Source organism: Emys orbicularis, chromosome 6 (genome assembly GCF_028017835.1).
Source record: "Emys orbicularis isolate rEmyOrb1 chromosome 6, rEmyOrb1.hap1, whole genome shotgun sequence".
Taxonomy (NCBI): domain Eukaryota; kingdom Metazoa; phylum Chordata; order Testudines; family Emydidae; genus Emys; species Emys orbicularis.
In genome coordinates this window covers 439764-711840 of record NC_088688.1, presented here as the reverse complement: position 1 = coordinate 711840, position 272077 = coordinate 439764, and the positions used below count along the sequence as shown (strand labels likewise).

The following is a 272077-nucleotide window of genomic DNA, read 5'->3' as shown; positions in this document are numbered from 1 at the left end:
CCTTCCTGGGACGCCCCTTGGCAGGTTCATCCCCCTGGCTCGCTCCTTTGCTCACTGCCCATTGCCTGGGGCACAGAGTGCAACAGCCGCTGTACAGCCCCGAGGAGACGCCCTTCCTGCTAAACGGTCCTTCGCTCACTCAGGAGGTTCCTGGCCAGCGCTCTCAGCCCGGGGGTTTGTTTCTCTCGGGCATCCGACGCCGCCCACCTTGAGTTCTAGGCACCAGGAGCCAAATAAACATTTTCCATCAGAAAAACAGGGCTCAGTCCTGTGTGGTTCTCCCTTGAACCCCGCCACGGGCGGCGTAACGCTCCGGAGGAACCCGGCACAGGGAGACTGTTTTGTGTAGGGTGTCCAATTCCGCCGGGGCAGGGGGCCAGAGATGCTCTTAGGGCAGTGCCTCAGCTTGGTACCAGGTGCTCCCCGGGGGCCCCGCTCTCGGTTGGTTCACAAAGCTCCAGGGGAGGATCTGGCCTTTATGTAGCACCTGAGGTCAGGTCTTCTCACGACACGTGGCACTGGCAGCTGCACCCATGTGGCTGCGCAGTTGTAGCGCGCTAGTGAAGACGCTCCTGCCCCGACGGGAGAAACTCCCGGCAGCGCAATGACCCCCCACCCGCTGGCTGAGCGCTGTCCCCACAGGCCAGGCTGGTGTGACCGGGTTGCTCGGGGGGGATTTCTCACGCCCCGGGGCGACACAGCTGTATGGATCTAGCACCGTCATGCAGCCCTGGCCTGCACCTTCTCCGATCACGCCTGTGGCCTAGCCTTTCATCGCTCCGGGCCGGCCATAGGGCCAGGCACTAGAGGCCTCACCAGTGGGACACCCGGGTGCAGAGCCAGGGCTCGGGCATCCCCGTGCTGCCTGCCCCACGTGGGGTCCGGCCCAGCCCGGCTCCTGCTCCCGCCTCTGCGAGCCGGCGGCCTGAACGAGAGTCATGCCGCCCAATGGACAGTGAGTGAGGCGTCTTGGCCAGCCAATGGGAGCTGGAAGTTGCCGGCCTCTTCCAGAACCAGGTGGGGTGGGGAGAGGAGGGGACTAAAACCGCAGGGCAAAGAAGAGACCAGGAAGTGTTAGGGTGACCTGACCCCATGCCCCAGCTCCCAGGGGACCTCTCCCTGTGCTCCCAGCTCCCATCTGGGCAGGGGGAGGGCTCAGGCATAGGTTAGGTTGGCTTCTATTTTGTCTGGGGAGAGGCCAGCAGGGCTTGAGCCAGCTCCGCACGGCGGGGTCCGGGCACCACCTCCACCCCCTGACTCACCTCAGCAGACTGCCCGCCAGTCTGGATTGTGGGGCCAGGGGGTGGGGGTGCAACCAAAAATTATAACTCAAAAGTGGGGCGGGCTCAGCTCAAAAAGTTTGAAAACAGCTCAGAGTGCAGGAAGGGGGGTAGCTAGGGGCTGTGTGCAGCAGGGGGGTAGTGCAGGGTGCAGGGAGAGGGTAGCTAGGGGCTGTGTGCAGCAGGGGGTAGCGCAGGGTGCAGGGAGAGGGTAGCTAGGGGCTGTGTGCAGCAGGGGGGTAGTGCAGGGTGCAGGGAGGGGGTTGCTAGGGGCTGTGTGCAGCAGGGGGGTAGTGCAGGATGCAGGAAGGGGGTAGCTAGGGGCTGTGTGCAGCAGGGGGTAGCGCAGGGTGCAGGGAGAGGGTAGCTAGGGGCTGTGTTCGGGCAGGGGGTAGTGCAGGGTGCAGGAAGGGGGTTGCTAGGGGCTGTGTGCAGCAGGGGGTAGTGCAGGATGCAGGGAGAGGGTAGCTAGGGGCTGTGTGAGGGTGGGGGTAGTGCAGGATGCAGGGAGGGGGTTGCTAGGGGCTGTGTGCAGCAGGGGGGTAGTGCAGGATGCAGGAAGGGGGTAGCTAGGGGCTGTGTGCAGCAGGGGGTAGCGCAGGGTGCAGGGAGAGGGTAGCTAGGGGCTGTGTTCGGGCAGGGGGTAGTGCAGGGTGCAGGAAGGGGTTGCTAGGGGCTGTGTGCAGCAGGGGGTAGTGCAGGATGCAGGAAGGGGGGTAGCTAGGGGCTGTGTGAGGGCAGGGGTAGCTCAGGATGCAGGAAGGGGGTTGCTAGGGGCTGTGTGCAGCAGGGGGGTAGTGCAGGATGCAGGAAGGGGGTTGCTAGGGGCTGTGTGCAGCAGGGGGTAGCTCAGGGTGCAGGGAGGGGGTTGCTAGGGGCTGTGTGCAGCAGGGGGTAGCTCAGGGTGCAGGGAGGGGGATGCTAGGGGCTGTGTGCAGCAGGGGGTAGTGCAGGGTGCAGGGAGGGGGTTGCTAGGGGCTGTGTGAGGGCAGGGGTAGTGCAGGATGAAGCGAGGGGGTAGCTCGGTGCAAGGTGGGGGGTAGCTCAGGGTGCAGGGAGCAACAGCAGGAGCAAAGGGACACCACGGCTGAGTGCCCCATGGCACCAGCGAGGGCAGCAGCTGCCCCGCACTGCCCGGCTCTGCCTTCCCGGCTCTGACCTGGCTGGGGGTGGGGAGAGGAGTTGGACGGGGCAGGGGGAGAGGTATGGAGCTTCCCTGGGACTGCCCTGCTCTTGCACTGTAGTTTCGGGGGGGGCAACACCCCCGTGTCCTCTCAGCCCTGCCTGTGGGCTCAGGGCTTCTGCCCCACAGGGGGCACCGGGGATCGGGGCTTCAACCCTGCAGCTCCTGGCTTCAGCCCCAGGGAGGTGCTGGGGCTCGGGCTCTGGGTTTTAGCTGTGGGGCCCCACAGCCCCACTGAAAGGATTCACGGACCCCTGTTGAGAACCGCTGCTACAGACCGTAGCCGGATGAGAGTCGGCAGCTGTGCTTTGCTCCCTGTCCAAGTCCCATGCACCCCGCCATGCTGGGGAGAGGCGTCAGCTGGGGGCAGCTACGCCGGCTTCACCCCAGGTGAGAACTGGGCAGAGCAACCCGAAAGGCTGCGATGATCAGCAGTGTCTCATGGCCACGGCCCGACTGATCCAAGAGGGGCAGCCATGGGGAGGCCGCAATGATTCAAATGGGGCTTTGCAGCCCCCTCCCCGGCAGGTTGTGAAATGTCACGTTCAGCCTCCTGCACGTTAGAACGTTTTAGCCAAAGCGTTTAGGCGAAAGACGAAGGCAAACTGCCATGAGGCCTGTGGGCTCCTTCCTGGGGGCCCCAGAAACACTCGCCAGGCCCAGACGCACGCCCGGGAGCCCCGCAGCAGCCCCCATCGCGCTCGTCCATCAGCGAGTCCCCGCTGGCAGAAGGGGAGGGTTTGTGCACATCCCGTCTGTCGCACCATTGGTGAGCATCCGGCCTAGCTCCTGTCAGCGTGAGCTGGAACCGGGGAGCGCTCGACCGGGCACAGCAGGTAAACCCCACGCTCAACAGGGAAAGCAGCGGTGCCTGTTGGCTTGCCAGGTCTGGGACAGCGAGCGGCACAGCCAGACCCTCAAAGCCTCAGCCGCAAATTGTATGAGCTCTGCTTGGCTGTCTGGGATTTGCTAGTTATCTGCCCGGATCGTTGCCTTGCCTGTCCCAGGCAGGGCCGGCTCCAGGCACCAGCACAGGAAGCAGGTGCTTGGGGAGGCCAATAGAAAGGGGCGGCAGGTCTGGGTCTTCGGCGGCAATTTGGTGGCAGGTCCATCAGTCCCTCTCGGAGCAAAGGACCTGCCGCCGAATTGCCGCCGAAGAATGAAGCGGAGTGGTTGAGCTGCTGCCAAAGTGCCGCCGATCGCGGCTTTATCTTTTTTTTTTTTTTTTTTTTTTCACTTCACCACTTGGGGCAGCAAAAAAGCTGGAGCCGGCCCTGCTCCCAGGTCAGTGACTGCTTGGAGCTTGACCAGTAATATTGCTGAGTGGCACTGGGAATCCCAGCAACCCGATGCTTCAGACAGAACCAAAAGTTACTGACTAACCAGCTGGCCCTGACCTGCTGTCATGCAAAGGAGGTGTGACGAAGTGGGGAGGTTTCTTGGTTTCCTTGTTTCCTATGGGGGTATGGTTTGCATGCAGAAGGGGTGGGACTCAGTTTCCCTAGGTGCTACGGGTTTAACGAGGTGAGGGGAGAGGGAGTTTGTTGTTACAGAGGACCGGAGAGGGAACTTGGGACCCCGACCACTGGCCTGGAGAATGGAGACCCCGGTGACTGGTGACCGGGTGACCCGGAGGCCCAGCTCAGGAGTTGCAGCCAGTTCTGGCCAGTGGGAGAACAATGGGCTGCAAAGAGAGGAGAGGAGGCCCAGGCGACCCTGTTTACAACCCTGTTTCCCTGGAGGGAAGACAATGGACAGAGGCGGGGCTTGGGGCCGGGGGTATCAGATGCCCAGCGGCGAGCAGGGGGGCTCTGGGCTGGAGAGGGGGAGCAGGCAGAGCCCACCTGGATGCAGAGAGACTGGGATGTGCTGGGCTGAGGGAGGCCAGGCCTGAGGCCGGAGAGTTTCCTGTGCTGTGTTCAACGCTCACTAAACCCTCCTGTTTTACACTGGCTGAGAGTCACTCCGGTCTAGAGAACAGGGCGGGGGGGGGCATCGTCCCCTTCGGGGGGTGGAGGCCCCGGGGGTCCAGAGCGAGGGGACTCCCTGAGGGGGCCCACGGCAAGAGAGAGATGTGCTAAGGCTCAGAGAGGTGCGGCTCCAGGAGGTGGTGGGGCCTGACCCTGAGAGAGAGTGGACCCCCGGGAAGAGCTGTCTCACTGAAAGGGGCACCCCCCGCCCAGACCGCACGGGGCCACGAGTGGGCACGAATCTCTGTGAGTCTGTGACAGGAGCCTTTAACCCTTCAACGTGATGCTAGACAGAAGGGTCAGCCTGCAGCATTTGCCAAGAGAGCAAAATGCTCTGCATGGCTAGAGACAGGGCCGGCTCCAGGCATCAGCTTGCCAAGCAGGTGCTTGGGGCGGCCACTCCAGAGAGGGGCAGCAGATCCAGCTATTCGGCGGCAATTCGGCGGATGGTCCCTCGCTCCCGCTCGGAGCGAAGGACCTCCCGCCGAATTGCCGCCGCAGATCGCAATCGCGACTCTTTTTTTTTTTTTTTTTTGCGCCACTTGGGGCGGCAAAAACCCTGGAGCCAGCCCTGGCTAGAGAAGGACTGTCCAGCCATTGTGTCTGAATGCTGCAAAGTCTGACCAGGCTCTCTTGGGACGTGATCGTCTGAGCATGTGGACACAGACCATGTTTTCAAGACGGGTGTTTGTCTACCAGATCTGCTCTAGTTCAAACAGGAATTGATTCAGGGCAGGTCTCTGGCCAGCGTAATGCCGGAGTGCAGACCAGGTGATCACAGAGATCCCTGCTAGCCTTGCAATCCATGACTGCAAACCTGTGAAATGAATCTTCAAAAAGCCATTGTTATCAGCTCCAGGACAGCGTCACACTCAGCACCAGGGCTGGGTGCACAGTGCCAGCGAGGGTCTCTGATGTTCATTGCAGACAGGCTGTCCAGAGCAGACAGGCTGCAAAACAGTGACAGCTGAGATGACGAAATCTTCGGCGCCTGCCAAGGACAGGAAGTTCATCAGTAACTTGAACACGTTAAGGAAGCAGAATTCCTGCATAAGCAGCTTCTGCAGCCACCAAGCCCTCCCCAAATAGCTGTTGCACGTCAGACACTCACAGCAGACAGCAGTGCCCAAAAAATGGTGCTGCTCCATATCTGTGAACATTGGACATACAGAGAAGAAGTGACAGCAAAATGGGTGTCATCTGTGAAGGAAGTGAGGTCACAGGCTCCAGAAACCTGAATCCTGCAGGGCTCACTTGTCAACCTTGAGCCATTGTGGGGCTGAAGCAAGTCTCTGCAGGTCCAAGATGTCCTATATTGGCCCAACACGAGCAAGGTCAAACATTTCATAAGCCAGTGCAGTATCTACAACGAATCCCTGAGCCCTGCTCCCTGCACAGCCTTTCAGCCATGATCTAGGAACATCTGCCCGTCTGCTGAGCCGGAGAAAGAGGCTGGACACAGCAGCAGGTGCTGGCGTCCCAAAGGAGCAGAGCTGGGTGGGGAGTTGTGACGGGGTTTGGTGCAATCCAGACAGTTGAAGAGTTGTCACTTCTTGCCCTGTGAGCCTCACAATGTTGTGCTGCTGTAGCTCCCAGCCTGGGACACTCACAATCAGCCTCCTCAGCATGCACATCACACCCTGAGTGTCTATGTCTTAGACAGCTCTGCTCCAGCAGTTCTGAGCCCAGCAACCTGGCTACAGCCCCACTGTCTCCCAACCAGCAAAGGGGCACCTGACACACTCCCGATCTTTCCCCACACGGTGTGCTCTGCAGTGTCCAGCCCTCGCTTGGACAGCTCAGAGACCATAAGGCTGGTTTGCCTAAGGATGCAAAAGCACAACACAGCTTAGTAATGTAACTGGGTAAATACACCCTGCCCTGCAAACACAGAGCTGAGCTGAATTAGAGTAAGAATAAATGTATGATCAATAGACATAAGTTAAGTGCTGCCAAGTGAAAGGAAGGAAGCAACAAAGGGTTACAAGAAATAACAGTGAAAACACGCAAATTTGCAAACTGGACACCATCAAATGAGGCCTGAATAAAGACTGGGAGTGGATGGGTCATTACAAAAACTAATTTCCCCTTACTAATTTCCCCCTACTGTTACTCACACCTTCTTGTCAACTGTTTGAAATGGGCTGTCGTCAGACGTCACCGGTGTAGTGCTCTGCTCTTTTCAATGATGATAACAGTCGGCTGCGTGCGTGTGTGTTCTCCCTGTGTGCTGTCCCAGCTCTGCGCAGATCGCTGGCACAGCAGATCTCGAGCGAACCGCCCAATGACCACAGACTCTGATAAGGTACGAAGACACCTGGCCAGGTTTATTGTCAAACGAAACACAGTCTCTAGCTCCCCAGATCAGATGTCTACAGTTCTGCTCGTACATATGTGCTCCCTGACAATGGACCGGCTCAGCCAGTGGCAGTGCCACTCCCCCCTAGGCCAGACAAAGACGTCCGCTCAGGGATGCATTCTTATACAGGTACAAACAGGTTATGCATCATTGAACGCACTGAGGTACAGCCCCTCTACACATTAGGGTGCTGCCTTTCTCCTGGTACAGGTTGGTTCGAACAAACAGGTCTAGCCATCATATTGTCCTTTTGACCCTGTCTTTAGGCTGGGTCTGCCTGTTCCTTGTTATCTCTGTGGGATGTGTTCGTACCAGGTTGTTCTGGTGCCGTCCTGGCACAGGTTCTTTTAGCAGCCTTCCTCTTGCCAACGTCTGTGAGCCGGGCCTGCCTCTAGCTCAGAGCCTAACTTTGCTTTATGTTAGCAACGTCTTGACCATAACTTCAGTTCAGGCCTCAGGCCTGTGCAGCTTCACAGATCCAGTATGTGTGCAGCTTCACAGATCCAGTATGTGTGCGGCTTCACAGATCCAGTATGTGTGCGGCTTCACAGATCCAGTATGTGTGCGGCTTCACAGATCCAGTATGTGTGCAGCTTCACAGATCCAGTATGTGTGCAGCTTCACAGATCCAGTATGTGTGCGGCTTCACAGATCCAGTATGTGTGCGGCTTCACAGATCCAGTATGTGTGCAGCTTCACAGACCCAGTATGTGTGCGGCTTCACACACATTGTCGTGGTCAAAGACCCCCACGCAGTCATTTTAGTTCAAAGACTCATAGCCTGAGGCCAGTTTATTGACATACAAACCAGTGCGCACTGGGGTGTGGTCCAGAGACCAACACACCCAGCGACAGCTTACAAGCTGTTTTTATTCCATTAAACCACAAGCAGGGTACAAACAATACGTCATGAGTTAAGAAATTGGGGACCAATTATAAGCTGGGCATGGGGTTCAGCACGAGCTCATCACGAGCTAAGGAGCAGGGGTTGGGGTCAGTCCTCTTACCCCCTCCTTACCCTCTGACCTAATTTCCGAGGAGTGGGTGTTTGTTTGGGTAGAAGGGCGCTTGGTGGTTTCCGCAGGGGTGGTACTTGGCCCCAGCTTGAGTACATTTCTCAAGACTCGGACTATGTCATTTTCCGGGGGATTTCAGCAAAGGCTTAAGGGGGGGGCTAGTTTGCAGATAGCTGGAATCACGGAATAGGTCATAGATCATGCAAAGGAGAAATTGCATGAGTCAGTTTGCATTTAGCTAAAGTTACCTATTGCTTCACACAAGCGGTTATTATATTTCATTAGCCATGAACATATTTCACCAGTACTGCTGGGGGGGGGGGGGGGATTTATTCTTTCATTCCCTCCTCTGTTGCTACTTTTGACTGGGCATAGCCTCACAAACTGATTTTTGGTTCAGGCTTTTAGGCCTACCCCATTACCCACGAAAGTCCTCAGTATGGCAGATTTCTAGGGGAGATGTTTCAGGGTCTTCAGGCCCAGGATCTTGGTTATCGGAAAGAAGGCCACCCTGCTCTATTTCCCCACAATCTCCCTCCTCTGATGCCATATAGGCATCACTATCCTTATTCAGAATGGAGGTCATTGGGCAATACTCAGACTCCGAGTTTATACTAAGGTGGTCAACAGTTGGGTCTGAAAGATTATTAACATCGGTGGAAAAGAACAGGGCCCTGAGGGGTGGTTGTGGCTGAGGCTGGGATATAGGACAAACTCTACATAAGCAGCACAAAAAGGCAATTAACAATCCACAACAAGCAGCTAAAATAATACCAAGCAAAATCTTTACAACTATAGAAGTGGAAAGGCTGGGTGCAAGCTGAGCCAATTCTTTAGAGACAAAACACGCAATATCATGAGAAGAACATAAGGCACCTAATCCATAAATGGCCTGAAAGGCTTTAACTGTTTTGTTATATTTTACTTCTATTACATGTATTTGGGCTTGAAAGCGAGATAGGTTGGAGAGGAGGTTAAATAGAGAGGTTAAATTTAAGAAACGGTTAGAGAGGAGAGGAGTCCAATTAAAAGTAAGAGGGATGGCTGGGTTGAGAGACACATAGATTTGGGGCATACCAGGCCAGGTACTAAAGCGGCTGCCTTGTGCAGTGGTTAAGTTAAGATTGTATGGAATGGGGATTTGGGGCTGAGATGGCAGGGCACACCCATCCTTTTTGCTAAACAATAATTTTCCCTCTGGGTCCTTTCCAATTGCTTCTTCTTCCCAACAGGCCATGTCCAATACATTGATTATTTCCCCAGGATGCAATTTGGGAGGCAAAATAGCTGTGGGGGTTCCAAGGGCCATAATGACCACAAGGTTCCGATACCCACCCAGATATGTTGAGCAGCGAAATCATAGGGAGTGGTGATGAAATGGCTAGGTTCATGGGGTGGTTTAACTTCCCATACCTGCCGGTGGATAACTCAGTCCCATAGACAATTCGCCCAGGGTTTTGGCACAAGTAAGTGCACTGGAGCCCAGATGCCATTTACCGGTTCCGAAGCTTGGAAGGTACATGCAACAGAGTCACAGCTTTATTTTGACAATGTTCATGTATTTCTCCACTTCCACAGCTTGGGTGGCACTTCCACAGTAGTGGTAGTGGTTTCAGGCCACCGCTGATTTAAAAGGGACCGTTAAAGAAATCCTGCATTTGACTACAAGCTGAATCCCAGACAGTGTCCTTTCCTGCTAAGGCAAGGGTGTTTATTAATTTTGCTTCAGTAAGGAGGCCTGATGCTTTTTCCAAATTTTCCAGGCGTTTTTTATGGTTTTGGGCTTTGTTTATTGTTCAAATAGCGGCTACTCTAGTTAGGCCATGCAAAGCTCCTTCCACCAAACCTCTCCTTCCTCGATAAAAACTTTCCCACTGCACAAGCTGGGCCAGTTGAATGGCCGCTCTCTGAAAACAATCAGGGTACTAGGTAGTTATTTGGAAAGCAGAGAGGGAAATGAGAAAGCGGTGGTTCTTATAGTAGCATTTAGCACAATTCACCACTGTAAACAACAATTTCATCGGTAGGATGTGCTATACCACATTCGTTGTTCCGAGACTTGAATTTTCCTGAGGCTATGGCCAGACAGATTTGTATGGGAATTGGAGAAGATACAAGGGGGAGTAGCTGGGGAGCAGGGACTACAACAATGGGCAACCATATAGAGCCGGAATACACTGCAATACGACACAGGCTAAACCGAAGGCTACTGATTGGCCAAGATTTAGAAAAACAAAAACAAAACAAAAAAATTACTTTTTCCCTCCCCACCCCAAGTTCGTTAAGGAGGAGAGGCTGAGAAATATTAAAAGTTTCATCTTCAGGTAGTTTTGGCTAGCTTCCGCAAGCTATTCTTCAAGATTTCGTAGTCTCAGTTCACTTAGCTGTTCGGCAATGAGGCTGCAAGGGAGGGGTTACCAGCACAATCACCTTGCTTGGTTGGAGGCTTTATTATGGCCTCAGGTGGAGAAGTTGTTTTCTTAGCAAGGTCCGAAGGCTTAATGGATTGGTCAGCGGACAAGAGTTCCTTAGCATGGGGCCAGGGCAGTTCTTTGCTGATGGACCCTTATGCAAACCCAGTCTCTGGTTTTAGCGAGTGGCAGGACTGCTGTATATAAAAAGACCTAACACATTTCGTTAGTGCCTGACTATTGTGTCATTTATTAAATGACTGTTTATTTAAGCTAGGCTAGCAGGGCACTGTTGGTAGTTGCATTGGGTGCCCTGGTAAAAATTTTATGAGGGCTGAATTTGGTCCTTTGATTGGGAGTGGCCTTTAAAGGGTATTTGGCCATACTGGATCTGTGAAGCCGCACACATACTGGGTCTGTGAAGCTGCACAGGCCTCATACCAGGCCTCTGATACCAAGGGTTTGTGTCTCAGGGCCTCCTCTTACTACATGGGCCACCCTCATTACCACTACAAAAGTGATTTTTCCTCCCTTGGTATTCTACTGTTGAGAATAGCCCACTTTAATTGAATTGTCTCGTTAGCACTGACCCCCACACACACTTGGTAAGGCAACTCCCATCTTCTCATGTACTGTGTACCTATACCTGCTACTGTATTTTCCACTCTATGCATCCGATGAAGTGGGCTGTAGCCCACGGAAGCTTATGCTCAAATAAATGTGTTAGTCTCTAAGGTATCTACAGATACAAGGACTCCTCATTGTTTTTGCTGATACAGACTAACGCGGCTACCACTCTTAAAAGAGGTTAAATGTAGTAACTGCAGCAGTAATCCCAGTCCAGCGTATAGAGGGTGTATTGCAGCAAGGCAAACTAAAAAGATACAAAAGACAAAACTTGTTAATAACATATGGTATGTGGAAGCTGTAAAGAGACTCTCAAAGTACCGGGGGAGAGGGAAGAGACAGCACAGGGAAAGGGGGACTGCATACACAGCCTCATTCTATAAAGAACATGATAAACTGTGGCAGGACTAGGCAGTGATATACTAGTAATGAAAAAAGAGAGCTTTATTGTGTTTGTGATAAATTGTATATCACAAACTGAGGAAAAATCAGAAAAAATGAAAATTACAGCTAAGGCAGTGGAAAAATCCTTGTATATTAGCCACTTGTCAATGCACCATCTCCATGCAATTTTGAATGAAGTTAATGGTGAAATGTGACCAGTATGAGGATCTGTCTTGTCTTTTGTGGGAATGATAGCACAGGCTGATAGCACACAGTCAAGAACTAAAAGAAAATATCCTGGAAATGAAGTCTAAACCAGATGTCATGTGTATCCAGGAAACAGGGCTGGTTGAAAAGTTTTCTTTTAAAATTCCAGGGTATACTGCCTGTAGGCAAGACTGAAAACTAGGAAGAGGAGGTGGCATTTGTACTTTCATAAGGGAAAGATTAAACTACATAGCAGTAGAGAATGAAGAATAAGCCTAGAATATAATGCTGTTGAGATGCCAATGCAGAAAAGTAATTTTTCTTTAAGGATTTATAGTAACTATAACCCATGTGGGAAATTAGAAAGTTTGGTGCAACAAGAAATAGGGAAGATGCTAAAAGACCAAATATTGTATGTGGGATCTAAATAGTCATAATAACTTGTGGGGAAGTAAGACAACTGATAAAATGGTACCAAGTATCAGAGGGGTAGCCGTGTTAGTCTGTATCCACAAAAACGAGGAGTCCGGTGGCACCTGAAAGACTAATCGATTTATTTGGGCATAAGCTTTCATGGGTAAAAAACCCCACTTCAGATGCATGGAGTGAAAATTACAGATACAGGCATCAATATATTGACACATGAAGAGAAGGGAGTTACCTTACAAGTGGAGAGCCAGTGTTGACAGGGCCAATTGGATCAGGGTGGATGTGGTCCACCCCCAATAATTGATGAGGAGGTGTCAATACCAAGAGAGGGAAAATTGCTATTGTAGTGAGCCAGCCACTCCCAGTCCCTATTCAAGTCCAAATTAATGGTGTTAAGTTTGCAAATGAATTGTAGCTCAGCAGTTTCTCTTTGAAGTCTGTTTTTGAAGTTTTTTTGTTGAAGAATGGCTACTTTTAAATCTGTTATTGAGTGTCCGGGGAGATTGAAGTGTTCTCCTACTGGCTTTTGTATGATACCGTTCATGATGTCTGATTTGTGTCCATTTATCCTTTTACGTAGAGACTGTCTGGTTTGGCCAATGTACTTGGCAGAGGAGCACTGCTGGCACATGATGGCATATATCACATTAGTAGATGTGCAAGTGAATGAGCCTCTGATGGTGTGGCTGGGTCCTATGATGGTGTTGCTAGAGTAGATATGGGGACAGAGAAGGCAACGGGGTTTGTTACAGGGATTGGTTCCTGTGTTAGTGTTTCTGTGGTGTGGTGTGTCGTTGCTGGTGAGTATTTGCTTCAGGTTGGGGGCTCTCTGTAAGCGAGGACTGGCCTGCCTCCCAAGGTCTGTGAGAGTGAGGGATCGTTTTCCAGGATAGGTTGTAGATCTTCGATTATATGCTGGAAAGGTTTTAGCTGCGGACTGTACGTGATGGCCAGTGGTGTTCTGTTATTTTCCTTGTTGGGCCTGTCCTGTAGTAGGTGACTGCTGGGTACCCGTCTCGCTCTGTCAATCTGTTTCCTCACTTCCCCAGGTAGGTACTGTAGTTTTAAGAATGCTTGATAGAGATCCTGTAGGTGTCTGTCCCTGTCTGAGGTATTGGAGCCAGGGCCGGCTCCAGGCACCAGGCACCCAAGCACATGCTTGGGGCGGCACCTGGTAAGGGGCGGCGGGGGGAGCGCGGTGCGGCCTTCTGCGAGGGCGCTCCGGCGGCGCGGCGCTCGGCGGGGGGGCGGCGCTCGGCGGGGGGTTCTGGTGGGAGGCGGGGGCTGGCTCCGGCGGCGCGGCACTCAGCGGGGGGGGGGGGCAGCGCGCGGCTCGGCGCTCGGGGGGGGGGGTTTCCGGCGGCGCTCGGCACGGGGGGGCGTGCTCCGGCGCGTGGCGCTCGGCAGGGGGGCGGCGCGGGCGCGGCGCTGGATGGGGGTTCCGGCGGCGCTCAGCAGGGGGCGGGCGGCGGCGGGCGGCGGGGGGGGGCGGCGCGGGGCTCGGCGCTCTTGGGGGGGGGGTTCCGGCGGCGCTCGGCGCGGGGGGGAGCCTCCGGCGCGCGGCGCTCGGCGCGGGGGGGAGCCTCCGGCGCGCGGCGGGGGGGCGGCGCTCGGCTGGGGGGGGGGCGGCGCGGCGCTCGGCGGGGGGGCTCGGGGGGCAGCGCTTTTTTTTGCTGCTTGGGGCAGCAAAAAAGCTAGAGCCGGCCCTGATTGGAGCAAATGCGGTTGTATCTTAGAACTTGGCTGTAGACAATGGATCGTGTGATGTGTCCTGGATGGAAGCTGGAGGCATGTAGGTAAGTGTAGCGGTCAGTAGGTTTCCGGTATAGGGTGGTGTTTATGTGACTATCGCTTATTAGCACAGTAGTGTCCAGGCAGGGGCGGCTCTAGGCACCAGCAAAGCAAGCACGTGCTTGGGGCAGCCCATTTGCAGGGGCGGCAGGGATCCAGCCTGGGATCTGAGAACCAACAGGGGGCCCTTGGAGCTGTAGTTCCTTGGTTAGCTCCCTGTCTATAGAGCCAGCCCTGGAGCAGGGAAAGAACTACATTTCCCAGCATTCCCTTGGCCACTACCAACAGGAAAGAGGGGGAGGGAGTGGGGAAGCTGAGACCTCATGCTGCAGTGAATGGAGAGCTGCACTGGGAAGGTAGGGATACCATATGTTAACATTCAAAAAACAGGACACTCCACAGGGAGGGAGGGTAGCCCCACCCTGCCCCCATCCACTCCCTCCGACTGCCCCCCACAGAAACCCCAACCCATCCAACCCCCCTGCTCCCTGTCCCCTGATCACCCCCTCCTGGGACCCCTGCCCCAACTGCCCCCCAGGACCCCACCCCCAATCTAAGCCCCACTGGTCCTTGTCTCCTGATTGCCCCCTCCTGGGACCCTACCCCCTATCTAAGCCTCCCTTCTCCTTGTCCCCAACTGCCCCCTCCTGAGACCCCCCCAACTTCCCCCCTAGAACCCCCCACCTGTCCCCTGACAAACCCCCGGGACTCTCATGCCTATCCAACCGCTGCCTGTCCCCTGACTGCCCCCCCAACCCCTGACCCATCTAACCCCCCCTTCTCCCTGCCCCTGACTGCCCCCCCCAAACCTCCACCCCATCCAACACCCCAGCCCCCTTACCGTGCCACTCAGACCAGCATGTCTGGCTCCGCGCAGCGCCAGACACACTGCTGCATACATGCTGCCGTGCTCCCCCGCAGAGCCAGAGCCCCCTTCCCGCCCCCCCACACCAGCACCTGCCTTCCAGATTTGAACACCTCAAAATTCAGGAGTGCTCAAGCTCAGTTTGGGCGGCTGTTACTTCATTTCTCCCAAATCAAATATACTGATCCACTGTAACTTGCTGTAGAAAAAGTAGGATAAAATTGAGCAAGAAATGCTTCCCAGTGGTTATTAGGACTGGAATTGCTATTTTCAACAGCCATTGCCTTTTTTGTTTGTTTGTTTGTTTGTTTGTTTGTTTGTTTGTTTGTTTGTTTAAAAGGAAGACAGTGATATTGCACTGGCAAATTCCCCATAGAAAGAAAGAGAGGAACAAAAGAATAATAAAGGCACCTCAACTTTTCTTCATTTATGTAGGACAGTCTTATAATATGCATCCAGATATCCTCCAATCACACAAGCTGAAAATTGTTCCACTTTACTGCAGTTCTGTAACCATATGGGAACCAATCCTGTCTGTGTTCTGTGCACATCTAAAATTCCTGCTGAATGACCTGCCATGGGAGCGAGTTACCAGTGACCCAGGGCTGCGGCGGAAGGAGGGTGCAGGTGGGGGGGGAGAGAGCCCAGGGCTGGGGCGGCAGGAGGTGTGTGTGGGGCAATGGTGGGGGGGAATGAGGGAGCCCAGAGCTGGGGCGGCAGGGGGTGTGGGTGGGGGGGAAGAGCCTAGGGCTGGGGCAGCAGGGGGGTCCGGCGAGGAGCCCAGGGCTGGGACGGGGGGCAGCCAAAATTTTTTTTGCTTGGGGCGGCAAAAAACCTAGAGCCGGCCCTGTGTCCAGGAAGTGGATCTCTTGTGTGGACTGGTCCAGGCTGAGGTTGATGGTGGGGTGGAAACTGTTGAAATCCTGGTGGAATTCCTCAAGGGCCTCCTTCCCATGAGTCCAGATGATGAAGATGTCATCAATGTAGCACAAGTAGAGTAGGGGCATAAGGGGACGAGAGCTGAGGAAGCGTTGTTCTAGGTCAGCCATAAAAATGTTGGCATACTGTGGGGCCATGCGGGTACCCATAGCAGTGCCACTGACTTCCAATCAGTGACGCTGATAAAATGCTGCATGCTTAGAAAAGTTGATTGATTAAAACAATCTAGTGGTTTTAAACCCCAGCTAGATTTAATGCAGCAGATAGTAGTTTTTCCTACTTAGCCCTGGGAATTATAACAGCAGATATTGCACATAAATGAAACTGGGAAAATATATAAGAAAGAAGAAATGGGGAGTGATTGTCTCCCTGTAATTATTGCTTTTCAAGGGCAAGGTAAGGATGAAGGTAATAGAAAATTACCCGCCTGGCATTTTAAAAAAGCTAACTGGTAGCTACTTAGAAGTAAATATATTACATTTGTGACTAATTATTGTGTGAGTGATGAGGCAGAGAATTTCAGTGATAATGTAACAAAGGGAGTAATAGCAGCAGCTACAGTAGCCATACCTAGGATATTGAAGTACCCCAAAACTAAAAACTCACTTCCCTGGTGGAATGAGGAATGCAAAATGACAGTAAAAGAAAGGAACAAAGCCTATACAAACGCAAAAATACAATATATAGTGAAGACCTAATGAAGTATAAAAGAAGTAAAGCAATAGCACAAAGAATTATAAAATAAATCAAAGAAAGAGAGTTGGAGGAAGTACTGTGGGTGGATAAACAAAGGTAACAAGACATCAGAACATACAGGCAAATTAGAAGAATGAATGGAATTCAGAGTGAGTAGCCACATCCCTGGTCTGATTGGGACTGAAAACATAGTTCGAAGGTCTGATCACGAGAGAGCAGAAAGACGTGTTAGCAGAAACTTCCCAAGGGGTGAGTAATGATGAAAACCAAAGTGAAGTTTTCCACCTGATTAAAAGACAATTCATCAAAGAGACTCATGATCTGTTATGTAGGTGGGGTAAACATGAAGATACTCTACTGAATTAATGGTTTTGTGTGCGAGAACTTGAGAAAGCTATTGATATCAGCAAGAATACATCGCCAGGGAAAGCTAACATATCTAACATGTTGTTTAAACATCTCTCTGCCAGCAGTGTGAGGGTTCTCTGGGAATTATTTAACACCATATGGGAAAAGGAGTGACACTGGTAGGTGGAAACATGAGGTAGGTAGTAAATCCAATACGAAAACCAGGCAAACTTTTAGACCAAGAGCCCTTGCGCCCTGTCTGGGTGACAGGCTGGAGAGAACAGTGAGTGTCTGGAAAACCATAGTGGTATGGACAAGGTGCAAAGTGGTTTTAGGAGAAGCAGCTGCACCACTGATCACAGTGTTAAATTAGAAACTGAAATATGAAAAAGTCTGAGGCATGAGGGTTTCATGAGAGCTGTTATTCTAGCTGTTGAAAAGGCGTACGATACGCTATGGAGGGAAGGCTTATTGGACAAAGTGGGTGCACTAGGGAGAGAGGGAAGAATGTCTGAGTGGATAAGAGAATTTCTGAGTAGAAGGCCCTGCTTTGAGCAGGGGGTGGGACTACATGACCTCCTGAGGCCCCTTCCAACCCTGATCTTCTATGATTCTATGAAGGACAGAGTTGGGAAAATTACCTCAAATACGCGTACTATTAAACATGCTCCAGCACAGGGAAGTGTTCAGTCCAACCTTACTTGATACCCTGATGAATGATTTCCCAAAACAAGTGAGTGCTGGGGCAGGTGTCGCTCTGTTCACAGGTGACTGGGCTCTGTGGGTTCAGAGCGGGAATACTGAGGTGGCAGAAAAGAGAATCAGCAAAGCTCTACTAGAGACCTACGGCTGGGGCTTGAAGTTCTCTGTTGCTAAAACCAAGGGACTTATCTGTACAAAAAGGAAAGTTACAAAGGAATGTAAACGGTACCTGGACAGAGAACAAACAGACACAAGGTTCAAATTCTTAGGTGTCATATTTGATCCTAAATTACTTTGCAAAGATCCCATGTGAAACATAAATGTACAGGAAGGATTAACCCGCTTAAAATTCTTGCTGGATCTAACAGAAGGGTGGATTAGCAAACCCTGCTGACGCTATGCAGAGCCTTAATCAGACCAGTTACTGACTCTGCCTGCCAAATCTTTTAGGTCAGGATCAAAATCAGAACTTGAAACAATACATTTAACACAAGCCCAGGCACTACGAATTGCGTGCGGTGCATTTATTACAACACCCACATGCACACTACAGCGAGCTTCTAGTGAAATGCTAGTTACACTACGAATGAAACTACTGGATTTAACTTTCTGGGGCAAAGTTAATGGGAACTGCAGTGAGAAAGTGCCACACTAATTTATGAGGCTTGTTGAGAATTCAGTAGGTGAACTATAGCACACGATGTTCGACCTCCACGTGCTATTCGCGTGAAAGTGTGGATGCAGGAAAGACAAGGAAAGACTGAATGAAGTCAAAACTTTGAGCCGGGGAAAATTAGTTATGGATGGAAACCCTCATGTCCAAACGTGAATTTAGAGTTATTGTATAAACGTAGGGGTAAAAAAAGAGACAGCAGGTATTAAAAATAAAGAGTACCAAATACTGATGAAAAGTGGAGTTGGTTTTGTCTCATGTATACAGATGGACCCATGTATACAGATGGGTCCAAAAAAGAACGAACAGGAAGAGTGGGGATGGCACATTGTGTAGCACAACTGGGAATTAGGGCAGCTACAAGAATATCTGACTATGGAGCTGTTGTGACAGCTAACTAGTAGCACTTATGGTGGCATGAAATTGGATCTGGGATGTGCACCCAGCAGCAGCTGAGGTCATTTTTTCAGATTCAATCTCAGGTGTGACAGACCCAGACCGGTTGGGTGCAGGGGTCTGGTCGAAGGAAAACACACTGGACGCTGGATGAATAGTGTTCTGTTTCCTGAGTGACCAGGGCAGGGGCTGCCCCAGAGCAGTCACGAAGGTGCTAGAAGCAGTTAAGTCAGGCAGACTCCCTAAGACACCTAGAACCAATTAAGAACTGATTAGAAGCACTAAAGGAAACAGGCTAATCAGATCCCCCGAAGCCCATTTAGAACCTGCTGGGATTAGTCAAGGCCGGCTGGTAGGAGCTGGGCGTAAGAAGGTGTGTTGTGGGAAGACTGGGAGAAAGACGGTGCACAGTAAAAGACCTGGGAGAACAAGTGTGGTCAGGTACCTAGGGCTGCCCCACTCCAGGAGAGCAGGGTTAAAAGCAGCCCTTGGAGATGGCTGTGGCTGGGACCCAATGAGAAAAGGGAGGCTGGCTGGGTACCTGGCCCCAGGTGTGGCTAGCACCTGGCCCCAGGTGTGGCTAGCTCAATCAGGGCACAGCTGGCCCTGATAAAAGGGCTGTGAGCCAGGCGACCAGGAGGCTCACTCCAGCCTTGGAGTGGGAAGGGCCTGGCTGCCTGGGAGCACAGGGCACCTGAAGCAGGGCTGGGGAAGGGCAAGAGGAGCTGGGGAGCTCCAGCCTGGCAACTCCCCAGGCTGAGGCCTTGGTACAGGCCTAAGGAGGTACTGGGGCTGGGAGGTGCAGCCCGCGGATAGGCAGAGGCAGCAGGTCCGACCCCCTTGCCAGTGATGAGTGGCCGTGACAGACTGTGCCCGCCCCAGAGAACGGGAGCGAGATGACGACTGGCAGTAGCCCCTGAGGCAAGGTGGGCATAGGGGGAGGGGGTTCTGCTGGGAAGGGAGACCCAGAGTGTGGGCAGCACCCCAAGGAAAGGGGCACCGGGTCTGGGAAGGACATGGGGCCTGAGGCAGGAGAGACACCGGCCAGCAGGACCTCATGTGATGTACCCTGGTTCAGGGCCTGTTGGAAGCTGCAACCTTCTAATTTCTTATTGGACATTTGTCAAAGGGGTGCTCAGATTTCTGGTCTTAGTTTCTCTGCTACATCTGTTGGTAGCCAGTAGGTGCTGCTGGTGTATAACACATTCCTTTTACTGGAGATTTTTATGTTTGATTCATTTCAAGGGTTGTGTTTCTCTGTTAACCCTTACTGCTAATTGGAATTCCTCCCTCTTAACACAACCTGTTTCATATTGCGGAGTCCTACTGTGTTAAGTGCTTGTAGCTTTCAATATAGGTGTCCATAGTCTGTACATGCTGTGACCACATCTAACACCTTTCATCAGTGGTGAGCTGGAGCTGGTTCGCAGGAACCAGTTGTTAAGTTTAGAAGCCCTTTTAGAACCGGTTGCTCCCCCGGCCCCAGCTCACCTCTGCTTCCTCGGCTCCTCCCCGAACGCTCTGACCCCCTTCCCCTCCCCTGCTTCCCGTGAATCAGATGTTCGCCCGGGAAGCCTGGGAGGATTCAGAAACAAGCGCAAGGTAAGCTGGGGCGGGGGGGAGGCGTGAGGAGGGCTCCAGGGAGGCGCAGCCCAGCCCAGAGACTTCGGCCCAGCCCTGGCCCTGGCCGAGCGGCCCCGGCCCGGCCTCCAGCGTGGTAAGGGGGCAGGGAGCTGGTGTTGGAAGAGGGCAGGGGAGTTCGGGGGTGGGAGGGTGGATAGGGGTCGGGGCGGTCAGAGGGCAGGGAACAGGGGGATTGAATGGGGGCAGGGGTCCCGGGGGGGCAGTCAGGAAGGAGCAGGGGTTGGATGGGGCGGCGGGGGCAGTCAGGGGACAGGGAAGGGGCCGTGGGGGAGCATCAAGGAACGTGGGGGGTTGGATGGGGCAGGAGTCCTAGGGGGCGGGGGGGGCCACGACCCCCTCGTGGGGTGAGGAGGAGGGAACCGGTTGTTAATTTTTTGGCAGCTCATCACTGCCTTTCATCTCACAGCTTTTAGGGCTGTGAACAGGACCAGAACAGGCAGTGGTGCAAGTAGAAATCATTTCTTGCCGGTACTGCACTCATGGGAGGGACATAAGGGGGCACCTGATCTCCCCATGTGACTCTTCATGTGACTCCTCCCTGCCCGGGGCCCCCACGCTCTCCCCCAACACCCCCCTTTGTATATACAAACATCATCGTGTTTAACTGCTCACTTCCCCCCTCATATGTAGTATTCAGTCTGTTTATGTGGAATATGGGAGTTGGGTGAGGAGCCATTTCAGCATATGTATGACTTATTAAAAGACAAATTTTAAGTAGAACTGTATCCTTAACTAACTATTGTACCTACCATTGTATTTCAATGGGGGATTCAACTTCCTTTACAGGAACAGACTCCTGAAACTCTTACCAGCCCACAAAGGTGGTCCATAGTCATGCAAATAGTCTCATTGTCTTCAATGGGATTGATCAAATGATTAAGGGTTTACAGGATTAGGTTCCAAGTTTGTAAATTGTTCTGGACAACACTGATGCCTGAGCTGTCAGATCAGAAGGAGCTTCATTCGAATAAAGGTGGGCAGACGTGTGATAACTCTTAGCGCCGTTGCTAAGATGAGGAACATATTGTCAGCAAAGTTCTTGGCAGATTCCTGAGGCAGCTGGTTTAAGGCCGTCAGTGTCCGGCATTATAATCTTCACTTCTAGTTCTCTCACCCACAAAGCTGGAAAATGAAGCATTTGTTTTCTTTGTTTTGCTGCTCCAGTTCCAGTTAACAAAATGCATGTTAGACTAGTTTGTCTGCAAAGAAGAATTCTTTGTACGCTGGGGCCAACACCTGATTCCCGTCAGGCTGCAGAACTGGGCTGACATCAGAATCCAAACATCCTCTGGTCAGTGCAAGCAGAGGCATTCCTCTAATGATCTGGACTTGATGTGATGCAGTATGGACGTCATGGATAATTCAGACCAATGGGGAGAAACAGAATCAAAAACACTGTTTAAACACCTTCCATCCCCCCACTCTCCCCTCTTGAGGACTCCTGACCAAAGGTAACAGCACAATTCAGATGCTAACAGCCTTTGTTTAAGGTTGTTAGCATATGTATTGTTGTACCGTTAAACCCAGTTAAAGAACGAAGGCCCTCCCTAACAGCGTTCTGCTAAATCTCTCTTGCCAGTACTGCATACTGGAGGGTCCCGCCCTACTTGCGCTCCTGAGAACAGGAGAGATTAGCCTGCAGGAATAAGATCGGGTATCCTGACATACATACAGCCGAGTCCTCAGGCAGACAAACGCACAGATTCTACTTTGGGATCAAAGTTCTGTTGGACTTCTGAGGGATCTGGAGTTTGACCTTTAGACCCTTCACTTTTCTGGGTCTCTGAACGAGGGATTCCTAGACAGCTTCTTTAAACATTCAGCCCTTCCTCCTCTCTGGCACTTAGTTCCCTGCAGGATGCAGGCAATAGGCTAGTGGTCCACTCTAGTGCGTTACTCTTTGTCTGTCAGCCCTTGGGGGCTCCCTGGAGCAGACAGAGCCGGAAGCTCTAGCCACCTGCAAATCATGGGAGGGTCCTGCCTATGGGAGTAGCAGTAGCTAAAAGAATGTTTTAAAAACCTTCTATTTCCTGTTCTGGGGGGAGGAGGGAAGGGAGGATAGAGGTTCCTTAGACAATGTGTGTCACATATTTAAGGTGTGGACTGTTTGTCTTCCATTCTGAGCAGGCAGAGGTGTGGTGAAGATGGGTGTACTTGTTAGTGGAGTAGAGGGTGGAAGGGCCAGGCGGAGCTAACGGGTGTTATGCTGGGGTTGGGTGATACCTCACTGAAGCTGAGCGTGTGACAGTGCCTTTCATGCAGGACCAGAAGCAGTCAAGCTCCTGCTGGAGTGAGATTAGCACCCCACCACAACTCAAAACACAGGCCACCTGCAAAGCCAACCTGGAGCCAGCTGTGTAGGGGGCGGGTTTCCCTGGGGGCCGAATGCAAACACGGAAGGCTGGGTATTGTTTTGGTGGAGCTGTGTGTATTTGTGTGGGTGCCAGCCAGTTGTCCCCCCCCCCCCCAAAAGACCCACTGCTCCCCACTCCCATGGCCAGGATTGTCTGACTGGCTGGATGACCCCATGGGGTAGGAGGGGGTTCTGGCTGCTGTGGCATAAGCAGGCTGAGCCCCCCCCCCCCCCCCATTACTGCATCAGTGTTGAAGTAGCTGAGTCTGCCACTGGCGAGGCAGGTCCTTGAGGGGCCCTCCTGCCCCCTCTGGGCGCCCTGGGCCGAGCCAGGCCTGCTGGGTGTGAGTGGCAGGAGCAGCAGTAAGCTGGCTGCTCTCCTGGCCCAAGCATGGGTCACCATGGCGGGAGCAGGTAGGACCCCCTAGCCAAGGCTCAGCCAGGGGCTGCTTGGGAAGGGCCTGACCAGAGATGAGCAGCTCAGAGGCCATGCGACAGCTTAAGGCCACTGGCTGCCCCTGACCCTGGGGCCCCCGGTTGGTGTTGGCAGGGCCGGGCCCCAGGCAGGTAATGCAGAACCCCCACCGCGGGCAGGAGGCACTAGCCCTGGAGAGACAAGTCTGGGCTAGACGATGTGTGCGGTTAGGGAAGGCAGGACCTGAGCCCAGTGGGCTGGAGTGGACCCACCCCACCAGAAGGAAGCAAGACAGCGGGGAGGGAAGCCAGGGACTCCAGTGGTACGGAGCCTTTCCCAACCCTCACCCCAGGGACAAAGCTAGGGCATGCCGGGCTACTCCCTGCTGCAGCGATGCCTTATGGGAACGTGCCAGGCAGCGAGAAAATTGCTGGCAAAAAGCCGGGGAAAGAGCCCTACAGCCGCTGGAGCACGGGCAGCTCCCCAGAGCGGGGCTCCCTGCTGGCCAAAAACTGACCAAGCCCCTACCCAGCAGTTTGGAAAAGTCCTGGGGAAAGAAGCCGAAGAGGGGAAAGGTGGCACCCCTCTGCCAGGGCATCTGTTGGGCAGGGAGAGGCCAGGGAAGTGGTGTGGTGCATTTGGGAGGTTTATCTAGGTGATGCGCATTGGGTGGAGAGTTCTCCTAAAAGGGACCCCACAGTGTGTATAGGAAGGAAATCCGCCCCCTCAGGGTCCCCTTCTGCCATCCCCTGACCAGACTCCCCAGGGCAGAGCCAGTTTGGGGACAAGCATTCATGGGGTACCTGCAGCTGAGCAGGGGGCTAGCTGAGCCCTGCCAGCAGTGGAGAGGTCAGTTCCTGGGGCACTAACCCAGAGGGGGAGGAGGAGCAGCTGCCATCCCCCCAGGGGCACACCCAGGGGCAAAGGGGGCACGGCCGGTGCCTCAGGCCGCTGCAGCATTGCTCTGACCACAGGACTGCCCCGAATCAATCCCGCTTTGAACAAAACCTTTAGAAAAACATCCCCTTGGTGGCTGAAGAACTTCCAGCGATGGAGAATCCACCACCACCACCCGGTATGAAATTGCTGCAGTGGTTCCTCGCTCTGTCACCATTTACACCTTCGGTCTAGTGTGAATGGTCCCGCTGCAGTGCTGGCTGGAGTGAAGGGCCCTGACTTATCATGTTCCTCTTCCCCCACTGATACCACCCGTGTGATCACCACCCCTGAGCCTTCTGTTGGATAAACTCCTTGAGGCTGGCGCTATAGGGCAGCCCCACTTCCCCCCCTGCCAGGCCCCTCTCTCCAGCCAGGCTGCACCAGGCTCAGGCTCTGCCTGGCTTCCTGGGACTGTGCAGACAGCGAGGTTCCAAACGCACGGGGGGAAGCAGGTTCCCCTGGGAAGAGCAAAGGCTGCCTGCAGGAGACTGGTTTGGGTGACACGTGCAGCACCCCCCTGCCCTGGAGAGGGAGCAGGACAGGAACAGGCCCCAGGTCGATAGGGGTCAAGTCTCGGCCTGGGAGCATCGTGACACGCCCCCCTTGCATGGCTGGGAGGCAGCTGTGGGGCTAGACGGACACCTGCACACAGGGGACAGCCCAGCAGAGGATCCATTTTATTTACACTTGATTATAATAGAGCCATTACTGGAGCAGTTAGGGGCCGGGTGGGAGGGAGACCCTGGCTGTTGCTGGCTCAGCCGCGTTACACCAGCCCCTGCCCAGGACTGCAGGCCAGAGGTCAACTTACAGAGGAGGCCCAGCTGACCTGGCCCTCCCCATTGCCATGGGCCCCAAGCCCCACCAGCCCTGTTACAGAGGCTACCCCGCAGGGGGCTCTGCACTTCCACCTCTACAGCAGTGCAGCACCCTCCCCTCCGGGGGATCATGATCAGCAGCCCCTTGGCCAGCAGGAAGGCAGCAGATAGCACTGGGCAGGGACCCTCAGCCTGCAGCTGCCCCCAGCCTCGCCAAGAGCAGCAGCTGGGGCTCTGCAGCAGGGAAGTCGATGAGAGAAGTTTAGAGCTGTCCCTTGGCAGAACCACATCCAGCCGGCAGCCCGGGGCATAGGGGCTTGGCGTGCCCCGCTGAGGGATGGGGAATCATTGTGTTGCTGGAAGGGACAGGTCGCTTGGAGCTGCGGGACTTGCTAAGGGCACCCGGACCCAGGGGCCCAGCCCAATCAAAGTGTTTTCCCACTCAGTCCAGCTGCAGGGAACTAAATAACGCAGGCGCTTGAGCTGGAGAGGGAAGGGATTGCATGGCACCAACTCTCCATGCTGTGCCCACCTCCACGCTGCAGCTACCCCTGAGCCCAGCTGACCCCCAGTTCAGGTGTGGTGGGTGGGGAGACAGAACCTGCTCAGGGGCGTTTAGAAGCATTTGTGTCGATAAGGATCAGTCAGAGCTGTCCTGGCTGTTCCTGTGGGCAGAGCCCCAGATCCCAGCACGTTCCCAGCCAGGCAGCGCGAGGCGCCCGGCGCTCACATCTCATCTGCACGGTGCTGCTGGATCACGACGCTGGTGGTGCGCTCCACCCACTCCTGCTTCTTAGTCCCCCAGGCTGCCGGCTCCGCAGAGTGCAGGGGGCCCTTCCCGGGAAGCTGCTCCGGCTGCTGCTGGGGGGGACCCAGCTCAGAGCTGGCTCCTGGCGGAGGGTCGGAGGAGGAGTTGCTGTTGATGGCAGAGCCATGCTCCGCTTTGGGTGGGCTCTGTCCCCCGTCCCGGGAGTGATTGAGGCTGCCCGGCAGCAGGGCCGTCTCAGATTCCAGAGCCAGTCCCTCCATTGTGCGCTCCCTCTGTGTTTCAGGCCCCTCCGCCTGCTGGGCAGCTGCTGCCTGAAACTGGGCCGCATCACTCGGGTACTCACGGATCTGCCGAGACAGCACTGCAAGAGAGAGGAGAGTCAGCCTGGCGTCGCCAAGAGCGTCATGTGCCAGGGCAGGGGCTGGCCCCAGGCTCTCCTGGCCTTAGTCTGCACGGGGCAGCGGAGAGCATCTTTGGCAGCAGCTTGCAATGGGACAGGACAGCCGAGCAACCCACAAACAGGCCCTGCGCACACGAGGCGTGAGCCCATGTCTGGGAAACCACATCTCTGCTGGGGCCGCATCACCTGGAACGTTCACCCCAGAAGAGTTCACTGTCGGGCACAATCCTGCCCCTCCTGCTCACCCCCGTGCAGCCGGTCGGTCACTCACCTCCTCGGAACCCCTCCTGCTGCACTCTGGCTCCCAGCGGGTAGAGACTTGGCGAGAGAATGAGGCAGAAGGACAGGAGCAGGACCTGGAGAGAGACAACCGAGCCATCAGCACCGGCGCGTGACTCCGGCCCCGCCAGCCAAGGAGGCTCCTCAGCACCACCTGCGTGGCCAGCACAGAACTTGGGGCCAATGCCCGGCTACGGGGCCACTCACCATGACGCAGGTGCTGGCGGTGGTAGTTTTGGTCGAGGACTGTCTCACCAGGGCCTGGAGCCTCCGTAGCTGCTCGAGCAATGACCTAGGGCAAAGTGTGAAACGCAGGTGAGTGCAGCCCCTGATCCCAGGCTGCCCATCCCGCCACCGAGCCCCGCACAGACCCCCGCATCCCTCCAGCCTGGGATCAGGATCCTGGGGAACAGGCTTCGCTCCCCTGGCATGTCAGTGCTGACTGGAGGGGCACAGGGAGACAGTGCCCCCTTCCTACCCTCTTGCCCCCAGGTTTCCATGTCTGGAGTGTCAGGAACTCACATGTTCTCCTTCTGCAGCAGCTGCACCTTCTTCTGCAGCTCGTGGTTCTGCGCCGTGCAGGTGACGACCCTTCCCAAGCAGCGATGGGGAGAGAGGAAAGAGTCAGACTGACCCTCATGGGAAACCGCGCTGCTGGCTCAGGGTCCCTAGACCCTGCCCAGTGCCAGGTGCAGAATGTCCTGAGGGTGGGGGGCAGGTGTGACCTCATCTGTCCCTAGCACAGCCACAAGCTGGGGGCACGGACAGCCAAACTGCTCTGACACAGCTAGGAGGCAGGGCCATGGGCTGCCACCGATTTGCGGTACAGTCGCAGGGCAAGCAGACGGGGTCGCTGGGGTTACCCTGGGACAGACCTCTCAGTGGTAAAAATCAGGTCCCACTCCTCCGCACGCTCACACCAGTGCTTGGAGCCCCCGAGCCGGGGTTGCTGGGGTCTCTCGCGGCAGGAGCCGCTCGGCAGGAGTGTCTGGCAGAATGCGGCTCCCATGGGAGGGGGAAGGGCTCATTCACTGGCGGATCTCAGACCTTGATTAGAGCTTTGCAGCTCCGCCAGAGCGTGGTACAAACAGGCCCTGCCTATCGGCTTCTGCTCCTCTGGGCCCAAGGGGCTGGCAGCTGCCTCCTGCGCTTGGCGTTCTGCCCTTCTCCTTGTGCCAGAGGGTTCACTACCCCAGCGCTCTGGCAGGGGGCGCTCCCCAGACCCACGGGAGGAGCGACGCCCTCTGCGGGGCCTATCACTCCCTGACATCCTGGGAAGATGCGAAACCCACTGCTGTGCCCATGGTACCTGCTCTCCAAGCCATCCACATAGACCTTCTTCCTGCGCCGACTGTCCAGGGCCGACTGCTTGTTCCGGATCTTGCGACGGATTCTCTTCAGGAGCCGCTCCTCAGCCTGAAACAGCCAGCTCGGGTTACAGGCCATGCCTGGGCCTCCACACTCTGGGGCGAGAGCCCCCCTTACGCTCATAGCGACGCCCCTGCCCGGAACCCAGCCCTGACCCCGCCCAGGGAGCAGCAGCTGGCGGGTACCTGCCATCGGGCCTGGGGCAGGAAGGGCCTGGGGAGGGCAGAGGTTACTCCAGGTATTTCTCACATGCTTTGCCTGTGATGTCACTAGGAACCCAGCTGCAGGCCCTGGCCCAGAAGGCAAGGTGACCTATGGCCTGTCCACGAGACCTGCTGCCTTCTAGTGCATCAGGAAATCAAGGGGCACTATCAGCACAGCTGGGAGACAAAAGGCAGAGGAGCCCCAGCTCTGACAGCACCTTCTGCAGTTCCAGTCTCTACATGTGCACCCACACCTGCTTCCACCCCCATCAGCCCACAGCGGGCACACACGCCTGGGCCTGGCTTCCAGCTCACACCAGGCGGGCTGACCAGAACCCAGCCCAGCCAGAGGGCTTGAAAACAGGGCCTGAAAGAGCCACTGGCCCTAGGAGACCAGGCCAAACCCTTGGCAGGAGGAGAGGGCCTGAGCCAGCATCCCTGCAGAACACAGCCCCATACAGCACAGCCATCCGGAGGGTGCAGACAGGCACAGCAAACTAACAAGACTGGCCAGTTTCATGGCTGCTCTTCAGGCCCCCGTGGGCAGCTGAGGACTGTCAAGACTCACTTCACTCGTCTTCCTGCTCCTGGGGAACTCTCCGCAGCAGCACAGAACCCCCATCCCTCCACAGCAGCCAACATGCGAGGGGAGGGGCAACGGCTGGCCACACCTTCTTCCTTCTAGCAGATAGAGGGGCAGTGGCTGCAGATCACCTAGCTGGGGTCTGGCCAGTGGCCACTATGAAAGATGGAGCCCTGCAAGCAGGGTCCAGGGCAGGAATCCAGCACCATCCCCATTCGCGGAGCTGGGGGCTGAGCCTCTGAGCAAGACACCAGCCCTGGACCGTGGTAATGGGGCCCCCCTCTTCATCACTTCTATCAGTCTCTGGCCTGGGAATGAGTGAGGGGAGGGGCCATGCACTAGAGCGGGGGGGTGGGGGTGAACTCACCTTGGTCAGGGGCAGGTGGGATGGCAAGGAGACACCCTCTCTTTCCAGAAGCTGTTTCTCCTCTTCTGTCAGGATCAGTTCCGGGAAATCGAACTACAACACAAACCAACCTGCTGCTGAGCCTGGAGAACCCCTCCCCTGGACTCGCGAGGGAGGCCCCCGGGGCAGGATGGGAGTCAGCACCTGAGCAGGGAGCGGAGGTGCAAGTGAGGAGGGAAGGCAGGGGCCCGCCAGCATTAGCAGTGGGGCCTGTCCCTGGGGCACGGGCCTCAGTACCTGTATGGGGGTCCCAGGCATGAAGTCATCCATGGGCACAGCAACCGGGAAGCTGGAACTCTGCTCGTCGATCAGCGTCTCCTCTGCACTTCCCGAGTCCCCCCACATATCTGGGAGAGGAGCGAGAGTCAGGCACCGCCCACTGTACAGCCCCTGCCAGCCGGCCCCAGCAGGCCAGCCAGACCCCTCTTCCCCACCCCCGGCCTTCTTCCTCCACCCGATAGACAGCTGAGCTGCTTCCCTTCCATGGGCTCAAGCTGCGGAAGAGGGATTCCCCAGGCCTACCCCTTACCCAGGTCAATGGAGATGTCTCCTTCTGCGGTCTCAGCTCTCACGCTCTCCAGCGCTGCCCTGTCCTGATGGAGGGAGTAGCTGTGTTCCACCTGCACGATGTCAGAGCTCAAAGGGCTGGAGGCGAGGTCCCTGGCCGGAGACGCATCCCAGCTGCTGGGGCTGGGGAAGGGATTCTGGTCCTCGGAGATGCCGCTATCGCTGTCGAGAGGCGAGTGACCCTGCAAGGCACTCGGCCCCTCTACAAAGGGGCTCAGCAGGGCGCTGAGAAAGTCCTCCACCTCCTTGTCATTCAGGAGCTGCAGAGAAGAGTTGCTGCTAAGCAGAGGATGGAGGCCTGAAAGCCCCCTCCCACGGCCCAGCCCAGCTCACTTCTCTGTGCTCTGCACCGGACAGCAGTCTCACCTCGGGCTCCAGCAGACCCCAGTCTCCCAGCAGGTTGGCTTTGTCCCCCGAGAACTCTGCACAGGGAGCATCATCTGCCAGGAGGAAGCTGAGCAGCTCCTCGTCTGCCAAGGCAACCACCTCTTCTGGGCACGACATCTGAGTAAGACAGACAGAGCCATCCAGGGGCTGTGGGAGAGACCCACCCTTGCATCCTCCCTCCTGCCCCTCCGCCTGGGCACTCACATCACTACGGGGGTAACTGCCAGGAGCTCCACAGGGACGGGTACAACCCATACAAAGCCAGGCCCCAGAGACTCCTGCAGCAAGGCTCCCGGCGCACCTCTGCCTGGCCAGGCACCGTCTGGGCCCAGCAGCCCACAAGCAGGGCAACGAAAGCAGGCGATGCGGCCAAGGCACCTCACAGTGTGAGAGCGCTGCAACAAGGCGCAGCTGGCTGGCTGGGCCCAGGGGAGTCGCCTCACCCAGCCCCGATACGAGACTGGCTCCTGCAGGTTTCCCTAGAGCCAGAAGAGTCTCTGTACCCTGGCCTGACGCCAGCTAGGCCGGCACTCCTTGGAGGCCTCAGATCAGGTGCACCAGCTTGTGACCAAGCTGGAGGGCAGATCCCAGGAGCCCGAGTCTCAGCACCGCAGCAGCTGCTCGGAAACAGGAAGTTGGTCCATGGGGCAACCCTGGTGGATCACTCCGTCCGCTCCCTCAAAGGAGCAGGAAGCAAGGTAGTGAGAGGAAGGGGGATGCAGGGGCCCCATTGTTCCAGCGAGCACAGGGAACATCTGGCTGGGAATCACGCACTGAACAGGTCCCCAGGTGGGGAGGAGCTAGGCCACTGTGGGCGATTCGGAAGGAAGGGTCATAAAAGCTGCTCTGCACACAGAGCAACACCTCCCCCAACACACGTGTGTACACACACACACAGACACGTGCACAAACCCAGCAGCCAAGACATCAGCTACTGGGCACGTCAGACAACGCTGAATGTGGTGACGCGGCTGCCACTCTCTGCCCCTGCAAGTCTGACTGAGGAACAGTGAGGCTGGGAGCCAGCTCTGCCCGGCTGAGTCAGAAGGCACAGCTACAGAAGCGTGCCTAGAGGCAGAACCTGAGGCAGGGCTAGGCCCCCCCATCGCCTTACTGCAGGGGTCCCGAGGTTATTACATGGGGGGTCGCGAGCTGTCGGTCTCCACCCCAAACCCCGCTTTGCCTCCAGCCTTTATAATGGTGTTAAATTAAAAACATTTTTTACTGTATTTATAACGGGGGTCACACTCAGAGGCTTCCTATGTGAAAGGGGTCGCCAGTACAAAAGTTTGAGAACTACTGCCTTACTGCCTTGGGTCCCTATGTCTGGGCCCTCAAGGGGCCAATCATGCAGCCCCAAGACACACCCCTCTCCTGGCCAGTTCTGAGCTCTGGGGAGCTGCGGACAGGCAGCCCGTGTGCAGGGATGGCGAATCGGACTAGTTCTCTGTGGGCATCCAGTGACCAATTCCATGGCAACGACCCACTGCCCCAGTGATCACCCCCGGCCATGGAATGGGCTACACAGATCCTTGGTTACCATGTGTGCTTTCTGCAGCCACCCTGCGCTGCTTCCCTCTGCAATTCTGAGCCCTAAACAGAGCTACCCTGCACTGCACAGAGTGATCCCACCCCTCTACGGCTGCAATATACGCAGGCCCCAGGGACCATCAGGCTCTGGGGGACAGAAACAGATTCAGCCTAACTCTGGTTTAAGTTTCTTTGCCTCGCCATGCCATGCCACCTTGCAATGACAGCTCAGGAACATGCCAAAATCCTGTAACATAAGCGGCTTTAGAGCAGGAGAAGGGAGGGGTCTGGGAGACAGGACTTCTGGGTTCTTTCCCCAGCTCTGGGTGGGGAGTGACATCGAGTGGTTAGAGCCACAGGAGTTCGGAGCCGGGAGCCAGGACTCCTGGGTTCTCGACCCAGCCCAGGGGCTAGTGGTTAGAGCAGGGGGGGCTGGGAGCCAGGACTCCTGGGTTCTCTCCCCAGCCCAGGGGCTAGTGGTTAGAGCAGGGTGGGTGGGAGCCAGGACTCCTGGCTTCTCTCCCTGGCCCAGGGGCTAGTGGTTAGAGCAGTGGGTGGGAACCAGGACTCCTGGGTTCTCTCCCGACTCCGGGTAGAGTCCCCTGGTTAGAGCAGGGGGGGCTGGGAGCCAGGACTCCTGGATTCTGTCCCCGGCTCTGGGAGGGGAGTAGGGGCTGGGGGGTTAGAGCGGGGGGGGGGGGGGGATGGGACAGGACTCCTGGGTTCTCTCCCGGCTCTGGGAGGGGGGGCTAGTGGGTTAGAGCAGGGGGGGCTGGGAGCCCGGACTCCTGGGTTCTCTCCCGGGCTCTGGGAGGGGAGTAGGGGCTGGGGGGTTAGAGCAGGGGGGGGCTGGGAGCCAGGACTCCTGGGTTCTCTCCTGGCTCTGGGAGGGGAGTAGGGGCTGGGGGGGTTAGAGCGGGGGGGGGGAGCCAGGACTCCTGGGTTCTCTCCCGGCGGGGCGGGCTGCAGTCGCACCCCAGCCCTGGCGCCGCCGACCCCCCGCCCGCACGGGACCCCCGTACCTCACTCGAAACCTTCCGCTCAGCGCAGCCCCTTCCAACACATCAAGAATGACGTCACCGAGCCCACAACTCCCAGCGGCCCCTGCGCCGCAAGCCCGCTCATTGGTGCGCTTGGCGCTGACTCGGGCCCCCATTGGCCGGAAATAATGTCACCCAGACAGCACTGAAGAGCCCGCCCTCAGCCCGCGCGTGAGTGACAGGGCCGCTGGAGGGGGCGGGGCCGAGGGGTGTGAGTGATGGGTGCAGTGGTGGGGGCGGGGCCGAGGGGTGTGAGTGACAGAGGTGCAGGAGGGGGCGGGGCCGAGGGGTGTGAGTGACAGAGGTGCCATGTGGGGGCGGGGCCGAGGAGTGTGAGTGACAGAGGTTCAGGGGGGAGGGGTCGAGGGGTGTGAGTGACAGAGGTGCAGGAGGGGGCAGGGCGAGGGGTATGAGTGACAGAGGTGCAGGAGGGGGCAGGGCCGAGGGGTGTGAGTGACAGAGGTGCAGGAGAGGGCGTGGCCAAGTGGTGTGAGTGACAGAGGTGCAGGAGGGGGCAGGGCCAATGGGTGTGAGTGATGGGTGCAGTGGTGGGGGAGGGGCCGAGGGGTGTGAGTGACAGAGGTGCAGGAGGGGGCGGGGACGAGGGGTGTGAGTGATGGGTGCAGTGGTGGGGGAGGGGCCAAGGGGAGTGAGTGACAGAGATTCAGGAGGGGGCAGGGCTGAGGGGTGTGAGTGATGGGTGCAGGAGGGGGCAGGGCCGAGGGGTGTGAGTGACAGAGGTTCAGGGGGGAGGGGTCGAGGGGTGTGAGTGACAGAGGTGCAGGAGGGGGCAGGGCGAGGGGTATGAGTGACAGAGGTGCAGGAGGGGGCGGGGCGAGGGGTGTGAGTGACAGAGGTGCAGGAGGGGGCAGGGCCGAGGGGTGTGAGTGACAGAGGTGCAGGAGAGGGCGTGGCCAAGTGGTGTGAGTGACAGAGGTGCAGGAGGGGGCAGGGCCAATGGGTGTGAGTGATGGGTGCAGTGGTGGGGGAGGGGCCGAGGGGTGTGAGTGACAGAGGTGCAGGAGGGGGCGGGGACGAGGGGTGTGAGTGATGGGTGCAGTGGTGGGGGAGGGAGTGAGGGGTGTGAGTGACAGAGGTGCAGGAGGGGGCGGGGACAAGGGGCGTGAGTGATGGGTGCAAGAGGGGGAGGGGCCGAGGGGTGTGAGTGACAGAGGTGCAGGATGGGGCGGGACTGAGGGGTGTGAGTAATGGGTGCAGTGGTGGGGGAGGGGCTGAGGAGTGTGAGTGACAGAGGTGCAGGAGGGGGAGGGGCTGAGGGGTGTGAGTGACAGAGGTGCAGGAGGGGGCAGGGCCGAGGGGTGTGAGTGACAGAGGTGCAGGAGGGGGAGGGGCCGACGAGTGTGAGGGACAGAGGTGCAGGAGGGGCCAGGGCCGAGGAGTGTGAGTGACAGAGGTGCAGGAGGGGGCAGGGCCGAGGGGTGTGAGTGATGGGTGCAGTGGTGGGGGAGGGGCCAAGGGGTGTGAGTGACAGAGGTGCAGGAGGGGCCAGGGCCGAGGGGTGTGAGTGATGGGTGCAGTGGTGGGGGAGGGGCCAAGGGGTGTGAGTGACAGAGGTTCAGGAGGGGGCAGGGCCGAGGGGTGTGAGTGATGGGTGCAGTGGTGGGGGAGGGGTTGAGGGGTGTGAGTGACAGAGGTGCAGGAGGGGGCGGGGCCGAGGGGTGTGAGTGATGGGTGCAGGAGGGGGAGGGGTTGAGGGCTGGGAGTGACAGAGGTGCAGGAGGGGGCAGGGCTGAGGGGTGTGAGTGACAGAGGTTCAGAAGGGGGCAGGGCCGAGGGGTGTGAGTGACAGGTTCAGAAGGGGCCAGGGCCGAGGGGTGTGAGTGATGGGTGCAGTGGTGGGGGAGGGGCCAAGGGGAGTGAGTGACAGAGGTTCAGGAGGGGGCAGGGCGAGGGGTATGAGTGACAGAGGTGCAGGAGGGGGCGGGGCGAGGGGTGTGAGTGACAGAGGTGCAGGAGGGGGCAGGGCCGAGGGGTGTGAGTGATGGGTGCAGGAGGGGGAGGGGTTGAGGGGTGGGAGTGACAGAGGTGCAGGAGGGGGCAGGGCCGAGGGGTGTGAGTGATGGGTGCAGTGCTGGGGGAGGGGCTGAGGGGTGTGAGTTACGAGAGGTGCAGGAGGGGCCAGGGCCGAGGAGTGTAAGTGACAGAGGTGCAGGAGGGGGCGGGGCCGAGGGGTGTGAGTGATGGGTGCAGGAGGGGGAGGGGTTGAGGGGTGGGAGTGACAGAGGTGCAGGAGGGGGCAGGGCCGAGGGGTGTGAGTGATGGGTGCAGTGGTGGGGGAGGGGCTGAGGGGTGTGAGTAACGAGAGGTGCAGGAGGGGCCAGGGCCGAGGAGTGTGAGTGACAGAGGTGCAGGAGGGGGCGGGGCCGAGGAGTGTGAGTGACAGAGGTGCAGGAGGGGGAGGGGCCGAGGGGTGTGAGTGATGGGTGCAGTGGTGGGGGAGGGGCCAAGGGGTGTGAGTGACAGAGGTGCAGGAGGAGGCAGGGCCGAGGGGTGTGAGTGATGGGTGCAGGAGCGGGAGGGGTTGAGGGGTGGGAGTGACAGAGGTGCAGGAGGGGGCAGGGCCGAGGGGTGTGAGTGATGGGTGCAGTGGTGGGGGAGGGGCTGAGGGGTGTGAGTTACGAGAGGTGCAGGAGGGGGCAGGGCCGAGGGGTTTGAGTGATGGGGGTGGTAGAGGGGCTTGGCCCATCACTCTGTGCTGGTTAGGCCTCAACTGGAGTATTGTGTCCAGTTCTGGGCACCGCATTTCAAGAAAGATGTGGAGAAATTGGAGTGGGTCCAGAGAAGAGCAACAAGAATGATTAAAGGTCTTGAGAACGTGACCTATGAAGGAAGGCTGAAAGAATTGGGTTTGTTTAGTTTGGAAAAGTGAAGACTGAGACGGGACATGATAGCAGTTTTCAGGTATCTAAAAGGGTGTCATAAGGAGGAGGGAGAAAACTTGTTCACCTTAGTCTCTAAGGATAGAACAAGAAGCAATGGGCTTAAACTGCAGCAAGGGAGGTCTAGGTTGGACATTAGGAAAAAGTTCCTAACTGTCAGGGTGGTTAAAGACTGGAATAAATTGCCTAGGGAGGTTGTGGAATCTCCATCTCTGGAGATATTTAAGAGTAGGTTAGATAAATGTCTATCAGGGATAGTCTAGACAGTATTTGGTCCTGCCATGCGGGCAGGGGACTGGACTCGATGACCTCTCGAGGTCCCTTCCAGTCCTAGAATCTATGAATCTATGAATCGGTCAGGGGCGCAACCCAGGCTGTGATGCTTGAGCAGAGGTCTCAGTCCCCACCCCAGTCTCCCCAGCAGGGCCAGAGGTGCCGATGGTGGAGGGGGCTCAAGGACACCCCCATGCGGGGCAGAGGGAGCAGGGGAATCCATGTTGTCACAGACGTCCCCCCGCGCTGCGGAGCCGCCAGCCCCTCTGGACCGGGCAGTGGTGACAGACGGACCCAGGGCCCATGAAGTATCATCGAACGGCATTGTTACCCATGGAGAGGAAGGAAGGTGTAAATGCTTGACAGTGAGGGGAATTAACTGTTTGACAATTTACCAAGGGCCGTGGGGGATTCTCCATCACAGACAGCTTCAAATCAAGTTGGGATCTGCTCCAGGAATTACTTTGGGGCAGTTCCCAGGCCTGTGCTATACAGGGGGTCAGACTAGTCCTAGGTCCTGTCCTGTACAGGGGTCAGACTAGAGGATCACAATGGTCCTTCTGGACTTGCGGTCTGTGAATCTCTGACATGACGAAGGGACACAATGGAGAGATGCAGAGCAATGAAGGAAAGAGGAGGGAGATTGGGCACTATCATACACCTAGCTCATAGCACGGGGACAAGGGCGATCGGGCACTGCCGTGCACCCTGCTGGTCTCATGGGGACAAGGGTGATCGTGCACTGCCATTCACCCTGCTGGTCTCATGGGGACAAGGGGGATCCGGAACTGCCGTTCACTCTGCTCGTATCAGAAGGACAAGGGGGATCAGGCACTGCCGTTCACTCTGCTGGTCTCATGGGGACAAGGGGGATCTGGCACTGCTGTTCACATTGATCGTTTGATGGGGAGAAGGGGACTTCCCAAGGAACTGAAAAGCTGCACACATGAAGCTGATAGGAGGAAACACTTTTTCCTGTGGAACTCTGCTAGACAGCGTCACCAAGGCCAAGAGCTTAGCAGCATTCAGTGAAGATATTTATATGGATAGCAAACAATATTCAGCATTGATCTTAATCAGGTAAACACAATAAAAGCTAATAACCCTTGCTTCAGAGTGGAGTCACCTAAGTGATGAGTGAGGAGAAAACTTCCTCTGTGGGTGAGTTAGTCCGGTGCTGTAGGGTTCTTACTCCTTGCCTAGGACTGGCCACTGTCGGAGATCAGACACTGGGCTATATGGCCCCCTGGTCTGGTGCAGAAGGCAATTCCTACCTCCCTGGAAAGGGGAGGAGCCGACAAAGGAGGGAGTTTGAGGAGGCCAGGCCTGAGAGGGAGCAGGTTGCAGGCCCACTAGTGAAGCTCCATGGGCAGCTGCACTGTGCCGTGTTGACTGCTCAGACGGGAGACAGGGTGATGAGAAGCCGGCCCAGGCAGGGTGGAGATAGGGCCTGGGGCTGAGCCCAGCAAATGTGGGACGGCTGGGAACTCTTGGGCTGGGGCTGGGACATTGTGGGGCAGCCCATGGGGAGTGATGGGAGCTGGCTGGGCAGGCTGGCACAGTGATAGTGTGGTGACCCGGCGAGGCTCGGCTAGCTGTGAGCAGAGGCAGAGGGTAACCAAGACAAAAGGGGTCATTTTAAATGTTTAGATCTTTATAAGGGCGAACCCCAGGAGCATAAATAATACAGAACATTACCAAAGACTCACAACTGATACTAATAAACTAGAGGTTACCAACTCACTAAGCTTTGGGAGCGTGCAGTTAGCACCAAATGCGTTGTTATTAACAAGAACAAAAGATTAATCTGCAATATACTAGATCACTTCAGAGAAGAATCAGCTTGTCTTCTCCTTGTCAGTAAGTCCAGCTCCACTCTTGTCCTGTTCTTTGCTTCTCTCCTGCTGGAAGTGATCCTTTGATTTGCTGTTCCTGGGCTGTACCTAGTGTATCAGCATTGGAAGGGACCTCAGGAGGTATCTAGTCCAACCTCCTGCTCAGGGCAGGACCAATCCCCAGACAGATTTTTGCCCCAGATCCCTAAATAGCCCCCTCAAGGATTAAACTCACAATCCTGGGTTTAGCAGGCCAATGCTCAAACCACTGAGCTATCCTTTCCCCACAGTGGGGTTTGTCCATTAGTCACCTTGGAACTGTGTTCCGTCAATAGACGTTCAAACAGTCGTTCTCTCCCTTCATGTACTTGGGTGGGCTTCTCGCTTACTATTCTCAGGATCTGCTTTCCTCTAACACAGCTTTTTGATCACTTCCCTTTTTCGCCAATCATATTTCCTTTCCGTTTTTTCCCTTGATACTCGCTCTCCGGTACAGCTGTAGATCTTATTTTCCTGTACTTCCCTTCTCTAATAGCCACTGCTATACGTATATAGTGTATTTTTTTCTGCTTCTCCTACCAGAAATCAGGGGCTGGCCTTACTGGGCAGAGCAGGACAAGGCGGGGCAGGGGCTGGCTATGCTGTGTGGGGCAGGGTAGAGGCTGCCTCGGACGGGCAGGATGAAGCGTGGCAGGGGCTGGCTGGGTGGGGGCTAGGCAAGGCAGGACAGGGGCTGGCTGTGCTGGGTGGGATGGGACAGGACAAGGCACTAGATAGGGAGGGCTCTCAGTTACTACAGAGAATTCTTTCCCATGTACCTTCTGGTGGGTCTTGCCCATAGGCTCAGGATCTAACTGATCATCATATTTGTGGTCAGAAAGGAATTTTCTCCCAGGTCAGATTGGTAGAGACCCTGGGGATTTTTCACCTTCCTCTGCAGTCTGGGGCACGGGTCACTTGCTGGTTTGAACCAGAGTAAATGGTGAATTCTCAGTAACTTCAAGTCTTTAAACCATGATTTGAAGACTTCAGTAACTCAGCCAGAGCTTAGGGGTCTATTTCAGCAGTGGGTGGGTGAGGTTCTGTGGCATCCGACGTGCAGAAGGTCAGACTAGATGATCATGATGGTCCCTTCTGACCTTAAAGTCTATGAGTCTAAAGCAGGGCAGGGGCTGGCCGTGCTGAGAGGGGGGGCAGGACGAAGTGGGCCAGGAGCTGGTCATGCTGGGCAGGACGAGGTGGGAGTAGCCATGCTGGGTGGTGCAGGGCAGGACGCATTGGGGCGGGACTGGCTGTGCTGGCAGGATGAGGTGCGGCGGTGGCTGGCCGTGCTGGGAGGGGAGGGCAGGATGGGTCAGGGGTGGCTGTACTGGGTGGGGCAGGGCAGGATGTGCTTGGTGGGAAGGGTAGGCCTGGGTGGGGCGAGGCAGAACAGGGGCAGGCTGTGCAGGGTGGGGTGGGTGGGGCAGGATGAGCTGGGTGGGGCGAGAAGGGGTGGGTGGGGTAGGATGAGCTGGGTGGGGCGAGAAGGGGTGGGTGGGGCAGGGTAGGATGAGCTGGGTGTGGCGGGGGCAGGACGGGGCAGGATGAGCTGGGTGGGGCGAGAAGGAGTGGGTGGGGCAGGATGAGCTGGGTGGGGCAGGGTAGGATGAGCTGGGTGGGGCGGGGGCAGGACGGGGCAGGATGAGCTGGGTGGGGCGAGAAGGGGTGGGTGGGGCAGGGTAGGATGAGCTGGGTGGGGCGGGGGCAGGACGGGGCAGGATGAGCTGGGTGGGGCGAGAAGGGGTGGGTGGGGCAGAATGAGCTGGGTGGGGCAGGGCGGGGACAGGCTGTGCGAGGTGGGGCAGGATGGTGTGGGGCAGGGCGGGGTGGGGTGAGCTGGGTGGGGCAGGGCGGGGACAGGCTGTGCGAGGTGGGGCAGGATGGGGTGGGGCAGGGTGGGGTGAGCTGGGTGGGGCTGGGCGGGGACAGGCTGTGCGAGGTGGGGCAGGATGGTGTGGGGCAGGGCGGGGTGGGGTGAGCTGGGTGGGGCAGGGCGGGGACAGGCTGTGCGAGGTGGGGCAGGGTGGGGTGGGGTGGGGTGAGCTAGGTGGGGCTGGGCCGGGCGGGGTCTCTTGGGGGTCATTGGGACAAAACCAATGGGGGCGCAGCGGCTCCTCCCTGCAGGGCCCTGCCCATCCCCAGCGCAGGCCCGGCGCTAGGACCCCGTCGCCTCCCGGAGGGCGGGTCTGTGGCGCCGCCTGGCCCCATTCCCGCGGGGCGGGCCCTTGCCCACAACCAAGATGGCGCCGGGCTGGCTACACTCTGGGGTGGGACGTGGCGGTGCGAGTGCGCAGGCGCGGCGCTACCACAGAGCGTCAGCACAGAGCGTCTCCCTAAGGGCGGGGGGCGTCGCTCCGTCTTTCCCTCCCCGCGAGTCGCGTCCGGAGCAGCGCCGCAGCGGGACCCGGCTGCGCCCCAGGTAGGCCCGGCGGGGTCACGGCGCGGGGCTCGGAGGGGAGGGGAGGCCAGGCATGGGTGGGTGGATGGATGGGAGGCCAGGCATGGTGGGGTGGGGAGGGGAGGCCAGGCCAGGCCAGGCATGGGTGGGTGGGGAGGGGAGGCCAGGCTCGGGTGGGTGGGTGGGAGGGGAGGCCGGGCTCGGAGGGGAGGGGAGGCCAGGCCAGGCATGGGTGGGTGGGAGAGGAGGGAGGCCGGGCTCGGAGGGGAGGGGAGGGAGGCCGGGCTCGGAGGGGAGGCATGGGTGGGTGGGGTGGGGAGGGGAGGCCAGGCTCGGGTGGGCAGGGGGAGGCCAGGCATGGGTGGGTGGGTGGGTGGGGAGGGGAGGCCAGGCTCGGGTGGTGTGTGTGTCTGACGTGAGGTTTGCAGAGCGCAGGAGACGCACGTTGCAGGGTGATGATAAATCAGTGGCTGTGCAAGCCCTGAGCTTGGCAGGCAGCTGAGACAGACCAACGGACTCCGTGACTTGCAGGCTGAGGGGATGGGAGCTGGTGTGGGAGAAGGCAAAGTACCCCGCATCTGACCCCCAAGCTGCTTTTCCCTGCTGTTGCAGCTCCTAGACTACCTGTCTGCCAGGCTGTGTCACTAACGAATTTAACAGCCTGGCGGCTGGGATTGGCTCATTTTACTGACACAGCACAGCGGGACAAATGCCTTCAGCAGATACCATCCTCCCTGCCTGTCACTTCTGCTTCCGGACCGCCCCAGAAATTCTCTGACAGTTGTATGGACACTGAGCAAAGGGGCCTCTGGCCCCAGTGTGGGGCTGGCCTCCTATACCGCCTCCTCCCCAGCACTCTGCCGCCTGGTGTACGCACTGTTGCTTCCTGTTTTAGCTTCTCAACCATAGTTTGCTTCTTTCTCCCTGTGGGATGAGCAGGCAGCAGCATGGGGGTGGCAGTCAGCTGCACGTTGGCTGTAGAGTGAAGTTTCTCTGCTTTCCAACCCAGCCCTTACTCAGTGATGGCTCTGTCTGGCTCTGCTCAGTTGCTCAGACTGAGTCCAGTTCTCTTGCCATCTGTTAATTACAGTAACATTTGCATTAACAGGCCTTGCTGCAGGATGTAGTGGTTAGTAGGAAACTTGCGAAGGTCGAGGTCTCAAGCCTCTTCAGTTTCTGCAGAATCTGAGCTTTCATTTGCACCCCCGCCCCCCCCCCCCTCAGATTCTAGCCCTTCTCCGAATGCACTTGGGTGCCTGAGACTGCAGACAGGCAGCTCTTGGGCCTCCATGGCCTTGGCTACACTGGCGCTGTACAGCGCTGCAACTTGCTGCACTCAGGGGTGTGAAAATGCCCCCCCCCCGAGCGCAGCCAGTGCAGCGCTGTAAAGCGCCAGTGTAATCAGAGCCTGCAGCGCTGCAAGCTACTCCCCTCGGAGAGGTGGAGTACATACAGTGCTGCGAGAGCAGCGCTCTGAATTCCCGAGTGTAGCCAAGGCCTGGTAGTTCCCCAAGCAACCTCAGAGTGAGATTAACAAAGCCCAGGGCAGTTTCAGGGCTGCTCTTTGGGTTCCCATGGACGGGGGTCAGCTGGGGGGTAAGACTGATAGCTCTGGCTGTGCCACTCAAGCTTCCCCGACCAGTGGTATCTGCAGTGAGGGGGAACCCAGAAAAGGAGGCTGGGGGAGTAGTGGGGATGTCCCCTTGGAGCAGCCAGTTGGCCGGGGTGGTGGTGGTACAGCTCCTTTCTGCCAGGAGCTGGTGGTGAGGAGGAGGGGAGCTTTGAGTTGATCAGTCCCCTTCTAGCCAGAGATGAATCTGAAAGATGCTTCCAGTTAGAGTCCAGCTGTAACATGTGCTAGGACTAGCTGCACCTGGGGCAAGGGGTTGTGCTCCTACACCGCTCCTTATCCGTCTCTCCATGGATCTGTTAACCCTCTGCACTGGCTTTGTTGCTGGCTTCCCTTAGTTGTGCAGCCTGTCCCTGTCCCCCTCTCTCTGGCTGCAGTAGTGGCAGTGTTGGGTATGTCGTGCTAGGGCTTTGGCGTGGAGCTGAAGCGCGGAGCAGTGGAGCTGCAGCTGGAGCGGAGCCGGAGCACAGCTCCAAAGCCCTGTCAGACAGCGTCCCTTCTGTGTCAGGTTCTCGCAGGGGCCATGCTCCTGGGGGGCCCACCAGACTGCTGAATCTGCTGTCCAGGGAAAGGCCAAGGCTTCCCCTGGGCTGTAGGAGGCGGATTGGGGTTTATTCCCCCTCCCTGTCTGCTTCCTGCTCCGCTGGGCTGAGTCAGGCTCTGCTCACTGTTACTCAGTCTGGAGGAGATGGGGCTATGAGGAGCTGGACTCTGGCTGTGTGTGCTGGGTGGGGTGGGGCTTGCTGCCTCCTGCCAGGAAATGCAACACAGAGGCTGCCTCATTCATCTGTCTGCAGCTCGGGCTAAAGCTCAGTGACATCCCGCTCCCCAACCCCCCCCCCATCCCTCTTCTGGGAGCACAGTCCAGGGGGCAGCAGAAGTTACCCTCTCCTCCCTGTACTGGCTTGTGAAGGCAGCTCCACTGGAAGTGTCGCCTGGAGCTTCTGTCTCCCTCATGCTGCTGATTCCATGCCTGTAGGGCAGGGTTTTGTGGAACAGGTTTGTCTGCTGCAGAGTGCCAGAAGGGGAGGGGATAGGGCAGCTGAAATGGCCTGGGAGGTGATAGCTGTCCTCAGAGGGAGTCCTGCAGCTTGCGTTGGCATGCACAGTGTGGATGCTTATGGGAGGCTCCTTTGGGGGGGGGGGGTGGGGAATGGAAGCGGAGTTCTGGGGAAACTTGTACTAACTTTGGCATGCAAAGTGCAGAACCCTTCCCAGAGCTGCAGGCAGTAGGAAAGTGTGTGGGCAGGTTGTGGCGGGGCACTGTGCCTCAAGGAATGTCTGTTAACATTAATGCCCATTGCACGTGGGTGAGATGACTCTGTCCCCTGTTTCTCTGTGGCGTTCAGCTGAGAACTGGTTACTGGATGCCGTGTGTGTATCTGCGTCCTGACCCAGCTTTAATCCGTTGGATGGAAACATTGGGTTGCCCTTCTGTCTTGGTTCCCCTGCTGGCTGAATTGAAGCTGCTGCAGCTCTCTGGGGTGAGGCCTGGGTGTGTGGTACTTCAGGTCCGTTCTAATGGTGTGTGTATGTGGGTAGCTGATGGTCTCCAGCATGTGTGGGTGGGGGGTGTATGCATGCTGTGGGGAGGGGCATTGCCCGGTTCAGCTGGGCCAATCTCAGAAACAGTGCCTGGGTCGCTTTGCCCTCTGACTCTGCACCTTCTCTTGTGAGGGGGCGTCATTTCTGAATGACCCTTGAGTACTCAGGGAGGGAGCAGTGGTTTTTTTCCTGGGAGGGGGTGTAGAGTAGGGAGAAGTGGTGTGGGAACATGGTTCCGAAGGTGGTAGTGGGCTCTGCCTCTCCATCCCTGGACTCAGCCCCAGCTGGTCGTTGTTCTGAGCACTTGAGCGATGTAACTGTTTCTGGCTAAAGATGTGATTAATGGATGTGCACGAATGATCTAATTGGGCAGCAGGGCCAGGCAGCCGTGGTGAGCTAGGCACTTTCCATCTTTAGTAATTCTCGCGCCCTGTGACTCTTCCTCCAGGTTCCTCGCTCCCTCCTCCTGAGTTCACAGCTCTGCACTGGATAAGGCTTCCTGGGCACATTCCAGATGCTGAGCTGTAAAACCAGTGGGGTTTACTCCACACCTCCCAGGAAATCTCTCGCCTGCACGAATATCCTGGTGACCGGCTGGATGGCCTGTCATGTTTCACCCCGCCTGTGGCATGCCTGACCTGCTGCTGGCATGGCTAAATTGGGTCACTGAGCTAACGAACCTGTATCTTTGTGAGCACTGTCATCACTTCCTGCCAGGGATTGCAGGGTGGGAGCTTCAATGGGGCACCCACTTCCAACGGGGCTTTAGTGCTGGAGTGAGTTTGTCCTGAATCCATCCCTGCTGGCAAGTGTCTCCTCTCGGGCACCGATTTCTCCCGCCATGGGGACTCCACACCCTCTCTTGGCAGCAGTACGCTTCTGAGAGATACAGAGTTTCTTTGCTGAAGGCAGCTTGCTTGGCTGCATCAGCTGGTGACTACCTGGGGATGTCCCCGGCCCCTGGAGCTGCTTTCTCAGTGGTGAGGTAGGGAAACTTATCTCTGCAGAAAGAGCAGCAGGGAGGGACCCAGACTGCCCTGGAGAGACTGCGGGGTCCCTGTTGTACAGAGCCCCTGAGGGACAGCATCACCTCTACACGCTGCTGTTTCGATGGAGGTGGGTGGGGTGAGAGGGTTTGGTGATGAATTGAGACATTAAAACTTAACCGTGGGAGTCTCCCTGAAAGGAAGGTGGTGGATGCCCCAAGCTGAGGAGCCAATTACGCCTCCCAAATGTGCCCTTATAGCCTTGATTTGCTGCACAGGATTTGACAGGGTCTCTAGCTTGTTACAGTTACTCTGAATGACAGACTCCGGGCCCTGGGGCTGGGTGACGTGCATCTCAAAGGAAGGGCCTGAGGTTGCCAGAGTGGTGGATGTTATTTCCACATGGGAGGGCCAGGGCAGACATGTCAATCTGTCACTAACCGGCTCCTACCCAGGAAGATGCTGGCTGGAATAGCAGAGGCAAACTTGCAAACATTTGCTCTTCTTTGTTGTACACGGATGTGGTCAGTTCAGCCAGCTGCTGCTATCACCCTGCTCAAAGTCTCCAGAGCTGCACTTTCCTTAGGAGCAGAACTGCTGTCACACGTAGGCACAATCTGCCCCCCCAGCTCCCTCAGGGCACTCTATAAGGCTGGTCCTGCAGGGGCCCACTGTGCTATTTCAGGCATCCTTAGCCGTTGTCTGCACTGGCAGTTATGGGGAAGCTAGCAGGGTTACAGTGCCACTGGTGGGAGTGCAAGTGCTAATGGGAACAACAGGCGTTTTTACCAATCCAAGTAGCATCAGGCAGTGTGGTGATAAACACTGGTGGCTGGTGTACGCGGGCATGCCCACTATTCCTAGCACCAGGGCTAGTGCAGAAGTGGGAGAGGGGCTCTCTGCATCACAGCATACCTGTGAAATCGAGTGAGCTGACTGCTATCCAGGGCAAGACATGTTCAGCGTTGTCACTTCGGAAATGCCTACACTGCACATGTAGGCATACCTGAGCTAGCTGTGATCAAGGTATCACAAGTACCAATACCAGCAAAACTGGCAGCATGGACTTCGGGGTGGGCTAGCCACTGGAGTAAATACCCAGGGTCACGGGCGGACTTGCGCAGCCTGCGCTGAACTTCACTGCTGTTAGTATTCAGGGTAGCTAGCTTCAAGCCAGTTTGGGTGTGTCTACACATGCTGCGGTCACACCTCCCATCGCAGTGTAGGCAATCCATAGTTCAGGACTTCATCGTGACTATGCTGACTGGTTAGTCGTGGTCAGCATCATGAGAGTTTGTGATGGAGCATGCCACACCAGAGTGTACACTATTTGAATTGAATTTAGTGATCACGTGTTCAGAGAGGATGCATGCAATTAGTTTAATTTCCAGCTGATGAGATTTGGTGCATCACTATTTGCATCTTCCAGGCAGGCTCTGTGTTCAGCTGGTTTGCAGAGTGATCCTGGATGTGATGGAGATGAGGGAAGGATGAGCTTCCAACACTGCCCATCGCTATAGCTTGTCACGGCACCAAGCACCTCTAGAGCTTCCTAGCCCCAGCAGGAGAAGCACCTTTGGCCCTTGTGCCAGGACTCCAGGATGCCTGCTCCTCCTGGTGCGTTTTCCAAATAGCCACTCAGCCCCTTGGACAAATATCCAGATATTCAGGTGGAAACTGGGTTCCACGTGCACTTTGAAAATTGCACTTTGGGGATGGAGATCCTAGTTTTGGAGGGGGTTCAGCCTAACAGATGAGCTGCCAAAACAGGGGCTGGGAATGAAGGGACTCCCATCCCTGTTAACCTCAGTGTCCCCTCCAAGGGACTCTCTGAAGTTCACATCTACCCTGCTGTGGGATCAAAACAAAGGCCCTGCTCGCTCCTGTGAGACTGAGGGCTGCACTGAGCATGTTCGACAGCTGCTTCCCCTCCTGTAAAGTCTTGGGGGAAGCTATTATCCTTCCTCTGCAGGACAGTCCAGGAGAGCAGCCTGCCCCTGCTTCTGGCATGCTGGGGGTCCAGAGCTCTCTAGATAGTCCCATCTTGGCTACACATTGACACACAAGCCCATACAGTCAGCACCTGTGGGCCCATGAGAGATCCCATGTTAGTGCTGGTGCCCATTCCCTCCTGGAAACGCAGCAGGAACCAGAAGAGTGGGGAGGAGGGAGGCTGATGGCTCAAACCTGAAGAAATTCCCACTGTTACTGGGGAAGCCTTAGCGGCTGCTAGAGAAGAGGAGAGGGCCCATCGTTGGGCTAAGGGCCTTCCCAGGGTGGTCAGGTATCTTGCTGGTGCCATGAGTTCAGAGTCACAAGTGTGAAATCCAGGGATGGCAGTGGCAGCAGGTCTGTCTGGGATAGGAAGGGTTAATTTCCATAAAGAACAATAGCCGCATCTGTGTGGGCACTCAGCAGGATACAGCGTGAGAGCAGCTCTGACTTCCATCCGGCTTGGGTGCGCAGGCTGGCTTAACCCAGGGTCAGGAGGAAGTAGCATCCCTCTTTGGTAGCACACAGCTGCATGTCGGAAGCCCCCCACCCCTCTTGGTGCTAGGCTGGCCATAGGTCTAAACCTGCGTGGCAGGTCCCGTCGCGTGGATGGATGCAGCCTCAGGTGGTGGTGGGAAGCGAAGAGTCTCACCCTGGGGTTGGAGACCACCTAGGTGCTCTGATCCTGGCGAGGCTGGGGTCTCACACATGGGCCGCAGGCAGGGAGAGCCTGGACTCCCACCTCTGGCTCAGAAATGCCATCTTGGGGAAGCAGGATGCAGAAAGGTCTATGTTGTGCTTGGTCCCAGATGGGGATGGCAGCTGTTATAAATACCCAGCCAGTTGTCTGGTGTGGCTTTGATCCCCCATTCCCCAATAAGGGGAGCTGTCCTGATGAAAAGAGCAAGGAGAAGCTGGGAGGTGGGGCTCCGGTGGGCAGGGTCTTGTCTTGCCTGTAGGGCTGCTCTAATGGGACATCCCTTCGGGGCTCAGGCTGCTCTTGGTGTTTGCTTTTCTTGGGGTCTGACACACACTGCTGTTTGGAGCCAATTCATAGAAGATTAGGGGTGGAAGACGCCTCAGGAGGTCATCTCGTCCAACCCCCTGCTCAAAGCAGGACCAATCCCCAACTAAATTAGAGCTGCCCAGCTCCGCAGGAGGCGCGGCTCCTGTCCTGTGCATGGTGCACTGGCGCCTCGGGGGTTATTTATAGCTAGCACTGTCAGTGCCCCCTTCCCAGCCTGGCAGCGTTTCCGTTTGGGCCTTTGGAGGGCTGGGGGCCTGAGGGAAGGTGGCTGCGGGGGGGGAGGGTGCCAGAAGCAGGTCATTTTGGAATATGATCTAAGCGCTGTAAATGATCTGGGTACTCTGCAGTCCCCTCGCCGTTGTTTGTGGGTATCTCGCTAGCACCAACAGAGTTGTCTTCTCCTGTGTGTGAGGTACTAGCCCCGTGGCTGGCTTATGTGACTGGCCCAAGGTCACACCGGGAGTCCGTAGCAGAGGCCGGAGTAGGACCCCAATTTCTGGGCTCTCCTCCAGTGTCCTGGCTCTGCTGCCTGAGTGCCAGTCTTCTCCCCCCCACCCCTCTGCTTTGGAGCTGGCACCAGGGAGCTGGGGGGAGGAGGGGACATTAGAACTTCCCTCCCCTTTCCCTAGCCACGGGACAGGATTGCTGGCTGTGAAGATCCAAACTTGCTGGATTCCTGCCCTTCTGAGCCCAGGAGGCAGAGTCTGGCTCTCAGTGCTGGTGTTAGCGCTTACCCTGCAGAGTGAGGGGCTGGGATTCACTTCCACAGCGGGAGCCATGCTGGCCTTCCCTGGTCTCGGCGTGCAAGGGGGGATCACCGCAGGACTCTGCCTGGCAGTGGGGCTGGCTGGAGCTCTGACAGCCCAGGACAAAAGGCTGACTGTGCCCAGAGGAGAGGGTACATAACTCCAGTTCTCCCCCATCAGCTGGGGTGTGTCTGTCACGCTTGTGGTCTGAAGTGGGAGCTCTGGCCAGAGCTGGTGTCACCCCGGACAGAATACAGCTGTAACCCAGAAAAGGGGAAATGCAGGGCTGGTTCCTGGGCTGCAGTCGCAAGGAGAAAAGGCTGTGAGCTGTCCTGCACCCACAGCGTGTGACTGTGCTGGCTGCTCCCATGGGCCTTTTTCAACGACTTATGGACAGTTGGGGGGGGCATCATTCTAAAGAACAAGCTGTCACTGCCTGGGTGTGGGGAGCAGAGTGCCCCATGGAGAGCCCAGGAACCCCCCCGCCATGGGATGTCTGGGGGGGGGGGCACTTAGTGAGAGGAAATTTTTGACTCTGTTCCTTCTGTAATTCATCTCATGACTTTCCAGTTCCGCTCTGCAGTCTCCTCTGTCCCCTGCCATGGCGCCTCGCTCAGCTGCTCAATGAGCTCCCTGGGGCCTGGCTCCCTATCCCGTAGGCTGTTTCCTTGGCCCTTTAAATCTGCCCAGCAGGATGTTTAAATGCTTGGACTGTGGCTTCATCCCTGCCTGTTAATTCCATATTTGGTAGCAGTCATTGTTTACTCCTTGTCTCCTCTCCCCCTTTCTTGTCCTTGCTGGGGAAGGGAGTAGGGGGAGGGGACATTTTTTCAGTCATTAATGTTGGTGAGTCGGCTGGTTTCCTGATAAAAGGGGCTGGAGGAACCTGGAAGGGTGAGAGAGGAAACAGAAAGGATTTCAATAGCAGAGGGAAAACAGATTGCTCTAGAGCAGGGGTCGGCAACCTTTCAGAAGGGGTGTGCCGAGTCTTCATTTATTCACTCTAATTTAAGGTTTTGCGTGCCACTAATAAATTTTAATGTTTTTAGAAGGTGTCTTTCTATGTCTATAATATATAACTAAACTGTTGTATGTAAAGTAAATAAGGTTTTTAAAATGTTTAAGAAGCTTCGTTTAAAATTAAAATAAAATGCAGAGCCCCCCAGACCAGTGGCCAGGACCCAGGCAGTGTGAGTGCCACTGAAAATCAGCTCGCACGCGTGCCATAGGTTGCCTATCCCTGCTCTAGAGTAACAGCACTGAACTGGCTGCTGCTCCCAGCAAGAGTCTTGTCAAAGATAGAGCCAGGCGGCGCTGTGGCTTGTAGAATGTGTCTTGGGCTGAGGACTGGGGGGAGTTGGGGGGGAGTGGGTCCTTTGCCCCTGTTCCCAGTGCCATTAAGGATATACTTTCATTTTTTGGTGGGGGGAGCAGGGAAGACTCCAACTCCTGGGGAACTCCATCTTCCCCTTTCAGGTGCCACTCACTGGGCTTCATTCCTGCTTTGCCATGCATCTGCATGGGCCTTGTAAGGCCATTGCCTCTGGGCAGCATCTGCTCGGAGCCAAAGGCACCCCTTCGCAGCAGGCCACCTCTCCAGCTGCCCCAGTGGCTGAGTGGGGTCCTGGGTGGGAGGTCCCCTTCAGCAGGATGCACCCCTTGCCACCTGAAGCTAAGGAGGAGGTGTGCTTTGAAACACTCTGTTGGGCCCAGCTGGCCAAGTGCTGAGTGAGGGTGGAGCTTGGAGAGAGGCAGGTAGGTAGCCAAGCCTGTCAGTGGGAGGGACTCGTCTAGGGATCCCTAGCATGCTGAGTGTCTAATACCTGTGCCCCATTAGCCCCGGGAGTGTTAACAGTGACACCTGCTGCTGCTAATAGCTTCATTGTGATGGCCTGTAGGGGAAATGCCCGCTCACTTCTTCCCTGGCCGGCCTGACTCCTGGCCCAGTGTGTGCGCAGGGCTCTGTCTCCCACAGCCCGCTGCCAGGCTTGCAGAGCAGATTCTGAGGGTATGTCTATACTACCGGCCGGATCGAGGGGCAGCGATCAATCCAGCGGGGGTCGATTTATCGTGTCTAGTCTAGGCGTGATCAATCAACCCCCGAGCGCTCTCCCGTCAACTCCTGTACTCCGCCGCCGCAAGAGGCACAGGCGGAGTCGACGGGGGAGCGGCAGCAGTCGATTCACCGTAGTGAAGACACCGCGGTGAGTAGATCTAAGATACGTGAATAACATAGCTGAAGTCGATGTATCTTAGATCGATTTCCTCCCCCCCCCCCCCCCCCCAGTGTAGACCAGGCCTGAGAGTGAAGCAATGGCTAAGGGGGCAAAGAGTGGCATGGCTAAGTGATAAAAATGCCTAAGCCAGGCCTGTGGGATTCAGTCTGGCTGTGGTGAGGCGAGGCGCAGACCCCTCTGCTTGTTTGCAACTCGCCCTGACTGCTGCTTTGTGCGTGCCTTGTTAGTGTTTTGGCTTTAAAAAAAAAAAAAAAAAGATAGGGGGGAGGGATAGAGAATAAGATGGAGAATATCTTATTGTCCTTCTATAAATCCATGGTACGCCCATTCTTGAATACTGTGTACAGATGTGGTGGTCTCATCTCAAAAAAGATAAACTGGCATTAGAAAAGGTTCAGAGAAGGGCAACTAAAATGATTAGGGGTTTGGAACAGGTCCCATATGAGGAGAGATTAAAGAGGCTAGGTCTTTTCAGCTTGGAAAAGAGGAGACTAAGGGGGGATATGATAGAGGTTTATCAAATCATGAGTGGTGTGGAGAAAGTGAATAAGGAAAAGTCATTTACTTGTTCCCATAATATAAGAACTGGGGCCACCAAATGAAATTAATGGGCAGCAGGTTTAAAACAAATGGAAGTTCTTCTTCACACAGCGCACAGTCAACCTGTGGAACTCCTTGCCTGAGGAGGTTGTGAAGACTAGGACTATAACAGCATTTAAAAGAGAACTAAGCCACTCATGGACTTAACCTCCATGAATTTATCATTAGCCAGGATGGGTAAGGAATGGTGTCCCTAGCCTCTGTTTGTCAGAAGGTGGAGATGGATGGCAGGAGAGATCACTTGATCATTACCTGTTAGGTTCACTCCCTCTGCGGCACCTGACATTGGCCACTGTCGGAAGACAGGATACTGGGCTGGATGGGTCTTTGGTCTGACCCAATATGGCCCTTCTTATGTTCTTTAGTTCGCTGGACAGCATGAGCCTAGTGCAGCTCCTAGGTGCCCTGGTGTTGGAAGGGAGTGGGGATCCCCATTTGTCATGTGCTTCCTGAGCTCCCCCATGCTGTTCTGAGTGGGGGGCTCTAGTACACCCCAGTCCTGGTCTGCCCCTCTTGTGACTGTGTGCTAGCTAGTTCCTGCCAGCGCTGGGCAGCAGATGCTGCTTCAGCCGCATGCACATGTGCTCTCAGGCCCCGTGAACCCCACTCCCCTATGCCTTGCTGTGTCCTGGGTTTCCTGCGCTTTCCCTAGCCAGGGCAGGGCGCTGACAGACAGCTGACAGACACGGGACTGCTCAGCAGTTTCACCTGTCCAATTATACGTTTCTCTTCAGCAGAATGCTTTAGCCCTTTCAAGCCACTATCAAGGACTCCTGTGCTCTGCTCTCCCTCCCCCCCCCCATTTGCATAGGGATCCTTGGGATGCTCATCTCTCCCCAGCTGCATGCTGACCCATGGCTGTGTGTACAGCCCGTTGGGAGGAAGCATGGGGCACAGCTGCTGGGGGCTCTGCACCCTAGGAGCTGGTTGGGAAGCTGCATCTGTAGAGAACCCCTATGATTATCCATCTCCCTGACGTCTCTGGCTCCAACCACAAATACGGTTGGAGCTGCCACTGGAATGTGAGCCTGTCAGCAAAGCGCAGGCTCCCTGCATGTCTCCTCAAGTGAGGCCCAAAGCCGCTCTACGCGGGGGAGCTGGGGGAGGGGTCTGGTATGTGGAGAAGCGGTTCTGAGCTGTCACTTGTGCTGCTCAGAAATAGCCAGGCACCTAAATGAAGGGGAGCTGGGAGTGTGGCATGAATGTACTTGGGCTGTTTGTACTGTGGGGCACTAAGACACCCCAGTTGGGAGTGGGGCCGAGGTGCTGAACACCGTACAAAGATAGTCTGTGGCCTGGAACGTGTACTCGGAAGAGGGGCAGTGGGGGAGACAGCTGAGGGTGGCAACAGGCACAGGGCTTGATAGTCCTTTTTCTAACGCGTGTGTGTGTATACACCCTCACACAGGCACTTCTGCTTTTAGGGTTAGTCGTGGTGGACTAGCACCCACAGCTGTGATCAGGGATCCATTGGGCTGGCCGCTGCACAGACAGTGAGACTGTCCCTGCTTCAAAGAGCTCAGTTTAAGTCAAGACGAGTGTAACAGCCAAAAGAGGTCAGAGTGGAGTAGCAGCCATTGGAACAGGTCCTTGCACCGACTAGCCAGGGACCTGCTCTCTGCCATTTTCGTTTGTCTTTTGAATGAGATATAAGTAAATGAAGTAGCTATTGACCTTCCCTCTGGCCATCTTGCTTGCCATAAACCCCTTTAAGGGCTGCCCAAGCGGTGGGGCGGCTGGCCTCAGGGTGCTGGGGCAGGGCCAGGACACAGGCTGTCGGGACTTCTTCACTGATAATGACACCAGAAGTGACACTGGGTATCTGAGTGTCCGTGGAAGAGCCCAAACAGGATATGACCCCCAGGGCTGAGCACTGTCCCACAGGGAGGAGAGGGTGGTACTAACCTGGAAGAGTCCCTTGCAAGACCCCTTTGGGGATGCCTGGTGCACGGCTGAGCCCTGTCCCATGGATGAGTCCATGTTTGCACACATCAGTTTTGGATGTAGGTGTCAAATGCACAAAATAGATGCAATGTCCGCTCCATGCAGAGGGTAAGTCCTGTTCTCTCCATCTCCTTGTTATATTGTCGCCTTCCCCCATGCCACCTCACCTCATCTCTGGGGCAGGTGGGGTGTGTTTATGGGGTAATCACTTTCAGACACAAGATTTAGAGAAATAGCTTTTCACTCTTTGAGAAAGTGACTGATATCTTTGTCCCTGTTAACTCAAAGCCAGCGTCTGACACACACACACACACACACACACACACACACACACACACACACAATAAGTCAGTCTGCAGTGAGAGCTGGTGCATAGCACTGCCTTTGCTAATAAAGCAGAGAAGACAATCTAGAAATGTTTTGAGGTCATGCTCAATAGTGCGTGTCCACATTGTTATAACTTCTGCAAGTCCTGGCATAGGAATAGGGTGACCAGATGTCCTGATTTTATAGGGACAGTCCTGATATTTGGGGTTTTTTCTTATATAGGCTCCTATTACCCCCCACCCCCATCCCGATTTTTCACATTTGCTGTCTGGTCATCTTACATGGGAAGAGAATGCAACAGAACTAAGGTACAGTATTTTCACAGTGAGACTAACCATTGGAACCAACTACTACTCCTGGGGGCATTCTGCACCAAAAAACTAAAAATTCTGTGCACAATATTTTAAAATTCTGCATATTTTATTTGTCAAAATAACACTATATAATCATGCCAATTTCAATTATTTTGGTAATTTATTTCAAAATACCTGTCACCAAGTATGTTTGTAACAATATATATAGAGAGAGACACAATTCCCCCATGATTAGGGCCCTACCAAATTCACGGTCCGTTTTGATCAATTTCACGGTCATAGTATTTAAAAAATAATAAATTTCATGATTTCAGCTATTTAAAGCTGAAATGTCATGGTGTAATTATAGGAGTCCTCACCCAAAAAGGAGCTGTGGGGGAGGGGTTGCAAGATTATTGTCGGGCGGGTTGTGATATTGCCACTGCTGGCAATTCTGTGCTGCTGCCTCTAGAGCTGGGCCCCAGTCAGCAGCTGCCGCTCTCCGGCCGCCCAGCTCTGAAGGCAGCAGTGCAGAAGTAAGGCAGGGTATGGGATTGCCACCCTTACTGCTGTGCTGCTGCTGGCGGGACAGCCAACAGCCACGGCTCTCCGGCCACCCAGCTCTGAAGGCAGCACAGAAGTAAGGGTGGCAATACCTTGAACCTCCCCCCCCCCCAAAAATAACCTTGTGACCCCCCCCCACAACTATCTTTTGGGTCAGGACCCCCAATTTGAGAAACACTGGTCTCCCCTGTGAAATCTGCGTAGTATAGGGTAAAGGCACAGAAAACACCAGATTTCTTGGGGGGAGACCAGATTTCACAGTCCATGACACATTTTTCATGGCGGCGAATTTGGTAGAGCCCTACCCATGAATAGAAAGTTCAAGAAACCCCTATGACAACCCAGTTCCTGTTTCCCTGTCCTCTTCTCTCCTCCTACCCCCCCCCCCGAGCCCAGCCAAGGGGCCAGACACCCACAACCCTTCCGAGAGCCCAGCCATGGTGCCCCCCCCAGCCAATACACCCAAACCCTTCCCCCCCAGAGTCCAGCCGTGGTCCCCTCCACTCCAGACACTCGCACCCCTGACTTCTCGGAGGCCAGCTACAGGGATCCCCCAGCCCAGACACTCTCACCCTCTACCCTCCCAGAGCCCAGGGATCCAGAGGGAGAAACAACCTGATGCTGGGTCCCAGGCTTGCACGGTGTTTCCTGCGCGCTGCCTCCTTCCTTCAGGGCATGCTGGGAACTGCAGCTGGTGGGAACCTTCCAGTTCCCTCCCCCTGCCAATCGCCGCCCTTGTCTTCTGTTTGCGAGCTGGGCTCTGCTGGGTTCAGCAGCCCCTAGTGGCAGCCAACATCTCTGCAGCCGCTTTCAGCGGGGCGGAAAGGAAATTCTGCACGCACATTAATTTCTGCAAAATTTTGCATTGTGCAGTGGCGCAGAATTCCCCCAGGAGTAAACTACCCTCGTAAGTGGATTCTCCATCTCTTAGGCCTGGTCTACACTAACCCCCAAATTCGAACTAAGGTATGCAACTTCAGCTACGTGAATAACGTAGCTGAAGTCGACATACCTTAGTTCGAACTTACCGCGGTTCAGACGCGGTCCACACGCGGCAGGCAGGCTCCCCGTCGACTCCGCGGTACTCCTCTCGCCGAGCTGGAGTACCGCAGTCGACGGCGAGCACTTCTGGGATCGATTTATCGCATCCAGACCAGACGTGATAAATCGAACCCGGAAGTTTGATTGCCAGCCGTCGAACTACCGCGGTAGTGTAGACCTGGCCTTAGTGTCTTCACATCCAGATGGGATGCCTTTCTGGAAGAGCTGCTTTAGTCAAACATGAGTTATTGGGTTTAATAGAGCGGTAGCTAGGTAAAATTCTCTGGCCTGTGATGTGCGGGGAGCCAAACTAGGCCACAGAAAGAGCCTGGAGAGATTGATGAGGCAAATGGCTGCAGTTCAGGGAAATTCCAGTTCTGCTGCCTCAGCTTTACAATTCTGAGCTGCAAGTAGTAAGTTCCTTGAATCTGCACAGAGCTTCTAGATGCTGCAACGGTGAAAGCTCTTGCACTTCGACAGTTACAAACTCTGCTAAATTGATGCAGGGTTTCTGTAAGAACATCAGAACGGCCAGACTGGTCCAGACCAAGGGTTCACCTAGCCAGGATCCTGTCTGCTGCCAGTGGCCAGTGCCAGGTGTCCCAGGGGGAATGAACAGAACAGGCAATCATCGAATGATCCATTCCCTGTCAGCCACTCCCAGCTTCTGGCAATCAGAGGCTAGGGTCACCCAGAGCACGGGATTGCATCCCTGACCATCTTGGCTAATAGCCATTGATGGACCTGTCCTCCATGAACTTCTTTTCTTTGAACCCAGTTATAGTTTTGGCCTCCACAACATCCCCTGGTAACAAGTTCCACAGGGTGACTGGGCATTGTGTGAAATATTTCCTTGTTTGTTTTCAACCTGCTGCCTGTTAATTTCATTGCGTGACCCCAGGTTCTTGTGTTATGTGAAGGAGTAAATAACACTTCACGTATAGATTAAGTGATAGCAAACAGATCAAAGCAGATTGCCTAGTAAATAAACAAATCCGCAAACTGAGCTTAACATACTGGATAGGTAGGATGTGAATTAGCAAATTCTCACCCTGAACGATAAACAGGCTGGCAGATTCTTAAGGCACACGCTGCCTTTGCTTTGCAGCTTGGGTTTCCCAGGATTTTATACAGGATGGAAATCATTTTAGCCTGGACCATCAGTTCTCCCAGTTCAGACTTTGTTCCTCAGGTGTTTCCAGGTGTGGTGTTGTAGAGAGAGTGAGGCCCCATCATGATGCCATTTCCCCCTTTTATATCATCTTCCCCTTGCTGGAAAGCTCTTTTGCTGTGACCTGGGTCAAAGGGTTCTCAATGTGTAGTGCTATCTCTGAGAGGTTTCTATTGTATGCAGTTCGTGGGGTGATCCTTCTGCTTGTGTGCATTTCCTCCATGAGCCATTAACATTGTTTGGCCTTTTTACTGATGTACCTGAAAGACCTGGATTAATAATAATATCTCGTAATGTCTAGTAAATCAGACTTTTAGAGTACCACCTCACAAGGAATACCTTGTGCAAAACATATCCTAATTATATGACAGTGGTGAATAAGGGTGTGCCAGGATGTCACACTTATTACTGTTTAATTTATCAATTTGTTCCCAAACATTCTCTGGCAACTCAGTCTGGGACAGTGCCTCAGATTTGTTACCTAAAGAATGGTTCAGGTGTGGGATTCTCCCTCACATGCTCTGCAGTGGAGACTGATGCAAAGAATTCATTCAGCTTCTCCGCAATGGCCTTGTCTTCCTTGAGTGCTCTTTGGACACCTCGCTGTCCAGTGGCCCCACTAGTTTTGTCACGCTTCCTGCTTCTGATGTACATACAATTTTTTTTGCTATTCGTTTCTGAGTCTTTTTGCTTGTGGTGTACCATGCACATAAAATGGAGGTGTTTATTGTATTTTTACCTTCTACCGCTCTGTCTACGGAGGCTATGAACATTGTGGCTCTACTGACGAGTGTGTAGTTCTTGGCAGTTACAAGCCATGTCTATGTTCGCTGAGTATGTGTCTGCCGTGCTTATAAAAAGCTCTGGTTGGACAAGGGAGCCAAGCTATTCAGTCTGTAAATGTGCAGTCTGTCAGATAACTTCCTGTAAAGAGAGTTCTAGCCATTTGTTCTCTTTTTTCACCCATCCAAACAAGAGTTGGGAAAGAACGTTCCAGAGCTGTGTCTTTTCCAAGTAATTCAGGGTTTTCATAAGATAATCTGGTATTTTGCCTTCCATGGGAGTTATTAATACACTAAAATAGTGAAATAAATGACTTGATGGTTTGTATTCATTTATTGTGCAATGGAGCTGGGTGTGCCTAAAGACAAACAATCCAACTACAATGTTAGTTTATTTTTTTCATCCAAACCCTACCCCAGTGTCCTTGTCTCCTAAAGCAGATGACTAAAAATATATCCACCACATTAAGATTTTGTTCCCAGAAGCCCTGAAATGTTCTAGGTGCTTTCCAAATTGAAAAGACTCTACCTAAGAACAGTAGACTGAACAGCAGTAGAACATCCTATCAGTCAGTTCGGGAAGGTGGAAGTGGCAATGCCCAAAGTAGCCAGCAGTTCGTTAACACTGCTTTTTTCCCTTTACTGAGATACGTAGACTATACCCAGTCATTCATTGGCCTTGCTCGTATCATACACTTCAGGGTTCTAAAGTCTTCATATTCACGGTGTGACTAGCCATCTGGCAAAACGTCAAGTTTCATTGCAAAAACAAAATTAAGGAAATTCCAGAACCAAAGATTTTAAAGAAGTTTAAATAAGAAATTCACTAAATGTTTTATTGCACCCAAGTGTCTGACAATGAGAAAGTTGTAGTTAGTGCTCCTCAAACAACCTTAACTCTGCTGCTGTGTCCCAGCCCAGTCGCGGCCTGTGAGCCAGCAACATCGCTCTGGCCCCCAGCCACTTTACCCTTGATGCAGTTGCAATATAGGCTTCAGACCCTCAAAAACGCAGGTTTGATGCAAGGAAACAAGCCCCATGATTTGTGACTCGCTTCAGAAGCATTGTTACTTCTCAAACATGAAATAGTTGCAAACATTGTCCCCAATGAAAAGCTTGCAGTTTTGTCAGTAAAACACAAACAGCCTGCTAACTAGCTAGGCCTCTTATGCTTTTATCTGCCCTTTTACCAGGTTTTTTCTTTCAGCACCTAGCCCAGTACAAACTTTTGTCCAAACACATCAGGACTTTTAAAAATTGACAAAATTCAAAGTTCAACTGTCCTCTTTTCTTTTACTTCTACAGTTTCCCACGATTTTGATGCTATGAACTGTGACGCCAGTTGCTTCATAAAGATAGGCTGGATGTGATGGGATCCCCAGGGTACAACCTGGGACTGTGGGAACGCTGTGCCCCCTTAACACTCCAGCCTGGGCTGTCTCTCTCAATGCAATGACAAGCAGCATGTGGAGACCCACACCCAGCTAAGTTGCCTCAGTGCTCTCTAAGCCAGTCATAAATTATACAGAGAGAGGCACCAGCAACTCATCGCAGAAATATACCATCTTACACTGCTCAAGACTCCCTTAGACAGTGCAAGCTCGTTAATTAGTTAACCAGTCCAACAAAAGGTAGGGAAGTGCAACCGCTCTTGTTAACCTGAGCTGAGATTCTCTAAGCACGTCAACCAAAAACCACACTGTTTTAGGGACAGTAACTCCTCACTTAAAGTTGTCCCAGTTAAAGTTGTTTTGTTGTTACGTTGCTGATCAATTAGAGGACGTGCTCGTTTAAAGTTGCGCAATGCTCCCTTATAACGTTGTTTGGCAGCTGCCTGCTTTGTCCACTGCTTGCAGGAAGAGCAGCCCGTTGCAGCTAGCTGGTGGGGGCTTGGAACCAGGGTGAGCCGGCAGCTCCCCTAAGTTAGGGTTACCATATTTAAAAAATAAAAAAAGAGGACACTCCACGGGGCCCTGACCCCGACCCTTTCCCACCCGCCCTCGCCCCAACTCCGCCCCTTCCCCAAAGTCCCCACCCTAACTCCGCCCCCTCCCCTGAGCACCCCGCATTCCCCCTCCTCCCTCCCAGCCACGTGAAAAGGGTTGCCTCAGCGCTACCGGCTTCACGGTTTGCCGGCCAGCCCCCAGACCCTGCGCCCCCGGCCGGCGCTTCCCCAGCGCAGCGGAGCCCGGGAGGGGAAGCGCCCAGCCGGGGGTGCAGGGTCTGGAGGCTGCCCGGCAAACCGTGAAGCCGGTAGCGCTCGGGATTCGGGTAGCCCCCATGCTGCCGGACCCTGAGCCCCCGGCCGGGCGCTTCCCCTTCCGGGCTCCGGCGGCTGTGTGCTCCCTGAACTCCTGGGCTCTGTAAGCGCCGAGCTGCCCGAGCGCTACCGGCTTCGGGCAGCCCCCATGCCTCTGGACCCTGCACCCCCGGAGCCCGGGAGGGGAAGTGCCCGGCCGGGGGCGCAGGGTCCAGAGGCATGGGGGCTGCCCGAAGCCGGTAGCGCTCGGCTCTTACAGAGCCCAGGAGTCAGGGAGCACAGCAGCCCCCGGCGCCCGCTCTAAGGTAAGCCAGGGAGTATTTTTCCCGGACATGTTCGGCTTTTTGGAAATTCCCCCCGGACGGGGGTTTGATTACCAAAAAGCCGGACATGTCTGGGAAAAACCGGATGTATGGTAACCCTACCCTAAGTTCCCTGTGCGGCAGCCACCCAGCAGGCTATCAATTGCCAGGCAGTTCAGATATCCCTCCCCTCGCTGCTGTGTGCTGCTCCCAGGAGCCTCCTGCTTGCTGTGCAGGGGGTTGGGAAGAGAGGTGCTAATGTCAGGGTGCCCACTCCCCCCCCTCCTGCCCCTCTGCTCCTGTACCCCATCTCCACAGAGATGGCTCAGGATGAAGGGAGCTTGCTGGCAGCAGCTGCTCTCTCAACTTGCTGATCTACTTAAAAAGGCAATGTACTTAGAGTGGGGTCAGCGTACTCAAAGGGGCAATGCGCATCCATCTCTCTCTCTCTCTCTCCCTCCCACACACAGGGTGTGTGTCTCTGTCTGCCATTCTGTCTCCCCTCCCTCCATTCCTGCTGCCTTGTAGAGTATGAGGCTACATTAACAACAACGTGTTAACCCTTGAGGGCTCAGCCAAGTGCTAGTTCATCATTTAGCAGTAAGGCATTCCCTGGGAAATATCCCACCCTCTGACTCCACCACCTCAACCAAGCTTCACAATCATCATTGCTGTGTACAGTATTAAATTGTTTGTTTAAAACTTATACTGTATATATATGTGTATATATAGTCTGGTGAAGAAAATTTCCCTGGAACTTAATCCCCCCTATTTACATTAATTCTTATGGGGAAATTGGATTCGCTTAACATGGTTTCGCTTAAAGTTGCATTTTTCTGGAACATAACTACAATGTTAAGCGAGGAGTTACTGTAAAATATAAAACCGATTAACTACAGAAAGATTGTGATTATAAGTATAGACAGATCAAAATTGGTTACATAAATAAAATCGCAGTCTAAATTCTACAGACTAAGCAAGATTTGAATCAAGCAATTTCTCACCCCACTGGATGTTCCAGGCAGTTGACAGTTCTTATTACACAGGCAAAATTTCCTTCTCAGCCTGGTACCAATCTCCCCAGTTCAGTCTTTGTCTTCCAAATCATCTTCCAGGTGTTGAGATGGGGGAGGAGAGAGGCCCTGTCGTGATACCATCGACCCTCATTTATACTTTCTCTCCAGGTGCTAGAAAGACCCTTGCTGTGACATGCAGGTTAGGTAGCCCCCATTCATAGAATCATAGAAGATTTGGGTTGGAAGAGACCTCAGGAGGTCATCTAGTCCAACCCCCTGCTCAAAGCAGGACCTACCCCAACTAAATCATCCCACTGAGGAGTCTCTGGGAGAGTGGATTCTTCTTGATGGGCCATCAATGCCTGTTGGGCTGGTGCTGATGTAAATCTGCCTTGTCAGTTGCTCCTTTGTTGCCACTGAAAGGCTAGCTGTGGGCACTTCTCACTTATTACATACTTCAGTATCAAACCTATAGCAATACTTCATAACTTCAGATAGAATGGTAGCACACACAATTCAACAGGATAGTAATGCTCAACAGATCATGACTTCTCAAATGATACCTCACAAGGCATACTTTGTACCGAACATATCAATCCTATCACAGTGGTGAATATGGGGGTTCCAGGGTGCTATTTTGAGGTACAGTGTCACATTGGGGTTCTAATTTCTAGAACTTCAATTTTAGTAAGTGCTAGGAGAGAAGAAAGGAGCTCAGGATTATGTTCCCTCCACCAGGTTTTAGTCTTTCCTCCCTCTTCAGGGCTCAGCACATGTCCATTTATCCTGGGATGGTTCCAGTTTTGTTAGCTAGAGCAAGCCTGATTTCCGTGGCAAATTGTAGTGGTACGTCATCCGCCTACAATCGATCAAGTCTCGGTGAAACCTCCTTCGGTTGCTTTTGTAGCTGTAGAGCCTCTCTGTAGAGTCCCTGGGTGTGTAAAACTCAGGCTGTGTTTTGATCAAAGTCATTCCTTCTCTGGGTGCATCATTGTATCATGTCTCACATTCAGTCATCCATCTTGGGCCAAAGCTACAAGTTAATGCTTTAAATTTTTAAATCTTTCCTCACTTGCAGGAAGTAGTAGAGAGCCTGCTGGCTTAGGTCTGTCTGGAGAGAGAGATCCCAGGTGTGGTGGTTCTGTCATGTTTTAACTGCTTGTTTGGTGCTGTGCTGAAGGTGATGCTCTTAGCATAAAAGCATATGCGTATCTGATCCAGCTCAAGTCTTACATGTTAGTGACACTCTGTACCTCAGGGGAACACCCAGCACCCCCATGTTCATCCTTGTAAAATGATTGTGTGGTATCCAATGCAAAATTTCTCAAGTCGGGTGTCTTCGGAAGGCTCATGATGTACTGAGCATTGTTGTTAACAGTGATGTTATGGGTTATAATTTCATGTATGTAGTTATGAGGCTGAAAATGTATCCTCATGGCTTAAAGCAAGCCCAGACAAAAACTCTCCAGGAGCAGAGGGGCAGTTCACACCTCATCAGGGCAGGTATGGGACAAATCCAACCCAGCCTCATAGGAACAAAGGACGCTGGCCTAGGAAGCAACAAAAGAATCTGTTAGACTCTCCAGGGAGTCACCCCCCCTTCCTTTGGTCAGTTTGGGACTGCGATGAGGTAATGCTCACGTGACTCTGAGGGGGGTGGGGGGCAAAGCCAAGAGGGAAGAAAGGACATGATAAAAGGGAGACATTTGCTATGCTCTGTCTCTTCCACCTCCATCTACAGACATCACCACCAAGCAACTGAAGCGCTGATCAAAGGGGAGAGCCCGGCTGAAGGGCAACCAGCCAGCCTGTGGTGAGAAGCATCTAAATTTGTAAGGGCTCTGAAAGTGTTAAGATCAGCTTAGAATGCGTTTTGATTTTATTTCATTTGACCAAATCTGACTTGTGCTTTACTTATAATCACTTAAAATCTGTCTTTATACTTAATAAATGTGTGTGTTTGTTCTACCTGAAGCAGGGCATTTGGTATGAAGTGTGTCAGAGGCTCCCCTTGGGATAACAAGCCTGGTACATATCAATTTCTTTGTTAAATTGATGAACTCATATAAGCTTCAGCGCCCACCGCACACTGCGTTGTGTCTGGGACTGGAGACATTGGCTAGTGTCATTCGCTTACAAGTAGCTGGGAGCAGCTTACACGCCAGAGGTTGTGCGTGACCAGCCCAGGAGTGGGGGGTTCTCACAGCAGAGCAGGGCCAGGCTGGCTCCCAGAGTCAAGGATTGGAGTGGCCTAGCAGATCACCGGTCCGGATAACACCAGAGGGGAACGTCACAGTTAGATGATTTTTATGGCATGACCACGTGCAGAGCTTGTCGGTTCTGGGCAGTCCGAGAGCAATAGAGATGGCTCCTGAACGGAGTGGATGTTGAAGAGCTCCAGGAAGGCCTGGAGTAGGGGCTTAAATCACCTGTTAGCAATTTTTATTGGTCGTGGTGAAATGGAATGTCTCCCTGTCTTGATTATCACTTCAAAAGTTTTTTTTTGTCTTAATTGGCCTCTCAGAGTTGGTAAGACAACTCCCACCTTTTCATGCTCTATGTGTGTATATGTGTGTATATGTGTGTATATGTGTGTATATGTGTGTATATATATGTGTATATGTGTGTATGTATATGTGTATATGTGTGTGTGTATATAATGTTCCATTCTATGCATCCGAAGAAGTGGGCTGTAGCCCACGAAAGCTTATGCTCAAATACATTTGTTAGTCTCTAAGGTGCCACAAGTACTCCTGTTCTTTTTGTCTCCCTGAAGGAATCCTCTGCCTTCACCGATGCTTTGCTCTCCCAGTTCTCTGCTCTCTGGCCCCGGAGCTGTTGGGCCTGTTTGCCTGGGAGCAGAAACATTATATTGCTCCTTCTCCTCCCCCAGAGCTCTTGGGGATAGCCACTCCTCCTTTTCCTGGGAGTCTGTTCCCTGCTGGCAGCGCACGCTCTTCTGCACTTGCTTGGTTCTTTGGCTCTGTGCATCAGTCCCTCACACTCCAGGTGCCTAGACATTGACAGCATACTCAGTGCTGAGATACGAGAGCCTTAGGCACCCCCAGCTACAGGCAGGTATTGTCTTTTCTGCCTCTGGCAATGGTGCAGTGCAACCTGTAGTGGGTTAGCAGTGGGTCCTCCCTCTCTGTCTCAGTGGGAGGCTACTCATAGATTCATAGACTTTAAGGTCAGAAGGCACCATTATGATCATCTAGTCTGATCTCCTGCACAACGCAGGCCACAGAATCTCACCCACCCACTCCTGTAACAAACCCCTAACCTATGTCTGAGTTATTGAAATCCTCAAATTGTGGTTTAAAGACCTCAAGGTGCAGAGAATCCTCCAGCAAGTGACCCGTGCCCCACGCTGCAGAGGAAGGCGAAAAACCTCCAGGGCCTCTGCCAATCTGCCCTGGGGGAAAATTCCTTCCCGGCCCCAAATATGGCGATCAGTTAAACCCTGAGCATGTGAGCAAGACTCACCAGCCAGCACCCAGGAAAGAATTCTCTGTAGTAACTCAGATCCCACCCCATCGAACATCCCATCACAGACCATTGGGCATATTTACCTGGTAATAATCAAAGATCAATTAATTGCCAAAATTAGGCTATCCCATCATACCATCCCCTCCATAAACTTATCAAGCTTAGTCTTGAAGCCAGATATGTCTTTTGCCCCCACTGCTCCCCTTGGAAGGCTGTTCCAGAACTTCACTCGTCTGATGTCTAATTTCAAGTCTAAACTTCCTAATGTCCAGTTTATATCCATTTGTTCTTGTGTCCACATTGGTACTCCACCTCACTACATCAGCGAGCGTCGCCCACGGTCAGGGAATTAGCAGAGACATAAATAGTTTAAGGCTCTGGCCCTTATGCATGGCAGAGCTGCCAAAGCGTATGGCTCAGGCCATTGGCAGGGCACAGCACCAAACAGTCTAAAAGCTTCTGGTCCTCAGGCAGGGGCAGAGTCACAGTTAGTCCCGGGCTCCAGCAGGGCAGGGCACCAAACAGTCTATGGGCTCAGGAGGGGATTTCTCTGACTTCTGAGGCAGGGCAGAGCAGTAAGCAGTCTATTGCCTGATGTCTTGGCTCATGTAGACGGTAGACAAATGCAGGCCTTGTGGCCTAAGGTGGGGAGGCTTCCACCCCAGGGGTGGGGTGGCAGTGGGTAGGGGGATCTGGACCTACCCAACTCCACTGGGTCCCAGCCCAGGGCCCTGATAGTGGCAGACTGTTTCGCTACTGGGTCAGCAGGGAATCCAGCCGCAACATGATGACTGGGTTTCTGGCAGCAACACAGCTAGATGGGGGTCGGCTGTCCCTGGGCTACTTCCTCCCCTCCCCTCCCCTTGGGGTGTACCTGGATCCATGGGGGTCCTCTGTTTCTTCGGGGTAGGTAGCCAGTGACCGTCCCAGTGACTCCTCAGTGCCTCGGTTGGCTGGCGGCTCTAAGAGCTCTGGCCAGTCCTCAGATGGATGGTGCTCCTCTCTGGTCTCCCAGCTCGGGAGCAGGCAGAAGGCATCTGTCTCCTTGGCTGCAGCCCAACTGAGCTCCAGGTCCCGCCCTTTATACTTCCTGCCCTGCCCCCTGACTTCCGGGGAGGGGCGGGCACTGCCTGGCTCCACCCACATGTGCTCAGAGAGTGGTCCCTCCCCCTCTGGCTCAATGGGAGGCCACTCCACCTCACTAAAAACCCCAGGAACATGATGGGCCTCCTGGGGGTCCATACATTATCTGCGCTCCTCAGCTGTTAGTGAGCTTGTATTGTTGAAGTCACATGCAGCAGAAGTGGTATGGGTGTCTGTGCGAGGTGTCTTTACCATTGCAGTTATGGGAATTATTGCTCTGAGGCATTTAGGCTGGCAGAGTCGAGAGAGGAATGGCTGGGTTCTGGACATCATTGGTGCCGCTGTAATGCCACTGTCCCTGCACAGCAAATCGGGATTTGTTTCTGTTGGTCTTCCTGTTGTCCTCCGGGTTTTTAGTACTCCTAGAATTATAGAAATGTAGGGCTGGAAGGGACCTCGAGAGGTCCAGCCCCCTTGCACTGAGGCAAGCCCACGTAAACCTAGACCAAAGCTGATGTTTGTCCGACCTGCTCTTTAAAACCTCCAGTGATGGGGATTCCACAACTTCCCTTGCAAGCCTATTTTAGAGCTTCACTACCCTTAGAGTTAGGTTAGATATTGAGGAAAATCTTTCTAAGGCTATGTCTACACTACCGCCTATGTTGGCAAAACTTGTCACTCTGGGGTGTGAATATTCCACCCCCTGAGCGACATAAGTTACACCGACATAAAAACATAAGAATGGCCATACTGGGTCAGACCAAAGATCCATCCAGCCCAGTATCCTGTCTACCGACAGTGGCCAATGCCCGGTGCCCCAGAGGGAGTGAACCTAACAAGTGATCTCTCTCCTGCCATCCATCTCCACCCTCTGACAAACAGAGGCTAGGGACACCATTCCTTACCCATCCTGGCTAATAGCCATTAATGGACTTAACCATCATGAATTTATCCAGTTCTCTTTCAAACCCTGTTATAGTCCTAGCCTTCACAACCTCCTCAGGCAAGGAGTTCCACAGGTTGACTGTGCGCTGTGTGAAGAAGAACTTCCTTTTATTTGTTTTAAACCTGCTGCCCATTAATTTCATTTGGCGGCCCCATGTTCTTATATTATGGGAACAAGTAAATAACTTTTCCTTATTTACTTTCTCCACACCACTCATGATTTTTATATACCTCTGTCATATCCCCCCCTTAGTCTCCACTTTTCCAAGCTGAAAAGTCCTAGTCTCTTTAATCTCTCCTCATATGGGACCCGTTCCAAACCCCTCCTCATTTTAGTTGCCCTTCTCTGAACCTTTTCTAGTGCCTGTATATCTTTTTTGAGATGAGACCACATCTGTACGCAGTATTCAAGATGTGGGCGTACCATGGATTTATATAAGGGCAATAAGCTATTCTCCGTCTTATTCTCTATCCCTTTTTGAATGATTCCTAACATCCTGTTTGCTTTTTAGACTGCCACTGCACACTGCGTGGACGTCTTCAGAGAACTATCCACGATGACACCAAGATCTCTTTCCTGATTAGTTGTAGCTAAATTAGCCCCCATCATATTGTATGTGTAGTTGGGGTTATTTTTTCCAATGTGAATTACTTTACATTTATCCACATTAAATTTCATTTGCCATTTTGTTGCCCAATCACTTAGTTTTGTGAGATTTTTGAAGTTCTTCAGTCTGCTTTGGTCTTAACTATCTTGAGCAGTTTAGTATCATCTGCAAACTTTGCCACCTCACTGTTTACCCCTTTCTCCAGATCATTTATGAATAAGTTGAATAGGATCGGTCCTAGGACTGACCCTTGGGGAACACCACCAGTTACCCCTCTCCATTCTGAAAGTTTACCATTTATTCCTACCCTTTGTTCCCTGTCTTTTAACCAGTTCTCAGTCCATGAAAGGATCTTCCCTCTTATCCCATGACAACTTAATTTACATAAGCACTAGTGTGCACAGCTCTCCAACCGAAGCTCTCATGCCAACATAGCTTATGCTGCTTGCAGGGGTGGGTTTTTTTTTTTAATGCTGACTGGAGAGCTCTCTCCTGTCGGCATAGAGCGTCTTCACCACATGTGCTGCAGTGGCACAGATGTAAAGTTACTTTCCTCATAAATCAGGTTTTCTAAACCTTTTATAATTTTTCTTGCTCTCCTGGATTTTTGCCAGCTTGTCCCCGCCTTTCCTAAAGTGTGGTGCCCAAAGCTGGACACAGCTCTCCAGCTGAGGCCTTACCAGTGCCAAGGAGAGCAGGACAATTACCTCCCGTGTCTGTCTTACAACGCTCCTGTTAACACACCCCAGAATATTGGCCTTTTTCACAACTGTATCATATTGACGGATATTGTCACATGCCTGGGACATGGGCTGTCAGGCCTACTGGTTGGCGCAGGGGTCGATAACCAGGAATCTGAGTCGGGCCAGAGCCAAGGGTCACAGCCGGAGCCAGGAGTCAGAGCCTAGGGTCAGAACCAGGTTACCTGGTGTGAGGCAATGCAGAGGCAAGGCTGGGTTCAAGGCAGCAGCAGGGCTGGAACAAGGCTGGGAAGAAGCAGGAGCTATCAGAGCTGTAGGCAAAAATGCTTTGAAGAGCTGCTAAGTTGCTGCTGCTTGGTTTAAGAGCCGGTCTGCTGACACTTCCATCCAATCTGGGGGTGTAGCCAATCAGGCAGTCTATTGCAGGCCACCTGGGCTCATTAGGTTGCCGGGAGACTGGTTTTGCGGTAGGCTCTGATTCTTGACACACATTCAAATTTTGATTTTGCCCCAGATCCCTAAGTGGCCCCCTCAAGGATTGAACTCACAACCCTGGGTTTAGCAGGCCAATGCTCAAACCACTGAGCTATCCCTCCCCCCAATGAGCTACTCTAGCCCCTGGGTCCTTTTAGCAGTACTACCACCGAGCTAGTTCTTTTCCAATTTGTAGTTGTGCATTTGATTTTTTTTTCTTTCCTAAAAGTGAAGTGCTTTGCACTTGTCTTTATTGAATTTCATCTTGTTGAATTCAGACCAATTCTCCAATTTGTCAAGGTCATTTTGAATTCTAATCCTGTCATCCAAAGTGCTTCCAACTCTCCCAACTTGGTGTCATCTGTGTATTTTATAAATAGATCCCCTACTACATTATCAAGTCATTAATAAAAACATTGAGTAGTGTGGGACCCCACTAGACACGCCCTTTGAGTTTGGCTACTCTTTTCAAATAGGTCTTTCAGCCTGTTGTGCACCCACCTTATAGTAATTTCATCTAGACCATATTTCCCTTATGAGAATGTCACATGGGATGGTGCCAAAAGCCTTACTGAAATCAAGATAGATCATGTTTAGTGCTTCCTCCCATCCACTGGGCTAAGAACTGTCACAGAAAGAAATTAGGTTGGTCTGGCATGATTTGTTCTTGACATATCAATGCTGGCTGTTCCTTATAATTGTTATTTTCTAGTATCTTTCCAGGTGTCAAATTTAGGGTAATTGGTCTATAATTCGCCTGGTCCTATATGTTCCCCTTTTTAAAGATAGAATTACTCTTTGCTCTTCTCCAGTCCTCTGGGTTCTCACCCATCCTTCATGAGTTCTTGAAGATAATTGCTAAAGTTTCCGAGACTGCCTCAGCTAGTTCTTTAAGTACCCTAGGATGAATATCATCAGGTCCTGCCAACTTGAATACGTCTAACTTATCTAAATATTCTTTAACCTGTTCTTTCCCTATTTTGGCTTGCATTTCTTCCCTCTTGTTAATATGAATTGTGCTGAGTAGCCTTTTTAATGAAGACTGAAGAGGAATGGGCGTTAAACACCATGGCCTTCTCTGACCTCAACTTGGACGTGACTGTGTTCTCATGTGGCTGCTCAGCCTGGCTTCAGGAAGCGGGCTGGAAGGAGCTTTATGGCCAGCTCTGAAATTAGACTTGGGTGTGTAGGCTCTGTGTGATTCATACGTTCCTAGGCCAAAAGAGACCATTGTGATGATCTAGTCTGACCTCATGCATAACATAGGCCAGAGAACTCCCCCAAAATACTTCCTAGAGCACATTTTTTAGAAAAGCCATCCAATCTTGAGTACTCCAATCTAACTTGTCACCTGGGTGAGCTTGCTTTTGTGACAGACGGTTCCTTACACCAAAAATCACAATCTTCAGGTTACTCCTAGTCCTAAAGCATCAGTCACATATCCCAGGTCAATTGCACCAAAGACCACACTTGTAGCCAATCCTATATTAAACTATCTCAAGCTTTGTTAACTAGGAAAAGGAAACAACCTTGTAAATAACTCTTAACGCAGGTAAATATAGATGCGCACAAATGAGTTTCAATCTTAAGTTTCAAAAAGTCATAGAAACTTCTGTGATAAGTTAGCTCTGTATGTCCTGTAGGGCTGATTCAGACCAAGCACTGGGGATCTTTTGCTTATGTTTAGTAATCCTGGCCCCTCAGGATCCAAGCAGCATAAAAGATACAGTTCCTTCTTGTTGGAGCTTTTTTCCCCCTTTCTGCTTCCAGTTGCAAACTCAGCTGTTGGAAGGAATTCAATTACTTGTCTCCCCTTCCTGGGTTGGGGGTGGAGGAGGAGCAGCAGTCAACAAAGGATTTTGTCCTCTAATGTTCTACAATGGTTCCTATAGTGTTTATGGACCTTTTGTTGGGCAGGAGACAACACCTTGTGTTGGAAACGAATATTTCACACTTGTTAATGCATTTCTCCTCTTTCATGACTTCCAGTAACAGAACAACTATTTCACGTTTGGGGACAATGTATACCTTCAAGTCAGTGGCACTGCTATGGGTACCCGCATGGCCCCACAGTATGCCAACATTTTTATGGCTGACTTAGAACAACGCTTCCTCAGCTCTTGTCCCCTAACGCCCCTACTCTACTCGCGCTACATTGATGACATCTTCATCATCTAGACCCATGGAAAAGAAGCCCTTGAGGAATTCCACCATGACTTCAACAATTTCCATCCCATCATCAACCTCAGCCTGGACCAGTCCACACAAGCGGTCCACTTCCTGGACACTACAGTGCTAATAAGCGATGGTTACATAAACACCACCCTATACCGGAAACCTACTGACCACTATACTTACCTGCATGCCTCCAGCTTTCATCCAGACCACATCACACGATCCATTGTCTTCAGCCAAGCTCTAAGATACAACTGCATTTGCTCCAATCCCTCAGACAGAGACAAACACTTACAAGATCTCTATCAAGTGTTCTTAAAACTACAATATCCACCTGCTGAAGTGAAGAAACAGATTGACAGAGCCAGAAGAATACCCAGAAGTCACCTACTCTAGGACAGGCCCAACAAAGAAAATAACAGAATGCCACTAGCCGTCACCTTCAGCCCCCAACTAAAACTTCTCCTGCGCATCATCAAGGATCTACAACCTATCCTGAAGGACGATCCCTCACTCTCTCAGATCTTGGGAGACAGGCCAGTCCTCGCTTACAGACAGCCCCCCAACCTGAGGCAAAAACTCACCAGCAATCACACAACAAAAACACCAATCCAGGAACCTATCCTTGCAACAAAGCCCGTTGCCAACCCTGTCCACATATCTATTCAAGGGACACCATCGTAGGACCTAATCACATCAGCCACACCATCAGAGGCTCGTTCACCTGCACATCTACCAATGTGATCTATGCCATCATGTGCCAGAAATGCCCCTCTGCCATGTACATTGGCCAAACCGGACAGTCTCTACGCAAAAGAATAAATGGACACAAATCAGACGTCAAGAATTATAACATTCAAAAACCAGTCGGAGAACACTTCAACCTCCCTGGTCACTCAATTACAGACCTAAAAATCGCAATTCTCTAACAAAAAAACTTCATAAACAGACTCCAGTGAGAAATTGCAGAACTGGAATTAATTTGCAAACTGGACACAATTAAATTAGGCTTGAATAAAGACGGGGAGTGGATGGGTCATTACACAAAGTAAAAACTATTTCCCCATGCTAATTTTCCCCCTACTGTTACTCACACCTTATTGTCAACTGTTTGAAATGGGCCATCCTAATTATCACTACAAAAGTTTTTTTTTCTCCTGCTGATAAGTCCACCTTAACTGATTAGTCTCCTTAGAGTTGGTATGGCAACACCCATTTTTTCATGTTCCCTGTGTATGTATATCTTCCTACTGTATTTCCACTGCATGCATCCGATGAAGTGGGTTTTAGCCCATGAAAGTTTATGCCTAAATATCTTTTTTTAGTCTCTAAGGTGCCACAAGTACTCCTCTCCTTTTTTTTTTTTTTTTTTTTTTTTTTTTTTTAAGTAACAGAGCAAACACATACATATTACCTGATAACTTATACCAGGGATCAGCAACCTTTGGCACACGACCTCTCAGGGAAAGCCCCTGGCGGGCCGGGCCGGTTTGTTTACCTGCCGCGTCCGCAGGTTTGGCCGATCACAGCTCCCACTGGCCGTGGTTCACCGTCCCAGGCCAATGGGGGCTGCAGGAAGGGCGGTCAGCACATCCCTCGGCCCGCGCCGCTTCCCGCAGCTCCCACTGGCTTGGAGCAGCGAACTGCGGCCAGTGGGAGCAGCGATCAGCAGAACCTGTGGACGCAGCAGGTAAACAAACCGGCCCGGCCTGCCAGGGGCTTTCCCTGATGGGCCGCTTGCCAAAGTTGCCGATCCCTGACTTATACAGATAGTATAAGTGAGATTAATGAAGGTAGCAATTTACAAGCATTGCATAAAGTCTAAACACCTTATAATTTTAACACCTGTTTTAATGATACTAACACACAGGTGAGCCAGACAGGTTCCAGCTATGGGTTGATCAGTGCTCAGTTGAGACCTAGGGGCCTTGGAATGAGCAGTCTCCTGGTTTGCCAGCATCACAGTTGGCTGCAACATTTCCTGAGTTAGGGGATTGTCATCTATAATGTTGGGAAATTCCAAGGGCGTTTTATACTGGCAGTTTCAGACCTCCAGCATATGTCACTCAGGTTGAAGTCACCCATGGTCACACAGTTCCTAACCCCCCACATTATAAATAGGTGCATAAGGAGACGGTTGTCCTGTTCCCTAGTGTGATTTGGTGATCTGTAGCAGAAACCAGCTAGTAGCCAGTCTTGTGCTTCATCTGTTAGGACATTGATCCATAAGCATTCAAGATCATTTTCTTGACTTGGAAACAGGTAATGCCGTTTTTGATGTAGAGTGTCACTTCTCCCATTTTGCCCACTCAATACAAGCACGACTACGCCACTGTGACAAGGGTCCTAGTGGGGCGCCAACTATGGTCACTCAATTAGGGTGAACTGCAAAGAATGGGGCAGACAATCCCCATAAAGCTGGTGGATATTCCAATACTTAGATTCACCAACCAGCACAAAACAGCTTCTTTATTACCTTACTGGTTACTCAGAAGTCCAAACACAGTTCCCTTAAAGTGATCCAGCCTCAGGCCCCCATCCAGGTACCCACATTGAATATGATGAAAAAAAAATTTCTTGACCGTAAGGTCTTCCTTAGCATAGGTTTTTAATTTAACCACTTCCTTGGTGTTTTGGTATTTTAGGGTTAACCCGTGGCTTTTATTTTCAAGGTTTAATCCTTCCCTTCGTCCCTGTCCAGTAGGGTCAAAATCTGAACTCTTTTGTGTAACAGAATCCATTGGCTGTCTGGGTGCATCCTCTTTTGCTAATGGCTATGGGCAAGTCTTTCTTCCCCCAGTCAGTCAGGTAATTTGCATCAACACAGACACCAGCTTGTTTACTAGTTTTCAAATTCTCAAGCTTTACCAATTCCAAGGCTGGACTCTGTCTTAAAGAGAGATCCATTTTCACTAGCATGTTAGACTCAAGGTTCTGTTGTCCTTCCATTACCAACCTCTGCTTCCACGTGGAATCAGATGTCAAGTCCACTAAGAGACCACAAGTCGTATCCAAAATATCTAGAGATGAGTCACAGACTGCTTACTTAAAGAATCAACATGGAGATATTCATGTTCCAACAACATTGTCTCCCCAACAAGCTGGTTAAGCTTATAGGGCTGTTAAAAATTGTTAAGGAGTTTAATTTCCTCTGAAATCTTTTCAAAGTTATCCACACTGGGTCTTTCTGAAGCAAGGTGCAAGTGCTGGAGGAACCAACTAGGGGCAGAGCTTTTCTTGACCTGCTGCTCACAAACAGGGAAGAATTAGTAGGGGAAGCAAAAGTGGATGGGAACCTGGGAGGCAGTGACCATGAGATGGTAGAGTTCAGGATCCTGACACAAGGAAGAAAGGAGAGCAGCAGAATACGGACCCTGGACTTCAGAAAAGCAGACTTTGACTCCCTCAGGGAACAGATGGGCAGGATCCCCTGGGAGAATAACATGAAGGGCAAAGGGGTCCAGGAGAACTGGCTGTATTTTAAAGAATCCTTATTGCGGTTGCAGGAACAAACCATCCCGATGTGTAGAAAGAATAGTAAATATGGCAGGCGACCAGCTTGGCTAAACAGTGAAATCCTTGCTGATCTTAAACGCAAAAAAGAAGCTTACAAGAAGTGGAAGATTGGACAAATGACCAGGGAGGAGTATAAAACTATTGCTCAGGCATGCAGGAGTAAAATCAGGAAAGCCAAATCACACTTGGGAGTTGCAGCTAGCAAGAGATGTTAAGAGTAACAAGAAGGGTTTCTTCAGGTATGTTAGCAACAGGAAGAAAGTCAAGGAAAGTGTGGGACCCTTACTGAATGAGGAAGGCAACCTAGTGACTGAGGATGTGGAAAAAGCTAATGTACTCAATGATTTTTTTGCCTCGGTCTTCACAAACAAGGTCAGCTCCCAGACTGCTGCACTGGGCAGCACAATATGGGGAGAAGGTGACCAGCCCTCTGTGGAGAAAGAAGTGGTTCGGGACTATTTAGAAAAACTGGACGTGCACAAGTCCATGGGGCCGGATGCGCTGCATCCGAGGGTGCTAAAGGAGTTGGCAGATGAGATTGCAGAGCCATTAGCCATTATTTTTGAAAACTCATGGCGATCGGGGGAGGTCCCGGATGACTGGAAAAAGGCTAATGTAGTGCCCATCTTTAAAAAAGGGAAGGAGGAGGATCCAGGGAACTACAGGCCAGTCAGCCTCACCTCAGTCCCTGGAAAAATCATGGAGCAGGTCCTCAAGGAATCAATTATGAAACACTTAGAGGAGAGGAAAGTGATCAGGAACAGTCAGCATGGATTCACCAAGGGGAAGTCGTGCCTGACTAACCTAATTGCCTTCTATGATGAGATAACTGGCTCTGTGGATGAGGGGAAAGCAGTGGATGTGTTATTCCTTGACTTTAGCAAAGCTTTTGATACGGTCTCCCACAGTATTCTTGCTGCCAAGTTAAAGAAGTATGGGCTGGATGAATGGACTGTAAGGTGGATAGAAAGCTGGCTAGATCGTCGGGCTCAACGGGTAGTGATCAATGGCTCCATGTCTAGTTGGCAGCCAGTTTCAAGCGGAGTGCCCCAAGGGTCGGTCCTGGGGCCGGTTTTGTTTAGTATCTTTATTAATGATCTGGAGGATGGAGTGGACTGCACTCTCAGCAAGTTTGCTGATGACACTAAACTAGGAGGCGTGGTAGATACACTAGAGGGTAGGGATCGGATACAGAGGGACCTAGACAAATTAGAGGATTGGGCCAAAAGAAACCTGATGAGGTTCAACAAGGACAAGTGCGGAGTCCTGCACTTAGGACGGAAGAATCCCATGCACTGCTACAGACTAGGGACCGAATGGCTAGGTAGCAGTTCTGCAGAAAAGGACCTAGGGGTCACAGTGGACGAGAAGCTGGACATGAGTCAACAGTGTGCTCTTGTTGCCAAGAAGGCTAACGGCATTTTGGGCTGTATAAGTAGGGGCATTGCCAGCAGATTGAGGGACGTGATCGTTCCCCTTTATTCGACATTGGTGAGGCCTCATCTGGAGTACTGTGTCCAGTTTTGGGCCCCACACTACAAGAAGGATGTGGAAAAATTGGAAAGAGTCCAGCGGAGGGCAACAAAAATGATTAGGGGGCTGGAGCACATGACTTATGAGGAGAGGCTGAGGGAACTGGGATTGTTTAGTCTCCAGAAGAGAAGAATGAGGGGGGATTTGATAGCAGCCTACAACTACCTGAAGGGGGGTTCCAAAGAGGATGGAACTTGGCTGTTCTCAATGGTGGCAGATGACAGAACAAGGAGCAATGGTCTCAAGTTGCAGTGGGGGAGGTCTAGGTTGGATATTAGGAAACACTATTTCACTAGGAGGGTGGTGAAGCACTGGAATGCGTTACCTAGGGAGGTGGTGGAGTCTCCTTCCTTGGAGGTTTTTAAGGCCCGGCTTGACAAAGCCCTGGCTGGGATGATTTAGTTGGGAATTGGTCCTGCTTTGAGCAGGGGGTTGGACTAGATGACCTCCTGAGGTCCCTTCCAACCCTGATATTCTATGATTCTATGATTCAAGGCCAGTGGATTCATACGCATTTGAAAGACTTTGGCCATTAGGCACCAACATGCTTTCCTCAGAAGAGAGAGACTGTCTACTATCCACAATGGCCCATTAAGAGTCTATGGAAACAATTCCTTTTCACAGACTTCAAAGTCTTCACCAAGAAATTCATTTCCTTCTGCAATATCATGCACTGCAACAGATTCTTTCTGAGCTTTATTTATGTCCAGAACCAACTTTGGCACAACAAAGGAGTTTGGTGATTTGTCTGAGTTTCACTTACATCCAGAATCACCTCTGGCCCATCAGGAGGATTTTCACACAACCCCCTTTCAGGTAAACTGCTAGACTTCATAGTCACAAGATTAGAAACGTTCTCTTCCTTGTTACAAGTTTCCACACTGTCAGTGGGTAACATAGATAAATCACCTTCGTGCTTTCCTTGTGCCCTGGCTATATCATCACCCTAATCAGTCACGGTTGTCATATATTCCCCAGCAACACACTAGCAAAATAGAAGCACCAGAATCGCTTGGTCTCTGGGGGCTATTTATGACATTAACTGGATGCAACCTAGTTACAATGTCATCATCCCTAGCGGACACAAATTTAGGACCACTTCCTTCCTGGGCTTTAGTTGTATCCAGAATCAACTCTGGTTCAACTGATAAATTTTCAACCATCATAGGCTGACAGGCTTCTTCTATCTGCTCTACAAACAGAAAAGAGCTGGAGAAACATTTCCCTTTAACAGACAAACAGCTGTTTCTTACAGATAGTCTCATTACACTGAGCTGCTTTAAAGAAATCTTTTCTACCTTTTTCAGGCTTATTTTCACAAACTTTACTTGCCAACAATGTATCACTCACCAAGACTGTATCCCTTCCTTCTTCAGTTAGGGCTTTAACCTGATCACCAACTTTAATTTGCTCTAGAGAAACATTTCCCTGAGCCCTATCTAATGCCAGATTCACTTCTGAGATCCCAGACAGACACTCGGAAATTTATTCCACATATGCACTGCTTCTTTGCACACATAAACAGCCATCTTCTTCATACAAACATTTGGAGAAACCTTCCATAGGCAAATCCTCACCCCTAGTAGACACAGGTTCAGGATTATTTCTTTCCTGTGACTGACTTATGTCAACCTGACTGAACAAAGCTTTAATATCCTCCCCAATCAAAAGATTCTTAGGCAAGAACTTCCTTACACCAGCTATGTCTGGCTCTCATCAATCTGCTGCTGATGGATTTCCATTCAATTCCATTCAGACTGAAAGGGAAACATAATATCACCCTGATTTAGTGCTATGCTCCGACAAATGACAGTGATGAAGTAAAGGACAAATTCTACCTTACACTACAGGTGGAGTTAGAGTACCACGCCACGACCTAGCTATCATCATGGGAGACATGAATGCCAAGGTCGGTAAGGACAACACAAACGACAGAGCAATGGGAAGACATGGGTGTGGCGCTATGAATGAAAACGGAGAAAGGCTTGTTGATTTCTGTAATATGAATGACCTAGTCATCAGCGGAACCCTATTTCAACACTGTGAAATTCACAAGCTGACATGGCATTCTCCAAGTGGCAGAGATGAGAACCAGATTGACCATATCATGATCAATGGCAAATGGTGACACTCACTGACAGATGTGAAAGTGAGAAGGGGAGCAGATGTTGGCAGCGACCACCACCTTGTGATAGTCTCCATCAAGCTAAAACTGAGAAGTGTGGGTCCACCAAACAAGGGACATAGACGTTACGATATTGACAAGCTAAGTCCCCTGAAATACAGAAGCCTTCATTCTGCAGTTAAAGAACAGGTTTCAAGCACTTGCAGACCTTCATGAAGAGGGGAATGCAGATGAGATCAACAAGAAGTGGGACAAAGTAACAGCAATTTATAAACAGAGCAGTAATGCCTGTCTAGGCTACGGGCAGAAGAGAAGGAAGGAGTGGATTACACCCAGCACATGGAACGCCACAGAAACCAGACGATCCCTGAAGAAAAAAGTTTGAGACAATCCCAGAAGCTAAAGGACAGATACCACGAGCAGTATAGCCAGGCATACTGGGTCAAACGCCTTGAGAGCGGACAAACGGCATTATATTGATGATCTGGCAACACAAGTAGAGGATGCAGCGCTCGTGGTGAACAAGGGACAGTCTACAAAATGACGTGGCTTACCAGTGGTAAACGGCAGACACCAACAAACTCTCATCGGGAACAAACAAGGACACCTAACAACTGAAAAAGAACAAGAAATGCGCTGGACAGATCATTTCAAAGAATTGCTGAACAGGGAGCCATCTAAAGAGGAAGCAAACATCCGGGAGGCAGTAGAAGATCTTGATATCAACACAGATACCCCAACTAAGGAAGAGATCATTCAAGCCGTCAACTCCTTCAAAAATGGTAAAGCTCCTGGCACGGATAACTTGAATGCAGAATTGTTCAAGCAGCTGCTAAATTAGTAGCATCTATCCTGGCCTCTCTATTTACATCAGTCTGGGAAAGGGAAAAAGTGCCAGATGAGTGGACCAATGGGGTTATAGTGAAAATACCAAAGGAAGGAACTCTAGTGATTGGAATAACTGGCGTGGTATCACACTTTTTTATCCGTGCCAAGCAAAGTATTGTGTAAGATCATAGTCCAGCGTATATCAGAGGCAGTTGATAGCGTTCTCAGAAAAGAACAAGCCGGTTTTCGGAAAGGGGTGGGTGCACAGACCAGATCTTTGCTCTATGAAACATAATAGAACAGTGCTTAGAATGGCAATGGCAACTCTACATAAATTTCATAGACTTTGAGAAGGCTTTTGATAGCATTCACAGGACCAGCCTATGGCACATTCTGTGGGCATATGGAATTCCTTTCCGAATAATCAACGTCATCAAAAGCTTCTATTTCAACTTTACATGCAGTGTTGATCACAGTGAGCTCAGTTTTGAAGTCAGAACAGGAGTACGTCGGGGTGTGTCATGTCTGCAATCCTCTTTAACATTGCCATCGACTGGGTAATGTGGCGTACAACAGAAGACATGCCAAGAGGCATTAAATGGACACTCTTCTCATCCCTTGAAGACCTGGACTTAGCAGATGATGTTGCTCTCCTATCACATACCCAACACTATATACAAGGAAAAACAACTCGACTCAATGCATTCAGCCAGCAAATTGGACTGAAAATCAACTGCAATAAGATAGATATGACCATTAATATTGCCTCACCATCACTAATACGGATAGAGGATTATGTTCTCACCAATGTAGAAACATTGACATACTTGGGGAGCACCATCAGCCAGGATGGTGGAACAAGCCAGGACATCTGGAACAGAATCAATAAAGCCAGGAATACCTTCAGGAGTTAAATACAGTCTGGAAATCCTCAAAATACATTGAAAGACTTGCCAGAAACGGACAGGAGTGGAGGAGCTTCGTCGCTGCTCTAAACGCCAGAGGCGTAATAGGAACATGATGATGACCAGCTATAACTTCATGTTTAACACCATTCCATTCAAAATGGATTCTGGCTAAAGGCACATGTTCAGTAAACTCAGAGGATTACAATATTCACACTCTGATTTGGTAAATAATCTTCCTCTTTGACAAGATCTGCTTTAACAAGAGTGATGTTAGAAGCTGTAATTTGCCCTAAACAGCTTTTGCCATTGACTTTTACATTCTCTGCACAAGTTATGGGGTTATCTTCACCCGAGCTCACAGTAGAAGCATTTACATAAAAGGTGGCAGTGTTGGAGTAAACTTGGTTACACACAGACAACTGCTTAGAGTCAAACACCAACATTGTTACAAACTGGATAGATTCTATACAGTTCCTGTTGTTCCTTTATTCTCTTGAGTTGGAGCTTAAGTCTGTCCGCTTTTGCCTTAGCTTCTAGTTTCTGCAGTCGAATATATGCCATTTGTTCATGTTCAAAACACAGGCATGCTCTCTCAGCAGCTTCTCCTTCCAGATCAGCTATTTTTTGCTTATGTTCAAGTTCTAGCTGCTGGTTTCTCACTGCAAGCATTTTCGCTGGGTCTGCTTCCTTATCACTGTCTATTAATATTTTTCAGTTCCTGCTCTGGAGTCTTTTGCTTAAAAGACAACCCTCTCTGTGAGCACAATTCTTCTAGGCTTTTTCTGTCAGGATCTTGATCATGGGTCACTCACAGTAACTGATTTTTAACCCTTAAACTCTCCAATATCAAAATTAAATTTTGACAAGCGTGCGGTTCTGATCCCAAAACCCAATTAACCTGTGATAATGTGCATCCAAGCACGACTGTGCCACTGTGACAAGGGTCCTAGTGGGGAGCCAGCTGTGGTCACTCAAGGTGAACTGCAAAGAATGGGGCAGACAGTCCCCAAAAAGCTGGTGGATATTCCAATACTTAGATTCACCAAACCAGCACAAAACAGCTTCTTTATTATCTTACTGGTTACTCAGAACTCCAAACAACACAGTTCCCTTAAAGTGATCCACCCTCAGGCCCCCATCCAGGTACCCACGTCAAATATGATTAAAATTTCTGTAAATCTTATATCATATAAAAGAACAGGTTCTACCAATCCCAAAGGATCGGACACATCACCTCCCAGGTTAATGAATGTTTCAGATTTTGCCCAAATACATGCTACAGGCAATTCTTATTAACTAAACTAAAATGTATTAAAAAAACAAAAGAGGAGAGTATGGTTAAAAGATGTATACACATTGTGACAAAGTTCCTCCCCATCTTGGTGGGTCCTGCGCTTATTGGCGGATTTTCTTGCCTCAGAGATTCACCATGTGGGTTGGGGAACAGCCCAGAGACCTTCCCCTCTGGAAGAACCCACAGTCCAGGTCAATTGGGAGGTTTGGGGGGAACCCGGGCCCGCCCTCTACTCCGTGTTCCAGCCCAGGGCCCTGTGGACTGCAGCTGTCTATAGTGCCTCCTGTAACAGCTGCATGACAGCTACAACTCCCTGGGCTACTTCCCCATGGCCTCCTCCAAACACCTTCCTTATTGTCACCACAGGACCTTCCTCCTGGTGTCTGATAACGCTTGTGCTCCTCAGTCCTCCAGCAGCACACCCTCTCACTCTCAGCTCCTTGCACCTCTTGCTCCCAGCTCCTTACACTCACACCACAAACTGAAGTGAGCTCCTTTTAAAACCCAGGTGCCCTGATTAGCCTGCCTTAATTGATTCTAGCAGCTTCTTCTTAATTGGCTCCAGGTGTCCTAATTAGCCTGCCTGCCTTAACTGGTTCTAGCAGGTTCCTGATTACTCTAGTGCAGCCCCTGCTCTGGTCACTCAGGGAACAGAAAACTACTCATCCAGTGACCAGTATATTTGCCCTCTAACAGAGTCCTGTACCCCACTGGTCTGGGTCTGTCACAACATACAGACGTGAGTTCAATCCATTGAGGTTCAGATTCACAGCAGAGATGGGGAGCTGTGTAGTTGCAAAGAGTTCCTTCAGAATTCAGTTCATAGGTCATAGTCCAATGTCCGAATCTCATATTCAGGGCGGACCAGCATAACTGGGACCTCAGTCTTGCGACTCAAACTTCCCCTGATGAAGCCTAAGCAGATATGAGATGACAGAATCAGGACCAAGGATCTTTTATACAATGTCATGTCCTCTTTGACACGTTGGGATTTCCTTGGGGAGCAAAAGGTGATTAGGATGACTTTGAAGGAGGTCCATTACCGGTACTTAGCTATACGAATTAAAATACGGCCATTTGCTTTTTCCTCCACCAGTCACAGGACATTTCAAAGAGAGATGAATACTGAGATATCCCGTGTTTACAATTCATTTAAATGATATCAGAATACAGCACAGACAGGGACTGTTGATTACAATTCAGTCCTACTCATATATGTAAATACACAAAAACACAAACATTACCTTCCCACATGTCTTCTGTGGGTTATTTATTTTGCAGGATGTTTAACCCTTTCTAGCCATGTGTCAGTTATGTTTTCCAGTGTGCATTACTGTGCCCATGCTTCAGAGGATACATGTGTGTGGCAGGAGTGAGATGGAAGGGTGGGCGGGGGGGAGGTTGCATGGGGTTGCCACAATACAGACTTCTTAGTTGAAGCCAAGCAGGAACTACTAAGATGTCTGTACAGTGTAAGGAACCTGGGTATCAAAATGGAGGAACTACTGGTGCAGGAAGTGAAACCAGGTATTATAGTGATAATGAAAACATGGTGGAATAGTAGTCGTGACTGGAATACAGGCATTGAAGAGTATGTGCTGTTCAGAAGTGGAGTAGTATTGTATATTAATGATTAAGTAGACTGTAAAGAAATTAGAAGTGCTGGAATGGATAAAACAGAATCTGTTTGGTCAAATTCGCTTTGGGGAAGAAAGGTAACACATGCTCCACTGGGATAGTGCTTGGAGACTGCTACAGATCAGTGTTCCCTCTAATTTTTTACATCCATGTGTGGAATGAATTTTGTTATCACCTCCATATTGGTGCACATAACAAAGTTCATGTGATGGTGGTGGGGCTGAGGGGTTCAGAGTGGGGTGGGGGGGCCTCAGGGTTAGGGCAGAGTGGGGGTTGGGTTGTGGGGGGATGAGGGCTCTGGCTGTGGTTGCAGGCTCTAGGGTGAGGCTGGGAATGAGGGGTTTGAGGTGCAGGCCGCCTTTGGGTGGCGGTGGGGGGAGAGGACTCCCCCCATCCTCTCTCGCCGCAGCAGCTCGGGGCCAGGGGAGAGGAGCCTCTCCTTGGCCATGGCAGCTCCGGCAGGGCCGGGCTGAGGGAGGGTCTCCTCTCCCCCAGCCGGGGCGGGTCTGCGCTGGGGCTGGCGGGGAGGGGCGTGTCTCCCCGCCGGGACGGGCAGGAAGGGGCAGGACTTAATAGGCAGCTGCGTGACCACACAGCTTAGAGGGAACTTAGCTACAGACGCCTGGGATCCGATATGGATTGATTTTAAAAAATTTTTTTAATGAAATAAATACTACTGGGAATTGTGTGATTATACGGGACTCTAATTCCCCACATATAGATTGGAGGACAAGAATGGTAAGGCCCAGTTATTCCTGGATGTGAGAGCAGACAGATTTCTTCACCAGATAGTCACCAAACTAACGAGGTGAAGCTATTTTAGATTCAGTATTGGTAAGTAGCGAGGACATCATAGAAGAATTGGTTGTAGAGGACAGCCTTGGGTTGAGAGATCATGAGTCAGTTCACTTTAAACTAAACAAAAGGGTAAACAGGTCTGCAACTAGGGTCCTTAGTTCCAAAAGGGCAAACTTTAAAAAATTAAGGGAGTTAGGGAAGTGGACTGGACTGAAGAACTCAAGGATCTGAATGTGTAGGAGGCTTGGAATTACTTTAAGTCAAAGTTGCAGAAGCTGCACTCTGAGCAAGGGGGAAAAATTTGTAGGGGAAGGTTGCAGACCAAACTAGATGAACAAGCATCTCCAATAGGTTATTTGGAGCGAGCCTACAAGGAATGAAAGAAGGAATAGATCATCAAGGAAAGCTACGTCTCGGAGGTCAGAAACAGTGAGAACTGCCACAAGCCAAGCGGAGATGGACCTTTGAAAGGAAATTAAAACCCATAGTAAATAAATAAAGAGGAGATATCTGAGTGATTTATCTTAGAAAACTCATGGAAAATGGGAGAGATTCCAGTGGATTGGTACTATATTTGTCCTTTTCCAATCTATAAAAAGGATAATAAGGACAACCTGGGGAATTACAGACCAGGCAGCTTAATTTGAGTACTCAGATAATGGAGCAAATAATCAAGCAATCAGTTTGCAAACACCTAGAAGATAATAAGGTGATAAGTAACAATCGGCATGGATTTGTCAAGAACAACAAATCATGTCATACCAACCTAATAACTTTTTTGTACAGGACAAGAAGCCTTGTGGATAGGGGGGAGGCAGTAGACGTATATCTTGACTTTAGTAAGGCTTTTATTACTGTCTCGCATGATCGTCTCATAAACTAGAGAAATATAGTTTAGATGGAGTTACTATAAGGTGGGTGCATAACTGGTTGGAAAACCATTCCCAGAGAGTAGTCGTCAGTGGTCCACAGTCAAGCTGGAAGGGCACATTGAGTGGGGTCCCGCATGGATCAATTCTGCGTCCAGTCCTGTTCAATATCTTCATCAATGATTTAGATAATGGCATATCGAGTACACTTATAAAATTTGTGGACGATGCCAAGCTTGGAGGGGTTGCAAGTGTTTTGGAGGATAGGATGAAAATTCAAAATGATCTGGACAAACTGGAATGGTCTGAAATAAATAGGATGAAATTCAATAAGGACAAATGCAAAGTACTCCACTCTAGGAAGGAACAATCAGTTGCACACGTACAAAATGGGAAATGACTGCCTAAGAAGGAATCCTGCAGAAAGGAATCTGGGGGTCATAGTGGATCACAAGCCAAATATGAGTCAACAGTGTAACGCTGTTGCAAAAAACACCATTCTGGGATGCTGTAACGATGCTGCCTTTGGTGGGAAACTTCTGAGAGTATCAATTCATCCAAACTGTCAGTAGGTAACACAATCAGATCACCTTTATGCTTTCCTTGTGCCCTGGTTAGAGTATCACCCTGACCAGAGTTGCTATACCCTTTTCCAGCCACACATTAGCAACAGGCAAAATACAAGCACCAGAATTGTCTGGTCTCTGGGATTTTGCTAAGACACTAACTGGATGCAATCTAGTTACAATGCCATTCTCCCCAGCAGACACAAACTTAGGACCATTCCCTTCCTGGGCTTTAGTTGAATCCAGAACCAACTCTGAGACAACTGCACTACCCTCAACTGTCACAGGCTGAAAGGCACCTTCTGTCTGCTTCAGAGACCTTCCCCTTTACCAGACACACAGCTCGGGATCTCATTTCCCTTGTCCCAGCACACAGGGCTGTTCACAGACAACTGCTTGGAGACTGGGGTAGCTCCCCCAAGGGCCAAGTCAATACCCCTGACAGACACAGGCACATTCCCTTCACTGTCACAATTCTCCACACAGGTAAGGGATAGGGACACTCATCTTCCACTATCCTTGCCTTCCCAAGCTGCTGACTAGATAAAGCCATCAGCTCACAAGGCTGCCTAGGCTCATCTAAGCTTTCTTTGTCCTCCTCTCCCTTGTCCCAGCACAAAGGGCAGGTTACGGACAAATACCAGGAGAGTGGGGCAGCTTCCTTACGAGGCACATTGCCACTTCCAACAGATAAACTGCTGCTCTTCTCACTACACTGAGCTACTTCCAGCAAATCATAGTTACCCTTTTCAGGTTCAATTTTACAAGCTGTACTTGCCAATAATCACTGCTCTACAGCCAAAATGCTTCTGAAATAACTGTAGTCAAACTTTACTAATTCTGGGTCACTGAGAACAAAAATGATGCTTAAAATTGTTGATTGGCTCTAGTTTTCAAGATATGCTATTGGGTCAGTATATACGACCCTTGACTTGGGAATGGCGGAGGATAAGTGAGTTATAAAGGGAAGGGATCTCAATTTAAACCAGAAATGACTAAAATACATCTTTGACTGGATCTATGAATAAATATATGACTGGGTTTGGACAGTACTTGCTTTTTAGGCAAAACAATGAATGATGCAATCTGAAGCTGGTATTGTGTCATACATGATATGAATTGCATCATGTTATTCCTAGAAGTCATGGATGATGCAATCATAACGAAGCTTACATCACTCTGCTGAACAAATTGCCCTATATCAGCTCTAGAAATCATACAGTGTCGTGCTCTCTTATTTGTCAGTGTTTGATTTTGCAAAGGGACACATTTCTGTTTAGCCAAAGTGAGCAGAGATGCCTCGTACTTGTGTGAACAATGCAGATAACTTCTGCTATGTTTGTGGTGAAGTGACTTTTGCATCACAAAAGCGCAGTATAACCACTATGGTTAAGAAAGCCTATCACCTTTATTTTGGCTGCAAAATTGGAGATCAGGACAAGAGGTGGGCCCCACACATATGCTGCAACACTTGTGCAACAAATCTTCGCCAGTGGTTGAACAGGAAAAGGAAATCTATGCCTTTTGCAGTGCCAATGATTTGGAGAGAGCCAACAGATCATACCAGCAATTGTTACTTCTGCATGGTGCCTCCAGTTGGGAAAGGTGTGTCAAAGAAGAAAAAGTGGACTGTGCATTATCCAAACATTCCATCAGCTATACGCCCAGTACCCCACGGAGAAGGACTGCCGGTTCCTGATGCACCAGAATCATTCTCACTTGAGTCAGACGAGGAAGAGGAAGAGGATGAAACTTCTGGTCCTGAACCATCAATGTCACAGGATCCACATTTTCTCCCATCCTCCTCCTCTGAACCGCACCTCATAACACAAGGTGAACTGAATGACCTTGTCAGGGATTTGGAACTACCCAAGAGTAAGGCAGAGCTGTTGGGCTCCAGACTACAGCAGTGGAATCTCCTGGCAGGTGATGTTAGGGTTTCCCTGTTCCGTGACCGTCAAAAGGATCTTGTCCCATTCTTCTTCATGGAAGGTAATCTTGTAGCCTGCAACAACATCGATGGTGTGATGGCAGCCCTCAACATCGTTCACGAGCCAGATGAGTGGAGACTGTTCATTGATTCATCGAAGACGAGTCTTAAAGCTGTTTTACTGCATAATGGCAATGTTTTGCCATCAATTCCAGTTGGTCATGCAGTCCATATGAAGGAAACCTATGACAACATGAAACAACTTTTGAGGTGCATAAACTATGACCAACATCAGTGGCAGCTTTGTGGCGATTTGAAGGTTGTTGCTCTCTTGCTTGGTCTGCAGACTGGATCCACAAAGTACTGCTGTTTTCTCTGCGAATGGGATAGTCGTGCAAGAGATTCCCACTACATCAAGAAAGATTGGCCACTCCGACAGTCATTGGAGCCTGGGAGGAAAAGTGTTCAGCATCCACCACTTGTTGAATCAAGGAAGATTTTGTTACCACCCTTACACATCAAGCTGGGTCTGATGAAGAACTTTGTCAAGGCCATTGACAAAACACAAGCAGCTTTCAAGTACCTCCGTGGAAAATTTCCAATGTTAAGTGAAGCTAAGATAAAGGAAGTTGTCTTTGTTGGTCCTCGGATTCGTGAACTTCTTCGTAGATGATGCATTTGACCATGCACTGTGTGGCAAGGAAAAGACGGCATGGAAAGCCTTCCAGTTAGTGGCAATAAATTTTCTCGGAAACAACAAGGCAGACAACTACAGGTTGTTGGTGGAAAACCTCCTCAAGGCATACAAAAGCCTTGGTTGCAACATGTCACTAAAGATACATTTTTTGCACTCTCATCTAGATTTTTTTCCACCGAACTGCGGAGCAGTGAGCGACGAGCACGGCGAGCGATTTCACCAGGACATTGCAACAATGGAGAAACGCTATCAGGGCAAATGGAGCCCATCAATGCTTGCAGACTATTGCTGGACAGTGACAAGAGATGCTCCATTTAATGAATACAAGAGACAAGCCAAGAAGCGCCGAGTAGACACTGAATAGGACTAAACTATGTACATAATAGTTTTTGCCTTTTGTTTCATAATAAATTTTATTTATATAACCCTTTTGCTGATTTTTAAAGTGTTACATAAACAGGGCAGGTGAAATATTATCATGTAAAGCAACCATAAACACATGAAAAGAGCTAGGTTTACAATTTATGATTAAAACTCTACTATCTACACAATATACATAGACATAAAATGTAAAAACTTAAATATCTTAGAAACAGTAGCCAATCAGTTGTTTTAATTGTCATATTTGAATTCAGCACATCAAAATACATAATAAATAGCACATTTTATCTCTGAAGCAGACGACGTCTCAAAAATTGTAGACCAGTGATCCATCACCCATTAAAAATCTACCCTTTTCTTCCTCAGTTAGGGCTTTAACTTGATCCTCCACTTTAATCTGCTCCTGAGAAACATTTTCCTGACCAATGAGATCTTTCTGCTCTTTATCTAATTCCAGATTCACTTCTGAGACATTAGACAGACATTCAGAAACTTCATTCACAGATAAACTGCTTTTTTGCACAGACAAACATTTGGAGCAACTCTCCCCAGGCAAATCATTGCCCACAATAGACACAGGTTTAAGCTCATTCCTTTCCTGTGACTGGCTACCTGGACTGAACAAAGCTTTAATATCTTTCCCAATCAAAAGATCCTTAGGCAATAACTTCCTTACCCCAGCTATAACTTCATGCTGAGCACCATTCCATTCCAACTGTCACATGAAACTGCAAGCCCAAGAGCAAGGATTTTTTGAGTCCGTAAACTTGGGGCTCATACCTTATGCCTGGAGAATTGTAAATGTAGTACTTGTATTTAAGAAAGGAGGGGGAAAGTGATCTAGAAAAGTACAGGCCTGTTAGTTTGACCTCAGTTGTATCCAATGTGACAAAGTTCCTTCTCTATCTTGGTGGGTCCTGCGCTTATTGGTGGATTTTCTTGCCTCAGATTCACCATGTGGCTTGGGGAACAGCCCAGAGACCTTCCCCTCTGGAAGAACCCACAGTCCAGGTCAATTGGGAGGTTTGGGGGGAACCCGGGCCCACCCTCTACTTCGGGTTCCAGCCCAGGGCCCTGTAGACTGCAGCTGTCTTTAGTGCCTCCTGTAACAGCTGCATGACAGCTACAACTCCCTGGGCTACTTCCCCATGGCCTCCTCCAAACTCCTTCCTTATTCTCACCACAGGACCTTCCTCCTGGTGTCTGATAACGCTTGTGTTCCTCAGTCCTCCAGCAGCACAGCCTCTCACTCTCAGCTCCTTGCACCTCTTGCTCCCAGCTCCTCACACTCACACCACAAACTGAAGTGAGCTCCTTTTAAAACCCAGGTGCCCTGATTAGCCTGCCTTAATTGATTCTAGCAGCTTCTTCTTAATTGGCTCCAGGTGTCCTAATTAGCCTGCCTGCCTTAACTGGTTCTAGCAGGTTCCTGATTACTCTAGTGCAGCCCCTTCTCTGGTCACTCAGGGAACAGAAAACTACTCATCCAGTGACCAGTATATTTGCCCTCTACCAGACTCCTGTACCCCACTGGTCTGGGTCTGTCACATATTCCTCCGTCCTGCTCAACGCCAAGGGGTTGGGCAGCTTGGGACGCCAGACAGTGCACACGTGACAAGCCATCGGCGTTGCCATGACGGCTCCCTGCTCTGTGTTGCACACGGAACCGGAAAGGTTGGAGGGATAAGAACCATCTGGTCACCCTTGTGGTGTTTTCCTTGTTCCGCTGCATCCATTGAAGAGGGGCATGATCGGTCACGAGGACAAATCTGCGCCCGAGCAGGTAGTAGCGCAATGTTTCCATGGCCCATTTTACAGCAAGGCATTCTCTCTCCACCACTGCATATTTTTGTTCCCTTGGAAGGAGTTTCCAACTGAGGTATAGAATTGGGTGTTCCTCCTCCCCGACCATCTGTGATAGAACGGCCCCCAACCCTACTTCCGATGCATCCGTCTGCAGGATAAACTCCTTGGTGAAATCAGGGGCTATCATTACAGGGTTACTGCAGAGGGCAGTCTGTAGGTCTGTGAATGCTGCTTCTGCTGCATCAGACCATCTCACCAGATCAGGTCCACGGGCTTTCACTAGGTCTGTCAGGGGGCTTGCCCTTGTGGCAAAGTGGGGGATAAATCGTCGGTAATACCCCACCACACCTAGGAACGCCCGGACTTGTTTCTTGCGACTTGGTCGGGACCAATTTTGCATGGCCTCTAACTTGTTGACTTGGGGTTTTACCAGACCTTTTCCCACAATGTAGCCAAGATATTTGGCCTCCGTAAACCCTACAGCGCACTTGGCAGGGTTTGCTGTAAGGCCAGCTTGCCTGAAGGAATCGAGGACTGCCTCCACCTTCTCCAGGTGGGTTTCCCAGTTTGGGGTATGAATGACCACATCATCCAAGTAGGAAGCAGCATAACTGTTATGCGGGCGTAATAGCTTGTCCATGAGGCGCTGGAAGGTAGCTGGGGCCCCATGTAGTCCAAAAGGGAGGACAGTATATTGAAAAAGACCCTCTGGTGTAGAGAACGCAGTCTTTTCCTTTGCGTCTTCTGCAAGGGGAATCTGCCAGTACCCCTTTGTCAAGTCTAGGGTAGTCAAGTACTAGCTCATCAATGCGAGGTATGGAGTACGCGTCGAACTGGGATACTTTGTTTAGTTGCCGGAAGTCGTTGCAAAATCTTGTGGTGCCATCAGGTTTGGGCACCAGCACGACTGGGCTGGACCACTGACTGTGGGATTCTTCGATGATCCCCAACTCCAGCATTTTTTTTACTTCTGCTTTTATTTCCTCCCTTTTTGCCGCTGGCACCCGATAGGGCCTCATTGTTATTCTGGCCCCAGGGTTCGTGACGATGTGGTGATATGTCTCGGTTGTTCGTCCCGGGTTTGTTGAGAACACATCTTGGTTCCGGAAGATCATCTCAGACACCTCATTCTTCTGGTCTGGTGTTAAATCGGGAGACACTCTCACCTGTTTGGAAGGCTTGTTTTCCTGGGTTAGGTCTTTTTGGACCGTTGTGCATGTCTCTTGTGCATGCCAGGGTTTCAGAAGGTTAACGTGATAAATCTGTTCTTGTTTTCTGCGTCCTGGCTGCCGCACCTTGTAGGTTACTTCCCCCACGGGTTCAACTACTTCATAGGGCCCCTGCCATTGGGCCAGAAGCTTGCTTTCTGCCGTGGGTACCAACACCATAACCCGATCCCCTGGCTGGAACTGTCACACTTTTGCCTGGCGATTGTAATGGGTTCGCTGGGCCTCCTGTGCCTTCTCCAAATGTTCCCGTACAATAGGGGTAACCCGGGCTATCCGGTCTCGCATCTGCATTACATGCTCTATTATATTTCTCCCCTCATTGGATTCCTCTTCCCAGATCTCTTTAGCGATATATAGTATGCCGCGGGGGTGACGCCGGTATAATAACTCGAAGGGGGAAAACCCAGTTGAGGCCTGAGGTACCTCCTGGATAGCGAACATAAGGTAGGGCAGTAGGGTGTCCCAATCCTTTCTGTCCCGACTTACCACCTTCCTTATCATAGCCTTGAGGGTTCGGTTAAACCTTTCTACCAACCCATCAGTCTTCGGAGGGTAGACCGAAGTTCTCAGGATATGTATATTATGGAGCAGCGTACAGAGGTCCTTCATTAGCTTCGACATAAATGGGGTTCCTTGGTCGGTTAATATCTCCTTCGGTAGCCCCATTCGGGCAAAGATCCCCACCAGCTCTTTGGCTATAGTTTTAGAGGCCGTGTTCCGCAGGGGGACGGCTTCTGGGTAGCGAGTAGCATAGTCCAAAACAAGTATATATTGGTGGCCCCGAGCCGTCTTCTCCAGGGGTCCCACTAGGTCCATGGCTATTCGCTCGAAGGGGACCTCTATGATGGGAAGGGGTACTAAAGGTGCCCTCAAGTGGGGACGGGGACTGTGCAGCTGACACTCCGGGCAGGAGGCACAGTACCTCCGCACTTCTTCATGTACTCTGGCCCAGAAGAACCGTCGTAGGGCTCGTGCCAGGGTCTTCTCTACCCCCAAATGCCCCCCAAAAAGATGACTATGAGCAAGACTTAATACAGCATTCTGGTGTTTTTGAGGTACTAGGATCTGCTGTACCTTCTGCCCCTGTACTGGTGCAACCCGGTATAAGAGATCCTTCTTCATTATGAAGTAGGGTCCTGGTTCCTGGGTTTTCCCTTCTACGGGGACCCCATCTATTTCATAGATTCATAGATTCTAGGACTGGAAGGGACCTCGAGAGGTCATCGAGTCCAGTCCCCTGCCCGCATGGCAGGACCAAATACTGTCTAGACCATCCCTGATAGACATTTATCTAACCTACTCTTAAATATCTCCAGAGATGGAGATTCCACAACCTCCCTAGGCAATCTATTCCAGTGTTTAACCACCCTGACAGTTAGGAACTTTTTTCTAATGTCCAACCTAGACCTCCCTTGCTGCAGTTTAAACCCATTGCTTCTTGTTCTATCCTTAGAGGCTAAGGTGAACAAGTTTTCTCCCTCCTCCTTATGACACCTTTTTAAATACCTGAAAACTGCTATCATGTCCCCTCTCAGTCTTCTCTTTTCCAAACTAAACAAACCCAATTCTTTCAGTCTTCCTTCATAGGTCATGTTCTCAAGACCTTTAATCATTCTTGTTGCTCTTCTCTGGACCCTTTCCAATTTCTCCACATCTTTTTTGAAATGCAGTGCCCAGAACTGGACACAATACTCCAGCTGAGGCCTAACCAGAGCAGAGTAGAGCGGAAGAATGACTTCTCGTGTCTTGCTCACAACACACCTGTTAATACATCCCAGAATCATGTTTGCTTTTTTTGCAACAGCATCACACTGTTGACTCATATTTAGCTTGTGGTCCACTATAACCCCTAGATCCCTTTCTGCCGTACTCCTTCCTAGACAGTCTCTTCCCATTCTGTATGTGTGAAACTGATTTTTTCTTCCTAAGTGGAGCACTTTGCATTTGTCTTTGTTAAACTTCATCCTGTTTAACTCAGACCATTTCTCCAATTTGTCCAGATCATTTTGAATTATGACCCTGTCCTCCAAAGCAGTTGCAATCCCTCCCAGTTTGGTATCATCCGCAAACTTAATAAGCGTACTTTCTATGCCAATATCTAAGTCGTTAATGAAGATATTGAACAGAGCCGGTCCCAAAACACCCCTGCGGTACCCCACTCGTTATGCCTTTCCAGCAGGATTGGGAACCATTAATAACAACTCTCTGAGTACGGTTATCCAGCCAGTTATGCACCCACCTTATAGTAGCCCCATCTAAATTGTATTTGCCTAGTTTATCGATAAGAATATCATGCGAGACCGTATCAAATGCCTTACTAAAGTCCAGGTATACCACATCCACAGCTTCAACCTTATCCACAAGGCTCGTTATCCTATCAAAGAAAGCTATCAGATTGGTTTGACATGATTTGTTCTTTACAAATCCATGCTGGCTGTTCCCTATCACCTTACCACCTTCCAAGTGTTTGCAGATGATTTCCTTAATTACTTGCTCCATTATCTTCCCTGGCACAGAAGTTAAACTAACTGGTCTGTAGTTTCCTGGGTTGTTTTTATTTCCCTTTTTATAGATGGGCACTATATTTGCCCTTTTCCAGTCTTCTGGAATCTCTCCCGTCTCCCATGATTTTCCAAAGATAATAGCTAGAGGCTCAGATACCTCCTCTATTAGCTCCTTGAGTATTCTAGGATGCATTTCATCAGGCCCTGGTGACTTGCAGGCATCTAACTTTTCTAAGTGATTTTTAACTTGTTCTTTTTTTATTTTATCTGCTAAACCTACCCCCTTCCCATTAGCATTCACTATGTTAGGCATTCCTTCAGACTTCTCGGTGAAGACCGAAACAAAGAAGTCATTAAGCATCTCTGCCATTTCCAAGTTTCCTGTTACTGTTTCTCCCTCTTCACTAAGCAGTGGGCCTACCCTGTCTTTGGTCTTATAGACTCATAGACTTTAAGGTCAGAAGGGACCATTATGATCATCTAGTCTGACCTCCCGCATGATGCAGGCCACAAAAGCTGACCCACCCACTCCTGGAATAATTCTCTCCCTTGACTCAGCTGTTGAAGTCCCCAAATCATGATTTAAAGACTTCAAGTCGCAGAGAATCCTCCAGCAAGCGACCCCTGCCCCATGCTGCGGAGGAAGGCGAAAAACCTCCAGGGCCTCTGCCAATCTACCCTGGAGGAAAATTCCTTCCTGACCCCAAATATGGCGATCAGCAGAACCCCGAGCATGCGGGCAAGATTCTCCAGCCAGACCCACATTGACCATTGATACCAATTACCAGCGATGGCACGTTATTGACCTATTGACTAAAATCACGTTATCCCATCAAACCATCCCCTCCATAAACTTATCAAGCTTAATCTTAAAGCCAGAGAGGTCTTTCGCCCCCACCGTTTCCCTCAGAAGGCTATTCCAGAACTTCACCCCTCTGACGGTTAGAAACTGTCGTCTAATTTCAAGCCTAAACTTCCCGACGGCCAGTTTATATCCATTTGTTCTCGTCTTCCTCTTGCTTCTAATGTATTGATAAAAAGTTTTCTTGTTTCCCTTTATTCCTGTAGCTAGTTTGAGCTCATTTTGTGCCTTTGCCTTTCTAATCTTGCCCCTGCATTCCTGTGTTGTTTGCCTATATTCATCCTTTGTAATGTGTCCTAGTTTCCATTTTTATATGACTCCTTTTTATTTTTTAGATCATGCAAGATCTCGTGGTTAAGCCAAGGTGGTCTTTTGCCACATTTTCTATCTTTCCTAACCAGCGGAATAGCTTGCTTTTGGGCCCTTAATAGTGTCCCTTTGAAAAACTGCCAACTCTCCTCAGTTGTTTTTCCCCTCAGTCTTGATTCCCATGGGACCTTACCTATCAGCTCTCTGAGCTTACCAAAATCTGCCTTCCTGAAATCCATTGTCTCTATTTTGCTGTTCTCCCTTCTACCCTTCCTTAGAATTGCAAACTCTATGATTTCATGATCACTTTCACCCAGGCTGCCTTCTACTTTCATATTCTCAACGAGTTCCTCCCTATTTGTTAAAATCAAGTCTAGAACAGCTTCCCCTCTAGTAGCTTTTTCAACCTTCTGAAATAAAAAGTTGTCTGCAATGCAGTCCAAGAATTTGTTGGATAGTCTGTGCCCCGCTGTGTTATTTTCCCAACATATATCCGGATAGTTGAAGTCCCCCTTCACCACCAAATCTTGGACTTTGGATGATTTTGTTAGTTGCTTAAAAAAAAGCCTCATCCACCTCTTCCACCTGGTTAGGTGGCCTGTAGTAGACTCCTAGCATGACATCTCCTTTGTTTTTTACCCCTTTTAGCCTAACCCAGAGACTCTCAACACTTCCATCTCCTAAGTCCATCTCTACCTCAGTCCAAGTGTGTACATTTTTAATATATAAGGCAACACTTCCTCCCTTTTTCCCCTGTCTATCCTTCCTGAGCAAGCTGTACCCATCCACACCAACATTCCAATCGTGTATTATCCCACCAAGTTTCAGTGATGCCAACAATGTCATAGTTGTATTTATTTATTAGCACTTCCAGTTCTTCCTGCTTATTACCCATACTTCTCGCATTTGTATATAGGCATCTAAGATACTGGTTTGATCTTTCCTCCCAGTTTTGTCCTGACCCTCCTTTCTCTCTGCCAATATAGCCCACACTCCCTCTCGTTTCCGACCCATCTCCCAGGTCTCCATGTTCCCCACTTACCTGTGGGCTTTGCTCACCTGTCCCCGTCGAACCTAGTTTAAAGCCCTCCTCACTAGGTTAGCCAGTCTGTGTCCAAATAGGGTCTTTCCCCTCCTCGAAAGGTGAATGCCATCTCTGCCTAGCAGTCCTTTCAGTCACCTCCTGTTGTCATACCTTGGGTCTTCTGCCTGGTCCCGTCCAAAATTTCCTCTCCCGGGGCTAATCTGCCCAAGATCTAGGGGCCCAGTCTCTGTTGCCTCTACTGGTTCAGAAGCATTAGGGAGGGGGTCAGACTCAGGTGCTTCTCCCTCCTGCGTTGCCTCCTTTTCAGCTGCGCGGGTCCGCCTACCTACAAGAGCGACCCTCTGGCTTTGGGTCAGTATTCGGGTTCCCAAGGCCTTAGCTGCCCTTCTTTCCCTTTTTGTCTTTCTACCCTGTCTGGGAGTGGAGAACAAATCTGCGGGTATTTCAGAGAAGAGTGGGGGTTGACAGTCTTTCTCCAATCCCCCTACTGGGAGTAAGTTTCCAAACCCTGGGAAGTCCCTCCCTATGAGCACCGGGTATGGGAGTTTAGGGACTACACCTGCTGCTACCTCAGTAGTGTTCCCTTGGATTTTGATTTTTACTGGGATGGTGGGGTGGTAACTAACTGTCCTATGGACACATGTTATCCCCGTACGTTTAGCCTGTAGCAGCTGACTACGCTTCACGAGCTTCCCTGATATAAGCGTGATAGCACTCCCTGAATCAACCAGTGCCGTGGTCCCTACCCCATTTAGTTTCACTGGTCTGGTATACATATGTGGGGTTAGTGAGACCCCCACAAGGTGGATTAGGAAGCATGGATCTGCCTAGTTCCCCAGGTTACACTGCATAGGCTTCTCAGCATTGGGACACTGTGCAGCTATGTGTCCCCACTCCCCGCAGGCATAACATCTGTATGGAGCCCTAGGCGTTCCCCGGTCTCTTGGTTTGGGCAGTCTAACATCACAATCCTCTTCTCCCTCAGTGCTCCGACTCTTTGTGGCCTCTGATGGGCCTTCAGCCTCTCTCTTTTTCCACCTGGGCCCTCCTGGTGGCCCAGTCACCCGAACTTTAGGGCTTGGTGCTGCTAGTTTAACACGGGGTGCCTCTTCCTTAACTGGTCGGGTCAGCTCCCTCGCTGTCCTTCGCCAACTGTAAGAGACCAATCAATTGAGATGAGCTATCCTCAGCAGGAGGGGGAAAAAAACGTGATTATCACTTCAAAAGTTTTTTTTCCTCCTGCTGAGGATAGCTCATCTCAGTTGATTGGTCTCTTACAGTTGGTATGGCTACTTCCACCTTTTCATGTTCTCTGTATGTATAAATATCTTCTTTCTGTGTGTTCCATTCTATGCATCCGATGAAGTGGGCTGTAGCCCACGAAAGCTTATGCTCAAATAAATTTGTTAGTCTCTAAGGTGCCACAAGTACTCCTGTTCTTTTTACCTTACGAATCGAGACTTAGGGTTGTTGGCTTGATTAGCCTAACCAAACGAAGGCTGAGGGGAGATAGGATTGCTCTCTATAAATACATCGGCAAGGTAAACATGGGGGGAGACAGGAGTTATTGAAGTGCCAGTGTTGACACAAGAACAAATTGGTATAAACTGGCCATCAATAAGTTTAGGCATGAAATTTTTCTAACCCTCATGGGAGTGCAGTTCTGGGACAGCCTCCCAAGGCAAGTAGTGGGGGCAAAAGACCTAACTTATTTTAAGACTTCAAGCTATGTTTATGGAGGGAACGGTATGATGAGCGCCTATATGGCATATGGCCTAGCTGCGAATGCTGTTAGCATCCCATCTCTGGCCGTTGGAGATATTTGCTAAGTGGGGAGGGCTCTGAGTTACTACAGAGAATTCTTCCCCAGGTATCTGCCTGGTGGTGCTCAGAGTCTAACATCTCCATATTTGGTGTCAGGAAAGAATTTACCCCCAGATCAGATTGTCAGAATCCCGGGGGGGGGGGGGGGGGGTTCGCCTTCCTCTGCAGCATAGGGCGCAGAGACTTGCTGGATTGCACTACAGTAAATGCTGGACTCTCCCTAACTTGAAGCCTTTAAATCAAATTTTGAGGTCTTCAGTAACTGAACCAGAGGTTCTGGGCCTATGCAGGAGTTGGGTGGGTGAGTTTCTGTGGCCTGTGATGTGCAAGAGGTCAAATTACATGATCATGATGATCCCTTCTGGCCTTGGGGCAGGGTTGTGTGATTTGGGAGGGGGTGTCGGTGGGTACTGTGGGGTGTGTGGAGGGTGGGGGAGTGATTTGGGGAGGGGAGGTTATGGGGGTGCCGTGGGGTGTGTGGAGGGGTTTGAGGGGAGTGCTGTGGTGGGGGAGGTGCTGCAGGGGTTGTGGGGGTGCCGTGGGGAGGGGTTTGGGAGGAGCGCTGTGATGGGGGGAGGTGCTGCATGGTGTGTGTGGTTATGGGGGTGCCGTGGGGTGTGTGGAGGGGTTTGAGGGGAGTCCTGTGGTGGGGGAGGTGCTGCAGGGGTTGTGGGGGTGCTGTGGAGTTTGGGAGGAGCGCTGTGGTGGGAGGAGGTGCTGCATGGTGTGTGTGGTTATGGGGGTGCCGTGGGGTGTGTGGAGGGGTTTGAGGGGAGTGCTGTGGTGGGGGAGGTGCTGCAGGGTGTGTGGAGGGCTGGCGGAGTTTGTGATTTGGGAAGGGATGTGCGCGCACACTCCCGCTGACATTCCTCTCCCCCTCCCCGCTGACATTCCTCTCCCCCTCCCCGCTGACATTCCTCTGAACTTGGGTTCCTGCCTCATCAGACCTGCGGCGAGCCAATGGGGAGCCCTGGGCCGCCAAGCAAGGCTCTCCCAGAAACATTGCAGCAGTGTTCAGGAATGCAGCGCTGGAATGTCTCCATGTGGGAGGGCAGGAGAGGGGGGAGCTGCTCAGAACCCCACCCCGGGTCTCTCAGCCCTGGGGGTCCCTGGGAAACCAAAGCAGAAGGGAATTCCCTGACCATGATCATACCGGGGGAGTGTGATTTGCTGCTCCTGGAGCTGCTCCAGACCCTGCCCTCCTTCACCCCTCCTCAGCCTCCGCCTGGCCCCCTCGCCTTCCTCCTCCCTGCTCGGTCCGGTTCCTCACTTTACTGCCCAGTCAGTGCCAGCTGCTGTTACACCCAGATTCTACCCCGCCCCTCTAAAAGTCAGGGTGGGACTCTGGGCAGGGGAGTTTCTTTGCTGTTGCTCTAGGAGCTTGCAGGCCTTGGTCCTGGCCGAGAGTTCAGCCGCCTGGCCAGGATTCTGCTCCCAGGAGCGAAATAAACATTTGGGAGTTCGAGTGCCTGGCCTGGGGCAGTGACTGGGCCTGGAAGCACTCAGCCCATCCCCCGTGGCACAGAGGGTAAGCCAGGCTGTCCTCCGCCCCATGTATTGTAGCGTGGGTTTCTGATGGGGCTTCTTGCTGTGTGGCTGGGTGTTGCTGTGACAAGCTGGGGGCTGGGTTGCCTGTGATGGGTTTTTAGTCTCCTCCATGGCCCGGTTAGGAGAGGAGGGACCTTTGTGGGGGGCTGGGGTTAGATCAAATGCCTCTGCTTGGGTTAGCCTGTCCAGGCTCCCAACTCCAGACAGACTGGTGTAACATCTCCCAGCACGCTTCTGACCAGGGATGTCAAAAGCTGCATGCCCGGCGCTTGGGAGCTGGTCATTGCTGTGGCAACCGCCGTTTTTGCCATTCCCAGCTTCACTGTTAGGCGGCATTTTGCATTTAGCTTCATTGCTTTTAGGCAAGACGGGGTGGGATAGAGGGAGAGGCACCTTGCTGCAGCCCTCCAGCCCTTGGGTCCTGGGCAGCACTTCTTCAATAGAGGCCATACCTGGCCTGCTGGATTGGGGTGCAAGAGCATCTGACACTGAAACACCAGCTGAGGGTTCACACGTGGCAGGCAGGGAGGATCAGGAAGACAGAGGGTCATGTCTCCAAGGCCTGCAGGCCATTGGACTCACTCCTGTTCTCTTTGGCTTTCTGGGGGATGTGAGCGAGGGCTCCGGAGAGGATGCTGCAGCTCTGCTCCCTGGCAGTGCAGTGTTTGTATCTAGCAGCAGCCAGAGGCCTGGATCAGGTGCGGTGCATCCAGGGAGCTCAGTCTAAATGGAAAGCCAATACAAATGGGCAAGGATGCGAGTAAAGGGGGTGGGTCCTACACGTGCCTGGTGAGCACTGGGGACGGTGATGGTTCCAGATCACGTAAAAGGCAGCATGGTCCAGGGGGCAGGCAGGGCACTGGCCTGGGACTCGGGAGACTTGGGCTCTTTCCAGCTTTCCTACTGTGGGACCTGGGGCGGAGACCAGCCCCTGGCTGTGCCGGTTTCCTCTGTCTGGTCTCTGTGGGGGCAGGGACAGTCTCTTACTGTCAGCCTGTGCAGCGCCCAGCACCATGGGCGCATCTGGATGCGTTCCTAGCACACACAATACATAGCACGGTGGTTAAACTGATGTGTTTTTAATGGGGCGTTGGCTGGCTGGTTTCTTGTGGAGGTCACAGCAGTGAATCGTGTGGGTGCCTCTGTGGAAGAAAGCAGGGTCAAGGCTTACTCCTAGTAACTAACTGGGGAGGGAGGAAAGAGGGGCCCCGTGTCCCATCTGGTTCCAGCAGAGGCGTTGGGCACTGGCTGTTGTGCTGGTTTTGCAGGATTCAGGCGCACTGCAGCATGTTGGACATGGTATCAATTGGAAGTGACGTTGCTCTTTTTATTTTTTCTTTCAAGCTCTGAGACTCCTGCCACTCCCAACTGGGGCAGGTTCTGACTCTGGCTGCTCCTTGCCAGTCGGCAAATGGTGCTCGGCAACTGGCTTTGTGCTTGTTTCTCAGAGGCAGCCTGTCAAATGACTGGAAGAAGCGCCAGTGCTCCATGGACACAGTGGGGTCCCTTACAAGTCTGAGATTGAGACTGGGAGGAGACCTGGTTCTCCAGAGGGTAGGGCTCACTGGCCAAATGTAGAGCATTCAGCTCAGAGACTCACGGACTGGGCAGCGTTACCAACGCTCACCCATGGACCCTCCGGTGTCTGTTGGGGGATGGGGGGAGGTCTGACCTGTGGAGATGGGGCTATACTGTGTTTGGGGTTTGATCCCCTGGCTGCGTTTGTCAGCAGTGCCCATCCCTGACCATAGTGTAGGGCTGTCCTCCTTCCCCAGGGTCAGGCACGACTTTTCCTCATCGCTCTTTGAGACATGGCTTACGATGGTTTGAGCTGATCTTTGACTGTAGGTGTGAGCAGTAACACGGCATGTTCCTGGGTCTGCACAAAGGATAGTGCATCACGGCCCAAAAGGCTCTGGCTGCTCTCCTGGGAACTGGATTAGCTAGGGACCCCTGTGTGGGGAGTGGGAGGAGGCCGCTGCTCTCTGCGGGGGTGTCAGAGCGTCACTAGGGTTTGTGCCCTGCCATTTAAGCTAAGCAGGTGAGCGCATGCCAGTATCTAGATGGGAGACCAGCAGCACGGATCGGGTGTTGCAAGGAGTGGTGTGGCTATAGGCTTCTGCTGGAGGTGCTGTCTGAAGTCCCGGTCCAGATCTCGTGGTATTGCCCTGGGAATGGGAATAGGAATCACTCCCCCGAATGTCCTGGCCTGATCCCAGCTGCTGAGATTCGATTTTTGTCTCCCCAAATCCCCATGGAAGTGTGATTTGGATACAGGATTCTCCTTTACTTCCTGTCCTGTGTCACTTTGCTGTGTGGTTTTTCTGTGCCCCACCCAGTTGTACTCCAGCAGGTGGGATGAGAGGCAGCAGTATCCATTACTCCCATGTGCACAGAGTTCCACTGTTCTCTGGGCCGTGCCCACCTTGCTGCTGCCACACGGGCTTGGGTGCGGGCTACACAAGGCCACCCAGGGCTCTGGGTACGAACTTGGGCGGCTAGCCCACAGTGAACCTGTGCTGCTACGGCTTTACTGCTTTAGCTCAGGTCTGTCTGCGTGTGGTGCAGTCACATCTCCCACTGCAGTGTAAACACGTCCGGAGTCTGCTCCGCTCAGCATGCATGCACAGCAGACAACTCCCCTGAGCAATGTTCCGCTTGAGAAAGGGATTTGCAAATAAATAACCCAAACCTGCCTGGGACTGACAGCATTTCTGTCTGGGGGCCAGAGCAGGGTCTGCACCAACGGGCCTGTACTGCGCTTTGGAGTGTGGCTAAAAAGGCGCTCTCCTTCTGCTGAGGAATAGAGAGTTCTGGTTACAGGGGGCTGTGCAGCTCGGGGCAGAGGGAGGGAAGGCTGGGGGTTGGGGTTTACAGGGGGCTGTGGGATTACAGGGGGCTGTGTAGCTCAGGGTGGAGGGAGGGAAGGCTGGGGGTGAGGGGTTTACAGCAGGGCAGTGGGATTACAGGGGGCTGTGCAGCTGGGGTCAGAGGGAGGGAAGGCTGGGGATGAGGGGTTGCAGAGGGAGGGAAGGCTGGGGGTTAGGGGTTTACAGCAGGGCTGTGGGATTACAGGGGGCTGTGTAATTCAGTGGGCGGCAGGGCAGACTGTCTGGGAGTTGCAATAGGGCTGTGGCTGGGTGGCTCTCCAAGGGAGCAGTGGATGACGTGGTTTAAAAAAAAAAAAAAAAAAAAAAAAGGGGGTGGGTGTGGGTGGGTGTATATATACACGCCTATCTCATAGAACTGGAAGGGACCCCGAAAGGTCATTGAGTCCAGTCCCCTGCCTTCACTAGCAGGACCGTCCAAGTCCGCCTCTGGCTGGCTGGGGCCTGAAGCATTTAACGCTACCTTGTCATACTCTTGCTGCAGGGAGAAGAAGGATTCTCCCCGTCTGCCTCCTGATGGCAGCTCTGCTCCTCAGCTCCGCCGCCAGCCACCTCTCTGCTCCCAGCCTCCGTTTGGCTGGGTTTTCCCCTCTGAATAACTCCAGCACTGCTGAGAGCTCCCTGGTATCCCTGGAACTTGGGGTGCCAGTGTCCCTGCCACCACAGTAGCTGAGAAACCAAACTCTCTTGTTCATTTTCCTCTCAGCTGCTCCGGAAGCTCTGATATGCAGAGAAGGTGGAGCTGCCTGCCTGCGGCCTCACAGCCCTGACCCGTAGCAAAGTCACACTGGAAGGCTAGAAACAAACTTTCATGAAAGCTTAAACTCTGCAGACTTGGTTTATCCACCCCCATTTCTCCGATGAGAGCGGTTTTCTGGCTGCGTCTGTTGCGTCCCCACCACAGGTGGGGAGAGTGAACTCAGCAGATGGCGAAGTGCCCCTTGGGGCAAGAGGGGGTGCTGCCGAGCTGTTGTGAAATCGAGGTGCTGTCTGTGTCGCAGAGATCCATTCTCACTCTTGTTCACTACAGTGCCCAGTGTCCCATTGTGCTAGAGGCCGCACGTACACGCGGACACAGTCCCTGCCCTCAGACTTCCCCCGCGCTGCCTGAAACGGGCGCCGTGTGGGGTTTGGTTCTGATGCTGCCCGCGCTGCCTTGGGGACTGAGTGCCCCTTGGTGTGGAGATTGGCTCAGGCTGGAATGGGTGCAGCACGCACAGTGATCATACTGGGGTGTCTGAGTCTGGTGGATTTCCATGCGTCCCCCCATCCCTCCACTCACCCCTTTGGTGAAGGAAGCTGAGAGCCAAGCCGGGCAGAAGTCAGGAAATTCCGCTGTTAAGGTTCCCATATGGCCCTGGCTCTGCCGTGATGCACCTTTGACACCTGCAGTGTAGCAGCACAGGTGACTGCTCGTGTCCTCGGCTGGGCAGTGGGGCTGGGGCAGTTCCTGCGCAAAGCCTTTGCAGAGCCGTCGATCTGCCAGGCCCAGGCCGTCACTATGCTCTGCCCCATCCCCTCCTTTGTGCCGTGAGCTTTTTCGGGCAGGGATCGTGGCTGTGTCCTCAGTGGCCAGCGCTTAGGTACTATGGTGATGGGCAGTCATTTAAAACTCTATAATACCTTTCACTTTTGTGTGTGAAACCATCAGCCTTCAGGCAGAACCAAGTGTTCATGTCTGCATGAGGGAGACCCGCTTCCCTGTGAGCAAGTGTGTCCTGTCTGCCCTGGGTGGCTGCAGGGTGCCGTTTGTGGGCAGGGTACCATGTTTCACCCCATCCCCAGTCTGGCCCCCAATACCCCCCCAGGGTTGTGGGAGGTTTGAGCCGCAGCTCCTCTCACCTGCTAATGCAGATGATTGCTTGCAGGCAGCATGTTGCGCTCAGAAGAGCTGGAACTTACCCAGAATTCAACATCTGCTTGTGGCAGGAAATCGGCAGCTGCATATCAGAGTGGAGGGGGGTAGGGTTTGTTTGCAGGCTGTTGTCACTGCTCAGCGCCTGTGCTGGGAAACCACGGGGGCCTGCAGCTTCCTCCACACTGATTCAGCGAGCTCCTTGCAGCTAGGGCGGGCGAGCCTGACTGTGGCCAAGGAGAGGTGAGCAGGGTGGGACGCTGACTCGTGGGTCTGCGGGTTACTGAGGGCGGAAGGTACACAGGTGTGTCGTGGGAGTGGTGTCAGCATGTCGTACTATCACCAGCTGCACGCCTTGAAAACCCTCCCTGACACCCGCCCTCCAGAGGTGAGGGGTGCTGCTGAGGCCTGGGGGCTCTTCCCTCCTGCTTTCTGGCTGGTTGGGGCCTGGTGAACTTGACACGCTCTGTGGCGGCCGGGAGGGAAAGCGGCTTCCAGCCTCCAGCTGGGCAGGGGGTCTCTGGGGCTGAGCTCACAATGTGCTCAAACTCCCCACTAAGGAAGTGGGGGTGAAGCAGCCCTGGCAGGATCTGGAGCCTCCAGTCTGGGACAGAGCCTGGCTCAGTGGCACTGGCTGACGCCTGCTTCCCATGATGGGTAGAGGCTTGGCACCCAGTGTTGCATCTCCCAGCAGCCTCTAGTGATGGTCACCCTGGCGGGGTCTCTGGCAGGAGAGGACAGTTTAGCCCCCAGGGCTTGCACCACCCGCGGGGGAGACTCTAGGGTAGGTTACTTTTCTGCCTTGATGGCCCCTGCAGGTTGAGTACCCTCTGTATGGCCCTGTAGCTTCTGGGACAGCCTGTAGGATCCCCAGAGTGCTTCATTCCCGTCTCGTCTGCCCCCCGTGCGCGATGAAATCACTGGGTCCCCATCTGCTGGAGATGGGGCCTTGCTGGGCTGCCCTTCCTGCCCCAAGCCAGACCCAGATCGCCCTCCCCTCAGCCCCTCACACAAGCTCTCTGACCTGCCTGCTCCCTTGCTGGCTCCTGCAGTCACCGACAGCAGGATCTAGCTCCTAGCTCTTCCTGCCCTCACCGCTCCCCCCTCTCTCTCTCACAGCCCCGTCACTGCCCATCATGCCGCTGTCCTGGCTGCCTGCTTCCCCCTCCTCCCCCTTCCCCCCCTGGTAGGGAGAAACACAGACCCTGCTAATGGAGCAAGCCCCGTGGCCTGGGCTGGGCCCCAGGAGGGAGTCTGGCTCCAGGCAGCTGCTGCCTCTGGGGAAGTGCCTGGCCTGGGGGGAAGTTAACACGGTCAAGATGGGCAGGGAGGAGGCAGCGTCGGTGTCGACATACAGACTATAGCTGAGCCCTGTGTGGTGTCCTGTGGCGGAGGCAGGAGCAATGGGTGTCTCCCCAGGGTTTCTGTGTGTAGATTTGGGGGTAGCTCCCAGGATCTGGATGTGTGTGGGGGGGTGTTCTCTGGGGGAGGGGCCGTGAGGAATCATAGAATCATAGAATCATAGAATATCAGGGTTGGAAGGGACCTCAAGAGGTCATCTAGTCCAACCCCCTGCTTAAAGCAGGACCAATTCCCAACTAAATCATCCCAGCCAGGGCTTTGTCAAGCCGGGCCTTAAAAACCTCCAAGGAAGGAGACTCCACCACCTCCCTAGGTAACGCATTCCAGTGCTTCACCACCCTCCTAGTGAAATAGTGTTTCCTAATATCCAACCTGGACCTCCCCCACTGCAACTTGAGACCATTGCTCCTTGTTCTGTCATCTGCCACCACTGAGAACAGCCGAGCTCCATCCTCTTTGGAACCTCCCTTCAGGTAGTTGAAGGCTGCTATCAAATCCCCCCTCATTCTTCTCTTCTGGAGACTAAACAATCCCAGTTCCCTCAGCCTCTCCTCATAAGTCATGTGCTCCAGACCCCTAATCATTTTTGTTGCCCTCCGCTGGACTCTTTCCAATTTTTCCACATCCTTCTTGTAGTGTGGGGCCCAAAATTGGACACAGTATTCCAGATGAGGCCTCACCAATGTCGAATAAAGGGGAACGATCACGTTCCTCGATCTGCTGGCAATGCCCCTACTTATACAGCCCAAAATGCCGTTAGCCTTCTTGGCAACAAGAGCACACTGTTGACTCATATCCAGCTTCTCGTCCACTGTGACCCCTAGGTCCTTTTCTGCAGAACTGCTACCTAGCCATTCGGTCCCTAGTCTGTAGCAGTGCATGGGATTCTTCCGTCCTAAGTGCAGGACTCTGCACTTATCCTTGTTGAACCTCATCAGGTTTTTTTTGGCCCAATCCTCTAATTTGTCTAGGTCCCTCTGTATCCGATCCCTACCCTCTAGTGTATCTACCACGCCTCAGGAGATCTGAGGGGTCTGCACTTCCTTTTCACACCCAAGATGTTTCCCCTTTTCTAACTCTCCATGTTGCCATTAGCAGCTCTCCTCTGGCTCTGAGACTCTGACTGTGAATTCCTCAACTCCTTGGCTTTCCCCACTGCTGGGTGCTGCCCCTAGCCCCCCCGCCAAGCTGCTGGCTGCCCTGAGAGGGGTCAGACCAGTGCCTTAGAGGGGCAGGTCCCATCCCATCCCCCCAGCCTAGGGCTGGCTTGGACCAACAGTGGAATAACGCAGCCTGTGGGGAAGTGTCCCTCTAGCCCGGCCGTTAGGGCGCCTCATGCCTTGAGTCGGGGGGGGGGGTTACAGCTCGTTATTTTGATCCTGTCGAATGTAACTGGCTGTTCTTGTTCTCTTCGCTCAATGAGCTCTTGTGGCAGAGAGTTCCACAGGTAAACTGTGCAGTGTATAAAAATCATTTTCCTTGCTCCGTTTTAAATTCATCTCCGTTTAGTTTTGGTGACTGACCCCTTGTTCCCATGTTAGCAGAGAGGGTAGGTGGGGCGCCAGGTTCACCAGCTCTCTCTTATCACTCCCTCCCATCCCATCTCTGAGCAGACAGGCTTGTCTCTCTCTCTGGGCCCTTCCTTTCTGGGAGATGTGGCTGCATGTTGCACGTGCTCCAGGGAATGGGTGTGAGGCCACAACTCCTCTTGTTTGTGACTCCTTAGCACAGGTGGATGTCATGGGGAGACCTTTGAGAAACCCCTGAGAAGGAAGACAGGGCAGCACAGGCAGGGCCCTGCTGGCGCGTGGTTTGAGCTTGGTTTTCCTCTTGTGGCTTCTGTGTCATGGCAGCTTTTATTTATAATTTGTTCCCTCTCACCCTCCCCATCTTATCGGCCTGTGCTCCCTGTGCAATCGCTTCCTCCAGGATGACAGCGTCACTACCAAGTAACCGCTATAGTCATTCTCCTTCCCCGCACAGACGTGACAGTCACTGTCCATGGCTCACTTGGTGACCTTGGAGGCAAGTTCCTTCCCCTTCCTTGGACTCTGTGCGTCCATCTGTATGGTGGAGGGGATGATCCTGACCGGGGCAGGTGGCCCCCAGCAGCTCTCTGGCAAAGCTGCCCCGTGGTACTGCTGCAGATTTGGGGCTTCTGCTAAAACCATGCAGTCCTTATGGTTGTGAAGGACCTTCCGAGCATGCTGCCCTCACCCCGCCAAGGCGTACAGGGCTCTCTGGGCCCTGGCATGAATTGGAGAAGGGCTGGATCCCTTACCCAGGCTGCCAGCTGTGTCCTAGAGAGAGTCTCTTGGGGTGTGAGCAGCTCACAGGACCCTCTGCCCCTGGAGGGAAAAGCAACCCCTTTCCACGGGCCCTTAAATGAAGGGCACAACCATTGCCTGTAGTTAGGGAGCCATTCCCCAGAGGACAGGAAGCAAAAGGTCACCCCAGGAGGGGGAAGGGAAAAGTAGGAGGTGATCCTTTGTTTACTGCACCCTGGTGCTGCAGGGGTCTGTGCAGTGAGACAGAGCTCTTCTCCATGAGCCTGTGGGATTATAGCATCCTGTACCTGGCTTTCTGGGGGGACGGGGCAGTGCTGGGAGGCAGGGGGGCGGTCCCCAGAACCGTTGTGAGGGTTGGAATTGGTCTGGGTAGCAGTAATGGGGACTGATCGGCTGTGACTTTTCTTTGGCAGGTGAAGCAGGAGCGGGGACCGTCCAGCTGCCACCATGGTTGCCCTATCGCTGAAGATCAGCATTGGCAATGTGGTGAAGACCATGCAGTTTGAGCCCTCCACCATGGTGTACGACGCCTGTCGGATCATCCGGGAGCGCGTGCCTGAGGCACAGATGGGGCAGCGTAAGTGACAGGACCCCCAGAGGCGCAGGGGGTAGAGATGGAAAAGTCCCATCAGGTCCCTGTCCCCAGCCAGAACCATCACTTTGCCAGGGGTACTTATCCCCAGCAGCGGGGCTCCCTTCCCAGCTGGGAGACCAATCCTCAGCCTGACGCATCTTGCTGCTGCTCCACCCGAATTTCCCCTTAACTCCACCCGTTCCTCGTTATGCCCCCAGATACCACCCCAAATAATGCAAAGTCTTTCTGGGGCTTGACGCCCTTCAGATTCCTGTCAATGCTGTGCCCTGTATCCTGAGGTTTCGCGTTTGCAACCCCTGAGGTCTAGTCCTGGCTCCGCAGCTTTGGGCAGGTTCGTTCCCCTTTCTGCACGTATCCCACGTGGCATGAGTGAGAACGTTACTGGATTTTTATGGCCAAAAGCAATGGTGAAGCCCAGGGGCTTACCCCAGCAAGAGAGTGGGACCCTCAGGCGGTTCACACTCTAAAGGGGTGCTCTCTGGGACAATTACAGGACCTCAGAGAGAGCACTGGACCTGTGACTCCATGACAGAGGGTATCCAAATAATTCCCATTGGCCACCGCCAGCACCAAGGGGACAGAGGGGGAAGTGGCACAGGAAACCTTCCCCTGCCCCCACATTTCGTCCCTTAATAGTGCTCAAGGGAATCCTGTGGCTGAGAATGAATGGGCTGTAAAAGGAGGTGAAGAGCTTGTACATTTCAGCAGCCATGGGGGTATTAGTCAATGGGGCGTACTGTGGCACTGCTGCCTGGGCAAACTGCATTTCCTGGTTTTCAGAGGGTCTGAGGTAGCTCAGCTCAGTATTCTGCAGGGGATGACACACCACCAAGCAACCGTCATTCTGCGTTAACAGAGCTTTTTGCCATTGAATTTTTAACAGGAAAAGATATGTTGTTATTAGCCGCTAATAGTCCTGTTTAGACAGTTGTACATATCATGTCCTGCAATTAGCATGCTGAGACAGCTGCTGCTCCCCTCACAAATACATACATCAGCTGGGCCCCACCAGCCTTGTTTCAGCCCCCCCTTCAGCCATTCCTCTGACCCATTCAGTGTTCCCCGCTCCCACCTGGCCCCTTCCCCACTTCTATACCCAGGCCTCCCAGCTGTAAGCAGGGAAAGCATCTCCCTGAGGTCTTCACTCCCTCATATTCAAATGTTTCTATTACTGTTACTCCCCCCGCACCCGTCCTATAACCCAACTCACACCAGTGTCTAGAGTGAATGGCAACTATGTAAAAGCAGAATTATGTTGAAGTGCAGGAAGGCTGGGTATGGGAGGACTGGGATCCACTGGCAGAGCTGTTGAGCGCATGGGCGTTGGGGTGCTCTGGCGGAGCTAGGGTCGCAGGGGTTGGGGTGTGTCACAGATTGGTGCTAGAGCCCGTCAGTGGGCCTGACCCCGTAGGGGTCTCACTCTTCCTCCAGGGTAAGCCACACAGCTTCACCGCCTCGTGCATTCTCAACGCGTGGATGAGACGATGGTGTAGGGAGGAGGGATTTAGGCTTATTAGGAACTGGGGAAACTTTTGGGAAAGGGGGAGCCTATACAGGAAGGATGGTCTCCTCCTAAACCAAAATGGAACCAGATTGCTGGCACTTAAAATTAAAAAGGTCGTTGAGCAGTTTTTAAACTAAGGGCTGGGGGAAAGCCGACAGGTGCAGAGGAGCACGTGGTTTGGACAGAGGCATCCCTTAGAGGAGGATCTATTAATGGAGATTCTCTATGTCCTAGTAAGGAAGAGAGGATGGAAGATGATAAAATACAGGTAGGATCTGATGAGAAACAGTCAAATGAAAAAAGCCCCATTCAATTACATCATGTAATGGCAGACAGCTCAAAAGTGACAAGTTTTTAAAGTGCTTTTTTACAAAGGCTAGAAGTCTAAATAAGATGGGTGAACTAGAGTGCCTTGTATTAAATGAGGATATTGATATAACAGGCATCAGAGAAACGTGTTGGAATGAGGATAATCAGTGGGATACAGTAATACCAGGGTACAAAATATATCGTAAGGACAGAACAGGTCGTGCTGGGGGGGAGTGGCACTAGATGTGAAAGAAAGCGTAGAATCAAACAAAGTAAAAATCTTAAATGAACCAAACTGTACCACAGAATATCCATGGATAGTAATTCCACGCTCGAATAATAAGAATATAGTAGTAGGGATATATTCTCGACCACCTCACCAGGATTGTGATAATGACTGTGAAATGCTCAGGGAGATTAGAAAGGCTATAAAAATATAAAACTCAATAAAATTGGGGGTTTCAGATATCCCCATATTGACTGGGTACATGTCACCTCAGAACGGGAGGCAGAGATAAAGTTTCTTGACACCTTAAATGACTGCTTCTTGGAGCAGCTAGTCCTGGAACCTACAAGAGGAGAGGCAATTCTTAGTCCTAAGTGGAGCACAAGATCTGGTCCAAGAGGTGAATATAGCTGGACCGGTTGGTAATAATGACCATAATGTAATTCATTTTAACATCCCTGTGGCGAAAAAACACCCCAGCAGCCCAACACTGTAGCATTCCCTTTTAGAAAGGGGAACTACACAAAAATGAGAGAGTTAGTTAAACAGAAATTCAAAGGTACAGCACCAAAAGTGAAATCCCTGCAAGCTGCATGGAAACTTTTAAAAGACTCCATAATAGAGGCTCAATTTAAATGTGTACCCCAAATTAAAGAACACAGTAAGAGAACCAGAATGATTTAGTTGGGGTTGGTCCTGCTTTGAGCAGGGGGTTGGACTAGATGACCCCCTGAGGTCCTTTCAACCCTGATATTCTATGAACCAAAAAAGTGCCACCATGGCTAAACAACAAAGTAAAAGAAGCAGTGGGAGACTAAAAAGTAGAAGTTAAATCATATTGTGGAAAACAGAAAGGAGCATAAACTCTGGCAAATGAAGTATAAAAATATAATGAGGAAGGCCAAAAAAAGAATTTGAAGAACAGATAACCAAAGGCTAAAAAAGACTAGCAAAATATAAATAAAAATTAAGTACATCAGAAGCAGGAAGCCTGCTAAACAACCAGTGAGGCCACTGGACGATTGGGATGCTAAAGGAGCACTCAAGGACGATAAGGCTATTGCAGAGAAACTAAATTAATTCTTTGCATCGGTCTTCACGGCTGAGGACGTGAGGGAGATTCCCAAACCTGAGCCATTCTTTTTAGGTGACAAATCTGAGGAACTGCCCCTGATTGAGGTGTCATTAGAGGCGGTTTTGGAACAAATTAATGAACTAAACAGGAATAAGTCACCAGGACCAGATGGTATTCACCCAAGAGTTCTGAAGGAACTCAAATGTGAAATTGCAGAACTGTGACGGGTTTGGTGACAGAGACCCCCTTGGGACTGTCACCTGATGTGCTGAGACTACCTCTGAGCCCGTTTTCTCTGCCAGTTTGGTCTTCCAGAACCCTGCCTTGTTGAGCCAGACACGCAAGCCTGCTGCAACACAGACCCAGGATCTGAACCATGCCTCCAAAGCTGCAGACTTAACTGAAAACAGCTTTAAGAAGTGCTCTTGTCTCCAGCTCCCAATGGAATCCAAACCCCAAATAAATCTGTTTTACTCTGTATAAAGCTTATACAGGATAAACTCATAAAGTGTCCGCCCTCTATAACACTGATAGAGAGATATAGAATATCAGGGTTGGAAGGGACCTCAGGAGGTATCTAGTCCAACCCCCTGCTCAAAGCAGGACCAATCCCCAGACAGATTTTTGCCCCAGATCCCTAAATGGCCCCCTCAAGGATTGAACTCACAACCCTGGGTTTAGCAGGCCAATGCTCAAACCACTGAGCTATCCCTCCCCAGCTGTTTGCTCCCCCAGGTATTAATCACTTACTCTGGGTTTAATAATACACAAAAGTGATTTTATTAAGTATAAAAAGTAGGATTTAAGTGATTTCAAGTAATAACAGACAGAACAAAGTAAGTTACCAAGCAAAATAAAACAAAACAGGCAAGTCTAAGCCTAATACATTTAAGAAACTGAATACAGGTAAATCTCACCCTCAGAGATGTTCACAGACTAGACTCCTTCTTAGTCTGGGCGCAATCCTTTCCCCAGTACAATTCTGGTTAGTTCCAGCTCAGGTGGTGATAAAGGGGATTTCTCATGACTGGCCGCCTTTGTTCTGTTCCACCCCCTTTTATAGCTTTGGCACAAGGCGGGAATCCTTTGTCTCTCTCTGGGTTCCCACCCCTCCTTCTAAATGGAAAAACACCAGGTTTAAGATGGATTCCAGTATCATGTGACATGTTCACATGTCCTGTGAGACTTCATTACTCACTGGCTGGCACCCAAGTATACAGGAAGGCTTACAAATAAACAGAGCCATTTACAACCAATTGTCCTAGTTGATGGGAGCCATCACGATTCTAAGCCACCATTAATGGCCCACACTTTGCATAATTACAATAAGACCTCAGAGTTATATTTCATATTCCTAGGTTCAGATACAAGAATGATACATTCATACAAATAGGATGACCATACTCAGTAGATTATAAGCTTTGTAATGATACCTTACAAGAGACCCTTTGCATAAAGCATATTCCAGTTACATCATATCCACACTTACAAACATACTTTTATAAAAATATGGAGTGCAGCGTCACAAGAACTACTAACTGTGGTTTGTAGCCTATCATTTAAGTCCGCTTCTGTACCAGATGACGGGAGGTTAGCTACTGTGATGCCAATTTTTAAAAAGGGCTCTGGAGGGGATCCCGGCAATTACAGGCCGGTAAGTCTGACTTCAGAACCGGGGAAATTGGTTGAAACTATAGTAAAGAACAGAATTGTCAGACACATAGATGAACATAATTTGTTGGGGAAGAGTCAACATGGTTTTTGTAAAGGGAAATCATGCCTCACCAATCTGCTAGAATTCTTTGGGGGGGTCAACAAGCATGTGGACCAAGGGGATCCAGTGGATATAGTGTACTTAGATTTTCAGAAAGCCTTTGACAAAGTCCCTCACCAAAGGCTCTTAAGCAAAGTAAGCTGCCGCGGGATAAGAGGGGCGGTCCTTTCAGGAATCAGTAACTGGTTAAAAGATGGGAAACAAAGGGTAGGAATAAATGGTCAGTTTTTAGACTGGAGAGAGGTAAATGGTGGTGTCCCCCAGGGGTCTGTACTGGAACCAGTCCTATTCAACATATTCATAAATGACCTGGAAAAAGTAGTTAACAGTGAGGTGGCAAAATTTGCAGATGATACAAAACTACTCAAGATAGTTAAGTGCAAAGCAGACTGCGAAGAGCTACAAAAGGATCTCTCAAAACTGGGTGACTAGACAACAAAATGGCAGATTAAATTCAGTGTTGTTAAATGCAAAGTAATGCACATTGGAAAACATAATCCCAACTATTCATATAGACTCATAGACTCATAGACTTTAAGGTCAGAAGGGACCAATATGGTCATCTAGTCTGACCTCCCGCATGATGCAGGCCACAAAAGCTGACCCACCCACAACAGAATCTTCCAGCCTGCGACCCCTGCCCTATGCTGCGGAGGAAGGCGAAAAACCTCCAGGGCCTCTGCCAATCTACCCTGGAGGAAAATTCCTTCCCGACCCCAAATATGGCGATCAGCAGAACCCCGAGCATACAGGCAAGATTCTACAGCCGGACCCTCATTCTACCCGCGATGGCACGTTAATGCCTAATTGACTAAAATCACGTTATCCCATCAAACCATTCCCTCCATAAACTTATCAAGCCTAATCTTGAAGCCAGAGAGGTCCTTCGCCCCCACTGTTTCCCTCGGAAGGCTGTTCCAAAATTTCACCCCTCTGACGGTCAGAAACCTTCGTCTAATTTCAAGCCTAAACTTCCCCACGGCCAGTTTATATCCATTCGTTCTCGTGTCCACATTACTACTAAGCTGAAATAATTCCTCTCCCTCCTTTGTATTAATCCCTTTGATATATTTAAAGAGAGCAATCATATCCCCCCTCAGCCTTCTTTTGGTTAGGCTAAACAAACCGAGCTCCTCGAATCTCCTTTCATAGGAAAGGTTTTCCATTCCTCGGATCATCCTAGTAGCCCTTCTCTGTACCCGTTCCAGTTTGAGTTCATCCTTTTTAAACATAGGAGACCAGAACTGCACACAGTACTCCAAATGAGGTCTCACCAGCGCCTTGTATAACGGAAGCAGCACCTCCCTGTCCCTACTAGAAATACCTCGCCTAACGCATCCCAAGATCGAATTAGCTTTTTTCACAGCCACGTCACATTGCCGACTCATAGTCATCCTGCGATCAACCAGGACTCCGAGGTCCTTCTCCTCCTCCGTCACTTCCAACCTATGCGTCCCTAACTTATAACTAAAATTCTTGTTAGTCATCCCTAAATGCATCACCTTACACTTCTCACTATTAAATCTCATCCTGTTATTGTTACTCCAATTTACAAGGTCATCCAAGTCTCCCTGCAGAATATCCCGATCCTTCTCCGAATTGGCAATACCTCCCAACTTTGTGTCATCCGCAAACTTTATCAGCCCACTCCTGCATTCGGTTCCGAGGTCAGTAACGAATAGATTAAATAAAATCGGACCCAAAACCGAACCTTGAGGAACCCCACTGGTGACCTCCCTCCAACCCGACAGTTCACCTTTCAGTACTATATAAAATGATTGGGTCTAAATTAGCTGTTACCACTCAAGAACGATCTTGGAGTCATTGTGGATAGTTCTCTGAAAACATCCACTCAATGTGCAGCGGCAGTCAAAAAAGCTAACAGAATGTTAGGAGCCATTAAGAAAGGGATAGATAATAAGACAGAAAATATCATATTGCCTCTATATAAATCCATGATACGCCCATACCTTGAATACTGCATGAAGATGTAGTTGCCCCATCTCAAAAAAGATATATTGGAATTGGCAAAGGTTCAGAAAAGGGCAACAAAAATGATTAGGCGTATGGAGCGGCTGGCATATGGGAAGAAATTAATAAGATTGGGACTTTTCAGCTTGGAAAAGATGACTAAGGGGGGGATATGATAGAGGTCTATAAAATCATGACTGGTGTGGAGAAATTAAATAAGGAAGTGTTATTTACTCATAACACAAGAACTAGGGGTCACCAAATGAAATGAACAGGCAGCGGGTTTAAAACAAACATAAAGAAGTATTTTTTCACTCAATGCTCAGTCAAGCTGTGGAATTCCTTGCCAAAAGATGTTGTGAAGGCCAAAACTATAACAGGGTTTAAAAAAAAACTAGATACGTTCATGGAGGATAGGTCCATCAATGGCTATTAGCCAGGATGGGCAGGGATGGTGTCCCTACCTCTGTTTGCCAGAAGCTGGGAATGGGCGACGGGATGGATCACTTGATGATTCCCTGTTCTGTTCATTCCCTCTGAGGCACCTGGCATTGGCCACTGTCAGCAGACAGGACACTGGGCTAAATGGGCCTTTGGTCTGACCCAGTCTGGCCATTCTTCAGTTCTTAGACTGGACCTTTGGGCTTGCAGCACTCCTGTTCATCATAGAACCATAAGATTAGAAGGGACTGCACGGGTCATCTGGTCTAACCCCCTGCCAAGATGCAGGATTTGTTGTCTTCACCCCGTGAGATCCAGTCAGCAAGTCCAACTGAGAGAGTCCCTGATTGAGACTTGTCCACTCCTCAGGGATTAATGTACCTCGCCCAGCATCTGCAATGATACTCACACAGCACTGCCAGAACAGTTGGGTTTATCTGTCACCTGGACAAAGCACAGGGAGCCCTTAGCTTAGCCCAGAGAATTGACGCTTAGAGCATCATCCAGTCTGGCCAGCCCAGAGCCCAGGCACGCTGTAGTGACCCCCTTGGTTCAAGCCCTGTCTGTCTCTGTCTGACCACCTTGGTCAGACTCCTGGTGAGAGCCCAACTCCTCCCAACTGCCAGCTCTGATCCCCCACCTCATTCCTCTCCAGTCCTTTGATTGTTGTTCAGCTTGGGGAAGGGTGTGGAAATCTTCCTCCCTCTGGCTTGTTGGTTGCTAGGTGCCAATATCTCGATGATTAGATTTGTTTTTGTCTTCTCCGATGCTCTACTGATGTGGGGATTAAGGCCCAGACAGCTACTCCCACACCTATGTCTGTTCACCTGCCCTGAGAGCAAACAGCCCTTTTTCACCCCATTAGGTAACAATGCAGCATATACGGGAAACTGAGGCACACACAGGTTTCATAAAAATATTACAAAAAATTCCCAATTTGTCAGTGTGCAATTGCAAATCTGGGAGGTGCCATGCCTCCCTCACCAGAGCCTTCAACCTTTCTTCCCTCCCTTACCATCCATCCCCCTTCCTGCCCCTCCCCTCAACCATCCTTCCTGCAGCCCCAACCCCTCTCCCCCATTCCACCATTTTTCTGCTCCAAAATACCCTTCCCTTCCCAGGAACATTCACATGTCTAATCTTTTCCCAAAAAGACTTTGTTTACATTCTCTCTCTCTCTCTCTCTCTCTCTCCCCCCCCCCCCCCAAATAAAGTTGCCACCCATAACTTGCAAATTGTAGCAATCTCCAGCTAAGTCGTACCAGACATGGACAATGCTCCACAAATCTAGGACTTTCAGTGTTTAAACTGGACAAATGGCCTCCCTACCTTTGAGTGAAATGATCCCAGATTTGGATCACTAACATTCCCCTGCATTCCCCTGAGGTACACCACATTTCAAAGCAATCAGAGGAACTGTTTGGATTTTAGAGCATGTGCAAGTCTCTAGCTTTTGAAGCATATAAAATGGTAGGAATGGAAACCCTTTAGTCGTTTTTCTGAATTGGCACATATGTTGTGTAAAAATTAGGGCTGTCAAGCTATTAAAAAAATTAATTGTGTGATTAAACAACAATGGAATACCATTTAATTTAAATATTTTTGGATGTTTACTACATTTTCAAATATATTAATTTCAGTTGCAACACAGAATACAAAGTGTACAGTGCTCACTTTATATTTATTTTTATTACAAATATTTGCATTGTAAAAAAAACGTATTTTTCAATTCACCTCATACAAGTATTGTAGTGCAATCTCTTTATCATGAAAGTTGAACTTAAAAATGTAGAATTATGTAAAAAAAACAAAAACTGCATTCAAAAATAAAACAATGTAAAACTTTAGAGCCTGCAAGTCCACTTAGTCCTACTTCTTGGTCAGCCAGTTGCTAAGACAAACAAGGTTGGTTACAATTTGCAGGAGATAATGCTGCCCGCTTCTTGTTTACAATGTCACCTGAAAGTGAGAACAGGCGTTCGCATGGCACTGTTATAGCTGGCGTTGCAAGATATTTACGTGCCAGATGCGCTAAAGATTCATATGTCCCTTCATGCTTCAACCACCATTCCAGAGGACATGCATCCATGCTGATGACGGGTTCTGCTTGATAACGACCCAAAGCAGTGCAGACCGATGAATGTTCATTTTCATCATCTGAGTCAGATGCCACCAGCAGAAAGTTGATTTTCTTTTTTGGTGGTGGTGGTTCGGGTTCTGTAGTTTCCACATCAGAGTGTTGCTCTTTTAAGACTTCTAAAAGCATGCTCCACACCTCGTCCCTCTCAGATTTTGGATGACATTTCAGATTCTTGAACCTTGGGTCGAGGGCTGTAGCTATCTTTAGAAATCTCACATTGGTACCTTCTTTGCGTTTTGTCAAATCTGCTGTGAAAGTGTTCTTAAAAATGAACATGTTCTGGGTCATCATCCGAGACTGCTATAACATGAAATATATGCAGAATGAGGGTATAAAACAGAGCAGGAGACATACAATTCTTCCCCCAAGGAGTACAGTCACAAATTTAATTGACACATTATTTTTTTAACGAGCATCATCAGCATGGAAGCATGTCCTCTGGAATGGTGGCCGAAGCATAAAGGGGCATACAAATGTTTAGCAGATCTGGCACGTAAATACCTTGCAACACCAGCTACAAAAGTGCCAGGCAGATGCCTGTTCTCACTTTCAAGTGACATTGTAAATAAGAAACAGGCAGCAGAATCTCCCGTCAATGTAACCAAACTTGTTTGTCTGAGCGATTGGCAGAATAAGAAGTAGGACTGGGTGGACTTGTAGGCTCTAAAGTTTTACACGGTTTTGTTTTTGGGTGCAGTTATATAACCAAAAAAACCCCTGCATTTGTAAATTGCACTTTCATGATAAAAAGATTGCACTACAGTACCTGTATGAGGTGAATTGAAAAATACTGTTTCTTTTGTTTATAATTTTTACAGTGTATATATTTGTAATAAAAATAATAAAGTGAGCACTATGCACTTTGTATTCTGTTGTAATTGAAGTCAATATTAAAAATATAGAAAGACATAGACTACCAATTGAAATTTATTCAATTTTTTTTGTTATAAGTGCGATTAATCACGATTAATTTTTTTGAGTTAATTGCTTGAGTTTACTGCGATTAATGACAGCCCTAGTAAAAATGTACATTTTCTTATATACTTTTCCCAATTGGAGTCCCCCAAAGATGCAGAGAGTGCTAAGTACTACCTTGGGTAAGGCTCAACAGACTGAGGCCATTTTGACCTACAGCCCATCAATAGTTGATCTAATGGGGGGGGGGTTAAAATGGCTTTTTGGGGGGGCTTATATATCCAGAACACCTGGTTCAAATGTCTCCACCTGTGGGTCACTAACCCTACCCTGTAGCCTTGTGAGGCACACTGAATTTCAGAGAAATCTGACTAAGCATGTTGACTTTAGAGGACTTAGAACAGTTGACCTTTAAACAGATGTCATGATGCAACTGCAACTACAGTGGTGCTCCCATGTCCCTATAATACTGTGTCCAGTTCTCGTTTCCACACTTTTAAAAGAATGTTGACAAATTGGAAACTGTTCAGAAAAGAGCTTCAAGCATGATTGGAGGTCTGGAAAACCCTCCTCGCAGCAGGAGATTGAAGCTCAAATATTTATTTTAACAAAGAGAAGGTTAAGAAGTGGTTTGATCACAGTCTACAAGTATGTGCACGGGGAGAAGCCCTGACAGAGGGCTCTTTGATCTAGCAGACAAAAGCATAATGAGACCCAATGGCTGGAAGCTGAAACTAGATAAATTCAGACTAGAAATAAGGTACAAAATTTGAACAATGAGGATAATTAACCATTGACACGACTTACCAAGGAATGTGGTAGATTCTCTGTCACTTAGTCTTTAAATTAAGATTGGGCATATCTTTCCTAAAGATCCGCCCGAGCTCGACCGCAAGCTGTTGGCTAGATGCATGAAGGGGAGGTGATCTGGCCTGGATTCTGCAGGAACTCAGATGGGATGGCCTTAATGGTCCCTTCTAGCTTTACAGTCTACAAATCTGTGAAAATGCTTCAAAGACTAAATGTTCTCCAAGGTCTAAGATGTTGTGACCTATGGTGCCTGGGGCAGCCCTCACTGAAAATGCCAAGGTCAGGGCAGGCTGCAAAAGGGAGAGTAGATTCTCCCAAAGACTGGTGGGTAACACTGAAGTAAACTCGCCAACCAGTCACAGACAGTGCTTCTGATCCCCCTTTTCCCCCCTCCATGGGTTATCAAAAAGCCCAAAAAAAAAAAAAATCACCCAGCCCCTTTTATTGCATTCCAGTTCTCTGGCTCCCAATCAGCACCTAGGTCCAGTACAGTGAGAAGTTATTTAACACTCTTCTCACTATACAAAATTTTCTTCTGATTCCCAAATGGCCAGCCACATTCCCAGGCCAGTATTAGGTTGGATCTTACCCAAAATACCATGCTGCTGGTGATCTTTTCTTTGAGAAGATAACCAATGTTTTCAACAAAGGAAATGCAGTAGGTCTAATCTACCTGGATTTCAGTAAGGCATTTGATACAGTTCCACATGGGAAATTATTAATTAAATTGGAGAAGATGGAGATTAATATGAGAATTGAAAGGTGGATAAGGAACTGGTTAAAAGGGAGACTACAACAGGTCCTACTGAAAGTTGAACTGTCAGGCTGAAGAGAGATTACTAGTGGAGTTCCTCAGGGATCAGTCTGGGGATAAATCTTATCCAACGTTTTTATTAATGACCTTGTCACACTAATTGGGAATGTGCTACTAGAATTTGCAGATGAAACAAAATTGGGAGGGATTGCCAATATGGAGAAGGGCCAAAATATCATACAAGAAGATCTAGATAACCTTGAAAACTTTGAAAATGTAAGTAATAGAAATGGGGTGAAATTTAATAGTGCAAAGTGCAAGGTCATGCTGCTGGGGAGATGAAGAGAAAGACCTGGGTGTATTGGCCCATCATAGGATGACCATGAGCTGCCAGTGTGATGTTGCCTTGAAAATGGTGAATACAGTCCTAGGAGGTATGAGGCGAGGTATTTCCAGTAGTGATAGGGAAGTGTTACTTCCATTATACAAGGCACGGGTGAGACCTCATGTGGAATAGTGTGTGCAATACTGGTCTCCCAGTTTGAATTAATCTCTCTAAAGCATGGAACAGGTGCAGAGAAGGGCTACTAGGATGATCTGAGAAAAGGAAAACCTACCTTATGAGAGGAGACTCAAGGAGCTTGGCTTGTTTAGCCTAATCAAACGAAGGCTGAGGGGAGATATGATTATTGTCTATAAATACCTCAGGGGGATAAACACCAAGGAGGGAGAGGAGTTATTTAAGTTAAGTGCCAATGTGGACACAAGAACAAATGGCTATAAACTGGCCATCAACAAGTTCAGGCTTGAAATTAGACAAATTTAGGACGGAAGAATGCACTTAGGACGGAAGGATCCCATTCACTGTTACAGACTAGGGACCGAATGGCTAGGAAGCAGTTCTGCAGAAAAGGACCTAGGGGTTACAGTGGACGAGAAGCTGGATATGAACCAACAGTGTGCCCTTGTTGCCAAGAAGGCTAACGGCATTTTGGGCTGTATAAGTAGGGGCATTGCCAGCAAATCGAGGGACGTGATCATTCCCCTCTATTCGACATTGGTGAGGCCTCATCTGGAGTACTGTGTCCAGTTTTGGGCCCCACACTACAAGAAGGATGTGGAAAAATTGGAAAGAGTCCAGCGGAGGGCAACAAAAATGATTAGGGGTCTGGAGCACATGACTTATGAGGAGAGGCTGAGGGAACTGGGATTGTTTAGTCTGCAGAAGAGAAGAATGAGGGGGGATTTGATAGCTGCTTTCAACTACCTGAAAGGGGGTTCCAAAGAGGATGGAGCTCGGCTGGTCTCAGTGGTACCTGATGACAGAACAAGGAGCAATGGTCTCAAGTTGCAGTGGGGGAGGTCTAGGTTGGATATTAGGAAAAACTTTTTCACTAGGAGGGTGGTGAAGCACTGGAATGGGTTACCTAGGGAGGTGGTGGAATCTCCTTCCTTAGAGGTTTTTAAGGCCCGGCTTGACAAAGCCCTGGCTGGGATGATTTAGTTGGGAATTGGTCCTGCTTTGAGCAGGGGGTTGGACTAGATACCTCCTGAGGTCCCTTCCAACCCTGATATTCTATGATTCTATAAAGGTTTCTAACCATCAGGGGAGTGCACTTCTGGAACTGCTCCCCTGGGAAGGGTGTAGGGGCAGAAAACCGAACTGCCACGACTGAGTTTGATAAGTTTATGGACTGCATGGGATTATGAGATGTGGCCCATCGGTGACTGCTGTTGGCAGATATCTCCAACAGCTAGAGATCGGATTCTAGATGGGTAGGGCCCTGAATTAATACAGAGAATTTTTTTCCTGGTGTCTGACTGGTGGGTCTTGCCCATATGCTCAGAATCTAATTGCCATATTTGGGCTCAGTAAGGAATTTTCCCCCAGGTCAGATTGGCAGAGACGCTGGGCCTTTTTCGCTTTCCTTTTCAGCATGGGGCACAGGTCACTTGATGGTTTAAACTAGAGTAAATGATGGATTCTCTGAAACTTGAAGTCTTTAAATCAAGTTTTGAGGACGTTAGTGACTCAGCCAGAGGTGAGGGGTCTATTACAGGAGTGGGTGAATGAGGTTCTGTGGCCTGCAATGTGCAGGAGGTCAGACTAGATGATCATGATGGTCCCTTCTGGCCTTAAAATCTGAGTCTAACTTCCCGCCACTGGATCATGTTTCTCTGCTAGACTGAAGAGCCCGTTATTAAACATGAGTTCTGCGTGTAGATACTTACAGACTGATCACGTCACCCCGTAACCTTCTCTTCGTTAAGCTAAGCGGATTGTGCTCCTTGTGTCTATCACTACAAGGCAGGTTTTCTAATCCTTAAATCATTTTTGTGGCTCTTCTCTGAACCCTCTCAAATTTTTCAACATGCTTCTTGAATGGTGGACACCAGAACTGGACACAGGATTCCAGCAGTGGTTGCGCCAGAGCTAAATACAGAGGTAAAATAACCTCCCTGCCCCTACTTGAGATTCCCCCGTTTGTGCATCCAAGGATTGCATTAGGCCCTTTTGGCCACAGTGTCGTATCCACCACAACCCCAAAATCTTTTTTTGAGTCACCGCTTCCCAGGGTAGAGGGCCCCATCCTGTAAGCATGGCCTGCATGCTTTGTTTCTAGATGTATACATTTAGCCATATTAAGACGCATACTGTTTGCCTGTGCCCATCTTACCAAGTGATCCAGATTGCTTTGTGTTAGTGACCTGTCCTCTTCATTATTTACCACTCCCCCAATTTTTGTGATGTCATCTGCAATGTTTATCAGTTAGGATTTTGTTTTCTTCCAGGTCATTCATAAAAATATTCAATACTATAAGGCTAAGAACTGATCCATGTGGGACCCCATTAGATTCACACCCATTTGATGATGATTCCATGTTTACAATTGCATTTTGAGACCTACCAATTAGCCAGCTTTAAATCCATTTAATGTGTGCCATGCTAATTTTATATTCTAGTATTTTAATCAAAATGTTGTAGTACCAACTCAAATGCCTTCCAGAAATCTATTACATCAGCACTATTACCTTTTATCAACCAAAATTGTAATTTCATAAAAAAGATCATTACTTTGGCAAGATCTATTTTCTATAAACCCATGTTGATTGGCATTAATTGTTATATTTCCTTTAATTTTTTATTAACAAGTCCCATATCAGCCACTTCATTATCTTGCCTGAGATTGATGTCAGACTAACAGCCCTATAATTACCCATGTCATCCCATTTACCCTTTTAAAATATTGACACAACATTAGCTTTCTTTGAGACTTCTTGAACTTCCCGTGTTCCAAGACTTATTGAAAAATCAACATTAATGGTCCAGTGAGTTCCTCAGCCAGCTCTTTTTAAAACTCTTGATGCAAGTTCTTCAGACCTGCTGATTTAAAGAAGTCGTCTAACTTTAGCAGGTGCTGTTTAATGTCCTCCTGAGATACTAGTGCAATGGAAAGAGTGTTATTATATGACGATATCGTTTTTTACCAAATATAAACAGAAATATTTATTGAATACTTCTGCCTTTTCTGCATTCTGCATTGCTAGTATTGATAATTCTACCATTTCCATCTAGTAATGGACCAATACCACTGTTAGGGTTTTTTTTGTTCTGAATATACTTTTTAAAAATACTTCTTACTGTTCTTAACTCTGCCAGCCATAGATTTCTCCTCATGTCCCTTTGCTTCCCTTACCAATGTTCTTATCACTTACATTTCCTGGGAACCCTGGGACCATGAGTTTCCTCAATCCAGGGACCCTGCTTTCTTTCCCCTCCAGTAACAGGCCCCTCTTCTAATGTAAGTGTTTTCGACTCTGTGTTAACCCCGTCGGCCTTTCCAAGCCTCATGCCCTGAGGCTGAAGGAGACATCACCATACCCTGATAAATGGGGAAAGGGGTAAACCCCTTAGCGAAGCTGCTGCCTTGACCAGTATACTGCAGGATGCCCAGTCACCCCCCTAGTGATGCGCCATCTGTCTGGGGCTCCCATGAGTCTCTTGACGTGCCCCAGCTCGTCACGCTTGCAGCACGTTACCCCTGGGACTTCACGCTTCTCGGCCCCAAACTGTTTCTCCTCAGTCCTTGGTTCGGCTTTATCAGCCATTGTGGTCTCTGGTATCTGAGACCCAGTGTCCTTCGTAACCCAGCCCTCCCAGGTGCCTAGTGCTCTGTGCCAGCTAGTAATCCCCATTGTCTCTGACACCCACGGGCAGACCTGCCCACAGTACCCGCCCCCAGTTGGCGGGACCATCTGACACCTGTTCCTTTTCTGTGTGCAATGGCTGAGCCTGTCTGGTTGCTGTCATGGCGGCCGGGCTTTCCGCCCAGCCAGAGTTGTCGTTGCTCCATGTGCCGATGAGGGATATCTGCCATCTCGCGCTTCAGACAGTTGTAAGCATCGCTCTGCATCGTCATCGGCCTCGCTGGGAGTGGGTCTTGGGTCCCACTCCTAGAACATGTTGTAACGGTGAACACTCCCTGCTGGAGGGCTCCCTGGCATCCAGTGTGGAACCAGAGTTACATCTCTGCCTCAGTTTCCCCTAGTGAACTTTTAGTAAGCTCAGTGAGGCTTGTACACAGTGAACAATATATACAAGGGCTCTAGTTTATTGTATTAACTGCCAGACGTGGTAGGGAAACGCCTTCTCTTTCTGCTGTCAGTCCCTAGGCTTCTCCGCTCCCTGGGCTCTGCAGACCCTCCCCTGTGGCCTCAGGTGAGCCTGGAGAGCTCTGTCGTGCTGTCCTCTGAAGCATCCCATCTGTGTCCTGGGGCTGTTCCTTTCCCCGGGAGCCCCTGGGAGTAGCTGCTTACCTAGCTCCTCGTAGTTTCCTTTCTCTGTTCTAGGCTCCGGCCTGAACCATCCTAACTCTTTGAGGCCCAGGTGTTCCTGAGCTGGCTGCCAGCTACTTATCCCATCAGCCATCCACAGGTGGGTCTGGCTTGGCTTGGCCTCCTTAGCAGAACCTGACACAGGTGCCTGTCCCTTCAGAGGGCCACCCCAGGACAGGGCTTCACTCCTGCTGCAGCTGATAATTTGACCTGGCCCTAACCCTGCAGTACCTCGAGGTGCCTCTGCCCAGGTCCTGGGTTAGGAGGGGCCGCCAGGGTCATCTCATCCAACACCCGGGCAAGGTACAGGATTTGTTGTATCTAAACCACCCCAGACAGATGGCTCCAGCCTCCTTTTGAAAACTTCCAGCAAAGGAGCTTCCACAACCTCTGTTGGCGTCTGTTCCATTGTCCTCCTGTTCTGACAGGTAGGAGGTGTATCCTGAGATTTAATCTAAATCTGCTCTGCTGTAGTTTTGAACCCATGGTGTCTTGTCCTGTCCCCTTTTCTCTATCTTTCTTATGGCAGCCTTTTAACTATCTGAAGACCACTGTCATGTCCTCCTTAATCTCCTCTTATCCAGACTAAACATACCCAGTTCCTTCAGCCTTTGCTCATATAGCTGCATTCCATCCTTTGATCATCTTTGTCGCTTGCCTCTGGATCCTTTCCAGTTTCTCTCCATCCTTTCTATACAGTGATGACCAAAACTGGACACAGTACTCCAGCCTAGCAGCGCTGAATAGAGCGATACTATCACTTCCTGTGACTTGCATGCTATGCCTGTTAATCCAACTGAAAATTGCATTTGCTTTTTTTTTTGCAACAGCATTGCATTGCTGACTCATGTGGAGGTTATTTACCAATTACCCTGTCCAAGAAAGAAATCCAGCTGCTTTGGCATGATGTGTTCTAGGTAAATCCATGCTGGCTGCTAGTGATCACCCTCCATCCTCCCGATATTTGCAAATTGAATGTTCTGTGCATGGCTCTAGTAGCTTCTCAGGTATCGATGTCAGGCTGACTGGTCGATTTGTTCCCGGCTCCTCCTGTTCCCCTTCTTTTAAAGATGGGCCCTACGTTAGCCTTCTCCAGGCTTCCGGGACCTCTCCTGTCAGCCATGAGCTTGTAAATATCGTTGCCAGTGGCTCTGAGAGTTCTTCAGCTAATTCGTTCAGTACCTGGAGGTGAATAGCATCTGGCCCCGCTGATTTGAATTCATTCAGATTGGTCAGAAGATCTGACGTGTTCTTTACTTGTCCTGATCTGCCTCCTTTCCCCTTGATTGTCTGTGATAACTTTGCTGGTCGTCTGGTCACCTGTTATTTTTTGTGAGAAGACTGAAGCAAAGTAGGCATTGAGCAACTCTGCCTTCCTCTCATCTACCGTTACCAGCTCACCTTCTCCACTGAGCAGCACACCATGCCATCCTTGATTGTTCTTTTTTGTCTGACAGATTTGAAGAGCCCTCTCTCCCCCCCTCCCATCCCGTTGCCTCTAACATTCCTTGCTTTGTAAAGGAATGTTACATTCCTTGCTTTGTAAAGGAATGTTACATTCACTTGCATCTGAAGAAGTGAGGTTCTTACCCACGAAAGCTTATGCTCCCAATACTTCTGTTAGTCTTAAAGGTGCCACAGGACCCTCTGTTGCTTTTTACAGATTCAGACTAACACGGCTACCCCTCTGATACTTGCTTTGTAACTCATTCAATTGCTCACCCTTTGTCATTTCCCTTTAGCTGGTGCACAGGGCACATGATTCCTGTCCAGTTAATTTTGAGAATAAGCTTTTGCCACAATCTGGATTTGTTACCGCTTTCCTGATGCCATCTCTTTCCTGGCCAGTCTTTCCTGGCTGTGTATTCCTAGGTAGTTCCTGTTTCTGGTACGGGAAGAGAAATCACAGGCTATTGTGCCTTAATTATGCTGTCATTTTGGGTTCCCCGCCACCTTCCCCGCTGGTGGGTTTTATTACTGCCTCCCAGTGCAGGGTACTCACTAGATTTCTGAACTTCCCGGCATTTGTTCCCCTGCAATCTGAGCTCTTTGTGCAGCGGTGTTCTGAGATGGTCTGTTCCTCGCTGTGTTTAATTCAGTCAGCTTGGGGTCAAAGTGCCCAGCTTCCCTCTCGCTGTCTTGCTCTCAGGCAGCTCCTCGCTACCCATAGGCAGGGCTTTTCCTGGTGCTGTGCAGTGCTACGCTTTCTTCGGTGGAGTTTTCTTTGAGAAAATAGATGAAGACAAGACAGATCCTGGTGACTTTCATGCCATTTGGGATCCTGTCAGAGGAACGATGCAACAGCCACTAGACTAGATGAGCAAAATGCTGATGCCTCAGGAACTCCTGATACTGTTGGAGAGCAATTGAGGAGATGACTCTGTATAATCAGCTACCAGCAGCCAACGCTAGAGTGGGGAAGCCGGGCAATTCGCTAATGCAGAGTCCATCCGTCCTTGACACAGAACTCGGCGAGAGGGAGATGCCGTGTGTGGGACTTGCGTGCTAGTCGGAGGGTGGTCCTGCTCTCTCTCCCCCAACGGGCCGTGCAGTGGAGGGAGTTCTCTCCATGTCTGCGCACCTTCAAAATTCAGTGCAAGTTTTTACCTCTGTTCGTAATGGTTGTGGGTCTGGCTGCCTTCCCTCCTCCCTCCATGGCCTGGACACCTCAGCACGCACCTTATTCTCCATCTCTCTGAGCCGTGTAGCTGCATGTTAGACATTCAGGTGGGAGGCTCCAAAGCTCTACACAACTCCACCCTCCTGCGTCTCCTCACCCTGTCCCCCTCAGCCTCCCCATTCTGCCAAAAGCTCCTTCACCTCCCCCGGTCTCTCCTCTGCCCCCCAGAACAGCCTCTCCATCCATCCCTGCACCTCTGTAATGTTAGGAGAGATGTGCATGGGGGAAACTCTGCTCTTGGGGCCAGGGGCCTGGGCTGGCTGGGCCAGGGAGCTGAGGGGCCCATGCTGGGAGAATGGGGACCCAGGATCATGGGCCTGTGCTGGGAGAGTCTGCTCTGTTTTTCAGCCAGTGATTTTGGGCTGTTCCTTTCGGATGAGGACCCGAAGAAGGGGATTTGGCTGGAAGCTGGGAAGGCTCTGGACTACTACATGCTCCGCACTGGGGTAAGTGCCCAGTCCCCGCCCCGAGTCCCCATGCGTCCCTCCCCAAGCTCTGCACTATGACGTGCCCTGCAGTGCAGTACGTGCCTCTACTGCCCCCACCCCAGGGCAGGGTTACTCGTGCTTCCTTAGAGGTTTTTAAGGCCCGGCTTGACAGAGCCCTGGCTGGGATGATTTAGTTGGGAATTGGTCCTGCTTTGAGCAGGGGGTTGGACTAGATGACCTCCTGAGGTCCCTTCCAACCCTGATCGTCTATGATTCTATGCTCTGCAGTGCCTGGTGCAGCCTGCTCCATAGCCCTGGGTACTCCCTCCCGTCTCCCTGGCATAGCTGTTCCTCAGGGGTGGGCGGGGTTCCCTGGTACAGAGGGGAGGGTGTGGTGACCACATGCCCCTGCGGGCGTGCCCGGACGCTGGCGCTAACACCGAGCACCTGTGCTGCAGGACACCATGGAGTACAAGAAGAAGCAACGGCCGCTCAAGATTCGCATGCTGGATGGGACGGTTAAAACAGTCATGGTGGACGACTCCAAAACGGTCACGGACATACTCATGACAATCTGTGCCCGGATTGGTAAGGGACGGAGCACTGCCCAGGCCAGAGCTGGGGGCAGGATGGGAGGGGGCGATGTCTGGCTTGGGGAGGTGGGGGGGAATGAGGGGATGTTGCCTAGCTGTGGGGGGGCGAGAGGATGGGGAGGGGGCATTGCCTGGCATGGGGTGAGGGTGGAGAAGGGGCGTTGCCCGGCCTGGGGGGGTGCGGGGGCAAGAGGATGGGGAGGGGGCATTGCCTGGCTGTGGGGGGTCGGGGAGAGTGGGGGGCAGTGCCTGCATGCAGGTAGGGGGTGCTGTCATTCAGGGGCACTGCCCCGGCAGGCGGTGTCTGTGCCCCATAGGGCATATTGCAGGGATGCTGAGCTGGGCAGGGGGAGCTCCGTGTTCTCGGGGGGGCTCCCCAGCCTGTGGCTGCCAGGCAGGCTGTGACGGGCACTGCGCTGTCTGCCCCTGCAGGCATCACCAATCACGACGAGTACTCGCTGGTGCGGGAGATGATGGAGGAGAAGAAGGAGGAGATCACCGGCACTCTCAAGAAGGACAAGACCTTGCTGCGGGATGAGAAGAAGATGGAGAAACTCAAGCAGAAGTTGCACACGGACGATGAGTGTACGGACCTGCCCTGTGCTGGGGGCAGGAGGGGTGGGGCCAGCCCGCACGGCAGGCAGTGAGTGGGCAAGCGGGCGCCGTGGGGGGAGGTCAGTCCTGGGGGTGGCCGGTGCTGTGGATGGAGAGAGGTTGCGGTGGGAGTGGGGGGGGTCGCCCCTGCATAGTGTCTCTCAGTGCCCTGGGTCAGTCAGTCTGTCCCTCCCAGCCCCGTGCCCTGGGCTGGGACTAGCTGTTGGGCCGGCGTTCGGCCCTGCTCACATTCTGTGCTCTCGGCAGTGAACTGGCTGGATCACGGACGAACGCTGCGCGAGCAAGGTATCGATGACAGCGAGACGCTGCTGCTGCGACGCAAGTTCTTCTACTCCGACCACAACGTGGACTCCAGGGACCCTGTGCAGCTCAACCTGCTCTACGTGCAGGTACCCGTCCCCCAGCCTGCTCCCTGCCACCACAGCGTAGCTCCTGACCCTTTCCCCGCTCCCCAGGCCATGCCAGTTCTCTCCAGCCTCAGCCCCGTGCTGCTCAGGGCTGGTGTCCTGGCCACAATGCTCTGGGGCATTGCAGTGTGGATTGCGCGCTGTTACCTGGTGCAGGGCAGCTCTCCATGGCTGGGAGCCGGCGCTCTGCTGGCCGATTGCTCTCCATGGCCGCTGACAGGAGACTAAGAAGGACTTGGCTTAGTTTGGAGCAGGAGAGATTTAGGCCCTGTCTACACTAGCACTTATGTCAGCAAAAGTCATGTCACTCAGCCTGTGACAAACACCCCCTCGTGTGCCCAGCGCTCGGTCGGCGAGAGACGCTCTCCCCCGACACAGCGACCACCGCTCGGTGGGGGGGTTATGATGTCGCCGGGAGAGCAGCTACACAAGTGATCTGACAGCGGCCAGTGTAGACGTGGCCTGAGTCTGGACGTTAGGCCCCCCAGCTCTCTCCCCACAGGGTGGTTCAGCAGGTGACCTGAGGAGGCCGTGGGGTCCCCGTCACTGCAGGGTTTGGGGAGCGGACAGGACAAACCCCGTCAGGGATGGTTTGGGATCCGTTAATCCTGCCACAGCACAGCGGGCTGGACTGGCTGAGCGCTCGGGGTCCCGCCCTGCTGGGCTCCAGGGGCCCCAGCGCAGCTTCCTGCTCCCTTCTAACCCTTTCCCTGGGGAAGTAGCAGTGTCGGCTTTGGGGGGTGCGGATGGGAGATGGGCTGCCCTGGTCTGGCACCTCCTGTCCCTCAGGGGCTGCCGCCACTTAGCCCCAAGGAGAAGTGTTTGAGCAGCTAGCAGTGCGTCTCGCCCCTCCCCCCATACACTCTGTGTAAGGCCAGGCCCCAGCCAGCTCCTGGGCCTGATGTGCCCCCGTCCCCTGGCAAAACCGCAAAGCAGCTTAGCCCCAAGGCAGCAAATGGTCATCTTCAGAGCGCGCCGGGCAGGAACAGGCTCCATAACGGTCTCAGCACGTGGTCACGTTAAGCCAGAGGGCAGGAACTCTCCCCACAGCCAGCGTGCGACCCCCATCCCCTCTCCTTCCTCCCCACCCCCCTGCCAGTGTGGCTCCCCTCCCTCCCCCCACAGCCAGTGTGCGACCCCCATCCCCTCTCCTTCCTCCCCACCCCCTGCCAGTGTGCAACCCCCATCCCCTCTCCTTCCTCCCCACCCCCTGCCAGTGTGCGACCCCCATCCCCTCTCCTTCCTCCCCACCCCCCTGCCAGCGTGGCTCCCCTCCCTCCCCCCACAGCCAGCATGCGACCCCCATCCCCTCTCCTTCCTCCCCACCCCACAGCCAGCGTGCGACCCCCATCCCCTCTCCTTCCTCCCCACCCCCCTGCCAGCGTGGCTCCCCTCCCTCCCCCCACAGCCAGCATGCGACCCCCATCCCTTCTCCTTCCTCCCCACCCCCTGCCAGTGTGCGACCCCCATCCCCTCTCCTTCCTCCCCACCCCCCTGCCAGCGTGGCTCCCCTCCCTCCCCCCACAGCCAGCATGCGACCCCCATCCCTTCTCCTTCCTCCCCACCCCCTGCCAGTGTGCGACCCCCATCCCCTCTCCTGCCTCCCCACCCCCCTGCCAGCGTGGCTCCCCTCCCTCCCCCCACAGCCAGCATGCGACCCCCATCCCTTCTCCTTCCTCCACCCCCCAGCCAGCGTGTGACCCCCATCCCTTCTCCTTCCTCCCCACCCCCTGCCAGTGTGCGACCCCCATCCCCTCTCCTTCCTCCCCACCCCCCTGCCAGCGTGGCTCCCCTCCCTCCCCCCACAGCCAGCATGCGACCCCCATCCCTTCTCCTTCCTCCCCACCCCCTGCCAGTGTGCAACCCCCATCCCCTCTCCTTCCTCCCCACCCCCCTGCCAGTGTGGCTCCCCTCCCTCCCCCCACAGCCAGCGTGCGACCCCCATCCCTTCTCCTTCCTCCCCACCCCACAGCCAGCGTGCGACCCCCATCCCCTCTCCTTCCTCCCCAGCCAGCCTGTGACCCCCATCCCTTCTCCTTCCTCCCCACCCCCCAGCCAGCATGTGGCTCCCCCTCCCCCGGCCCAGTGCCCCAGACTCACCCTTCTCTCCCGCAGGCTCGTGATGACATCCTGAATGGCTCCCACCCTGTCTCCTTCGACAAGGCCTGCGAGTTTGCTGGGTTCCAATGTCAGATCCAGTTTGGACCCCACAATGAGCAGAAGCACAAGCCGGGCTTTCTGGAGTGAGTGTCCCAAGGAGCCCTACAGAGGCACCGCCCCCGTCCCCCAATGCGGCACTCGGCTCAGCGCTACTGTGAGGGCGGAGCCCCCGGCCTGCTCCCTGCCACACCCCGTTCCAGGGAGCCCTCTCTCGGGTACTGGGGCTGCAGCCGTTCGGGCTCTGGGTACCTTTGCAGTGTGGAGGGGTCTGCTTCGGGGGTGAGGGTCCTGACGGAGCCCTGAGCTGCAGGACCCCGGTTCCTCTCTCCAGCCTCTCCCATGTCCGCCATGCCCCAAGGACTCACTCCCTGCTTATGCCCTGCCTGGGACTCCTGCGGGGGCTGATCTCAGGACTTGGCACTGGGGCTTGTCCCAGGCCCGTGCTGGGGTCGGCGGGCCTGCGCCAGGCTCTGCCGGTAACCGCTGGTTCTGCTCTCCCTGCAGCCTGAAAGACTTCCTGCCCAAGGAGTACATCAAGCAGAAAGGCGAGCGCAAGATCTTCATGGTGAGTGTGCAGGGCTGGGGTAGAGCTGGGGCAGGCCACTGCCTGGGCCTGGCCTGGGATCTGTTCACCTGGCCTGTGCACAGCCAGGCCCTCGCCACTCCCAAGGCTGCAGGGCCCAGGCCCAGGAGAGGAGCCAGCAGCCTGGGGCGGCCACTCAGATGGGGCATGTGGAGCTTCGGTCATGTGGTGTGCGGCTGTGGCTGGGATGAAGGCCTGGTAGTTCCTGGGAGAGCCCGTAACGGGGGGAGGGGCGGGGGTACGCCCGCCGGGAGGGGCCCGTATCGGGGGGAGGGGCGGGGGTACGCCCGCCAGGAGGGGCGGGGGATACACCGCAGGAGAGGCTGGCTAGTGGTTCAGGCTGGCGGGCACAGCTGCTGTCGGGAGGTTCATGGAGGGCTGGCGGAAGGCAGGGTTGGAGAGAGCAGGACGAGGGTGGTGTTTGGCAGGGCCGGATGGGGCCCCGGTTGCTGGGAGGGCCGTGAGGGGGTGGCCCGGAGTGGGGGGAGGAGAGGGGACGACAGGCAGGGGGGCATCCTGGAAGGAGCCATGGCGTTGGGGTAATGGGCTCTGCTCTCTCAGGCTCACAAGAACTGCGGCAACATGAGCGAGATTGAGGCCAAAGTTCGCTACGTGAAACTCGCCCGCTCCCTGAAAACCTACGGAGTCTCCTTCTTCCTGGTCAAGGTGAGCCAGCGGCTCCCCACGCGCCCCGGCCTCCTGTCCCTGCCACCCCTCCAGCTATCGGTGTCTGGGCGACCCCCCCCCATTACCCCTCCCCTCTGCTCACATGTTCTCTCCTTTCCTTCATCACTGGGGCATCATCCAGCGGGGTGGGGCCCATGGGGCTATCCCCTCGCTGATGGGACATTGCCCTGCCGGTGGAGCTGGGCCCTGGAGGTGGCTTGGCTTTGGGGCAGCTGTAACCCTTCCCTGTCCTGGTGCTAGGAGAAGATGAAGGGAAAGAACAAGCTGGTGCCGCGGCTGCTGGGGATCACCAAAGAGTGTGTGATGCGTGTGGACGAGAAAACCAAGGAGGTGATTCAGGAGTGGAACCTCACCAACATCAAACGCTGGGCTGCCTCGCCCAAGAGCTTCACCCTGGTAAGGGCCTGCCCCCCAGCACCCTCCAGCCTGCCCCCTCTCCCCCCCACTGCCTCCAGCCTGCCCCTTCCAGACCACACCAGCCTCTGGGGCTGGGCTGCCTTGCCCAAGAGCTTCACCCTGCTAAGGGCCTGCCCCCCAGTACCCTTCCCCACTGACTCTCCTGTTCCACCACTGCCTCCAACCTGCCCCTCCCTGACCACACCAGCCTCCTGTGCTGGGGAACGTCTGCCAAGAGCTTCCCCTGGGGAAGACCTGGACTTTTGCCCCTCCCCAACACCTCTGGCCAAGCCATGCCTCCCACACCTCTCCTTGCCTTCTGGGTCCCCTCCCCCCCAGGCACATGCATTCCCTGGGGGCAGAGCAGTACCTTTGGCATGGAGCTAAGGTGCAAGCTGGGCAGGGCAGCAGGTGCCAGTTCCGGTGCTGCCCAGTGTCCTGTCGCTGTAGGATTTCGGGGATTACCAGGACGGGTACTACTCAGTGCAGACGACGGAGGGGGAGCAGATCGCCCAGCTTATCGCTGGCTACATTGACATCATCCTGAAAAAGGTGAGGCTGTGCGGGAGGGGTCGCAGGGGGTGGGGCTGTGCAGGGGAGGGGTCACGTGGGGGGTGAGGCTGTGCGGGAGAGGGGTGCACAGGGCAGAGCGTGGCCAGCAGGGGGCAGTGCTGCCATGGGGGGGCAGCTATACAGGCTGTGCTGAACGACCAGGGAATGGCTCCCGTTCTGCTGCGCTTCTGCCAATGGGCTGGAAGGCGTCCCATTGCTGCAGGGAGCAAAGAGGGCAGGTGGGTGGGGGCTGAGGCCGGCCCAGCCTGGGGGTAGCATGGGGGTGCCCGTTTTAGAGCTCAGGAGTCAGGAATAGCAGAGCTGTGGCTGCCCTCCCCCCCCCCCCCCCCGGGCGCCTGCTGCATGGGATCAAGCAGGGAGGGCAGCAGCTTCCCCTGCACCTATCCCCCCCCCTGCAGTCACAGGGGTGATCCCAGTATCTTCCTGGCCCCTCCTCAACCAGCCCCCGGCAGGGCTCCGCTCCTGGAGTAGCCCTGGGGGCACAGGAAGCCATGCTGGGCCTGTCCCAAGGCCGTGTCTCCGTACCCTCCTCTGGGGGACTCCCTTGGGGTTGATGCTGACTAATGGTCTCTCTCTCTCTCTCTCTCTCTCTCTTTCTCTCTCTCTCTCTCGGTGTCCCACAGAAAAAGAGCAAAGACCACTTTGGGCTGGAGGGGGATGAAGAGTCCACCATGCTGGAAGACTCTGTGTCCCCAAAGAAGTATGGCTCTGGGCAACCGGCGGGGAGGGTTCCAGGGAAGGAGAGCTCAGTCCCTCGGTGGGCTGGGGGTTAGAGCACTAAACCGACAGATGTGTCGGCTGTTCGACAGTGAGTGTGAGCGGGGGACTGCATGTGAGGGCTGCCAGCTTCTTGAGCCGTGGGGAGGGGGACAGGAGAACGCCCCCCCCATCCCCCCCCCGCAGAGCTGCGATTACCAGCCCGTGGGCCTGACATCGAACCTGGGCAAGGTAATGGAGTGGCTGGTACAGGACTCGAGTACTAAAGAGTTAAAGGAGGGTCATAGCTCCTGTCTGACTAACTCGACATCTTGTTTCGATGAGATTACAAGCCTGCGTGGCAAAGGTGACCGTGTCGATGAGATGTCCTTAGACTCCCCTAGGGCATTTGTCTTGGTGCTGCAACACATTTTGATTTTAAAAAAACAAGAGCAATACAAAGTTAACACGGCTAACGTTCAATGGACGAAAAACTGGCTGGTAGATCTCAAAATACAGAATCTTCATTGAGCAGGTGTGTTTCTAGTGGGTCTCACAGGGACCAGGGCTTTGCCCTATGCTAGTTCACATTTTTACCAATGACCTGCAACAAAACATAAAATCATCCCTGATAAAGTTTGCAGATGTCACAAAATGGGAGGAGCAGTAAATAACCTAGAGGAGAGGTCACTCATACGGAGCGATCCAGATCACTTGGTAACTGGGCACAAGCAAACAGCATGGGTTTTAATACAGCTAACTATACATGTGTACTGTCATGGACCCACAGGGTCGGTGCTACGGCCCCGGCTTTGGAACAGTCTCTAGGAGGAACCCGTCAACGGGCCAGACCCCCGAGGGTCTCACTCTTCCTCCAGGGTCAGCCATGCGGTTTCACCACCTCCTTAGGCTGGATCTTTGGGCCTGCAGCCCCCCGCTCCACCCCGTGAGCTCTGGTTAGCGAGTCCCACTGAGATAAACCCTGATGGAGACTTGTCCACTCCTCAGGGATTAATGCACCTCGCCCAGCATCTGCAGTGACCCTCACCCAGCGCTGCCAGAACAGTTGGGTCTGTCAGTCACCTGGACACAGCACAGGGAGCCCTTAGCTTAGCCCAGAGAACTGACGGTTGGAGCATCCTCCAGTCTGGCCAGCCCAGCGCCCAGCTGCGCTGTAGGGAACCCATTTCTTTTGATCTCCTTTGTCAGACTCCAGGTGAGAGTCCCGGCTCCTCCCAGCTGCCAGCTCTGATCCCCACCTCATTCCTCCCCAGTCCCTTGTTCTCCAGCTGGGGAATGGTGCTCAGCCTCCCTGCTGAGAGGTGAGAAATCCGGATCGCTGGGGGGCATTGGGTGCTCGGTGTCAATGTCTGAGCGATTGGATTTGCCATTGTCTTCTCAGATGCTGCATTGATATGGGGACTGGGCCCAGACAGCTTGGCAACAACCACACGTGTCCTCAGCCTGTTCTGAGAGCAAACAGCCCTTTTCCTCCCGCGGAGGAACAATGCAGCACACGGGAAGCTGAGGCACAAACAGGATTCATAAAAATGTTACAGAATATTCCCACTTTGTCATATCTACATCTAGGAACAAAGACTGTAGGTCACACTCCTAAGATAGGGGACTGTGTCCTGGGAAGCAGGGACTCGGGGATCTTGGTGGATAATTAGGTGAACAGGATCTTCCAGTGTGACACTGGGGCCAAAAGAGCTAATGCAACCCTGGGCTGCATAGCCAGGGAAATCTCCCCTAGGAGCAGCGAGGTTATTTTACCTCGGTATTTGGCACGAGCGCGACTGTGCGGGAATGCTGTGTTCAGTGCTGGTGTCCACAATCCAAGGAAGATGTTGATAACCTGGAGAGTGTTTACAGAAGAGCCACAGAAATGATTTAAGGATTAGAAAACCTGCCCTATAGCGATAGACTCAGAGCTCAGTATGCTTAGCTTAAAGAGAAGGTTAAGGGGTGACTTGATCCCAGGCTGTAAGGACCTGTGTGGGGAACAAACATTCTTGGAGTGCCTGCTCATGTCGATTGCATTCTGGGTGCGCGCCCACGTGCAGTGTTGTCGGAGATTTTTGCCTTAATGGTATCCGTCGGATCAGCTGTGGCACCCCCTTGAGTGCCGCGCTCATTCGCTGGTATATCAGGCACTGCAGGCCCTCCGCCCTCTCAGTTCCTTCTTACCCATGGTTGGTTGTTAACGGCTCTTTACAACCCATTGTCTATCTTCTTTGTGTATGGTTTGTAGGTATTTAGTTAGCCATTAAGTTAAGTGCTAGGTTAGTTTGGTAGTTAGTCTTGGCTGGAACTTTGCACTGGAGTGGGGCATCCGCCGCCTCTTGCCCCCGCTTCGAAGCATGCTTCTCATGCAGTAGGCCGATGCCGATCAGTGACCTCCACAACAGCTGTTTGGGGGCGTCCCATAGAGAGGACAAGTGCAGGATTTGTAAGAACGTTCATCCTAGAACTCAGAAGGGGCGGGATATCCACTTGAGGGCCCTCCTCGTGGAGGCTGTGCTTCGTCCTGCATCGGAGCCCTCCCGCTCAGACTCCACTCCTACCTTTGGCATCGGTGTGGAGCGCTCCGCCCGGCACTGTTCCCTCTCGCCCGTGCCTAAGAAGCAGCAAAAGAAGAAGAGCTCCCCAGCACCAGAGGGGAAGGGGGCTTCAGGCAAAGGGCCGATGTCAGGCCACGTGCCCGCCCTTGAGCTTCACGGGGGTACAGCTGCTGTCCGACCCCCGAGCCCAGCCAGGGATCCGCCTCTGACTCCCGGGAGTGGCAGGGGACCCCGGCGTCTCTTAGGGCCTTCGCTGCCCGAAGTGCCCATGGGCTAAAGAAGAAGCAGACGGGCCGGCACCGCAGATGTCGCACCAGGCGCCGGACTCGGCTAAGACCCCAACATCCAAGGACAAGCCAGTCCTGGGACTACCCTATAGGGCAGTGGAGTATTCTCAGTCCCCGGACTGCAGGTGTAGATCCCCATCGCCCCACCTAGGGCCCCGGCACCGTGACCTCGGTCTCCAGTCATAAGACCCAGGTCCCTGACGCCATACTCTCCCCCTACGAGGCTTGGGACATCGGCGTCGAGGCACTGGTCCCTATACCCTCGGTAACGGCAAGCTTCCTGCCAGAGATCGCCATGGCACAGATCAACATCACCTAGACGGTCTCCCAGCCGTCGGTCCCCACCGGGGCAGGATCGCTCCAGTTCATGGCACCGGTCTCTGCCTCCCCGGTACCGCTTGTCGAGCAGGCACAGATCCTCGCCCTCTTCTCACCGGTCACCGACGAGGATCAGTCGGCAGACTCAGGCCTCCACGGTTCTGCCCTGGGCACCGGAGGGGCAGTGGTCTGCGTCGGAGCAGGAGTTCAGTCCCTTGCTGAGGAAGGGTGAATCAGCGCCGACCCGCGAGACTGGCACAGCATCCGTGGCGGCGGCGTGGCAGCAGGGGCAGTGGCCCGCTCAGTGGCTGTACTGGAATCTGTGGGGCGTTCTCCCACCATTCCTCCCTGGCCACCTCGGACAAACCACCACAGCCCCAAAGTTGGAGCGTGGTGCCGAATCCGACGCGGGGGGCAGCACAGCAGGTTCCAACACCTAAGGAGCCGTCCCCGGAGAGGGAAGGGTAACCCGCCCCTCCCCCTGCGGTGCAGTCGTTGTCGTCGTCTCTGGACAAAGCAGTGTGACGGGCCCCTCCCAAACGGGCAGCCACCCCAACGAGTTCCAGGAGCACCAGGCCCTCCTTAAAAGGGTGGCTACCAATCTGAACCTGGAAATTGAGGAGCTAGTGGAGGAGTTGGACAGCCTCTTTTAATGTTATACCCTCCACCAACCTGGCCTGGGTCATGCTGCCCGTCCACCTGGGGTCCTTAAGATTGTGAAGTCGCTGTGGCTGACCCCCTCTTCCATTCTACGTACTACGCCCCTGCAAAGGGATTTGAATATCTCTCCACGCCTCCTCCAGCAGGGTCATTGGTTGTGTCCGCTGTCAATGAGAGGGACAGGCAGGGCCAGGTGAGTGGCACACCGAAAAACAAAGACTCCAAGAGACTGGACTTGTTTGGCAGGAAAATTTATTCAATGGCCAGCCTCCAATTTTGGGTGTCTAACTCCCGGCCCTGTTAGGCAGGTACAATTTTAATCTGTGGGACTCCATCAGCAAGTTCAAGGAGGCCTCCCACAGGACCGAGCCCAGGAGTTTGCCGCCTTGGTGGACGAGGGCAAAACTGTAGCGAGAGGTGCCCTCCAGATGGCCTGGGACGCGACAGACTCGGTGGCCAGGGTTGGCACTTCTGCGGTGGTGATGAGGCGCGGCTCCAGGTTACAGTCCTCCGGGTTATCCCGGGAGATGCAGGTCACCATTCAGGACCTCCCATTTGAGGGGGCTGGGCTCTTCTTCGAGCTCATGGACACACGGCTCCATGGCCTTAAAGACTCCTGGGCCACCCTCTGCTCCTTGGGCCTGCACAGGCCAGGAAGCCGTTCTGTCCTCTGCCTCCTCCACTCCTGCAGTCTAGGTCCTGGGGGACTCCGTGGCTGAGCACCTACAGGAGAAAGGCCAGAGACAAGGGGTCTAAGCGGCGACACCGGTCATCTTCTCGTTCATCTGCCCAGCCTGGCCCTTCCAGAGGCCTAGGGAGCCAGGAACAGGCATTTTGAGGGTGCGCTCGAGGACAGCGCCCCAGTCACATCCCAGGAGCCACCACCCTCCCACTCTTTCCTCAACTGTCTGCGCCCCTTCTGGGCAGCCTGGTTGCGACTGTTGGGTACTCGACATAATATCGTCAGGTTACACCCTGCAGTGCATTGATGAAAGCTCGTCCAGTGTCTGCTCAAAGAATTTTTTCTTGGATTACTGCTTGAATTTGCTGCTGCTACGATCAGGAGAAGGTACCCCGTCTAGCGATTGTAACCACCCATTTAACCACGGAACAGGCCTCGTGGGCAGCTTTCCTAGCCCAAGTGCCGATCCAGGACATCTGTAGGGTGGCCACCTGGTCGTCCATCCACACGTTCACGTCCCATTGCGCACTTACCCAGCAGGCCCGGGACGATGCTGGCTTCAGTAGAGCAGTGTGGCAAGCCGCTAGCTGTGAGCTCCAAGCCCACCTCCGAGGATACTTCTTGAGAGTCACCTAGAATGGAATCGACATGAGCACGCACTCGAAGAAGGAAAAACGGTTACCGACCTTTCGTAACTGTTGTTCTCCGAGATGTGTTGCTCACGTCCATTCCATGACCCGCCCTCCTGCCCCTCTGACGGAGTCGCCGGTAAGAAGGAACTGAGAGGGCACAGAGCCGGCGGCGCCTGACATACCAACGCATGAGCACGGCACTCCGGTGGGCACCTCAGCCGGCCCTGCAGATACCGCTAAGGTAGAAATCTCCGACGGCCGCGCACACCTAGAATGCAATGGGCATGAGCAACACATCTCAAAGAACACCAGTTACTGAAAGGTAGGTAACCGCTTTTGTAATCGTGGCTCTTCGGTCGAGCAGAGGAAGGTGTAACTCAATCCCGTGGCTGGGAGTTGAAGCCAGACGCAGTCAGAGTAAAACGAAGGTGTAAAGTTTGATGGAAGGTCATTAGCTATTGGAGCCATCTACAAAGGGTCGCGCTGGGCTCTCCATCCCTGACCGTACTGAAAGCGATCGGATGCTTTTCTGAAAGACCTGCTCTAGCTCAGGCTTGGTCTCTGGCCTGTGCTGTGCCGAGGGTGAGACCTGCTGAGTGCCAGGGTCCTTTTGGGCCTTGGAATCCTTGAACCCCTGAGAGCTGAGCTGTAGCTGGTGGTGCTGATTCTCTTGCAGGTCGACTGTTCTGCAGCAGCAGTTTAACCGCGTGGGCAAGGTGGAGCACGGCTCAGTAGCCCTGCCAGCCATCATGCGCTCAGGGGCCGGCGGGCCAGAGAACTTCCAGGTTGGCACAATGCCACAGGCGCAGCAGCAGATCACCAGTGGCCAGATGCACCGAGGGCACATGCCCCCCCTGGTAAGAGCTGCTTCTGCTGCAGACAGCTGGCTCTGCCCGCCTTGGGCTTAGTCGTGGGGAACGTGTGGGGATGGGCCATTCTCCCCTGGGCTGGGTGTCCGTCACACCGAGTTAATTGGCATGCTGCCCTTGTGCGTTCTCGCAGACCTCCCCAGTGCAGACCCCTTTCCCATCTCTCTCTGCGCTGCCCCATTCCCTCCGAGCCACTCTTGGATCCCCCGTCCATGGTGACTTGGGTCCTCCTTTCAGCCTGAGCTCCCGGCAGCTGTGCACCACTTCCAGCTCAGCGTTGCCAGCCGCTTGTCGGCACCTGTGGCGTCTGGCCCTGCCCAGGCTGGCGGCCCCTGCAGCGGTATGTGCGGCAAGGGGCTTTTCCAGCCTCACCCCACTTGTGCTCCGGGTGGGGCAGCATTCCCCCCCCCCCCCAACCCCAGCCGGGGCCTTGCTCAGCTGGTGCTGTGTTCATGGAGGGCGAGGTGGGCGAGGCAGGACACAGACTTGCCGACACCGGCCTCGTGCATCTCCTTTGGCCCAAGATGTGGCTTGCCCTGAGCTGCCTGTGGTCCCATACGTCGCCCTCCGGGCAGGTGTCAAACACAGCTCCCGATCTTTCCTTGTTAGGTCTGTCCAGTTAGGGGCCCTGGCTCTGGGCTTTGCCCAGGGCTTGGCGAGAGGTGCTGGCCTTGTCTGGGAAGGCCTCACTGGGCTCCCAGCTGGACCCCAGAGCAACCAGTAGGCACCTTGCACTGGTCAGCTCAGCTGGGGGGCTCTGGGCAGGCCGTGTTCCCTCCCCATCGCTGTGGAGTGGCTGTCATGCCGTGCATTGGATGCAGTTCTGGCTGTGTCCTCTCTGCAGAAACACCTGCCCAAAGCCTCAGCATCGGCAACCGCTTTCCTGCCCCTCTGCATGGGTCAGCATAGCCCCCACCTAGTGCTGGGCGGGGCAGGGACCAGAGTGGGCGCTCAGCCCCTGCAGGGCCCTTAGCCCAGTTCCCCCTCGTGTGTTGCAGACCTCGGCCCAGCAGGCCCTGACTGGCACCATCAATTCCAGCATGCAGGCCGTGCACGCGGCGCAGGCCACCCTGGACGACTTTGAGACGCTGCCGCCCCTTGGGCAGGACGCCGTGAGTGTTCGAATGCCCCCCTCCCTTCCCCAGCCTGGGGGGAGGGTATGGAGTTGTTGGGGAGGACCTTGTTCTGGAAGGTTGTCTGTCCCCCAGGGATGAGGGGGCCAGGTCTCTGGGAGTGACTCCCGCCCTGAGGAGTTCTGTCCCATGAGGGGCAGGTCTAGGGGCCCCAGACCCCAAACATCAGAACGGCCAGACTGGGTCAGACCAATGGTCCATCCAGCCCAGGATCCTGTCTGCCGACAGTGGCCAGTGCCAGGTGCCCCAAAGGGAATGAACAGAACAGGAAATCATCCAGTGATCCATCCCCTGTCGCCCATTCCCAGCTTCTGGAAACAGGCTAGGGACACCCTCCCTGCCCATCCTGGCTAATAGCCATTGATGGACCAATCCTGCATGAACTGGGCTGGTTCTCTTTTGAGCTCAGGGAGGGGCTGAGGAGGCACCAGCCGCCCCGGGGGCGGGTCCCACCCCTGCTCACAGCTGCCCCCTCCTTCCCCCCCCCCCCCCGCTCACAGATGGGGCTGAGGGGTCCCTGGGCTGACTCTGCTCTCGCTCTTTCAGGCTTCCAAAGCCTGGCGCAAGAACAAGATGGACGAGTCGAAGCACGAGATCCATTCGCAGGTGGACGCCATCACTGCCGGCACTGCCTCCGTTGTGAACCTGACTGCAGGTGTGTCCTGGGGCTGGGCTGCAGGGGCACCCTGCCCCTGCCTAGTGCTGGGACCTCTGCGACTGGTGTGACCCAAGATTGGACCCTGGGGTAGAGACTGTTGCCCCTTCCCCCAGCAAGGCCCAGTGCTGGCTGGACCCCGGACACTGCCCCCCGCAGCAGAAATCCTAGCCCCCTGCCCTGCCGCCAGTGCTCTCTGCCCTGTGCCCCTCTTGGGTCCCGAGGAGCTGGGCTCCCCCTGCCTCGCCCCCCACTCTGCGTTGCTGCTCTCCCTCTGAATGTGAGTGTATCACACAGTTCCCACCGTGGCACCGGCCTCCCAGCCCAGCGCACCCCCAGGCCTGGGCTGTGCCCCCCGGGCTCCAGGACGGGCAGGGGAGTCGGGCCAGGCAGTCACTGAGCTGGGGCAGGCTTGGTGCTTCCGTCTCCTTGGGCTGTGGGGGCTACTTGCTGCCCTTGCTGCTCCCACTACTCCTGCCTCCTCCCTGCACAGGGGACCCGGCCGACACTGATTACACGGCCGTGGGCTGCGCCGTCACCACCATCTCCTCCAACCTGACTGAGATGTCCAAGGGCGTGAAGCTGCTGGCCGCGCTCATGGAGGATGAAGGGGGGAATGGGCGACAGCTCCTGCAGGCTGCCAAGAACCTGGCGAGCGCTGTCTCAGACCTGCTGAAAACGGCACAGCCAGCCAGTGCCGAGGTGAGTGTGGGGCAGGGAAAGAAAGAGGGACAGAGGGGGTGACGGGCTAGGGGAGCAGCGGGGTGGGGCTCCGAGGCCTGATCATGTGTTTGCCCTGGTTCCCTGCAGCCGCGACAGAACCTGCTGCAGGCGGCCGGCTCCGTGGGCCAGACAAGCGGGGAGCTGCTGCAGCAGATTGGAGAGAGCGACACGGATCCTCGGTTCCAGGTGAGCGCAGCCCTGGCCAGGGGAGGGACGGGCTGGATGGACGCTAATGGGAGCGGGTCCTTTTCCCAGGATTGTCCTGCGGGTCCCTTCTCCCAGCATGGAGGCTGGGGCAGGCGGTGTGGGCTGCCCCAGCCCGGGCCCTGTGGACGACTGCTGTGCCAGACACGGGGGGCAGGGCCGCTCCTGCCCCCAGCCAGAGCCTCCACAGAGTAACGCTTCTTCTCTTGTGGATTCCCGTGCAGATCCCAGAGAGCCGCCGCGCTCGGACCCTGCCCACCTCAGAGCCAAAGACGGTAAAGAGGGGGGAGTCCAGGGGCTCCCAGCCCTCCTCTCGGGAACACAATCAGCTGGGTTCTTTGGGAAGGGAACTTGTCAAAATCTGCTTTTCCTGTACCTGAATCTCGGAAGTTCATGCACTCAGGTCACTCTGCTCCAGTGACCACTCACAGCTCTGCCCTGCGCCCCCAAATCCCTATCACTGTTCCCCCACAGTCCCCTCTGCTCCAGTGGCCACTCACAGCTCTGCCCTGCGCCCCCAAATCCCTATCACTGTTCCCCCACAGTCCCCTCTGCTCCAGTGGCCACTCACAGCTCTGCCCTGCGCCCCCAAATCCCTATCACTGTTCCCCCACAGTCCCCTCTGCTCCAGTGGCCACTCACAGCTCTGCCCTGCGCCCCCAAATCCCTATCACTGTTCCCCCACAGTCCCCTCTGCTCCAGTGGCCACTCACAGCTCTGCCCTGCGCCCCCAAATCCCTATCACTGTTCCCCCACAGTCCCCTCTGCTCCAGTGACCACTCACAGCTCTGCCCTGCGCCCCCAAATCCCTATCACTGTTCCCCCACAGTCCCCTCTGCTCCAGTGGCCACTCACAGCTCTGCCCTGCGCCCCCAAATCCCTATCACTGTTCCCCCACAGTCCCCTCTGCTCCAGTGACCACTCACAGCTCTGCCCTGCGCCCCCAAATCCCTATCACTGTTCCCCCACAGTCCCCTCTGCTCCAGTGACCACTCACAGCTCTGCCCTGCGCCCCCAAATCCCTATCACTGTTCCCCCACAGTCCCCTCTGCTCCAGTGGCCACTCACAGCTCTGCCCTGCGCCCCCAAATCCCTATCACTGTTCCCCCACAGTCCCCTCTGCTCCAGTGGCCACTCACAGCTCTGCCCTGCGCCCCCAAATCTCTATCACTGTTCCCCCACAGTCCCCTCTGCTCCAGTGGCCACTCACAGCTCTGCCCTGCGCCCCCAAATCTCTATCACTGTTCCCCCACAGTCCCCTCTGCTCCAGTGGACCCACCCCTTCCCCCAGTACTGGCTGTGCCTGAGCCAGCAGAGCCCTCCTGCCTGGGCTCAAGCTGGCATGGGGGCCGCACAGATGCGTCGTGCTCTTGGGGGCACCTGGCCAGTGGGACTGGCGCAGAGCAGAGGGGAGATGGAGCTGAGGCAAGGGGAGGAGCTGAGAGGAAGGAGAGGGCTGCAGGAGTCCATGAAGGGAAGCGCTAGAGAGAGGCAGCCAGTAGGGAGTAAGGGGCTGAGAGTGATGGGACCGGCCTGTCTGAGCCGCTCTCAGGACTTCCCGTTCTAGGCCCTGAGGCTCTCGTCTGTGCTGCAGGCCGAGGGGTTGGGTCAGGCGCAGTGACTGGCATGTAGCTGTTCAGACAGACACCAAGGGGAGCAGAGTCCCAGCCCCAGCCTGACCTCCAGAGGCCTCTCAGCAGCCAGACCCGAGTGTATCCACTTCCTGCCTCCCGCACTCTTCTGTCGGTCGCTGCTGCTGCAGACCGTTAATCCGGGTGTGATTGGGACTGGGAACTAATGAGCTTGGTGCATGTCTTCTCCTGGCTTGTGATTGTGGCTGGAACTGGTGATGGGTCGGGGGAAAGCGGCCTCTGATTGCAGCAGATTGAGGAGCAAGGGAGGTAAGGCCTGCCGGGGCCGGAGCATCTGTAGCAGGGGCTCTGGGTGAGGGAGCTGGACTGCCAGGGCAGTGTGCGGTGTGGTAGGGCTGGCCATGTGTGCAAGGACAGGGCCTCGTGGCCCGTGCCTGCCGGCTGCCATGTGCCGCATGCGGAGCGCTCTGGGGGGATGTGGATTGTCGATTGCAGCGTGTTGTGTCGGTGGTTGTCTGTTGTGTGCTGTCAGAGCCGTGGTTCTGCTGAGGAGCAGGCGGCTGCCTGCAGTGTGGCTGGTGGTGCCCGTCGTGTGGCGACACTTGCTCGGAGCCTGCGGCGTGTGCGGTCTCAGTACTGGCTGTGGCCCGCAGCGGGCAGTGCCCGTTGTGGCCCGCAGGCGTTGCTGGCTCTGAGCCCTCCCCGGGGCTGGTTACATGAGACGGTCCTACGAGCTCCTGTTTCCCTGTTGAATATTTCACGAGGTTCTGGGTGGGCCTGCCAGCTGGCCTGCAGCTCCGTGCGCCAGGGCCTACACTGACCCTCTGCCTCCCCCCAGGACATGCTCATGCAGCTGGCTAAGGCCGTGGCCAGCGCAGCCGCTGCGCTGGTCCTGAAAGCCAAGAATGTGGCCCAGAAGACAGAGGACTCGGCGCTGCAAACCCAGGTGATCGCGGCTGCCACGCAGTGCGCCCTCTCCACCTCCCAGCTGGTGGCCTGCACCAAGGTAAGAGCCGGCTCAGTAGCCAGGTGACTTAACCCTCCCCTGCCCGCACACCTGCCCTGCTCTGCGCCCAGCACCCTCCGTTCAGCGCTGCAGAGCCGGCACAGGGCGAAAGGCGACAGCTCCATGCTCTGCAGGGCTGCTCAGAAAGCCCAGCTGGGGCAGCCCAGGGGAGCTGCTCCCAGGGCCAGTTCCCGGTGTCTGCCAGCTGCTCGCTCTAACTGGGCTGGGCCCTGGGTACCTCCAGCCCCTCCTGCTGCCCCGCTTTCATGGGAGGGAGGGGGACCTGGGGCTGATGCACTGAGCTCCTGCTCTGTCTGCTGGCCCTGGGTTTGCAGGGCTGGCAGAGCTCCTTGCCCCGTGGCCCCAAGCCCTTACTGAATGAACCCCCTTGGGGCCAGGGGCATTAACCCTCTCTGCGCTGCAGTGCTGGACCCAGGGGGGCAGTTTAACCCTGTGTGTGCTGCAGTGCTGGCGGACGTGGGGTCGGGGTCAGTAACGGCGCTGGTGGTCTCCCCCTTCTCCTGCAGGTGGTGGCTCCCACGATCAGCTCCCCTGTGTGCCAGGAGCAGCTGATTGAGGCTGGCAAGCTGGTGGCGAAGTCAGCGGAAGGCTGCGTGGAGGCCTCCCAGGCAGCCACCAACGACGACCAGCTGCTGAAGCAGGTGGGGGTGGCAGCCACAGCAGTGACGCAGGCCCTGAACGACCTGCTGCAGCACATCAAGCAGCACGCCACCGGCGGGCAGCCCATCGGGCGCTACGACCAGGCCACTGACACCATCCTCAACGTCACCGAGAATATCTTCAGCTCCATGGGCGACGCGGGTGAGGGGCGGGGGCCTGGAGAACCACAGGGCAGGGGGGTGTGGGGCTGGGGAGGGGCCGGAGAGGCCATCACAGGGTAACAGCATCTTCTAGGGTGGTGGCCCGCTGTGGCTGTGCCTGCTCCATGCTGTGATCTCACAAGGTGAAGGGTCCGTCTCTGCCAGGCCTGCACTGACCTTGCCATGGCCTAGGAGTGGGGTGCAGGCCGGCGCCAGCAGGGACATGAAGAGCTCCCAGTGAGGGTGCAGGTGGGGGGTGCCAGCTGGCCCTGCTGCGAGGGGTGCAGGGGGCGGCGCCGACTGATCCTGCCACGGTCCCAGGGGATGCGGGTGGGGGGTGCCAGCTGGCCCTGCTACGAGGGGTGCAGGGGGCAGCACCGACTGACCCTGCCACAGTCCCAGGACGAGGTGGAGGGCGCCGGCTGACCCCTCTGCAGTCCCATGTGGTGTGCAGGTGGGCGATGTCCAGGGCTCGCTGACAGGCAGCTCTTCCTTTGGTCCCCAGGGGAAATGGTGCGCCAGGCTCGTATTCTGGCTCAGGCAACCTCTGACCTCGTAAATGCCATCAAAGCTGACGCCGAGGGGGAGACGGACCTGGAGAACTCGCGCAAGCTGCTAAGTGCTGCCAAGATGCTGGCCGACGCCACAGCCAAGATGGTGGAGGCAGCGAAGGTCTGCAGCACTCCGGGCGGGGGGTGGAGGGGCAGGATTCGAGCTTCCTTTGGAAATCCAGTGTGGCTCCTGGTCTGTGCAGGGCAGGCAGCCCCGACCTGGTGCCAGGAGTAGCAGAGAGCAGAGCTGCGGCTCTCGGGCTGAGGGCAGGCATGGCGTGGCCTGGGGAGGGCAGGGCAGGCCCTGTCAGGCATTCAGCATATAGGGCAGAGGGGCGAGTACACCAGGACCTTAGTGAAGAGGGAGAAACAGTAACAGGAAACTTGGAAATGGCAGAGATGCTTAATGACTTCTTTGTTTCGGTCTTCACCGAGAAGTCTGAAGGAATGCCTAACATAGTGAATGCTAATGGGAAGGGGGTAGGTTTAGCAGATAAAATAAAAAAAGAAGTTAAAAATCACTTAGAAAAGTTAGATGCCTGCAAGTCACCAGGGCCTGATGAAATGCATCCTAGAATACTCAAGGAGCTACTAGAGGAGGTATCTGAGCCTCTAGCTAGTCTCTTTGGAAAATCATGGGAGACGGGAGAGATTCCAGAAGACTGGAAAAGGGCAAATATAGTTCCCATCTATAAAAAGGGAAATAAAAACAACCCAGGAAACTACAGACCAGTTAGTTTAACTTCTGTGCCAGGGAAGATAATGGAGCAAGTAATTAAGGAAATCATCTGCAAACACTTGGAAAGTGGTAAGGTGATAGGGAATAGCCAGCATGAATTTGTAAAGAACAAATCGTGTCAAACCAATCTGATAGCTTTCTTTGATAGGATAACGAGTCTTGTGGATAAGGGAGAAGCTGTGGATGTGGTATACGTAGACTTTAGTAAGGCATTTGATACGGTCTCGCATGATATTCTTATCGATAAACTAGGCAAATACAATTTAGATGGGGCTACTATAAGGTGGGTGCATAACTGGCTGGATAACCGTACTCAGAGAGTTGTTATTAATGGTTCCCAATCCTGCTGAAAAGGCATAACAAGTGGGGTTCCGCAGGGGTCTGTTTTGGGACCGGCTCTGTTCAATATCTTCATTAACGACTTAGATATTGGCATAAAAAGTAAGCTTATTAAGTTTGCAGATGATACCAAACTGGGAGGGATTGCAACTGCTTTGGAGGACAGGGTCATAATTCAAAATGATCTGGACAAATTGGAGAAATGGTCTGAGTTAAACAGGATGAAGTTTAACAAAGACAAATGCAAAGTGCTCCACTTAGGAAGAAAAAATCAGTTTCACACATACAGAATGGGAAGAGACTGTCTAGGAAGGAGTACGGCAGAAAGGGATCTAGGGGTTATAGTGGACCACAAGCTAAATATGAGTCAACAGTGTGATGCTGTTGCAAAAAAAGCAAACATGATTCTGGGATGTATTAACAGGTGTGTTGTGAGCAAGACACGAGAAGTCATTCTTCCGCTCTACTCTGCTCTGGTTAGGCCTCAGCTGGAGTATTGTGTCCAGTTCTGGGCACCGCATTTCAAAAAAGATGTGGTGAAATTGGAAAGGGTCCAGAGAAGAGCAACAAGAATGATTAAAGGTCTTGAGAACATGACCTATGAAGGAAGGCTGAAAGAATTGGGTTTGTTTAGTTTGGAAAAGAGAAGACTGAGAGGGACATGATAGCAGTTTTCAGGTATCTAAAAGGGTGTCATAAGGAGGTGGGAGAAAACTTGTTCACCTTAGCCTCTGAGGATAGAACAAGAAGCAATGGGCTTAAACTGCAGCAAGGGAGGTCTAGGTTGGACATTAGGAAAAAGTTCCTAACTGTCAGGGTGGTTAAACACTGGAATAAATTGCCTAGGGAGGTTGTGGAATCTCCATCTCTGGAGATATTTAAGAGTAGGTTAGATAAATGTCTGTCAGGGATGGTCTAGACAGTATTTGGTCCTGCCATGCAGGCAGGGGACTGGATTCGATGACCTCTCGAGGTCCCTTCCAGTCCTAGAATCTATGAATCTATGAATGTTTCAAGGTTTGAGCTACAGACATTTGGGGGGCGGCTGTGAGAGACAGCGAGTGATAAAGTTAAAAGCTGTTTTCTGTTAAGTAGGTAGGTAAGCAGGCAGGCCTCACGGTATAACCTTGTACTCACATTTTAGCCCCTAAATGAGGAGAATGGGTAGAATTTTTTTAACATTGCTTTAATGGCAGATGGATGTGCCTAATCTAAAATTAGCATATAATTAATTATAACTTCCTTTAATTAATTACCATTAAATTTACTTTTTACTATATTTGTTTTTGCTAATATAATTACATTGTTTACCTTTTATTGCCTATTTAACATTAAGCATTATTTTAATTAATATTTGCATAAATACCATATTAATAACTATTAATATACAGAGGGTCCTGTGGCACCTTTAAGACTAACAGAAGTATTTGGAGCATAAACATCTGAAGAAGTGAGGTTCTTGCATCTGAAGAAGTGAGGTTCTTACCCACGAAAGCTTATGCTCCCAATACTTCGGTTAGTCTTAAAGGTGCCACAGGACCCTCTGTTGCTTTTTACAGATTCAGACTAACACGGCTACCCCTTGATATTAATAGACAGAGCATTTTTTTAAACTTTAAAACCCTTGTAAAGACCAGTTCGAACCGAAACATGTTTGAACTTATTCTTAACTTGCACTTCACTTTACTTCTGTTGTATTAGACCTCACTTGACAAGGGTATTTTTAAGAAATAGATTTGTGGGCGTACTCACATGTCAGTATTTCTATGAACACCTACAGGTGTATTCCCTTTGTAGGCTGTACCACGGCGGGATCCCAAGGCTGTAAACCTGCAGCCCCCCATTACCCTTAGGCAGGAGCTCATTCCTGTTTCTCAGTCCATGAGGTTCTCTGTGCCGGGCTCGGAGCACTGGTTCCATGCATCTCAATAGGCCTGTTGACTCTGAAACCTAATAATGGCATTTGAATAGCAGTGCCGTTACTTCTTTCACTACTGACCTCTTTAGGAGAAGCATCGTGCTCCTCTGGGGCTCGGATTGCAGACCCCTGCTCTTGTGCTGTAGTGAACTGAGCGGGGGGACTCTGGTGCTAAGGGTGACATACAGCAGCTGCTGTCAGGGTAGGGGAGATTGCTGGGTGCAGTCTGGGAGGCATCTGACTTGAAAGGTTTTCCTGCTCTGCCCAGGGGGCTGCAGCCCACCCAGACAGCGAGGAGCAGCAGCAGCGGCTCCGGGAAGCGGCTGAGGGGCTCCGCATAGCGACCAATGCCGCAGCTCAGAATGCCATCAAGAAAAAGCTTGTGCACAAGTTGGAGGTGAGCTGCCTGGGGCGCTGCCAGGGACGGGGAGGGGAGGGGGCTGTGGCAGAAGGGTCAGGTGATGAGCGAGCCTGTGGGGGGGAAGGGGGTTCTGTGTGGAAGGATCAGGAGGTCGAGGGGTTGCCAAAGGAGCAGGGGCAGGGACTTCTGGCGTCCGGGAGCCCCCAGCTTTCTGGAGCACAGAGTCACCTTCTCTCGCACACCCCACAGAGAAACCCCTCCTGCCCCACCCCACACTGGGATGGGTTCTCGGCTCCCTGCCCAGAGGGCCTGGGGTGGCTCTGTGAATGGGCTGCTCTGCTAGTGCCTGCGTCTCACCCACAGCTGGCTGGGATGTGGTGTCCCCAGAGTGCAGGGTCTGTGCTGGCCAGGCCCCCAGAGCAGCACAGTGCGGTTCCTGCTCCCCAGTGTCAGGCGAGAGCCCCGGGGCAGAGGGCCAGCTGCAGGAGGGAGCCCTGGGCTGGGGTTGCTGGGTGGGCTGCCCCCTTCCCTGTGCCCTGCAGCCTGGGCATCAGGCAGCTCTGACGGACCTGCTGCTTCCTCCCTGCCAGCACACAGCCAAGCAGGCTGCAGCCTCGGCCACGCAGACCATCGCCGCCGCGCAGCACGCCGCCGCCTCCAACAAGAACCCAGCTGCGCAGCAGCAGCTGGTACAGAGCTGCAAGGTAAGGAGCAGGGTGTTCCCGATCCCCCCGGGCCGCCCGTCCCAGCCGTCGCAGGGCAGGGTCACCCCACCCAGCCCTTCCCCGGCCCGCTGCTCTGCCCCCGCCAGACATGGGCACACACTGAGCCCGTGCTCCCCCTGGCGTCAGAGCTGGGCATGGGAGAAGCCCCGGGGGGATGGGGAGCTGCAGTGCCCCATGGAAAGCATTTCACTGCCGACTGTGGGAGGTAGCATGCAGTGCAAGGATCTTAGTCCTGCAGCCCAGGCCTGGGGGCTGCTTAGGGGTCCCAGAGTGGCTTCTCCCACGTGGGGGTGGGTGGGAGTGACCTCTCCCAATGTGGGCAGGGATCCCTACTCTGAGTGACCTTTCCCAGGTTGGCAGGGGGATGGAAGCTGCCTCTCCCAGTTTGGAGGGATTGGGGGGGTACCTGCTCTTGGCATGCCCCCCTCTCAGGGTGGGAGGAACTTCTCCAGGGTTGTAGGGGGTATCCCTGCTCTCAGAATGGCTTCTCCCAGGTTGGCAGGGACGGGGAAGGACCCTGCTCTCAGAGCACCCTCTTGCTGGTTGGCTGGGGGGCATTATTAGATAACCAAAAAGCCACAATTCCGTGAACATGAAATAAGACAGCTTGGGTTAAAAGGCTGTCCTGGTTAAGGGGGCAAGTGAAGGCAGCAACTAGAAATAATATGTATATATTAACAACTGGAAGAAAAGAGAAGTAGATAGCAATCAGTATAAATAGGAAGTTGTAAAGTGCACAACATTGATAAGGGAAGCTAAAGAAAGGGAGAAATCCATGGGTGGCAGGGCTGACAGTAAGAAAGATTTTTCATGTATCGGAAGCAAAATAAAGCCTAGCAGTGGCATAGTCCCATTAGTAAATGGAGATGGTGAAACAGTGAATGATGCAGAAGAGGGAGACGTTCTGTATCTGGTAAGAAGAAGGCCAATGCACTTGTATCACACGAGGATGAGGAAGTACTTTCCAATCCTTTAATAACTAAGGAGGATGTTCGACGACATCCACTAGGGACGAACCTGTTGAAATCCGCAGGCTCAGATAACGTGCACCCAAGCGTCCTAGAAGGAGATCTCTGACCTTGCTGATTTGATTTGTAATAAACCTTGGAATACTGGGGAAATTTCAGAGCTCTAGTCAAGTGGGATGACCCGGGTAGCTATTAGCTGGTTAGTCTGACCTGAATCCTGGGCAAAATGGTGGAAAAGTGATAAGGGAGTCAACTGATAAAGAATTGAATGGCAGGAACATAATTAACGTCAGCTAGCTTGGGTTTGTGGAGAACAGGTCTTGTCAAACAAACCTGATTTCATTGTTTGTTGGGATTACAAGTGTGATTGAGAGAGGTAACTGTGTAGATGTAATATACTTAGACTTCTGTAAGGGTCTGACTTTGTACCACATGACATTCTGATTAAAAATTAGCCCTGTTGTATCAGTAAAGTACATGTTAAATGGACTAAGGTCTGGCTAACGGGTGGATTTCAAGGAGTAGTTGTCAATGGTGAACGCTCATGGAATGGGGGAGTTTCTGGTGGGGTTCTGTGGGGATCAGTTCTAGGCCCAACACATTTTTATTAATGATCTGTCAGTAAATATAAAATCTGCAGATGACGCAGGTTGACGGAGCGGTAAATAATGAGGAGGACGGGGCAGCCACACAGAGTGATCTGGGTCACTTCATAAGCTGGGCCCATTCAAACAAAATGTGTTTTAATGCAGTCAAATGCCAAGTTCTCCATCCAGGAGCAAGGAGTGCAGCCGTGCCTCCGAGAGCTGGGGGCTGTACCCTGGAAACCAGTGGCTCTGCGAAGGATTTTGGTGTCCCAGTGGACAATTGCCCATGAGCTCCCTGTGCCATGCTGTGGCACAAAGGGCTAATGTGATCCTGGGATGTATAAACAGGGGAGCAGGGAGGTGAATTTATCTCTGTGTGTGGCGCTGGTGAGACTAACTCTGGAGCCTGGGACCAGTTAGAGACTCAAAGAGCTCAATCTGCTGAAAGGTCACGGGGTGACTTGCTTGCAGTGTGTAACTACCTTCCCCGGGGAGAAAAGGCTCCTAGTGGAGACAGGCAGAACACGAGCCACTGGCTGGCAGCTGAAGCCAGACACATTCAGATTAGAAATAAGGCCCAAATATTTAACAGCGAGGGTGACTGACCCTGGGAGAAACTCCCACAGTGGGCAGTGCTGGATTCTCCATCTCTTGATCCAGCCTGGCTGCCTTTCCCGGAAGCTGTTTCAGCCACACACAAGTTCTGGGGCTCCGGGCGGGGGGCCAGGGTGGCATTCAAGGGCCTGTGCCACGCAGCAGGTCAGACTAGGGGATCTGCTGGTCCCTTCCTGGCCTTCAGCTCTGAGTCCCTGCTCTCGGAGTGGCCTCTCCTGGCTGGGGAAGGGAATGGGAGTCCGACTCAGTTCACCCTTCTGTATGGCCTGTCCTGAGCAGGAGCTCAGGGAGCCCAGCTTTGCCCCCCAGGCCTGTCGTAGGGCCCACTCCCTGACCGTGCGGTGCGTTTCACTCACGCCCCCCTCTCTCCTTGCCCCGCTGCCCACTCTGGGCTCCCCACTGACTCACTCTCCTGTCTGGTTGCAGGTGGTGGCGGATCAGATCCCAATGCTGGTACAGGGCGTGCGAGGAAGCCAGTCCCAGCCAGATAGCCCCAGCGCTCAGCTCGCGCTCATCGCGGCCAGCCAGAACTTCCTGCAGGTACCAGCCGGGCTCCTCCCTGCAGCTGGCATGGGGACCTGCGCCCTGGCACTCCCCTCACCTCGTCTCTGGTGCAGGCTGGCCTCACCCTCTGCTGGTGGCAAGCTGAGTGGTTTTGTCTGCTTAGGACATGTGGATTCCGTCCCCTGGGTTTGGGATCTCCCTGCCTGCCCCTCCAGAGTGCAGGGGCTCTGCTGGGCATGGGATGGGAGTGCTGCCTCCTGTCCTGTTCTCATGGCTTATCCTTTCCACCCCACAGCCTGGTGGGAAGATGGTTGCGGCAGCCAAAGCCACTGTCCCCACCATCACGGACCAGGCCTCTGCCATGCAGCTCAGCCAGTGTGCCAAGAATCTGGCCGCAGCCCTCGCCGAGCTCCGGACAGCTGCCCAGAAGGTAAGCGGCGCCGCCCTGGCCTGCCCCTGAGGGCACTAGCCGAGAAAGGAGAGTAGAGCTGCCAGGAGCGGGGTTTGCTGCCCATGTGGCTCAGTTCCTTTCTCCTGCTGCAGGCTCAGGAGACCTGTGGGCCCCTGGAGATAGACTCGGCGCTAAGCATGGTGCAGAGCTTGGAACGAGACCTGCAGGAAGCCAAGGCTGCTGCCAGAGACGGAAAGCTCAAGCCCCTGCCGGGGGAGACGGTAAGGGCCCCGGGAGGTAGATGGGTGTGTGGGTGGCCAGGCAGGAGGAGGGACAGCAGGTGGGCTGTGAGATGGTGGTGGGATTGATGGGCAGTTGGGGTGAGGAGGGGGGTAGGAGGGTGGGTGCGTGGGAGTGGGGGTAAGGGGCTGGGGTGAGCAGTAAGAGGGGGTGACCTGTGGGGTGATGGGTGAACCCTCTCTGGTTGCCCCCAGATGGAGAAGTGCGCCCAGGACCTGGGGAACAGCACGAAGGCCGTCAGCTCCGCCATCGCCCAGCTGCTGGGGGAGGTGGCCCAGGGCAACGAGAACTATACAGGTACCAGGGCAGAGCCCTCCAAGCCTGGGGGCAGGGGAGCAGGCCCAGGCCTTCCTTGTGTTCGTGGCCCTGTACAGCCCTGCCCCGGTGATGGGTGCTGTGCACATGTGCCCTCGATGGCTCACGTTGGGGTGACAGCCTGTCATGGCAGTGGAGGGTGACAGCAGGAAGGTAAATGTGACGGCTGTGACCAGTGCTCGTGGGTAGGAATACTGTACCATCCAGCCCCCGGATGGGGGAGGCAGGGGAAAGGGGCCGGGCCTGTGGGCCCGGATGGAAGAAATGGAGGGAGGGAGGGAGGGCCGGCCCCGTGGCCCGGAAATGGGAAGGCTTGTCCGGCTCTGGGCCGCCTAGGGCAGGGGCCGATCCTTGCCTGCACAAGGGATGTCTGAGCAGGGGAGGGGTCCCCTGGTGGCTGTGGGTCAGGGAGGCTCTCTGCACGCTGGGTCAATGCCTCGCGTCTCTCCCAGGGATTGCTGCCCGGGATGTGGCCCAGGCCCTGCGCTCGCTCAGCCAGGCTGCCCGCGGTGTTGCAGCCAACACGTCCGACCCCCAAGTGCAGAGTGCCATGCTGGAGTGCGCTGGCGACGTCATGGATAAAGCCGGAAACCTCATCGAGGAGGCGCGCAAGGGCGTGGGCAAGCCGGGCGACCCCGAGAGCCAGCAGCGCCTGGCCCAGGTGAGTGCGGGGCCCCAGCGGCCCCCAGCCCGCCCACCCCGAGAGCCAGCAGCGCCTGGCCCAGGTGAGTGCAGGGACCCCAGCCCGCCCACCCCGAGAGCCAGCAGCGCCTGGCCCAGGGGAGTGCAGGGCCCCCAGCAGACCCCAGCCCGGCCCCCAGCATCCCCCCAAGCTGGGCGACCCCGAGAGCCAGCAGCGCCTGGCCCAGGTGCGTGCGGGGCCCCCAGCCCGCCCACCCCGAGAGCCAGCAGCGCCTGGCCCAGGTGAGTGCAGGGCCCCCAGCAGTCCCCAGCCCGGCCACCCTGAGAGCCAGCAGCCCCCTCCAGCCCCAATCCCCAGGCACTGGTGGGCTTGAGGGTTTCCCTGGCCCCAGCAGTGGGGCTGAGGGAAGGTGCCCACCACTCACCCTCGAGGGACAGGTCTGTGGAGAAGGGGGTACCAGGGAGGAGCAGGCAAGTGCATGTGCGATTGACTGTCCCTGTCTCCTGGCAGGTGGCCAAGGCCGTGTCTCAGGCCCTGAACCGCTGCGTGAACTGCCTCCCGGGGCAGCGGGACGTGGACGCCGCCATTCGCACCGTGAGCGAGGCCAGCAAGAAGCTGCTGGCCGAGTCGGTGAGTGCAGCCAGATGAGCTGGAGATGCTCCTTGCATCCCTCCTGCCATGGGGCTGGGCGAGATCCTTCCCTGCAGGCCAGTCCAGGAGCGGCCCCCGCCCCACGGGGGGAGCTGGCTGCTCGCTCTGACACGCGTTTCCGGAGGTTCAGCCCCACTTCCCCTCCACAGCAACACGTTCACAGCACCAAGAAGCTTGCGGTCTGAAGTGCCCAGCCCAGGTCCTGCGGGGTGGGGCCCCTCGCACCAGCCAACGCCGCCCTGGGCCACGTTTCAGGGGATGTTTTCAGTGGGAAGCTCCCTGAACTAGGAGCAACGTGCCCTGCTGAGCCCCCCCGGCCAGGCACTGCTCAGTTGTCTGAGCGGTGAGGCTGCTTTGCCCAGCACAGCTACATGCTCCTGGCACGCCAGGCGGTGGCAGCGCGTGGGCACTGGCCGGCTGTCTCTGTGCTGCCGCCAGCCCCTGCTGTTGGAATCGACGTGTGCCCCATCTCTAGGACTCCCTGCACTGCCCAGAGGGAGCAGGGCTTGGATACCTGTGGCAGTGACCTCCCCCCTCCTGCGTGTCGCCCCCCCCCCCAACACCTCTGTCTCTGCTCCCAGCTCCCACCCAGCACCAAGAGCTTCCAGGAGGCACAGAGCCAGCTGAACCAGGCAGCAGCTGGGCTGAACCAGTCTGCCAACGAGTTGGTGCAGGCCTCCCGGGGCACCCCCCAGGACCTGGCCAAGTCCTCCGGCAAATTCGGGCAGGACTTCAATGAGTTCCTGGAGGCCGGCGTGGAGATGGCTGGCCAGTCCCCGGTAAGAGCAGGCGCCTTGCCGCTGACCGGCCCAGGGGAAGTTTAATGGGTGGGTTGGTTGGCGGGGGGGTTGCGGGAGCAATTGGTACAGTAGGTGTCTGGCTGGGGTGGGCTGGGTGCTGGGGTGAGCGGCTGGCTGGCTGTGCTGATTGGCAATGGATGGCTGGGGTGTGAGCGGCTGTTACAGTGGCCGGGGGTGGTTGGCTGGCTAGTCAGTGCCTGGGCTGGATGGCTGAAGAGTGTTTGGCAGATAGGTGGGAAGGCTGGGGGGTTGGTTGGTGCAGTGGCTGGCTGGGGGGTTGGCTGGCTCTCCAGTGCCTGGCTGAAGAGCCATTTGGCAGGTAGGTGGGATGGCTGGCGGTTTGGCATAGGTGGCTAGCTGGGTAGGGGATTGGCGTGAGCAGATGATACAGTCTTTGGCTGGCTGGGGGGGTTGGCGTGAGTGGCTGGCTGGGGGGGTTGGCGTGGGTGGTTGATGCAGTGACTGGCTGGGGGGTTGGCTGGCTCTCCAGTGCCTGGCTGAAGAGCCATTTGGCCGTAGGTGGGATGGCTGGGGGGTTGGTGTGAGAGGCTGATGCAGTGCCTGGCTGTCTATTCAGTGCCTGGGCCGGATGGCGGTGTGACTGGTGGGTTAGCTGAGCTGGCGGTTGGGCTGTTTGCATAGTTGGGAAGGGGGTGGCTGGCTGGTGGTAGAGGGCACTAGCAAGTTCTGCTTGAATTGGGTAGGGCAGCTGGTGGGTTGAGCCGGGCAGGGGCAGGAGGTGTGGCTGAGCAGGGCTGGCTCTGAGTGACCTGCAAGGGTGACTGGTGGGTCTCTTGGCTGGTTGCAGAATAAGGAGGACCAAGCACAGGTGGTGTCGAACTTGAAGAGCATCTCTATGTCCTCCAGCAAGCTGCTCCTGGCGGCTAAGGCGCTCTCCGCAGACCCCACTGCCCCCAACCTCAAGAACCAGCTGGCGGCCGCTGCACGGTAGGAGATGCTGTTCACAGTCTGGTGCCCTGCTGTCCAGCCCCATAGGGAGGGAGACAGGCGAGTGCCCGCAGTGCCAGGGCCCTCTGGCTGGGCAATCAGGCACCCTGTGTGTGTATATTGCATTTGTATCTACATAGACAGTCAGATAGTCTGTCTGAGCCATTGAATCGCTGGGAGAAGGGATTGTACAAGGCCACGAGAGACCAGGCAGCCCTTGCCGACAGTTACAGCCTGCTGGCTTCATTCATCAGTGTGTCGGCTAGTGCCACGGCGGGGAGCAGGACTCTGCTCCGGGACAGCACAAGGCAGGGTCTGCACCTGGGCTTCCCGCATAGACCCAACTGGCTGCTCATCAGTTTGTTTCTTGTATTTTCAGTGAGTCTCGGTGAGCTTTTCCTTGCCAGTCATGGTTCAGGCCATCGTAACACCCGGATACACAGGCTCTGGGTCCTAGACCAGCCTGTCCCCCTCCAGGAAGCTGTTTGTTGGCTGTTTTGGTGTAGGTGGAAGCAGCTTGAAACTGTCTTTTTTTGGTAGTAGGTTGTCTCCCCCTTCCACAATCCTAGGCCGTCTCTGTTATGTTAGCGTTTAGGATTTCTAGACGCCTGCAGTCCCTGTCCGGCACTGCCAGACGGCTGTGTTCTCTGTAAATACAATGCCGGGGGGTGGTGCTGGGACGGTCACTGAAGTGTCAGTGCTAGACTTGGGCCCTGAGGACAGACCATTGTTGGACTCCCAGAAGCTGTGTTTTTGTCCAAGTGAATCTTGAAACCAATTGTCTCACAGCAACAGGCCCACAGTCACACAACCCACTTCTGTAGGACCAGTGACAGTTTGCACAGGAGGCCTGTGTGCCAGATCCTGTCCTAGGCAGCAGGAAAATCTAGGAATACCGCACCTGTCTTCTGCCGGGCCTGGAAGCCATTCTCCGTGCCGGTGCTGAGTGCCAGCACTTCATCACCGGCACTGCAATTTGAGCTGAAACCTGCTTGATCTGCACCCAGGATAGCGAGGGTGGGGGCAGTTCTGTGAAGGATCATAGAATCATAGAATATCAGGGTTGGAAGGGACCTCAGGAGGTCATCTAGTCCAACCCCCTGCTCAAAGCAGGACCAATTCCCAACTAAATCATCCCAACCAGGGCTTTGTCAAGCCGGGCCTTAAAAACCTCCAAAGAAGGAGACTCCTCCACCTCCCTAGCTAACGCATTCCAGTGCTTCACCACCCTCCTAGTGAAAAAGTTTTTCCTAATATCCAACCTAGACCTCCCCCACTACAACTTGAGACCATTGCTCCTTGTTCTGTCATCTGCCACCACTGAGAACAGCCGAGCTCCATCCTCTTTGGAACCCCCCCTCAGGTAGTTGAAAGCAGCTATCAAATCCCCCCTCATTCTTCTCTTCTGGAGACTAAACAATCCCAGTTCCCTCAGCCTCTCCTCATAAGTCATGTGCTCCAGCCCCCTAATCATTTTTGTTGCCCTCCGCTGGACTCTTTCCAATTTTTCCACATCCTTCTTGTAGTGTGGGGCCCAAAACTGGACACAGTACTCCAGATGAGGCCTCACCAATGTCGAATAAAGGGGAACGATCACGTTCCTCGATCTGCTGGCAATGCCCCTACTTATACAGCCCAAAATGCCGTTAGCCTTCTTGGCAACAAGAGCACACTGTTGACTCATATCCAGCTTCTCGTCCACTGTGACCCCTAGGTCCTTTTCTGCAGAACTGCTACCCAGCCATTCGGTCCCTAGTCTGTAGCAGTGCCTGGGATTCTTCCGTCCTAAGTGCAGGACTCTGCACTTGTCCTTGTTGAACCTCATCAGGGTTTTTTTTGGCCCAATCCTCTAATTTGTCTAGGTCCCTCTGTATCCGATCCCTACCCTCTAGTGTATCTACCACGCCTCCCAGTTTAGTGTCATCTGCAAACTTGCTGAGAGTGCAGTCCACACCATCCTCCAGATCATTAATAAAGATATTAAACAAAACCGGCCCCAGGACCGACCCTTGGGGCACTCCGCTTAAAACCGGCTGCCAACTAGACATGGAGCCATTGATCACTACCCGTTGAGCCCGATGATCTAGCCAGCTTTCTATCCACCTTACAGTCCATTCATCCAGCCCATACTTCTTTAACTTGGCGGCAAGAATACTGTGGGAGACCGTATCAAAAGCTTTGCTAAAGTCAAGGAATAACACATCCACTGCTTTCCCCTCATCCACAGAGCCAGTTATCTCATCATAGAAGGCAATTAGGTTAGTCAGGCACGACTTGCCCTTGGTGAATCCATGCTGACTGTTCCTGATCACTTTCCTCTCCTCTAAGTGTTTCATAATTGATTCCTTGAGGACCTGCTCCATGATTTTTCCAGGGACTGAGGTGAGGCTGACTGGCCTGTAGTTCCCCGGATCCTCCTTCTTCCCTTTTTTAAAGATGGGCACTACATTAGCCTTTTTCCAGTCATCTGGGACCTCCCCCAATCGCCATGAGTTTTCAAAAATAATGGCTAATGGCTCTGCAATCTCATCCGCCAACTCCTTTAGCACCCTCGGATGCAGCGCATCCGGCCCCATGGACTTGTGCACGTCCAGTTTTTCTAAATAGTCCTGAACCACTTCTTTCTCCACAGAGGGCTGGTCACCTTCTCCCCATATTGTGCTGCCCAGTGCAGTAGTCTGGGAGCTGACCTTGTTCGTGAAGACCGAGGCAAAAAAAGCATTGAGTACATTAGCTTTTTCCACATCCTCGGTCACTAGGTTGCCTCCCTCATTCAGTAAGGGGTCCACACTTTCCTTGACTTTCTTCTTGTTGCTAACATACCTGAAGAAACCCTTCTTGTTACTCTTAACATCTCTTGCTAGCTGCAACTCCAAGTGTGATTTGGCCTTCCTGATTTCACTCCTGCATGCCTGAGCAATATTTTTATACTCCTCCCTGGTCATTTGTCCAATCTTCCACTTCTTGTAAGCTTCTTTTTTGCGTTTAAGATCAGCAAGGATTTCACTGTTTAGCCAAGCTGGTCGCCTGCCATATTTACTATTCTTTCTACACATCGGGATGGTTTGTTCCTGCAACCGCAATAAGGATTCTTTAAAATACAGCCAGGTCTCCTGGACCCCTTTGCCCTTCATGTTATTCTCCCAGGGGATCCTGCCCATCAGTTCCCTGAGGGACTCAAAGTCTGCTTTTCTGAAGTCCAGGGTCCGTATTCTGCTGCTCTCCTTTCTTCCTTGTGTCAGGATCCTGAACTCGACCATCTCATGGTCGCTGCCTCCCAGGTTCCCATCCACTTTTGCTTCCCCTACTAATTCTTCCCTGTTTGTGAGCAGGAGGTCAGGAAAAGCTCTGCCCCTAGGATATTTGTACCTGCAGCTTAGCAGAGGCGGGGCAGTAAGTGGTGGCAAGGCAGGGATCTTTCTCCGGTGTTGGCAAAGCTGTTGCTTTTCCTCTGCTCCAGTTTTCAGGTATTTTGTTCTGCTGACTGACTCTAGATACGAAGCTGGCTCGCCATGGCTTTCCCCAGGTTCTCCAGGGGTTCAGGAGAGATGTACCTGTTTGCATTGTTTTGGATCACCCGTTCTCTTTCTGCTGCGGTGAAAGGCTGGGAGTCGCCTTCGGTTTGCGGTAGTGCTGTTTGTATTGCCGCCATTGTTTCTTCACCTCTCCTTCAGCCTTCCTGTCCTTATGCAGCTCGGCGCTGTGTGCGAGGTGGGCAGCAAAGCTGTCTGGAGAGACTGGGTGGTGGCGCTTAGCTGGAGGCTTCTGAACAGCACCAGACTCTCTCATGGTGCCCTTTGCAGCTGGACATCACGTGTTCCGTTCCGTGATTCCCTGCTCTCATCTTGCTCTGCTCGGAATGTTCACATCCTCTAAAGACGCGTGGGGATATCGGAATCGCCACTTGCTTCATGTTGCTTGAGGAGTTCTGCACACTCCTCACCCAGGCAGGGAGTGTGGGTCTTGTAACAACCTCCTAGGAGGGACTTGGTGGCAGCTTGTCAATGGTTTTGTGAACCGCAGTAAGCTGCTTCGGCAGAGACGCCGTTCGGGATCCCAGTGTTGTAGCAGTCGGAGAATTGCGTCCAGCTGGGCCAGTTTGCTCATCCAGTGAGGGTTTAATTGGTGCTCACAGTAGGGATGGTTACTCCAGCTTTGGGAAGGACTGGCCAATGCTGACGATGTGGGAAGTGGATGATGGCCTGTGCTGGTGGGCCCGGTGCGGTTGGGGGAGCAGTCTTGCTTCCATCTGGCAAAATGAAAAGTACCCCCTTGTTCTGGATCATGGGTGAGGTGAAGGTCATGGAGCGAAGCCCAGTCCAAAAGCTCAACTCCACTTTGCTCTGACTCTGTAGCCCCAGATCTCCAACATCGAGGGCTGGTTGGGGGAGCTTAGGAAGAACATTTTGGGTAGGCCATGGCTTTGCACACATTCACCGCTCTGAAATGCCAGACCCCGTGTCCCAGAGATGTGAGTTCGATGGAGCAGTCCCGCCTCAGCCAGGTCTGCTGTGACGTACCTGGCCACGGCCAGTTTGCTCTGCGCAGAGCAGCTCACAAGGTGATGACTTTTACTGCGAGGCGGCTGGCAGAAAGGGAACTGGCGTGTCTCCTGAAGGCAGGTTCTGTCTGTAATGCGCTTGGTGCTGGGGACTGGACAACGCAAAGCTTAGCAAACAGCGAAGGATTTTCAGGGATGGGCCCCTCTGTGTGAGGCCGAGGCCAGGCCTGACATCCGTGGGGCTCAGTCAGGTCTGGAGCTGCCCGGGGCTCACCCCGATCCAGTCTCTTCACTGTGGTGCTGCAGCGCCTCCTGCTGCGAGGATTCCTGCCCCCCAACCTGCAGTGCCCCCTGCTGGTGGTGCTGAGGCGGCCCCTGAGTGTCTCTCCTCTGTTTTTGCAGAGCCGTGACCGACAGCATTAACCAGCTGATCACAATGTGCACCCAGCAGGCTCCGGGCCAGAAGGAGTGTGACAACGCCTTGCGGGAGCTGGAGGTGAGGGGCTGCCTGAGGCTGGGGGTGGCGGGGGGCCGCCCGAGGCGGGGGGAGAGCTGGGGGTGGCGGGGGGCCGCCCGAGGCGGGGGGAGAGCTGGGGGTGGCGGGGGGCCGCCCGAGGCGGGGGGAGAGCTGGGGGTAGCAGGGGGCCGCTCGAGGCAGGGGATGTGCTGGGAGAGCTGGCGGTGGCGGGGGGCCGCTCGAGGCAGGGGACGCGCTGGGAGAGCGGGGGTGGGGGGGGCCGCCTGAGGCGGGGGGAGAGCTGGGGGTGGCAGGGGGCCGCCCAAGGCGGGGGGACGTGCTGGGAGAGCTGGGGGTGGTGCGGAGCATGGGATCCCTGAGTCCTTCCTGTTGGAAGAGGTTGTACTAGTGATCACATCGGGGGGGCCTGGCTGGGGCTCTGAACAGTCAGGAATGGAGGATGAGGGGGGACGTTCAGCTTCACTGTTCTGTCCCCCCGCTGCTCGCTCTGACATGTCTCCCCCTGCAGACGGTGCGGGAGCTGCTGGAGAACCCCACCCAGGCTGTCAACGACATGTCCTACTTCAACTGCCTGGACAGCGTCATGGAGAACTCCAAGGTGAGATTGGGGACATCGAGGCACATGGTGCGTGGGTGGAGCTGGATCGGGGCGTGGGGGGCAGACAGGTGATTCGGGGGGAGCTGGGGCTTGGAAGGAGATGGGGGGTATTTGGGAAGGCCTGCTCCCAGCAGGTTTCCTGCTCCCTTCTGCTTGCCAGGTGCAGTGACTTGCTCTCACCCTATGTCCAGGCATCTGCCATTTTGCCCGTGCTGGCTCTGCCTGTCCCTGGCAGCCCAGGGAATGCTCCAGGGGCTCAGGTTCTTGTGCAGAGACCAACCCCTCCAGGATTCTGGCCCTTCGTGGCCTGGGCCAGCCGCAGTGCAGGGCCGGCTTTTCTCCTGTTCTCCTCGTGCCAGTCTCTGTCGGTGTCTGGGGTCTCCCCTGCCCTGTGCTCCTGGGTGCCCGGACCCCTTCCACCCATTGAACACAGGGTCTGGGCTGCTGGTCCCATGGCCTGGCTGAGCTCCGGGGCAGGGACGCATTTTCCTCTAGGTGGACTGCACGTCTCTATCCAGGGCATCTTGTCCCTGCTGTTCCCCGAAGTGCCCGCAGTGTGCCTGGTACCCTGCAGTGCAGGGAGGGATAAGACCTCTGCAGAGAAGTTTGTGCTGAAGGCCTCTCTCTCCTCCTGGGCCCGTCACAGCCCCGCATCAGCAGGCTGGTTCCCATCAGGGCACAAGGGGAGACGGTCTGGCCTCCCAGAGCAGCAGAGAGGTTTGTGGGAGGAGCAGCCAGGCTGCTAGCTCACAGGCACAAGAGCGGGTGAGTGGGGCTAGTTGAGCCGTGAAGGGCCTGGAAGGGGAGGAGAGGAAGCCTGAACTTGATGCCCTTGAGATGGGGAGCAGAGGGGGGCGGTAGCCAGAACAGGACCCAGGGCCATGGTTTGAGCAATGTGAGTGGAGAGAGGCTGCAGGAACCAAGGTGGGTGGTGCTGAGAGGCTGGACAATGTGGATGCGGCTATATCGTTGACACAGCAGGGGGCAGCGTGTCTGTCTCTCCGTCCACCCCGCCAAGCCATCTCAGGCTCACTCACGGGGGCACTGTGGGGTTTCTGTCTCTGGACACCTCTCTCTCCTGCAGGTCCTGGGCGAAGCCATGGCTGGAATTTCCCAGCATGCCAAGAACAGCAAACTGCCCGAGTTCGGGGAGTCGGTCAGCACAGCCTCCAAGGCGCTCTGCGGGTTCACAGAGGCCGCTGCTCAGGTGAGAGAGAGCCCAGCCTTCGGCCTCAGCCCCTCACAACAGCCCTGGGGCCGGCTGCCAGAGACCCTGTCCCTGCACTGCCGCTGCGTGCCCCGGAGCCCTTCCCTACTCTGCCACCGGCGTCCCCAAACCTGTCCCCTCCACGCCACCCCCGAGCCCCTCCCTGCACTGCCTCACCCCCCCAGAGCTCCTCCCCTTGCTGCCTCACCCCTCCCCTCTGGACCATTGCCCGGAGCCCCTCCCCTGCTGCATTACCCCCACCGGGCGGTCCCCAAGAGCCCCTCCCTGCGCTGCCTCAGCCCCGACTCCTAGGCCTGCCTGGCCCTGGTGCTGTTCCCAACTTCTCCCCTCTCTCTGGTGCTCCCAGGCTGCCTATCTGGTGGCTGTTTCGGACCCTAACAGCCAGGCCGGACAGCAGGGCCTAGTGGACCCCACCCAGTTTGCCAGAGCCAACCAAGCGATCCAGATGGCCTGCCAGAACCTGGTGGACCCGGCCTGCACGCAGTCCCAGGTGGGTGAGGGCGCTGGGAAGGAGCAGACTGTCTGGGTACCAGGCTCCCTCCTGCGCTCACAGGCAGGGAACGTGGGAGCAGCTGGAAGGGCCGAGTCCTGGGCATGGCGTGGCACCAGCCCTGGGGGTTGCAGCTGGGAGGCTGGGGCCAGAGCCAAGCTGGCTAATGACGAAGCTCCAGGCGCTTCCTGCTGAAGGTGCTGGCCGTGGGTCGCTGCTGGCTGAGCCAGGCCCTGTCTGTCGCCGGGGGGTTGGATGGGGCTGTGGCAATGGGCTCTCCAGGCACCTCCTGGCCCCACTTTGTGTGGGGCTGGTCCAGGAGCGGGTTCTGGGTGACCCCTCTGGTTCTGCTCTGTGGGGGTGGGGGAGCAGGGTGCAGGGAGTCCCTGCTCTGGGGGAGGAGCAGGGCGAAGGGGGATGGCAGGGGTGAGGCGAGGAGTACAGGGAGGCCCCTCTCCCCCGGTGGCAGGAGGGGTTGGAGCTGGAATCTAGAGCTGGACAGGATGGCGGGGGGGAGAGCAGGCGGGGGTGAGGCGGGGAGTGCAGGGGGTCGGAGCTGGGATCTAGGGCTGGACAGGACGGCCGGGGGGAGAGCAGGCGGGGGTGCAGGGGGTCGGAGCTGGGATCTAGGGCTGGACAGGACGGCCGGGGGGAGAGCAGGCGGGGAGTGCAGGGGGTCGGAGCTGGGATCTAGGGCTGGACAGGACGGCGGGGGGGAGAGCAGGCGGGGGTGCAGGGGGTCGGAGCTGGGATCTAGGGCTGGACAGGACGGCCGGGGGGAGAGCAGGCGGGGGGTGCAGGGGGTCGGAGCTGGGATCTAGGGCTGGACAGGACGGCGGGGGGGAGAGCAGGCGGGGGTGCAGGGGGTCGGAGCTGGGATCTAGGGCTGGACAGGACGGCCGGGGGGAGAGCAGGCGGGGGGTGCAGGGGGTCGGAGCTGGGATCTAGGGCTGGACAGGACGGCGGGGGGGAGAGCAGGCGGGGGGTGCAGGGGGTCGGAGCTGGGATCTAGGGCTGGACAGAACGGCCTGTGATCCCTGCCCCTCTCTGCAGGTGCTGTCAGCCGCCACCATCGTAGCCAAGCACACCTCGGCCCTGTGCAACACCTGCCGCCTGGCCTCCTCCCGCACCGCGAACCCCGTCGCCAAGCGCCAGTTCGTCCAGTCCGCCAAGGAGGTGGCCAACAGCACGGCCAACCTGGTCAAGACCATCAAGGTACCTCTCTGCCCCCACGCAACGTGCCGGCCTGGGAGAGAAGCATCACCCTTTGGGCTGGCTGCTCAGGGGGTCCCCAGCGACCGCACTGGGGAGTGGGCAGCTGGGGGTGCAGCAGGGCCCATTGCAGTAACCAGCTGGTCTCTCCCGCTGCCTCAGGCACTGGACGGAGCCTTTAACGAGGACAACCGGGAGCGATGCCGGGCAGCCACCGCCCCCCTCATTGAGGCCGTGGATAACCTGACGGCCTTCGCCTCCAACCCGGAGTTCGCCACCATCCCAGCCCAGATCAGCCCTGAGGTGAGAGCTGCCACGGGGCGGGCATGGAGCGTGCCCTGCACAGGGCACCGTGGGAGTGTCCGGGACTGCTCCTTCCTAGCTCAGACTGCGGAGGAGGGAAGCATGGCCCAGGCGAGAGCCCTAGGCCCTGGGGGGGGTGGGATTGGGGTGGCTTCCTGGATCAGGGGTGTGGGCGGGGGGATGGGGCAGGTCTCGGGGAACTGGAGGGGATATGGGGAGAGGGTGATGAGGTCAGATATGGGGGGAATCGGAGGGGGAGGTAGATTGCCGAAGACAGGGGGCCTTGGTCTCAGGGAGCAGGCAGTGCCTCTGGGTCACAGAGGCCATCGTCTCTCCCTGGCAGGGGCGCAGAGCCATGGAGCCCATCGTCACCTCTGCCAAGACCATGCTGGAGAGCTCGGCAGGCCTCATCCAGACGGCCCGCTCTCTGGCTGTCAACCCCAAGGACCCGCCCAAGTGGTCGGTGCTTGCCGGTCACTCCCGCACCGTCTCCGATTCCATCAAGAAGCTGATCACCAACATGCGGTGAGTGCAGGCCGATGGCTGGGGTCTCCTCTCGGCTGCCCAGCGCTGTCTGTCATCCCCCCAGACCACTGCCCGGAGCTGCTCAGATCTCAGCTCAGATCTCATTTACAGGCAAAGCCTCTAGCCTGTCTTGGAAACATGCCACAAGTGGGAGGTCCACAGGGACGTCTGCCTGGGTCTGCAAGCAGCTGGGCTCCAGAACGGGCAGCAGCCACGTTCATCTCACTGGGCATTACTGCTGGAGCCCAGCCCAGGACTGAACGTCCTCACAAGCCATTTCCCTGCTGGGCGTCTCCGTGGCGGCCGGTTGTGCAGGGCTGGGCAGCGCCTGCCTGGGTGGGAACAAGGCCTTCCAGGTGCTGAGGCAGGGATCTGTGTGGGAGGGGGGCAGGGAGATGGCAGGGTGTGATTGGCAGTGTCACAGCAGCCGCTGGGCAAGGGAGGAGGATGGCGGCGTGCTGCCCTGGAGATGGGGAGACCAGTCGGCGTGAAGTGCAGTGGTGCATGCTGGGATGGAGCTGGAGGAGAACCATGAACACCTCCAGTCCCACGCTCCTGTTCCTGCTCCCGCGCAGCAAGGCCAGGGCCATTTGTCTTGGTTCAGGACGGGCAGCTGCCCAGCGGGCAGGCCCAGGGCTGGGCTCCCCGTGGCTCTGGGAGGAGGCAGTGAAGGGGTGAACAGCCTGGGGCACTAGCCTGGCCTTCCCCTGGGCCGTGGGTTCCCTGGGGGCCCTGGTGCCTGCACACTGCCCTGGGGGAAGCCGAGGCTGCGTCCCGGCCCGGGCGTTGCTGACAGTGGGCTGTCACACAGGGATAAGGCTCCTGGGCAGCGGGAGTGCGACGAGGCCATCGAGGTGCTGAACAAGTGCATGCGGGATGTGGACCAGGCCTCCCTGGCTGCCATCAGCCAGCAGCTGGCCCCCCGAGAGGGCATCTCCCAGGAGGTGAGTCTTGGGGGCAGCATGGGCCCTTTGTCTGGGGGCTCTGCGCGCTCCCAGCCCCTCTCAGCCAGGGGGCCTCTGTCCCCAGCTCTTAGGGGAGAGGCCAGAGACTTGGGGCTGGGGGCGGCACTCTAGAGAGAGCTCCCTGCACAGCCTCACCCCCCAAATTCAGGGGCTCCCCTTCCCAGCAGGAGCCTGACGCCTGGGGAAACTGACCAAAGCGCTGTTAAAATCAGCACAGAGTCTGGAAGCTGCCTTACCCCTATGGGGCTCTGCTCCCCCAGCACTCCTGGAACCCTGCCCTGCGCCTGCACCCGCAGATCCCGGGATCTTCCTGGCTGAGCCCCTCTTTGCTCCATGAGAGATGCTGGGGTTTGGCATCACACACCAGTTCCCCGCAGCCCCTGCCTGGCTCCCCGCCCTGCGTGACTGGTGCCGGGCACCCTGCAGAGTGGATCCCATGGGGACCTGCCCTTCTCTTGGGTCCCTGTCCAAGTGACTGTGGGGACCAACTGCCCCCTCCTGTGTGGGGCACGTGGTCACACGCTCGTGCGCCCCAGTGATCACGTGAAGCGAGGTTCCATTGTGTAGGGCAGGCAGTGGCCAGCACCAGCGTGGCTACCCTGACATGCCAAAGGATGGGGTTTAGACAGGCCCCTAGTGGGGGATCTAACTTCTCAGCCCCCAAACCAGTACTGCTGGGATAGTCCGGTGACCAAATCACTGACACCTGCTTCTCCTGGGGCAGGCCTGTGGCCTGGGCTTTCATCCCCCTTCCCCTTCTAGGTCCTCTGGCCAGGCCCTGTGACTCCAGCCCCTGGGATCTGGGCCATGGGGCAGCCTTATTTCTTGGTGTCTCCCCCCGCAGGCTTTGCACAACCAGATGATCACTGCTGTTCAGGAGATCAGCAATCTGATTGAGCCTGTGGCCAGCGCCGCCAGGGCGGAGGCCTCGCAGCTGGGACACAAGGTAACGGACTGGGGCTGGGGTACTGTGGGGCAGGACATACTGTGTCTGCTGGAGATGGGGGATGGGGCCTGTGTTGGGGTGCCTGGCGAGGAGGACTAGCCTCAGGCCGCCCTGGGACTAATGCTGCTCGTCCCCAGGTGTCCCAGATGGCTCAGTACTTCGAGCCGCTCATTCTGGCCGCTGTCGGTGCTGCCTCCAAGACGCTCAACCACCAGCAGCAGATGAACCTCCTGGACCAGACCAAGACGCTGTCCGAGTCTGCCCTGCAGATGCTGTACACGGCCAAGGAGGCCGGCGGGAACCCCAAGGTGCGTGCGGGGAGCACTCCGTGCAGAGCAGGAAGGGGGCTGCCCAAAGCAGGGTGTTGGGCAGCATGTCTGAGTGTAGGGGGGGGTGCAGCCCATCTCCAGTTGTGTGCATGTGTGTGAGGGCAGTGTGCACACCTGCAGCGGGTCCTGTACAGCGTGTGTGTGCGTGTGTAGCAGAGGGGCCATCCCTGTGCACCCCCTCACGGTGCAGTGCACCACTGCAGCAGCTGTGCCTCAGTTTCCCCAGTGGACACTTCAGCACCGTAGCTTCGCCCTGGCCCAGGTGCGGGGAGCCAGCCCGCTCTGGCAGAGTCCATCCTAAACACAAACCAAAGAAATCCCTAGCATTCAGCCACATCCTTTCAGGCAGGCCCAGCTGCAGCCCGCCAGTGGGTTCCTGGCAGCAAAGCGAACGAACCGGCGGGGTCAGCCCTACCTCTTGCAGGCCGGCCCTTCACCCAGCTGCTGGCCCAGCCAGACTGCTCTGCTCTTCTTCCCGGTCATTGCCCAGCCCTTAGAGCCAGCTCCCCCCTTTTACTGCCCCCTCCACGCCTGACCGCTCATGCGGGGGCGAGGGGCAGGGTCGGTGGAGCGCCCCACGGCTTGTTAATCCTTCCTGGCCCATGCGAGGCTCACACGCTGCACTGGTGTGTGATTTCAGGGATGTGTGCCAGGTGAGAACCTGTGCGGGGGTGGTGTGCGCTTGTGGAGGGCGGCCCACAGCAGGGCATTGTAGGCGTGTCCCCAGCGCCGAGTGTGTGTAACACGATGGTGGGGCGTGTGCATGTGAGGTGACCAATGAGGGTTCCGTGAGCACAGGCCCAAGTGCTCCCGGTCGCCGGTTCTCATCCGCCACCGTGTCCTGCCGGTGGCTGCCTGGGCCTGACGCAGGCCTGTGCTTGCAGCAAGCCGCACACACGCAGGAGGCACTGGAGGAGGCTGTGCAGATGATGAAGGAAGCTGTGGAGGACCTGACCACCACTCTAAATGAGGCTGCCAGCGCTGCCGGGGTCGTCGGGGGCATGGTGGACTCCATCACCCAGGCCATAAACCAGGCAAGGGGGAACATCGCATGCACAGCGAGGGGCCACGGGGAGGGATTGGCCTGGGCAGGGGCGGGTGCTGTTTCCTGATGGCTGCCATCTTGTGCCCTAGAATCCAGGGACTTCAGCCCACAGGCTCAGGGATGAAGTGCTGGGTATATTTGGGATCCCTGCCTCCTCCATCCCGTGGAACGAGATGGGCTCATCCCAGGCACCACTCCTTCCTGAGCAGAGCCATGAGTGCAGTTAAAGGACTGGAAAACGTACCTTAGTGTACGTCTACACAGCCCGTGGCAGCAAGTGTCCCAGCCTGGGTCAACAGATGTGGGCTAGTGGGGCTCGCCCTTGCACCCGACAAATCGCTGTGTAGGCAGCACTTCGAAGCTGGGGCAGGAGCTTGGGCTTTGAGTCCTAGGGTGGCAGGTGGGCCCAAGCCACAGCTTCAGAGTGCTGTCCACGCAGCTCTGCCTAGAGCAGCAGTTCTCAAATTGATTGGATTGTGCCCCACTTCTTTCTGTCTGTAGTAATTTCCACCCGCTCCTGCCACACAAGTACATACCTGGCTGCCCTGTTCTGAAGGCAGAGCGGAGAGCGCCCAGCTCTGAAGGCAGCGCCACTGCCAGCAGCAGCGCAGAAGTACGGGTGGCATGCTATGGTATTGCCACCCTTCTCCACTGCTCAGAGTTGGGTGCCTGGCCAGCAGCTGCCACTCTCCAGCCACCCAGCTCTGAAGGCAGCGTGGCTTCTCATGCCCCCCCAGAATACATTCTGCACCCCCTGGTTTGAGAAGCTCTGGTCTAGAGCACTACCACGAGCCCTGCCAACCCAAATCTGTCACCCAGGCAGGGAGGCTGCTCCCGCGGGCTATGCACACATACCCGTAGTGAAAGGCTCCAGGACTCAATCTGTTTACTTAACAAAGAGAAGGTGAAGGGGTGACTGGATCCCAGTCTGTAAGTCCCTACATGGGGAACAGAAATTTGCTAATGGCCTCTTCAGTCTAGCCAGGAAAAGTCTAACACGATCCAGTGTCTGGAAGTTGAAGCGAGACAAATTCAGACTGGAAATGAGGGCTACATTTTTAACGGGGAGAGTAATCATTGGAACAACGTACCCAGGGGAGTGGTGGATTCTCCACCATCGACAACCGTTAACTCGAGATCAGATGGTTTTCTAGGCGATGGGCTCTGGGAATTGTTTCGGGGCAGGTCTCTGGCCTGTGCTCTGCTGGAGGTCAGACTGGATGATCACAATGGTCTCGTCTGGCCTTGGAACCTACGAACCTCAGACTCGGCTGTGACCCTGGCACTGAGCGTGGTTGGGAATGAGGAGGGGCAGGGAGGGCCACGCGCGCTGCTGTCCGGAGCAGGCTGCCCACGGTACCCAGTGGCACAGTCCGGGAAGGGCATGTTCGGGGGAGCCTTTGGGGAAATGTGGTGGCAGGCCCAGGCTGGGGCACTGTGGGATCCTGCCTGCCACGGGGGGCTCAGGGAGGTGGGGAGCAGGCTGAATCCCGTTAATGGCTCTCTCTCTCTGGCAGCTGGATGAGGGACCCATGGGGGAGCCGGAGGGGACCTTTGTGGATTACCAGACCACCATGGTCAAGACAGCCAAGGCCATTGCAGTGACGGTACAGGAGATGGTGAGTACTGGGGGCAGACAGTGACTTCTGGACCTCCCCATTACACCCCCTCTGTGTCTGGGGAGGGTGGCGGTGGCCGCATGCAGCCTTGCTGCCCGAGACCCTGCAAGGCCTTCTCCAGGGGCGCGAGGGCAGCGCTGGCCTGGCTCGCTGCTGCTGCAGGGCTGGCAGGGCTAGTGGTTCCTGGGTGTGATGGGCCCTTCTCACTCCCCCTCTGCCTGCAGGTCACCAAATCCACCACCAACCCGGACGAGCTGGGCACGCTGGCCAACCAGCTCACCAGCGACTACGGGCAGCTGGCTCACCAGGCCAAGCCTGCTGCCATCACCGCCGAGAACGACGAGGTGAGGGGCGCTGGGGGGCAGCGCGGGGGCCTCCCACTGGGGCGGGGGGCAGCACTGGGATCTCTCACTGGGGGCTGGAGAGGGGGTGATGGGCAGCGCTGGGATCTCCTATTGGAGACTGGGGCAGGGGGAGCGTTGGAATGGGCAGCGCTGGGATCTCCCATTGGGGGTTGGAGAAGGGCGGGGTCTCCGTGGGGGCGGGGGGGCAGTTGGGATTTCCCATTGGATATCGAGGGTGTGTCAGCTCCCCTGTGGAGGGCGGTGCTGACTCTGCTCTGGGCCACCTCGCCCTATGCTGGTTCCTAGATTGGCTCCCACATCAAGAACCGGGTGCAGGAGCTGGGCCACGGCTGTGCTGCGCTGGTGACGAAGGCTGGAGCCCTGCAGTGCAGCCCCAGCGACGCCTACACGAAGAAGGAGCTGATCGAGTGTGCGCGCAAAGTGTCCGAGAAGGTGATTGGGCAGGAGTGAGCGTGGAGCGGCTGGCAGGGAGGAGAGGAAGGGGCCATGGGCAGAAAAACTAGTGGGAGGATGGAGCGTGGAGTTGGACCAGCATGTGCCCCCCGGTCCCTTTGTGCCTGCTATATACCCGCTAGACCCCTGTGCCTGGCGTATGCCCCCACCCCATGCCTGCTGTACCCGCCAGACCCCTCTGCCTGGCGTATGCCCCCACCCCATGCCCGCTGTACCCGCCAGACCCCTCTGCCTGGCGTATGCCCCCACCCCATGCCTGCTGTACCCGCCAGACTCCTCTGCCTGGTGTATGCCCCCACCCCGTGCCTGCTGTACCCGCCTGGCCTGTGCCCCCAGCTGGCGTGTGCCCCCAGCTCCTCTGCATTGCTTTCTGGACTCCCTCATGTTCTCTGTCCATGGGAGTCCCTTTCTGGTCCCTGGTATGTGCCAGCTGCTTGCTGCCCTTCCAGACCAGCCCATGCGGTGGCACTGGGTCTAGTTTGCGTGGCAGAGCATGGATGCCCAGCGGCTTCAGCTGCTGCCAAGCGGTGGGAGGGGCACAGCAGTGGTTATATCTGCCGGGGTGGTGTCTGCTGGTGCAGTAACAGTGATGGGCTGTGACAGGGACAGCACTGAGCGGGGTTCCTGCACTCACCATCGGTCTCAGGGTCATCCCAGCCTCCTCCCCGCAGGTGTCCCACGTGTTGGCAGCCCTGCAGGCCGGGAACCGCGGGACGCAGGCCTGCATCACTGCAGCCAGCGCCGTCTCCGGGATCATCGCCGACCTCGACACCACCATCATGTTCGCCACCGCGGGGACGCTGAACCGGGAGAATGCCGAGACCTTCGCCGACCACCGGTACCAGGGCGGACGGGGAGCCCGCTGGGCGATCCAAACACAGCCACTAGGGGGCTGGGTATAGCATCCTCCTTTCACATGTCCCTTGGGCATGGCTCTGCCCAGAGGGCGGGGCTGGGTGCCCGCCATGCTGTCTGACTCCACCCCCACGGAAGGGGGGATGCACGTGACAGGTCGGGCACAACTCTCGGGCCCCTCCCCACACACATTGTCTTTCACTCTCCCACACTCTCTGACACACACACTCACACACAGCGGGTGCGGGCTGCGTGGTTGTGCTCTCTCCCCCACCCGCACTCCCCTACCAGCTGTAACACATGCACACACAGGGCAGGCCGTGCTTTCAGTGACCCCCTTTCCCCCCAGAAAGGGTGGGGCAGGCCGTGGGGGGCAGTCTCTGGCCCCACCTCTCTGTGTCGCACACACCCATAGTGATCAATGGCTCCATGACTAGTTGGCAGCCGGTATCAAGCGGAGTGCCCCAAGGGTCGGTCCTGGGGCCGGTTTTGTTCAATATCTTCATTAATGATTTGGAGGATGGTGTGGACTGCACCCTCAGCAAGTTTGCAGATGACACTAAACTGGGAGTAGTGGTAGATACGCTGGAGGGTAGGGATAGGATACAGAGGGACCTAGACAAATTAGAGGATTGGGCCAAAAGAAATCTGATGAGGTTCAACAAGGACAAGTGCAGAGTTCTGCACTTAGGACGGAAGAATCCCATGCACTGTTACAGACTAGGGACCAAATGGCTAGGTAGCAGTTCTGCAGAAAAGGACCTAGAGGTTACAGTGGACGAGAAGCTGGATATGAGTCAACAGTGTGCTCTTGTTGCCAAGAAGGCTAACGGCATTTTGGGATGTATAAGTAGGAGCATTGCCACCAGATCGAGGGACGTGATCGTTCCCCTTTATTCGACATTGGTGAGGCCTCATCTGGAGTACTGTGTCCAGCTTTGGGCCCCACACTACAAGGATGTGGAAAAATTGGAAAGAGTCCAGCGGAGGGCAACAAAAATGATTAGGGGTCTGGAGCACATGACTTTTGAGGAGAGGCTGAGGGAACTGGGATTGTTTAGTCTCCAGAAGAGAAGAATGAGGGGGGATTTGATAGCTGCTTTCAACTACCTGAAGGGGGGTTCCAAAGAGGATGGATCTAGACTGTTCTCAGTGGTACCAGATGACAGAACAAGGAGCAATGGTCTCAAGTTGCAGTGGGGGAGGTCTAGGTTGGATATTAGGAAAAAACTTTTTCACTAGGAGGATGGTGAAGCACTGGAATGGGTTACCTAGGGAGGTGGTGGAATCTCCTTCCTTAGAGGTTTTTAAGGTCAGGCTTGACAAAGCCCTGGCTGGGATGATTTAGTTGGGAATTGGTCCTGCTTTGAGCAGGGGGTGGGACTAGATACCTCCTGAGGTCCCTTCCAACCCTGATATTCTATGATTCACCCGCAGAGGACGGGTGCAGGCTGTTGCTCTCTGACCCCTGGGTCTCCCACAGGGAGGGCATCCTGAAGACAGCCAAGGCGCTGGTGGAGGACACCAAAGTGTTGGTGCAGAACGCCACTGCCAGCCAGGAGAAGCTGGCCCAGGCTGCCCAGTCTTCCGTGGCCACCATCACCCGCCTCGCAGAAGTGGTGAAGCTGGGCGCTGCCAGCCTGGGCTCCGAGGACCCGGAGACTCAGGTCAGATGGGGCTGGGATCTGGGACCACACGGCATTTGGGCTGGGGTGGGGCCTGGCCTTTGGTGCCCCGGCACACTCAGCTTGCTCCCTTCTCAACCTGCCCCCTCCCTGTCCGTCACTGCGGGGCACCAGCCAAGCCGCTGACCTGGCCCTACTCCTTCACAGGTGGTTCTGATCAATGCAGTCAAGGACGTGGCCAAGGCGCTTGGGGACCTGATCAGTGCCACCAAGGCGGCGGCCGGCAAAGCCGGGGATGACCCCTCGGTCTACCAGCTGAAGAACTCGGCCAAGGTCAGTGTGTGGGCAGATGGGGGAAAAGTGGAGCTGGGCGCATAGCAGGAGGGGAGGGAACAGGGTGCACAAAGGAAGGAAAGCAGGTGGTAGGGGGTGGTGCTGGGGAGGAGGGGGTAACTGGGGGGAACAGGGTGTGGGAGAGGGTGCTGGGGAGGAGGGGGGACCTGGGGGCAGAGCGGAGGGATATGGGGCATGGGCTGTGGCGGGCAGAGGAGAGCTGGGGGCGGAGGGATATGGGCTGCGGCGGGCAGAGGGCGGAGGAGAGCTGGGGGCAGAGGGATATGGGCTGCGGAGGGCGTAGGAGAGCTGGGGGCGGAGCGGAGGGATGTGGGGCTGTGCCAGGCAGAGGAGAGCTGGGGGCGGAGGGATATGGGCTGTGGCGGGCACAGGGTGGAGGAGAGCTGGGGGCAGAGCGGAAGGATATGGGGCATGGGCTGTGGCGGGCAGAGGAGAGCTGGGGCCGGAGGGATGTGGGCTGTGGCGGGCAGAGGGCGGAGGAGAGCTGGGGGCGGAGGGATATGAGGCATGGGCTGTGGCAGGCGGATTGGGGACAGGACCTGGGGCTGTCAGTTCCCAACGCTCCCCGGACCGGGTGACTGAGCCTCCCTCTCTGTCTGCCAGGTGATGGTCACCAACGTCACCTCCCTGCTGAAGACGGTAAAGGCCGTGGAGGACGAGGCCACAAAGGGGACCCGTGCGCTGGAGGCCACGATAGAGCACATCCGCCAGGAGCTGGCGGTGAGCACGGGCCAGGCCAGCGCCCCTCTGCTAGGAGCTGCCCCTTCCTCACCAGCTGCCTCTGCACCCAGCACCTGGCCCAAGGGTGAAGTGAAATGGCACGGAGCCCTTCAGCACGCCGGCAGCACCTGCTCCCCCCTTGGGGGATGGCACGCGGCCCCTCTGCCCATCGGCAGCACCTTTCTCCCTCCTCCCCTCCCCCCCCCCCCCTTGCAGGGCACACAGCCCCTCTGCATGCCGGCAGCACCTGCCCCCCCACCCTCCTGGGGGCATGCAGCCCCTCTGTGCGCCGGCAGCGCGCGCGCCGGCAGAGCCTGCCTCCAAGGACCAGCACTGCTCACTCTTTCTGGCTTTCAGGAAGCCGCCTACCTCCAAGGACCAGGAAGTCACGTGTCAGTCTCGGTCGAGCTGATGCTGCCGGCGATGCACTCGGAAGTCAGGCAGTGACCACGCTGTGGTACCTGCGCAGCCTTAACTTTGTGCCCCCTGTCCAAGCCTGCTCCTGCCCCCCCGCCACCACCCGTCCTGGTCTCATCCCCACCTCTTGTGTCTCAGGTTTTCTGCGCCCAGGTGCCTCCAGCCAAGACCTCGACGCCAGAGGATTTTATCCGCATGACCAAAGGCATCACCATGGCGACAGCCAAGGCTGTGGCCGCTGGCAACTCATGTCGGCAAGAGGACGTAATCGCCACGGCCAACCTGAGCCGCCGCGCTATCGCTGACATGCTGCGCTCCTGCAAGGTACAGTGGGGACATGGGGCACTGGGCTGCCAGGGGGCAGGGCAGGAGGGCGATAGGCTGCAGGGGGGGCACCGGAGGGCAGGGCAGGAGGGCGATAGGCTGCAGGGGGGGCACCGGAGGGCAGGGCAGGAGGGCGATAGGCTGCAGGGGAGTACCGAGGGGGCAGAGCAGGAGGGCGATAGGCTGCGGGGGGGCACTAGGGGGCAGTGGGTCCTTCAGGCACTGGAAGGTGTGGGTGCCATGGCAGTGGCCTAGGTGATGGGCAGGGCTGTGTGGCCGGTGCTGCCCGTGGAGCAGGCCTCAGCACTGCTCACTCTTTCCGGCTTTCAGGAAGCCGCCTACCACCCTGAGGTGAACGCAGACGTGCGGCTGCGGGCGCTGCGCTACGGGAAGGAATGCGCCAACGGGTACCTGGAGCTGCTGGAGCACGTGCTGGTGGTGAGTGACCCCACCCCCTCCCAGCTTCCATCTCCTGGCAGCATTCCAGGGGAGCCCAGGCACACGATGCTCCGCTGCCCCGTGGATGCAGGGGTCACTCTGTAGCACCTTCTTCTGGGATCCTTCCCCCCCCCCCATCCCCGCCTAGACTCTCCCCACCCCTCCTCCTGTGGAGCTCTCCCCTCGTATATCCAGAACTCTGTCCTCACCCTCCACAGGTTATGCTTTAGTCAAACACAAGTCACTGGGCTCAGTGCCGGAGTACCTAGGTGAAATTCTCTGGTCTGTGATATACAATAGGCCAGGCTAGATGATCTAATGAACCCTTAAACTCTGTGAATCTATTAATCATCCCCATGGAGAGCTCGTGGTAGCAGTGAGGAAAGGCAGACAATGGATAAAAGAAGCTAACAGTATCATGAAAAGCTTATGTCCAGTAGAAATAAAAAATATATTTAAAAATAAAAAATACCAGGAACAAACAGAATCCTAGCAGTGGTCTAGGTCAGTTTTACCATCCTTGTCTCATAACAATCTATCATGATGCAGAAAAGGCAGAAGTATTCAGTGGCTGTTCCTGTTCTGTATTTGGAAAAAAGCAGGATGTTATATTCGTATATGAGAGTAACAATGAAATAGTTTCTGTTCCATCAATAGTTAGAGAGGATGTTAAGCAGCAGCTACTATAGTTAAACATTTCTAAATCATCAGGGACAGATAACTTGTGTCCAAGAGTATTAAAGAATTGGCTGAGGAGTTTTCTGAACCATGAATGTTGTTTCTCAAATCTCGGAAGCACCAAAGTGGGTATTCACCCACGAAAGCTTATGCTCCAATACGTCTGTTAGTCTATAAGGTGCCACAGGACTCTTTGTCGCTTTTTAAAGGATTGGAAAACAGACAGTGTTGTGCTAGGATTTAAGAAGAGTAAATAGGATGACCCAGGTAACCATAGGCTGACATTGATCCTGGGCAAAATCACGAGAAGGCTGATACGGGTTACAGTCAGTAAAGAACTGAAGGACCATAGCATGATTAACACCAATCAACATGGTTTTATGGCAGATAGGTCTGGTCAGACAAACTTGTGTTTTTTGAGGTCACAAGTTTGGATGCTAAAGGTAACTGTAGGTTAACGCACTGAGATTTCTCCAAGGCGCTGGACTTAGGCCCACACAATGTTCGGATTAAAAACCAGCACTATGCACCATCAGTGTAGCCCACGTGTGATGAAGCTGCGAAACCTCACACTAGCACAGAAAAAACGGGCGAGCCTGTGGGCCCAGCTAGGCCTGCCCCGCTGTAGCTGCAGCCAACACCAGGCCTGGAGGAGAAGAAAAAGAGAGAACCTGGCAAACTTACAGCCCTCTGCCCGGAAGAACCTGAGGCCATGGCAAGACGCCCAAGGTCCATGGGGGAGCGCTACTTGAGTTAAGCCTCTAAAATGGTTTGGACTAGAGAGGCCGCAGCGGTAGGGAGTAGCCCAGGGCAGTGGACTGAGACTCTCTGCTGGGAGCTCCCTGTTTGGGGACGGCTTCACGCGCGGCCCTGGGCTGGGACCCAGTGGAGAGGGAGCACCCGGGTCCCTTAAGGACTGAGACACCTTGGCCAGGGAAGCAAGGGGCTGGAAGGCAGGCGCGTCAACCACTAGGCCGCCCAACCCTCCAAGCACCCTGTTACACCATCTGAAATTGCTTTAAGAAGTGGTCTACTGACCTATCAGTTCAGGAAACATGAAATGTCATCCAGTGAGGGAGTTTCTAGTGGGTCCTGCAGGGATCTGTTCTTGCCTCAGTGCCATTCAATGCCTGTATCAGTGATCTGGAAGAAAATATAAAATCGGTACTGGTAAAATTGGCGCTGCCCCAAAATAGGGGCTTGGCAAATGATGCTGGGGACTGGTCGTTTATCCAGAGCAGTCAGGATCAGTTGGTAAGTTGCACTCATTGGAGGCCCTGAGGATGTTACATGGGCTGCAGCTCTGTGCTGATTGGGTCGCAAGCGGGTCCTTCGCTTTCAGTTCCAACTCCCACTGCTTCAAATCTATCAATGGGGAGTCAGGTTGTGAAGACCTACTGCTGGACGGGGAACCGGGTCTTCAGGACACCCTGCTGCTGCCTCTGCTACTGCCTTTGTCACTCTCAGACCCTCTTGGAACCCTGCGTGGGTCTGGAACCTGCTTCTTGGACTGCCCATCCTTCTCCAGCCGTGCAATCCGCTGCGCCTTGTTGAGCTTCCCAACGCTTAACCCTCTCTCCCTGCACTGGTTTGCAATGCCCTTCTTAGGGAGGTGCTTATACACCATTTTCTTGCTGCTTCCTCTAACTAGCCTGGTTTTACTGCTGCAAGTCACTTCTTGCAAAATGCTACTGGAGCATTCAGCATCCCACCGCTACCACCACCTGTCATTGATCCACAGGATTGGTGCTATGGCCCCAGCTTTTGAACAGTCCCTGGAGGAACCCTTCAGTGTGCTAGACCCCCCAAGGGGTCTCCCTCTTCCTCCTGTATAAGTCACGCAGCTTCACCGCCTCCTTAGACCAGACCTCTGGGCCTGCAACATGCCTGCTTCACCCCATGAGCTCCATTCAGCAAGTTCAACTGAGACAGACCCCAGTGGAGACTTGTCCACTCCGCAGGGATTAATGCACCTCCCCAGCAACTGCAGCGACATTCTCACAGAGCTGCCAGAACAGTCAATGGCAATGCAGCATAGGAAGTCCTTAGGTTAGCAGAGAGAACTGAAGGTTAGAGCCCAGCCAAGCTCTACTGAACCCCATTGTTCAAGCTCTGTCTGTCTCTCCAGCTGACCTCCTCGTTAGACTCCAGGTGAGACCCCCGACTCTTCCCAGCAGCCAGCACTTATCCCCCACCTCACACCTCTGCCGTACCTAAGCTGGGGAAATGCCACTCCGCCTTCCTGCAGAGAGGTGGGGAAGTCCCTGTCCCTCTGGGGCATTGCTTGCTATGTGTCAGTGTCGGAGCGATTGGATCTACCCTTGTATCTTCAGAGAGAGGCTCTATTGATGTGAGGACCAAGACCCAGACAGCCGAGCGACACCCAGATCTGTCTCTTCGCCTGCCCTGAGAACAAACAGCTCATTCCCACCCCCTGGGTAACAATGCAGCACACAGGGCGCAAACAGGACTCCAAAATATTACAAAAACTTCCCACTCATCACACCTTCCAGGGGAGAAAATTCTGTGTACCAAAGGGGGGGCTCTTTAATGTAGGGGAAAAGGCAGAACAAGAGCCAATGGCTGGAAGTTTAAACCGGACCCATTCACATGAGAAATCCCAGGCACACGTTGTTATCAGAGTTGAGGTTTAGCCCTTGGAACAAACTCCCAAGGGAAGCGGTGGACTCGCCATCTCTCGATGGCTTCAAATCCAGACTGGTGCCTTTCTGGCAGGTGCTTTAGTCAAACACAAGTTACTGGGCTCGATCTGGGGGAACTGGGGGAGGTTCCCTGGCTTGTGCTATACAGGAGGTTAGATGAGATAAACTAATGGTCCTGTGTGACCTTAAAATATGAGTCTCGGAACCAAGAGCGCAGGTCACATTCATGAGATGAGGGACTGGATCCTGGAAAGGACTTCGGGATCATGCTAGACAGCCCGCTGAACATGAGCTCCTAGCGCGATGCTGGAGCTAAGAGTGGCTGTGATCCTTGGATGGATGTGCAGGGCAATATCGAGTAGGAGTGGAGAGGTGGTGTTACCACTGACTGTGGCATTAGCGGGACCGGTACTGTATGTTGGGTCCAGTTCTGGGGTCCACACTTCCAGAAGGATGTTGATAAATTGGAAAGGGTTCAGAGAAGAGCTACACGAGTGATCTGAGGTCTGGAAAACCAGCCTGACACTGAGAGACTGAAGAAGCCTAATCTGTTTAGTTTACGTGAGAGATAACTGGACCGTTGTCCAGTTACCTGCCTGGGGAGAGATTGTTGTTAGCCAGGGGTTCTTCAGTCTAACGAAGGCGAACCACCATCCAGTGACTGGAAGCTGAATCTAGACTCATTCAGACTTGAAATAAGGTGCAGTGAGCATAAGGAGCCACTGGAACAAGTGCCCTAGGGCCGTGGTGTATTCTCCATCCCTTAGCTGCCCAGGCGGCACACAAAGCCGCCCCCTCCGCCCCACCCAAGGCACACTGCAGCTCAAGCGGGAAGTGTGCTTGACGCAGGAATCCCTGGGGGGGGGGAGGGGGTTTCTCTGGTGCTCACGGTGCAGAAAGTCAGACTAGATGGTCCGAATGGCTCATCCGTGACAGAACTCTCCCTGACTTCCGCTGCACACACAACTTCCTCCCTTGGCCATCCCAGCCCTTGCCCCTCAGGCTCCCTTCTTCCCACAGGATGAGGCTGTGTCTCCACATGCATGTTCAGAGCCCCCCGGGACCTTTGACTGGCACTGCCCCTGCAGGCTGTTCACTGCTTTACTCTCTTCTTTTCTATATTCTGTTCTTTCCACCCTTTCAGCCGGTGAGTACAGTGGTGCTTGGAGTGACCCCGTGTGTCTGCCCCAGCATGAGCCTTGGTCACTGCCCACGTGTGTGCGTGTGCCCGAATGGCAGTAGGCTCACACCGAGTGACACAGCTGGGGTGGGTGGGAGTGGGGCGGGCTGTGGGACACAACACGTGCTTTAGGTGACAGGGACTAGGGCTGTGTTGCCGGTGCATGTGAGAGCACGTGCCAGGGGTGTGCTCTCTGTGCGCATGCATACTGATGTGCACACATTCTGCGTGACACGGGTAGGGGTGTGCTCAATGTGTGCGCACTATTTATGTGTGTCCACACATGCTCCCAGTGACATAGGCCTAGGTGTGTGCTGTGTGTGCACGCACTCCCTGTGACGTGGGTCTGGGAGGGTGCTCTGTGCATGCGTGTGCATATGCTCCAGGTGACATGGGCCTGGGGCATGGTCTGTGTCCGCACACGTGTGCGCTGGGTCACCCGGGGGCAGGGACATGCTGTGTGTGTGTGTGCGCGCGCGCGCACATGCTCCAGTGTCTGCGTGGGGGGTCACTGCAGGGCTCTGTGAGCCCCATTCTCCAGGACGTCGCCCCTCAGAGATCCCTCCCTCGGTGACAGCACTTGCTGAGCCACCTGGCCATGTGCATTAACCACGGGCGTGTGGCTGGCCAGCGCCCAGCCCTTCGCAATGCAGCGTGTGCCCACGGTTTGGCCCAGCAGCTGCAGAGCCAGGCTGGGCATGTGAAGAGCTGGGCCCCGGCTGCAGTGCGGGAGCCTAGCATCTCCTGCAATGTGGTGGCTCAGCACCTGCCTGGCCAGACCTCAGTGCCTCTGGGTATGGGACCGGCAGCCTTCCCTGGCATGCAGACAGACCGGGATGGGGGAGGAAACAAGGTCTCAGCTCCAGGAATCCAGGGCAGGGGAGGTGAAATGACTCCCGGAGGAAGGGATTCTGGATTGGATAATTCCACCGTGGAGGAAGGGGGCATCACCTTAACCTGCGGAACTCACCGCCACAAGGTGTCACTGAGACCACCAGCTCAGCAGGGTTCAGGAAATGATCAGCCATTTCTGTGGAGAATGAGACCAACTAAGGTCACTGTAGAAAGGGTTAAAACAATGGACATGATACCTCAGTGCACAAGCCAGCCCCACCTGCCAGGAGTAGGGAAAACTCCCCTACAGGCCTGTCATTCCAGAATGGCCACTGAGAGGTTCTTGTGGTAGCTGGTCCTGGGCACTGTTAGAGACCAGAGACAGGGATAGATGGGCCCCTGGGCTGCCAGTTCCTGTTCCCAATGGTATTATCCTGTGGGTAGGGAGGGTGGGAGTTGGCACAGCCCTAGGTTTGTGAAAGGTCCTGGATGGAGTAACGCCAGATATTGCCAGCCATGTCCCCTGGGGGCTCTCTCTGGGGACACAGCCTGCCTCTGCTCACAGTCCTCTCCCGCCCCAGATTCTGCAGAAGCCGAGTCACGAGCTGAAGCAGCAGCTGGCTGGATATTCCAAGCGGGTGGCTGGCTCCGTCACCGAGCTCATCCAGGCTGCAGAAGCCATGAAAGGTAAAGTCCAGCTCCAGAGCTGTGGTCAGTCTTTGCTCAGTGGCTAGGATCTCAGCTGGGACTCTGAGCCAGGGCTTGGGAGGGAGCTGGGCGTCAGTAAGAGGAGCCGAAAAAGGCCACCATGGCTAAACGACAGAGTAAAAGAGGCGATTAGAGGCAAAAAGGTGCCCCTTTAAAAACTGAGAGTCCAAACCTAGCGAGGACAATAGAAAGCATCACTCAGGCAAGTCAGGTGTAGAAGTACAACAGGGCAGGCCAAGAAAGAGTTTGAAGAAAAACTAGCTAAGCGCACAAAGACTAGCAGCAAAACAAAACAAAAATTTCAATACATGAGACGCAGGAAGCTGCCAAACCATCAGCGGGGCCAGTGGACGAGCGAGGTGCTAAAGGAGCACTCACAGAAGACAAGGCCGTTGCGGAAAAGCTGAATGAATTCTCTGTATTGGTCTTCTCTGCAGAGGATGGGAGGGAGATTCCCACACCTGAGCCATTCTTTTTAGGTGACAGATCTGAGGAACTGTCCCAGAATGAGGAGTCAGATGACGTCCCCAAGGTACAATCTGGACTATTGAATAGCTGTGTCCCCTCATTTCTCCAGCCTGGGTGCCTTTTACACTGCTTCGCTGTGAGAGCAACCACTGCTGGTCTGTTCACACACAGCCTCCAGCACATAAACCACTCCCAGCTCTACTGTGTGAGGGCTATAGCCAGCCACCCATGAATTACTCTGCAGGGCAACACTAGCAAACTCGCAGTCCCAGACTTTCCCCCAGAAATGTGAAGCTTGTACTGCCCAGCTCTCTGCTTCTGGACAACACGAGCTCATAGAAAGTCTGTCATTTCATGAATAGAAAATGATGTGCACAAATCCTGTTATCACAAATGGTGTTTCCCAAACACTTCAATCCAAACACGCTGGTTTAGATAAAACAATAAAATGAGTTTATTAACTACAGAAAGATACAGAGAGTCCTGTGGCACCTTGTAGACTAACAGATGTATTGGATCATAAGCTTTCGTGGGTGAAGTGGGTATTCACCCACGAAAGCTTATGTTCCAATACATCTGTTAGTCTATAAGGTGCCACAGGACTCTTTGTTGCTTTTTACAGATCCAGACTAACACGGCTACCCCTTTGATACTTTACAGAAAGATAGATTTTTAGTGATTACAAGGGATGAGGCATAAAAGTCAGGATTGGTTACAAAGAAATAAATGGTAAAATGTAATTAACACCTAACTTAACAAGCTAAGTGAATTCAAAGCAAAAAGTCTTTCTCACCACATTTCAGCAGTCTTAGTGGCAGAATCTTTCAGTTAGAATCCCTCCCCCAGTCCAATGGTGCTTCCTTTGTCCTTCAAGTGTTGTCAATACCATGACTAGAGGTATCAGGAGAGATGATTTGGGGTGTCTGTTCCCCATTTTTATATCTTTTCCTCTTCTTTGAGAATCATCTCCAGCTGGGGTTCAGGGGACAGAAAGTCTGGGGAGATGGCAACTTATTTGCCAAGCTGTTTATTTGCCAATGTAAATTTCTCGCTCACTCTCTTTTTTTCCTCAAAAGAATGGCCACTTAACCAGGTGATAGTCCATTTGATTTTGTTGACACCTGGCTGAAGCATCAATTTGCCCTTTGTCTTTGAGGAACTGTTTTGTGCCTGCTTTTCGAAACTTGGAATATGTCTCAGTAATGTTAAACGCTAGAACCTTATAACTTTACATACAATGTTGCCGTTCATATTTTACCAGGACAATAATGATCAGCAAATTATGAGTTTTCAAATGATACCTTACAAGGCATACTTTGTACAAAATCCATGATAGCTTTGTAAAAAGGGTGAACATGGGGATACAGACTGTCAATTGATAAATTGATAAATTAAACAGTAAAAGGTCCCCAGGACAGATGGTATCACCCAAGAGTTCTGAAGGAACTCAAATATGAAATTGCAGAACTAACAACTGTGGTATGTAACCTATCACTTCAATCAGCCTCTGTACCAAATGACTGGGAGATAGCTAATGTGACACCAATTTTTAAAAAAGACTCCAGAGTCAATCCCGGCAATTACAGGACGGTAAGCCTGACTTCAGTACCAGGCAAATTGGCTGAAACTACAGTAAAGAACAGAATTATCAAGCACATAGATTAACACAATATGTTGGGGAAGAGTCAACTTGGCTTTTGTAAAGGGAAGTCATGCCTCACCAATCTATTAGAATTCTTTGAGGGGGGTCAAACAAACATGGACAAAGGTGATCCAGTTGATAGTGTGGTTTGGACTTTCAGAAAGCCTTTGACAAAAGCTCTTAAGCAAAGTAAGCTGTCATGGGGTAAGAGGGAAGGTCCTCTCGTGGATCAGTAGCTGGTTAAAAGACAGGAAACAAAGGGTAGGAATAAATGGTCAGTTTTCACAATGGCAAAAGGTTAATTGTGGGTGTGACGGGTTGGATCACAGAAACCCCTTGGGGCTGCCAACAGTGTGCCAAGACTACTTCTGCCCCTGCCTTCTCTGCCAGCTTGGGACTCCAAAGCCCTTCCTGGTTGTGCCAGACACGCTTGTCAGCCACAAACACAGACCCAGAAACTGCAAGCTTAACTGAAAGCAACTTAATAAGTGTTCCTCTCTTTAACACTCAGATGCTCAACTCCCAATGGGGTCCAGACACCAAATAAATCTGTTTTATCCTGTATAAAGCTTAAACTCATAAATTGTTCGCCCTCTATAACACTGATAGAGAGATATGCACAGCTGTTTGCCCCCCCCCAGGTATTAATACATACTCTGGGTTAAATAATAAGTAAAAAGTGATTTTATTAAATACAGAAAGTAGTATTTAAGTGGTTCCAAGTAGTAACAGAGTGAATTACCAAGCAAAATAAAATAAAACACGCAAGTCTATGCCTAATACGGTAGGAAAACTGAATACAGATAAAACCTCACCCTCAGAGGTGTTCCAGTAAGCTTCCTTTTGCAGACTAGTCTCCTTCTGGTCTAGGCCCAGCAATCACTCACACCCCCTGTAGTTACTGTCCTTTGTCCCAGTTTCTTTCAGGTATCCTTTGGGGTGGAGAGGCTATCTCTTGAGCCAGCTGAAGACAAAATGGAGGGGTCTCCCCGGGGTTTAAATAGACTTTCTCTTGTGGGTGGATACACCTCCCCCCCCTGTGTAGAATCCAGCTACAAAATGGCATTTTGGAGTCACATGGGCAAGTCACATGTCCATGCATGACTGAGTTCCTTACCAGCCAAGCCACATTCCTGGGAAAGCTCAGATGTGGATTGGTGTCTCCAACTTCATTGTTGGCTTAAGGGCTTCTGGATTGGGCACTTACTGAGAATAGTCTTTCCTCAGGAAGCTGACCCCTGCTTCACTGGGCTACTTCCAATTAAACAAGTACACGGCCAATAGTCATAACTTGGGGTACGACAATGACACGTGCATACAAATGGGAGGAATAGATTCAGTAGACCATAACCTTTACAGAGATATGTTACATGGCATATGTAACATTAAACATATTCCAGTTATGTCATAGATACTTTCATAAGCATATTTCCATAAAGCCTTATGGGGTACAACGTCACAGTGGGGTCTCTCAGGTATCTGTACTTGGACCTGAGCTGTTCAATGTATTCATAAATGAGGTGGAAAAATTTGCAGATGATACAAAATTACTCAAGGTAGTTAAGTCTAAAGCTGACTGCAGAGTCCAAAGGGATCTCACAAAACTGGGTGATTTGGCAACAAAATGGCAGATGAAATTCAATGTTGACAAATGTAAAGTAATGCACATTGGAAAACATAATCCCAACTATCCATAGAAAGTGATGGGATCTAAATTAGCTGTTACCACTCAAGAAAGAGATCTTGGAGTCCTTGTGGATAGTTCTCTGAAAACATCCAGTCAATGTGCAGCGACAGTCAAAAAAGCAAACAGAATGTTGGGAATCATTAAGAAAATATCATATTGCCTCTATATAAATCCATGGTACGCCCACATCTTGAATACTGTGTGCAGATGTGGTCGCCCATCTCAAAAAAAGATGTATTGGGATTGGAAAAGCTTCAGAAAAGGGCAACAAAAATGATTAGGGGTATGGAACGGCTTCCATATGAGGATCGATATGACTGTTCAGCTTGGAAAAAATACAACTAAGGGGGGATATGATTAAGGTCTATAAAATCATGAATGTTGTGTAGAAAGTGAATAAGGAAGTGTTGTAACACAAGAGCTAGGGATCATCAAATGAAATTAATAGACAACAGGTTTAAAACAAACACAAGGAAGTATTTCTTCACACAACACACGTCAACCTGTGGAACTCTTTGCCAGGGGATGTTGTAAAGGCCAAAAGTATAAGTGGGTTCAATAAAGAACTAGATAAGTTCATGGAGGATAGGTCCATCAATGGCTATTAGCCAGGATGGACAGGGATGGTGTCCCTAGCCTCTGTTTGCCAGAAGCTGGGAATGGGCAACAGGGGATGGATCACTGGATGATTCCCTGTTCTGTACATTCCCTCTGGAGCACCTGGCATTGGCCACTGTCGGCAGACAGGACACTGGGCTAGATGGGCCTTTGGTCTGACCCAGTCTGGCCATTGTTATGTTCCTGTGATTCTCTCTCCCCAGCTCTGGGAGGGCAGTGGGATCTAGTGGGTTAGAGCAGGGGGGCTGGGAGCCAGGATTCTGGGGTCCTATCTCCAGCCCCTGGTGTTGTGCGGTCTGGCTTGTGTTCTCGGGAATGGTTTCTCAGTCCCACGTCTCGGTTCTCCCCCCCACAGGGACCGAGTGGGTCGACCCAGAGGATCCCACGGTCATTGCTGAGAATGAGCTGCTGGGAGCAGCAGCTGCCATCGAGGCTGCAGCCAAGAAACTGGAGCAGCTGAAGCCGAGGGCCAAACCCAAGGTACGGCTGCCCTGCCCCCACCTGCGCCCAGCTTGGCAGACCAGGATCTGGTCCTGGGGCCTCGCCAGTCCCTGCCAGGCCCTCTGGAGGCTGCTGTGCCCTGACCGGGCCGAGGGCTCCCCCATCAACCTCTGTGGCTCCAAGGCCTTCACTGCGGGGAGAGCTGGGCTGCACCCCCTCCCCAGGGAGAGCTCTCCAGTGTCACTCGCTCCTGCTGCCCCCTCGCCCGGCACCACAGGGCTCCCTCCCTGGGTCACAGTTCTGCCTGTTCCTTCTCCCAGGTTCCCCTCCATCCATGCCTACTCTCTGCCACTTCTCAGCACAGCTCTCCTCCCACCTGTCCCTGGCGCTCCCCTCCTCTCCCACCAGGGCTCACACCCTCTGTCTCCATCTGCAGCAGGCGGACGAGAGTCTCAACTTTGAGGAGCAAATCTTGGAGGCTGCGAAATCCATCGCTGCTGCAACCAGTGCCCTGGTGAAGGCAGCCTCAGCGGCCCAGAGAGAGCTGGTGGCTCAAGGAAAGGTAACACCGCCGGGCAGGGGAGAGGCCATGAGAGCTGTGGCACTTGCTACTGGAGGAGCCGGGCCAGGCTCTGAGCCCCGCTCTGGGTATTGCACAAACGTCCTCTCCAAGCACAATCACAGCACGATGCTGGGGCACGAAGGGTTAGTGCGATCCTTGGGTATACAAACAGGGCAGCAGGGAGGGAATTTTACCACTGCACACAGCACTGGTGAGACCAGTACTGATCCTGTGCCCAGCTCTGGTGCCCACAGTTCAAGAAGGATGTTGATAAATTGCAGAGGGCTCAGAGAAGAGCCACGCGAATAATCAGAGGAATAGAAGACCTGCTCAGAGAGCTCAGTCTGTTTAGCCGCTCAACAAGGTTACGGGGTGACTTACCCACAGTGTGTCAATACCTCCAGGAAGAACAAATATTTGATAATAGAGGGTGTGACAGGTCCCCCCAGGGTGCCACCTGGAACTGGGGTATAGCTGAGCCCTCTGTCTTACCAATCTGGGTTCCCTCTTGCACTGTGACGTTGTGACAAACTGCAAAGCCCTCCAAGCTTGGACTCTCACCAACATCCACAAGCAGGGACCACACCCAGCTGTGTTCATGCAGGCTCTAGCCAGCTACTCATGAACCCACAATGGAGAGGCTACAGCCAAAATACCCCCCAGCTCTTCAGCCTAGGACCCCAGAGCTGTACCGTCCTGCTCTGGTCAAAACCCGACCAGTATGAATTTATTACCCAGTCCACCACTTCTACAAAAGAAAGTGGATGTGCACTAGCTCTTCTTCGTGAGCTGAGATTTATCCCTTTTGCACTTCAAACAACACACAGTGGTTTAGGTAAAATATAAAAGAGATTTATTAGCTACAGAAAGAGAGCTTTGAAGTGATCAAACAGCTCAAAGTAGATTACCATAAGAAATAAAATAAAACCACAATCTAAGCCTAATATCCTAGATAGGATTTGAATTAAGCAGTGTCTCACCCTGTTACATAGTATAAACAGTCCACCAAGGTTTTCTACATCAACAGGCTTCCTTCTTTCCTGCCTGGGACCAGCACTTCCCCCAGTTCAGTCTTTGTTCCTTGGGTGTTTCCAGGTGTTCTCTTCTGGGGGGGAGGGAGGTCCCGTCATGATGTCATTCCCTCCTTTTATATCTTTTTCCAACTTGCTGGAAAGATCTTCCGCTGTGACCTGGGTCAACAGTTCCCATTGTGTAGTGCTGTCTCTGAGAGGTTTCTGTTGTATGCAGTTCCTGGAATGATCCTTATGAGTGTGTATTTCCTCAATAAGAACATCTAAATGGTCATACTGGGTCAGACCAAAGGTCCATCTAGCCCAGTATCCTGCCTTCTGACAGTGGACAGTGCCAGGTGCCCCAGAGGAAATGAACAGAACAGGTAATCAAGTGATCCATCCCCTGTCACTCATTCCCAGCTTCTGGCAAACAGAGGCTAGAGACACCATCCCTGGCCATCCTGGCTAATAGCCATTGATGGACCTATCCTCCATGAACTTATCCAGTTCTTTTTTGAACCCTGTTTTAGTCTAGACCTTCACAGCATCCTCTGGCAAGGAGTTCCACAGGTTGACTGTGTGTTATGAAGAAATACTTTTGTTTGTTTTAAACCTGCTGCCTATTAATTTCATGTGATGACCCTTAGTTCTTGTGTTATGAGGAAGAGTAAATAATACTTCCTTATTTACTTTCTCCACACCAGTCATGATTTTATAGACCTCAATCATATCCCCCCCTTAGTCGTCTCTTTTCCAAGCTGAAAAGTCCCAATCTTATTAATCTCTCCTCATATGGAAGCCGTTCCACACCCCTAATCATTTTTGTTGCCCTTTTCTGAACCTTTTCCAATTCCAATATATCTTTTTTTGAGATGGGGTGACCACATCTGCATGCAGTATTCAAGATGTTGGCGTACCATGGATTTATATAGAGGCAATATGATATTTTCTGTCTTATTATCTATCCCTTTCTTAATGATTCCCAACATTCTGTTCGCTTTTTTGCCGGCCGCTGCACATTGAGTGGATGTTTTCAGAGAACTATCCACAATACTCCAAGATCTTTTTCTTGAGTGGTAACAGCTAATTTAGACCCCATCATTTTATATGAATAGTTGGGATTATGTTTTCCAATGTGCATTGCTTTGCATTTATCAACATTGAATTTCACCTGCCATTTTGTTACCCAGTCACCCAGTTTTGAGAGATCCTTTTGTAGCCCATCGCAGTCTACCTGGGACTTGAATAGTTTTGTATCATCTGTAGATTTTGCCACCTCACTGTTAACTACTTTTTCCAGATCATTTATGAATATGTTGAATAGGACTGGTCCCAGTATAGACCCCTGGGGGACACCACTATTTACCTCTCTCCATTCTGAAAACTGACCGTTTATTCCTACTCTTTGTTTCCTATCTTTTAACCAGTTACCAGTCCATGAGAGAACCTTCCCTCTTATCCCATGACAGCTTACTTTGCTTAAGAGCCTTTGGTGAGGGACCTTGTCAAAGGCTTTCTGAAAATCTAAGTACACTATATCCACTGGATCCCCCTTGTCCACATGCTTGTTGACTTCCTCAAAGAATTCTAGTAGATTGGTGAGGCATGATTTCCCTTTACAAAAACCATGTTGATTCTTCCCCAACAAATTATGCTCATCTATGTGTCTGACAATTCTGTTCTTCCTCGGTACTGAGATCAGGCTTTCCAGCCTGTAATTGCCAGGATCACCTCTGGAGCCCTTTTTAAAAATTGGCGTCACATTAGCTATCCTCCAGTCATTTGGTATAGAAGCTGATTTAAATGTTAGGTTACAAACTAACTTAGTAGTTCTGCAGTTTCACATTTGAGTTCCTTTAGAACTCGTGGGTGAATACCATCTGGTCCTGGTGACTTATTACTAGGGCTGTCAAGCGATTAAAAAAAGTAATCGCGATTAATCGTGCAATTAAAAAATTAATTGCATGATTAATTGCACTGTTAAAGAATAACAGAATACCATTCAATTATATATTTTTGGATGTTTTCTACATTTTCAAATATATTGATTTCAATTACCACACAGAATGCAAAGTGTACAGTGCTCACTTAATATTATTTTGTATTACAAATATTTGCACAGAAAAAACAGAAGATATAGTATTTTTCAATTTACCTAATACAAATAATGTGCTGCAATCTCTTTATCATGAAAGTTGAACTTACAAATGTAGAATTATGTACAAAAAATAACTGCATTCAAAATAAAACAATGTAAAACTTTAGCGCCTACAAATCCACTCAGTCCTACTTCTCATTCAGCCAATCACTCAGACAAGTTTGTTCTCATTTGCAGGAAATAATGCTGCCTGCTTCTTGTTTACAATGTCACCTGAAAGTGAGAACAGGCATTCTCATGGCACTGTTGTAGCCAGCATCACAAGATATTTACGTGCCAGATGTGCTAAGGATTCATATGTCCCTTGATGCTTCAACCACCCTTCCAAAGGACATGCATCTATGCCTATGACGGGTTCTGCTTGATAATGATCCAGAGCAGTGCGGACTGACGTATGTTCATTTTCATCATCTGAGTCAGATGCCACCAGCAGAAGGTTGATTTTCTTTTTTTGGTGGTTCAGTTCTATAGTTTCCGCATTGGAGTGTTGCTCTTTTAAGACTTCTGAAAGCATGCTCCACACCTCGTCCCACTTAGATTTTTGGAAGGCACTTCAGATTCTTAAACCTTGGGTCGAGGGCTGTAGCTATCTTTAGAAATCTCACATCGGTGCCTTCTTTTGTCAGATCTGCAGTGAAAGTGTTCTTAAAATGAACAACATGTGCTGGGTCATCATCCGAGACTGCTATAACATGAAATATATGGCAGAATGTGGGTTAAACAGAGTAGGAGAAATACAATTCTCCCCCCAGGAATTCAGTCACAAATTTAATTAATGCATTATTTTTTTAACGAGCGTCATCAGCATGGAAGCATATCCTCTGGAATGGTGGCCGAAGCATGAAGGGGCATACAAATGTTTGGCATATCTGGCATGTAAATACCTTGCAATACCAGCTACAAAAGTGCCATGTGAATGCCTGTTCTCACTTTCAGGTGACGTTATAAATAGGAAACGGGCAGCATTATCTCCTGTGAATGTAAACAAACTTATTTGTCTTAGCGATTGGCTGAACAAGAAGTAGGACTGAGTGGACTTGTAGGCTCTAAAGTTTTACTTTGTTTTGGTTTTTTTTCGTCCAGTTATGTAACAAAAAAATCTACATTTGTAAGTTGCACTTTCACGACAAAGAGATTGCACTACAGTACTTGTATGAGGTGAATTGAAAAATACTATTTCCTTGTTTATCATTTTTACAGTGCAAATATTTGTAATAAAAATAATATAAAGTGAACACTGTACACTTTGTATTCTGTGTTGTAATTGAAATCAGTATATTTGAAAATGTAGAAAAACATCCAAAAATATTTAATAAATTGCTATTGGTATTCTATTGTTTAACGGTGCGATTAAAAGAACGATTAATCAAGATTAATTTTTTTAATAGCAATTCATTTTTTTGAGTTAATCGCGTGAGTTAACTGCGATTAATCAACAGCCCTACTTATTACTGTTCAGTTTATCAATTTGTTCCAAAATCTCCTCTAATGACACCTCAATCTGGGACTGTTCCTCAGATTTCTCACCTAAAAAGAATGGCTCAGGTTTGGGAATGTCCCTCACATCCTCAGCCGTGAAGACTGATGCAAAGAATTCATTTAGTTTCTCCGCAATGGCCTTATCGTCCTTGAGTGCTCCTTTAGCATCTCGATCGTCCAGTGGGCCCCACTGGTTGTTGAGCAGGCTTCCTGCTTCTGATGCACTTAAAAAAATTTTGCTATTATTTTTTGAGTCTTTGGCTAGCTGTTCTTCAAATTCTTTTATGGCCTTCCTAATTATATTTTTACACCATTAACCCCATTAACATTGTTTGGCCTTTTTACTATTATACCTGAAAGGCTGCTTGTGAGTGTTTTCAACCGCACAACGTGTTTCAGTAACGCATACATAGCCAAACTTCATAACTTCACATACGATGATGGCACATACAATCCAGTGAGATATTACTGTCTAGTAGATCAAGACTTTTAGAATGAGACCTCACAAGGCATAGTTTGTGCAAAACATATCCTAATTACCTGACAGTGGTGAATAAGGGAGTGCCAGGGTGTCACAGAGGGCTCTTCAGTCTAGCAGACAAAAGATTTAGTGGATGGAAGTTGAAGCCAGCAATAAGGTGCCGGTGTGGGTAGTTACCACTGGAACAACTTACCCCAGGCTGTGGTGGATTCTCCATTGCTGGAAACTTTTGAAATCAAGGTTGGGTGTTTTTCTAAAGAATCTGCTCTCGTTCAAGCCCTGGCCTTGGCCTTGAAGCAGAAATTAATCCAAGGAAGTCCTGTAAGGGGCCTGTGCCGTGCAGGGGGCTCGGACCGGTCCTAGGGCCCTGTGCCGTGCAGGGGGCTCGGACCGGTCCTAGGGCCCTGTGCCGTGCAGGGGGCTCGGACCGGTCCTAGGGCCTGTGGTATCCAGATCAGACAAGATGTTCACAATGGTCCCATCTGGCCTTGGAGCGTCTGGCTCTGAGTCGCTGTTCAGGCCCATTGCCTTCAGTGGTAGGGGGCAGGCAGCTGTGGGGTGCCCTGCCACAGAGGTACCCCTCCCTGGGTGCTGGATGCTCTGGAGTGCAGGACAAGGCCCAGGGCTGCCGTGCCCGTGGGGTCCTGGGGCCAGGGACAGAGAAGGGCTGCGTGCTCCCTGCAGCCGCTCGCTGGGCCCCACGCCATTACCACGGGCTCACTCACCCTGTCCTTGCTCCCACAGGTGGGTGCCATCCCCGCCAATGCAGTGGACGACGGCCAGTGGTCCCAGGGGCTCATTTCAGCCGTGAGTATCAAAGGCCCTTTAGTATCGGAGTCACTGTGCCCAGGCCCTGCCCCGGGGTGGGGGGAAGGTTCCTCCCTGCTTGATGTCCTCTCTACCTGGGACTGGGGGGGCCGTCACCCTCTCTGTAGGGAGCCTCTTCCCGTGAGATCCTGCCCCTCGCTCCCCTTCCTTCCTCACGCCAGCTGCAGCAGGGCACGGAGGTCGCTCCTCTCCCTCCCTCCCATCTGCCCCCCACCCTGGGCATCGCCTTCCCTCCTGGCCCCCTCCACGCTCTCCCCCTCCCCCCCCCGGGCCTCGCCCTTCCACGTGCCTCCCCAGGACCTTGCCCCCCACATGCCCCATCCCATGCCCCGCCTCCCCCACGGACTTCGCCCTTCTACGTGCCCCGCCCTTCCATGTGCCCCATCCCCACCCCCCACAGGACCTCACCCTTCCACATGCCTTACCCCTTCCTTGCTCTCCCCCCCCTCCCCCAGGACCTCGCCCTTCCAGGCCCCTCCCCACTCACCCCATCTCCTTCTCCCTGCCAGGCCCGCATGGTGGCTGCTGCCACCAACAACCTGTGTGAGGCTGCGAACGCAGCAGTGCAGGGCCACGCCAGCGAGGAGAAACTCATCTCCTCCGCCAAGCAGGTGGCCGCCTCCACAGCGCAGCTCCTGGTGGCCTGTAAGGTGAAGGCTGACCAGGACTCTGAGGCCATGAAGCGACTGCAGGTGAGTCCCTGGGTCGGGTTGGGGGGGGCGGGGGGCCTGGCTCCCCTAGGGACAGCAGGGGGTGCGCTCCGGAGCTGGGGCGCATGCGCAGCACAGGATGGGGCATCCCAAGCCGGGCTGGCGTCCTGGTGCTGGCAGGGCCCTTCCCACCGCAGGGTGTGGGGTGAGTGGAGCTCCCCACCCTGTCAGGGTCTTGTGCCTCCCCCCGGGAATGGGGTGTGAAATATCAGCCCTGCTGCACTGTACCCGGCTTGCCCGTGTAGTTATAAAGCACGATTCATCCCGGGGGAATTAACACCCCCAGGGCACCAAACCCAAGGCTGCTGCCAGCAACTGAGAACAGTTCCCTTCCCAGCTGCACTGGGCTGCGCCAGGTCACCTGCTCCACGGCACGGACTCCAGGGTTACCAGTGCTGGGGTGATGCCTGCTTTACCCCACACTCTCTAGAACCCTAAGGGTTAATGATGACTGGGTGAATTGGGAGCACTTCTGCTCCAGCAAGCACAGGATGCGAGGTTAACTCAGGGGAGGGGTGCAAACCCTCAGGCTGTGGCACTGAAAAGGTTAGCTGTGAGGGGGAGGGGACAGGCTCTGGCAGGCCCACTGGGGAGGGCGAGTGAGACCCCTGGCTCTGGTGCTTGCTCACAGGCAGCTCCGGGCTCTGGCGCTCAAGGAGTTAAGGAGCAGCGGGGCCCTAGCGCTGGGCACGGGGTGCCTGTCGTCCGGCTCAGAGGCCTTCTTGGCAGCCCTGTGACCCCATCCCGCTCCCAGGGTACAGAGGCCTTTGTCCTGCCCTGCCCCCACTGGGAGCCCAGTTCTACCTGGCTTGGGCTCTGGGTCCGTCCCTCCCTGGGCCCTGAGCAGCATTTCTGCTGCCTCTGCACTGCTGGCCACGTACAGGAATCCCCGGCAGCTCCCAGCACCTGCACGACCCGCAGCTCGGGGGTCCAGGTACAAGAGCACAGTCACCTTCACGGCTGCAGCCCAGGCCACCGCCTTGTGCCCTGACCCTGCACTTGCAGGGAGTCCCCAGCCTGGCATCTCCCCACCCCCCGCAGTCACTACATCCCACCAGCACAGGTCCTATTGCCCCTTATTGACGCCTGGAGCCCCCACCAGCCCTTGGCCCCCGTCGTGGCCCCTTGCCAGCCTACCCCAACCTTCCCCCTGGAGCCCAGTAAGCCCTGCTCTAGCCATCCTGGGCGGTGGCTGCCCACTCGCAGGTCACAGAACCGCGCCCCTTGCTGAGTCACGTTCCCCTTCTCTCTGCCCAGGCCGCTGGCAACGCCGTGAAGAGGGCATCGGACCATCTGGTGAAGGCAGCCCAGAAAGCAGCCGCCTTCCAGGACCAGGAGAACGAGACGGTGGTGGTGAAGGAGAAAATGGTCGGGGGCATCGCGCAGGTGAGGAGCAGGGAGGCTGCAGGCAGCTTGAAACAGCAGCCCTGAGCAGAGGAAATGCCCCTTCCTTCCAGGGCGTGTTGCCTCTGAAATCTAACGACAACTCTACCTTATCCCTTAACTGTGTCACTGCTGCTTAGTTACGTCGATACAGCCAGAAAATGTGCTTCCCTCGCAGCCTCAGGGCCAAGAGCTGCTCAGACCTCTGCCTTCCCCCTTGGAAATGTCTCTGCTGCGGTGAGACGCTGCCTGCGCCCCCGGGGGGTGCTGAGAATGGGGCTGGGGTGAGACATGGCATTGGATGTCAGGACAGGAATTGCCAAGTGCCAGACAGGGTGTGGCCCGGGGTCCTGTCGTGCCTGGAGCAGCAGCACCAGACACTTCAGAGGCGGGTGCAAGACACCTGCAGTAAGATAATCTGCCCCACATCAGGCCTCCTGCTGGGCTCTAACCGTTAGTCTGGCTCCAGCCCTGAGCATGAGGTTTAATATCCCTGCTAGAGTGTTAGCAGTGACTGTTGTAGCTGGATAGTCGTGGTAGGTACATAACAAGGTCCAGCTCTGCAGGGCCTGCGAGGAGAGACCCCCGGCCCAGGAGGCGGCTCTGCGGGGCCCACGAGGAGAGACCCCCGGCCTGGAGGCAGCTCTGTGGGGCCCGTGGGGAGAGTCCCACTTCTCAGCTCTTACAGGATGCCCGAGACATGGAGTGTATGTTTGTCCCCATGGGGGACTCCGGCCATGGGGCACGGGGACAGGTGGGGGAGTCAGAGGTTCAGCGTAAACCTGAGAATACTGCGTAGCCCTGGATCTGATGCTAGGGTTAGGATGAGGGAATAAGAATCCAGCCCACTGCCCTCGGCTGGAGTTGGTTCGCTGCAAGCCAACATTCACACCTCTCTAGCGTGGCTGACGCCAGCTGTCCGTAACCTGGGGGACAGCAGGCCCCAGCTGGCGCTCGCAGGGCCCGTGGGCAGGGCCCCAGCCGGCGCTCGCAGGGCCCCAGGACCCGTGGGCGGGGCCCCAGCCGGTGCTCGCGGGGCCCCAGGACCCATGGGCAGGGCGGGCTCTCACCAGAGTCTCTCCCTGGCAGATCATTGCAGCGCAGGAGGAGATGCTGCGGAAGGAGCGGGAGCTGGAGGAGGCCCGGAAGAAGCTGGCTATGATCCGGCAGCAGCAGTACAAGTTCCTGCCCTCGGAGCTGCGGGACGAGGGGCAGAACTGAGGGGAGCGTGGCCATGAGCTGAGCCTGCCCACCCCCTCTCACCACAGAGACTGCTGCCGCCGCCTCCTATTTAATACAGGCCAGCCCTGAGCAGGGATTGCCTGGATCACCCAGACTCGCCTGCTGCCCAGCGCACTGGGGACTAATCTGACACTGCCCACCGCTGCCCCCAGCGGGTGCTGCACCAGCAACTCTCTGCTTCACCGCGCAGCCAGCGCGCCACGGGCACACGCTTCTCCACTCTGCTTGGGCACGGCCACAGTGCCGGGTGCTCCGCGGGGTACGAGGAGGCTGGAGCTCTGCAGGCCTGGGCTGGGGCTCACCTATGCAGCTGCCTCGAGCCCCGTGGACCTGGGGCTGCCCCGCCCCCCAAGCTCCCCCTCCCCCCACACACCTTTCAGGCGTTTTCCTTTGTGCCTTTGTGGGTTCCACGTCTCTGGGCGTCGAGCTTGGAGGCGGGTTCTCACCCGGCTCCGCCCCGGGGCCAGTTGTGCAATGGGGGGGACAGAAACTGCTTCCCTGGTGACTCTTGCACCCACCCACCCTCACCTCTGATGCCTTATTGCTGGCTGCGCCTTCCCTGTCGCCCAGTGCCTCTGCTCCAGGGTGCGAGGGGTTAATCTCTAGGTTTGCCCCCTTGCCCCATTGTGCCTCCTACCTGCAGGGACCTGCCTGCCCCTGGAGCAGCCCCCAGCCAGCGCCCCCTGCTGCTCCTCGTTCCCAAGTGCCTGCGTCATGCGTCCGAGAGCTCCAGTATTTTTGTAGTGTTGAATTTCTGAAGTATTGAACTCGCCTGCTGCCCTAGCCACTAACCCCCCTCCCCCAGCATCTCCTGCCCTGGGCCCTGGAGCCCTACATCCCCCACCCCTCCTCCGCTCTGGGATCCTGAACCCCCCCCTGCACTCGCTGAGGCTTCTCACCTCTTATTTTGATACTCTGAGCTTCCACTGTTAAACGTGAAGGGAAAGCGGCTGCCCTGCCACTCCCGGGGTGGGGAACGGGATGGCTCCTTGCAAAGGATTCTTCATCAATAAAACCGGCTTTCCTGCTTCTTTGGTCTGCATCAGTGGCCACGCTCAGCTGCGTCCGCTCTCCCCGGGCTGCTGGGAGAGATCCCAGTGGCCTGCTGGGGGGCTGGCTGGGGGCAGCTGCTCCCTCCCTGTGTGTGAGACCCCAGTGGCCTCTCCCGGACCCTCCTCTCTGCTGGGGCCCCCTCCTTCCCCACTGCTTTTAGATCCAAAGCACGGAGGTGGCAGAGTTTTCAGACCCTTTGGTGCTCTACCTGCCCCATTATAAACCTTCCCCTCTCCCAGGACTGCCCGGCCTGGGGAAGCAGGGTCTGGCAGAGGCAGGACACCACGGATAATCTGCAATGACTGGAGAAGGGAGGGAGCCGGGCAGAGTTCGGAGCAGTCTAGAAGTGAAGGGTGGAAGGCAAAAGGTGAGGGGCAGATGTCACTGAACTGGGGAGCTGCAGCTAGGAGTGGGAAGTGCCCCGGGGAGCTGGGCAGGAGTAAGTCCTCCAGAGCAGGGAGATCCCTGGGAAGCAGGGTGAGGGGTACCAGCAGGCTTTGGCGTGATGGGGAGGGCGATGCCTCCTGGGTAGTGACTGCGGAGTGGCATCACTGCTGGGCAGTGCCAGCCCCAGGAAACGGGCCTGGCCTAAGGGTTAGAGCAGGGCAGCAGGAGTGGGCATCCCCATGACACAGCGTTCCTGGGAACGTGAGCAGGTGGCTGCAGCAGCAGTAACACCTGCCCCCTCACACAGGCAGCTGGGTCTCGAGCCCACCAGAACAAGCAGCAGCTGTTTGGTGGTAGCAGAGCAGGGCCTGAATTTCACTCCCTGTCAGGCAGCTGGGCCCGTGCTGCCCCTGAAGCCCCCGGCCGGCTGCTCTCAGCACCAGCCCCTCGGAGCAGCCTGCCTGCTTGTTGGGCATTGACCCCTCACTGCTATGGGGGCCCCCCACTGCGAGGGTCCTGCTGCTTGAGAGGTTCATTCTTCTCCCAGGGGCTGGGCTGAGCTTGGCCTGTGGGTTCCAAGCCTGCAGCAGCTGGGGCCTTCCCCATCTCCCTTCAGACTATGCGGGGAGAGGGGAGAGGCCGAAGTGCCCAGATCCCAGGGCAGGGCTGCCACCTTTGCCCTCCCTCTTCCCCCTCAGCTCCCAGGCAGCACCCCACTCAAAGGAATAGCAAGGAGCAGACACTGGGCTCCCACATCCCTGCCTTGCCCCCCCCCCCACCCCCCACTTCCCCACACGGGTGCAGTCCCAGCTGTGCAGCCTGCTCTGGGCAGGGACCAGCCCTTGGTCCAAGGCAGGGCCTGACCCAAGTCACATTTGAACATGTGGGTCCTTCTCCAGCATCACCCCATACCCGTCCTACTAAGTCTCACAGACAGCTCCCTGAATCCTGGCCCTAAACTGCCCCTGGGCTCACCTAGAACCTGCCCCTCCCCTCCAGCACCTGTCCCATCAGCTGCTCAGCTGGGTACTCGCCAGACCCCAAACCCCACAGCCATTCCCGAGGGGCTGCTCCCTGTACCTGCGTCTCCCAGGTGCTCCCCCTTCGCTGCAGCGCCTCCCCCATGCGCTCCAGTGGCCCTGCTCTATCTGCTGAGCTGAACCTGAGCCCCCGGCTGCTCCGTGCACCCACCTACTGGGGGTTTGCACTCCTGCCCTCCCACCCCCTCCGGCGGGGCAGGAGCGGGGCTGGACTTGCTGCTGGAGGGCTCAGGCCCAAGTGCAGCCGGACCCTGCAGTGAGGGGCCTGGACCCTGACTGGGCGTCCTGCCCAGTGTAGTGACACCAGGACTGGCCACCAGGTGGTGCCGCCGACCAGGGGAGTCACCCTCTGAGCTGGCCGTGTGCCCAGTGCCTAGGGCAGGAGCATCCCGCTCATGGCCAGACCGTGGGGACGTGGTATGCTCTGTGGGGTGTGTGGGGGGGTGACACCCCGGGGGGCTGCCCTGCCGCTGCGACCCAGCTGGGGGAGAGCAGCTTGCAGTAGCACGTGGTCATTGGTGGCGAGCCTGAGCCTGAGCCTTCGCTGGAGCTGCAACGCCCACGCAGCTATTTTTGCGCGCTGGCTTGAGCCCGGCTAGTCTGTCTGCCCGGGCTGGAGGCTCATGCACAGGCTGCCATGGGTCGTAGCCTCACTGGGCCCTTCGTTGTCGCTACCCAGTTTCCTAGCGTCGAAGTCCAGAATGGATCCCTGATCATCTGGTCTCACCCCTAGACGAACACAGGCTGTGTGACTGCCCCCAATTAATTTGTTTGAACTAGAGCAGATAAGGTCAGTTGTTCCAGTGGTTAGCGACTGTCACTGAGCGCAATCTGCGCCTTGGTTCTAGTCTGAACCGGGCTAGTTTCGGCTTCCAGCCTTTGGGTCGGGTTAGACCTTTGCTAGAGCCGGACGAGCCCATTAGCAAATATTCGTTACACACTGGGATCAGGTCACCCCATCACTTTCCCTTTAAGCGAAGCAGATCGAGCGCCTGGAGTCTCTCATGGTCAGGCAGGATTCCCAGTCCTTTCATGCTGCACAGCCGGGCTCCGGCTGCCCAAAGCCCAGGGGAGCCTCTGCCAAGAGCCACCAGGGTGAACTCCAGGCTCTGGGGAAATCAAGGGCAAAACTCCCATGGATTCACTGGGCCCAGGATCTCACCCCAGCACCCAGGGCAGCTGCCTCAGGGTAAAGGGAGGCAGAGGCCAAGAGGAGCTTCTCCTCGTCTCAAGTGCCTGGCTGCAGATTTCGCCCCCGGTTACACTGGGCTCTGAGGCAGGGTCTGGCTCATGCTCCAAATGGAGCAGACACATCCCAGAGCCAGAGCAGAGCAGCCAGCGAACAGGGAGGAGGGAACAGCCTCCTCCACACCACTTTACACCTGGAGTGCTCGCTGGGAGCAAGGTCACAAGGCCAGCACCCTGCAGCCCTCCCAGAGAACTAGCACCGGTGCCTGGCCTGAATTTTTTGAGTAGCTTCAGTTCTTCGATGGCTTGCTCATGTCCATTCCACCCTGGTGTATGTACGCATGCACCCTCTCCAGAAAATTTTTCCCTCATGCTATCCCGTTGGGTTGGCTCTGGGGTCCCCTGGATTGGAACCCTCATGGCGTGGTATATAGGGACCTGCCAACCTGCCGCCTCCTCAGTTCCGTACTGCCCGTGACGGTCACTGGAACATTGCTGGTCTCTTGCGCTTGCAAGTGTTGTTCTCAGTGGACTTTCTGTAAATAAATTGTATATAGTTATTATCTTCGAGTTAAGTTAGGATGTAGTTAAGTAGTTAGTAGGTTCCCCGCTCCATGGGGCTAGTCCGTCCTGGGCTCCAGGGCGTTCCTCGGTCTCAGAGCTTCAAACGGTGTGTGGCTTGTCAAACCCATTCCAGTCAGTGACCTGCCTGATAGTTGCCTAAAGTGCCCGGGGGGCGGGGGGGGAGAGACACGTACAAGAACGGTGTCACATTTGCAAGAACTTCAGGCCCAAGATCAAAAAGGAGAAGGACAACATTAAAATTCCTTCTGATGGAGGCGGCACTTCACCCCCCCTCGGAGCTGCAAGGGGGAAGTGGTACCGAGCACTTTGGTCTCGTTCAGAAACGCCCCGCTTTCATTGAGAGAGGCACTGCGCTGCTCTGCCTCCCCGGCCCCAAGGAAAGACTCCGTGCCAAAGGCAAGGTTACCATCGTTCTTCCCTGGTGCATGGGAAGACCACTCCAGCACCGATTCCTTAGCACTGTTCACCATCACTGGTGCCAAAGAAGGAACAATGGCAGATGGACTGGGGACACTCACCAACCCCAAGACTAGTGAGTCATAGGATCACAGAGAGAACACGACCCATGCCAGGTCACTCGGAAGCACCTTCGGCGCACACGGAACCATTGACGCCGGCCCCCGGAAGGGTATTGTCAAGTCCAGTGCCACCCTGGCCACGCCATGGAGGTGTTTGAGGTGGTGAGGAACCTCCTTTTCCTCCCAATGCCACCATCTCCAGCCGGCCATGAGCTGTCAGCAGCAGCTCCGGCACCATGGTTACCTCGGCACCAAAGCAAGCACCTGCCAGGGGCAAGCCGGCGATGATGGCGTGGCATAGCTACTCGCCTGCGCAGCATTGCTCTTCTGCACAGCCCCGATCCGCACAGCTCCACTGTGCTCATCCAGAAGTGTTGCTCCTGAGACAGACTCAGAGGTAGAATCCTATGCCTCATATAGGAGTAAACATCGATCCGACCACAGATACCAGGCAATGGATTTAGTGCAAAGTATGGTGCCAACACCACGGCCACCAGTACAACGGCATATGCCAAGGCATTGGCCAATGTGTAATCCTTGGGGGCTCCAGCAGTTTCTGCTGTGTCAATTGTGGCATTCCTTTTCGGCAGCATCAGCGAGCCAAGCTCCCCCACCATCCCCCTCAGAACAGGGATCGATCCCCGGTGCCGAAGTGGGTAGTGAGGGGCAGGACATACCACCAAGGGACCCACCTGCAGAGGAGGCAGTCCAGAACCCGGTGCCAGTACAAACCTTGTCATCTTCCTCCCTGGACGAGGCAATGGCAGGGACCACTATAGTGTCCACATAGGATGACTATGGGATCAGCGCCTCCCCGTGCCTCCCGCCTGCCACAATCAGCTGTTTCGCAGCGTGCAGGAGGGTGGGAGGGAGAGGGGAGGAGTGAGGATGCGGTGCACTCTGGGAGGGGGTGGAACTGGGTGGGAGGAGGTGGAGCGGGGTGGAGTGGGGACAGGAAGGGGCAGGGTGGGGCCTTGGGGAAGGAGTGGAGTGGGGATGGAGCCTGGGGCGGAGCCAGGGGGTGAGTACCCCCGGCACTTTGCGAAGTCAGTGCCTGTGATGAGGCACATCAAGAACTTCTATGCAGGGTGGCCCAGAATCTGGGAACACAAGCTGAGGAGGTAGCGGAGTCCTCACATTCCCTAGTGAACATATGGGAACCCTCAGGGCCATCGCGAGTGGCCTTGCCCTTAAATGACGCTATTCTGGGACCGATTCAAGTGCTTTAGCAGACCCCTGCATATCTCCGGCCTGTGGCTAAGCGGATGGAGAGAAAATACATTGTCCCTAGCAAGAGCTATGGGTTTCTATAGAGCCCCCCACCACCTGGCTCATTGGTTGTTTCTCCAGCCAACAAGAGGGAGAGATGGGGCAACAAGGTCCATCCCCAAAAGCCAAGGATTTATTCGGCAGAAAGGTATACGCAACCAGGGGCCTCCGTTGAGAATAGCTATCCATCAGGCCCTTCTAGACCGCTCTGGCTTCAACACCTTGTCAGCTATGGAAAAGTTCAAAGAACTCCTGCCTCTGGAGTCCAGGGGCAAGTTTGCAGTTCTAGTTGAGGAGGGTAAGGTAGTCGCTAAAGCGTCCCTCCAGGCAGCTTTAGATGCATTGGCCTCAGCGGTGGTTATGAGACGGAGCTCACAGCTTCAGGGCTGCCCTACGAGGTCCAACAGCCCTTCCTGACCTGCCATTCGAAGGGGGCTCCCTTGTCTTGGAGCGAATGGATTCAAAGCTCCACAGTCTGAAAGACTCAAGGGCTACTTTGAAGTCCTTGGGTCGGCATAAGCCAGCCCCAGCAAGAAACGTTATAAGCCTCAGCCGCACAACCCCACCAACCAAGACACGAGTATGGCAGCAGGAAAAACAGGCTACAAGAGGAGGCGTCGGCCTCACTCTGCATCGTCCCAGACACAGGCCCCTTCAAGGAATGCAACAGGCTCAAAACAGGCATTTTGAGGTATGCCCGAGGATGGCATACCAGGACAGTTTCCGGATCCTATCTCCCCTACATTCATGGACCAGTTGTCCCAATTCTATTGTGCGTGGGCTCGCATTACTATGGACCGCTGGGTACTTTGCATGGTAGAAGTCGGATACACCCTCCAGTTCCGTTGTTTCCCTCTTTCCCACCCTCCCTCCCTGTCCCTCTTCAGGGCCCCTAATCACGAGAGTCTTCTGGCCTGGGAGGTGCAGTCACTCCTGCGGGCGGGAGCAGTGGAGGAGGTTCCACGGGAATCAAGGAGCTGGGTGTTCCTAATCCCAAAAGCCAATGGCGACTTTCAATCAAACTTGGACCTGCGAAACCTCAACAGACCCATGAAAAGGATGAAGTTCGGCATGGTCTTCCTGGCCTCAATTATTCCCTCTCTGCATCTGGGGGACTGGTACGCCGCCCTCGACTTAAAGAACATTGCCATCTTTCAGGGACACACAGAAAATACCTACAGTTCATAGTAGGCCACAAACACTATCAGTTTACAGTGCTACCCTTCAGCCTGTCAGCAGCCCCTGGGTGTTCACGAAGTGCCTGGCAGTCGTGGTAGCCTGCCTCAGGAGCCGAGGGGTGCAGGTATACCCCTACCTGGGCAACTGGCTGATCAAAGGTCGATCCAGGGGTCAGGCGAAGGCGCACGTAGAACGGATAGTCAGCCTTTCAGAACCTGGGGCTGTTGATAAATACGAAAAAGTCCACCTTTTCACCGGTTCAGAGAATAGAGTTCATAGGGGCAGTTCTCAACTCAAACCAGGCCAGAACCTTCCTCCCGGAAAGCTGATTCAGAGTCATTGAATCTCTCAGAAACGGTCTGAGAGATTCCCCCATCACCATAGCAGGAAAATGCTTGAAGCTTCTGGGGCACATTGTGTCTTGTACTTACGTGGTGCAACACACACGACTCTGTCTGAGGCCACTCCAATTATGGTGGGTGTCAGTGTACATACCAGACCGACATCCTCTGGACAAGGTGATCACACTTCTGCCATTGGTTCATTTAGCCGCGATCTCTGCATTTCACCCCGGGGTGTATGGCTGGGCAGTATTTTCAAACCCAATCTGCCGTTTCTTGAAGGGTTTGGAATGTCTGTACTCACTAGTACACCAGCCTCTGCCCCCTTGGGACCTGAATTTGGTACTGACAAGGCTGACAGGACCTCCATTTGAGGCATTGGCAACGTGCTCCTTGCTCTATCTGTCCTGGAAGGTGGTTTTCCTTGTGGCCATCACTTCAGCCAAAAGTGTTTCAGAGATCCGGGCCCTCACCTCTGAGCCACAGTATATGGTCTTCTTCAAGGACAAGATGTGGCTCCGACCACACCCTTCTTTCCTTCCAAAGGTTGTCTCACAATTTCATAGTAGCCAGGACACCTTTCTCCCAGCCTTCTATCCTAAACCACATGCTAGCAGGGAGGAACTGAGGCTGCATGTGCTGGACGTGAGACATGCGCTGGCTTTCTATACAGAGAGAGCCAAGCCCTTTAGACAGGCCACCCAACTGTTTGTAGCCATCACGGACAGGATGGGAGGCAGTCCAGTCTCTGCCCAGAGAATTTCTTCTTGGATTACATCCTGCATCCGCACTTGTTATGACCTGGCAAAAGTCCCACCTCCTTGCGTGGCCGCTCACTCCACGAGGTCGCCAGCATCGGTGGCGGCATTCGTGGTGCAGGTCCCCAATCCAGGACATCTGCAGAGCAGTGACCTGGTCATCAATCCACATGTTCACCGCACACTATGCCATCACCAGCACGCTAGAGCTGATGCAGGCTTCGGCCGAGTGTTGCTACAGTCTGCTTCTCAGCGAAACTCCAATCCTACCTCCTGACCAATTGCTTGGAAATCACCTACATTGGAATGGACATGAGCAAGCACTTGAAGAAGAAAAGACTGTTACTAACATTTCCATAACTGTTGTTATTCGAGATGTTGCTCATGTCCATTCCAGAACCTGCCCTCCTGCCCCTCTCTCGGAATAGCCAGTAAGAAGGAACTGAGAGGTGGCGGGGCAGCACTTATATACCGCACCATGAGGGCGCCAGGGGGCACCAGAGCCGACCTGACAGACACCACTGAGGGGAAAAACGTTCCAGTGACTATGCATGCGACACACGCTTACATTGGAATGGACATGAGCAACACATCTCAAAGAACTACAGTTACGGAAGGAATAGTAACAGTTTTTTTCCAGCCACTGGATCTTGTTATACCGATATGTGCTGGACTGATGAGCCCTCTTAGCAAATATTTGTTCCCCATCTAGGGTGATGAAGTCACCCCTTAACCGTCTCTCTGTTAAGGTCAATAGATGGAGCTCCTGGCGCCTCTCACTACAAGGCAGGTTTTCTCATCCTTTAATCATTCTTGTGGCTCTTTGCTGAATCTCTCCAATTTATCAACATCCATCTTGAAGTGTGGGCACCCGTGCCGGCCACAGTATCCCATTACTGGTCTCACCGGTGCCAAACACAGAGGTGGCTCTCTCTCACACACACACTACACATCTGTGGCCCTAAGAGCAGGCCTATGCCGAAGGCTAGGGGCTCCCTGGTATGTAGCAGTGAGTTCCAGCTGGCCGAACCAGCTCTGTGTACCCAACTCCCTGTTGTTATACTCTGGATCTAAAAGGTGTCACGTCATTGGAAAACTCATAACTCACTGCTCATTAACATTCTTGCTGGATGTACATACCAAGCAGTATGCAGCTGGGCTGAAATTATGTGACTAAACGGTGCTTCAATCAGGCATGTCGGAGAGTCCATAAATAGGTTTTCTCCAGACAAAGGAAAGAGGCCAATACCTCCAGCACAGGGTGACCAAATTCCATGGGCTATTGTAGGAACAGCTTGTGTCCAGTGTAAAAATCACACGCGGGGAGAAGACAGCCTGCAGTCTCCACTAGACAGCCCGGCAGCCACAGCCGGCAGGGAAAAGGAACGTATCGGGGATACGTTTCAAAGGATACATTGCAAAGGTTCATTGGAGCGAACCCCTAAGTGATCTTTCACCTGAGGAGATGAGGAAAACCAGCTCCTTGGACTCTGGGAGGGCCTCGCCTAAAAACTAGTCAGCCATTGCTGGCAAAGGAAAATTGCTCAAGGTAGTTTCCTCTAGCTTGCCTTAGCTCTCCCAGCATATTTTTGCTTTTGTTTGTAACCCTTTCTACCTTTAGCATTTATACCTCAACTCACTTCAAATCTGGCTTCTTAATTGAATGAACCTGTTTGACTTTGTATCTGACCCACCGCACTGCTTTGACAGGATTGGATAACTCCAGTCAAGAGAACAACCTGCTGTTTCTGCCTCTTCAAAGCAGCAGCAAATTTACTAACTTCTGCGTGTTCCTGGAGGAGGCTGGGAGACAGTTTAAGGCGGGTGGGCAAACTACAGCACGTGGGCCACATCCTGCTGGGGAGTGGGGTCTGGGGCTTGCCCTGCTCCTGCACTCCAGCTCTGTGTGCATGTGCCGAGGCTCCCAGAAGAAGCAATAGGTCCCCCCCTCCAGCTCCTATGTTTAGGGGCAGCCAGGGGGCTCCGTGCGTTGCCCCCGCCCCAAGCACCACCCACGCAGCTCCCATTGGCTAGGAGCTGCGGCGAATGGGAGCTGATGGGGCGGTGCCTGCAGATGGGGCAGCGCACAGAGCCACCTGGTCACACCTCTGCATAGGAGCTGGAGAAGAGACATGGCGCTGCTTCCAGGAGCTGCTTGAGGTAAGCACCACCCACAGCCTGCACCCCTGCCCCTCTCCTAACCCCCTGCCCCAGCCAAGAGCCCCCTCCCACACCCTGAACTCCTCATTTCTGGGCCCACCCCAGAGCCTGCACCCCCAACCAGAGCCTTCACCTGCTTCTGCACCCCAACCCCAATTTCATGAGCATTCATGGCCCACCATACAATTTCCATACCCAGATGTGGCCCTCTCACCAGAAGGTTTGCTCACCCCTGGTTTAGGGGAATCCTGGGACTGGGAGCGTCTCAGTGTCACTCTGCAAACGGTACCTGGGCAGTGGGAGCCAGGGTGTGACCATACAGGGACATTGGCTGGCTGCTGGTGTCCAAGCTGTGAGCCATGGCAGCACAGCATTGAAGGCACCCAGCGGTGCAGGGCAGGTGGTGACACAACCTCCCACTGGTCTGGGTTCAACCCCAGGAGAACAACCGTCAAGGATCGCACCAGCCTTTTGGCCATGGTGTCACACAGGGAGCTCTCGTCCAGCTATTATCCACCCCCAAATTCTTTGCAGAGTCACTGCTTCCCAGGACAGAGTCCCCCAGCCTGTAACTGTGGCCTACATTCTTTGATCCTAGATCTGTGCAATTAGTGGTAGCAAATCACACTCTTTGCTTGTTCCCAGCTTACCGAGTGATCCCAATCACTTTGTGTCAGTGACCTGTCTTCACTATTTACCGGCCCCCAAATTTTGGGCCATCTGCAAACTTTATCAGTGATGATGTTATGTTTTGTACCAGGTACAAATATTAAATAGTGTAAGGCCAAGAACCAATCCCTGTGGGACCCCACTAGCAACACTGATTCCCTGGTTACAGTTTGAGACCTACCTCCTTTATCAACCAAACATGTAATCACATCAAAAAAATCTCATGTTGGTTTGACAGGAGCTATTTTCCATGATCCCCTGTTGAGTGGCACTAACTATATTACCTTCCTTTAATTCTTTATTAATCAAATCCTGTATCAGCCATTCTATTATTTTGCCCAGGATCAATATCCGGTTGCCAGGCCTGTAATTACCTGGTCATCCCATTTACCCTTTTCAAATATCGGCACAATAGGAGCTTTCTACCAATCTTTTGGAATTTTCTCAGTGTTCTAAGAGTTATTGAAAATTAACAGTCCAGTGAGCTTCTCGGCCAGCTCTTTTAAAACTCTTGGAGGCAAGTTATCCAGACCTGCTGATTTTAAAATGTCTGATTTTAGTAACTGTTGTTTAACAGCCTCCTGAATTACTGTTGGAATAGAAAGTGTTTCATAACCATCATGTGATATAGCCACATCATCCATTTTTATTGAATGCCTCTGCAATTTCTGTATTAGTGACAATTCTACCATTTCCATCTAATAACGAACCACTACCATTGTCAGCATTCTTTTTGTCTCGAATACACTTAAACTCCTTATTGTCCTTAACGATGATGGCCACAGATTTCACCTTGTCTTTTTGCTCCCTTATCAAGTTTTTACAATTACTAACTTCTGCTTTATATTAATGACTGTCAATTTTCCCTTTCTTCCATTTGTTATATATGTTTTTTTTTTTTATAGCTGCGTTCACTTCCCCTCTAAGCCTTGCTGAGTTTGTGTGTTTGAAACCAGTGCAGTCTTCTTTCTTGATTGTGGCTTTCAGGGCATATAGTAAAATGTTCTTAAACAATTCCCAACTACACCTCTACCCCGATAGAACGCGACCCGATATAACATGAATTCTGATATAACGCGGTAAAGCAGCGCTCGGGAGGCTGCACACTCCGGCGGCTCGATATAACGCAAGTTATATATAACGCGGTTTCACCTATAACACGGTAAGATTTTTTTATCAGAGGGGTAGCCGTGTTAGTCTGAATCTGTAAAAAGCAACAGAGGGTCCTGTGGCACCTTTAAGACTAACAGAAGTATTGGGAGCATAAGCTTTCGTGGGTAAGAACCTCACTTCTTCAGATGCAAGTAATGGAAATCTCCAGAGGCAGGTATAAATCAGTATGGAGATAACGAGGTTAGTTCAATCAGGGAGGGTGAGGTGCTCTGCTAGCAGTTGAGGTGTGAACACCAAGGGAGGAGAAACTGCTTCTGTAGTTGGATAGCCATTCACAGTCTTTGTTTAATCCTGATCTGATGGTGTCAAATTTGCAAATGAACTGGAGCTCAGCAGTTTCTCTTTGGAGTCTGGTCCTGAAGTTTTTTTTGCTGTAAGATGGCTACCTTTACATCTGCTATTGTGTGGCCAGGGAGGTTGAAGTGTTCTCCTACAGGTTTTTGTATATTGCCATTCCTGATATCTGACTTGTGTCCATTTATCCTCTTGCGTAGTGACTGTCCAGTTTGGCCAATGTACATAGCAGAGGGGCATTGCTGGCATATGATGGCATATATAACATTGGTGGACATGCAGGTGAATGAGCCGGTGATGTTGTAGCTGATCTGGTTAGGTCCTGTGATGGTGTTGCTGGTGTAGATATGTGGGCAGAGTTGGCATCGAGGTTTGTTGCATGGGTTGGTTCCTGAGTTAGAGTTGTTATGGTGCGGTGCGTGGTTGCTGGTGAGAATATGCTTAAGGTTGGCGGGTTGTCTGTGGGCGAGGACTGGCCTGCCTCCCAAGGTCTGTGAAAGTGAGGGATCATTGTCCAGGATGGGTTGTAGATCACTGATGATGCGTTGGAGAGGTTTAAGCTGAGGACTGTAGGTGATGGCCAGTGGAGTTCTGTTGGTTTCTTTTTGGGGCCTGTCTTGTAGCAGGAGGCTTCTGGGTACACGTCTGGCTCTGTTGATTTGTTTCTTTATTTCCTTGTGTGGGTATCGTAGTTTTGAGAATGCTTGGTGAAGATCTTGTAGGTGTTGGTCTCTGTCTGAGGGGTTGGAGCAGATGCAATTGTACCTCAGTGCTTGGCTGTAGACGATTTTTTTGGCTCCCGAGGACAGCGTTATATCGAGGTAAAGGTGTATCATTTGCATTGTTTCTGTCTAAAGTCTCTCCCAACTGATTTGGCTCATAATTGTCTTCAACTTTGTGACACTGACCCTTTAAAAGCATGATGTGGGTGTGCGAGGGAGAGGGAGTGGATAAATAAATAATGGTTTGGACTTTATTCTGTTTGCACATAACAAATGTGACCAAGTTGTGATCACTTCTTCCTAAGCTACCCCAGTTAGCCATGTTGGGTCACAGGTGAGGGCAGCGTTTGTGCCTGGGGCTAGCTCCTGTTTTCCTAAGGATTGTGGAAGGTAACCAGGGGAGTTGGGCCCAGTGGGAGGCAATCAGGGTTCATTTAGGATTTGGGATCCCCTTAAACTTGAGGGCCCCCCCCACACACACACACACAGAGCTGGGCTGCTAGGGTGGAATTTCGTATGTGCACATGATGGGAGACGGCAGGCAGTTAACAGGAGCATTGTGAAGAAGCTCTTCCCGGTAAGCACATGCCGTACATCCCCCTAGATGTGCCCCCCCCCAGGGATTCCCTTTAACTGGCAGCCCCGGGTGCTGCTCTCCAGGCTTTGCACCCATGGAGCCAAGCGCACACACCCGTGCTCATGGTACATGGCTGGACCCTGCATGCCCCCCCCAGCTGGCGGCTCCTCACCCAGGCAGGTCTCCCCCAGATTTGCCAGCTTTCTCCCTGTGTTCTCAGGTCCCCCCAGCACTTACCCTAAAGTCACACGCTGGGGCTGACTCTAAACGGCTCAATTGTGTCCTCACCCGAAATTCTCTCCAGCTGATCACCCTGGGGGGGGTGTCCTCCCTGTGAATTCTGGGGTGCTCCCCAAACCAGCCCTCCCCTCGGGCTGAAACAAAAGGGTGTTTCTCACAGCTCCTGGCCCCCTCCCTCCTGTCACCCAGGAGAGCCCCCCAGGGCTCTACCGTGATGCACACAGCACTGGAGCCTAGAGAGCAGCATCCTTCGTGTGCCCCCCAAGCTCAGCCAAAACCCTCCCCACAGGTGCTCCCCGACTCCTCCTTGTTCACTTTAATGTGCCCCCCAGGGATCTCCCAGGCTCCTCCCCCTGAACTGCCTCCCCCAGGGCTAGAGAGAGCCCTGCTCGTCCTAGAGCACATGCCACCTGCTCCCTGCAGCGCCCCGTGCCCCAGTGCCGGCTGTAACTCGTTCCACAGGTGTGTCTCCTAACCCGCCCCCTGGGACTCACGCTAGCTCTGCTGCTCATCGTGCCCCAGCACTATGGTGTCCACACGCCTCCCTGTGATTACCTGTCCCCCTCCCCCAGCCAGCAGGGCTGCTACCCCTTTGTACAGACGGAACCTGGGTCAGAGACGAAGGGCCCTGCCCAATGTCACACAGGGAGTCTGGCAGCCGGGGACTGGAACCCACCTCTCCCAAGGCCTAGGTTAGTGCCCTGGCCATCCGCCCCCTCTGTGCGTATCCTAGACACAGCTCCTCCACATCCCCCTAAGCAGCACCTGAGGGCTCCTCACTGCACTACAGATGCCAGTCTAACAGACACCCCCAGCCCTGTAGGGGAGCTGTGCCCTCTGCCCTCCAGCTCCCACCCCACAGCGACAAACGAGGCTCCCCCCGGCCTTGCACTTCCGCAGTGTTGCCAATTCTCATCATCAGGGCCGGCTCTAGGATTTTTGCCGCCCAAAGCAAAAACAATTTTGGCCGCCACCCCCCGTTTTTTAATTACCCCACCCCCGGCCCCGCCTCAACTCCGCCCCTTCCCCAAATCCCCAGCCCTGCCTCCTCCCCCCAGGCTCTCAAGCCTAGGAGGGAGGGAGGGGGAGAAGCGGCGCCCGCACGGCGGCCGCTCGGGATCTCCCCCTCCCTCCCAGGTTTGAGAGCCTGGGAGGGAGGGGGAGAAGCGGCGTGTGAGTGGCAGCAGCAGCGGAGGTGAACTAGGGCGGCCGGGGCACATTTTTGGGGGCGGCATTCTGGCGCCGGCCGTGCCGCCCCTAAAAATGTGCCGCCCCAAGCACCAGCTTGTTTTGCTGGTGCCTAGAGCCGGCCCTGCTCATAATAATTATTGTTTTCCATAAAGCCCCAACTCCTGGAGTCTGTGATGATTTCAGCCTTTGTTCTTAAAGAAAAAGTAAGTTTCTAGCCCCCGTGGCCATGGAGAAAGCTTCAAAATGGGACCCCAGGGCACCCCAAAGGCTCAAAAAGCAGAAGGCAATAGAGCCCCACATCTAGTACTTTATAGGATCTCATGATTTTAAAGCCCATCTCCTGATTGGTGCACATTTGGGGTTGGCAGTACTGCCCTTACTACCAGTTTTCTAGCTGGTCCTGCCCTGCCCCAGCCAGAGCTGTCTCCTTTATAGCAGCAGGAGCTAGGGGTTTGGCCCGGGCTGCCCTGCCCAGCCCTCCCCTTCCTGCATGGGACACGCGGTGACAGATGCCGGCCCCTGCAGTCCCCTGCCCGGTGCTTCCAGGACTCTGTCCAGGCCTGTCCGGAGTGCTCTGCTTGTGCCATGCAGCCTTGGGGGTCTGGCTTGTTCGCACGGCACATGGGAGCCACCTTACAGCTGAGAATGGGGGCCCCCCACTGAAATCCTCTCCCTGGTGTGTGTGGGGGAAATGCACCCGATCCCTGCTCCCCCATCACATTCCCACTCCCCCACCCCGGGCGCTCTTCCCCCACACTGCACCAGGGGCGGGTTTATAGGAGACTGTCCTTATGCAGAGTGGGTGGAGGGGCATGAATGATCCACCAGTGCTTGGACAGCATGGAAAGTATGCCAGGCATGCCCTGCACCCTGTTCTGCCAGCCACGTAGCCGGACCCTCATGCTGATGTGGATGATGGGGGCAGCAGCCCCGTGGCCAGGGCGGGCATGGCAGGGAAGATCTCTGTTGCTACGGATTCTCCCCAGCACAGTGCATTGTGGGGAGGCCCGACAGGGCTGCTGCAACCATCCCGGGTTCTCCAAACTCTGGAGACTTTGCACTTGCTGCCTGCAGTAGAACCTGAGCCCTGCCAGGGGTCCCAAAATATCCCTGCTCTGGGGGAGGAAGAGGCTGGCCAGCGGGCAAGGGCGTCTTGCACCCCCTGCAAACTGCAGCTAGGCAGGACTGAGGCTGTTGGGGAGGGAACAGGTGAGACTCCAGCCAATGCACCTCCCTCCGCTCATCAAAGGAGCCCAAAGTGCTGATCCCAGACACCCGGATAACATCAACGGTGCCAGACGCCTCTTTCCAGGTTGGACCCCCTCCCCAGAGAGGATCTAGCCCAGCCCAGTGGCCTGTCCGTTTGCGTCCCTGCAGCCCTGGCTGGAGCTTTGGGATGATTTAGTTGGGATTGGTCCTGCTTTGAGCAGGGGGTTGGACTAGATACCTCCTGAGGTCCCTTCCAACCCTGAGATTCTGTGATTCTATGATTGATTCTATGACTCTGCCCCTGGGGCCGGCAGCCTGAAAATCCCAACACGCAGAACATGGCAGTTTGACAACAGCAGGCCAGCAGCACTCACCGCCTCTGCCAGCTCCCTCCCTGTACGTCTGGGCCAGCATCAGGCCCCTAAAACCCCATGGACGGATTCCACAGCCTCCAGCGGAAGCCTGTTCCAGAGCTGAACTGCCCTGAGAGTTAGAAAGCTTTTCCCAATATCTAACCTACATCTCCCTTGCTACAGATTAAGCCCATTGCTTCTGTCCCACCTTCAGTGGACATGGAGAACAACTGATCACTGTCCTCTTTATAAGAACATAAAATCGGCCGTACTGGGTCAAACCAAAGGTCCACCTAGCCCAGTATCCTGTCTTCCGACAGTGCCAATGCCAGGTGCTTCATAGGGAATGAACAGAACAGGGAATCAAGTGATCCACCCACTGTCGTCCAGTCCTAGCATCTGGCAATCAGAGACTCAGGGACACACGGAGAATGAAGTTGAGGGGCCTCATTGGCCTGGAGCAGCGAACCGCGGCCAGTGGGAGCCGCGATCGGCCGAACCTGCGGACGCGGCAGGTAAACAAACCAGCCCAGCCTGCCAGGGTGCTTACCCTGGAGGGCCGCGTGCCAAAGGTTGCCGATCCCTGCTCTGTCATATCCCCACTTAGTCATCTCTTTTCCAAGCTGAACCGTCCCAATCTTTTTTCTCTCTCCTCATATGGAAGCTGTTTCAGATCCCAATTATTTTTGTTGCCTTTTTCTGTACCTTTTCCAATTCTAATATATCTTTTCTGTGATGGGATGACTAGAACTGCACGCACTATTCAAGATATGGGCTTATCATGGATTTATCTAGTGGCATTATAATATTTTCTGTCTTATTATCCATTCCTTTCCTAATGACTTTGTTAGCTTTTTTGACTGCTACTGCACATCGAGCAGATGTTTTCAGAGAACTAGCCACAATGACTCCAAGATCTTTCATGAGAGGTAACAGCTAATTTAGACCCCATCATTTCATATGGATAGTTGGGATTATGTTTTCCCATGTGCATTACTTTGCATCTATCAACAATGAATTTCATCTGCCATTTTCTTGCCCAGTCACCCAGTTTTGTAAGATCCCTTTGTAACGCTTCGCAGTCTGCTTTGGACTTAACTATTCTGAGTAATTTTTGTATCGTCTGCACATTTTGCCAAACCAACTGATTTTAGACCAAGTCTCTAATTTGTCAAGGTTGTTTTGAATTTTAATTCTGTCCTCCAAAGTGCTTGCAACCCCTCCCAGCCTGGTGTCATTACACATTTTCTGAGCAGACTCTCCATGCCATTATCCAAGTCATTCATGAAAATACTGACTAGTACCAGCCCCAGGACTGACCCCCTGGGAGCCCACCAGTTTGACGGCACACCATTGATAACTGCACCCACCTTATAGTAATTTCCTCTAAACCACATTTTCCTACTTTACTTATGAGAATGTCACATGGGATTGCATCAAAAGCCTTATTACAATCAAGACACTGGGGAAGCTGGAGATAGGAGGTAACAGCACTGCCACTCACCACTACCGCCTCCTTGCAGCTCGGTCGGGGAACGGAGCTCTCGCTACGGCGGGTTCCCCCTTGCTCTTCCTTGCTCGCTCTGCAATAGCCTTGCTTCTGGTAACGTGGACCCCTGTCCACATGCCGGCTCCAGATGGCGTTTGGCCTCAGCTCGGGCTCTGTGCCATTATATCAGTGGCTGCCAGGGGAACCCAGGTCCACCCATGACACCAGGTTCCAGCCCAGGGACCCTGTCACCAACAGTTCAGTTCCTCTGTCCCCATTTCCCTTGGCTCCTTCTTACCAAGCCTCCCTATATGCTCGTTCCTGCTTCTGGGTTTACCCCTGGAGCTTACACCACCCCCGTGGCTACTGCACCCATCCTACCCTCGGCTCAGATGCCCTACTCCAGGGCAGGCACCCAATGCTTACTCTTCCCCTGGGCTCACCCCTGACAGCCAGCCAGCCAACCAGCCTCCTCCCAGGAGTGACTGCAGGCCCCTTTCCCTGCAGCCCTCAGCTTCCTGCTTTTAGTGCGTCATTCGCAGTTAACCCTGCGCAGGTGATGCCTGCTCACCTAATTGGTGTCTCAGGGTGTCATTAACCCTCCCAGGGCTGGGCTGGGGTGCATAACCCAGCACACACCCCTAGCCAGGGGCCTGTGCCCCTGTCCAGGAAGGAAACAAGGTTGGTTTGGCATGATTTGTTCTTGACTAAGCCAGGCTGGTTGTTCCTTACAACCCTGTTTTCCTAGACTATGGGGGTAGGTGAGCTGAGCCCAGCAGCTGGGGCCAGAGGCAGAACAGGGCAGCCTTTGCCATGGCCCACTCACTGCAATTCCAACTGACTGTGCTGGGAGTGTCGATACCCACCCTGATGCTGGCACGCTAGACATATCTCCGCTGGACACCCACTCACCTTCCACCTCCCTCGCCCCAGGTGACTCTGACCACCTGCTCCCCATAGAGAGAGGGGCCCAAACGGGGCCCGCCTCCTCCCCTCCCCCCGCAGAGAGAGAGAGAGGGGCCCGAGCGGGGCCCACCTCCTCCCCTCCCCCCGCAGAGAGAGAAGGGCCCGAGCGGGGCCCGCCTGCTCCCCTCCCCCCGCAGACAGAGAGGGGCCCGAGCGGGGCCCACCTCCTCCCCTCCCCCCGCAGAGAGAGAGGGGCCCGAGCGGGGCCCGCCTGCTCCCCTCCCCCCCGCAGAGAGAGAGGGGCCCGAGCGGGGCCCGCCTGCTCCCCTCCCCCCACAGAGAGAGGGGCCCGAGCCGGGCCCGCCTGCTCCCCTCCCCCCACAGAGAGAGAGGGGCCTGAGCGGGGCCCGCCTGCTCCCCTCCCCCCACAGAGAGAGGGGCCCGAGCCGGGCCCGCCTGCTCCCCTCCCCCCACAGAGAGAGAGGGGCCCGAGCGGGGCCCACCTCCTCCCCTCCCCCCGCAGAGAGAGAGGGGCCCGAGCGGGGCCCGCCTGCTCCCCTCCCCCCGCAGACAGAGAGGGGCCCGAGCGGGGCCCACCTCCTCCCCTCCCCCCGCAGAGAGAGAGGGGCCCGAGCGGGGCCCGCCTGCTCCCCTCCCCCCCGCAGAGAGAGAGGGGCCCGAGCGGGGCCCGCCTGCTCCCCTCCCCCCACAGAGAGAGAGGGGCCCGAGCGGGGCCCGCCTGCTCCCCTCCCCCCACAGAGAGAGGGGCCCGAGCCGGGCCCGCCTGCTCCCCTCCCCCCACAGAGAGAGAGGGGCCTGAGCGGGGCCCGCCTGCTCCCCCCCCAACAGAGAGAGAGAGAGGGGTCCGAGCGGGGCCCGCCTGCTCCCACACACACAGAGAGAGAGGGGCCCGAGTGGGGCCCACCTGCTCCCCCCCGACAGAGAGAGAGAGGGGCCCGAGCGGGGCCCGCGTGCTCCCACACACAGAGAGAGAGAGGGGCCCGAGTGGGGCCCGCCTGCTCCCACACACAGAGAGAGAGAGGGGCCCGAGTGGGGCCTGCCTGCTCCCCCCCGTGCACCTGCCCGTGCTGTCTGCAGCTCTACCTGGGGTGGGTGTGGGGGGGTCTCGACAGCCCCAGCTGAGGCTGTGCACAGCAGCCCATGTCCAGTGCCCCCCGCTTTGCCCAGCCTCCCAGCCAGGCCTGGTGCGAGGCCCTGCACCTCGCTGGCTGGCAGCCAGCTGCCTTGCAGAGATCCCAGGGACCCAGGGGTGCGCACCTAGGGGGCTGGGCCCCCAGCTCAGTGCCAACCCTGCCTGGTGCAGGGAGAGCCGGGAAGGCACGTGAGCGGGTGCCTGTGCCAGCGGAAAGGCCGTGAATAAGAGTGAGGTAAGTGCAAGGAGGGCGTAACCGCTCCCTGCCCGGCAGCCTCCCACCCTCGAACCGGGGGAGCTGGGACTGGAGGCCCGTCCTCACCCTGGTCCCCTCCCCGACAGGAATGTGGGGGGCTACAGGCTCCCTCAGGGACCCTCTCCCCAGCTTCCTCCCCCCAGCTGCCTGCAGTGCTGGGGACCATCTCCCTTGTCTCTGCCTTCCCTGTGTGCCCATCACCCCAGTGTCCAGCCCTGCGGGAGAGCCACTGCCAGGATCCCAAGCTGGACTCTGGCTCTGCATTCCTGCGGCCCCAGCCCCGCCCCGTGCAGCAGCACCATCTTTGGACTCGGCACAGCCCAGGCTCATCAATCTCCCCCTGTGTGTTTAATTTCAAAGGCGCTGAGCCCTTGTTTTCCAGCTCCTCCCCGCATGGGGGGGAAGGGAGCAGGCAGGCCCCACTCGGGCCCCTCTCTCTCTGCGGGGGGAGGGGAGCAGGCGGGCCCCGCTCGGGCCCCTCTCTCTCTGTCGGGAGGGGAGCAGGGGGGCCCCGCTCGGGCCCCTCTCTCTCTGTCGGGGGGGGAGTAGATAGGCCCCGCTCGGGCCCCTCTCTCTCTGTCGGGGGGGGAGTAGATAGGCCCCGCTCGGGCCCCTCTCTCTCTGCGGGGAGGGGAGCAGGCGGGCCCCGCTCGGGCCCCTCTCTCTCTCTGGGGGAAGGGGAGCAGGCCGGCTCTGCTCGGGCCCCTCGGTCTCTGCGGGGGGGAGGGGAGCAGGTGGGCTCCACTCGGGCCCCTCTCTCTCTCTGGGGGAAGGGGAGCAGGCGGCCCACGCTCGGGCCCCTCGGTCTCTGGGGGAAGGGGAGCAGGCCGGCTCTGCTCGGGCCCCTCGGTCTCTGGGGGGAGGGGAGCAGGCGGGTCCCGCTCGGGCCCCTCTCTCTCTCTGGGGGAAGGGGAGCAGGCGGGCCCTGCTCGGGACCCCTCTCTCTCTGGGGGAAGGGGAGCAGGCGGGCCCCTCTCGGGCCCCTCGGTCTCTGGGGGGAGGGGAGCAGGCAGGCTCTGCTCGGGCCCCTCAGTCTCTGCGCGGGGGAGGGGAGCAGGCAGGCCCCGCTCGGGCCCCTCTCTCTCTGTCGGGGGGGGAGTATATAGGCCCCGCTCGGGCCCCTCTCTCTCTGCGGGGAGGGGAGCAGGCGGGCCCTGCTCGGGCCCCTCTCTCTCTGCGGGGAGGGGAGCAGGCGGGCCCCGCTCGGGCCCCTCTCTCTCTCTGGGGGAAGGGGAGCAGGCCGGCTCTGCTCGGGCCCCTCGGTCTCTGCGGGGGGGAGGGGAGCAGGCGGGCCCTGCTCGGGCCCCTCTCTCTCTGCGGGGAGGGGAGCAGGCGGGCCCCGCTCGGGCCCCTCTCTCTCTCTCTGGGGGAAGGGGAGCAGGCGGGCCCCGCTCGGGCCCCTTGGTCTCTGGGGGAAGGGGAGCAGGCGGCCCACGCTCGGGCCCCTTGGTCTCTGGGGGAAGGGGAGCAGGCCGGCTCTGCTCGGGACCCCTCTCTCTCTGGGGGGAGCAGGCGGCTGAGAGCCCCGCTCGGGCCCCTCGGTCTCTGGGCGGAGGGGAGCAGGCAGGCCCCGCTCGGGCCCCTCTCTCTGTGGGGTGGGAGGTTGGAGAGGAGCAGGGAGTCCCCCCCCCGACTCTGGCCTGTTGTGAAGCTCAGGACGAACTGTCTATATAAAGTGCAGGTCTGAGCCAGCTGGGGCCAGTGTTGCGCGCGACCCACGTGGCCTGCGAGGGGCCTGGAATGTGGGTCCGGAGCTGCCCTGGCTGCCTGCACTGATCTCACGCCTAGAAATAGCGCCCAGGGGCCAACCTGGCGGCCGGCAGCTGCGGAGAAAGGGCAGCGCTGCCCAGCACCTGTTCCTACCCCGTCACTGGGGAATGAGAGGGAACAGGAGGCAGGAAGTTCCCCAAATGGCTCTGGCCTGTCTGTCCCCTGCTGCTGCTGGAGGGCGGGCGGGGGGTGCGGCGTGGCGGGGGGACCGCCGCAGGTAGCCGCTGGATGGGAAATGTAAGGAGATAGGGAGGCGGCTCGGGCCCTGGGGAGTGGGGAGCTGTGGAGAGGGAGACCCGGGGGTACAGGGAGGATGACAGGAGGAAGGGCAGGGCCTGCAAAGGGGGCAGCTGGCAGTGAGCACCCAGGGCAGCTGGGCTGTACCCCCTGAGCTGAGCCGAGGCCCCTGGGGGTGATACCCCCCCCGGTCATCGGCCCATCCCTCCCATTGACAGCCCCCCACTTGTCACTGACCCCCTCCCATTAACACACCCCCGCTGGTCACTGGCCCACCCCCCCACTAGTCACCGCCCCCTCCCATTTACCCCCACCCCCGCTGGTCACCCCCCATAGATCCCTCCCCGCTGGTCACTGGCCCACCCCTCCCATTGACAGCCCCCCACTTGTCACTGCCCCCCTCCCATTAACACACCCCCGCTGGTCACTGGCCCACCCCCCCCCACTAGTCACCGGCCCCTCCCATTTACCCCCCCCGGTCACCCCCATAGACCTCCCCCGCTGGTCACTGCCCCCCTCCCATTTACCCCCCCCCGCTGGTCACCCCCCATAGAGCCCTCCCTGCTGGTCACTGGCCCACCCCTCCCATTGACAGCCCCCCACTAGTCACCGCCCCCTCCCATTTACACCCCACCCTTGCTGGTCACCGCCCCCCCCCATTGACACCCCCCACACTGTTCACTGGCCCACCCCTCCCATTAATACCCCCCCGCTGGTCACTGACCCCCTCCCATCTACACACCCCCGCTGGTCACCTCCCCATAGACACTGCCCCCCCCTCCTGGTCGCCAGCCCCCCCCCACCCCCCCACTGGTCACCGGGGCCCCCCCTCCCATTTTTACTCCCCCGGCTGGTCACCTGGTCCCCCCTCCCATTGACAGCCCCCCCCGCTGGTCACTGGCGCACTCCTCCCATTGACCCCCGTTCCCACTGATACGCCCCCGCTGGTCACAAACCAGCCAACAGGCCACGCTCAGCCACGCCATGGCCTAGATTCGTGGTGTTAAGGCCGGCAGGATGGTTCTGCCCACCCAACCTGGCCTTTGCAGTGCCGAACTCAGCCACTCACTGGGGTGGGACAGGGCTCCGTGGGAACTGCTGGGGTACTGGCCCGCCAGGCTGCCCAGAGAGCTGGGGGGCCTGGCTGTGGTTAGCTCCCCGGGGAAAGGGATGGCAGCTGATTGGCGCGGGATCAGGGCGCTGAGGCAGACGGGGCTGGGGGAGGCTTCCACCCGTCCTGCAGGCGGCTGAGAGCCCAGCGTGGCTAGTGCTGGGTGGGAGCGCTCCCACAGCACGCCTGCCATGGTCCCGTCCAGTGCAGCATTCTAGGGCCCAGCAGCGGGACTCCTGCCAGCAGCCCTTCCCCCTTCAGTCTGGGCAACGATCCCCCAGCGACCGAGCCACCCCCCACAAGATGATTTCCCCACACCCCAGAGGGGAAGAGGATTCCCCAGTGCTGTCCCCTCGGCCCCCCCGGACACCCGCCGCCCCAAGCCGGCACAGCCCCCCGTTCCTCCCGGACACCCGCCGCCCCGAACCGGCACACCCACCCGTTCCCCCCGGAGACACGCGGCCCTGAGCTGGCACAGCCCCCCATTCCCCCCGGACACCCGCCGCCCCGAGCCAGCACAGCCCCCCATTCCCCCCGGACACCCGCCGCCCCGAGCCGGCGCACCCACCCATTCCCCCCTGACACCTGCCGCCCCGAGCCGGCGCACCCACCCATTCCCCCCGGACACCCGCCGCCCCGAGCCAGCGCACCCACCCGTTCCCCCCGGAGACGCGCGGCCCTGAGCCGGCACACCCACCCGTTCCCCCCAGAGACCCGCCGCCCTGAGCCGGCACAGCCCCCCATTCCCCCCGGACACCCGCCGCCCCGAGCCAGCGCACCCACCCGTTCCCCCCGGAGACGCGCCGCCCCGAGCCAGCACACCCACCCGTTCCCCCCGGAGACGCGCGTCCCTGAGCCAGCACAGCCCCCCACTCCCCCCCGGACACCCACTGCCCCGAGCCGGCACACCCACCCGTTCCCCCCGGACACCCGCCGCCCCAAGCCGGCGCACCCACCCGTTCCCCCCGGACACCCGCCGCCTCGAGCCGGCGCACCCACCCGTTCCCCCCGGACACCCGCCGCCCCGAGCCGGCGCACCCACCCGTTCCCCCCGGACACCCGCCGCCCCGAGCCAGCACAGCCCCCCATTCCCCCCGGACACCCGCCGCCCCAAGCCAGCACAGCCCCCCACTCCCCCCCGGACACCCACTGCCCCGAGCCAGCACACCCACCCGTTCCCCCCGGACACCCGCCGCCCCGAGCCGGCGCACCCACCCATTCCCCCCGGACACCCGCCGCCCCGAGCCGGCGCACCCACCCATTCCCCCCGGACACCCGCCGCCCCGAGCCAGCACAGCCCCCCGTTCCCCCCGGAGACCCGCCGCACCCACCTGTTCCCCCCGGAGACCCACTGCCCCAAGCCGGCGCACCCACCCGTTCCCCCAGGCGACGCGCCGCCCCGAGCCGGCACACCCACCCGTTCCCCCGAGGAGGCTGCTCCCCAGTCTGGTACACGGCACAGTTGGGGAGCTCTTTGTGCCAGCTGCTCAGGTATCTCCTGCTGACTCCAGCTCAGGCCCAAGTATCCCCCGCATCTGCCCGGCCCCCCTCGGGCCTTGCACCTTCCCCATGTTTGCAGACTGGTCTCACCCCCCTTAGCCACGGCTTAGCCAAGCTGGACAGATTTAGCTCTTTTCATCTTGCCTCGGAACGCAGGTCCCGGCCCCCGGAATATTTCTGCCACTCGTCTCTGGACGCCCTCCACATTGTCGGTCTGTCGCCCGCCCTCTGCACCCTCCTCCTGTCCTTCACACCGACACCCATCTCCCCCCTGCAGCCCCCTTCTGCTCTGACCACAGGGCCCCCCACAAACCCCCAGCTCCCCCCTGCAGCCCCCTTCCACTCTGACCCCCCGGGCCCCGCCACCAACCCCCAGCTCCCCCCTGCAGCCCCCTTCTGCTCTGACCACAGGGCCCCCCACAAACCCCCCCATCTCCGCCCTGCAGCCCCCTTCTGCTCTGACCCCCGGACCCTCCCACCAACCCCATCTCCCCCCTGCAGTCCCCTTCTTCTCTGACCACAGGGCCCCCCACAACCCCCCATTTCCCCCCTGCAGCCCCCTTCCACTCTGATCCCCCGGACCCCCCGACCAACCCCCATCTCCCGCCGCAGCCCCCTTCTGCTCTGACCCCTGGACCCCCCCCACCAACCCCCATCTCCCCCCTGCCATCCCCCCTCTGCTCTGACCCCCGGACCCTCCCACCAACCCCCATCTCCCCCCTGCCATCCCCCCTCTGCTCTGACCCCCCCCAACTCCCTATCTGCCAACTCCCCTCCACTCTGACCCCAGGGCCTCCCTCGCTGTGCCCATCAGGCACAGATTAGCTCCAATCCACCTGCCCGTAATGGCTACACACCGTGACCCCAGCCCCCGCCTAGTCCAGGGGTGTCTGGTGGGCAGCTTGCAGCCCGCAGACCTGTCTCCCGTTTGCCCTGGCAGGTGTGAACTCCTGGGAGTGGAGGTGCAGGGTTAGTGTTCGCCTTGCTCTGGGCCCTTTCCCAGGCAGGAGTGGGGCTGTGTCCAGTCAGAGAGCTGGACAGGAGCACTGCCCCGGAGCAAGCTGCATTAATTAATTATCACTTGCAGTGCAACCAAGGCCAGGCTAGACACCTTCCTAGCCCCGAAGGAGCCAGGTCTCTGCCCTACAGAGCGTATGATCTAGGGAAGGGCTGACTAGTGTATCCTCGTAGTATCCTCGCCCCTCCCCCCGCCAGTCCAGGTCCTTGAGTCCCACCCGGCTGGCAGACCATGATGCTGCAGGAGCGAGTGGCTGGTGGGGGGAGGCTGGTGTCCCAGGCATACAGGGTGGTGCAGAAGGAGGCCGGAGCGGAAGAAGGGGGTGAAGGGAAGGCAAGGGGCGAGAACATGCCCATGAAATGCCCAGCTGAACGGGAGCTGCTGCTGCAGGTGGCTCCCGGACTTGCCCAGAGGCCAGAACTCTAATTTAGACACAACCGAGGATTGAAACACCCCCCCTGTCAGTGAAAGACTCGTCTGACTTGCAGCCAGGGATGGGGGCCTGCGGAGCCAAGGCAGCTAAATCTGGGCCTGGAGAAACAACTCAGTCAACAAAGCCCGACCGGGGCCAGAGATCTGTCGGTCGAAGAGCAGCGCAGGCCAGCTGGAGGGCTTGGCGGGTCCTGCCCGAGGAGCCCCCACCCAGCTGCACCTCAGCACCAGGGCTAGGTGCCGTAGCAAGGAGACACGCTGCCGCCCCAGCACAGGGAGACAGGGAATGGGGCCCAGCAGTGGCTTGCTGCGAGGGGTGAGAACTGAGGAGTCCGTCTAACACCCTCCGGGGGGAGAGGAGCGGGGGGGGGTCTGGCCTCCCAGACCTAACGAGGAGACGGTAACTCTGCCACGCACCCGGTGCACAGGCAGCAGAAGCTGAAGCTGCCCGGAGCCGGCATAGTAGTCACATAATCAATGGTCTGCATGCCAGGGGGAGGGGGATGGCGACTGTTCTCATCTAAACCGGGCAAGGGAGCCTCTGACAGGCTGCCACCATGTGCCTCTGCTCTGAGCATTGCAGCCAGGGCCAGGCAGGGGGAGGTGACCACAGGCAGGGTGGGGCGCAAGCGGGGAGCCAAGGCTCCTCTCCCCCCCCCCGACCTGCCCCAGTTTGGTCCCTGGGAGGCACAGCAGGGCTGACGTGGGCTCCTGCCTGTCAGAGCTGAGGGACGCTCTCCAGGGGCCTGGCTGCAGGAGGGATTTTTTTCCTCTTGGTCACGAATGCCAAGCGCTCCCCAGCTGTCCCCAGCAATCTGCTCTGCCCTGACGCTGCGTCAGGGTGTCATCCAGGTAATAGACACATGCCTCAGACGTGAGCCGGGCTCTTGCTGGCCTCGTGATCTTTGTGCCGCTCACGGCACCAAGGGCAAAGTGTGTGGAGCCAGAGCTGGTGACCCAGGTGAATGGGCAGCACAGAACAGGTCTGGCAGAATGAGCAGCTGGGACATTCAAGGGAAGCAGGGCCAGGGCACTGTCCCCTCTGGCGCTCAGCACCCCAGAAATCCACCTGCTTCCCAATTCGGCCACATGCTGTAAGAGTGGCTGCTCCGCCCAGGCTTTCCACAGGCTGCTCCAGTTCCCCCTGCCGCTCTCCGCGAACCGTTTGTCCTTTCCAGCCACTCTCTACCCACGGGCACTGGATCTGTGTCACTCGGCTCTGTCCAGTGAACCCAAAGATTATGGGGCTGGGCACCGTAAGGAAACAGGAATAAATACATGACAGTAAAGAAGACAAGGAGGCTGTGAGGTCAGTTGGTCCAGTAAAAGATATGACCTCACTCACCTTGTCTCTCTGATGTCTCTAGTATCCTGGGGCCAACATGGCTACAAGAACCCTTTTGCTACAAGCTGCCCTTCCATCCACTGCAAATGCTGCATTCTGGCTAGAGCTGAATCCCCATAAAGCTCCCGCACTCGAGCGAATGTGAATTGTGGGTGGGTTTGAATAGCTGCAGTGGCCAAGATGTTCCAATCCAGGTGCCGCAGGTTAGGCTCCTAAGTCCCTATTGATCACCAGCTGTCAGGCACCTAAATATGGGCCATGCAGCCTCACTTTAGGCCCCACTGCTGGAAACCTTGGTCCCGTTTCTCTCTGAAGAGTGAAGCTTTGAATTGTGCTGCACTGTTCAGAGTACGTGTGGGGAGGGAGGCTGTGCGTGTACGTGTTTGCACTGTGTGGGGGTGGGTGCATGCACGGAGCCCCCATCAGTCCCTTTCAACCTCAGTGTACTGATTATTTTGAAGACCAGTAGTTTGCAAGCTCCTGTCTCTGGTGGCGCTGTGGCGGAAGGGGTAGGATCCCAGCCCGGCTTCTGACTTCTCCCTGGCTGGCAGGGGCTGGGGTAGCAGGCTCTGTCTGTGGGGGGAAGGACCCCCCAGGTCATTCTCAATTATCCCCTTTGACTGGCCTTCAGAGCAGCTTTTACTCCATCCTGTGAATGGCTGCTACAGCCAGAGCAGGAATGTACCAGGATCAGAAATCCCAACTGCCCTTGCAACCCCATGATCGCCACAGCCAGCTGGAGCTTCCAGACAAATGTGGTGCCGTTTAAAGCTCGGTTTCTGGGGCTCCTGTGCTGAGAATAACCCTGCAGTTCCATCCCTGCAGCAGCCGGAGTCGTGGGGGCTCTGCTCCAGGCAGGCTGCTGTATAGCGAGACGCCAGTGGTGGCAATATCCCTACGGTACCAGCTCTCTAGTGCACCTGCTCTGGGCACTCCGGTGGCGTGGGTGTTAATGAGAGAGCGATCGCATTATTTCAGTGTGATCCTCAGGGCTCCTGCTGCGTGACAAGTTCCAGCCTGAGCCCCTGGTCTTTGTAACTCACTGGGGATCAGAAGGGAGCTGCCAGAGCTGATGTGTCTGTCCATCCCCATTGCTCCTTGCACTGCTCTCACTGTCTGCTCCAGTTCACTCTCCATCCCCTTCTTAAAACCGGCTCCTCTGCTCGCCTGCCCGCCCCAACGCTTCTTTCTTTGCAGAGCTCCGGAGGAGACAGCTTCCTCCTTTCACACAGCAATAGCCTGGATCATTTCCCTCACCGTCTGACCGTAAATGTGTGATGTGGCGTGAAGCTTCCCTATTTACAACCCCCTCCTCCTGCCTGCTTGCTCTGAGCACAGTAACCCATCAGCCTTGAGTCTGCACTGTGCATGGACCCAGCACTAGCTCAGGCTCCTTTCACTATCACCCCATCTTCCATTGTCCTGTACCCACCCCCCCCACCCGCATCTCGCCTCAAAACGCAGCTCCCCACTACCTCTGCAGCCCTGACAGCCGGCCACACCTGCCGCGTGTGTAGCAATGACCTGGGACAGGTGGGGACCCACCACCACAATGGCGTTTACGGATGCTGGTAACCAGGGCTGAGCTGTGACCAGCACCGAGAAGAGAGAAATGATCCAAAGGGACCTGGCAAGGTGAGAAATGGGGGCAGATCGTTGGGTGACTGCATGCCAGTAAATCAGTCAGGAAAGCAACGTCTCTCTTGCCCACCCCTCTCTGTGTGCCTGGGCAGAGGGGACAGCAAATGAGCCAGGAGTCTGCAGCATGCTAGCCCCCGGCCATGCAGTTTTGTGATGGTTGCCCTTAAAACAGTGTTCGGTTCCAGGCTCCTCTGTACCAGAAGTGTGCTAACACCTGGCGAGGGACCAGCAACTAACATGATGCTGGAGCTGGAACCAATCCTGGATTTCCGTCTCTGTGCTGCACCCAAAGGTGTGCCAGGTGCCTCCCAACGCACTGAGCAAGAGGAGGCCCTGCCCTACCGCACATAGGAACTGGCCTTTAGCCCAAGCAGGGGAGAGCACACCCCAGATGGGTTTGGGTGGGCTGGGCCGGATGGGCTACACATCAGACAGTGCAGTGACTGGAGTGGCTTATGTGCTGTTCAGTGGATAATTTAATTTTAATTCCTTCCCCTGCAGTCCTCGTGGCAGACGTGACTTTTTAGGAGGCATTGGAAGGCGGTAAGGGGTGGAGCCTGGTATGCTGGTTTGGGAGGGTACTCCTTGCACAGGCTGTGGGCAGGTAAATACCGATAGCTGAGCTGACTGAAGGGATGGGGACGGGGTTACTCTGTAGCAGAGGGGCAGGGACCTTGGGAAGGGTGAGGCACGGTTGGTACAAGGGGTCATAATGAAATTAAATTGAAATTAAAAGTGACTAGTGGACATGTAGGCAGAATCTTAGGTCACATTCCCCAGCAGCGACATGTATCAGGCTAAGGAATCATCTTCCGGGAGGGGTCAGGAGCCCCATGCTCCCTGTGGGGTGGGGGATGGATCCAGCTGGGGCACCCCACAGCATAGGACTGGCCAGAGCCCTGGAAAATGGATTGAAGGGAAGACTCCTGCCCTGGTCCTGGAGATGGGCTGGAGGGAACCTGGCAGGGCTATTCCTGTTCTATGATCACAAACACCAGTTATAGCCCTAACACCGTCACAGCTCCTCTCCCCGTCCACTCTAGCTGCGTTTACTGCATCACCACCCCACTCCCATCCCCAATGGCTGCACCCTGGCTGTCCTCTCCAGCCCTCCAGTAACCCCCACTCAGCCCGCTCTACCAGCAACAGCTCCAGCGCTGCCATACCCCTTCAGCCCAATCAGGTCCTGCCCCTCAGCCTCCTGCCCAGCTCCTCCACTCTTGCTGTTGCCCCAGCCGCTTCTTGCTCGCTCACCCAGCCCAAGCGCTTGCTTGTCCTGGCTCACACTGGACACATTTATGAACTGTTCAGTGTGTGTGATTTTTAGAGGCTCTTGTATCTGAGGGTTTTACATGTGTAGCCTGTTGCATATTCTTGATTTTGAGCAGAATGTATCCTGGGTGCCTTTAACCCCAGCCGCGGCGTCTGCATTGCCTTGGGAAGCGTGTCCATGGCAGAATGCAGCCACGGAGCGCAGTGCAGTGAGCTTTGTGGGCCACGCTGGCTTCTGCCCCTTGTGACACCATCAGCATAGACTCTGCCGGGTGTAAACAGGGCCCGGCCCCTCATGGAAACACAGCAACAGTGACCCCTGCTGCCCCCCCTCCCTCCCCAGTACACGAGCCCCGGTGTTGCTTCTCCTTGGAGAGGGCTGAGGGGTCCCTGGCATGTAGGGCCGTGTGGTGCTGTGGAAGGGGCTGTGTGGGGAGCTCAGCCTAGTGACCTGGGCTGGAGGGAGGCAAGGGGTGTGAAGGAGAGAATGAGACGCTGGGCTCTGAGAGTCAGAGGCTGGGATTCAGGAGGGAGCTAGTGAAGGGTGTGAGAAGTGGGCAGCCAGGCTGAAGAGCAGGAGTGGGATGTCCAAGGGGCATGGTCAGGTTCTGCTAGTGGGTTAGAGAAGAACATCACTATGGCAACAGACCTCATACAAATTAAAATAAAATAAGAATGACCAGACTGGGTCAGACCAAAGGTCCATCTAGCCCAGTATCCTGCCTGCTGACTGTGGCCAATGCCAGGTGCCCCAGAGGGAACGAGCAGAACAGGTGATCACCAAGTGATCCATCCCCTGTTACCCATTCCCAGGATCTGGCCGTCAGAGCTTTAGGGACACTCAAAGCATGGAATTGCAACCCTGAGCATCTTGGCTAATAGTCATTGATGGACCTCCAGGAACTGATCTAGTTCTTTTTTTAACCCAGTTATATTTTTGGCCTTCACAACATCCCCTGGCAGTGAGTTCCACAGATTGACTGTGCATTGTGTGAAAAAGTACTTCCTTTTGTTTGTTTTAAACCTGCTGCCTATTAATTTCATTAGGTGACCTCTGGTTCTTGTGTTATGTGAAGGGGTAAATAACACTTCCTTATTCACTTTCTCCACACCAGTCATTATTTTATAAACCTCTCTCATATACCCCCATTAGTCGTCTCTTTTCCAAGCTGAAAAGTTCCAGTATTTTTCATTTCTCCTCATATGGAAGATGTTCCATACTTTTATTGCCCTTCTCTATACTTTTCTATTTCTAATATATATAGTTTGAGATGGAGCAACCAGAACTGCGCACAGTATTCAAGGTGTGGATATAACATGGATTTAGCTAGTGGCATGATATTTTCTGTCTTATTATCTATCCCTTTCCTAATAGTTCCTAACATTCTGTTAGATTTTTTGACTGCCACTGCACACTGAGTGGATGTTTTCAGAGAACTGTCCATGATGACTCCAAGATCTCTTTCTTGAGTGGTAACAGCTCATTTAGATCCCATCATTGTGTTGTAGATATGCTTGAGATTATGTTTTCCAATGTGCTTTACTTTGCATTTATCAACATTGAATTTCATCTGCCATTTTCTTGCCCAGTCATGCAGTTTTGGGATGTCGCTTTGTAACTCTTCGCAGTCAGGGTATAAACTGTTTAGGAAGGACAGGTACGGGAGGAAGAGTGGAGGAGTTGCATTGTATGTAAGAGAGTGGTATGATTGCTCAGAGCTCCAGTTTGATACTGGAGAAAAGCCTGTTGAGCTGGCTTTTGTAGGTGACAAATCTGAGGAACTGTCACAGATTGAAGTATCACTAGAGGAGGTTTTGGAATTAATTGATAAACTCAACATTAACAAGTCACCGGGACCAGATGGCATTCACCCAAGAGTTCTGAAAGAACTCAAATGTGAAGTTGCGGAACTATTAACTAAGGTTTGTAACCTGTCCTTTAAATCGGCTTCGGTACCCAATGACTGGAAGTTAGCTAATGTAACGGCAATATTTAAAAAGGGCTCTAGGGGTGATCCCGGCAATTACAGACCGGTAAGTCTAACGTCGGTACCGGGCAAATTAGTTGAAACAATAGTAAAGAACAAAATTGTCAGACACATAGAAAAACATAAACTCTTGAGCAATAGTCAACATGGTTTCTGTAAAGGGAAATCGTGTCTTACTAATCTATTAGAGTTCTTTGAAGGGGTCAACAAACATGTGGACAAGGGGGATCCGGTGGACATAGTGTACTTAGATTTCCAGAAAGCCTTTGACAAGGTCCCTCACCAAAGGCTCTTACGTAAATTAAGCTGTCATGGGATAAAAGGGAAGGTCCTTTCATGGATTGAGAACTGGTTAAAGGACAGGGAACAAAGGGTAGGAATTAATGGTAAATTCTCAGAATGGAGAGGGGTAACTAGTGGTGTTCCCCAAGGGTCAGTCCTAGGACCTATCCTATTCAATTTATTCATAAATGATCTGGAGAAAGGGGTAAACAGTGAGGTGGCAAAGTTTGCAGATGATACTAAACTACTCAAGATAGTTAAGACCAAAGCAGATTGTGAAGAACTTCAAAAAGATCTCACAAAACTAAGTGATTGGGCAACAAAATGGCAAATGAAATTTAATGTGGATAAATGTAAAGTAATGCACATTGGAAAAAATAACCCCAACTATACATACAACATGATGGGGGCTAATTTAGCTACAACGAGTCAGGAAAAAGATCTTGGCGTCATCGTGGATAGTTCTCTAAAGATGTCCACGCAGTGTGCAGAGGCGGTCAAAAAAGCAAACAGGATGTTAGGAATCATTAAAAAGGGGATAGAGAATAAGACTGAGAATATATTATTGCCCTTATATAAATCCATGGTTCGCCCACATCTCGAATACTGTGTACAGATGTGGTCTCCTCACCTCAAAAAAGATATTCTAGCACTAGAAAAGGTTCAGAAAAGAGCAACTAAAATGATTAAGGGTTTAGAGAGGGTCCCATATGAGGAAAGATTAAAGAGGCTAGGACTCTTCAGTTTGGAAAAGAGAAGACTAAGGGGGGACATGATAGAGGTATATAAAATCATGAGTGATGTTGAGAAAGTGGATAAGGAAAAGTTATTTACTTATTCCCATAATACAAGAACTAGGGGTCACCAAATGAAATTAATAGGCAGCAGGTTTAAAACAAATAAAAGGAAGTTCTTCTTCACGCAGCGCACAGTCAACTTGTGGAACTCCTTACCTGAGGAGGTTGTGAAGGCTAGGACTATAACAATGTTTAAAAGGGGACTGGATAAATTCATGGTGGCTAAGTCCATAAATGGCTATTAGCCAGGATGGGTAAGAATGGTGTCCCTAGCCTCTGTTCGTCAGAGGATGGAGATGGATGGCAGGAGAGAGATCACTTGATCATTGCCTGTTAGGTTCACTCCCTCTGGGGCACCTGGCATTGGCCACTGTCGGTAGACAGATACTGGGCTAGATGGACCTTTGGTCTGACCCAGTACGGCCTTTCTTATGTTCTTATGTTCTTATGTTAAGTTTAGAGGCGTGAGCAACAAGGGTGATGCTGTGGTGGGCGTGTGCTATAGACCACCAGACCAGGAGGATGAGGTAGACGAGGCTTTCTTCGGACAACTAACTGAAGTTTCCAGATCACAGGCCCCGGTTCTAATGGGGGACTTCAATCACCCTGACATCTGCTGGGAGAGCAATACAGCAATGCACAGACAATCCAGGAAGTTTTTGGAGAGTGTTGGGGACAACTTCCTGGTACAAGTGTTGGAGAAATTGACTAGGGGCCGTGCTCCTCTTGAACTGCTGCTTACAAACAGGAAAGAATTGCTAGGGGAAGTAGAAGTGGGTGGCAACCTGGGCAGCAGTGACCATGAGATGGTCGAGTTCAGGATCCTGACAAAAGGAAGAAAGGAGAGTAGCAAAATACGGACCCTGGACTTCAGAAAAGCAGACTTAGACTTCCTTAGGGAACTGATGGGCAGGATCCCCTGGGAGGCTAATATGAGGGGGAAAGGAATCCAGGAGAGTTGGCTGTATTTTAAAGAAGCCTTATTGAGGGCGCAGGAACAAACCATCCCGATGTGCAGAAAAAGTAGCAAATATGGCAGGCGACCAGCTTGGCTTAATAGTGTCTTCGGTGAGCTTAAACTCAAAAAGGAAGCTTACAAGAAGTGGAAATGTGGACAGACGACTAGGGAGAAGTATAAAGATATAGCTGAAGCATGCAGGGGTGTAATCAGGAAGGCCAAGGCATGATTGGAGTTGCAGCTAGCAAGGAATGTGAAGGGTAAAAAGAAGGGTTTCTACAGGTGTGTTAGCAACAAGAAGAAGCTCAGAGAAAGTGTGGGCCCCTTACTGAATGGGGGAGGCAACCTAGTGACAGGTGATATGGAAAAAGCTAATGTACTCAATGCTTTTTTTGCCTCGGTCATCACAGGTAAGGGCAGCTCCCAGACTGCTGCACTGGGCAGCACAGTATGGGGAGGAGGTGACCAGCCCTCAGTGGTGAAAGAACAGGTTAAGGACTATTTAGAAAAGCTGGACGTGCACAAGTCCATGGGTCCAGATCTAATGCATCCAAGAGTGCTGAGGGAGTTGGCTGGTGTGATTGCAGAGCCATTGGCCATTATCTTTGAAAATTCGTGGCGATCGGGGGAGGTCCTGGACGACTGGAAAAAGGCTAATGTAGTGCCCATCTTTAAAAAAGGGAAGAAAGAGAACCCGGGGAACTACAGACAGGTCAGCCTCACTTCAGTCCCCGGCAAAATCATGGAGCAGGTCCTCAAGGAATTCATTTTGAAGCACTTGGAGGAGAGGAAGGTGATCAGGAACAGTCAACATGGATTCACCAAGGGCAAGTCATGCCTGACCAACCTGATTGCCTTCTATGATGAGATAACTGGCTCTGTGGATATGGGGAAAGCAGTGGATGTGATATATCTTGACTTTAGCAAAGCTTTTGATACAATCTCCCACCGTATTCTTGACAGCAAGTTAAAGAAGTATGGATTGGATGAATGGACTATAAGGTGGATAGAAAGCTGGCTAGATTGTCGGACACAACGGGTAGTGATCAATGGCTCGATGTCTAGCTGGCAGTTGGTATCAAGCGGAGTGCCCCAGGGATCGGTCCTGGGGCCGGTTTTGTTCAACATCTTTATTAATGATCTGGATGATGGGATGAATTGCACCCTCAGCAAGTTCTCAGATGACACTGAGCTGAGGGGAGAGGTAGATACACTGGAGGGTAGGGATAGGGTCCAGAGTGACCTAGACAGATTGGAGGATTGGGCCAAAAGAAATCTGATGAGGTTCAACAAAGACAAGTGCAGAGTCCTGCACTTAGGACGGAAGAATCCCATGCACCGCTACAGGCTGGGGACCAACTGGCTAAGCAGCAGTTCTGCAGAAAAGGACCTGGGGATTACAGTGGACGAGAAGCTGGATATGAGTCAGCAGTGTGCCCTTGTTGCCCAGAAGGCCAATGGCATTTTGGGCTGTATAAGTAGGAGCATTGCCGGCAGATTGAGGGAAGTGATTATTCCCCTCTATTCAGCAGTGATGAGGCCACACCCGGAGTTTTGGTCCCCCCATTACAGAGGGGATGTGGACAAATTGGAGAGAGTCCAGCGGAGGGCAACAAAAATTATTAGGGGGCTGGGGCATGACTTACGAGGGAAGGCTGAGGGAACTGGGGTTATTTAGTCTGCAGAACAGAAGAATGAGGGGGGATTTGGTAGCTGCTCTCAACTACCTGAAAGGGGGTTCCAAAGAGGATGGATCTCAGCTGTTCTCAGTGGTGGCAGATGACAGAACAAGAAGCAATGGTCTCAAGTTGCAGTGGGGGAGGTCTAGGGTTGGATATTAGTAGGGTGACTAGACAGCAAGTGTGAAAAATCAGGATGGGTGGGGGGTAATAGGAGCCTATATAAGAAAAAGACCCCAAAATCGGGACTGTCCCTATAAAATCGGGACATCTGGTCACCCTAGATATTAGCAAACAGTATTTCACCAGGAGGGTGGTGAAACACTGGAATGGGTTACCTAGGGAGGCGGTGGAATGGGATGGTGGTGGAATGAGTGGCTGGGATGATTTAGTTGGGGATTGGTCCTGCTTTGAACAGGGGGTTGGACTAGATGATCTCCTGAGGTCTCTTCCAACCCTAATCTTCTATGATTCTGTGATTTAGCCTTGACTTAACTATCTTGAGTAGTTTTTGTATCATCCGCAAACTTTGCCACCTCACTGTTTACCCTTTTTTCAAGACCATTTATGAATATGTTGAATAGGACTGGTCCCAGTACAGACCCCTGGGGGACACCACTATTTACCTCCCTCCATTCCGAAAACTGACCATTTACCCTTTGTTTACTGTCTTAACCAGTCACTGATCCATGAGAGGACCTTCCCGCTTATCCCATGACAGCTTACTTTGCGTAAGAGTCTTTGATGAGGGACCTTGTCAAAGGCTTTCTGAAAATCTAAGTACACTGTATCCACTGGATGCCCCTTGTCCACGTTTGTTGAAAGAATTCAAATAGCTTGGTGAGGCATGATTTCCCTTTTCAAAAGCTGTGTTGACGCTTCCCCGACAAATCATGCTAAACTATGTGTCTGACAATTCTGTTCTCTACTATAGTTTCAACCGATTTGCCCGGTACTGAGGTTATGGTTACTGGCCTGTAATTACCAGGATCCTCTCTGGAACCTTTTTTAAAAATTGGCATCACATTAGCTATTCTCCAATCATCTGGTACCGAGGCTGATTTAAATGATAAGGTTACATACCACAGTTCTTAGTTCTGCAATTTCATATTTTAGTTCCTTCAGAACTCTTCCATGAATCCCATCTGGTCCTGGTGATTTATTCCTGTTTAATTTATCCATTTGTTCCCAAACCACCTTTACTGACATCTCAATCTGGAACCGTTCCCCAGATTTATCACCTAAAAGTATGGCTCACATCCTTTGTAATGTATCAGAGGGGTAGCCGTGTTAGTCTGGATCTGTAAAAGCAGCAAAGAGTCTGGTGGCACCTTATAGACTAACAGACGTATTGGAGCATGAGCTTTCGTGGGTGAATGCATCCGACGAAGTGGGTATTCACCCACGAAAGCTCATGCTCCTATACGTCTGTTAGTCTATAAGGTGCCACAGGACTCTTTGATCCTTTGTAATGAAGACTAATGCAAAGAATTCATTTAGTTTCTCCACAACAGCCTTGTCTTCTGTGAGTGCTCCTTTGGCATCTCCATTGTTCAGTGCCCCACTGAGTGTTTGGCAGCTTCCTACTTCTGATGTAATTAAAAACAGTTTGCTGTTAGTTTTTGTGTCTTTTGCTAGTTGCTCTTCAAATTCTTTATTGCCTGCCTAATTATACTTTTACACGTCACTTGCCAGAGTTTATGCTCCTTTCTATTTTCCTCAGTAGGATTTGGCTTCCAATTTTTAAAAGTTGCCTTTTTGCCTTTAACTGCCTCTTTCACTCTGTTGTTTAGCCACGGTGGCATTTTATTGATGTGGGGTTTACATTTAATTTGAGCCTCTATTATGGTATTTTTTAAAAGTTTCCATGCAGCTTCCAGGCATTTCACTCTTGTGACTTTTCCTTTTGATTTGTGTTTAACTAGTTTCCCGTGTATTTGGGAAATGGAAATCTCTGGGGGTAGCAGCGAGCGTCTCTGGGGATGGGGGTCTCTGGTGTTTGGGGGTCCCTCTGGAGAGGGGGGTCGGGGGTCTCTGGGGAGATCAATGTGATTCAGTGGGGTTGGGGATCTCTGTGGAGTTTGGGGTCTCCCAGGGGAGCACAGTGGGCGTGGGGTCTCTCTGGGGGTGCAGTGGGAGCGGGGTCCCTGGGGTGGGGGCGCAGGGGGTGTCTCCGGTTCCGGGTCCCTGGGGGCGCAGCCGGGCCGGTCCCTCCCGGGGTGCTGCCGCTGCTCGCCGATCCCGCCCCTCCCTGCGGCTCGGCTCGCGAGCCTGTCCCTAAAAGGTGCTCGGCGGCCGGCGGGGGAGGGTCCGGGTCCCGCGGCTCCACCCGTCCCCTCCCCTCCCCGGCTTTTAGGCGCGGCGGCGGCGCCCGGGCCCCAGAGCCCGCTCCGCCCGGCCCGCTCCAGCCCCGCTCCAGCCCCGCTCCCAGCCCGGTCTCCGCCCCGCGCCGCAGCCATGGACGCCATCAAGAAGAAAATGCAGATGCTGAAGCTGGACAAGGAGAACGCGATCGACCGCGCCGAGCAGGCGGAGGCGGACAAGAAGCAGGCGGAGGATCGCTGCAAGCAGGTGTGTGTGTGGGGGGTGTCCGGAAGCCCCCTGCCAGCGCCCCCCAGAGTCCCCAGGCAGTCCCCCTTGCACCCCCCAGTCCCCAGGAAGCCCCCCCGCCCAGCGGCCCCCCAAGTTCCCAGGCAGACCCGGGACCCCCCATACCCCCAAGTCCCTGGGCATCAACCCCCAGCGGGGCCCCTCCCAGCACCCTGGCCGTACCCCCCCCCCAGTCCCCAGGCTCCCCAGCCCACCCTACACCTGGGCACAACCTCTCTGAGTCCCTAGGCAGCCACCCCCCAGCTCCTCCCCCCCCCCCGAGTCCCTGGGAAGCCCCCCCCCCCCCGCACACACCCGGGCAGCTCCCTCCAATGCCCCCCCCCAGCAGTGCCCTAGTTTCCAGGCAGCCCCCTCCCCAGCCAGGATTAACCCTGCCCAGTATCCCCATCCAGTGACAGATTAAGCAGGGTGAAGACCGATACCCCCATCCCTCAGGGCACCTCCCCCTTAGACCCCCATTGATAGGATGAGGACCAAGTTGGGGGTCACTGCACACTGTTGGGAACCACTCCAGGGACCCCCAGTTCCATCCCCTGACCAGGTACCACGTTGGCCCCTCCTGGAGCTAGACTTGTAGGGGGCCCATTGCAAACAGGCATCCGGCCCCCCCTGCACATCCAGGCATTGGGGTAGGGACCATCTCTGCCCCACCCCCCTTGGATGCTGCCTGCCTCAGCAGCTCAGGCCCTTGGGATGGAGCCAGAATCTCGAGCTGAGTCTGGGGTTCTCCCCTCCACGCAGCGGGTTCACCAGAAATGTGGGGCGAGAACATCACTCCCCCACGGCTGTGCCCAGGACCGGGGAGAGGCTGCTCTGCGCTCCCCTGTTCCTTGGAAGCCCAAGGAGCCATTCCTGGGAGCCGCTGTCTCTGGAGACTGCCCAGCACTGTCCCGCTGGCCTCGGGTTCCAAGGATCGAGCTCTGTGTCTGGGCCAGCCACTCTGGGACACCCCCCAAGCTCGCCTTGCCCCTTTCCTGTTATCTAGCCTGCTGCCTGGCTCCCGCTGAACCTCTGTCTGGGCCCCTAACCCCCTGCTCTGCTCTCCCTTCCCAGCTGGAGGAGGAGCAGCAGGCCTTGCAGAAGAAGCTGAAGGGGACTGAGGATGAGGTGGATAAATACTCCGAGTCCGTCAAAGAGGCCCAGGAGAAGCTGGAGCAGGCGGAGAAGAAGGCAGCAGATGTACGTACCCACTGCCAGCCCCTCTCCCCAAGAGACTGGAGAAGCATCTCATGTGGGAGGGGTGGGGGCCCTGTCACTGGGGGATTAAGGGGTGGGAGCCTCATTGGGAAACCTCTCCTGGTGGAAGCAGTCGAAATCCCATCCCTTGGGACACTTACACTAAGCTGGACTAAACACTAGAAAATGGACAATAGGGGCCTGACCCCTGGAGTGGGGAGGTGCAGCCCAATGGGAGGGATGGGGCAAGGGGGTGCAGTCTGATGAGGGAGGAGGCGAGGGTGGGTGCAGTCTGGCAGGCGACGGAGGACGGGGGAGACAGTTTGGGGTGCAGTCTGGCAGGCGACGGAGGACGGGGGAGACAGTTTGGGGTGCAGTCTGGCAGGCGACGGAGGACGGGGGAGACAGTTTGGGGTGCAGTCTGGCGGGCGACGGAGGACGGGGGAGACAGTTTGGGGTGCAGTCTGGTGGGCGACGGAAGACGGGGGAGACAGTTTGGGGTGCAGACTGGCAGGCGATAGGGAGATAAGGGCACAGTCAGGACGGGGAAGGGGGTGCAGTTTGAGGTGGGCAGTGAACTCTGACCTGCGGGAGGTGAGAAGCTGTCTGGAGTTTGCTCTTGGATGGAGGGCATTGCTGAGAACACTAGGTACACTTGGAGCTCTGCAGGCCCCAGAGCAACTCTGCTGTTGCAGTGGACTGGACCCACCTCTCTAGTAGTGATACGGCCCTGCCAGGACTGGAGCTGTCACTGCACCAGCCAATACTGAGTATCTTCAAAAGGGCCATTGGTATCTGCTGGGCATAGACCAGCTCATTGACCTTCCATAAAGTTCAGACATCAAGAGAAATTCCAGGACGCTTGTTAGCCTGTTCTGGGAAAACCAAGGAGAGCAGGGAGCCAGGGGGAGGGAGCAGGCACAACAGGTGTCTGTGCATCTGAGAAACCCTGGGCCAGGGAGGCCGGGGGAGGCGGGAGGGTGGCTGGCTGGAAGGAAGGAGGTTGTAGCTGTGCTTGGGGAAATCCTTTTCCTCCATGAGCTCCAGGGGCTGAGGGCTCCATCCCAGGCCCCTCGGAAGGACAGGCCTGGAGCGGTTTTCTCTCTCTCCTGAGACAGCAGCTCCTGCCTGCGGGAAGACGTTGTGTCCGGGCAGGGCACAGTGAGGAACAGCTGTGTGCAGCCCCCGGCTGCTCCAGGGTGTGGAATGGGGTGTAGCGACCCGCTGTGCCACCCAGGGTATTTGACACCCTATAAATAAATCCTCCTTTTCATAGCCAGCCCTTCTTTGATAAAAACCACCCCCGACAAGTGGAGGAGAAGCTGAAGGGAGCCATCTGGAGCACAGCCAGCGGGGGAAGGGCCAAGCTTTTTAGGATCAAGAGCAAAAATTCAATCCCAGCTGGTCTGTGGAGCTAAATGGGGGAGATGTGTCAAATCTCTGAGGCAGCCACCAAGGACAGGGGAGTCCGGACAAGGACAAGGCTGTGGGAGTGCGATACGTCCCCTCCCCCTTCCCAGGGGCAGCAAAAAGCCCTGGTTGAATTCAGGCAGAAGGACCCTCCCATCCCACAAATGTATTGATAGTCCAGTAGAGCCCCTAGTCATAAACATACAGGGAGACGGACCTTGCCTCAAGGAGTTTACAATCCCAGCGCCAGGGGCGGCTCCAGGCACCAGCTCAGCAAGGCCTGCCTGGGGCGGCACGCCGCGGGGGGCGGGGGCGGCGTGCCGGTCACCGTGAGGGCAGCAGTCAGGCAGCCTTCAGCGGCGTGCCTGCGGGAGGTCCACCGGTCCCGTGGCTTCGGTGGCAATTCGGCGGCGGGTACGCCGAAGGCGTGGGACCGGCAGATCACCCACAGACACGCCGCCGAATCCGCGTGACCAGCGGACTGCCCACAGGCGTGCCGCCGAAGGCCACCTGACTGCCGTGCTTGGGGCGGCAAAAAACATAGAGCCGCCCCACCCAACGCACAAGTGCCCTGCACCTACTCCTGTCACTCGAACCAGCACCAGCTGGCAGAGTCCGTACAGGCCAGGCACTGGTGCTAGTTCTCCAGGAGGGCTGCAGGGTGCCGGCCTAGAGGCCCCGTTCTCAGCAAGCGCTCCAGGTGTAAAGGCGGTGTGGAGCGAGGCTGTTACCTCCTCCCTGTTCGCTGGCTGCTCTGCTCTGGCTCTGGGATGTGTCTGCTCCATTTAGAGCATGAGCCAGATCCTGCATCAGAGCCCAGTGTAACCGGGGGCGAAATCTGCAGCCAGGCACTTGAGACGAGGAGAAGCTCCTCTTGGCCTCTGCCTCCCTTTACCCTGAGGCAGCTGCCCTGGGTGCTGGGGTGAGATCCTGGGCCCAGTGAATCCATGGGAGTTTTGCCCTTGATTTCCCCAGAGCCTGGAGTTCACCCTGGTGGCTCTTGGCAGAGGCTCCCCTGGGCTTTGGGCAGCCGGAGCCCGGCTGTGCAGCATGAAAGGACTGGGAATCCTGCCTGACCATGAGAGACTCCAGGCGCTCGATCTGCTTCGCTTAAAGGGAAAGTGATGGGGTGACCTGATCCCAGTGTGTAACGAATATTTGCTAATGGGCTCGTCCGGCTCTAGCAAAGGTCTAACCCGACCCAAAGGCTGGAAGCCGAAACTAGCCCAGTTCAGACTAGAACCAAGGCGCAGATTGCGCACAGTGACAGTCGCTAACCATTGGAACAACTGACCTAGGGTCGGGGCAGCTTCTCCATTCCTGGCAGTTTTTAAATCAAGACACGATGTTGATCTGCTGTAGTTCCAATGGGAATTAATGCAGGGCAGTTCTCCAGCCTGGTTCCACAGGGGGGCAGACTAGGTGATCACAGGGGACCCTGAAACTCTAGGAAGCTATTAATCAGTTGTTCTTCTGGCGGAGAAGGGGGAAGGGGCCTCCGGGACATGGGTCTGCCTGGGGCCTAGCGCTTTTCTGAATGCTGATTTAGTTAAGCCAGTGAAGAAACGAGTGCACAGACACTCTGGTTCCAAACAGGCTTGTTTCAGTTCGGCTGGCGTAGATTAAGAGCAGTTTTTAAAGTAAGTCTCCACTATATAAAGCCCTACGACAGCGCGTCTCAAACCCAGATCTACAGACTCAAGCTCCTGGGGCTCACGGCACGGCACTACAAATAGCAGTGGAGCCGTTCCCCCAGAGGCTGGAGCCTGGGCTCTGAGCACTACCACCTCGCCGTGTTTCAGAGCCCAAACTCCGGGCCGAGCGGGAACGTCTACGCTGCCATTTCTAGTGAGCAGTGGGGCTGTGCTCCAGGGCTCTGAGATTTCCCGCTGCAGAGTTTGGGGGGGGGTTCCGTGTAGATGTGGCCTAAGTGTCCACCGAGGGGTTAGCACTGCTTTAACTGAAGTGGTGCAAATTTGCATGTAGATTATAGCGTGGAGTGCAAATGGCTGGGGGCGGGGGGTCCAACTGAGCTGCAGATGGGTGGCGGTGGAAAGGGGATGGCCCTGGGGGATGTCAGAGGCCTGGGTGGATGCGGAGTTCGCAGTGTAGTTGGCAGTGTGATGTGCAGTGCACGCTCTGGGGGGGAGGAGTCCTTCATTATGTGGCTCTGATTTGTGACCACCCCTGGAATATTGTGCTCAGTGCTGGCAAACTGGAGGGAGCTCAGAGAAGAGTAACAGGAAGGCTCGAGGGGGGCTGGACAAACCTACATAGTTTGACAACGGGGGCGAGGGGGAGTCCTATGACCTCTCTCCACATATCTGAGAGATGTGACCCCCCAGGAGGGAGGGGAATTGCTCGGGGACCCGGGGGAGAGACCAGGAGGAATGGAGTCCCATTCAGAAAAGGAAAAACAGAAAGAAATGTTGGGAAAAACTTGCTGGGAGTGAGCTGAAGAGTGGAGGCCCTGTGGTGATGGGTGCTAGAGATGGACCAACCCGGCTGGGGACCCCACTGCTCAGGACTGGCCAGAATCCTGGACAATGAAGTGCAGGGACCAAACCTGCCTGAACAGGATCTCTCTCTGTGAGCCCCTGAGGAGCTCTGTTCTGGGGGAGCCCCATTCCAGGGGAGGACCCTGTTCCGTGGCTGCTGGAGCTTGTTTCCAGGATCTTTCATTGCCTAATTGCCAGCGAGTGAATCCCAGGGCAGGATGGTGCTAGGAGCTGGTGGGGCAGATGCAGCAGGAGCTGGAGGGCACCTGGGAAAGGAGGAGAATAAACCTCCAGGCTGAGAATCTAGGAGCCAGCGGAGCCAGTGCCTCCAGAGATGGGGAGATGCTCCATTCCTGTGAGTCTAGCAGGGCAAGACAGGAGCTCCTGACCCATGCAGGGCTGCTCCCAGCTCCCTGGGCCCCGATAGCCAGAGAGGCAGCTGCTCTCTGTAGAAATATCAACAAATACATTAAAATAACTAACCCTCTCTAGTGCTCGTCTGGGGACAACGGGAACGTGCCCCTGGCCCACAACCTGAGCTGACAAGCCTGTCTGGAGACGGGAGTGCGGCTTGCTTGCAGATGGGGCTGCAACATGCTAATGTAACATGGGTCTGTGCTAACGGGTGTTAATGTGAGCCCCGTCCCGCACACCCCGCCAAGGGGTGTCAGCTTCCAGCATAAAGCCAAGTGTGGCAGGCTCAGGGATTCACAGGTCCTCGCAATCCCAACAGTGAGGTGCTTCAGAGCTCGGTGTAGGGGTGCTGGCCGGGGGGGGGGGACAGGGACTGACTTCTCCAATCCCAACAGTGAGGTGCGTCAGAGCTCGGTGTAGGGGTGCTGGCCGGGGGGGGGGGGGGGGGACTGACTTCTCCAATCCCAACAGTGAGGTGCGTCAGAGCTCGGTGTAGGGGTGCTGGCCATGGGGGGGGGGGAGGCTGGCTTCTCCAGTGCCAGCCTCTCCCAGCAGGAGGCGCTGTGGGTGCAGGGCAGGAGCACTGATTCATAGATTTTGTAGGCTGACCTCCTGCATAGCATGGGCCAGGGAACCTCACCCAGTGACTCTGGCAGTGGAGGGAATTATTCCTGTCTGCTCTGTAATTAACACTGCGAGCCCAATAACCTGCAGTGGAACTGGCTGTGTGGGAGGCACCCAGCTGCTGCTCCAGTTTCTTCCACTTCCCAGTCCCTGGGGCAGGCGCTGGTCTGGGTGCCCATACGTGGGCTGTGCCAGGAGCCGCAGTAGCAGGGCTGGTGTGTGTCTCTGGGGCATGCAGAGAGAGTGCCGAGAAAGAAGCTGCTGGATTCCAGGACTGTGATCCTGAAAGCTCCCTGTGAGGCTGTGACAGGATCCGCCCCAGCCCACCTCCTAGCCCAGACTTTGCTCTTATTTGGTGATTCCCTGAGCCAGTGGGAGGGAGCTGGCTGGCGTCCCAGGGTGTGGCTAGAGCAGAGGCCACTTAGTAAAGCAACTGCTCAAAGAACTAACAGAGGGTCCTGTGGCACCTTTAAGACTAACACTTCTGTGCCACAGGACCCTCTGTTGCTTTTTACAGATTCAGACTAACACGGCTACCCCTCTGATACTGCTCAAAGAACTGTCTCTCTGGCCCCTGAACCTGCCCCATTCCTGACAGCCAGGGCCTGACTCCCTGCCCTGTCCTGTGGCTGGTGTGAAAGTGCTGTGCCTGCAGCCGGGCTCTGCACAGGCCTTGCCTTCGCTGCTGAGGACCGGGGTGACAATGCGTGAGCTAGCCTGCTGTAAAACCAGAGTGGAGCCAAGGCTCTGTGGTTGTACCCTGAGGTAAATGAGCCGAGCTCAGCCCCAGTGCAGCCGGGACAGCTCACCTGCCTTAGTTACCCTGCAAGGAAAACAGACTTCTTCTCAGCAGTGAAGACATAGGCCCTGCTGGGGTCCCTCAAGCGCTGCCTTGGGTCTGCGGCTGGGCTCAGCTGTTGCATATAGAGCCCAGGAATCCCTGTGCTGGCTGTGCTCTTTAAATGCAGGCGTGAAGTGCAGCCGGAGCTGCCTGCTGTCTGTCACTGCTCATTAAGGAGGGATTGAGGGCTCCCCTTGTAACGGATCAGACCGTGTCCCAGAGCATGGGACACCAGGGCATAGCCCCTGACACCAGATAGCATCAGTGTTGCACTCCAAGATAAGCAGGGATGAAGATAGCAAGTGTGTCTGAGCACTGGGGAGTTGTGTGTGCGATTTCTTATATCCGGTGCAGAGTAGAGACCGAGGCTGCAGACATGAAATCATCAGGTCTGTCCAAGGGGCTTGTAGATCCCAGGCAATGGGATGGATGGTGTCAGGACCCTGGGGCTTGGACACCCTTTCCCATGGAGATGCGCTCCGAGCACGGGCAGAAGCTTAAGTCGTTCATATCTGGCTGCTGACCCTAAAGGCCCAGCTGTGCTCTAGGATTCATTGCATGCAGCAGGCTGTAGCGTGGTTCACACCTGCATGCCCTGTGGTTCCTGCCTGTCGCTGGGTTCTACCACAGTTGTTCCGCTGTGCAGAGATGCTGAAATAGTTCTGGAACCTGGGGCAAATGGGGCTTGAAACTCCCAGACCCCCTTCCCTTCCATTGATGTTTGGAGCAGCCATGCATCTTGGCTCTGGCTCTTGGACTTGACACACTGCAGCCTGCCAGCTCCATCCAAGGGTGCCCAGCTCCCAGGGAGAAAGGAAGGCGAGTGTCTGTGAGAACCCCAATGGGGCTGCAGTCTCAGCAGCCCCTCTCATGGCTAAGGGCAGAGCCCCTGCTCGGATGGCGAGGATCTGCAATGATTTCATAGGGCCCATGAGGACCCTCCAGGCCAGAGATCTGACCCGGTGACTCCTGCATTCAGCCCCTCACTTGTGGGCGAGCTAGAGACCTTTCAGAAAGATTCTAGCGATAGCCGCCTGGATGAGGGGAAGGAGGTGCTGCTTCTGCCAGGAGCTCCCTTGACGTGTCTCCCTTGTTCTGCGCCTGGGCCTCCATTCCAGCCCCCCCTGCCCAGGCTTCGCTCCTCTCTTACACATCACAAACCCTGACTCATGAACATACGTTTATGGGAAACTTTGTTCTCGCCACGTCCCCGCTCCCCCTTCCTGTACCCCCCAGGACTCAGTGTTGTGTGCAGGACCCACCAGGGGGCAGGAAGGAGCCCTCCCAATTCCCCAGCCCCCTGGGTCCATGGAGAGCAGAAGCAGGGTCCAGAAGCCACTCCCGTGGCTACAGCAGTGGCAAATGCAAAAAGGGGCCTCTCAGGTCAGCCCCACCTGAAAGAGACACAGGAAAGCCCCTGCTGGGGCCAGGCTGCTCCCCCGACACACAGGCACCCAGAGCAGGCGCTTGTGGGCCCACCCCGCTGCAGTGCTCCCTGGGCTGGGGAGGGTGAGGGCTGGTTCCCTGGGGGAGGGAGGGGAGCCCCGTAGCGGCAGGGAAAAGCAGCTTGGATGCCTGGTGCTGCCTCTTTAAGGGGAGGGAAGTGTGCAAGCTCTGACACTCAATTTCCTGAGGAGGAGATGCAGGAGAGGGGGAGGAGGAGCAGGAAAGGGGATGAAGGCGGGGAGGGGAGAGTTCGCATCCTGAGCTCTTCCTGCTGGAGCGGGAGTGGCAGTCCCACAAAGGGCTGAAGCTGGGTGCGCTGGGGAGGCTGCAGGGAGCTGTCACCGGCAGAGTCAGTGACCCGGCGAGCTCAGGCTGCAGCACAGAGCTGGCTAGGGGCAGCCAGCAGGACCCAGTGGGTTGGCACCAGGCTGCACTGAAGCTCGCCACAGACCCTGCCCGAGGCAAGTCCTGCTCAGGTCCCCAAGCAGCACCCTCAGGCCTCGTTCCTTGGGCGCGGCCCCGGGGGGAAGATGGCTGGGAGCACCTCCATTGATGCGGTGAAGAAGAAGATCCAGAGCCTGCAGCAGGTGGCGGATGAGGCAGAGGAGCGCGCGGAGCATCTGCAGCGGGAGGTGGATGCTGAGAGACAGGCCAGGGAGCGGGTAAGGTGGTCCAGGGCTTGAGGGTCCCAGCCAGCTCCTCCCAATGCCCTTCCTGCCCTGCTCCCAGGGGCCTGGGTGCCAGCCTGGGTTTGACGTCCCCTCCACTCCCTGTGGCTGGCAGGGCCTGGCAGGCCCAGTCAGCCCCCCCCGCAAGCTGGGCTCACCTTGCACCCTCCTTGCCTGATGCTGGACTCCCCATCCAGGGAGCATCTCCTTGCACTCACCCCCCATCTGGCCCTGTCCCAGCCTCCCACCACCTGCCTGTCCCCCTGCTCTCCTCGTCTCCCCCAAGCTGGCTCTGTGGTGACCCCAGCCCTGGGCACTGCAGTGTCTGCAGTGACCAGACCCAGGCTGCCCAGGAGCCCCCAGCGTGTGTGGATTAAATTCTCTGGGTACGATGCAAACACGGCCCCCCAGCAGGGATCGCATCTGGGCTCTGGGGTGGGTGCTGAAGGGTTTCAGAGCCAGCCAGAGTCGAGGCAGCGCTGGAGGTTTCTCCATTCATCCCTCACAGGAGGGTGGGGCAGAGCAAGAGGAAAAGAAAAGGGCGGCCAGGGGCTCAGATCTACTTCCTCCCAGCGCCTTCAGCCAGGGCTCTCCTCACCTGCTCCAGGCAGAACGAACCAGCCGGCTGCGCAGCTGGCTGTAGGGCCTGGGCTGCAGCAGGGAGGGCTGGGATGGGGGTCCGGGGTGCACCCAGTGAGGGGCCAGGGTGGAGGCTGCTGGGGTTTAGCTGGGGAAGGCAGGGAGCAGACTGGGGAAAGGTTGGGATTGGGGGGGAGGGGTCTGGGAAGTAGCTGGGAGATGGGGCCTGGTGCTGTGATTCAGGTCTAGGGGTTACCCAGAGGTGGGGGGAGGGGGATTTTCCCCATGGTAACGGGCCGGAGCAGGCTGGTCCCAGGTGTGTGGTCTAGTAGGTGGGTATCTGGTGCCTGTCCCTATGCTGATGCCAGGGCAGGGCCACAGCCGAGAACAACCCAAGCGCCAGACTCGTGGCACCTGGATGCAGCTGGCTGCCAGGAAAGCCCAGCCCCATCCATGCGCCCCCTGACCTGGCTGTGGGTTCAGCAGCCCCTGTGTGGCTCAGTTTCTCTGTCCAGCTACCGGCTGCGCCTGCATCTCGGAAGGCCAGTGGCCAGACCCAGCTGGGAAAGTGCCCCCCAGCAGGGATGAAGCCCTTCTTGCACCCTGGGTGCTTCTGGGGTCCCCATCACTGTGGCGTCAGTTTCAGGCCTACCGCTGGCTGCCCCAACTGACCATCTTGGCGGACTGGGTGCCCATTCCGGCAGCTTTGACTCACTGCCTGGGCCTTGCAGCCACGTGCTCACCTCGGTCAGTTGCACATCCCCAAGTCCAGAAGTGGCCGTGCTCTGGGTCTGGCTGGAGGTGCAGTGGGTTCTCTGTCGGGGAGGGAACATCTCCTGCTCCAGGCGGAAGCTGCAGCCTCTGCTGTCCTGGCCCCGCCAGGATGGTACACAGGATGCAAAGCTGTGTCCCCATCTATCCCTCCCTCCCTCTGGGCTCTCTGGGCTTCCCCTTGCCCTGGGGCAGAGGAGGTGAGGGGAAGAGCCAGAGGCATTGCTGGTGGGAGTGGGGGATGGATGATTGGCAATGAGGTAGGGAGGGTGCAGGAGCTGCCTTCTCCCACACTGCGCAGCGCCTGTGCCGCCCTGATTAACCCAAGCTGACCCAACCGGGTCTCGGTGTCGACCGCCTCCCCCGAGACGGGCTCCCAGGGTTCGGGACAGTCCCGCTGTGCTCCCTGGCGGAGTCACAGCCAGTCACTCGAGCAGGGATTCGAGAGGCCCTGTGAGCTGGCTCATCGCCCTGTGGGGCTGGGGACAGGCAGTGAGCAGTGCTGGGCCGCCTCAGGGGGGCAAGGGGCAGGCAGCTCTGAAAGCCTGTAGGGCTGGATCTGGCCTGGGAAGCCGTCCCAGGATGCCGGTGTAACTGCCTGACCCAGCCCTGAGTCGGGTGGGAGTGGACCAGCTCCAGCAGCACATGATCCCATCCAGGGCCCTGTGCTCGACCCAGATCAGTTAGGCCTCATCCCTGGGAATGGCGTTAGGCTTGGTTGTCAGCTCTGGGATGATTTAGTTGGGGATTGCTCCTGCTTTGAGCAGGGGGTTGGACTAGATGACCCCCTGAGGTCCCTTCCACCCCTGATAGTCTATGATTCTCTGTCCCTTCACAGCAGTGAACAGATCAGCTGCCCCTGCTGGTTCTCCCAGCAGCCTTCGACTCCACCACCCCCTTGGTGCTGCAGACTCAGCTGTAGGGACGAGCCCTGGGGGAAGGGGTAGCTTGCGACTGGTTCTGCTCAGAAAGACCCCCAAGGATCCAAAAGCAGCTGGCCTAGGCCCCAGTGATCTCAGAGGCCCCTCTCTGCCACGGGCCACCTGTGTTCAGCAGGAAAACTCAGGCTGCCTGTCCCCAGGGTGGGACTTGCAGGAGGGGTGTCGGCCACTCTCAGGGTGTCGTCCTTGCCTCTGGGATTCTCACCACTGGAAATATGTCTGTGGCCAAGCCTGGCCGCTTCCGGAGCAGGCTGAGAGACGCAGGTGTCCAGGCCTCCGCTGGCGGAGGCCCCGGGAGCGCTCTCCCCAGCCCCGCCCGGTAAGGGTAGTAGCTGAGTGCTGCAGGGCGTGTGCGGAAAAGGTGCTCCATTTGTAATGCCCACCCGGATGCCAGAGCGACAGGTGCCTCAAATACTTTCCATGGTATCCCCACTGCTGGGGAGCGGAGGGCTGCCTGCCAGGAGAGGGTTAGACTCAGACAGTCCGAGATGTGAGGACCCAAAGAGGCCATTATGAGCATCCAGTTTCACCCCCTTCACAGCACAGGCCAGAGAATGTCAGCCAGTGATTGCCACCTCCAGCCCGTCCCTTCCAGTGGGGCGGGTCTGGGAGAGAGAACCCACCGAGCCCTTACTGTTAAAAACCCCAGCTTAGTTCTAGTCTGAATGTGTCTCGTTTCAGCTTCCAGCCGCTGGCTCTCCCTCTGCCTTTGTCTGCTAGGTGAAGGAGCCCTGTGCTACCAGATAGCCCTGTCCCGTGTAGGTAGCTGTAGACCATGATCAAGTCGCCTCTTGACTTTCTCTTAGGCTAGGTCTACACTACAGGGGGGGGTCGACCTAAGATACGCAACTTCAGCTACGTGAATAGCGTAGCTGAAGTTGCGTATTTTAGGTCGACTTACCTGGCTGTGAGGACGGCGGCGAGTCGACCGCTGCCGCGCCGCCGTCGACTCCGCTTCCGTCTCTTGCCACGGTGGATTTCCGGAGTTGACGGAAGAGCCATCGGGAATCGATTTTATCGCGTCTTCACTAGACGCGATAAGTCGATCCCCAATAGATCGATTGCTACCCGCCGATTCGGCGGGTAGTGAAGACGTGCCCTTAGATTGAGCTTCTTCAGTCTCTCGTGTCTTTCCTGACCTCGCATCATCCTCGTAGCTTTGTTCTGAACCTTTCCAATTTGTCAGCAAAGTGTGGCCCCCGAAACTGGCCATGGGATCCAGGAATGGTCTGGCTAATGCCATCTCCCTACTCCCTTTGCTAGCCCTTGCTTATACATCCAGGGATTGCTGTAGCCGTTTTTGCCACGGCATCCCATGGGGAGCTCGTATTCCCAGAGGAAGTCTGGCTAATCGGGAGTCTGGCCTGCTTCAGGCCGTACCGCAGAGGCCTTCTTCGGGAAAGCTGCTCCTGCCATAAGTAGAATGAGGAAGAGGAGAAAGCCCTATAGGTGGGTATCTCGGGCAGAGAGAGCCCTATAGGGGGGTTATGGGTATCTCGGGCAGAGCCCCCCTGGGAGGGGGTCCCAGCAGGGAACTTGACATGCAGGACTGGGCCTTGCTGATCCAATCTGAGGCTAGGAGGAGTTCAGCGTGGGCGGGGGAGCATTCCCTGGCTGGGTGCGGCTAGGCTAGAGGCTGTTTGCCTGGGGCGGCACTAGCAGGCCCAATTGCTCCTGTTCCTGGCTGTGTTGGTTGGAGCGTGTACCTGAGGCTGGTTGGAGCAGACTCTGCCAGGAGCTTCCTATTGTTCCCGCAGCCCCCGTCCCACTCACTCTTTGGTGCTCATTGGCTGCAGGGGAAGCCGGGCCACCCTGCCCAGTAACCTGATCTCCACCAGAGAGCCTGGCAGGTCACTCCAGCGCCGGGCCTGGCTGAGGTCCAGGAACCAGCGGAAACTCTCCATAGAGCAGTTGCGCTGTGTGGCTTCCTGCCCTGACTCCAGGAGGGAAGGGACCTGAGACTTCAGTGTGGAAGGGCCAGGTCCTGGCTTGTGCGTCCCAAGGGCTGAACCTGGCCAGGTGGTGGGGGGGCCAGGGGTTGTCTCCTCTGATCTCCTTACTAGTGTGTGCTAAGCCCTGCCCCGTTCCAGCTTCCTCTGCTCTAGTGACCATGCTGCAGGGAAACCCTGGCCTGCCGGGGAGTGAGCATGGCTGGAGGGGAAGGGGGCCCCAGCCGGGAGAAGGGGGCTTTGCCCACCCCTCGCGTCCCTGTAACCAACATAGGCCAAGGACATTATTGCAGGCTCTGTGGGGTCAGGTAGCTTTCTGCGGCCTGGCTAACGCCTTCTGCTGGTGCTGGGGGGGCCCCACTGGAATCCCATCACTGCTGTGCCTTGTGCCTAGCAGGGACTGTTTCTTGGGAGCCTTCCCAGCCCTTGTGGCATGATGTGGAGCCAGCGAACCCAGCCCGGACCCCGGCATGGCAGCACAGTGCTCCACGGGGAGAGGGTTGGGGTAGGAGAGCAGCCCAATGTGTGCTTCCTGGGGCCTTCTGCCCAAAGCCCCTTCTAAAGCCAAACCCAGCCCCTTTCCCTGCTGCCTTGGTGTCTGGCCTGGGAGGAGATGGCACTGCGGAATTACAGCCAACGAAGGGCAGGTCTGGGTCTGGCTGTAACTGGGGAGGGGGCAAGGTTCCTGGAGGGTTTGTCCGTCCCTGAGGGCAGGGCTGCTGGAACACTTTGCATCATGTGGGTGCTGAGAGCCATTGGACCAAACTGTAATCCTGTACGGATGGAAACCACTTCAAGCCGGGGGTGCGGCCCCCCCAGCACCCCTAGTCCTGGCACCCCTGCTGGGGGGGGGGTTCCTGCGGGCATGGGAGGCCAGGGAAGGGGATGTAGGGCAGGGTCATGATGGCATGAGGGGGTCCCTAACTCTGCAGGCTCACCCCTGTTCTGTGTGATCTGCTTTCTGGGGCCCGGTGCACAGATCCCAGCCTCCTGCGCAGGGCACTCAGTAGCCAGTGTGGGGTGACGGTGTCTGGTGGCCTGTGCTGGGACAGGGCCCTGGGCCCTGCTCTCAGCCTGGCCTCAGCACCTAGCCACGCTCTCCTCTTCCCCCCCCCCCCCCCCCCGCAGAGAGTTCAGCCCTTGGGGGCTGCTGCACCCGCTGGAGGCATTTCCGGGGCTGAGCTCAGGCCTGCGAGAGTAGGAGCAATGCGAGAATTACCAAATGGAAAGAAAAGCTGGTCAGATGCTGTGGGGAGGGGAGGGGGGAGTGGTATGGAGCTGGCGGAGCTAGCGTGGGGCTGGGGGAGCTGGCATATGGCATGGGAGGCTGGTGCGGGGCTAGGGGAGCTGACATGGGGCTGGCGAGAGTCTGGCTCCCAGTCCACGACTCCGGCTCCCGCTGCATGAAAGCGCCTACACTCCCCACACCCCCTGCCAAGAGCTGTCTCTGGCCTCTCTTCCCCTGCCCCCCCCACTGCCTCTGCTCTCATCCCTCTCCCCGCCCCCCCTTTCCCCAGTGTCCTCTGCCCTGGCTCGCCTCCCCCCCTTCCCTTCGCCCCAGGGAACCCAGCCCTGGGGAAGGGGTGGTGCTTGGAGCCTGGGAACATGCTGGTTTCTGGCCCTTGGGGCTCCTTGCAGCCTGGCCTTGGCTGCGGGCCAGCCCCATGGAGGCGCGTTGCTGGATTCCTCCCCTGGGGACTGTAAATCAGGGAGGGCTCAGGCCTGGCCCAGCCTTGAGCCCCCCAGGCTGAGGAGGGGCCGGGAGAAGGTACCAGCCAGAGCGGCTCCCTTTCCTTGTAACGGAGCCCAGCCAATCGCCGGTCAGAGGTGGCAGAGAGTGACCGGGCCTAGGGGGTATCCGCAGGCCCCCCAGCCTCGAGGTCCCCTCCCCAGCCTGACCAGTGCTGCCTCCACCCTGCCTGGCTGGCGTTGGGAGCCGGGGCGGGGGAGGGGACCCCGCATGGACAGCCTCGCTGGCTTCAGTAAACAGGAAATCCACAAGTTGTTCCAATCTCCTTTTTGGGAGCGAATCTGTGCCGGGCATTCCTGCTCCTTTACTCACCGCTCTGCAAACCCAAACGCTGCCCCACACCACCCTGCCGGGGAAGAGTGCCATCCCCCTCGCTGGTAGGATGACCAGACAGTAAATGTGAAAAATCGGGATGGGGTGGGGGGTAATAGGAGCCTATATAAGAAAAAGACCCAAAAATCAGGACTGTCCCTATAAAATTGGGACATCTGGTCACCCTACTCGCCGGGCTCAGCGGCCGGTGAGGGGGTCAGCCAGGACTGACCGGGCTGGGCTCTGGCTTGGAGGGGAGTGTGCGGGGCTCCTGGGCTGTGTCCGCACTGCAGCGGGGAGCCAGCCTCCGAGCCCGGGACAGCCACGCGCGGATGGGGCCCGAGGTAGTGCACTAAAATGAGCGGTGTTGACCCTGCAGCCCAGGCAGCAGCTCTGGCTAGCCCCCGATCTCAGAGCCAGCGTCGGCCGCGCGTGCCAGCTCAGGCCCTGCTCACACAAGTCTGTCTGCTCGCTTGCCAAAGTGACTGGGCTTTGGCTTGGGATGGGGGTATGTGTCTATCTGTCCATCCAGCCGTCTGTCTATCCGTTCTTAGGACTGGGCTGGACTCGGGGACCGTAGGTGCCGACTCTGTGGGTGCTCAGCACCCACCAGGCACAGCTGTGCAGTGCCGCCAGCGCTAGTCAGCGGTTTGGCAGCACCCCCAATGAGCTAATCAGGAGCGCTGCCAAACAGCTGTTTGATGGCTGGGGAAGAGGCTTGGGGGAGGGCGGAGAGCAGTGAGCAGCAGGTGGGTGTGGGCCTCGGGGTGGAGCAAGGCGGGAAGAGACGGAGCAAGGGCGGGACCTCAGGAGAGGGGGGCGGAGCGGGGCAGGAAGAGGTGGAGTGAGGGTGGGGCCTTGGGGGAAGGGACAGAATGGGGGCAGGGCCTTGGGTCGGAGCGGGGATGGAGAGCCCCCCCGAAAGCCCCTCCTCCCCCCCCCAGGAAAACTAGAAGTCAGCGCCTATGTCTGGGAGAATGGTGCAGGGTCCACTGGGGGTGGTTCCTTGGGGCTGAGCTGGACTCTGGGGAGAGGTGCAGAAGTCACTGGAGTCAGGCGCTGGCTAGACTGTGTGGTCCAAAACCCAGATGAGATGTCAGGAATTCAGAATAGGATGGAGAGTAAGATGGAGAATTTTGAATGGCTTTATATAAATTGATGGTCCGGCCTCCCCTGGACACCCTGTCTCAGAAAGGATATTGCAGCATTAGAGGGGTTCAGAGAAGGGTGATGAGAATGATCAGGGGCCTGGAAAAGCTCCTGTGAGGAGAGAGTGAACTGATCAAGATTGTTACCGTAGAGAGACAAATGAGAGGGGGACATGACAAAAGCATCTAAAACAATCAATGGTCTAGAGCAGGGGTTCTCAAACTGGGGGCGTAACCCCTTAGGGGCTCACGAGGTTATTATGTGGGGGTCACAAGCTGTCAGCATCCACCAAATCCCGCTTCACTTCCAGCATTTATAATAGAGTTAAATATAAAAAAAGTGATTTTAATTTATAAGGGGGGTCAGACTCAGAGGCTTGCTGTGTGAAAGGGGTCACCCGTACAAACGTTTGAGAGCCGCTGGTCTAGAGAATGTAGACTGGGAACTTCTGCTGCCCCAGAACCCCGGGACAGTGAAAGAAATTTAAAGGTGGCAAATTAAAAAGTAACAGAAGGAAACGCTTTGTCACACAATTCATAATTATCCTGTGGAACTCACTGCCACAAGACATTCAGGCCAAAATTTAGCCCAATTCAAAGAAGGATTGGATCCTTATATAGATAAGAATATTCAGGGCTATCCTAGTTACTGCTAGCATAAATTCTGGCAAGGATATTCAACCTCATGCTTCAGGGGCTTGAGCCAATCTCGAAGTATTCGAGACCAGGATGAGACATCGTGTGGGGGCAGATTATTCCACCTCTCCCTACTGTGAGCATCTTGCGCGAACTTTTGAAGCATCTGATGCTGGCCACTGTCAGAGGCCGGCTGCTGTGCGGGACGGACCCTGGCTGATCCAGGCAGCAATTCCTATGGCCTCTGCACAGGTCCCAGTGCTGAGGGGCTCATGCACTTTCAGTGGCTCTCAGCCCTTTTCCAGCTGTGGGGTGGGATTGACTCTGGTGCTGCTTCTCCCTCAGGCTGAGTCTGATGTGGCCTCCCTGAACCGCCGTATCCAGCTGGTGGAAGAGGAGTTGGACCGAGCCCAGGAGCGCCTGGCCACTGCGCTGCAGAAGCTGGAGGAGGCGGAGAAAGCGGCTGATGAGAGCGAGAGGTGTGTGGTTGGTGGGAAGGAAGGAGTGCGGAGGGGAATGCGGCCTGGCAGCTGGGGGCGGGGTTGGCGGGGTTGGCCTGGATGTGGCCTCTTGCCCCCATGGGGCTGCTGGGCTCCTCTTCCAGGGCCCTGTGGGATTGCTCCAAGCCCCCATCCCATGGAACTGGGGTCCCGCTGGTGTCACAGACAGCAACGGGCAGCTGGGCCCCATGCTGAGCCCCATGTCAGGGAGAGATGGGGCAGGAGCAGTGGAAGTGCCCTAAAGGTGGAGGGCCCACAGGCACTTTTCCCCCTGAGGCCCTGCCCTTACACCGCCCCTTCCCCTGAGGCCCTGCTCCCCACTTGCTCCTCTCCACTCCTTTCAGCCTCCTCCCCCGACTCTCACACTTCGTGGAAGTGCATAGCCATGGCCCCCTAGGCCCCCCTCCCCCATTTTGGCACCCCTGGATGGGGGCAGTTTGGGGCAGGAGATCAGGCTGCACTGGAATGCGTTACCTAGGGAGGTGGTGGAGTCTCCTTCCTTGGAGGTTTTTAAGGCCCGGCTTGACAAAGCCCTGGCTGGGATGATTTAGTTGGGAATTGGTCCTGCTTTGAGCAGGGGGTTGGACTAGATGACCTCCTGAGGTCCCTTCCAACCCTGATATTCTATGATTCTCTATGATTCTGCAGCAGCCTGTCCGAGGCCGGCCGGCTGTGCTCTAGGTTGCCATGAGCAGTGAGTTGGACTGTTGAAGGTGCCAGTTACTGCTGTCAAAGAGGGGCACCTCAGGGCCCTTCTCTCTTGCTTGGCTGGGTCATGTGGCCCCTGGAGCAGGTTCAGCTTGTGCCAGCACTGAGATTTCATGGGGCTTTTCAAAAGCTAGAGTTTAGCTCTCCAGACTTCAAGTGTCACAGAGACAGCGACTGAGACTGGGATCCATGCAACACCGGCTTCTCCTCAATGTCTGTGTGACTCCACTGGGAGACAGAGGGAGACACCAGGGCTCAGTTGCCAACAACACACAACTATCTATCTCGTTCACCGCCGATGCAGCCACCACCACGACTAAGACGTCACTCGCCGTACGTCCCAGAGATCGGCTCTTGGATGGAGGGCAGTTGGCTTGCAGCTGGAGACCCCAGACAAGACCAAAGTGATGCTGTTGGAAAGAATTTGTCCCCACCTTCCATTTGGCAGAGTCGTGCAAAGCCTTGGGGTCCTGTTTAACTCCTCGTTAAGCTTGGGGGACCAGGGAGCATCTGTCTAAAAATGTCTTATTTCACCTCCAGCTCTCTAGGAATCTCTGTCCCTTCCTCCTGGCTGAGGGCCTGGGCCCAACGATCCTGGTGTTCGTCACCCGAGGCTGGGTCACTGTAGCTCCCTTGGCTGCCTGCCCTCTCCATGGTCCAGGCAACTGTCTGCATTGCCCACAGCCGCGAGCTGCTGAACCGGGTGGACAGACCTGGGCTGGCGGGGTCCACGCTGCCTGCTAGCACTAGCTGGTCGACGTGGCTCGAGCTGGAGCTCGGGCTCTGAAGCCTAGGGCAGGGCTGGGCTTCGAGCCCACGCTACAGCCCGAGCTGCAACTTCCGAGTGCAGCAGGGGCCCCGTGAGCCCAGGCGTGTCGACCCGGCTCAGAGGCTCGCAGCTGAGGGCTACTGCTGGCCATGTGCATAGGGGGCCCCTGCTCCTGTCCCTCCATTTGGGTGATTTGATCCTTTGCTGTAGGCTTTTGTGTACTACGTGGGGGCTATTTGGGCAGACGGGGTGTCAGGGTTGTGGGTATCACTGGTGCGGTGCGGGAGAGGAGGGTGTAAGGGTGTCCTGAAGATGGTCAGACTGAATTTCCCTGATCTCCACTGGGAGGTTTTTCCATAGCTGGCTCCCCTTGATGGAGAACGCTCTGTCCCCAGCTCTCCCAGGCTTTGGGCTGGGCTCCATCATCTGCATTGTCCCAGAGGGGCCCATGCTACTGACTTTGCAGGAGGCGCTCAGATGCTGTGGTGATGGGTGGCAGGACAGAGGGTGCAGAACTAGCGCTGAGTGTGAGCTAGGGTGGGGCTGAAGGGGGCTGCTAGCTCAATGCTAGGAGCATCTGACTCCATGTGGCAGTGATCTGAGAGAGGGTGAGGGATGGGGCAGGATGGGCACTGGGATAACAGCGTGAGGCTAATTCCCGAGACCGGAAGATGATCTAGAACATGGGAATGGTTTAATTCACCGGAAGGGGAGGGGCGCTCAGGGCTGCAAAAGGAGAGGGAGCAGGTGTGGGGTACTCCGGCGTGGGGCAGAGCTGGGGCGCTCTAGCTTGCTGCGAGGCAAGTTGGGTGCTCTAGATCATGGCTGCATTTCGGGCCAGTCTAGATTGCGGCCGTAACACTGTGGTTTGGGTTTTCTTCAGAGGCATGAAAGTCATTGAGAACCGGGCCATGAAGGATGAGGAGAAAATGGAGCTCCAGGAGATGCAGCTGAAAGAGGCCAAGCACATAGCTGAGGAGGCCGACCGCAAATACGAGGAGGTGAGAACCAGCCCTTCCCAACGACCATCATCCCTGGGGTTCCTGCTGACACCGCCAGGAGCATCCGTAGCTCTGGCTGGCTCACACCAAGGACGCGCTCGTGCACTGGAGCGCTGCCATGGAGGGGGGGCGCAGCCCTCGGGGGGCTGGCAGCTCCTAGCAACACCCCCCTTCGTAGGAGAGGTCCCGGGAGAATGGAGCACGAGATAGTGGGTCCTGCTGCTGAGGCCCTGCCCTCCTGCCGCCCTCTGCTCTCTTGCCTCTGGGGGGCACCCCTCCCCCACCTGCTGCCACTGTCTCTGGGGGGCATCTCCTCTGCCTGCTGCCACTGCCACCCTGGGGGTGCCCCCCACCAGGCTCTCTGCCTGCTGCCACATTGGGCAGCACCCCACATGCCATGTCCTCCGCCTCCCAGCACCACTACACCTGGGGGCCACCATCCACCTCCCTGCTAGTCCTCTGCCTGCTGCCCCCTCACCCCCGGCCTCTATCTGCGGCCACCCCTGTGGTGGGGGCCTGCTGCCGAGCTGTGTCCCCGCAGCTGCCGCCCTGCGCCGGGCTGACAGTCTCTCCTCTGCCGGGCCTGCCAGGTTGCCCGTAAGCTGGTGATCATTGAGGGGGAGCTGGAGCGCTCGGAGGAAAGGGCGGAGGTTGCAGAAAGGTGAGTGCTGTCTTACCCCCCAGGAGGGCACGGGGACGGGGTTTCTCGGGCCCCTACGTCCTGCTTCTCTTCCTCCTCCTCCCCTCCCCCCCCCAGATGAGGCTGAGCTGGGATCCAGCCCTCGGGGAGCTGAGCCGCGTAGGGCACTCAGTGAGTAGCCAGAGTCCGTGGCTGGGGTGAGTCCTTCCCTTGGTTCTCCAGCAGGGGCGCCACTGACCCCGTTAGAGGCACAGAATCCAGGTGCAGCGCCGTGAGGTTCCTATGGAGCTGAGGAGCAGGTGGTCTGATCCTAGGGGGGCCCCTGGCTCTCTGTCTCTAATCAGGCTGAATGGCAGCCAGCTCCTGCCCCGTCGCTGTCCCCACCGGGCCCGGGGGGGTAGGGACGCAAGGAGTGGGAATGGTTGATCTTGTTCTCTGCTCGGTTTCCCATGGCTGAATGCTCCCCCTGGGATGCCCCCTCTCGCTCCCCCCAGCCGAGTGAGACAGCTGGAAGAGGAGCTGCGCACCATGGACCAGACCCTCAAATCCCTGATGGCCTCAGAGGAAGAGGTACTGGGGCAGGGGACTGGGGAGACTCGCAGCTTCCTCTCTGTCCCTCTCCGCCTCTCCGACCCTCTGGACGTGCTGTCTCCTTTCCATCATTCCTATGAGACCACTCTGAGCCCTCTCCTTCTTCCCTCGCCATCCTGGGCGGCTTTGGGTCTGGGCCTGGGCTGAGACAGATGGGGCTCGATGCACTGAGGGACTGGGGTTGGAGGCGAGCTGGGTGGCCCTTGGTGCTGGCTGCTGCCTGGTTTGCCCCACACCTCTCCCTGGCTGCCTGCGTCGCAGGGCCGCTCCTTGTGCCACAGGGCGAGCTGAGCATTGGCCGCGGCCCGAGGCCCCAGGGTAGGCCCTGCAGGCGTGAGGCAGGCCCTGGTGGGGAGTGAGATCTCTCCCACTCCCTGTCTACATCTGTCTCTCGGTACCGCAAGAGTCTCTGTCCCAATTACTTTCCACTGTGCAGGAGGAGCTCTCGTGGTCCCGCGAGGGGCCAGGTGGGGCTGAGCTGGCAGAGGCAAATTGGGCTGGCTGGTCCTGTCACTCTGGCATCTCTGCTCCGGACTTTTGGCCCTTCTTTAGATCCAGTTACCTGCCGAGCCCGCTCAGGCCGGTGATTCACTCTACCCCTTCGCTGCCTGGGCACAGTCTGGGTGTCCGAGCCTGCTTCTCGCATCCCAGCCATTCAGCCGGATGCTCCTAGGAGCTGTGTGACTACCACCGGGGTAGGTCAGCAGGGATGGTGGCTTGCCTGAAGTCATGGGCCAGGCTGGCTGTTGCTTCCTCTCCATCTGAATTGCTGTTTCTCTCTCCTGAGCTTTTTCTCTCTCTCCTTTCCTTCATTCCTCCCCCCTTCCCCCCCCCCTTCTCTCTTCCGCGCGCCCTGGCCTGCTGGGAATAGTAAATGCGGGGACCTAGAGGAAGAGCTGAAAATTGTCACCAACAACTTGAAGTCCCTGGAGGCCCAGGCCGATAAGGTAGGAACCAGAGGAGTGCAGCCCCCGGCCCCCAGGGGCTGGCAAGGAGCAGGGCCCGAGAAGTGAGCGGAGCAGAGTGCTGCTCTCACGGGAGATGCCCTGGGATCTGGCCAACGGTGGGGCACGTCGGGGTGGGCCCGCCAGCCTGTCGCTATGAGAGAGGGACCCAGCGGGTGCCGCAGGGACTGTGCAGCGACTCAGGCGTGTCTTTCTTCACAGTACTCCACCAAGGAAGATAAGTACGAGGAGGAGATCAAGCTGCTAACAGACAAACTGAAGGAGGTGAGAGACGCCCAGAATCAGAGACCCTGACAGGAGGTCAGAGACCTTGTGTAATTGCCCCGTCCTCCCAAGGTGCACAGGTTTGCTGCCACCCTTCAGAGTGGGCCTGGCTATGGGCTGTGCTGGCTGTGGGCCATAGGCGCCAACTCTGTGGGAGCTCTGGGACTGGAGCACCCACGGGGGGAAATGGTGGGCCCTGAGCACCAACCGGCAGCCCCCCATCAGCTTTCCCTCCCCCCCCCCCCCAGTGCCTCCCTCCCATTGGCGGACCCCACGGATCAGCGCCTCCCCCTCCCTCCCCGCACCTCCTCCTGCTGCGAACTGATGTTTCACTGCATGCAGGAGGCTCTGGGGGAGAGGGGGGAGAAGCGAGGATGCGGCGTGCTCGGGGGAGTGGGTGGAACTGGGTGGGAAGAGGTGGGGGCAGGGGCGGAGGTGGGGCAGGGGTGGAGCCTTGAGCCTTGCGAGGTGGAGCGGGGGGGTGGTAAGAGGCAGGGCAGGGGCTGAGCAGGGGTGGTAAGAGGTGGGGTGGAGGTGGGGCCTTGGGCCTTGTGGGAGGGGTGGAGCGGGGGGGTGGTAAGGGGCGGGGGCGGAGCAGGGGCGGTAAGAGGCGGGGCGGGGGCGGTAAGAGGCCGGGTGGAGGTGGGGCCTTGTGGGAGGGGTGGAGTGGGGGCAGGGCCTGGGGCAGAGCCGGGGCCGAGCACCCCCTGGCACATTGTAGAGTCGGTGCCTGTTCTGTGGGCACAATCCCTGGGTTAGTCCTTGACCCACGCTGAGTCTACTGCCCTGCTCCTCTGAATGGCTAAAACCACCATCCGCCTGGACCGGATCCCCGGACTGTGCAGACAGCCGGCTTCCCCTAACACCCTGCCCCAAAACATGAGCCATCCCCACCGCCCTTCCCCTGCCCAGCTATGTGTTTCTGATGCACTGAAGGGGCCAAACTCAGCCCGTGAGGCCCCGGGGGGTGGGGGGCAGACACAGTCATGTCTGGAGCGGAGCTGAAATTAGCAGCCCAAAGGCAGATTCTGCTTTGGACCCACACATGGCTCTGAATGCTGCTGCTCCTCCAGCCATGGCCTGGCCCCGTGTTGTGGAGTTAGAGTCGCTGCAGAGCAGCTGACGGGTCGGCAGGATCTGCTGCAACTTCAGATACAACAAAGCAGACAGCCGAGCCCTGCAGAAATGCTGGGGGAGTGAGTCCAACAGGAGGTTCGGCTGCTCGCCATGTCCCAGCTCTAGTAAGGGGCCCCTCCATGGGGCCAAGCGGGGTAGCCTCTGGCCCTCCTTTGCCCGTGGAGAGTCCTGGCCTAGGAGATGCTACCTCCTGACCAGTTCTCCATCAGACAGTCGGTACCATAGCTAACGCCCCGTTTCCTGACCCTAGGCTGAGACCCGAGCGGAGTTTGCTGAGCGATCCGTAGCCAAGCTGGAGAAAACCATTGATGACTTAGAAGGTACAGAGACCCTGCCTGCCCTTTGGCCCCCCTCCTCACAGAGCACAGCCAGCCTAGGAGGCCCAGGACGTGCCTCAGGGTCTGCCCAGCCGAAACCTCCAGCCGTGGGGCTGTGGCTGAGCGCTGGGATCCGGAGAGGAGGGAGGGACAGGGAGCCTGGGTGGGTATCACAGAAAAAGCTGCCTCCCTGCGAGGGAATCCCAGTCTGAAGGGAGGGGAGGCAGGATCACCGTGCGATGGGTGTGGGCCAGGAAGGGTCCCAGGACAGGGGGCTAGCCAGGAGCGCAACAGGCAGGGAGGGGATGAAGAGTGGCCAGGGAGCTCAGGCCGGGCCAGGAGAGTCCTTGGTGAGAAGGGGCCAAGCGAGGCCCTGGAGCAACGAGGTAAGGGCAGGGGTGGGAGGAACCAGCCTGGCCTATCAGAGGCCCATGCACCTGTGTGAGCCTTACCTGGCACCCTCCCATGGCAGCAAGGTCTCTCTCTCTCTCTCTCACGTTCACTCTCTCTCTTTCTCCCTCCCCCTCACTGCCTTGCTCTGCTCTCTGCCACGGGCCGCCCCCCGCACTCCCTCCTGCCTGCAGACGAAGTGTACGCTCAGAAGATGAAGTATAAGGCAATCAGCGAGGAGCTGGACAATGCACTTAACGACATCACCTCCCTCTGAGCCCCCCGAGCGGTCCCAGCACCATGGCACTCCACTCATGCTGTCTGCCCGCCCCCTCCCACCCTGCCTGCTTGTGACCTCAGTCGCCCTGGCTGCCCCTGCCTGCTTGCCCGTACGTCTATCCCTTGGTCTCTGCTCCCCACTGCCTGTCTGTCTGTCCATCCCTTCTTTGTCCCCACAAGCTCCAGTGCTGCTGGGTGGCTGTGGTTTGCTCAGTGAAAGCTGTAGGAGAGGAGGGTCCCTGAGCAGTGACCAGCCCATAACCCAGACTGGGGAGCATCCCTGGTCCAGGATCAGCCTGTCTGCAATGTGCCATGCATAGGCCTTGCCCAGGTGCTGCGTGTGGCCAGCTAGCCTGATCTGCCGAGCTGCAGCGAAGTGTCCAGTTACACAGGGGGGTGAGCCTTCAGGGGCTGACCCCTCGCCTGGGGGTGGGGTCTGAGGATGGAAGGTGCATGGTCCCATCTGTCTGCTGGCCTCGGCTGATCCTTGCTCCGTGGGCATGGGCAGGGGGACGGCTGCAGATTTGGATTTCTCTCTTTCCTTAAGAGCAGTTGGTGCCGAAGGTAAAATAGAGAAAAGCTCCTGTTGCAGCCCAGGAGAAGAGGCCAGGGCTCTCCATGCTACTGGCCATCTGGCTCCCCTCTGCCTCGCCTGCTCCATGGGGCATGCTTTGTGTCAAAGGGCTGCCGAGTTCTAACACGCCTGGGGAAGATGCCAGCTGTGGGGCCAGGACCCCCAGGCCTCAGGGGGAGGAGACGGAGGGGCGTGCCCTGGTGCAAAGGGGAGCTTTACTTATGTTGGGTCCCAAGAGGCAGGCGCATTTAGCCCAGCTGCTGGGAACAAGAAGGGAGCCGCTAGTGCTGGGATTGGGAGGGGCAGCGTGGCCAAATCTGCCTGGGCTCCGCTCCCCATTGACACCCCCCTGTAGGGGATTCCCCCCAGCTGGAAGCAGCCCCTCCAAAGCTGAGGGCAGGAGGAAGGAGAGGGTCACTCTCATGGGCTAGAAGGAAAACGGAGGCTTGGCAGCCCTTACTGCTTCCCCCTGTCCCTGCGCTGCGTTCTTCCTGTCCTTCGCATGTTACTCTTGAGTTCACATTTCATGACTTACTTTCTTTTCTGTCCTTCTGGGTCAATGCGTTGGTCTCAATAAAACATTTTCTCTCCTTGGTTTCTCCTTTGTTTTCTTCATGCTGCTTTGGTTTTTCACCTTCACTCTCATTTTCATGCTTTATGGGGGGTTCTCCCGCCAGGTGTGCTCTACAGCGCAGACATCCACAGGCGCTTGGACCCTGCGGGGGAAACCGGGGCAGACCCTTGAGCTCAGCCATGCCTGTCAGGGCGACCTTCCCCCTTTGTGCACCGGGGGAGGGAGAGGGACAAGCGCACAGCTAGCTCCATTTGCGAGGAAAGTTCGCCTGGTCCTTGGGCTCCTTTCGGGCTCCAGGTCCCAGCCTGAACTGAGCTAGATCTGACCCTGTCTCTCTTTCGTTGCCTGGACTTGCCCCAGCGCACACACCATTTCACAGCCCTGACCTGGCTTCCTGGCTTGTGTTTAGCTGAGTGGGGCAGCACTTTCCTTCCTGGAGCGGTGATTGGCTTTCCCCTTCAAAGAGCATTATGTTTCCGGGTCAGAACTCACCCCAGTTTGTGATACAAATCTCCCCATCCCCTGGAACCATGTCCTCTTTCTTTCTCGAATCCCTCCATGCTGCTCCATCCCCTAGCCAGGCCAGGGCCTGCTCCCCTTCTGCCTGTAGACCTGAGTTCATTTCTCCTTCCTGCACTGGGCAGACAGGCTGCGGGACGTGTGCCCCCCAGGGCTCAGCGTACACTGAGAGCGTCTCTGTGCTCACCTGACTTTCTCTTTGCACTAACTCTCTCCTTTCTCTCTCTCTCTCCCTCTGCTGCCGCTGACGTCTGTTTTCTATAGCGCGCTCCCAGCAGGAGGCGGAGAAAAACCGTATTCTCACTAACGAACTGCGGGTCATCCTTAACGAACTTAACAACTGAGCCAGCCTCAGCCCATGCTTATGTCCCGTAGCCTGTGTCTCTTGGGGTGTTCCAGCCCCGTCGCCCGCCCCCTCCGTTGCCCAGGACATTCCCTGCAGCCCTGAGTCCTGGTAACAGGCTCCACCAGGCCGGGTGGGCCTGGGCCCTGGGGAGTCCCTGCCCTCTCCCTGCTGCTGGGTACTTGGCACATGGACCCCACCCCCTGGCCTTGCAGTTCAGAGTGACCAGCCTGCTCTGAACAGCTGGAGCCTCCTGCCTCCTGAGCTGGTTGATTTGCCCAGGGGCAGAGCCTGCTGCCATCACAACCCCTGTAATACCCAGAGCCCCCACCTTCCCCACGGGGGCACTGCTGAGCCGGTGCCAGCTGCCCAGGCTGGGGAGGGAGTGCCCATGTGATGGGCTGAGCCACAGGAACCCTGCCTACTCCCTCCCTAGAGCGTAGAGCTCCCCAAGGGAAGGGGACAGCCAGCCTCCCACCGGCTCTACCAGGAACTTCCTAAACCACCCAACTGCTGCAGGCAAAGGCTGTCTGGATACTGCTCTCACAGGTCCAGCTTCTCCAGCTCCAGGAACTGTAAGGAACAGGGCGGGAGCCCAGCTACTCCGGCCCCAGCCTCTCCCAGCAGGTGCTCTAGGCAGCAGTGTTGGCTGCAGGTGACCTCATGGAAATGCCTGTCCCAGCAAGGGCTCTGGTAGGCAGCAGGACAGAGGCACTGGAAGGGGGAGCTCCCAGCTACTCCACTCCCAGACCCAGTGTCTCCCAGCTGAGGGTGTCATGGCGAGTCTCATTCCAGCCGAAGTGCTGTAGGGGACAGCGCAGAAGTGCTGGCTGTGAGCAGGTTCCCCTGTAGTATGTGCTGTACACGAAGGCTAGAAGAACTGGCTCCTGCGGTTTCGTTAGTGCTGGTCTCTCTTCCCTCTGTGCTGTCCTCTCTCCTCCTGAGCTGCTGCCTTGCTCCTGCTCTCCATGGATCACCGCTCCCAGCTGAGTCTCGGAGCAGCTGGTCAGCACTATGCACCTTTCATCCGCCCCGGTTTTCATGAGTGGCTGGGCAGGACTCGCTGGGGATGGACCTGTCTCTGCTGGAAGCACATGGCTGCGGAAATGGGGCTGTGCCATCTGACAGCCCCATGGGCAGGAGCACCCTGCAGGGAGCACAGGCAGACGCAATGGGTGTGAAGTTAGGCTGCAAGGATCTGACTGGTCCAGGCGCCCTACCTGGCCTCTGAGCTATTGCTGCTCTGTGAGGTCGGGACGTGTCCCTGGTAGGGCCTTGGCTTGGAGCTGGGGTACGTTATGGTGCTGTGTGGAAACGCTGTTCCCCAGCGACACTGAAATGTCCATTTGTGTGCTTGTGTCTGGGTTTGATCCTGTCTGGCTCGGTCTGTCTGTCCCTGTGCATGGGCGGGTCTGTCTCCGTGTGTGTGTGTGTGATCTGTGTCTGTCTGTGTGGCTGATCACGTGTGGCTGGCATCTGCGTCTGTCTGTCTGGATGTGTGTCTGGATGTCCCTTGTGTTTACAGAGAATCTGGCCAGTGCCAAAGAGGAGAACGTTGGCATTCACCAAGTTCTAGACCAGACCCTGCTGGAGCTGAACAACCTCTGAGCCGCTTGAAGAGCCCCACTCTATCCGCCTGCCCCTGCACCTGAACCCCATTGGCACCCTCTGGAGGTCACCAAGGGAACTGCGTCATGGCCAAAGCCACACATCCATGAGAAGGGAAACCCTGCGGCCCATACCCTGGCCCTGGGGCGTCTTGTCTGTGCACAGCCAGATCGGCTCTGTCCTGTCTTCATGTCCAAATATTAAAGCAAGTTTAACAAGATGGACAGATGTCTGGTCCTTAGCCAAGGGGGGTCAGGGTGGGGAGAAGCTGCCCACAGCTGGGAGCCTCTGCCCCCACCAGCTCATTTCAATGGGGCTCTTGGCCTGACTGGGTAGACAGATGTTGCCAAAGTATAGGAGCCAGCCCTCTCCGGTCTCTGTTGCTGAGGGGAGGGGGGGACTTGCCCACATCAGGGCTTTCCTGTCTTTGGGGTTTGATCTCCTGCGTCAATTTGTCATTGCTGCCTGTCCCTGCTCTAGAACAGGCACCTCCATAGCACGGAGCTATCTCTCTCCATCTCCCAAAGGCAGGGAGTTTTTCCTTCTCGCTCTGAAGAGACATCATTTAGGATTCCTGGTAGTTTGAGGAAATAAATTTATCTTGATCCGTCACATCTGGGACATTGGACTAGAATCTCTCTGTCCCCTTGGCTGCCCTGTTGCTCCTCGCTTTTTGTGCTTTGTGCCTCCCCAGCCCACCCCCAGTGCACGGTCGCTGAGACTGGATTTGCTGAGAATCTGCCATAATTCTGCAGGTCTGTGCTTTCACAATCATTCTGTGCAGGGAGCTGGAGCCAGTGTGACACTTTTCAGGGTTAATGAAGGAGTCCAGGGTGACTTGCTACCACCTGCTTATGGTGTGAGGGCATCTTGTCTGTGCCCACCAGGGGAAGTTCTCCCAAAGCTACTGGCTGCAGGCAATACAGGTGATCCACTCTGGGATACTGCAAGCCCCACTCTTTCCTGCTTCAGGCTAGCAATTTATCCAGCCCACCTTGTTACAGTCACATGCCCACTTCCTTGTCTTCTGGACACCTGCAACGTCCACCGATCCACTGCCTCTGTGGAAGCAGGGCAGCCCAGGTCACTGGCTTCACCCAGTTCAACACATGGCTTAGCACAAAGCACTGGGGCGTGGCTCTAGTAAAACCAGATTGAAGTTTATTTAATGGAGCTTGAGATAAAGATTCAAAGGCTTGGTCCACACTAACCCCCCACTTCGAACTAAGGTACGCAAATTCAGCTACGTTAATAACGTAGCTGAATTCGAAGTACCTTAGTCCAAACTTACCGCGGGTCCAGACGCGGCAGGCAGGCTCCCCCGTCGATGCCGCGTACTCCTCTCGCCGAGCTGGAGTACCAGCGTCGACGGCGAGCACTTCCGGGATTGATCCCAGAAGATTGATTGCCTGCCGCCGAACCAGGAAGTAAGTGTAGACCTGCCCTAATACAGGCAAGTAAAAGGCTTTGGGAACATAAGGTTACAGGTAAAAGAAAAACAATAAAACCCAGTCTGTGGCCTGTACTTATTAACAAGTGCCTGTCCTGTCTATTAAAGTATTTCTAACCCCCCAATCAGTCCACACCCCGCCTGTCCAGGCCAGAGAATTGGGTCCGCTTTCCATGAGACGCATACTGGCTGCATGTCCCCTCCATAATGCTAATGCCTTGTGCCCTTGCTTCCTCGCTCAGACTGTCTCAGCGGTTTGGGCTCGTTTCCTAACCCGGGTGTTTCATTCACTTCAGCACAGCTCTCAGGGTCTTTTCTTGGGGTTCTTTTGGTTTTGTCACTGCTCAGGCCTGTGTCTGGGCCAGATGGAAACCCAGGACCGGGCTGGCTCGACAGATGCTGTGTGTTCTCACTCTTGGTGGAGTTAGCAGAGCCCTAACCCGCCTGTCAAGGCTGATTCCCCACTCTGCCACTTCAAGTGCAGAAGGTGGGGGCCCACAAAGATTCTAAAAATTAATACTGGCCACTCCAGGCGTGTATTAAACTCCCAAGGTTACAGCTTCTCTCTGACCTTGGCTGGGTAGATGCTGCCGCCACCCAAGTGCAAAAACCCTCGTTTGAGAACCCAGGAAGGTGCACTTGGGAATTCCTTCCTGTGGGGTACCCTCAAGCCCTTTCACCCCCCCTCCGGGAAAGAGCTGAGAAAGAAAAACAAAGGAAATCAGCTGTTGCTACCAGCTAATTAAACAACATATGCACAAACCTCTTAGGACAGAAAACCCCAATCCTGTTCCTAAAAAGGTAAATTTGATTAAAAACAAAAAGAAAGAAAATACATCTGGAACGTACGCTATTGCTATATTTTAAAAGAGCAAATATAATTAAGCATCAAGAATGGTTTTCTTGAGGTCCAGCATAAAGGTGACAAGCAAAACAAAAGCATTTGGGGGTTAGCACAGAGGAGGCCACAAGCCAATAAGAAATAAAAGAAATAACCCTAATCGCATCTTCCTAGACATTCCTTGATTTACTTACAGATCTGGGGTTTCAGATAAGTAGCCTCTAGGTATGATCTGATGGTTTTTCATACCTGGCTTAAAGCTTCCTACAGCATAGTTCAGCCCTGTTCCTGCTCTGCGTCTTCTCGCTCCAGAGAACAACACCAGACACACAAAAGGGGAGTCTTGTTTCAGTTTTAAAAAGTTCTAGCCTTCCCATTGGCTCTTTTGGCCAGGTGCCCACTCACTTCCTTTTACCTATGCATGCAGTCATACTTTTTAACCCTTTACAGGTAAAGCAAGTAGAGACCAGCTACCAAGAGGGATTTTATAGCTAACTGGCTGGCTGGGTGTCCATAAAAGGAAGCCTTCCCCCCCCCCCCCCCCTTCATTTATCACACCACCTCAGGCCACCTGCTTTAGCTCCAGTTGTTTGGAACCTCCGAGCCTACTGTCACGGAGTCCCCGGGCGATGCTCTGGAACTGCTCCCCACAAAGCCAGTCAGGACTTTGGGGAGCCTCCTCTCCCTCGGAGCAGACTGTCTTCAGGGCAAGAAGCTCACACGGCTTCACCTCCTGGGTCTCTCCTGGGAGCATTCAGCATATGCCCCTCCGTGCGCTTCCCACAGCGAGTCCGCCCCGGCGGGGTCCTGGGGAAGCCAAAGGGTTCTGCACCCCCCACTTCGCAGTCAGACGTGACTCTCGGCCAGCCAGTAAAACAGAGGTTTATTAGATGACAGGAACACGGTCTAAAACAGAGCTTGTAGGGCCAGCGAACGGGACCCCTCCGCCGGGTCCATTCTGGGGCCCAGCGAGGCAGACCCCCATCTGCCCTCCTTTCCAGTCCCCAGCTAGCTCCAAAACTCCAACCCCTGTCCAGCCCCTCCTTCTCTGGGCTTTGTCTCTTTCCCGGGCCAGGAGGTCACCTGATCCCTTTGTCTCCAACACCTTCAGTTGGCACCTTTGCAGAGGAGGGGCCCAGGCCATCAGTTGCTAGGAGACAGAGTGTCGGGCATTTATGTACCCTGGCCCTTTGCTCTGCAGCAACCATACACCCTTATCCCACCACCTAGATACTTAAGAACTGCATAGGGGAAACTGAGGAAAACATTAAGAACAGTCCCACTTCATCACATCTCTTCCCCCTTCGAGACCGAACTGAGCGGGGTCACTGCAGCCAGTGACCTGGGGAAGTTCGAACCCACCAACGTTCCCATGGATGCCCCAGCCTCTTTCCCATTCCTTGGTGGGAGTTACACCAGGCCCGTCCAGTTTCGTGCCCTCCCTTAGTTCGAGTGCGCTTGATGGCACTCGCAGGCCGCATGTGGGAAGGTTTATGTGGCCCGTGCCCTTTTGCCACCCCAATACCCCTGGGGTTCAAACTGGGACTGGGTCTTCTCCCAGCACTTTGGTCTGGAGGGCTGCGATTCGGGCTCTTTTGGTTAAGAGCCCCTATCTTGACCTTGGCCAGCTCTGGGCTTGGGCAGCCGCTCCCCACCTTGTGGCTCAGATACAACACCTCTGTCGTCCCCACCTTACACTTTCCAGCTTTTACCATCAGTCCCACCTCCTTGAGGCAGCCCAGCACCCTCTTCACCTGGGACACACGTCCCTCCCAGGTCTGGCTAAAGACACACAGGACATCGATGTACGCCAGGGCCAAGTCCTCTATCCCCCTCAGCTTGTCTAGAATCTCCCCAGGCCTAAGCATCGGACACTGTGATGGCTTTAAGCTTCCAATAGTCCCTGCAGAACCAGATCATCCCGTCTTCCTTGGGGACCAGCCCCATGGGTGAGGCCCATGGGCTGCTGAATGGCTGGATCCCATCTAAATTCAGCATGTCCTTGACCTCTCTCTTCAGGTTCTGGGCTACTTTCCCAGTGACTCTGAACGGGGAACACCTGATGGGGAGATTGGCTCCCACCTCAGGGAAGAGATCCACCCAGGGGTCTTCCCCCTTCTCCTCCCAATCCTCCCTTTTCAGGTCCAGGGGTCCCCTCACTTTCCTCCCATACAGCAGCTCGAAAGGGAAGAACCCTGTGGATTCCTGGGGCACCACCAGCTGCCTCCCGATTCCCCACAGTTCTACTTCCCCTTGGGGAGCCCATTCCTGGTACAGGAATCCCTTCTCCCACAGGACTCTGTCCCAGCACCCTTCCCCAAGGCGGTTTGCAGCGCTGTGGCCAGCAAGTTCCCTCAGCTTCTTCAAGGAGGGATCCCTCTGCAGCTCGGTCTGGAATTCAGCTGCTGGGGAAGGGAGTGGGACCTGCTCCCTCTCACTGGCTGGGCCTGGGGTCACAGCCCCCTGAGCCCTGTCCCTGGTAGCTCCCTCCCTGCTGTGTAATCACTTCCCAGCAGCACGTCTGGACCAGGCAAACCTGGTTGGCAGCCGACCTGCCCTGTCTGGGTGTCCCCCCACTCAGCTGCGGTCTCAGCTCCCACCGTGCTCAGCGCTGCCTTTGCTGTCCCAGTGGGGCCAGGCAGCGAGCTCTCTGCTCTCCTTACAGCATCAGAGCCAGCGTGAGCTCCGGTGTGCAGGGGGGCGGGGAGCATCTCTCCATCCCACTGAGCCCCAGGGGTCTGGTTACAGGTAGGCAGGTATTCTGAGCCCAGCAGCCCCTCCTTCCTGCCAGCCAGGTTATTTGCATTTTCACTGACCATTTCCATCTTAGCCAATTGGTTTCCTGGATTCAAATTCAAATCCTCCGCCGTTACAGGAGCAGGGCCTGGATCCTGTCCCAAAGAGACACAGTCACCCCCCAACAGAACCTCACAGATGATATCCTCCTGGGTCTGCACAGGAATCCAGGCCATAGGCAGGGTGAGGGGCTTCATCCCTGGGACCTTCACACAGGTCACACAGCCCCTCAGCATCTGCAGCTGCACCACCCGGGGCCCGACAACAGTTCTCTCTGTCCCAGGGTCTCGCCACCCCAGGCATGTCCCCCCATTGACCATCACCTTCCACTCCCACTGGGGGTCCGAGGGGCCTGAGCCCAGGAGACTCCACGCAGACATATAGGCCGGGGCCAGGAGTGGGAGCCTGTCCACCACCCCACCCATCTGGCTGACAGCGTCTATGGCCTTGGGACCCAGCAAGGGAGCTAGATACCGGGACTTTTCCGCAGGGTCCCCCTGGTTTAAATTACCCGCCTGTGTGAAGGCAGTGCGGTGGGCATCCACATCTCCCCCTTCTTAACCAGGGGCAGCAATTTAGTGTCGAGGCTCCCTAAGAACATAAGAACATAAGAAAGGCCGTACTGGGTCAGACCAAAGGTCCATCTAGCCCAGTATCTGTCTACCGACAGTGGCCAATGCCAGGTGCCCCAGAGGGAGTGAACCTAACAGGCAATGATCAAGTGATCTCTCTCCTGCCATCCATCTCCATCCTCTGACGAACAGAGGCTAGGGACACCATTCTTACCCATCCTGGCTAATAGCCATTTATGGACTTAGCCACCATGAATTTATCCAGTCCCCTTTTAAACATTGTTATAGTCCTAGCCTTCACAACCTCCTCAGGTAAGGAGTTCCACAAGTTGACTGTGCGCTGCGTGAAGAAGAACTTCCTTTTATTTGTTTTAAACCTGCTGCCTATTAATTTCTTTTGGTGACCCCTAGTTCTTGTATTATGGGAATAAGTAAATAACTTTTCCTTATCCACTTTCTCAACATCACTCATGATTTTATATACCTCTATCATGTCCCCCCTTAGTCTTCTCTTTTCCAAACTGAAGAGTCCTAGCCTCTTTAATCTTTCCTCATATGGGACCCTCTCTAAACCCTTAATCATTTTAGTTGCTCTTTTCTGAACCTTTTCTAGTGCTAGAATATCTTTTTTGAGGTGAGGAGACCACATCTGTACACAGTATTCGAGATGTGGGCGAACCATGGATTTATATAAGGGCAATAATATATTCTCAGTTTTATTCTCTATCCCCTTTTTAATGATTCCTAGCATCCTGTTTGCTTTTTTGACCGCCTCTGCACACTGCGTGGACATCTTTAGAGAACTATCCACGATGACGCCAAGATCTTTTTCCTGACTCGTTGTAGCTAAATTAGCCCCCATCATGTTGTATGTATAGTTGGGGTTATTTTTTCCAATGTGCATTACTTTACATTTATCCACATTAAATTTCATTTGCCATTTTGTTGCCCAATCACTTAGTTTTGTGAGATCTTTTTGAAGTTCTTCACAATCTGCTTTGGTCTTAACTATCTTGAGTAGTTTAGTATCATCTGCAAACTTTGCCACCTCACTGTTTACCCCTTTCTCCAGATCATTTATGAATAAATTGAATAGGATAGGTCCTAGGACTGACCCTTGGGGAACACCACTAGTTACCCCTCTCCATTCTGAGAATTTACCATTAATTCCTACCCTTTGTTCCCTGTCCTTTAACCAGTTCTCAATCCATGAAAGGACCTTCCCTTTTATCCCATGACAGCTTAATTTACGTAAGAGCCTTTGGTGAGGGACCTTGTCAAAGGCTTTCTGGAAATCTAAGTACACTATGTCCACCGGATCCCCCTTGTCCACATGTTTGTTGACCCCTTCAAAGAACTCTAATAGATTAGTAAGACACGATTTCCCTTTACAGAAACCATGTTGACTATTGCTCAAGAGTTTATGTTTTTCTATGTGTCTGACAATTGTGTTCTTTACTATTGTTTCAACTAATTTGCCCGGTACCGACGTTAGACTTACCGGTCTGTAATTGCCGGGATCACCC

At 54.7% G+C, this 272077-nt stretch overlaps 3 protein-coding genes across 8 annotated transcripts; 2 read left to right on the top strand and 1 right to left on the bottom strand.

Annotated features, from left to right (window-relative positions):
• Positions 1-24296: 24296 nt before the first annotated feature.
• CREB3 (cAMP responsive element binding protein 3) lies at positions 24297-32012 on the bottom strand. Its single transcript, XM_065406620.1, has 10 exons — positions 31960-32012; positions 29387-29524; positions 28983-29280; positions 28691-28800; positions 28415-28507; positions 27203-27309; positions 26416-26484; positions 26101-26185; positions 25886-25970; positions 24297-25575 (listed from the first exon to the last, which is right to left on the bottom strand). The coding sequence occupies exons 2-10, from the start codon at positions 29522-29524 to the stop codon at positions 25172-25174; spliced, it is 1389 nt and encodes a 462-aa protein (XP_065262692.1). The 5' UTR covers positions 31960-32012; the 3' UTR covers positions 24297-25171.
• Positions 32013-39353: 7341 nt separating this feature from the next.
• Positions 39354-197241, top strand: TLN1 (talin 1). Its single transcript, XM_065405943.1, has 57 exons — positions 39354-39446; positions 106380-106543; positions 126345-126442; positions 126883-127012; positions 127450-127602; positions 127879-128021; positions 130155-130282; positions 130704-130764; positions 131344-131448; positions 131710-131865; positions 132316-132417; positions 133062-133138; positions 138954-139134; positions 140145-140258; positions 140826-140934; positions 141428-141636; positions 141745-141843; positions 144292-144459; positions 144987-145281; positions 145786-145952; positions 149096-149224; positions 149779-149892; positions 152510-152623; positions 152883-153017; positions 153131-153259; positions 153473-153575; positions 154046-154254; positions 154747-154866; positions 155469-155666; positions 156496-156635; positions 161539-161632; positions 162123-162212; positions 163297-163419; positions 163787-163930; positions 164984-165145; positions 165305-165445; positions 165789-165970; positions 166782-166914; positions 167780-167881; positions 168019-168189; positions 169095-169244; positions 170773-170874; positions 171099-171218; positions 171525-171671; positions 172364-172530; positions 174031-174214; positions 174380-174505; positions 175130-175246; positions 175802-175987; positions 176318-176425; positions 182362-182467; positions 187259-187383; positions 187781-187906; positions 193782-193844; positions 194375-194557; positions 195833-195961; positions 197048-197241. The coding sequence occupies exons 2-57, from the start codon at positions 106414-106416 to the stop codon at positions 197177-197179; spliced, it is 7629 nt and encodes a 2542-aa protein (XP_065262015.1). The 5' UTR covers positions 39354-39446; positions 106380-106413; the 3' UTR covers positions 197180-197241.
• A 39156-nt stretch (positions 197242-236397) lies between these two features.
• TPM2 (tropomyosin 2) lies at positions 236398-265110 on the top strand. 6 transcript variants are annotated; one of them, XM_065406336.1, is made up of 9 exons: positions 236398-236511; positions 237604-237729; positions 254059-254192; positions 256574-256691; positions 257282-257352; positions 258794-258869; positions 259089-259151; positions 260539-260608; positions 264810-265110. In XM_065406336.1, the coding sequence occupies exons 1-9, from the start codon at positions 236398-236400 to the stop codon at positions 264890-264892; spliced, it is 855 nt and encodes a 284-aa protein (XP_065262408.1). In that variant the 3' UTR covers positions 264893-265110. The 6 variants fall into 6 exon arrangements, with proteins under 6 accessions (XP_065262408.1, XP_065262406.1, XP_065262410.1 ...); XM_065406334.1 differs by lacking the exon at positions 258794-258869 and adding an exon at positions 257826-257901; XM_065406338.1 differs by lacking the exon at positions 264810-265110 and adding an exon at positions 263206-263285.
• The last annotated feature ends 6967 nt before the right edge of the window (positions 265111-272077 follow it).

What these genes read in the sequence shown, in the direction of transcription:
- CREB3 (XM_065406620.1), bottom strand. Translation starts at nt 29,524, where the DNA reads ATGTCGTGCCCAGAAGAGGTGGTTGCCTTGGCAGACGAGGAGCTGCTC. An exon ending in CCCACCTGCCCCTGACCAAG is followed by an intron (nt 27,310 to 28,414) that starts GTGAGTTCACCC and finishes TGGCTGTTTCAG; the next exon opens with GCTGAGGAGCGGCTCCTGAA. An exon ending in GCAGGAGGGGTTCCGAGGAG is followed by an intron (nt 25,576 to 25,885) that starts GTGAGTGACCGA and finishes TCTCTCTTGCAG; the next exon opens with TGCTGTCTCGGCAGATCCGT.
- TLN1 (XM_065405943.1), top strand. Translation starts at nt 106,414, where the DNA reads ATGGTTGCCCTATCGCTGAAGATCAGCATTGGCAATGTGGTGAAGACC. An exon ending in ACATGCTGCGCTCCTGCAAG is followed by an intron (nt 175,988 to 176,317) that starts GTACAGTGGGGA and finishes TCCGGCTTTCAG; the next exon opens with GAAGCCGCCTACCACCCTGA. An exon ending in CCCAGGGGCTCATTTCAGCC is followed by an intron (nt 193,845 to 194,374) that starts GTGAGTATCAAA and finishes TCTCCCTGCCAG; the next exon opens with GCCCGCATGGTGGCTGCTGC.
- TPM2 (XM_065406336.1), top strand. Translation starts at nt 236,398, where the DNA reads ATGGACGCCATCAAGAAGAAAATGCAGATGCTGAAGCTGGACAAGGAG. An exon ending in CGGAGGATCGCTGCAAGCAG is followed by an intron (nt 236,512 to 237,603) that starts GTGTGTGTGTGG and finishes CTCCCTTCCCAG; the next exon opens with CTGGAGGAGGAGCAGCAGGC. An exon ending in TGGAGGCCCAGGCCGATAAG is followed by an intron (nt 258,870 to 259,088) that starts GTAGGAACCAGA and finishes CTTTCTTCACAG; the next exon opens with TACTCCACCAAGGAAGATAA.